This window comes from Rhinolophus ferrumequinum, chromosome 10 (genome assembly GCF_004115265.2).
Source record: "Rhinolophus ferrumequinum isolate MPI-CBG mRhiFer1 chromosome 10, mRhiFer1_v1.p, whole genome shotgun sequence".
Lineage (NCBI taxonomy): Eukaryota > Metazoa > Chordata > Mammalia > Chiroptera > Rhinolophidae > Rhinolophus > Rhinolophus ferrumequinum.
In genome coordinates this window covers 26645016-26933373 of record NC_046293.1, presented here as the reverse complement: position 1 = coordinate 26933373, position 288358 = coordinate 26645016, and the positions used below count along the sequence as shown (strand labels likewise).

General features: G+C 42.2%; 1 protein-coding gene and 1 pseudogene across 3 annotated transcripts; both read right to left on the bottom strand.

Moving 5' to 3' along the window:
* Window positions 1-59592: 59592 nt before the first annotated feature.
* On the bottom strand, window positions 59593-283342 carry ETV6 (ETS variant transcription factor 6). 3 transcript variants are annotated; one of them, XM_033117450.1, is made up of 8 exons: window positions 283045-283342; window positions 191158-191287; window positions 108756-108920; window positions 96235-96369; window positions 82211-82756; window positions 69792-69934; window positions 67768-67868; window positions 59593-63815 (listed from the first exon to the last, which is right to left on the bottom strand). In XM_033117450.1, the coding sequence occupies exons 1-8, from the start codon at window positions 283075-283077 to the stop codon at window positions 63710-63712; spliced, it is 1359 nt and encodes a 452-aa protein (XP_032973341.1). In that variant the 5' UTR covers window positions 283078-283342; the 3' UTR covers window positions 59593-63709. The 3 variants fall into 3 exon arrangements, with proteins under 3 accessions (XP_032973341.1, XP_032973342.1, XP_032973343.1); XM_033117451.1 differs by having other exon boundaries at window positions 191158-191284; window positions 283045-283219; XM_033117452.1 differs by lacking the exon at window positions 191158-191287 and having other exon boundaries at window positions 283045-283169.
* Window positions 138498-139231, bottom strand: LOC117028623 (40S ribosomal protein S6-like; annotated as a pseudogene).
* Window positions 283343-288358: the final 5016 nt, after the last annotated feature.

Sequence of the window (288358 nt, the reverse complement as noted above, 5' to 3'; positions counted from 1 at the left end):
TGAGGTCATAAGGGTGGGGCCGTAACCTCATAGGACTGTGGCTTTATTAGAAGAGGGAAAGAGAGATGTCTGCCTTCACATGTAAGGAGGCAGTGGAAAGGCAGCCATCTGCAGGTCAGGAAGAGAGCTCTTACCGGAATCTGCAGGCTGGCACCCTGATATTGAACTTCCAGCCTCCAGAACAGAAAATAGATTTCTGTTGTTTAAGCTACCCCCTCTATGGCATTTTGTTATAGATGCCGGGGGCTGGAACTGGCTAATACAGAGGCTCCGCTTCGTTCTTTTGCATATGGATATCTAGCTATCCTGGTACCATCTGGTGAAATGACTCTTCTTTCACACTGAATTGTCTTGGTTCCAGTTACTCTTAAACTCTTAAGCTCAGGGCTGAGACTAGAATTTATCAAATCACCTGTGAGCAGAGGAGAAACAGTGAAATAATGAATACCATTCTACTCAATTTCTAAGTGGATCAGGACATTGTAGAATTTTGCTCTGAAGCTTTGTCCACGCAAGCATGAACTTTGAAATCTTCCTTTCTTTGCCAGCGTTTGATAGTACCTCAGTAACCTCGCAACTGTTTCTATTGGCAAGATAATCAAGTGACGTCAGGTACACAAGACTGCAGCACCTTAATAAAGGCTGTTCCACTGTTTTGGAGCTCAGCGGCTGCTCCTGTGAGGAGCAAGGGGAGGGAAACAGGAAGGAGGGTTGAATGAGTACATGTGTATAAGTGGGAACATATTTAGTAACAATTTTAGTTATAAACCTATAGATTTTTACAGAAATCTGAATCCCAACCAAAGAAAGAAATGCTTTGTCTGTCTAGTTCTTTTTCCTCATAGCCCATGGCCAAGTTTAATTCCTGCTCCAAACCAACATTGAAAGAGGAAAAAAAAAAGGCAACAACAACAAAAACCCTTTTACTCCCTGAAGCATACAATGGATTCATTGATCTGAGAATAAGTTAGTTCAATTGCTTGCTTTACCTTGCTGCTGGGAGAAAAACAAAAACCTCCTATAAAAACATGGCTTGTGGGAAAAGGTGGGATTACACTAAAAAGCTTTTCTTTGTTTCTGTGGACATGCTACTCTACAGAGCATGAGTTGTGTAGCCAGCAGGGCACGGGCTAAAAGTCAAGCCATGCAGATTGATCATGGTGAGCTACTGATCCAGCCTGTGGTTCGGGCGTACCCAGAAGTCTTCTTAAATTACATAGAGGAAAAATGGAGACAAACACAGTCATTCCTCTGTAAGACCACACTCTTGGGTTTCTACCCTCCTGCTTTCAAGGATACCACCATCATGATCCCCCCTGGAGACGCAGAGAAGAGTAATCTTTCCTCTACCCCATTCTCTACTCTTTGATTAGATAAAGAGCTGAAAACTGGGAACAGTGAGACTGACACTTTTGTGCATGCCTCAGTTAGCAATGTGGCCATGTGTCCTCAGTTAGAGGGGTAATTCTAGGGTGAATTTTCTGTTCACATGTGCAAAACTGAGATAAAGTTTGCACAGACCTTTTTTTTTGCCCATGCTATGAAATGCCACGGGCGTGTTTCAGATATTCACATTCTACGTGCATTGGCGTCTTCAAGATGGAATTCAGGGCCAGCGACGAAGGCAGCTCGGATGGAAGGTGTCTCCCCTTCTCGGTGCAGGAAAAGCTGCACTTCCCTGGCCAAAGCTGCACTTGCTCAGCAACTTCCCCTCGGTGTCCACTTTGCATTTCTGGCAACTGACATGGCTTTGGGTCACAGGCTGCTGCAAGGATTACATTTTTGTAGGATTTAGTAGGCCTGGGTTGGGTTGTTTTCTTCTTTACTAAATCACGCATGACTAGATGTTAAATTCAACTCTTCTTGTTGCTTAGGAGATGGGCACCATCCCTGAAGTCTGGGAATATTACAATAGGTGCTAAGTAACTCCACATTATAGAAGAAAATGAAGTTGGACCACTATTCAAGACGTGCTAGTAAATGGTACGACCAGATCTGCTCGCATGGGAGTCACCCCTGTAATCTTCAAAAAGAGTTGAAATGAAGAGCCTTTGAGGCAGCTGCTTGAGTGCTGTATCCCCTCCCTCCATAGGGGCGAGGGGTGGGGGGCTTCCCTTTCACGTTAAGCCAGGTGAGAGGGGCTTCAGGGTATCTTCCATAAATTCTATGGAGTGAGAGGAGTGTAAGGACTGGTGGGGAAAGTGACAATCAGGCCTGAAGCAGGAGAGAAGTGAAACAAGGGAGAGAAAGGGAGACTGAGCTGCAGTAGGTGCACTTTCTTAACCAATGGTGAGGAAAGGCCTCCATTTCCATGGACACAGGATGTGAGCCCTGTGAGAGGTGAGCCAGCTTAGCGCTTTCTTGAAAGAACTTTGACCATAAGGCACTCCCTGGAGGGATGAAGGGACCCGTAGGAATGGATTACTGGAAGCCTACAGGTCTGGAGGAAGACGAAATTTGGCCATCCAGAGGTCTCATCTGTGTTCAGCAGGATGACTATACGACTAGTCGTATAAATGAGGACACTTTTGAGAAAGAAAGGGAATACTATTGACAAAGGAGTTGGAGGTTCCCGTAACGACCTGTAACTTCTGCCTCCCACAAAAGGGTGAGCTTTGCGTACGTGCCAGGCTCCCCGGGCACCAACACGAGGTGTGGGAGCCCCAGCCATATGAAACGGATGTTCTTTTCCTTTAATCTCCACTACCCCTGAATCTAATCTGGAAGGGCTCAAAAGCAGCAGCTGCTGAGTGTCAGAGGGTCTAGTGGGGGAGATACGGGGAAAGACAGCCATGCACCCCTTCCTGACTGCCGGCAAACAATCTCAAGTACCGCCCTGCCGGAAGAGGAAAGACTCTAATTTAGATAAGAGTTCAGAATTCTGATTAACCATGGCCTGGATACCAGTTTTTTGTGACTGAAAATGACCCAGGTGCATAGGAATGACTAGAAAAGCTACTAGACCCACCTGAAATCTCAACTAGTGCCAGAGAAAGAACCTGCTTGCAGAGTAATAGATTTGAAGGGACAGTGGGAGAAAGAACAAAGTTGCTTTTTGGCTGCAACCTATTGAATCTATTTCATTCATTAAAATATGACTAAAAGAGGACACGAGAACCTCATCTATCTTGGGCTCAAGCAACTATAGCACAAATCTAGGGTGAAGTTTTGAGAAGTTCTCCAGGATACTGAACATAACCATTCCTCATGCCCTGAAATGTAGTGGAGTGTAAAACTGATAAAACTGATCTACTGCCATTGACTTCAACACAGGAGATGAGTATCCAGGGCTGAGCCTAGCACCTGAGAAGCATTGATAAAGATGAGCTCGTGTAATGATTTACTGAGCATCTACTATGTGCCAGAGCATGCCTCATCTCACTTAATGTTTAAAACAACCCTATGAGGTTCAAGGTCCAAAGTACCCCTCTTCAGTCATGGACTTCGGATTCCAACTCAGATTTCTTTCTGCTCTACTCGTTGCCACTCAAGGAGTTGCTAAAATTTGTCTTAAAGCATGGAGAGAAGAAGATACACTTTACTAAATTTGGGGGCTGCTTTGCAGTTAAGTGTGGTGGTCAAACGTAGCAGGGACCTTGGAAACAAATGGCCTGCATTCAGCTCCTGCCTCGAAGCCTTACATACTGTGTGACCTTGAGAAAGATAGCCAACCTTTCTGTGCCCTCTAAAGGGGAGTGATAATAATGGTATCTATTTCATAGGGCTGTTGTGAAGTTTAAAATAGTCAATACATGCAAAAGCTTAAGAAGATTCTAGAACATGTTTAAAAAATTTGACTGTTATTAATATGCTTTCATGACCTCATTTCCTCGATGATTGGAACACAGAACTCTCCATGGCCCATGGAAATGTAAGCACTGCATTCCCATACTATAGGCTTATAACCTACCCCTGCAAGCTTTATTTTGCAGTGCTCTCTCCCTGGTTGGCCAGGACCCCTCACTGCCCCTCCAGGGAGTCATGCTCATCTTGTCTTAAGCTGTTGCTCCTGTTGATCTCCTGCCTGCCACTCCCACCTCCCTTCTCTGTGTGCAGCTTTTAAGTCTAGGTTCTTTCCAGGGTATTTTATCCTAGAGATTATATCTGCATCTGTGATGACCAATCTTTTGTCTTGTTGTTTCTTTTCCTTTTCATGTTATTTGCTTTTCTTAACAAAGGAAACTTGCAACTTCAGTTTAAATTTCCTTTAGCACAATTTTCCCCAAAGATTAAAGTGCTTCTCAGGGGGCTACTTAGAACAGGAATCTGGAAGCTTCCTTTTTCCTTTTGTTTGTGGGCAGAGTTTCCTGTTTGCCTGTAAGGTTGAGCTGGCATATCCCCCAATCATTCTGGGAGGAAAGGATCCTCCAGGAGGCCTCACCCCGACTTTTATTAGAGATGCCTTACAATGAACTCTAATCAGCCAAGCTGAGAAGCTGCATTTCTTCCTCTCCCTGCAGTCCTCAGTTTTGCATTTCAGCTTGTATCACTGGGCTCAGTTCCACTGCCAGGTTAGAAATCATAAGCAAAGAAATATTCTCCTCCCTGATTCTCACCTATCTTCTCAGCGTCCCCTTCTCTGCGGTAGACAAAGTCAATGGTAAGGGCGCTAAATGTGGGTGTGACTTCAAGAAAGCTAGCTTCAACGCGGTCCAAGAGTTCCTCGTTAGGAGCCAGACAACAGGGGACAATGTTTGAAGTTGTGCCAAGTGTCTGGTCAACTGGGCTTACCAGCAGATACGGTAAGATTACAAACAAACAAACAAACAAACAGCGCCTTAGAACCTGGGAATACGCAGAAGCTAGAATTTATTCTATGGTGAACAACATGTAGAGAAGATTAAGCTTGTCTGAAGGAAGGAGAAGTGACTGGGGGTGAAAGCTTAGCTAGCAGGAAGCAGTTCCAGGTGGAGCGTAACCTAGGTGGGGCGGGTGATGGAAGACAGCTTGGAAAGTAGTGCCAGAGAAGATTCTGGTAGAGCAGGAAACTGGATCCACATGGCTGCAAAGAAGTGCCTTAACCTGAAACGCAGAGGTTGGACCTGAAGTATACCAAGAAAGAGGACTTGTTGAAGAAAGGTCTATACCAGGCAGTAAAACATGGCGGGCAAAGACTAAGTGAGTCTCAACTCAGAAATTTATTATTAATAGATAGTGACCTTAGTCAAGTTCATCTTTCTGTGCCTTGGTTTCCTCATTTTTGAAATGAAGTTGATAATAGTTACCTATCTCTTAGGCTATTGTAAGAATTGAGATAATGCATCTCAAGTGCCTAGGAGAGGACTTGACACAGACAGAGTACCAATCAATAAATGTTGACTGGGGCAGTAGTTGGAGGTGTTTCTAGGGGAAGTGCCAAGAATGAGCTCTGAGTCTGGAAGAGGGTAGGGCTGTGCTGACAAAGAGAACTTGATACCAAGTTGGATTCAGTAGCTAAGCTATGATTTCCCTCTTCATGGGTAGCTAGTGTCCCAGAATTCCTTCCAGGCTGGGAATGCAGATTTCTACTGTGAGCAATTGATTGATTGATGTGATAATGAATCTGGGGTAACCCACTAGGGTGGGGGCTAAGTTTAGAGTTTAGAGGGAAGAGTCACCATTAATGCCCTTAACTCCTTGGAAGCATCTAGGTGGAGAAGTGAAAACAATCTATTTTTTCTGGATGATTCCCCCATGCTGATTTTTTTGTGTACGAATAGCAAGAATGTGGAGCTGCAGAAAGGTGCAGCGGTTAAGGGTACATGCTTTAACAGTGGTTCTCAGTCTTTAGTGTATTAGAATCACCTCAAGGGCTTGCTAGAACACAGATTTACCTGACTCGCCCACAGGTCCTGATTCAGTAGTTCCCTGATGAGATGCCAGGAAGTGCTGCCGGCCCAGGGAACACTCTTTGAGAACCATAGCTGTGGAGTCAGATGGACTTGGTTTTAAATTTCCGTCATTAATTACCTTTATAACCTTAGGCAAGTTAAAGCTTATACAACCTCTGTGAGCTTCAGTTTTTTTCATCTGTGAATAGAATAATAATACTTACTTCTTGAACTTGTTTTGAATCTCAGTTTTAAAAATCTATGAAAAGCATCTACCATTTAAAAAAGGAGCTATTAATGAGCAGATGTTAGGGACTTAGCAGAACAAAGAGACTTAAAGATCTGGGAAAACTGGAGTTAAAAAGGGCACGAAGAAGCAGGGCAGAGAGGTGAGCTGTTGTCCCTTTGGCTCCTCCCTGCTCACCTGAACCACAATGGGAGTTGGTGTACAGGCACCAAAAGTAGCTTTGGAGAACTTAGTGGGAGGGAGCGGGACTTGGGTAATTTTAGCAAACTAGGTATTTCTGGCTGGTTTTTCAGCTTAGCGGCTCAAGGCAAAAATCCCATTTCAGAAGTATTTTGAAGGCAGAGAGGAAACCTCCACGGGTATGTCTACCCCTCCCACCCAGCGTCCCCAGGACTGGACTTGGACTCCTGGAAGAACATTGTGGGGCAGGGCTCAAGCTGTCTCTTCTGCTCAGAATAGTCTTCTGCTCTGGTCCCATCTCTGTGTGGAACTTACCATCTTTTAAGGTTCTTCGTCTCTGTGACACTAATGGCTGATTTCATTTTTACCTTGTCTCTGTTTTATTTATTTATTTATTTGTTTGTTTGTTTATAGACTGTGAGCACCTCAACATCATGACCCATAACTTATCTTTATATACCTTTTGTGCTTTCTATTAAAGAACTGGATCAATAAATGTTTGGTAAATTATGGAGAAAGGAAGGAAGGAAAGAAGGAAAGAAGGAGGGAGGCAAGAAGGAAAAATTTGCATTTCAAAGCTTAAGTATCTAGAAGGCAGGGTCAACATTCTACTCTTTAACTGTATCTTCTACACTAAGCTCATCACCCTGAATACATCAGGCATTCAGTAAATACTTTATAAGTAAATACTTTCCTGCCTTCAGTTAGGATTTGCACCATCTGAATTTGGGTTTAAAGAGTACTTACCAACTTCTTACCTCTTTTAGTTTTCTTCTTTCCCTCTGTGAATGTTTTCTTCCTTTACTCTTTCACCTCTTCAAGGCTTTATTGCATTTCCTCCTCTTCTAAGAATAAATAGAATATCTTGTATACATAACTAGGGGCATAATAAATAACTTTCTACTCAAATTCTGCTTTACTCTACATTCTTATATTTTATAATTACAGCATTGAATTATTTTAAGTTTCTAATTATAGTGGAGAACTCTTCTCTCCCCTGTTCTACCTCAACCCATAAAAGAAGAAGCATGTACTAATACTGTCAGTTCCCTGGAAACTGTGATGCTTTGTGTATCTGTCAGCTCCTGCTGCTATAACAAAACACCATAGAGAGGGCGGCTTAAACAGCAGAAATTTATTTTCTCACAGTTCTGGAGGTTGGAAGTCCTTGATCAAGGTGCCAGCCTACTCGTTTCCTGCCTTGCAGATGGCTGACACCTTGTTTTGGCCTTTCCTTTGCAATGTATGGGGAGTGAGAGAGTGAACTCTGGTGTCTCTTCTTCTTATAAAGACACCAGTTCTATCATTTTAGGACGCCACCCTTATTACCTTATTTACTTCCATAAAGGGCCCTATCTCCACATACAGTCACCCTGGGGGTTGCGGCTTCAACATATGAATTTTAGGGGCATACAACTCAGTCTATAACACCTTGGTTGCTTCTCTCTACAAGAGGAGGAGGTATTAATTGGATTGCTGAGTGCCTGACACACCCATTAGGCTGATTTTTAGGGGCTGGGGCATGATGTAAAGATGGGGGTTCCTTGTACCACACCTCCTGCTCCCTTGGCCTTCTCCATTGAGGCTCAGAGGATTGGCATTTGTGCTTTTGGGCTGCACGTAGTGAGTGGGACAGTGAATAGATTTAGGCTGCCCCAGCCAGACATCTGCTCAGTCTTTTCTTGCTTTTCAACCTGTAGCTGGGCAGGTAAATGAGGCCGGGGCTGTCTGCAACTCCAAGAAGGAGGGGGAATGCCCCCCTCAACTTTGGTCCAAGCTACATTTCCCAATCAGACTTTAAGAGAAAGCCCAGTCCTTTGAGCTTTTGAGCTACCTGATAACTCTGTTTTAAAATTTCACCCCCCTCTCCCTGCCTCCACCCATCCTAGCCTTTCCCACCTCTTTTACTCTGCTCCTTTTCTCTTCTCCATGGCACTTTTCACCTTCCAATATCTCTCCAGTTCATCCATTAGAGTTTTTAATACACTTTCAAATGATTTTCTAAAAAAAGATATATTAACTGAAGTGTCTGAATGTTATTCTATCGAGGAAAATGGGGGCATATTTAACCTATGGAAAAATGCTTTGTAGGCACAGTCGGGGAAAAGCATATTAACTCTTATCAAACATCTAAAACATGATTTTGGAACAGAGGCATAACAACAGGCTCTGGAACTTTATAGCTCATGGAAGCTATGTAGGGAAATGGTAATGATGATGGTGAACATAACATTTATTGACTCCTTCAACATGCCAGGCAGAATGCCAAGTGATTTGCATGCATTTTCTCTTCTAAGTATCCTTGTGCTGTAGCTAAGACCATTCCTCCCATTTTACAGCTGAGGAAACTGAGGCCCGGTGAGGTTAAGTGACTAGCCCTAGAGTCCAGCTCAGGTTTGCCTCATTCCAGGGCCTACGTGTATATTGCTCAGTTTAAGAGAAGAACATTCTAACAATTAGAGCTGGCCAGGGATGGAATGGCAAGGATACCACATGGTCTCAGCTCTGCTCTGAGTCTGATCCACTAGAGGCTGGGTGACCATCTATTAGGACTGCTGCAGAAGGATGGTCGATTTAGACAACTTTTGAGTCTCTTTCCAACGGTAAGATCTTGTGAAAACTTGATGTGCAGTCCTGTGGGAAAGGAATTAGATTTGTTCTTTGTAGCTCTGTTTAACAGGGTAGCACTTCTCAGGCTTTTCCATCTAGAGCTCTCCAATGTTAAAGGCACGTGCAAAGATATTCTTGTGGTGTCTGGGGCAGAACTTTCAGAAGCAAAATTTTGTGTCATATCTGAAAAAGAATTTATTTGAACTTTATGTTATTCATGAAAATGTGCTTGTTTTAATGAAAGTATTTTAAGTTAGACAATCTTTTTAAAAACAAGGACATTCAAGGCGAAGCTTAAATTTCAACCCAACCCTTGCCTGCTATATTTTCTTTTCAATGTGGTCCATCAGGAAAACATGCCATATTTGTTTTATGGATTTTCAGATCCTCAACACAACACCAAATCTCCCCGGGGGAACATTTATCTTAGTATGAGAAGTAAAGCAATAGTGTTGAGACCAATATGGAGAAGTTGCAGGGAGGCTGATAAGATTTTATTCCAATGTAAGAGTGACCTTTCCAAGAGCTAAAGTTGTCCATCAGTGGAAGAGACCCTGTAAAAATCTAGTAAGTAAATAGCTACTGAAAAGTTTCCAAGCAGAGATGGGTCATGGCTCTGGGGAAGTTAACAGAGGATTCTGTTCTGAGAGTGCTGGTGCCAGAGCAAATTCACGGCCACGATGAAAGGCATAGGTGAAACTCGTGCTCTCCACCACTCAGAGAAGGCTTATAGAGAAGTCATGAGAGTAACAACAACTAACACAGTCCTTAAAGGGTGCCAGGCCCTAATCCCACAGCTTCAATGTATCATTTAGTTCTTCCAATGACTCATATTATCATCACCCCATTTTCCAGATAAAGAAATAAAGGCACAGGGAAGTTAAGTAAATGGACTCAACGTCTGTGAGGACAGAACCAGGAGTGCAGTTTCCTGGCTCTTGGCCTCACATGGAAAGGTGCTCACTCGGGTAGTAAATGGCCATCAACTGTGATGGGATGGCCATCAGCTGTGGCTAGTTGGCTGTCAGCTGTAACCAGTGAGCCATTGGCCACTAATATAACTGCCGTGGCTACGCTAGCAGGAAATGGGGGCTAGCAAGGAGATGGTGGCTGAGCCTGCAAGTGGCACAGTGAGGGTTGAGAATTGTGTGTCTCCTGTTTCCTGTGTCTCCAACCCAGCCGCCCGCGAGAGTATAGTGGTATGACTCCCCTACTTATGGCTCCGTGGGTGTTCCTTTTTGGCCTCACCATGTCCTGCGTTCTTATGTGGGGAGCGGGAACAGAGACCCCGCATGACACCCCGCATGACAACGTCTCACAGCTGCTGAGAAGCAGGGCCGGATTTTGAACCCAGACTGTTGGAGTTAGGGCTGAACTGGCTCTCCTGCTGCCCTCCCTGTCCCTCCTGCTCGTCTTCAACACGTGATACCATCTCCTTGGTTCCCACCTCTGACCTAGAAGGAATCTTGTCCCTGGGAAGGAGGACTGGTGGTGAGCAATCAGGAAACTTCCACTCTGGTCTACACTCTCCACTAACCAGGTGACCTTGGGAGCGTCACTTACCTGTTCTGTTTTTCCACATATTAATTCATTATTTCTGAGTCTGCCATGGAGGCCATCGTTTTTTTCCCCCACATGTCTTTTACTAAAACTCAGGGACATTATACCACATCATGTAGGAATTCCACTCTGCAGAACTGAACTACAGTAAAAAGAAAATAAAGCAAATGAAAAGCAAAAACCTACTGGGAAGTTCCTCTCTCTCCCTTGGATTTATTTTTCCAGCAGGTGAAATCCGGTCCCCCAGGGGCTATAGATTCTGCAGGGAGTGTGTCTTTCATTAGATCAAGGAATGTCTGCTAAGGAGTGTTCTTTATGGCTCCCAGCACCAACATTATAACAGGATTTTACAGGACTCCCCTTACTGTGTTATGTACAACCTCACGAACATACGGATGGATTGTGTCCAGATGACTGTTCGGTTTCCCATTGAAATGGCCACATGACGTACTGATGTGAGACAGTGGCTGCAGCTGGGAGTCATTTTGGGGTTCCCGCTCGCTACAGTGAGGTGATGCGGAATCCACAGGGTCGCCAAGGGAACCTCTGCTCTAACGTTCCCCCCTCCAAAACCTATGGGGACAGGAGGGGCTTCTGATATGGAGCCACACTGACCAGTGAGAGCTTTGTCTTCTCATAGCCCAGGATGGGAGAGGCAGTAATTCTTTCTGAGATGCTTTATAAATCACGAGAGGATCTCACAGGGAAATTGGGTCACTGGAGGAATCTCACCCGTCATCTCTATTTTATCTGCAGAAGAGACTCACCTCCACATGAGAGTCAAATGCACTCAGGCCTGGTGTTTTCAATCTGGAAAATTTGTCTGAGTGGCCTGTCTTACATACTTTGTTTTTTGTAGGTAGCAGGAGGAGGCAGCATTGATCTGGTGTCCCTGGAAGTTCTCCCAAGAGGCCTAGCAAAATTAGAACAGCTCCAAAGAAATATTCTGCACTCTCCTTCATTCTATAAGCCTTGAGTACCTTCTAGGAGGGGATATGGAGATTAATATCTGTAGTTATCTGTATACAGTCTATCTATCCATGATTCATCTATCTATCATCTATCTATCTATATCTAGATAGGTCTATATATAGATATATAGCTCACAATATGGCTAAGGACTGTATTCCATAAACAAAACTTGGCAATACAATGAAACAAATGCAGAATCAGAGGTGGGTTCAAAGAGCTATGAAGGACCGATTTTGTTGAGTAGGACAAGAGAAGGGCATTTCAGGAAAAGAGCACAAAGGAAGTAAGGACAGAGCAACTCCAAAGAGCTGCCTTCACCAAGGCCTGGGAAGAGCTCAGTGTGGCCAGTGCAGAGGGTGAGTTTTTGGGACTGTAACGACAGAGTGAGGGGGATAAGGAAGGGACTTGTGAACCTGGCTGAAAGAGGTGGGAATGAAAGCAGTGAAGAGGCAGGGGGCTGAAGGCAGTTGCAGGGAATTGCAGGACCAAAGGGGGTTAAATGGGAGGAAATCAATATTGTGAAATTTGTAAAGGGAATAGTAATAATATTCTCAGCTCTACCTGTTAGCTGTGCCAGGCAATGTGCTAGGTGCTGCATTCACAGTTAATACTCATAGCCACCCAAAAAGATGGGTGCTCTTAGTATCTTTTATTTTACCGATGACAAAACTGAGGCTTTTGGAGGTGAAGTAAATTTCCCAAAGTCACAGAGTGGGAGAGCTGAGATTCAAAATCTGGCTGTCTTATCCAAGAGAGAACTAACTCAAGATAAGTAATGTAAAAAAAGAGAAAACAATAATTTGTCTTGTCATTTCTCTGACTACTTAATTATACAGCACCCATTTAAAAATTTTTATTTTCCCTAGATGTCCCTGCTTTCCAAAATCTTCAGTAAAATATTTCTCTTTGACTACACCTTGTATTATTTCCCTCTGTCTGCAATCATTAATACATTTATACCGATCATTGTTAAGATCTCTTTAACATGCAGTTGTATGAAAAGCATAATGCAAAATAAAAATTAGTCTATAAAATATATTGGCAGGATAAGCAGCATCTATTTGTGGTTTTTCTCTGCACAGGCCATTTGTTTCTTAGTGCTGGGGTTTGGAGAGAATAGTCGCAGTCTCTATTTTGTTTTTTCACAACATTTCCTAAGCAAGACATTGGGAATTTTGGAACTTGTGCATATCCACCCATATTTCAGTATAAACTGAGATGAAAAGTAGTAAAAAGAATGGAAAAGTAAAAGAATGAAATGCCTGTCACCATGTGAGTCTGACTTGTGCATCTGTGAGATGTATCAGTATAATTAGGCTTCTTACCCTATGAGTCCGTCTTTCTCTATGAGTGGGGTGGGCAGAGAAGATCGTGGTCGCAATGTTCACAGGTGACTCTTCATGAGCTCTAAGTCTTCTCCCTAAAGGAGAATCTAAGCGCTCATTCATGAACCCTTAACTGCAAATGCCAATAAAGCATGTTTTCAGGAGTGGAAGAGGTGGGCTGACAAACTGCCTATTCTTGTCCCACACTGTGGCACCTCTATGCTTGGAGCAGCTAGGGACTTCCGCGGGTTTGCTGAGTGGAAGCCAAGATCCATCCAGGGTAGGGGGTCCTCCTCTCACATGACAGTGTCCACAAGGGAAGAACAAATTCAACAATGTTTACGTATCTCCCTAGAAGTTGTCAGAAAGGACCTCTAGGTTGGGACTCTTTACATGTGCAATATTCTTAAGACGATCACGTAGCGGCATTGGTGGCAGAATTGGCCTTCTTGAGGTGGGCCAGCCTGTGAGGGGGCATGGCCTCAGGTCCCAAAGTTCAGGAAAGATCAGCTGAGGAAGGCGCTCTAAAGCGGCGTGGGCACCACAAAAACCACCGCCCAGAACGGAGACTTGACGCTTCTCCTTGGCCATTCAGGAAGCAACTCAGGAGTTCTAAATAGGAAGGATTTTTAGCTGTCACACCCACGTCTCCTGCTGGTGGAGTCGAGGGAGCCTGACCAGAGTGGGTTGAGAGAGTTTGAGAGAAAACTTAGAGACAGTGAGCATAGACAACACTTTTAGGGAATTTTATTTCAATAAAAACGGGGGGTAGGGGGGTGTAGGGGTGAAGAGAGCAAAGGAGAGGGCAGTAAGTGGCTGGCAAAGTCAATGGAAGTTTTATTTTTATGATTGGAGAAATAATAGCAGTCGGGATGTATGACTCAGAGTTGCATGCATCATTATGGATCTATCTCAAAAGCATAATGTTGAGTAAAAAAAGCAAGTGTAGAATAGAATGTTCAGTATGACATAATTTTATTAGAAATGTAGAATACAAAAAAATATTTTGTCATTTATTTATGAGTATATATGTAGTAAATATTTCTTAAAGAAGAGTTCATGGGACCGATGCCATCAGTCTCAGGCCAGTGGTTACCTATGGCAATAGACGGAAGTGAATGGCACCCGGGAGCGACATTCAGCATTGCTGCAACATACAGCATTAGTACATCTACCTGCTTTATTTTTCACAGAAATCTGAACCAAAGAAGGTAAATTGTTAATAATGTTAAAATTTGGTGGATACACAAATATTTGTTTTATTAATGTCTATAGTGCTTTTTTTTATACTAATATACTTCACAATGTAAAACAAGCAAAAACAAAAATATCATCATCATCAATCATCAACAACAATAAAGGTCTTCTCTCCCACTTGGAGGGTTTCAATTACAGGTCTACCAAACTATATGGGGCATGGGTTATGATCCCCTTTTAAATTAAATTTATTGAGGTGACAATGTTTAGTAAAATTACATGGGTTTCAAGTGTATAATTCAATAACACATCATCTCTATATGAAATTATGTCCTCACCACCCAGAGTCAGTTCTCCTTCCATCACCATATATTTGACTCCCTCTTTCACCACCTCACTCCCCCCCTTACCTTCTGGTAACCACTAAACTGTTGCCTGTGTCTATGAGTTTTTATTTCTTTGTTTCTTTGTCTTGTTCCTTTGTTGCTTTCAGTTTTATATCCCACATACCGTGTTTCCCCGAAAATAAGACCTGACCAGACAATCAGCTCTAATGCAACTTTTGTAGCAAAAATTAATATAAGACCTGGTCTTATTTTACTATAATATAAGACTGGGTCTTTATAATATGATATGATATGATATGATATGATATGATATGATATGATATGATATGATACCTGGTCTTATATTAATTTTTGCTCCAAAAGACACATTAGAGCTGATTGTCCAGCTACGTCTTATTTTCAGGGAAACAGTGTGTGAGTGAAGTCATATGATTCTCGACTTTTTCTGTCTGACTTATTTTGCTTAATATAATAATCTCAAGATCCATCCATGTTGTCACAATGGCAATATTTCATCTTTTCTTATGGCAGAGTAGTATTCCATTGTTTACCACACAATGGAATATATACCACATCTTTATTCAATCATCTACTGAAGGATGTTTTGATGGTTTCTATGTCTTGGCCACCGTAAATAATGCTGCAGTGAACATAGGAGTACATATATCTTTATGGGTAAATGTTTTCAGATTCTTTGGGAGAGGAATTGCTGGGTCATATGGTAATTCTATTTTAAATTTTTTGAGAAACCTCCATACTGTTTTCCATAATGGCTGTACCAATTTACATTCCCACCAACAGTGTATGAGGGTTCCTTTTACTCCACAACCAATACTTGTTATTATCTATCTTATTGACGATAGCCATTCTAACAGGTGTGAGGTGATATCTCATCATGGTTTTGATTTGCATTTCCCTAATAGCTAGTGAAGTTGAGCATCTTTTCATATATCTGTTGGCTGTTTGTATGTCTTCTTGAGAGAAGTGTCTGTGCAGGTCCTCTGCCCATTTTTTTAAATTGGATTGTTTGTTTTTTTGTTGTTGAGTTTATATATTTTGGATATTAGCCCCTTATCAGAGGCATTGTTTGCAAATATCTTCTCCCATTCAGTTGGTTGCCTTTTTGTTTTGTTGATGGTTTCTTTTGCTGTGCAGAAGCTTCTTAGTCTGATATAGTCCCATTCATTTATTTTAGCTTTTACTCTCCTTTTCTTTGAGGTCAAATTCATAAAATCCTCTTTGAACCCAAGGTCCATAATTTTAGTACCTATGATTATATAGAAAACCCTAAGGACTCTACTAAAAAGCTATTAGAAACAATAAACGAATACAGTAAAGTTGCTGGGTTATGATTTCTTAAGTTTTGTTTTGTTTTGTTTTTTTTCCAGCCCCTTAATGCTATGGGAACAAAAAGTTCATTCAACTGAACTTTTGAAAAGATCTACTAACTGGTTAATGTTTTGCTCTCCACCATCTCCCTTCCCACCACCGGGGAGCGCTCGGGCACATGGGAGTGAACGTGAGAAGATGGGGTAATTTTCTGATGATGATTCACGTCAGTAGAATATACCTGCACCTTTTATTCAGAGCAACGTTGATACGTTTGGACAAATAATTTTGGAGAGAAGTTAAAGCTATATGGGTCAATGCCTGGGTTGAGACACCACTGGAAAATATAAAGCTTACCATTGTGGGTTTTATTTTTGTCTCTAATAAGCATCGAGGAGCAGCCCCAACTGTCGTTTTCTTTTTCTTTTTTTTCTAAATGTCTTTTTCTTGATGTTCACAGTCACTTATGTTGGCCTTTGCCTCAGATTCTCTATACATGTGCGTGTGCTGGATACTGTGATGACTGGAGGGTCGTGTGATATCTAGAGGACAGACAAGAGGCACAGGAAAAGGAGTACACCAGAGAAAGCCTTTCATAATTGACGAAGATATGAGTCTGAGTACCTGCCTTTTTAAAGCACATCAGAACACAGATAAAACACCTTTGTGTGGCTAAGTTACGAAAAGGATCTGGAAGGGAGAGACACCTGTTCCTCTTCTTTCGGCTGCTCCTGTTTTCTGAAGGTATTATACAAATATGGTATATCTAATGGAGCAATGGAAGAACATTCTAGAGAAACTGGTTTCATTTCAATATAAAGACAATTTTTTCCAAATAACTGAATGTGAATCAGGGCATGGGGCTGCCTCATGCAGCGAGCTCCAAGGAGGTTTAAGCAGATGAAGCTGGGCGCCTCCTGTTGGGGATGTCCTGGGTGGTTTCAGGTTGGCCCTTGAAAGGAAGGTTGTATGAGGAGGTCTAGCTCCAGGGGGCGGCTGCTTATCTGAACAGTATGGCCTTTCTTGCCTTTGTTCTCACAGCACTGTCTCCTCTCCCTACCGTCCCACTGGCACCAGGATGGGAGAGTGGAGAACACAAACATCACGGTCTCCCCACCTCTGAGGTACTGCAAGGACACTGTGCAGATGAGCCAACCTCAAATGTACTTGAATTTTAGGAGAAGACAGAAGAGTCAGTGAAATGTTATAAGATGTTCATCCTTGGATGCCTGTGGGCAAATTGCCTACAGCCCTCCTATAAACAACTTGAAATAGCTAAGAAGTAAAGGACAAGTCAGTGAAGACACTGTTTATACAACACTCCAAACTGACATTGTAGGGTTTGTCTCTGTGTCTGGGAGGTGCAAGAGTTTAGAGCTGGGCAAGTAAATTTGGCTGCGCCTCTGTCACATTTGTCCTGGCTTCAGGAAGGCCTGCGATACCAGCCCACTAGTCATGACTCGTCTCTTTGGGAGCTCAGCAGCTGGCTGCTAACAGTCCAGCACACGGTCCTGGCCCGAGTGCACAATGGAAGGTTGGAGTATTTAGCTTGAGGATTGCTCAGGATCAAGCCCTTTGGAAGGACACCAGCCAGACGTCCAGGTCCATTCAGATGGTGGGACAGCCGCTGCTTTGTTATTCTGAGATGAGGCAGCATTCCCAACATATGGAGCTCAGTGGTCAGTGCACAATCATTCAGACATGGAATCAGGCCAGAGTCACAGAGAGGGTGGCAGCAACTGCTGTGTGAGGGGAACTCCAGTGTAGCTAAATAGTTCATTCAGCATTTCTAGCACAAGTTTTAGAAATTCCTTCTCTTCCCACCTGGCTCTTCGTTCATTGAAACTACCCAAATTTCCAGCATGTGCTACATAGATCTATGCCCAAGAAGAGATGGAAAGCAGGAGCTGGCACGGAAAGATGTCTGGCACTCATTTTCTTGTGTGGCCCTTCACCTTCTGCAACAGCACTCCCTATCGAGGCCAGAACCTTTATGCAACAGAGGAGCAGTTTGAAATATTCAGAGGTCATTGCGTTTGACGGAACCTCACCAACGGAGGAAAACACAAACTATCCTGGGTTTGATTGCAGAAACATAAAAGGATAATAAAAGCTACCTTTCACATATTATTTTCAAGGCACTTGTAGACAATGTCTCACCAGCACCTCTCTACTCAATAATATCCCCATTTACAAAAAAAAAAACTGGCTTGATGGTTGAGGGGCTCCCAGATGGTCACAGGTCTAGGAATGGTGAGCCCAGGACTGGACCCTGGATTCTGCTTTCTAATCCCTGTTCTATTTCTACATCAGCTTGCCTGCCTTCCACCAGCGTTTGGATGCCCAAATCTGACGGGGGCTGGTTGGGCAATAGCTGCATCTATGGACATCCAAAGGCAAGAACGTAAGGGAATTCACCACCAAGAGCTAGTGGGGCCCTGCAAGGACTCCATTACTGGGTCCACACCACACACATGGCCTTCACCTCATAGTCGTTTCCAAGCATAGGGCTTCATCTCTCTCGTTTATCTGTGGATCCCCAGCACCTTGAACAAAGGTACCCAACAAATAATGAATTAATTTGTCACACTGTCATCTCTCTTAGCAGATTATAAGGGAAAGGGAACCTGTCATGGTCAAAGTTGCATCCCCATATGAACTACGAAGGGGAGTAGGATAGTGAATGTGTTGATGGCTTTCGAGAAATCAAGAAGCTTCAAATTCTGGCTCTACGCATTAGTAGCCTTGGGACCATGGGTTAATTTTTAAGCCTGTCATAGTCTTAGCTTCATTCTATGTAAAATGGGGACCACAGGAGTGTTGGGAAGATTAAAAGAGATGATATTTGCTGAATGCTCAGCCTTTATACATTTACTATTTTTTGGTTCTCATCGTGAACTTGAATCAAACGGACTTCAAGGCTATTCATTGCGTAGAGGAAGATTAAGCCAGTGCCTCTACGCTATATTATTCCTCCGTATTTGGGGAGTCAGGGCAATCTTGGGATTTGTCCCTCAGGTAGGTCAAGGTTGTACTGCACATCACATGCTCTCAAAGTTAGTCCCTCCTGCCCATGGGCACTTTCCACTGCGTCAATATTTATGGATGAATGGATGGATTCTATAGGCATTCTCTCATCAAAATAATTAGCATTTAGGGGTCCCTCTTTTAAGCAGACTGTCATGTTGACAAACAGAATGATAAAACGCTAATTTTATCTTTCAACTATCTAACAACTAAAAGGATATTTATTTACCTCGTACAATGTATTTAAGATGAAGCTTGTGAAATTCCACTGGCAATTTCGTATCTAATCCAAATACCACAGATTTTCTTTTCCATTATTTCTGAATCCTAATTCACTCATCCTATCCCAACTCTTAAGCTGTTTGGACACAGTTACCTTTAATTCTGATTTTTGAGTTATAATTGCTTGCATTTGCTATTTGTTTTTCTAATTACCAAATACTCTCATTAACACCACGTTGTTTAATCATTAGGACAACACAGTGATTAAGTAGTATTGCCCTCGTTTCATAGATGCAGAAAAGGAGTTTTGTGGAGGTTTAGTGCGTTTGCCCAAGGTCACACCCAAAAAGTAGACAAGCCATTGAACTGGAGTGTTCTGACGCCCGAGTTCAGCACTTTTCCCCTTATACTCCAGCTGTCCCCTCTCCATTGTCATCAGTCATCATCATCGGCTATGCTGTAAGGATATTTGCATAGCTGAGGTATTACCTGCTTCTCTTTATCTCTGTTGCCTCCTGGTTTTCACTTCTAGTTTTCCCCAGCTGTTTCAGCCATTTGCATGCCCAAGTCCTGCTCCAGTGGATTTATCTTATTACATTCTGAAAATGAGTATAAAGGAAAGGACCTCTGTATTTGGGTCTGCTTCATCTATAGCTTTCCCAAAGATCCCCAGCTTTTTGTCCAGCCATCGTAACCATCATAATGACGATTATTTCAGAACTTGGAAGGTATTCTTTCATTACCTGCATTCCCCTGGCACAGCTGACAGACCATCCATGTAGGTAGAGTGCTTTTCGCCTCGATTGTAATAAAAATTTTAATTATTCATCAGTACAGTAACTGTTAGACAAATGCCCAATTATTATTCATCCATAGTTAAGTAACCTCCTGCTTTTTCTCTCTTTTTTTTTTTTGGAGCTGTGACAAGCACAGTCCTTCCAGAACTGGCGGAGGGCTCAGATCAAAGAGGGCCTTGTGTCTTGCTTCAACCAGGGAAGGAGGGGAAAGCTAGTGTTCCCTGCTTGTGCCTGGGCCTACTCCCTCACCTGTCCCCCTGTACAACTTGGGCCTAAAAGCCTGGAGTCAGGAAAGCTGGGAGAGAGGAGACTGTGAGTCCTGCAGCCATCAGGCAGGCAGCTGGGACACATCCTGCACGGCCCCCCGGTTCACCTGGCAACGGCTCTCTGGGCAGAACAGCTGCATGGGGACTTTTGCCAAAAAAGAAACTGAATTGCAAATGCAAATTGCAAAATGGAGAGTGGTTCTTGATTAGATCTACTTTGTGGCTTATTCTCCTTCAAAATGCACAGCCTCATGCTTGCACGTCTCTTGCAGGCCTGGGTCACTGAGAGGGCGAAGCCAGGAAGGAGGAAGTGTCCCAGGCTGCAGCCCTTTCACTTCCTCCTTTTCCTTTCTCTGTTCAGTCTCTCTGTCCCTGGCAAGCTCTTCCTCCCTGATCACCGGGCATCAGAATTCAGCTCCCCCACCTCCTGCCAGATCCCATGCGGTAAGGGCGCTTCCTGTGCTGCTGGATGGCTTTCCAGCTTTCCCTTCTTTCTTTTTCTCCTTTTTTCTTTTTTCTACTTTTCCCTCAAAATTTAGCATAAGACAGATCATGGCCAGAAAGTCTCTTGCACTCCTTCTGCTGTCCAGGGTGCCATTCTGAACACTGGAGACATGTCCCAGCTTCCCCATCTGTGTCCCCCCCAAACATCCTGAAACCTATGGGAACTTCTGGTGGCTTCCACATTATACCACCTCTGCAGACTTTGGTAGCTCTCCCTGTACTCTGACACTTGACCCCATCCTGCCTCAATGCATCTTGGTCCAGTGTCACCTCACCTTTCATCTTGGATCTCCAAGGCACCCTCCCTACCTTCTGTCCTCTCTCTCGCTCTCTCATGCCCCTGCTGCTCTGCCCTTCCTCACTCTGGCCCTCCCCACCTAACTTATTCCACTGTGCCCTGTGAACCCTCACCTCTTGAGGGTGCAATTTCCTCAACCCATTTTCCCCCAGCCCCTGTTCTCCTTGCAACCCACCTTTCCTCTAAGGAATACCACCTGTATAACTTTCTCCGCTGTAGGTTTCCCATTCTCCCGTTTCTGGATCATGGCACTTCTCTCTCCATTAACCTATAGTGGCTTTCCACCTCGTTCAGAGTAAAAGCAGAAGTCCTTACAATGTCCCTGAGTGATCTGTCCCTTGTTATACTCCAATGACAACAAATCCTACTACTTTCCTCCTTTTCCCTTTCTACTCTCCACTTGCCCTTGTTCCTCTCCTGATCCTCCTCAGGGCCTTTGCACTTGCTGCTCTCTCAGGCTTAACACCCTTCCACCAGATATTTGATGTCTCAGTCCCTTCTTCTTTCATATCCATTCTCTACACAGTAATGCCCTGGCTTGCCTTTACTTCACCAACCTAGCTTTTTAAAATAGTACTTACTACCCTAACATATTGTATATTTATTTTTTTGCTTATTATCTTCCTCCATTAGAAAATAAGCTCCTTGAGAATAGGGATTTTGTTTTGTTCACAAGTAGTGGTGTTCTGTGGAATGAATTGCTTCTGCCCACAAATTTATATGTTGAAGTCCTAACCCCCAATATGATGGTATTTAGAGATGGGGTCTTTGGGAGGTGATTAGGGTTCAATGAGGTCATGAGGGTGAGACCCCCATGATGGGGTTAGTGCCCTTATAAGAACAGACACCAGAGAGCTCGCCCTCTCTCTCTCTATCATGTGAGGACATAGGGAGAAGGCAGCCATCTGCAAGCCGAAAAGAGGGCCCTCTCCAGAACCCGGTCATGCCAGCACCTTGAACTTGGACTTCTTGGCTTCAGAACTGTGAGAAGTAAATTTCCGTTGTTTATGCCACCCAGTCTGCAGTCTTTTGTTATGGCAGCCCCAACTGAATAAGACACGGAGGTTCCCTAACTATTTGCTTAAATGGCCACATCAATATTCCCAGGTAGCAAGGGGCCAGGAGGGAAAAACTGGGATTTCGTGGTTATTTGCTCACAGCTGCTACTTCCCACTTGGCATAAAGTCCTTCCTGTTTTGAGGTTATTGCCTCCTTCTCCTGGTGGCTGTCACCCACTCTCTCCCTGTCACTCTCTCAGGGAGAACTTTGGAATCTGGCTCCCTTCTCCCTCTTCCTCCAATTCGATACTTAACATCCATGTTGATGGTCTGTCTCTCAAACTGCTTCCTCCATTTTCAGGTGTCCTAACCTGCCTTGCACTTCACCCCGCCACGGGCACTTGTTATTCCCACAGAGAGCTCCTCTTCAAACCCGCAGACTCCTGCATTCCGTGCTGTGACCACAGGACCTGTCCCTCTGGCTCCCAGAGTCTCCTTCCCACTGCGCACACTCTTTGTCTTTATGGATATTTCTTGACCCTTGATCCCTCCATTTCTTCCCAGTTAGTAAGCTCCAGATTGTCCCAATCGCTCGTGCCCTTTCTGTATTACACAGATTCTGCCAGCTGAGGAGGAGGGTGGGAGCTGAAATCCAACCAGCACTTTGCTTGGTAAGCTGTACACTGGGCAAGCCAGTGTCCCCAGAAAGGAGCACCTTTTTCTTCTTACAAAGGACAGACCTTACCAAGCCATGTGAGTACAGGATTGCATGTGCCCAGCAGAGCATTGAAAAAAGTGTTCACTCAGTCTATTCCATAAATGGTGCTGGGAAACCTGGACAGACACATGCAAAAAATGAAGCTGGACCACCTCCTTACACCCTATACAAGAATAAATTCAAAATGGATTAAAGACTTAAATGTAAGAATTGAAACCATAAAACTCCTAGAAGAAAATATAGGAAGAAAGTTTACATATATTACCTGGAGTAATATTTTTACTGATATATTCCCTCTGGCAAGGGAAGTAAGAGAAAAAATAAACATGGGATTACGTCAAACTAAAAAGTTTTTTCACAGCTAAGGAAACCATCAATAAAACCAAAAGGGAGCCTACTGAATGGGAGAAGACATTTGTCAATGACATATCTGATAAGGAGTTAATATCCAAAATTTATAAAAAAATTCAGTCAACTGAAAACCAAAAAAACAAACAATCCGATTAAAAAAATGGGCAGAGAAACATGAAGAGACATTTTTCTAAAGAGGACATACAGATGTCAGACATATGAAAAAATACTGAACCTCACTAATCACTAGAGAAATGCAAATAAAAACCACAATGAGCTACCACCTCACTCTGGTCAGAATGGCTATCATCAATAAATCAACAAACAACAAATGCTGGAGCAGATGTGGAGAAAAGGGAACCCTGTACACTGTTGGTAGGGTTGCAGATTGGTGCAGCCACTATGGAAAACAATATGGAGGTATCTCAAAAAACTGAAAATGGAATTACCTTATGACCCAGCAATTCTACTCTTGGGTATCTATCCAGAGAATTCCAAAATGCTAATTCGGAAAAAAATCTATGCACCCCTGTTTATTGCAGCACTATACACAATAGCCAAGACATGGAAACAATGAAAATGCCCATCTGTAGACAACTGGATTAAGAAACTGTGGTACATTTATACAATGGAGTATTACGCAGCCATAAAGAAGAATGAATTCTTACCATTTGTAACGATATGGATGGACCTACAGAACATTATGCTAAGTGAAACAGAAAAAGACAAATACTATATGATCTCACTTATATGTGGAATCTAAAGAATAGAATAAATGAATGAACTAATCAGAAACAGTCTCAGAGACATAGAGGAAAACTTGAGGGTTGCTAAATGGGAGGGGGGTGGGGACAAGGGGAAAGGTGAGGGGATTAGAAAACACAATCAGTAACCACAAGATGGCCACGGGGATATGCAAGTCAATTTGGGGAATGTAATCAATAACGTAAAGATTTTGTGGGGTACCCGATGGACACTTGTCTCATTAGGGAGACCACCTCAGGGATGATGTAGATGCCTGATCACAGCGCTGTACACCTGAAGCTGAAGCTGAACAATAATGAATGTCAACTACAATTTATCATATATATATGTAGTCACAAGAAGTGGAGTACAGCATAAGGAATAGAGACAGTGGAAATGTAACAGCTGTGTGCGATGTCAGAGGGGTAGTAGATGGGGGAGTGGGGTTATCACTTTGTGAGGGATATAAATGATAAATGTCTAACTATTACAGTGTTTTGTGCACATGAAACTAATAAAATAAATAAATAAATAAATAATCACAAAATAAAGTGTTACCTTTAAACCCTCCCTCCCCCCAAAAAAGAAACAAAGAAAGAAGTGTTCCCAGAGGCAGCGAGTAGGCTGCAGCAGCCCTGACATGCCCTGTGGTGGACGGCTGCCCCCAGCTCTTGAACACTTTCTCCACAGTGCAGATACCAACCTGCCAACTGAGGGTGTGGAGGGGAAGGGAGACAAAACATGCACACATTAAGATCTCAGCCTCCATTGCTCCTTTCCTCCAACCTACTGCACCTGCGAGTCTTTGAGGCAAAACTGGGTTATATAGAGAAGGCAGATCAGGGGCGTTTTTCTCCTGGGAACATGGTGACCGGTGGAGTTTGATTCTATAGCTGGCAGCTGTGGGCTGGTCTCTGCACTAAAGCTTCATGATTATGGTGGAGGTCTAGCTCCTCTGATGGGCCAGTCCTGCAGTGTGCGTGTGTGTGTGTGTGTGTGTGTGTGTGTGTGTGTGGTCATTCCTGGATGATCAGCCAGAGTCTGTTTCTTTACACTTCTCGGTGATTTTTTGAGCTCCCTCTATCTGTTTCTGCTGAAGCTAGCTGGAGTGGATTCTGTTCTAACTACAACACTGGCCACTCTAAGCACTGTCATGCAAGGGATCCTGCCGACTACGCCAAGTGTCACGCGGGGCGTCCGGCGGGGTCTCTGCTCCCACTCCCCACATAAGAATGCAGGATATGGTGAGGCCAAAAAGGAACACCCACGGAGCCATAAGTAGGGGAGTCACACCACTATACTCTCACTGGCGGCTGGGTTGGAGACACAGGAACCAGGAGCCACACAATTCTCAACCCTCACTGCGCCGCTTACAGGCTCAGCCACCATCTTCTTGCTAGCCCCCATTTGCTGCTAGCGTAGCCACGGCAGTTATATTCATGGCCAATGGCTCACTGGTTACAGCTGACGGCCAACTAGCCACAGCTGATGGCCATTTGATCACAGTCGATGGCCATTTACTACCTGAGCCAGCACCTTTCTATGTGAGGCCGAGAGCCTGGGAACTGCTTTTTGGGGATCTGTCCCCACAAGCACCCTCCTTGCCTTTCTCCCTTCCCATCCCAGCTCAAGTTCAAGTCCTATGATCATCTGAGCTTCATGCCTCCCCCACCACCCTTCCTCTACTCCCACCCAACTGAATACCTACCCCTGCTCTCCTTTCCCCCTATACCTGGGCAGCTGGGCAGTTTGTGGGGGCAAATCATGTAGCCAACGCAGACTGTTGCCATTTGTGTCTCAGCCTCAGCTGGGTCACGTGGGTCAGTTGGGTTCTCTTGTCACGTGCATATCCCTTTCTCTTCAACAACAATTCAAAACTTTCCCCATTCCCTACCTACATGCGCTCTTCACTCTTAGCCGACGGCCCTTGAACTTCCTATTCTATTCACCCCTCACCTCCTCCACACTCCTCCGTACCCCGTCTCCCTGCCAGTCGTATGTACCCTCCCTCCATTTCCTCCAGGGTCAGACTGGGCTTCTCTTCTCCTACTTATTCATCATAGTACCTCAGACCCTATCTGCTGCCACCTTCTTTGGACCTTGCTTCATCAGTCATTGCCATCTGCTCCTGCATCTTCTGCCTTTCTTTCTAGTCTCAAAGAAGTACTCAAAAACATGAATTAATTTGCATGTTAATTAATTATTTTGTATGCAAATTGTTTCCTCATATGTCAGGGAATCAGTTCTTAAGCTGAAGTAAAGATTTATGCATAAGGGTGGCGGGGGGTGAGGAAACAGTAAGATGATCTATACGCAGAAAATCTTGTCTGTACTTTTTTTGGGGGTAAACTGATTAGCTGGCAGCCAGCAAAGATGGCCTCTCTGGGCCTCCTGTTCTTGAATAGGTCACCAAGGGAGAGCAGCGAAAACAATTTCAGTTGTTTACAGATTTTTGAGAAAAGCTTGAGAAGAGTCTGGCTGCGGAGCGCACGTTCCAGGCTGTCTCTGTATGGTCTCCTGGTGTCCCTCCATCAGTTCCTCCACCCCCATTAGGACGTCTCACTCCTGTTGGATCTTTCCCCTGAACCTCTCATCACACTCAAATAATTCCCATCTTGAAAAAAGTTATTCTTCCTTGATCCTCCCCTGCCGGTATAGTCAAGCTTCTCTGAAAACTCACCTCTCCTCTTGGTCTCTGCTTCCTCACCTTCTTTTGCTACTTTTCCTACGTGTGCCTGTCTTCTGAACTGCACCACTCTACCAAAACTCTTGTGATAAGGTAATTTATGACCTATGTACCAAACAACAGGGGACATTTTTCAGTTGTCTTCTTCCTGGGTTTTCCTGCTGCACCGGGCCCTTTGGAGCACCTAGGACACCTTCCAATTCTTGTTCTTTTCATGCGTCCATGGTCGCCTGGAGTTCATGGGCTCCTCTTCTTCACATCACAGTCTTACATGTTGGCACTCCCAGGGTTTTTCTTGGCCAGTTCTCTTCCCTCTGGACTCTACATATCATCCGCTGTCATTCTTACAGCTAATGACTATGGGCTGGTGACTCCCAAACCTGCCAAGTACTGCTAGAAAATTATACAGAAGAAAATTACAGTTGAGGGGAAGGAAGAGGATTTGCTTTATCCTAAGACAGAAATGCTAACACTTCACTGAACTCTTGCCATTTATGTCCCAGTTTTCACTGGGGAGTTCCTCTGCTGTTTAAGGGGAGGTGATCGAGCTTGCTAAGGTGAGAGCAGAGCCTCACTTCCTCGAATGGCTCCTCCTTTCCTACCGCAGAGCTGTCAAACTGAAGACTGGGCAGTGGCCGCCTTTTGTTTGATTCCATCCATCTATTGTCCCTTGAGTTCCTCTGTAAATATTGACACCAGTTAGTCCCTTTACAAGCACAGGTAATATTCTCTGTCCCTGGAGAGTTGTTATCACTCAGGTGGGTGGCTGGGCCGTGGGCATGACAGCTACATCTTATATCCACAACCTACTGGCCCAGTCAAGCCACCCATGGGTCATTTGTCTGCTATTGATGCATAAACGAGTGATAAGTGCTACCCCATGGTGCAGCACCTTCCTTGACGGGCTGTTGTTGCCACTTACAATTTTTCTACTGGAATTTGTCTGGTAGAATTCCATGGAGGCAGCTAGAAGGACCTGATGTTCTAAGAAGGGCATCCTCTCCCCATGGCACCAAGACCCCACCCAAGCGCCCCCCTCCCACACAAATTATCTCTGCTATACATGTAGGCACTCAATCATCCTTCGGTTTGATATTTTCTTGTCCCCCACCATCTTGTGCACGTGACTTTCTCCTTGAAGGCAGAGGCCATGGAGGTTACACATGACATATGTGACACGTTTCTAGTATGGAAAGACACAGAAGGGTGAGCCCAGACCATGAAACAGAAAGAGCATGAACTCGGAGTTGGATAAACCTACATGTGAGTTCTGATCAGTTGTTTAGAGATTGTGTGACCCTGGGGTAATTATTTATCTGAGACTGCACTTACTTAACTATACTATAAGAATAATAATTCACTTTGTCACATGGTGGTTGCAAAAATTAAATGAGGAAGCACAGGTAAAGCACTTGGCATTTATTAAATGCCCCCAAATGGTAGCTGTTAGCAGTATCACGAGTAGCTGCTTAATAAACATTTCTTGCTTCGGTTGCTTTCTCCTTTCTCTCTGGAGAATTCACTCAGTCTTGTGATTCATCTGTCACGTCTGTGTAGTAGATAATTCTCCTTCTCTACTCTCTACTGCGTGCATCACACACTTGGGCATTTATCATTGCCAGTGAATATTGATACGTACAGTTTTATGTTGATGATTTGTATCCTAAACTCTAGTATAAGGTTCCTGAACTACGGATCCTATTTTATAGCTTTGAATCCCTACTGACTTGCTCAGTTTCCCACTCACAGTAGGTGCTCAGTAAATAGTTGATGACACAGATGAATGCCATTTCACCTTAGAATATAATTAGGCACACGCTCGGGTGAAAGGACTCCTTTACCCTTCACGCTATATTCCACTCCCAGCCCTGTCCTTCACGTTACCTTAAACAGCCCTCAGCCAGCCCAAGCTGGGGCCTACAGTGCCAGCCGAGGCTGGAACAGATTGCTGTGCAAACACTTGGCAAAGTAATAATCTATTTGTGGATAAGGAGAAATTGGCTGTAGTCTCAGTAGAGTTATGAACTGTCACTATTAACACCCATGACTCACATCATGGTGGGCTGAGTGATTTTTCTGCAAGCTTTATAAGGCATATTATACTAAAAATGTCATTGTCCATCTGTCCAATTAGTGTCTGTTCCGTTGACATCACAGATATTTAAATGAGATTCTTTCTTCATGCCCAGACACACAGAGACTTTATATAATTCCCGGATCCCACATGTGGGTGAGGTTGAGATGTCCAATAATTGTAGGGTTTTTTTTGTTTTGTTTTGTTTTTTTCTTTTCATGGTTTCCAGGACAAGCTATGGTATGAAGGAGGAAAATAAGAAAAAAAACACCAAAAACTAATCCTGTGCTTCTACTTGCTAAGCTAACATTGACCTAAACATTGACCTAGAAATGGAAGCAGTGAGGACTAGATGGAGGAACAGGTGGGTTGCATGGCTCTTAACTCAGTGGAATTTCAGCCCCAGAAAACTATACTTCATTGATTCTGCGGCTTCATGTCCACCTTTTAAACCTCTCATAAATGTCTCGTGTGACCAGCTTCTATAGGGAAGGGAATTCTGGGGAACTTGGTTCCACCTTAGCTAAGCTGATACAGTTCCAAGCCGGCACAGATAGTAAGGTTGGTTAGCATCCTAGAAAAAGAAAATTCTAGAAGAGAGAAAGAGGTAATATTAATCATAGCTCTCAATTGTAAAGGTAACTTCCTCCGTTTGTAATTAGTAAGCAACCTGTGGGTAATAATTTGAGACGCTGTGAATATCCTGACGCACAACCAAGTTTACCCAGTGGTTTCAGTATCTATTGATAATTCCTGTGTGAATCCGTTCTTACAGATTGCCTGAATTGACCCAAATGTGGTCAGTGGGAGTCCCTTCAGGCCCGGTCCTGCGACCCTTTAACATAACTCTTGGTCTTTGTGTACTTCCTTACTTTGGGCAAAATAAGAGATTCAAGGCTCAACTTGTAGTTTTCTGGCCTCAGACCAAGGAACACTGGTCCCTTTTAGTGGAGAATGGTATTTAGACACTAATATCTGATTGCTAGTGTGCTTGATGCTACTGCTATGTTATCACACCTAGGCCCTTTCAATGGGAGCAATAGAAACTGTATTTTCAAAAATTTTGAGCTGACTGATACTTACAATTCAAATTTATTCTTACCTTTTTTAATTTTAAATTTTTATTTCTTTCCTCTCGCAGTGAAAATCTTGGTTGCTAATCACATTCATATATTTGTTTATTTGCTTTATCCTAGTATATACATAAAATATATTTGGAACATAATACCATTATTACAACTCCCAATAAACCCACTAAGTAAAATTTAAGATTTATTTGCAGTTCTTTTGTCTTTAGAATATATATTTCACTAAGAATATAGAGAATACCATCTTTAAAAATTACTTGAGTTGGCCGGCCTGGTAACTCAGGCGGTTAGAGCTCCATGCTCCTAACTCTGAAGGCTACCGGTTCGATTCCCACATGGGCCAGTGGGCTCTCAACCACAAGGTTGCCAGTTCAATTCCTCGAGTCCCGCAAGGGATGGTGGGCTCCGCCCCCTGCAACTAAGATTGAAACATAGCACCTTGAGCTGAGCTGCTGCTGAGCTCCCGGATGGCTCAGTTGGTTGGAGTGTGTCCTCTCAACCATAAGGTTGCTGGTTCGACTCCAGCGGCAACTGGACCTGGAGCTGAGCTGCGTCCTCCACAACTAAGATTGAAAGAACAACAACTTGACTTGGAAAAAAGGCCTGGAAGTAAACACTGTTCCCCAATAAACGTCCTGTTCCCCTTCCCCAATAAAATCTTTAAAAAAAAAAAAATTACTTGAGTTACTTCTTAGTGTGGTTATGCTGTTGAATTTACATAAAGTTAGGTTAGTTTTTTTAAAATTAATATACTTTATTTTTCAGAGCAGTTTTAGGTTCAAAGCAAAATTGAACAGAAAGTGCAGAGAGTTCCCATATACCCTCTGTCCTCATACAAGCATACCTTCTCCCACTGTCAACATTCGGCACCACAGTGGGACGGACATGTCACAATTAAGGAACCTATATATGGACACATCATCACTCAAAATCCATATTTCACCTTAGGGTTCATGCTTGGTGTTGGACATCTATGGGCTTGGACAAATATATAATGACATGTATCTACCATATGGAGACCCACAATTTTCATAGTATTTCCTCTTTCAGAATATCATAATATTGGAATCATATAGTAGGTAGTTTTTTCAGATTGGCTTCTTCCACTTAGTAATATGCAGTTAAGTTTCCTCTATGACTTAGCTCATTTACTCTATTGATAGCTCATTTTTTTCTAGTGCTTATAATATTCCATTGTCTGGATGTACCACAGTTTATCCATTTACCTACTGAAGGACATTGTGGTTGCTTTCAAGTTTTGGCAATTATAAATTAACTTCAAATAGTTATAGCAATAAATATCTATGTGCAGGTTTCTGTGTGGACGTGCTTTCAGTTCATTTGGGTAAATACCAAGGAGTGTGATTGCTAGATGTTATGGTAAGAAGACTATGCTTTGTTTTGTACAAAACTGCAAACTGTCTTCCAAAGTGGCCATACCATTTTGCCTTCCCACCAGCAATGAATGAGACTTCCTGTTCTTCCACATCCTTGTCAGAATTTGGTGCTGTCAGTGTTTTGAGTTTTGTCTATTTTAATAAGTATGTAGCAATATCTCATTTTTGTTTTAATTTGCAATTCCCAAATGATATATGATGTTGAACATCTTTTCATATGCTTACTTGCCATCTCACCAAAGTGAGTTTACTCATCAAAGAAGAAGTATCTGTTCAGATCTTTTACTATTTTATTTAAAAATTTAGTTTTTTAAATTATAGTTGACATACAATATTATATTAGTGTCAGGTGTACAACATAGTGATTAGACATTTATATACCTTATGAAGTGATCACTCTGATCAATCTAGTATTCATGTTGCCCATTATAAAATCAAGTTGTTTTCTTATGGTTAAATTTTAAAAGTTCTTAGTATATTTTGAGTAACAGTCTTTTATTATATGTGCCTTTTGCAAATATTTTCTCCCAGTCTGTGACTTTTCTTCACATTCAATTGAGAATATCTTTTGCAGAGCAGAATTTAAAAACTTTAATGAAGTCCAGCTTCTCAATTCTTTCTTTCCTGATCACACCTTTGGTGATGTATCTAAAAAGTCATCACCATACCCACGGTCATCCAGGTTTTCTCCTATGTTATCTTTTAAAACTTTCATCGTTTTGCATTTTGCATTTAGATCTGTGATCTATTTTGAGTTCATTTGTATGAAGGATGCAAGGTCTACGTCTAGATTAATTCTTTTGCACATAGATGTCCAGTCATTCCATCACCATCTGTTTGAAAGGCTATCATTTTTTCATTGTATTGCATTTCCTCTTTCGTAAAGATTAGTTGAGTATGTTATGTTGGTCTATTTCTGGGCTGTCTGTTCTGTTCCATTGATTCACCCAATAATTTCATTTTGGGGGGTGCTAATGTTACTGGTAATGTGTTTTTAATTTCCAATTCCACTTATTCTTTACTTTTATATAGAAAAGTGATTGATTCATTTATGTTAATCTTGTATCCTGCAACTTTGCTCTAATCACTTATTACTTCTAGAAGTTTTTTTGTTGATTCTTTGGATTTTCAACATAGATGATTATGTCATCTGTGAACAAAGACACTTTTATTTCTTCCTTTCAGATCTGTATACCTTTTATTTCCTATGTCTCATTGCATTAGTTAGATCTTTGAGTATGATGTTGAAAAGCAGTGTGAGAAGGGACATTCTTTCCTTATTCCTAAGGTTAATTTTTGATATTTGCATCCAATTTTAGGCTTCACTTAAAAAAAATCTGTTTGTGTATCACTTTTATCCTTATCCTTTCTACCTCATTCTCATCTACTTTCTCTTGCTAACTGCTTTCATTTATTTCTGATTTATATTTCCTGTTTCTTTATTTGCAAAAATAAGCAAATATGTATTTTTATTTTAATTATCTCTTTATTCTTAAACAAAAGGTGACATTTCAGAACCTGGCTTTATTTTTTTCACAATATATTCTGAAAATCATTAATACTGAGTCACAGAGGTCTTCACATTTTTTTTCATTGTTGCATAATTTTCTACTGTATGGATCCACCATAGTTTATTGAAACAGACTCCTCTGAATAAGAATTTAGGTTAATTCCAGTGTTTTGTTATTATGAATAATGCTATAGTTGAATAATGTTATAGGTACATTGTTTTATATTTGTAAAAGTATATCTTCAGGGTAAATTCCTTAAAATGTGATCATTAGGTCAAAGAATAAAGGCATGTATTGTTTTATTGGAAATTGCCAAACCCTCCTCCATATGGGTTGTACTATTTTTCACTCTTACCAGCAATATATAAGAGGGCTTGTTTTTCTACAGCCTTACCAACTGAGCGTATTCTCAAGAATTTCAATTTTTTGCCGTCTTGGTAGGTAAGAAATAATACTTGGTGTGAGTTTAGTTTGAATTTCTCTCATAGTAAACCTGAGCATATTTTCATGTGCTAAGGCAGAACTTATTTGTTGACTAGACTATTACAGTGGCCTTCTACTGGTTTCCTTGACTTCATTCTCTTTTAATTTTCTACACTCCCACTAGGGAATTCTTTCCAACAAAAACAATCAGATCATGAAACACTCTTGGTAAAAGTCATCTGTATTGTTTGTAGGAGAAATTTAAGCTTTCGCCTGGCATACAAAATTCTTAATGATCGTTTCCCTGTCTGCCTTGCTTCTAGTCTCTCTTCTGTATGTACCCCTGCTCCACTCATTCCAAATATTTCTTTTTTTTCCTGCCGTGCTCTTTCATATCTCTAAGCCTTTATGTTTTCCATTCCTTCTTCTTGAAATCCACTTCCCCTTCTTTACCAGAAAACTCTTACTCATCCATCAAAGCCCATTTCAAATAGCATCTCCTTGATAAAGTCTTTCTAACTCCCTCAGTAGAGCTACTCATCCCTCTGGGTTCCTATAGAATTTTGCAACACTGATCCCTACCATAGAAATCATCAAATTGTGCCATAATTGTTTATTTTTGAGGCTCTCACCACTACTCCTTGAGTCCAGGGATTTATTTTATGTATCTGCCCCCCATTTCAAGCGCTGCGCCAGTTATATAGTGAGTGCTAAATGAATGTTTTCTTAATGAGAAAATAAATGAGTAGGTCCTCATCCCTCCTGGTTTCTGTGGCTATAAAATTTGATGTTTACTCTTTCTCTTCTCCGAGCTTCCCTTTTTTTTTTTTTTTAGAATACTAATGTATAGATTTAGCAGCTCAATAAGTATGATCAGGCTTATAAATTTCACAGCTTACCACAATCCAATTGCCTAAGCTAATTTTCTTCAGCAAATGATGAGTCATCCAGTTCTTGAATCTTAGAGCTGGAAGGGAGGTTGAGGAATCATTTGATCCTTCCTTGTCCTCAAGGCAGGACTTGAGCTTCTATTCCATGGTAAGTAGGAGAGAAGGTTGGTGATTTCAGATTTCAGCATCAGCATAATGCACACCTCTCCTTTCCAATATGTGTCCAATAGCGCTTGAAATAAGTCACCATGATTTTAGACAGGATGGGTTATAGGAGTGACATGATTGAATTTTAAGGTAACAAAGTAGATATTTCTTTCCGGGTCAAAGTACAAACACCTTATCACTAGCACTATCCTAATTACCTGCAGATCTTTTTGATGAAGACATGGTTTAGATATAACTGAAATGTCTGGAGAACACAGCTGAGGGTATTTTCCCTACCTGTTCCTTTTCATCATCTGATTTCCTGTTCTCTTGGGTTATTACTACTTTAGTATTCATCATCACTGTTAAGTACTAAGCTGTTATGTCACCCACACTAATGTGATTCAAATGAAAATTGGCATTTGACTCCCACTTCCCAAAGCCCATCAAGATAGGGGTTCCTCCCTATTATCTAAGGGATATTTATTGAGCCATTAAAAAAGAGCATTCCCTCCATCCCCAAATCAATTTGTATTTTTCCCATTCTCTGCTCTCTCCAACGTAAGTAGATGAACTGCTACACAAGCCTCATAAAGGAGATGTCTTAGCAGTTTGGGGTGAGGCTGTTCCTGTGCCACACGTTAGAAAGCATCTGTTGTCATACATCTTTAATCTTTAACCAAGTTGGTTGCACTTACTCTGAAGAATAGCACAACCGAGAAAACGGCTCAGAGAGGTGCAAACCGAGAATCGCATTCAGTTTCGGATACAAAGTATTCAAACAGGTACTGTGCTAGATACTAGAGATAGGAAATAGTCCTTGCCTTCATGGACCTAATTTTCTACCGAGGGAGCAGAAAAATAAAGCAATGAGTAGATAAAAAATAAAACAATTACAAAGTGTGATGAAGGAAGCAAGAAAAAGGATGGATTAGAGAATACCAGGGGTGACTTACTTGTGACAGATTGGTCGGAGAAGGTGAGACTTGAAGGAGAGGAGGGGACGAGCCAGATGAAGAGCAAGACAAAAACTTTCCATGGATGTGGAGGAGGCATGTAAAGGGCTGAAGCAGCTAAGATGTTGGCTTTTCAAAAGGAGTTGAAGAAAAGGACAACAGTGAGTCTGGAGCTTAGTGAACAAGGAAGAGAATGAAACAAAGCAAGATGTGGTTGAAGAGGCAGGCAGGAGGCATATCAAGCAGGGCCCGAGGGGTTACCATTGCAGTTGTGTTCTATTCTAAGGGTAATGGGAAGATACTATAGGATTTTACGTGACCAGCTTGACCTTTTCAGAAGATCACCTTTAGTGCCCTCAGGAGAACAAATTGGAGGGTTGGAAAGGAGGCCAGTAAGGGGCTGTGTACCTCTGAGGAGAGGTGTTGGTGGCTTGTGTGAGGATGGTGGTGGCAAAAATGGAAAGAAATGGATTGATCAAGAACTATTGTGGATGTGAAGTTGATGGGTCTTAATGGTATATTAGATATTGTGGGATGAAAAAAACGGAGGAAGCAGAGAGAATTTCTAGATTTCTCCAATCTTGAGCGGCTAGGTAGATGGTGTTCTTTTTTTGAATTATTTTAACCAATTTATAAAAAAAATTAAGACTAGAAGTACTATATGATCTAGTCATTGTTCTTCTGCATATTTACTCAAAAATTTGAAAATACGAATTTGTAAAGATACACGCCCCTGTATGTTCATTGCAGAATATTTATACTTGTCAAGACACGGCATCAATCTAAGTGTCCATCGATGGATGGTTGGATAAAGAAGATGTGGTACATATATATGACGGAATATTGCTCAGCCGTAGAAAAGATGAAATATTGCCATTGCGGCCACATAGATGAATCTTGAGGGTATTATGCTAAGTGAAATAAGTCAGATGGAACAGGACCAAAACTGTATGATTTCACTCGTATATGGAATATAAAACAAAAAAGTAACAAACTGACAAAACAAACAAAAAAACCTCATAGACACAGACACTAGAATGTTGATTACCAGAGAGGGTGGGACGGAGGAGGGAGAGTTGGGTGAAGATGGTCACATATACAGTGATGGAATGGAACTATGCTTTGGGTGGTGAGCATCAACAGAGTATACAGGTATTGAATTATAATGTGATACACCTGAAAGTTGTATAATGTTATTAACCAATGTTAACTCAATAAAGCTAATTTTAAAAAATGAAAACAGTTCTAAAAAAATGTATAACTGAAAATCCAGTCCTTTTCTATCCCACAGTTTTGCTCCCTAGAGGCAACCATCTTTAACTCTTAAGCTATTTTTGTGGTATTTATCTCTAAGTTTCTAGAGAATATGGATGCATTGCTATTTTCCTTAAATGCCTGTTGATTCTTGGTTGTTTATTTACATTTAAAAGAGGGAGCTTAGTGCATGGGTTAAAGCTTCGTGTGCATGGCTGGCCTTGTTCTTGGGGACCAACAGACCTCTCCAGAAAGGGAACAGGCAGTAAACTGGCCAAGTATCAGTGTCTGAAGGTCATTTCTGTGGGATCACTCAGTTTCTCCAGGGGAGAAAATTCCAATCTCTGGCCTGGGGACTCACCTTTGACTCCTATTGTTCTGGGAGCATAGTAGACAAAGGTGGCTGGGTCTGCTTTCTACCATAGAACATACAGTTTGACTTTCTACTAATTGTTTCATTTTCAGCTCTGACTCTCACTCTCACCCTCTTCTGTAGCTGGTGTCCAGACGTGGAGTGGCAAGCCTCAATTTCTCTAAACCTCTGGTTTCCTATCTGATTTAGGGAAGTGTTCTAGTTACTTTTATCCTGCAGGTGGAGGGGTGGGGGAAAAACCAAGAAATCTGATTTTGAACATATTATGAGATACTCGTAAGTAGAGCTGTGAGCTATGTAGGTGGGCCCAAGGCTTGGGGCTCTGAGGAGAAGCCCTGTTTGGAGAGAGAAACCTCCAAATTATCCGCACTGGAGGGTCTTCAAGGCCATGGAAATAGATGCTGTCAGTCAGGAGAGTGTGGGAAGAGGTGAGATCAGAGCACAGGACCCAGGCTTGAGGAACTCCAGCAGGAGAGCAGAGAGCCTGTGGGTCAGGAATGAAGGAGCTGGGGAAGGGGAGGCTATCTTATTTCTGAGGTGAGGAGAAGGAAAAGGCCTACCTCACATTGAAACAAACTGGTAGCTGAGAACCCAAGTGTCCATCGACATGAATGGATAAACCCAATGTGATATGGGTTTGGAATATTACTCAGCCTTGAAAAGGAAATAAATAGTGACATATGCAATAACATGGATGGACTCAAAGACATTATGCTTAGTGAAATACTCCAGACACAAAAAAGCCAATTACTATATGATTCCACTTACAAGAAATAACCTAGTGTAGTCAAATTCATAGAGGCTAAAACTAGAAATGGTAGTTGCCAGGGATTGGGAATGGGAAATGGAGAGCTGGTGTTTAACGGATCCAGTTTCAGTTTTGGAAGATGAAAATGTCCTGGAGATGGATGGTGGTGACGGCTGCACAACAATGGGAATGTACTTAGTGCCGCTGAACTAGACACTTAAAAATGGTTAAAATGATAAATTTCATGTTACCTATACATTTTACCACAATAAAAAAAGAAGGAAATTAGAAAGCGTCAGGTAATGTTAAAACCACTGATGAACTAAAACAGAGGGTATGAAAAATAACTCCCAAATTGGTAGCTGAGAAAAGGCAACAGTGCCCTGTTTTTTTTAATCTAGGCTGGTCTCCCTTCCCCCTCCCCTGCCTCGCTTGCCTTTACATGGGGTTTTTGTCTAGACCTTGTGGAGGTGGGTGTGGTGTGGGGAGAAAAGGGGAGAGCAGAGAGAGCTGAAGAAATACTTTTAAAAAAGAAACATCTGAAGAGGGAAAACGTGTGGGAAGAAAAGGAAGAGTAAAGGTTGAAGAAGGGACAGAGACAGAGCGAGGAAAGTGTCTTCTAAACGTGTGACAGCCAGGCAAGAAGACAAATGCAGGCCAGCCCCTCACTGTCTTGAGCTTGCTTCACAACCGTATGACTAGGACTGAGGATGTAGGTGCCACAGAGCTATGCCACACAGCTGGATAAGGTCCAGGTAAAGTCAATTAAAGCAGTGTCTCTCTGCCTACAGAACCTGATTCTGCCAAGTGATCGTGCTCCACATGAAGAAGAGGTACTTTCACACATGCGTTTCTATGATGTGCCCATAATGCTTCTTATATGATGTGTTGTGTACAGAGTTTATTTTTAAAAATACGGCTGTATCTAGGAACTCTGTCACTATTTCAAACTCACAAGGTAAATGCACGAGTAACATGATTTTGCTGTACTCCACAAGAAAGAATCTTGAGAGAGATCCATGATTTTTCTAAAACACTTATTTTATAACACAGGTAATACCTGCTTATTTAGAGAAATTAGGAAATAAAGATAGACAAAAAGAGGTAAATTAAAATCTCCCCTAGTTCCATTCCCTAGAGATAACTACTGGTATCAAACTGATGTACTTCAAGTTCTATTTCTCTGTTCCTTGCATCTGAGCAGGTTTGTGAGTCCTCCAGCCGACAGAGGATGGTGGAAGTGATGCTATGTGATTTCGAAGGCTAGTCATCAGGCCTCACAGCACCTGCCTAGTTCGTTGGAACCCTTGCTCTTGGAGCCCTGAGTGACCACATAGGAGATCTGAGTACTCTGAGGCTGCCATGCTGTGAGGAACGCCCAGCCACATGGAGCGGTCACTTGCAGGCACACTGGTTAGCAGTGCCAACTGAGTCATGCAGGGGAGGTGTCAGGCAGGGGAGTGGAGAAGCCTTCAGATGTTTCCAGCTCCAGCCATTTGAGTCACATACTCTCAATCAGTTCTTCATAGTGGAGCGTCAGACACCAATGAGCAGAGGTAAGTCATGCTCCCGCCCCCGGGGCCTGGCCAAATTCCCGACCCACAGAATCTGTGAGTCTGATAAAATGGATGTGGTTTTATGCCATTAAGCTTTGAGGTGGTTCATGATTCAGTTATAGATAACTGGAATACCCAGCGATTCAGTTCCCTTTTTGAGAGACAAACACCATTACCAGTGTCTTGTGGATTATATCGAAGGTATTTTATAAATATGAAATCACATATTTTTCCTTTTAATATATTTTTTAATACAAATGGTTGCATACCATACACATTGTTCTGCACTTTGATTTTTTTTCATTTAACACCATATCTTAAACATTCTTCAACTATACGTATGGAGCGTTTTCATTCTCTTTTAAAGATACGTAATATTTTATTATGGAGTCAAGCACAGCTTAACGACAGGCATATATTCTGAGAAATGCATTAGGTGATTTTGTTATTGTGCGAACATCACTGAATGTACTGACACAACCCTAGCTGGTACAGCCTACTACACACCTAGGCTGGATGGTGTAGCCTGTCCCTCCTGGGCTACAAGCCTGTACAGCTTGTGACCGCACTGAATACTGTAGGCAATTGTAACACCACGGTAAGTAGTTGTGTATCTGAATATATCTAAACATAGAAAAGGGGCAGTCAAAATACAGTATAAAGATAAAAAATGGACACCTGTATAGGGCACTCACCGTGAAGTGAGCTCGCAGGACTGGAGGTTGCTGTGGGTGAGTCAGTGCGTGGTGAGTGAATGTGAAGCCTAGGGCTACTGCACCACTGTAGGCTTTATAAGCACTGTGCACCTAGGCTACACTACCTTCATAAAACAGCATGAGATTAAATCAAGCACAAGAGAAAATGATGCAATCAAGAGACACGGTACACAAGATGTCTGAGGCTGCAGCTGGTGTAACACAGCGTCCTGTTTTACAACAAACTTAAAAAAAATAAGTAGAAAAAACACACTCTACAATAACAATAAAAAGTATAGTAGAGAAAACACATAAACCTGTAACAGTCATTTATTATCCTTTTCAAGTATTACAGACTGTACATACTTGTATGTGCTATGATTTTATACGACTGGCATAGCAGTAGGTTTGTTGACTCCAGCCTCACCACAAGCATGTGCATAATGTGTGTGCTAAGACACCTCAGCTGTCACGAGGGCACAGGAATTTTTCAGCGCCATGATGATCTTATGGGACCACAGGCATATACATGGTCCGTTGTTGACGGAAACGTCATTATGTGGGCATGACGGTATGAATGTTTCATAATTTATATAACTAGCTCTTTAGATTATTTTCAGTCCTTAAACTTTATAAACAGGTAGCAATTGCAGGGAGGCATTTGTAATTTTAGTGACATGCCAAGTTTCTCTCCATGAATGTTATTTCTGTTTTCTCTTCTAATAGAAATGTCTGAGAGTATCAGTTTCCTCAAAAATCCATTGTTTTGTCAAACTTTGTTTTAAATTTCTGCCAAACAAATTGATAAGAATATGTTCTATAGTTTATTTTGTTATTTTGTTATGAGTGAAATTGAACATCTTTTCATTTGATTAAGAGCCATCTGTATTCCTTTTTATATTTTTTATTTTTTTCTGAACAGTGTTCCTATCCCTTGCCCATGTTCCTAGTGGGCTATAGTCTTTTTACTTTTTATTTGTTGAGCTCTTTATTCAGTAAAGATATTAACCCTTTGAATGTAATGTACATTAAAAATATCTTATTTAAATTTCAGCGTTTTTTTTTTCCTTTTGGTGTCCTTTTCTTTTCTTGCAAAGAAATTAAAAACTTTCACGTGGTCAAATAGCTCAATCTTGTCCTCTAAGGTTTCTGAGTTTTATGGCATCCTTAGCATGTCACTTAGGATTGCAAATATCACACAACTGCAAGAAACCAAAAGTCTAAACACAGTGGCGCAAGTCAATAGGATTTTTTGTCTCATAGTGAGAAGTCTAAGGATAGGCGGCTGCTGGCATTGGTTCAGCCATTCACCAATTTCAGGGCTGATGTCTCTTATTCTCTCTTGGCCTTTCCCTTCTGGTCCCAAGATGGTTTATATAGGACTAGCCTTTCAAAGAAAATGGGGTGCCACTATGCTTGTCCATTTTTATTGGGAAAGCAAGAAAATTTCCCAGCTGATTTCCACTTAAGTTTCATTGACCAAAACCATGTCACAGCCACCATAGCTGAAAGGGAGGCTGGGAAAGTGAAGAACAGGACTGTCATTATGACCTTCCTTTTGGGGGTGGGCCTTTGGCCGCCCTGAACAGAATTGGGGTTCTATTTAGCTGGGAAAAAGTGGGAAAGTGGAGAATGGATATAACGGACAGAAAACTCCCAGTGTTTGGCACATTAGAAAGGACGTTCCCCACTATAAGATAGTAAAAACAATTTTCCTGTGTTTTCTTCTAATACTTTTATGGCTTTAATTTTCTCATTTTAATCTTTGATATACTTAGTTCTTATATTACTATTAATTTTGGAATACAGATATAATTTTTTCCTAAAGATAACAGCTCGGTTGTCTTAACACAATTTATGACTATCCATCTTGTCCTCACTGATTTAAAATTCCATCTTTATCTTATACAAGATTTCTCTTTGAATTTGAGTCAATTTCTTGATTTCCTAGTCTATCCTATTGATATATTTATGAACAAGTACCATATTGTTTTAAGTAGCTACAATTTGGTAGAATAGACTTCTTCCCTACTTTTCTCTCCAGAATTATCCTGGCAATTCTTGCATGTTTATGCTCCAAATGAACTTTAGAATCACTTTGTCAAGTTTAAAAACATTTTCTGTTGATATTTTATGATGAAGACATACATTTTAGGTTAATTTAGGGAGAATTAACATCTTCATGATGTTAAGTCTTCTTGTCTAAGAACACATACTATTTTTCATTTGTTTAAGATTTAGGGAGGATTCCCTCTTTAGCATTTTACAATTTTCTTGTATATTTTTTGAGTTATGCCTATGTGTTTTATCTTTTGTTTCTATTATAAATGGGACCTTTTCTTCCATTATAAATTCTAAGCAGATGTTGTTCACACACATGAAGACTGCTGATTTTTAAATATTAATTTTGTATCTGGACTTAAATTTCTTATATTTGTAATAATTTTTATTGGATTTTTTGGTGGGCTTTCTAGGCAAATACAGTATCATCAAATATTACACCTTTCTTTTTTCTTCTTATCTAATTAATTTGAAAAATGCTAACAGAATAATGTTAAACAGGAAAAGAAATGGTGATAGTTGACAGCCTTGTTTTATTATGATTTAGTAGAGAATATATATATATATATAAATATACATCTTGTTTTATATATGTGTGTATATATTCATATGTAATGTTCTCAAGAAACTATCCATCTATTCCTATTATAAGAGTTTTTGACTGATACCTCTTAAAAATCTTATTTTGAAAAATAGAATTAAGATCTAAGCCTTTGAATTTTAGATTTATTGACAATTTGGGTGATATTCAAAACAGTACAGAAGAAAGGTTAGTGAGAAAACGATATCCAGACAGTAGTGCAATGATTAGGTTTCTAAGAGGGTCAAGGGAAAGTTTTCCAGTGGAGCATATTGCAGTAAAACACATTTTTATTTACTTGCAAATAGTATCCACTTCTGTATTGCCCAGATACTTAACCATCAGACTGAACTGTTGCTCATATTTGAAGATTAAATCCAACACAGCATATTTTGAAATGACCCCCTGTTCCTCCACATACTTGTATGGCTCAGGTCTTTTTGGAAAGAAATACATGTTGAAAAGGTGTTTCCATTCATATTTGCTCTTTTTTTGTTAGGATCCTTAAAATCTGTAGACTGTTTTGTAAAATGTCTTTTTTTTAATGTGAAAAATAATGAAACTCCTAATTTGGAGTTAATGAAGGAGAGAAGAATGTGGAGAAAAAAGTCAGTGTTTTTCCTTCTGGGGAAGGTCAGGCACAATAACGACTAAGGCTCCTTTTGATGGTTATAAGTTTGCAGAATAAATGTGTACGGTCATTACTTTAGTATTTGCAAAGAGGCTGAATTCATGCTAAATCCCCCAGGTTGTGCTTTGATGCTTGGAAGACTGACACGGGTTTTTATGTTATTTTTTACTTCCTGGAGTGAGCTTTCAATGACTTGAAACAAACGAGAGTAGCAAAGAATGAAGAATGTCTGAACCAGGTTGAGTGACTGTACACAGGTGACAAAGATGGGAGAGGAGGACCCAAGAGAGTTAGTGTTGATAAGGATCCCACATGCTTTACTGTCACTCAAGCTCTCCAGGGAGTTCAAAGGATGTTACAGTATGGTTTGATTACCTCTCCCAGCAATTCTGGACCATAGGTAATAAGTAGAAAGGAAGCTCTCATCTGTGGTAGTTAAATGCTGGAAGTGGAACAAAGAAAGCCCTGTTCTGCTAGCATTCCCCAGACACTGTACAATGGAAACCCCAGTCTTCTCTGGATTCCCTCTCCAGGTGAAGTGACACTGGCCAACTCTTCTTGCCCTCCTCTTGGTTGAGGCAGCTTCGGTTTCCCCCTTGTGTTAGAGAAAGTGAATCCCACACTCTTTTTAATCACAATAGACAATACTGGCTTTGTGGATTCAGCTGTCTTTCCAGTGCCTGCTCTTGATGAAGGGTGAAAAGTGGTGAGTTAGAAACAGGACCCATTGAGCTGGCTTGGCTGCAAATCAATGACCCCAGGCAAACAAGTCTTATCAACTTTCATGAGATCAATTCTAATCCCTGAGCTGTGTAATTCTTCCCGAGCTGCAGTCCTTCTCATATCTGTAGATCCACAGAAACATTGAAAAATAACCTGCAGGTGTCTGAAGGAGGAATTTCGGGAGGAATGTGTCACTGATAGATGCAGATTTTGGTGACTGCTAAGAGTGACATCTATATAGTTTTAAAGGTTCTGAGAGAACACAAGTTGCTTTTTCATGTTGTAAAAATGACGTGAGGGAAAGGGGAAAGGAAGAGGCAAAATTCCCAGAAATTAGGTTTCTGAAGAAGAGAGATACAGTTCATGTTTACCTGTTAATTACAGTTGTTATTATTATAGTTGTATTAGAACAGTCTGTCATATCGTGAGATAAGGATTTTGGGTAGCATGGTTGCCCAGATCATGCCTCTGAGTTTCTAAGCATCAGTAATTCACTCCCCAGAAGAAACATAAAAAGTTCCTCTCAGGAACTCTTGGACCATTTATCTTAAAATTGAGAGTAAAACATATTTCCTTTGGAAACCTCATTTTATTTCCACTTAAGTAGATGGCATTGAGTACGAAGGAGGACGGCTGGAAGGGAACTGAAGGGATAAAGCACAAAGAGAAGTTATAGAAATAGCAGACTCACCAAAGTATCATGCATTCTGGAGTCATCTTGTGTGGGGGTAAACAATAAAATATATAAATACCATATATTTAATAAGCCAAGGAATTATAATGGTGATAAAACTTCTATTTTAAAAAGGTTTTCATAAATTTTAAAGTTCTAGTACTCAAGACATGTGGTATTGACAAAAGAATAAACAAATAGATCAATAGAACAGAATAGAGTCCAGAAATAGACACACATAATATATTCAACTGACTTTTACAAAGGAGAAAAGGTAATATAACGAAGCAAAGATAATCTTTTCAACAAATGGTGCTGGAACAACTGGACATCTACATGCAAAAAAAAAAAAAAAAGCATTTAAATACAGACCGTAGATGCTTTACAAAAACTTACTCAAAATGGATCATAGACCTAAATGTAAATGCAAAAACAATAAAACTTTTAGAAGGTAACACAGGAGAAAATCTAACACAGGATGCCCTTGGGTTTGGATACAACACCAACGGCACAATCTATGAAAGAAAGAATTGATAAGCTAGACTCCATTAAAATGGAAAAATTCTGCTTTGTGAAAGACACTGTCAACAGAACAAAAAGACAAGCCACACACTAGGAGAAAATATTCATAAAAAACACATCTGATATAGGCTCGTTCCCACAATATATAAAGACTCTTAAAACTCAACAATAGGTAAACAAATATCTCAGTTAAAAACATGGACCAAAGACCTTAACACACACCTCACCAAAGAAGATATACAGATGGCAAATAAGCTTATGAAAAGATGCTTCACATCACATGTCACCAGGGAAATGCAAATTAAAACAATAATGAGATATTGCCACATACATATCAGAATGGCCAGAATCCAGAACACTGACAACACTAATTGCTGGTGAGGATGTGGAGCACCAGGAATTCTCATTCATTGCTGTTGGGACTGCAAAATGGTACGGCCACTTTGCATGACAGCTTGGCAGTTTCTTGACAAAACTAAACATAGTCTTACCGTATGATCCAGCAATCATGCTTCATGTATTTATCTAAATGAATTAAAAACCTATGTCCACAAAAAGGCTGCATACAGATATTTATAACAGCTTTATTCATAAGTGCCCAAACTTGGAAGCAACCAAGATGCCCTTCAGAAGGTGATGTATAGGTAAACTGTGGTCCATCCAGACAATGGCATGTTACTCAGCACTCAGAAGAAATTATCTACTAAAGCATGAAAAGACATGGATATTACTAAGTGAAAGAGGCCAATCGGAAAAGGTTACGTACTGTATGATTCCAACTATATGACATCCTGGAAAAGGCAAAACTATAGAGACAGTGAAAAGATCAGTGGTTGCCAGAGATTAGGAAAGAAGGGGTGAATAAACGGAACACAGAGATTTTTAGGGCAGTGACACTACTCCGTTTGACACTGTAATGGTAGACACATGTCATTATATAGTTCTCCAAACCCATAGAATGTACAACACCAAGAGGGAAGCCTAATGTAAACTGTGGTCTTTGAGTGATAAGGAAGTGTCAATGTAGGTTCATCAACTGTAACAAATGCACCACTCTGGTGGGGGCCATTGATAATGGGGAGGTGATGCATGTGTAGGGACAGGGGTACATGGGACATCTCTGTACCTTCCTCTCAATTTTGCTGTGAACCTAAAACTGCTCTCAAAAAATAAAGTACATTAAAACAAACAAACAAAAAGTCATTCAGGACTTAAAATATTAATATCAATGTTCTGAAAAATTTATTTACATTTTATATCACCAATATGCATGACAAATGAATTGTTCGTTAAACAGAAATTTTGAATTCTGAAAGTATTGAAAATGCAATAAGTTTGGGAATTTTGCAAAATATTTTAGTTTTGGATTTCGCTTGGGCTACAGAGAATTCAGTAGAGGATCTTACAAATATGAATTAGGAAAGAGAGTAAGAATATTCTCATTGAGGTATTTCTTTATTTGACCTATGGAATAGGTCCTTTTTAGAAGAAAGAAGCACGTTACCTGACTTTCTACTTCCTAGGTTCTTCCAGTGTTACAGATTCATATTTAGGCAAAGGTGAGAATGGGCTGTCCACTTCGGAAGCTAAGCTTTCCTGGGTGATTGCCATGAAGGAGCAAAGCCTTTGCATGACCATCAGAAGATAAATAAGTTACTGCAAGAAACTCCACAGGGGACTGTATTTAAATATAGCCCATTCTGCCCTTTTTTATTGCCTGGGGAGATCTCAGCTGAGCTCTTGGGTTGAGTCTATGGGTAGTTGGGGCTAGGAATGTTGGCTCTTTGGCAAGGGTTGACCTTGACAGAGGCTGGGCTTCACCCAAAAGGAATATTGTTCATAAGGAGTCAGAACCTGGGAGCACGTAGAAAAGCAAGATGGAGTCTGAAAAAAGATTCTAGTAGGTGACTCACAGTAAAAGCCACAGGTGGGTTTCAGAGACAGAGACTGGCCAGTACCATGCACCGATGTGGCTTCTGCAAAACCAATTATTGCCACTTGACAGGATTTCATCATGGCATTTACATCTGTTACTCTATCCCTGTTTCTAAAGGTGGGGAAAAGGATATAGTTTATGACAGGGAGAAGCGAAGATGGCTGTGGAGAAACAGGGTCTACCTAGGTAGTAGAATTGATTCTAGTCATTGCTGAACCAATCAGTCTAACCAGGAGCTGGACAACTTGATTGGATGGGTTACAACCAGGAAGAGGTCAAAATTGTCTAGAATGCATTTTCAACGCTTTGCCTTTTCCTACATACCATACAGGTGAATCTTGCCAGTGGAAAGCCCAAAGGATTCTTAGATGGATCGAGAAATGACAAAAGTGCTCTGGAAAAGCAACATGTTTACATTTGATCTATTCAATCTATTGAATATTTGTTGATTCGTTAGGAGATGGTCTTAGGCCTGATGGGATCTCTTTACTTTGTTGGGGCTGATTTTGGTTTCCCAGGTCCTCAAATAACTGGCTATTCCTTTCCTCCAACCAGACAAGTCTGCCTTAGAAACAGGATCTCAGAGGTCATCCTGTGATGATGTGGAGGAGCCTAAACCTTTAGGGAGCCTCACCCGTCTTTCCCATCTTTCGATGCTCCCCCGAGACCCCGCCCCCTTCCGCTGCTTCTGCTGTTGTTTCATGTATGGCTCAGACCCCAGCCTGCCCCTCCTTTTCTGGACTTGGTGATTTGGATGGCCAAATCTTCTTTTCTGCCCCAATGCATTCCTCCAGTGCGTCCTGCACAGGTAGCTACCTATGGCTTAATCCTTCTTCCCTGAGAGTATTTCCCAGATGCAAGGGCAATAAAGCAGAGGACATGAGTCAATCATGGCTCTGCCTTCCTGGAGCTTAAGAAATTTGGTATGGGATGAGGGACAGCAAAGAAATACACAAATAATTAAACATCAAGTCAGAATCCAAATAATCATTATTGGGAACCAGTATATTCATAGAAATAAGATAATCACTATCAGCTAATTTGGGGCTAATTGTGGTTTGGAATTTAGTTTCTGGGGGTGTTGGAAAAAAGATAGTCTTCTATCTTTTTTGGCTGATGCACTTTCATAGAGTGCCCTATATAGTGGAAAGAGCTGTAAGAAAAGATAGAGCAATAGCTTTCGGTGAGGTGATACACACTTTATCCTGTAATGGACTCTCAAGATAAATGCCTTAGCTATAGCAGAGGCTCCCAAGTCACTCCATTATTTCCCCTTCTGCTACAGAATTGAATATAGGGAGCGAGGCATGGAGAGTTCATAAAGCATCAGTGTGCTATATTTAGTTGTGAAACAGACAAACACCTCCTCTTTTGAGTGGAGAAATCTGGTTTTACTTTTGGATGCTACTCGTCTGACTCTGAATTTTGAACTCCCAAGATACCAAGTGTTAGGTGACTTGGATATGGACTTAATAATACTCACTTAATTTGACCTACAAATGGCAACGATGTCCTTTAAAAGCAATATGTTTACATTTGGTTCATTCAGTCTAAATATTTATTAAGTCATTAAAGAGAAAGTCTGGGGTTTAATGAGATCCTTTGTTGGATATGAGCAGCTAAGATTTTTAAAAGAAGGAGATTGTTTATAGGATGGAAAAAGGACTGACCAAAGGCAATTTAAACTCTATTTGGGAACAAATAAAATTAAGTTCTTGACTGATATTCTTTCTCAAAGTACGCTTCAGAATCTGGTTGACTTATTGCTCATGTATAAATCTTTGAGGTTTTGTATCATGGGCTCTATTTTCCAGCACACTTCTCTGTGCTCTTGAAGGACCAGCAATCCTAGAACACAGAGTAAAACCTTTCATTCTACAAGCAGAAAAAAATTATTGAATTCCTGCTCTTTTCCAAGTGTTACAGTAGACATCTACTATACAGTATTCCATTTTGTCATTACACAGCAACTTAAAAAAATTAGGTATTATCACTATTTTACAGAGAGGTTATACAGATAGCAAAAAGGCCAACCACAACCCCCCAGCCTTTCCCCAGAGGGAAATGCAATAGTACCATTCAAGATGGGATTGTGGATTGAGAGTAGGGAAAGGAGCAGACTAGTTTCCAAAGGCAAAATTTACCTATTTACAAATTTGCATAGGGCCATTTCTCACCTGCAATATAAAATCTGAACACTTAGTGTATCTAGGATCATAAGTGCTGCCCACTACAAATTTGTTTACATCTCAGTAAGGTGCAAATTTTCCAGTCTTATAAAAAGCAACAATGAATTGTTTTGCCAGTTTTCAGAATGTGATGCTTTGGGCTATTTCATAACACATCCTAGGGTCTATATAAGTGTTGTTATCACTATTTGCTGGATTTGGCATTTTTATATCTGCTTGATGAGGGTGATTGTCCCATAATTTCCATTTTTGTATCGTCCTTATATGGTTTTGGTATCAAGGTAATGGTAGTCTTTTGAGTTAGGAAATTATTACTTCTTTTTTTTTTTTACTTTATGGACAATTTTATACAGGATTGGATTTTATGTTCCTTGAAGGTTTGGTAGAACTGTCTCATGAGATGTAGTCCCTGACTCTGATTCTCTGGGCTCCAGCCACTCTGACTTAGTTCCTTAAAAACTCTGGAGCTCTCTCTTTGAATGCCTCTCTTCGAATGGACATACATTGCTCTGATCTCAGCAGCCCTTTGTGCAAGAAATGTCACCTCCTCTGAAGTCTTTCTCTGATCATCCTATTTCAGGCAGATTTCCCCTCTCATTTGTCATTCTCCCTCTCAGCGTAATGAGTATTTCCTTGGTAATAATTATTACATTTTATAGCTAGCTTGGTGACTTGTTGGTTTGTTGATTTTGTTTTATAGGTGATGACAGGGCTGTGTTTACAGTTTTCACCCAGTGCCTAGCCTAGTTTCACACTGTGAAAACTTAATACATATTTGTTAAACACATGATTGGTCATTCCCCATTTATTTAAATTATATATAATGCTGGAGAGTCCACACAGCTCAGTGTTCTCAAATTTCTAATTGAAGAGCTATTGTTTTTTAAAAATTTACCTTTGTGTTTCCTAGTAAGAACTTAGGAAGTTAGTTGTGCTTGAACTAAGTTGTCTTCAATTATGTCCAAGATAAACTAGAGGAAATTTGGGGAAATGCTTGTACACACAACACCCTGTTCTCACTTTGACTTTTTTGAGTCTTTAGGTTCTGTAGTTGGCAAATTAATGTGTATTCCTAGAAGCTCCCATTTTGTTTATTTACAGTAATACTTTCTGCCTTGAAGTCTACTTTGTCTAATATTAATATATTAGGTTGGTGCAAAGGTAATTGTGGTCTAAAAGGTTAAAAAGATTTACAAAACCCGCAATTACTTTTGCACCGACCTAATAGTTGCTCCAGCCTTCTTATCCTTGTTGTTTGCATGGCATATTTGTCTTTTTTTTTCTTTCTTCTTTTTTTTTAATACTTTAATTTAATTAATTTACTATTATTTTTTAAGAAAGGCGCAGCTCACAGTGGCCCATTTGGGGATCGAACCACCAACCTTGGTGTTATTAGCACCACGCTCTAACCAACTGAGCTAACCGGCCTCCCAGCATGGCATATTTTTCTATTCACTTATTTTTAACCTACCTGTGTCCTTATATTTCAAGTGTGTCTCTTATAAGCAGCATATACGCGGGTCTTACTATTTTATCAATTCTGACAACCTCTGTCTTTTATTTGGAGTGCTTAGTTATTTTACATTTAATGTAATTATTAATTTTATTGCATTTAGGTCTACATTTGTTTTTTCTGTTTTCCATTTGTCCCATCTATTCTTTTTCTCTGTTACTCCTTTCCTAGTTTCTTTTGGGTTGACTGAATATTTTTCACAGTTCCATTTTAATTTATCTATTAGCCTTTTTGCATTTTAAAGTAATTGGTTAGACATTACAATATATAGTCTTAAGTTTTCAGAGTCTTAGAGTTAATATTATACTACTTCATGTACAATGTAAGAACCTGGTAACCATATAGGTCTGTTTACTGCTTTGCCCACTGTCATTTATGCCTTAATTGCCATATGTATTACTTTTCTATATGTTATAAACCCCACACAACAATACTACAACTTTTGCTCTAACCTCGTTTCTTTTAAAGTTTTGTGATTTTAGCCACTATTTTACTTAATATCTTCAGGGACAAGAGTGAAAACCAAAGCTTAGTTTATAGTCTCAGTGGATTTCTTGCTTCTGAGACTATCCATGTGTATTTATAAATTGCTTAGAAGCCTGGAGGAAGCCACTTTATTGGAACACCCAATTGCAGACTTTCACTTAATAAACTAGGTTTATTCATCCTCTTTGTAAATTTAAATAGCAGTGAGCATCCAAGCTTCTCTCACACAAATCAGTTCCTTATATTTCTTCACACAAAATCAAATATTTATGGCATGTACTTTATTATAACACTTTGGCATCAAGCTGTCCATAAAATTGATCTTTTTTGTGTGTGGGTATTTATTTATTTATTTGCATTTACTTCTGAGACAGTGTTTTATGCCTTTTCCACTCTTAGGATCTGTTTTTCCTAGGTTAAATTGTCTTCTCATGTGTGGTACTTTTCATATTTGAACTTGTGCTTTCTGAAATATTTTCCTCTCTTCTTTTTACCTGTATGTTTATGCTGTTAGTGGGTAACTTTTGAGGACTGTTTTCATTCTTTACCTTGGATTCCTTGCCAAGGAGTTTTCCTGACTCTTCTTTGCCAAAGCCAATGAACCATACAGAAAACATGTTGGGTATGCCACTGAGTGGTTGTGTGACTTTAGGTCAGTCACTCAATTCCTCTGGGCTCCAACTTATGTGGAGTGATCTAAGATTCCTTCTACTTCTAATATTCTGTGATCTTACGACTTGAACTGTAGTTTTTAGTGACACACAAACACTGCCCAGCAGGGGGTGGGGTTGGAGCTGCTTCAGCAATATTACCACTTGTATACGCACACACACAGACACACACACACACACACACACACCCCTCCTCTCTCGTTAGCCTCTGACGCTTCTAGTTTTGATCATCCTCACTCTTAGAAGCTGCTTCAGTATATCCTGTAATTCTTGCCATATATCTGGCTGCCTGTTCTTTGCTCTGCAAATAGTGTCTATATTCTTGGATTTGGCTTTTACCCATTTCAGATACCTGGTAATCTGTACAGCTTTGCTCCTGGACTCGTACTCCACCTCTGCCTGCTGAGTTCACCAGGGCTGTCCTCCTTCATCCCTTTACCAGACCCTCTCCTTCCGGATGGCCTCACCTGAGATAGTGGATTTTCATTCTGCCATGTCCCTGGCCCTTCCCAGTGTATGACCTGGACTACATTCTTGTGAGTGACAGGATTCCTGAGAAAAGGCCATGGGAAAACTTGGAAAAGTTTATGAAGTCAGTGTAGTAAAGCAGAGAGGTGAGACTGGCTCAAGGTGAAATTATAATTTAGGGGAAATTTATTGTCAGTATTATTCCGTGTCTTTTTCAGACACATTTCCTTTCTTTGGTACCCCACATTTCCAGTGCTCTCAGACTACTCCCTGCTTGCTGCCTTAGAAGACACGAGCGGGACCTTCACCTTGTTCTCAGGACTCCAAATTCTAGATCGCGACCATATCCCACCCTTCTTTCTTGCCAGACTCACTTGTCCTATGTTCACTGCTTAAGAGCCCTGTTCTCTAGTAGCCAAATCAAGAAACATTTATGTCAAAAACATTTATGTCAATGGCTGACAGTGGTTTGAAAAGTGTCCTAACCCGGATAACATGACAGAACATGAAAAAATGAATCGGAAGATCTTGGTTTGAAACCAAGTTTTCCTGCTTTCTATCTATGTGAACTGGACCAGGTAACTTACCCACTCTTGAGGCTCAGTTTCCTTTTCACTTTTCATGTGGTTGTTATAGAATTTTTAGATGTAAGGTATGCAAGCATAAAGATTTTTACTCAGGATTTAAAATTCCAATTACTAAGTGGGAAAGCGGCTGATTCATTTGGAAAAAGATAAAACTAGAACAGTCCTTTTGCTGAAGTTGCTTCTTCTTAAATAAGAAGGAAAAAAGAACAAAATAAGAAGAGAGAATCTAGGTAAGATTTGGTGAATGAAAGATAAAATTTTTGGGTAGAGGATTTTGTATCCACCTATCCATCTATTTTCTGCAGAAAGGACCCATCCAGTTGAATACTCATATGTACTATTTATGGAACATCTACAATATGCCATGCACTTTATATACATTATTTCGACTTTTCAAAGAACCCCTTCAGAACTGTAGAGAAGGAAATGGCTACTAAAAGAAGATGAATAATTCTTTATAAGTTCACATTGCTGCAAAGGGTAAAGCCAGGTTCCAAAGCTTTGCCTGATCCCAAAGCTGTGCTCTTTTCACCAGACTGCCCTGATCTTACTTCCCTGAGGAAGCTTACTCAACCATCTCAGAAGCTACCCACCACCTGAGGCACCTAGAGCTCCTTCAAAATATGTTCAAAAAAACAAAGGGCAGGCATATTTCAAAATAATTTGAAGTTGGCCTGAAGGCCCAGGGACTAGACCTGTTAGAACTATGCTGTGGCCTGAGCGGTGTCCCCAGAGTAGGGTTCTCTGTGGAACACCTAGTATGAAACGTGCTTTGGCAAGTCTGAATCCATCCAAAGGCTGGCACCCAAAATTACAAAGTGAGGGAGACTAAAGGAGCGGCTACATCATGACACTGTATAATTATTTTACATTGGTGTAATTCCTGCTTGACTGCTGGTTAATCCACGTTACATGTCTGAAGTGGAAGACACCTTTGTAAGTAAGCATAGAACTAACTGAACTGGGTATTCTTCATGGCAAATGTCTCAGCTGAGTGGCCTAGTCCGGGAGTCCCTGAAGTGCCCACCTCTTCCTCCCCTCATGCTGAATTTGAATCTGAGTCCACACCCTTGATGGGAAAGGCTCAGCGGTCCTCAGGGTGGCTTGCCCTTGCATGTGGCCAGGTGCCATCCCATTATTGGCAATATTTGAAGAGGACCATGGTGGTAAACACTGAGAACAGAGGGAGAGAATGAAGCATCCACTAGCAAGGGAGCTTTAGTTGAGCGTCTAAAACCTTGATTATACCTACAAAGGCTAAACAAATACCAAAATTTCCCTTTCAATAGAAAATCTTTGGTTTGGGGATAAAGCCATCTCTGAAGATTTCCATGTTCTCCTGGGTTTTCCTCAGGTAGGAACCGGGATTGGGGCTGTAACCGAAAGGAAAGGAAAAAGCTCCAAACTAGATTGCCCTAAGCACATTTCAAATTCCTTGGAAAATTTGCATTCATCTATTGATTTGACTAATCAATTCCAAGCTGATGCAAATGGCACATCCAGGCTTTTACTAGGAGGAAGAGGCCGGGGGAGGGGAGGAACTCACAGACTTCTAATCTTGGGGAGGCTCCTCTTTGGAAAGGCTGGCAGGGAATAGATGTTCTGATTTCCCAGTTTGCATTGAAGGGCATTCTACCTTATTTTGGTCAGGGTCTTGACTAGGGGTCATAGATGTCTTGAGGAGATAAAGTGACAATTCAGTTGATTAGAAACAAAAAGTCTCACATCCCTCAGCAATTGTCATTGGGTGTTTTTCCCACTTGGGATTCTATAGAATCAGAATTATAGAAATTTAGTGCTGGAACGGCAGTGTGTGGGCAGGTTGAGGGGTGGCTTTGGCAGGCAGGAAAGGAAAGGAACTAACCTGCACGAGTATGTGCTAGGATTGTTACATGTTTTCTTCATTTTAACATTTCAATAGTGCTTGGAGGACAATAATTCTCCAAGATGCCAAGGCCCAGACCTTCAGTGAAATGTTTGAGACAGTGGTTAGATGGGACGAGAACCCAGTATGGCCGTACTGTTCTGTATGAAGATTCATCTCGACTAGAAAGAACAGTCTGAACCTGGTCGTGTGCTTTTTTTCTCTTTTCAAAAAGGAAGCCAGGACTCCAGCATGAGCAAGATGGTCAGGAATGTCTCATGGCTGGACCTCCTGGTTTCCCAAATGGCCACACTTCTAGGGATAAAGTTACATTCTAATTTCCAGTCCCGAAATTGAACCCCAGAAACATTGTTTTGTGCACATGTTATCTGAGCCAGGACTTCTTCAACAAGAAGGAGCAAACAAAATCAAGGTACCTCACAAACCAATTTAAATAGAACAATACATACACATTTCCGAAAACCTTTGAGCTGGAACCAAACCAGATGAAAATATTCTCAGTAAACCTAAATCAAGCCACTATTTCCTTTGGGTTGAGTCTGTTGCCACAAATAAATATCACTGAGTGCTCAGGTTCTCTGAGGCTGAGAACTTGGCCCGTGGAAGAGGCCAGGCTCAGGGCCCTGGCTCAGGTAGCTGGGGGGTTCGAGAGGGCTCAGGTGGCCCTTACCTGGCTGGGTCTCAGACCCCTCATCTGTAAAGTAATGGTGTTGCACTCTTTCTACAGTGTTCAGACTAAAACAAAATAAAACAGAAGCAGTGGAAACTTCTTTTTGTAAGGTATCTTTTTGTGGGAATCCGATGTGTAGAACTGATCAAAGCAGAGCAGCTCTGGGTGAAGCAGCAGTTGGTGGCTCAATAGATCCAGAATAACGTATAAAAATAATAAAGGGTAATATTTACAGTGCTGTGCACGTGCCTAAGTCCTTTCTCTGTAATAACTCATCTAATCCTCACAACCATCCTTCTGAGGTAGGAAGTAGTATTATTCTCATCCCAATTTTATGTCTGAGGAAACTGAGGCACAGAGAGGTTAAGTAAATGGCCTGAGGTCATATTGCTAGTGAGAGGAAGTGTGGCGTTTGGATCCAGGCATTCTGACTAGGATCACACTGGTTTAATCACTCTGCTCTGTTGCTTTCTCAGGCCAGCTAGCCAGCCAGGTATGTCAACCACCAGTCTACGTAAGGGACACGAAAAAAGAATGGAATACATCAGAAACTTGCCACCAATTATGAACTCGGGTCTCTATCAGGGATTCCTGATGTGACTGGCCAAATGAAAGCTGGACACTCAACTCCCAGGAGACAGAACCCTCCGGTGGACAAAACTGATACCCTCGCTAGGACTGCCCTATCTCTGATGGCAGTTTTGCTGCTGACGCAGCAGGTCACACCTGGACTTTGAAGGGTGTTCTCCCAGCCCTGAGGCCCACTGTCTAAAAATGTTGCTTTTGGTTTTTCTTGTTGTTGTTTTTAATATCACACAGTATATTCTTGAACTATTTCCAAGTACAAACATTTTAAGAAGCATGAATGCCTACTGTCTCTAGAATTGAACGACATCTTAAGTATAAAATTGTTGTTACATTTTCTTTCCCTCAAAGATTATAAATATTATTCTTGTCTTGTGGTATTTTAAAGAATTTTATTAAAATGTAGCTAACACACAATATTATATTAGTTTCAGGTGTACACTATAGTTATTCAACATAAAAATGTTGTTTTGCCTGTTTTAGTTTCAATAGACTAAAATTGTGAGGCCCAAATGACACAGCATGTAATGCTGTTGACCGGAAGTGAGTGATTTATTTTATTATTGTAATGCAAGTTTTCTGGTCCCACTCTTCGTGGGTGGACACAGAATAAGGTGAGGCCGAAAAGGAACACCAACGGAGCCATGGCTAGGGGGTTCATACCCCTATATTCTTGCTGGCAGCTGAGTTGGAGACACAGGAAGCAGGAGCCACACGATCTGCAATCCACTGTCTGCTTCTCTGCCAACCGCACTTGCTAGCTTCAATCCGCGCTTGCCAGCATAGCCATTGCAGCTATATTAGTGTCCAATGGCCAATTGGTCACAGCTGGTGGCCAACTAGTAACAGCTGATGGCCATCTACCACCCGAGCCAGCACCTTTCCACATGAGGTCGAGAGACTGGAAACTGCTCTCCGGGACTCCATCCCTATATTATTTAATTAAAAAACCCTTTAATATGACTCCCAAGACGCTGCCTACTTCAGAAATTCACAAAAAGGAAGGGAAGTGGGACTATGAACTACAGAACAATGAAAAGTGTTTTGCCAGCATGACAGACAGAAGAAATAATTTAAAAATACATTTTGAAGATGGTTTTATTATAGTAGACATGTAATGTATCTGTCTTTTATGTGTGAGTGACTAACATTAGTTATGGGAAAGATAACTGTCTTTCAAGATAGTTTTAGGTAAGATAAAAATGTGAAGATACGTTCAGTTCATGTAATACCTGTCTTACTTTGTACATAAAAGGGTCATCTTTTCTCCCAGTGTGTAGCTTGTCTTTTCATTTTCTTCATGGTGTATTTTGAAGAGCAGTTTTTAATGTTGTTACGTTTTTTTCTTTACTAGATTGTGTTTTTGGTGTCATTATCTATGAAATCTTTGTGTAATCCAAGGTTTGACTTCACTCCCTTATTCAAAACACTTAAGATACACTTGTGCCAGGCACCATGAAATGGGTTTGTTGTAAAAAAGTGAGTAAAACACTCTCCCGTCCGAGAGAGCTCCAGTAGCAGACAGATGCACGTGAGTAATCCATAGCAAGCTGGTAGTTCGTTCTTTCTCCAGAAGCACGTGCAGCTGGGGCACCCAGGGAGTGTGTAGCGCTATCAGAGCAGTGGGAGGAAGCAAAGTTCAACTCAGGGGGTCTGGTATGAGATCTCATGACCAAAACTCTGGTTGAGGGAAAGTCACAGAGACCCTCTGAGGACTCTAGAGGAGTGTTGTGAAGAGGGTTTAGGGAGAAAAAGCATAACCTTCTGCCTTAAAAGAGATTAGGCAGAATTTACCTGGTGATTTTTACTAGTGGAGATCTACTTCTCCAATCTAGCAGGACTGAGGTCTTCAATTAAAATAAGAAAAAAAAGAAAAAAGAAAAAAAAAGACGGAATGTGTAAATACTGACAGCACACTGCCCCAAGTTTGTTCCCTTTTAATGTCAACATCTCAGGCAGTTTGGGTGGAAGAGCGGCTCATCTATCATGTTGTCTTTTGGAACAATGAGAATGTCATCATCAGCTTTCTCTCTGTTCACAGGGATCAAGATTGGTCTTTTTAGAGGCTGAAGGAGAGGCAGTGACACCAGGAATTTTCATTCCCTCTGATAAGGATGGTGACTGCAAGGTATCTGGTTATGAGCGCTAGTATTAAGGTCCATTACACGAACGGCTCTTCCTTCCCTGTGTGAAGGGCTTTTGATCGTGTTTACTCTTGTTGCTGCACTAAAAGAAGAACAAGTAAACTTCTTGCAGAGCAGGATTGGCACCCAGGACTCTTCTAGGGAGGACTTGGCAAAGGAATACAGCTAAGAGAAAGACCAGCTTAGTTTTGCGTCAGGGTCAGAATCTCGGGGTTTGACGGGAGAGCATTGGTCTCTTGCTACTCCAACTGTGGTCTGAGGACCAGCAGCATCCGATTGCTGGGGCACTTGTTGGAAACGCTAATCTCAAGCCTCCCCCAGGGGTAGGGTAGGAGAGCAGCTTTCCTGCCCATACTTACCAAGATGTTGATACTATGGCAAAATCTGCTTTTTACCAAGATCTCTGGGTGATTCATAAGCACTTTTCAGGTTTGAGAAGCACTGGTCTAGTCCAGTGGTTCTGTAGTCCCCTGAAAATACCCTGGCTGCGTGGTCAACTGGGCTCAGCTCAGTAATTCCAGGGACAGATAAGCCAAGGTCAGTCAGCAGATGAGAATGATCTTTTTACTTTTATTTTTAGATTAGGCTGGCTAGACAGGTAAATGGGCATAAGTGAATAAATTGCTGTGCTCTAATTTGCAAGGGCAGGTCAGCTGTTAAGAGTTACCCTTTAAAACAGCTCATTTTTATAGCAAACGGACTGCTTAAAAGGTTAGGAGGAGGCAAGAAGATGTTGGTGTGTGATTCTGCATCCATTTAGCCTCATTCCACAGTATATCTAGTATTAGGAAAATGCAGCATTATTGTGTGTACTGCTAATGCAAATTACTTGTCATCAATTATTCCATGTACTTGCTGTTCAAATGGCCACGTACTCTTTTTCACACTACGATGAATAAACTGATCCTGGCAGTGATTCCCAAACTTGAGCGTGTATGGGAATCACCTGGAGAGCTTGTTAACACAGATTGCTAAACTCTTCCACCAAAGTTTTTGATTCAGTTTAAGGGGTGGGAAGATATTTTGCATTTCTACCAATTCCCAGGTGATACTAATGCCGGCTTATAGAAATAGTAGCTTCGGCTGCATTTTTAGCACCACAGGCATTACTTAGACGCTTATTACTTGATGCTGTGCTCTGACCATATAGAATATAGGGCCAAATTTCAGCAACCGATGGTCATGGGAGACAGAGTACCTAGGACAATTTAAATACAGAAATAATCTAACAACATTCTCTGAGACCATTGATTTCAAACTTCTGCTTCCCAAACTACGTTCGAGTAGATAATAATGTAACGTGCTTCATTTTCCTTTCTTCCCTTAGTTTCTACCCACCTCTGATGGCAGAGAGTTCTGGTGGACTGTAGGGTGTTGATGTTGAAATCATAAGGGCCTGCGGGTTGGCAGGTGGCTCCACTGGCCAGTGTGGCTGACATTCTAACCATGGGGCTGGGCTGAGCTGTGTGATGACCTTCCAGGTCAGCATGGTCCTGTGTGTAGTTATGGGCTGGACCCCCATTTATGCCCTCATCACCTGGAGGTTCACACCCATGGCTTCAGTAGAAGAAGCTGTTATATTGTGAAAGGACCTACGGTCCTTTAACTCTCGAATTGCCTCAGTCCACAGGGAACTGGTCTTTGGCACAGCACAGGATCCCAACATCTCTGATCGGGGTTCCTTCTGGCAAATTTCCCCACCTGTGGCAGCTACCCCGCTTTCAACTGTTTGCTCTGACCTTTCTGGTGTCGCCTGTCTAAAGTCTGCCTGCAGACTGCTGTGACAGAGGCTTCCTGCCAGTGAAAACCATGACTGCACTTTATACCATAATTGAGTGGACACAGGATTTACCTCATTGGCGCACCTTGCCTGTCTGACTCCATTTCATCTTATTAAAAACAGAGACTTGGGACTACTTCTTCTTCTTCTTTTTTTTTTATAAAAAATTTATTGAGATGATGCAATTATAGGCTTTTCTTTAAAAATTATTTGCAACTCACTGGCCCTGAGAAAAGGCATTTTTTTTGTTGTTTTTTTTTTCTTTTTGTTACATTCATTTGATTCAGTCCCTTATAAACCCCACACCTCATAAACAAGAGATCAGAAATTAAACAAAAAAAGAACAAGAAAGAAATTCTGGATTGGTTCTGGTTTGCAGGTGGTTGCAGTCACAAGAGAAATCTTCAAGAATGTTCACTTGGCATATTTGAAAGATGCAGGGTATGTAGTTGTTTAGTGTTGATGCAGACGGGGCCAAGAATATTAGGTTAGTCTTCTGTGGTTTTTAGACAGGCAGGGATTATTGCCATCTCATCCACCCCACCACCCCGCCCCCCGCATTGGTTTTCTTGTATCACTCCCTTCATTCCAGGTTTCTGCCCAGAAGAGCAGGCTGAGTGGGTGAAAACTAACTAGCACCGAATGCTTGGGCAAAGAAAACTGCCCTTTGTTCTTTGTGTATTTTCCCAAATCTTTTATCTTCAGCTTCCTGGGTGGGAATGGGTCAAACGGGGGTATGGCTGGACTGGATCTGAATCCTAACTCTGTCCCTGGCAGGCTGTCTGCTCCTAGGGCGAGTCGTATTACCTTTCTGATACTCAGGTTTCTCTTCTGCAAAAGAGAGTTAATGTTTCAAAAATGTACTCAGAGTTGGAGCCTAAGCAGGGAAAAGGTGGAAATGGTGGTTACTTAGTCATTTCGGTAAATACTGTCATAGCCACTTACGTTTCAGCTAAATCTATGTTCTCATTTGGACAAGGATCAGTGTAAAAAGACAATGGACCAGAGAGTTCCAAAGATACTGTTGAAAGGAGCAAATCCATCAATCTGTTATTCCTCTTTTCCTGTGGGGACCCCCAAAAAAGATTTGGAACTTTGGAGATGCTGCCTTAGGCCAGACCCAGTTTCCTTGGGACAAAAGCTCTTAGAGCTAACGTTACTTCCACACAATCCAGTCTCGCCAATTGCTGCTGCTGTCTTCTGATGGAGAAGAGGCAGCCTGGCTAACTCAAGGTGCAAGGAGCAGAAGATGCTACAGAATTTCAAGATGCAAGTGAGCGCGTCCATCCTGGACACAGCTGCAGGAAGTTCTCCTGCTCTGCAATGTCTTCTGCATTTTCTCTTTCCAATTTCTCGTCTCGCAAGCCAAGAATTCCCATGATGGGGGAAGACCAACTATTCCGTTCATAGATGTGCTTTTTACCTTGGTCCCTGGTGAAATTTTCATCACCCCTAGTACGTAGTGTTGAAGTGAGAAATATCATGCTGGAATAGATTCTACAGGTAGACTGTAAGCTCTCGGAGGGCAGAATTGTGCCCGCCTCATTGAATTCCTCAGTGTCTAGCAGGTGCTTTTCAAGGTTTGCTAAATTGAGTCTGCAATCTTTGGGGTCTGCAGTGTGTAACTACTATATCTCTGTGTCAGCACTGCCCAGGTATTCTCTCAAAGAACAAATGGGAAGGACTTTTTGCTGTTAAGGCAATCAACAGAAAATCATTATTGGTAATACCTGGGTGGGAAATAAAGACTACACTGGAATTAGCACCTTCTATTTCTTCTTCAAGTGGCTGAAGGTGTCATCCTAACGCTTACAGATTCTTATAGGGTATTGCTTCAAATACAGAAATCCTTGGATCAAAAGGGAATTTCCCCCCATAATTCAACCATAAAATTCTTTGAATACAAAGAGTCTGAGTCCTCCTACTTAGGTTAAGTGACCAGGATGAGGTCTCCTAATCTTAGGGAACAGCTGCATCGTGCCCTTGTCTCTGATTTCAGTCATACAAAGGACGTCAGTAAGAATCCACCCTTTCTCTCCAGCTGTTAAACTCAACGGCTTTCACAACACACCAGGTATTTGGCTTAATCTCTCCATTTGAAATACAGCATCAGTCATCATAGAGGCTGGAAAACGTATCACTGTGTGTGCTCAACACTCTTGAAAGACATCTGTGGCACGCTGAGATCCAGCTGCATTTCATCACCATTCAAGGAGAGTCAGACCAAACCCTTCATAATGGGAGCCTTTAGCCTCACACTCAAGGTCCTAGACTTCACTGGAAGCCCAATATTCTGGAAGGTAGAGCGAGGGAATGTGTGACAGTGGGAGCCGGCTGGCCGCTTCCCTGTCTACATGTGGTCTGATAAGACACAGGAACAGACCAAGACTGAAGGGACTTGGTCCGCTCCTCAATTCCACTGTCCTTAAACCATAGTCAGTCTATCTAGGCCTGTCTCCCCCTAGGCTGATGTTCTCGTCAGTGGTCCAGGAGAGAACTCGTTGTGCCTGTGTGCTGTGCCTGACTCAACTCAGAAACGGCTGGAAGAGAAAGTTGTGTGCGCGTGTGTGTGCGCGTGTGTGGGGTGGGTGTCTGGCAGCTTCACCTGGGACCTGCTGCTGACAGTCACATGCCTACCCTGGGCGAGCTGTGTGCTACTCACTCTGCCGAGGCGAGGAAACAGAGAAACGAGGAGGGGATGCTTTGTAAGGCAGGTCTAATCTTCTGGATTAAGAAAACCCCGTACGCCTAATATTGGATTCTGAACCTGTATTGGAAGAGTCAATTTAGATGGCTAGAAAAGGAAAGCAAATCCAAGCTGCTCTCTAAAAATATGTTACCATCAAAAGTACTAAGGAGTGGCGCTTCCCTCATCTTACAAGATACTATCGACTTTATTTTGAGGTGTAAAAGAGTCACGAGTAGGTCCATTCGGAAACACAGCTATGCAAAAAGGAAAGAAGGAAACAGTAACGTATCTGAGGAATTTCCTGTCTGCCAAGGTTGGGCCAATGCTGTTAGCAACGGAGACTGCACACTCCAGGGTCCTCCCCTCTCAAATGCCCTGTGTCCTATGGGGACCAGGAAACTTATTTAAAAAAAAAAAAAAAAAAAAAAAGCCCAGGAATTAAGAAAAAATTAGGGAGGACATGAAATGACCACACGCTGGCCTTTCGGACAGAGCAGAGAAGACCCCTCCTGCCTCGCTAGCCTCTTCTAACCTGCTTGGGGATAACAGATCCCCCTCCCCCCTATTTCTGGACCATCAGGCCTGTGTGGTCTTCCGTATTTGCCGTTTTGCAGCACTTGCCAGCTGACCCCCAGGTGCTGGGTCCTTCCAAACAACGTGGACAGAACTTCCAGCTTCACCTGATGCTCTGGGGAACCACGAGCCGCATGTTTCTCACAGCCGTGTGAGAGGCAGCCCGCGGCACTGGCACTTATCTTTCTGAAGGACAGCAGCGTCTCCCTCCGACAGGTGGCCAAAGGCTGGGATGTGGGTTTGATTTAGTGGTGCTGGCCCGAAAGCACCCAGGCCACCGACTGTTTAGGTGCCAACCGTTCCCCAGACTCTCCAAGAGGCTGAACTCTGCTGAAAGGTGTCTGAAGCTCAACAGCAGGTGGGGAGGAAGGGAAGAAGGGAGGCAGGGAAGGAAAGAGAGCAAGAGAGAGAAAAAGAGAGCTCTCCTTTTCACTTTATCTTTTTTAAAAGCATCGTTTTTTTTTTTTTTTTTTTCCTTTCTTTCTTCTTTTTTCAGCCAAGATCCAACAGCAACAGGAACAAACCTGATCCATGTGGTAGGATAAAGAGGAACCTGAACCCTTTTGCAAGTATTCTCTTTCCTGACCAGCTGGATTTGCTGCACTTTGTGAGATTTGCAAAAAATATATATATATATAATAGATATATATTTCCATATGAAAACAACCTTGGATGTCTTCCCCTAGATGAATGATGAAAAGTCAAACTGCATGGTCTTAAAACAAAAACAAAAACACCATGAAACTAACAATAGGTGGAAGGGTGAGGGTGAGGAATTACAGATGGAGAGATTCCGAAATAGTAGGGAACGTGTAACCCGAGTCCCAGGCTCGTGCCCTCGGCCAGAATTCCAGCCCCGCCTTTGCTGGGTGGTTTGTCTAAGGTGCTCTTGGGTCCCTCCTGGTATGCAAGAGAAGGGTCACTGCCATTCCTGGGTCTCTTCCTGTCTACTCTTAGTCCGCCTGCTCCATCACGCCTCCAGCAGTCCTGGTGGGCAGGAGTTTCCTTGGCCACCGGCCCACTGAGAGGGAGGGTTGGTGCCTTCAGCATTCATCTTCTTGGTATATTTGTTCATCCAGCTCCTGGGACTCAAGGTGCTCCAGACGGTCTGTTCGGCCACTCATGATTTCATCTGGGGTTTTCATAAACCTTTGGAAGAGGAAATGGAGGAGTAAAGAGATTATATTTTCCTAAAGTTGTTTTCACCCTGAACTCAAAACTAAAAAGAAAGGCTTCATCACCTCATACAGCTAGAGAGCTACTGAACCCAGCTATTATGGCTAAGTTAGTGCTAATTAGATAAAGGTGCCCCTTCCCCTGACTGCCTGAAAAATAGTGAAATAATTATGAAACAAGGCTAGGAGGACTGAGGTAAAGAGCCTCCCTTGGAGCTCTGCGGTAAACTCCCGCATCACCGTACGAGGGAACCCTGGCACAGCTCATTTGTCTGAGGTTCTGATTTTTAGAGAGTTAGATTTTTCAATGACCCACGAGGGCTCTAGATCCATTTCCATTCTGGACCATGAGTCCAGGGAATGGTATTCAAAACCTGAGCTTAACTCAGGATACAAGTAAATGCTGAATGGAAAATTTTGATAACGAGGCCAGTTGGTGGTGCTTTTGCAAATAAGAAAGGCAAAAAGAATCTTTTTTAATGTGATCACTGATGCAGCCAAAAATGCTAGCCATTAATCCCCTCTAGTCTACCTTCCTTTGCAGCGAGGTGCATACTGCAAGCCTTATCTTCTTGTTCATTGGGTTCGTTTAGAAGTAACTTCAGTGACATGTTTTGACCATGATTTACGTGGTTCCGGAAGGCAGCCCGGGTGCAAACGCTCTGCCCCTACTGCGGGAGAGCCCTTTCCACAGCCCCACTCTGTGTCCACACACGTCTCCCTTCCCATATACTCTGCCCTGCACCAGATGAACTGTCTTAAAACATACACTGTTCTCTCATTCCTCCATGTTCAAAAGCCTACGATGACCACATCTCAAGTCAAGGACATGCTCTTTGGCCTGCCCAATGGGGTCCTTTGTCACTTCTACCCAGGAAACTCTTGGTTCCCACTATTTACTAGCATGAATCCTCCATTCCAGGCTGGCCAGTCTTCTTTCTTATGTAATCACGGCTCACGCTATCCTCCAAACCTCTAGCTTTGCCCTTATTCGGAACCCTCTTTACTCCTTTCACTGTTGGAGCCCTACGCATTCTTTGATTTCTGCCTCGTCATCAAAGAGCTGCTTGATGGCACCAGTCTACACCGAAACCTTCCTTCCCTCAACTCCTATAAATCTTGTAAAGAGTACCACAATTTAACACTTAACTTGATTACACACTGGGTTTTACACCAAGAAGCCTTCATTTTGTGGCACATCTGGCTTCCAACACTGATTTTCTCAAAAATGACTAATCTCTCCTTACTAATGGCACCATTCTTTTATCTTGTTGAAAATTACTATGGGGAAACCTATGAACCTTCCAACTACTATTACTTTTCTTTTCTGCCCATTATTACTGAACATCTCAGGCAGTACAATCTGTAGCGCCTGCAGTCTGTCTTTTGCTTTTACCCCCTAGCGAAACTTGTCCCTCAACAACTGAAGTCACTAATAATTCCCTCCAGGCCAAGTCCTCAGATATGCTGTATCTGGCCCTTCAAACTACCCCTTTCTTCTTTTGACTACTTTTCCATATTTAGCTTGTGATACTCCATACCAGGCTTGTCAAGAAACATTTATGGAAAGGCTCCATAAGGTACAAAACAGAATTATATAAAATACAATCCTCTACCTTCTAGGGACTTATGGTCTAATTGTGGGGAGGATTTCACACACACAACTATCAAAACTGTGAATCACGAGGTGGGTTAGGGCCACAGGAACCCATGAGATGACGGAAGAAGATACCTGTATGTGTTTGAGCAGTTGAAGAAGGCCTCATAAAGGGCACTAGACTTGAGATGGATCTAGAGGGTATATGTATTAAAAAAGCCCAAGTTAAAGGGATATCTGTTTCTGGCACAGGGAATCATGTTAGTGTTGTAGGGGCAGCTGGTAGTGTACATTACGAATTTGGGAGGCAGGAAAAGTGGACCCGATGTAGAAAGAGAATGTTGGGTGTGAATCATGAAGTCTAGATACCAGTCTCCATTGACAGGGAGGCAAAAACAATACTTTTGCCTTTCTTTCATCTTCCAAATCTCAAGGAAGTGCTTCTCATTGGTAGACTCCAACCTAGACCTGTAGGTAAGACATCTGGGGAAATGTGGCTCCCAGGCCTCTAGCCCCTGTAACATAGAATAGAGTGGGAATGGTGCTAAAGACCCAATGGATACTCCAGCATAATGACTGACTTGGATATAGGAAGAGTCACAGGTAACTCTAGTGTCAAGGTTGGTTGTCTAAAACAGTGATGAGGCCACTGATGAGAAACAAGAATTCTGAGGGTTGGCGGGGTGAGGGAGGGAGATTTCTAGTATGTGAAGGTCTGTCTTGACTATTTCATGGCTGAGATACTAACGTGATATTTAAGGGGACATGTCCTATACGAAGCTCTTGGAAATTCAGATTTGGAATTTCAGGGAGATTTTAGAGACTTGATAATAGAGATTTAAGAGTCTAACCATTGAGGTGATAACTCAAGCTGTGCAATGGGATCAATTCAACCAGGAAAAAAGTGTAGAGCTGGAAGAATAGGAGCTGAGCACCAAGTTTAAGGAGAAGGATGAAGGGAAGGCATCAGCAGAGCCAGAGAAAGGAGGTTTTGTTTTCTGTCATTCCCTTGCCTCCATCTCTTGAACAGCCTTTTCTGTTTCTTTTGAATATCTCAATTGCTTTTAGCACCCCTAAATTACCATACTTTCTCAATGTAAAACCCAGGTTCTCTGCTCTTTCCAGTAAGTACTTATCCCAGTGAGGTAGCTCATCTGTTCATACACAGTGTCCTTTTCTACCTGTATATAAATAATTCCAAATCTGTATCTCTAGCCCCGTCTGTAATTCTTTTCTGTCCCACCTAAGGTCATGTTTGTTGATCCCATTTTCTTCCAACCTTCTCTTGGTCTCACCCTGTCAACTACCACCAGTGGACACCAGTGTTCTACCTCTCCTGATTGGTGCTCTAGAATCCCTTCTTCTTCCTCTTCTAATTCTTTCTCTTCTTTTACATAGTACTTAAATCACAATCTATGTGGAAGGCAAATGGTTGGAACTCATTAGCTGTGAGTTCTGGGAAAAGAAATGTCTAGTACAGCAGCTTTCAGACTTTTCTGATTATGATGCATCGTAATAAATACATTTTACATCATGACTCATCTCACACACACACACACACACACACACACACACACACCCCTGAAACAAAATTTTCATGAATCAATGGTCACTCTTAATTTCATGTGATACAGTCTGATATTTTCAACTCCATCCTAGCTTGATCAATTCTGTTCTATTTCATTAAGAAAAAAAAAGTTGTGGGGAGGCTGGTTAGCTCAGTTAGTTAGAGTGGGGTGCTCTTCACAACAAGGTTGCTGATTCAATCCCCGCCTGGGCCACTGTGAGCTGCACCCTCCACAGTGAGATTGAAACAACTACTTGACTTGGAGCTGATGGGTCCTGGAAAATCACACTTAAATAAAAGTTTAAAAAGAAAAATTTGTGACTGACTCATTAACTCTATTTCATGATTCATTCATCGGTCACGACTGCAGTTTGACAAACACTGGTTCAGACAGTTGCTTACGGAATCGGTAACCTGGAGGTCTAAGTTTAATTCCTTGCTTTGCCATTGAAACGTTACTCTGACTTGCTCCCGATAACTACACTGGCTGTTAATGCCAGATAATGCTATTTGATCACTGCATTATTTTAAAGGTGAGTCAGATTGTGTTTATTTAGTTTTGGTTTTCCTATAGGACAGACATAAAAAAAGGTTTTGTTTTTCTTAAATTCGAACAAACCAGCAGTTGGTATCCGATTTGTAGCAAGTATGGCTTTGATTATCAGATAGGCAGGTAGAGATCGTCACAGTCTCCCTCCTCCCTCTTATTTAAAGAAAACAATATCCTCCCAAAAGAAGGAAAGGAGAAAAAGGAAGTGCTACCTGAACAAAAGCCTTTGTCCTGGCTCCTTCCTGATAATGTTTAGTTTGTAGTAGTGGCGCAGGGCTCTGGACATTTTCTCATAGGTCATGTTTGTTCTGTTCTGTTTGTTCAAAGGAGGAAGAGAAAAAAAAAAGCACAAAGACACAATGAAATGAACCTCAGAAAAGGCGCTGGGGGAGCTATTAAAATGAAAGCTCTTCAGCTGCTCATGCAGCCCTGCCAGTTTGGGAAAGCTACCTGCTAATCTTCGGCCTTCTAGGCCCATTAGCTCCCACCCCTTTGCTTTTACACCGGCAGTCGCCAAGATTTCTCAAGTGAATCACCCTTTTCAGAAGTCTCGGAGCTGAGCTAATCAAGTATATCCCAAAGCAACTTCCATTATTTCCTTTCCCAAGACTGCGCTCTGCTGTACCCAAGGAATTTCGGGCAGGTTCCCACTATCAGTGGGTCATCTTTTGCCTTCTGACCCACAGAGAATTTCTTTCTTTTCTTTTTCTTTCCTTCTCTCTCTCCGTCTCTCTCTCTCTCTTTTTGGTTGCAGTAACCTTTCTCAAATTGTGTTTCTGGTTTGTCATTTTAAGGAAGAGATTTGTTTGCTTGTTTAAATTCCTATTGTGGAAGCAAGAATACAGTGGTTCTGAGCCCTGGGGCTATGATACAATGTGGGAGTTGCAGAGGGATTTTTCTCAGTGACTCACACATTGAAGTGTCTGTCAGTGGGCCTTGCCATATTTGGTCATGGCCTGCATTAGGTCCTCAAATGCTGCAGCCAGGGTGGATCTCCCTGGCTGTGTCCCCCTCTGTCCCCTCTCATTCGGGTGGTCTGGCATTGGGCCACCGCAGTGCCTTGCTGGCTTTGCCCCATATTCCACCCGTCTGTGATCAGACCTGGATCTTGGTTACTTGCTTTTTTGTTTTTTAGTAGGAATATAGGTTTATTTATTCAAATTTTTTTCGAGGGGGGGACTCTTGGCTCTATTTATTTTACTTCATCGTATTGTGGTAAGAACACTTGAGATCTAGCATCTTAACGAATTTTTAAGTGCCTGATACAATGTTAAGTACGGGTCCAATGTTGTGCGGCAAGTCTCTAGAATTTACTCATCTTGCTTATTAATGAGAACTTGATGCGCACGGACTAGCAGCGCCCCATTTCTCCCTCCCCCCACAGCCCCTGGCAATACCAGTCCACTGTTTGATTCCATGAATTTGTCTATTTTAGGTACTTCGGTAAGTAGAATTAGACACTATTTGTCTTTCTGTGACTGGCTTGTTACACTTAGCATAATGTCCTCCAGGTTCCCCTCTGTTGTCACGTATTGCAGCTTTTTCTTTTTCTTTTTTTTTTAAGGCTGAATAACATTCCATTGTATGTATAGACCACAGTTTCTTTCTGCATTCATCCATTGATGGACATTTCTGTTGTGTTACACATTTTTTACCTCTACACACTTGAACCGTTTTCCTAAATCCAAAAGACTTTATCTTTTAAATTCCATTCCTTCTTCCCATTGTGGAAAGTTATGGGGCAATCCTGCTTCTTGCTGCACTGGTTGCTCTTAAAGGGGGGGAGGATTTCAAGTCAGAATGTAAGTATTTTCCATGTAGAAATGGGCTTTTGGGAACATGGGAGTTTCTCACTGAGCAGAACAGACGCAACACTTCCCAAAGCTCCCCTGTGAGTCAGAGAGCCCCCCACAGCACTTCCCTGTTCCCTAGTTCCTAAGGACGGTGGGTGGCAGGGCCAGGTCAAGGGGATGGGAGTGACACTAACTCAGACCTCGGTCCTCTCAAACTGGGATATGCTGAGTGAACTGGCACCTGGCATGAGTCAAAAATGCAAAGGGGCATTTTTAATTCTCTCCTTCCCTTTGCAACTGTGTAATGGTTTGCCCAGTACGGAAGATGCGAAATAATTACAAGCAGACCTAGGAAGCAGAAGATTGACAATTATCCTCCCGCCCACGGATAAAGGCTTTCTCTTGGCACACGTGTACAGAGCAGATATCTGGGGCCCTTTTACCTTATGGTTTCCCCACAGTCGAGCCAGTCCATTGGGATCCACTATCCGGAATATTTTGGATTCTTTGTCTTCCCATCGGATGAAGTTTTCGTACCGGCTGTCGGAAAGCAACTGATAGACGTAATCCCAAAGCAGTCTACAGTCTACAGAGGAAAAGGGCAAGAAAACACTGTTGAAAATGTTTCTTTTTGAGGCCCTAAGAACAAGAATCAAAAAAACAGTTGAATAAGTAAGTGCTTTTGCCTACTTTGGATGGACTAACTTCCTCCTTTGGCAGAGAGGAGGCCTGGGGAATGGTGTTGGAGAAGGGTGACCTTTCCCCTGTGGAGGCCTTAGAGACCATCCAGGCCAACGGCCTCTTTCCATAGATGGGGACACAGTGACCTGGAGAGAGGAAGTGATTTGTCCATGGTCATGACCAATGACTTGAACTTGAGCAGAGCCTGTGGAGAGCCGGAGAGCTAGCTCTCACTGCAAACGTGTCGGCTCTGGAAGTGGGCGGGCAGGGGGACAGGGAAGAAAGTGAATCCCAGTGTTCCAGAGAGAGCAGTGTGGTATCACTGTGGCATTCAGATTACTCTGGTGTTGGAGTGTGATACTGAACGGATCAAGATGAGAAGACTGGGTCTGCTAAAAAATGGCAGAAAAAGAGGTGTGATGTGTAAAAGGCGGTGGGAAAAGACAAATGATGTGGCTTGGTGACTCACCATGGGAGCTGTGACTAGCATGCTTTTCAAAAAGAATACAGATCTCATTATAGCATCCTTTGGAGGTCTTTAAAATGGTGTTATTGTAATGGAATCAGGGTAGAAAGAAAGCCAGTGCCCAAAATCCCTTTCTCCACTTGTACAACTGATGTGTGATCATGTGCTTAGGCAACAAATATTTACGAAGTGAATTAGTATCGGCCAGGCACTGGGCTAGGCCTCACCTTTTAGCTGTGGGTTGGCAAATTCAGACAAGACATGTACCACACGCCTTTCCTTTAGGCCAGTGCTTCCTGGGTTTGTGCCATACGGGGATGTGGTTTACCCTCCAGCAAGGCCTTGACAGTGGGGTGGATGGGTGAGGGGAATAGACAGGTACTTTCTAGGTCTAGTTGATGTTGGACTGGACCCCAGATGAGAATAAGAGGCCCCAATTTCCAGGTGTCCACTGCTGATTCTGGAAGCTTTGATAGGCACTAACCAGAATGGCTGGTACTAAATGACTAATTACAGAATGCCGCGCATGCGCTCGGTACTTTATATTCATTGTTTTAATTCTCTAATGCCTGTGGTCCTGGGATTCAAACTCTGGGGCTCCTGTTCCACAGCGTGCTAACTTCCTTACGTTGGGTGAGACCTGGGAGGCGTGGGGTGGGGAGTGTCTGGGTTGGACTTGGAGTATCTTAGAGCCAACACGTTCACCTCCCACAGAAATAAACACACCCTTCTCTGGAGTATATTTACAAAGGGATTGAGTCAGGTCACCTTGGACAAGTTTCTTAAATCTCCCTGAGGTTCTGTTTCCTCACTTATGAGATGGGAATAACAACCCTTACTTTGTAGGATTATTGGATGAGTGATAATACCAGTGAAGAGAAAGTAATGAAAATAACAACAACAACATTTATTGGTGCTATTTGCAGTCACTCTGCTGTGTATTCTGCAAGCACAGTTGCATTTGACCCTTGTGACATTTGATGAGGCCAGTGCTGTTGTTATTCCTATTTTATGGACAAAGAAACTGGGGCTTAGAGGGTTTGGTAATATACTCAAAGGGCACAGCTTGTGAGAGACACATGTAGGATTCTAGGCTCTGCGTGACTCGAAAGCCTGTGCTATGCCACACTTCCCGATGCGATTTCTATTCTCTCAGAAGCTGGTTAATAGGTATAGATTTGTAAAATTTTAGGACTTTCTAGAGCAAGATTTAGCTCTGTTTAGTGCATCCTTTGTGAAATCCAGCCTTTTCTCTGAACAGCAGAAGGGAGCTGGCATAAAGTGTGGCATTTCCCAGGAGGCTTCATCTTTTAAGGAACTACCACCATTAAACTTAAAATGACCATAAATCTTTAGTATCCCTTACTGTATCCTTTTACCTCCAATTATCTGTGTCTAAAATTTAATGCGATGTGTGATTTACTGTGTTTTGGAAAGGACAAGTGGTGTTCTTAAAATTGGAACCCAAGTTTACCAGAAGCTGGCCAACTACTTCCATCGCCAAACCTACCTGCCACTGTGTCCTTATTGCCAGACGGTGGGCTGAGTTGGGGGCAGAAAGCAGGGGGACGAGTCCTGGCGTCATAAAGTACCTTGAGAAGTCAGTGTCATGCTACTGCTGACTGAGAATCACCTACCTCTAGTAAGAGGACAACTCTAGTTTCTAGGCAAAGCAGTGATATAGGCAAAGGGTCTTAATCACCCCCACCCCCCCCACCCCTACCTCCTTAGTCTTGCAACATTTTTACTGAAAATGGAAAATAGAGAACTGAGCTGTGGTTTAATTGTCCAGTTTTTGTCCTGCCATCAAATAGCAGATACATTTTAATTTCCCACAATCTTTTCCAACTGGAAAACATCTGACAAAACCAAGTATTATCAAATAAAATGCCGATAAACAGGAGGAACAAAGCAGGGTGTGTGTGTGGGGGGGGCAGTTGTGTATAACTCCTGTCTCCTACAGTGTTAAATCACTTTTACCACAAAGAGGCTCGATGATACCTTTGGATTCATCTGAATTGGGAATGTGATTCTCTAGAGTATTCATATTAATACAACTTAATTAAAAAAACAATCTGGTGGTCTTTTGTATTTTGATATAAAGAAATTTTGCTAATATGAGGGAGAGCAGTATTTTGGCAGTGCTCTTGGCTTAGGCCAACTGGACCTAAAACTGCAAGAGGCTGGTTCTCCTCCCATCCCCATCTTCGCAAGGATTTTCATTTTCATTGTCTCTGTCACTTTTCTTTTACTGTCCTGGTACAGTCTATTTCTCATAAGACGGTAAAATGTGAACCAGGCCATTTCTTAGGGCTTAACCAGCACTGGGTACCATGCTGGGGTTTCAGAGAGGCATCAAACTGGGACCTTGCTATAAACCACTTACTAAAAAAGATCTAAAAGGTTATGTGCTCTCTGGTTGGTAAATGAAAGGTGGGCTTACCAGAGAACAGACGTTACCTGTAAGTTTCAAGAACATTTGTATCTTGTAAACTTTTCCCTCTCATAAATGTGAAAATAACCCCAAACCAGCTGCCAATTGATCATTTTAAATGGCATTTAATCCAGCAAAGCAAACTTTAGCTGAGTAATAAAAATATGTTGACATTCGAGACATATTGAATTACTCAGTCACTAATGGAGGTAGCAACAGGAATTTTGTGGCATGAAGCAGTTGTTTCAAGCTCAGAGTATAAGTGGTTTTTATAACACTATTGATTGTTTTGTTTCTTTAGTTAAAATTATGCCAGAATTTTACTGCCTGACCACACAAGTTTTTTTTTCTTTCTTTCTTTTTTCTTTTCTTTTCTTTTTTTTTTTTTTTTACAATTGAAGCACAAGCCTTATGAGTTATTTTTCTTTTTAAGATTTCAATTAAATAAAAGGCAGTTCCTTCTTAGTGTCCTTGATTCTCTGGAAGCTGTTATCACAGACTACCTGCAATTTTTCAGCTTTGTCAAAATTCATGTCTGCACAGATACAGTGTTCTTTTTTTTTTAAATTGAGGTATAATTTACATGTAACATTATAGTATCAGTTTCAGGTGTACGACATTACATAACGATTTGGTGTTTCTATATATTGCAAAATGATCACCACAGTAAGTCTAGTTACCATCTGTTACCATACAAAGTTATAATTTTTGTATGCATGTGATGAGAAATTTTAAGATTTACTCTCTTGGTAACTTTCAAATATATGTACTACAATATTATTGACTCTAGTCACCATGCTGTGTATTACAGCCCCATGACTTAGTTATTTTATAACTGGAAGTTTGTACCCTCTTCACCCATTTTGCACACCGCCAAACACATCCCCTCTGGGAACCATCATTCTGTTCTCTGTGATACAATATTCTTTGATCATCAATGAAAATGCTTAATACTATATAATGAAATTCATCAAACTCTATAAACAAAAGTTTATCCCATTACAAAACACTTGAACATGCATGTGAAAAAACCTCCTAAACTAAAGGGCCTTCTATAGCAAGGCATGTGGGTATTTTAAACAAACGCCCATTATTTGGATTTTCTCTTCCATGAGAGGAAGTGTATGAAAGGGTTTAAGCTTGAGAGGAGTGTCATCGTAAAGTGTCATTTTCCAATTGCAGAAAGAGAATTCTCTCCTTTTCCTGCTGGGTGAGGTACCCTGGGTGTCCGCAGCTAAAGGCATTGTAAAAAAAAAAAAAAAAAACTCCCTTCCTGTGGTTAGGAAGAAGTATTTTCACTCCCACGTCTGTCTGTCTCTTACCAGAAACTCATTGTATAAGCTCATTGAGCAGAGGTTGTAAAAAAGATTGGCAATTCACACATAACCAACATGATTTCCAATGAAAAAAACCATGCTAGACAAAACTGATGTTTATAAAATCTGAGTGGGAAGTCAAACTATTGACAAAGAGAATCTTTAATGATGGTGATTAATTTAAATTTCGGGAAAGCTTCTAAGAGAGTAATTTTATGTTGTTTTTACTGCCCAAATGGAATTTTAAATGAAGGTCTGTAAACCAGAGTTCTGTGGGTATAATCTCCAACAGAAACAGGCTGCATATCCCTGTTTAATTTCTTTAAATTATGAAAAATTAATAAACTTATTTCAGATTCAGCCACAAAACAGGTATCACACAAATTGTTTTTTGCTACTCTGCATTATAATAATGTCTCTAAGCTAGGGGCAATCTTGTACCTTATGGGGTATTTGGCAATGTTTGGAGACAATTTTGGTTGTTAACTGGGGTAGAGGATGCTACTCGCATCTAGAGGGTACAGGTCTGGGATGCTGCTAAATACCTTGGAATGCACAGGACAATCCCTCACATCAAAGAATTATTTGGCCCAAACAGTAAGAGTGCCAAGCTTGAGAAACCCTACTTATAGAAACAAGGGATTTACAACATGCAGGGGGCAATCTGCAGCTGTTTTGTTTTCTCCTTTACTAATTCTAGATAAGCCATTACCTAGAAGCAAAAAGTTGATAAATCCAGTGCAGCCAACCTTGTGTTGATACTCAGAGGTGTGTTTATAATGGATAATTGCTTGTGTTTGGCTGTGGCTTAGGAAAACAGAAACCATATGCGCACAGTGGCAAGCGGGGTGGGGGAGGGAGAAGCTGAGGCAAAGAAAACAGATCTATGCTTCCTGGCTTCATCAGGGCAGTGGGAACACAGCTGCAAACAAGTCTGGATCTTTTCACCTCTGGTTGCAGAAGGTGTGGAACAGGCTGGGAAATGCTGGTATGGCAACTCAAGCCTTACAGCTGAGACGGAGCCCGTAGCTGGAACCCAGTACCGCCCAGCCCCTGCTTTTGCTCAGGTGTGGCACTGCCTGGGAATTCACATCCAGGGACTGTGGGAAGTAGGGACGCTGTATTACAGAAATGTGTACCCTCAAACAAACGGGAATTTCCAGTCTCCTCAAGCCCTTTTTATTATTTTCCATGCGGTTACGCTTTATCTTTTAAAAACGTTGTCCTGAAATGTGTTTCTCTTTCAGGCACATTGATTTCTCAGTAGTTCACAGTGAAAATACAGTGTGGTGATTCAGCCAGAGTGGGAGAGGTCAGAGCCACTCAGGACAGTCCTGTTGGAGTGAGAGCCTTCCTTCCCCAGGGCTCTCATACATGTCCTCTAAATATGGACAGCAGGCAACGCCCCAGGGAGGTGAGAGGGAGTGCAGAGGTTAATCTCTAAGGAAATAAGGAAACCAGGGCTCCTCAAAGGGGCACCCTTTGCAGGCCAGCATCAACTGAAACGATGCCCCAGACATAGGCCTTCTGGGTCAATGTCCCATGCCAGCTCCGGTGGGCAGCGGTGCTGCCTGTACCCGGTACTCTCCGCTCGCTCTCTGTAGCCCTGGAGTAGAGCAAAGAAAAATGGAGCAGAGAAGGGACAGTAATACTTAGGAAATAATCTACCTGTGCACATAGTCACATATTGTCTCATTAGTACTAAAAAGTACCCAGAAATGGGTATTAGTGTTCTCAATATTATGGATAAGGTGACTAGGCCTCAGGGACATTAAGGACCTTTGCTTGGGAGACAAAGACGAGTCTAATCCTGCTGACTCCAGAGTCCATGCTGTCACACAGGCCCACACTGCTTCCCCAGGAACACTCTAGGCCAGCTGTCAATTAGGACCTTGGGCCAGGCACCCTACAGGGTTCTGGGCTGCAAGGGTCTGCAGCGGGTGATCTGCCTGAGCTAGTGTGGGAGGATGTGGTAGCTCTTTCAGCTGATACTAAAATCCTGAGACCCTCTGGCTTATGGAGACATCCCACAACCCTTTCCTTTGCTCCAAACACATTTACGCACATACGGTGCGTGCAAACACACACTTGCCTGCACATCCCACATCGTACCGCAAAGGCCTGTCATGACTTCCATCCTAATCCCCTTCCATTTGTCTTTTATGACAACTTTTTCCCTTCCAGGCTGCTACTGAGGTGCATTTATAAAAGAAAAGTCCATGAGCCTCCTTTGAAACAATTTCACCAGGACTATACTGTGGGGGAGGAAGCCAGTGCCACTTCCCCTCATCCCTGAAGTCCCTGAGGATTAGCCTCCACCTGCTTATCCTGGAGTCTTAGGCTTATTTTTCTTCATCTGATTTAAGATTAGAGGCTTCCAGGATTGACTTTCTGTGCATATAAAACTCATCCAGTCAATACAACCAAATCAAGAAAAGTACGTTGGTCTAGTCTGGTGACAAATCAGCAATACAGGAGACTTGATGTCTCCCCTATTAGAATCCCTTTGTTTCTGTTAAAAATGTAACCTTGAGAGATAAGCAACATATATATTTTTTTAAAGTCCCTTTAAGGGGAAAGGTTGCCACGATGTATGTTATATGAGGGTGGGCAGTGGAGAGAGCACGATGGGGCTGGAGTGAGATTCTATGTCTCATGGAGATCAATCAACCAGTGAAATCCTCACAAACCATGAAGAAGTTCATGGTTACAAAGGAAATGGAGAGACTTACACAACAAGCTGTGAGATAAGCATAAGATAAGAAATAGTCTCCTTTTTAGATGAGTTATGGGCTTTGAGCAACCAGATCTGTACAGACCTCCAACGTCCCCACTGTTGTGTAGCAAATGAGGGGCTATGAACGGATTATAAACCACTGTGCTAATGAATCTTGCTTCCTCAGCAGATTTTTGGATTAAGGCCAAGGAAGGGACACGCAGACAGGAAGTCTGATCACTCAGGTTTTAATGGAATTGAAGAACTTTAGGAGAAAGCCAAAACGACTTAAAATTTTTCTTTTAAGACTTAGCTGTCTACAGTTAAAACCGAACTAGGAGCTTAGTTTGTGTGATGGCATAAAGAGGGATATTGCCTATGCCAGCAAAGACGCAAAATTTCGCACTTAGCGATGCTCTACCCTATCACCTAGAAAAATGCTGGGCACGTAGAAATACATGGTAATTTTTGAATGAATGAATGAATGAATGATTCAACTACATAATTCAAGTATGCAAAGAAATAATTTCTTTTACTTAGCTATATTTTATTTACGTTGAAGATGTTATTGTAACAATTCCAGACTGGTCTGCAAACAAGCCTGCTGTCTAGAACTTGTCTCCTTTCTAACATCACTTGTTATTGTTCCTCCCACATGGCTTAAGCATGCCTCAATCTTTAAGGTGCGAGTAATTCCTTGAGAGGGGAGAGATGGGGTTTTCTACTTCCACATCTGCATTATGCCTATGATTCTGACCAGACAAGGAGACAATGCTGTAGGGCAGGGGGCAGCAAAGATTTTCTGTAAAAGGCTAATTAGTAAATATAATGTTTAGGCTTTGCTGGCCACACCATCTCTGCTGCAACCATTCAACTCTACCTTTGCAGCACAAAAGCAGCCATAGACAATAACTAAGTGGTGTGGTTGTGTGCCAATAAAACTCGATTTACAAAAACAGGCGGTGGCTGCTTTGGCCCATGGGCCAGAATTTCCAATGCCGGACCTGGAGTCTAAAAAGAAACAAGTGTGCTGGAAAGAACACTGGGTGGAAGCTTGAGGCTGGACTCTTGACGGGTCCGATTCTCGGTTCTGTAAAAGACCCTTTCAGCTTTGAAATCATCAAGTTCTAAGAATGAATTTCAATATATCCTGAAAACATGACTCACAGAATCAGCAGAACGACACCTCATCAACCTATGGCGCTCACTGCCCATATCCTCTTTGAGTATGAAGCAAACACATTGGCAAGACACAGGCCAGTAAAACTTTTGTGGGCTGAGGAAAATGTTAGGAGGTTGACAGATGTTGCCCCACCCCCCAACAATTCCTTCCTGAGGATAATGAATAGAAAATAAGCACAGAAAGAAGCAACTTGCACATTGTTACATATACCATTGGCTATTCAATAAGAATATAAAATTCAGGGTCTTGTCTCACTCCGGCCTATGTTAAACGCTCCCCGAGAAATGCCAGCCATTCCAACTTGTTAAACTCAATAATAATCCTTCTTATCCTTTGAAAAATAAGTGACATCTTTAAAAATAAGCTACATGTTATATTTAAAGACATCTAATTTATGGTTTGTATTTAACCGGTCACCATTGACTGAATTTCCTTTATTGATTATTTTAGTTTTGCCACAAGGTAAATGCCTAAGTAAACTATCATAACTTTGTAGGTAATCTCTTAATTGTATGATGCATCCCGATTTCAGAGATATTAAAAAGTGAAAAAACAAAAAAATTGATGTAATATGACGGATTTTAATGGACCTGTATTCTTGGATTTACATTTCTAACTGAAATAGAAAAAAACAGACCGGGCCTTACACTGTTTTGGAGTTTTCTCCACTGGGAATGACTTCTTTTTCCCTCATCATCTGTCTATATTCTAAGCATTCATCTAAGCCCAGCTAAAAGCCAGCCCTTCCATGAAGCCTTCCTGATATGCCTTCTCCAACCTCCTATGGTATTTAAATGGAGTCCTTTCGAGATGCCACACACATATTGCACTTACAGCTGAGTTCAGCTCTTTCACATGAAGACTGTGTACACCGCCCGCCTGCCCCCCCCCCCCCCGAATGCAATACAGTGCCTAAAATGCGGAAGGTACCCAGAGGCATAAATCCCTGTGCACCTGATCAGGTTATATCTGAATGGATAAGACTTTGGCTTTACTTTCTGATCCACAATCCTAAGTAGTGTTTCCATTCGTGACCAAGTCAGCAGCACCTTCATTTCATCATCATTTCTTTCTGCGCTGTGCTCGTTCAAAAAACTTTAGGAACTAAGTTTTCTCATCTGCTTTATAGAGGTTTGAAGGATTATTATGGCTGCTGAGTAAGGGCAGAACTTTACATTGTACATAGAAATAACCCAATGAATTCGACCTTCAGGGAACAGAATCAATTTTACAAGGATCCGGGTAATCCAAAAACGACACCGGAAGGGATGGCGTGGAGAGACAGGGATAGCCCAAAGGAAACAAAGGAACCTAGAATAGTGATGAGTTCTCCTCAGAGAGTTACAGAATACAGACTAAGTGTTAAATCATAGACTTTTGAAGCTGCAGTTAGATTGTAGACTTTCCAACGCTCTCGTTTCACCCCAGAGAAAAACAGTGCATTTCAGTTAAATTAGCTAATCATGGGTTTGGTTGTATTAGTTAAGACATACACCTGGAGATGTTTAAACTTTTGAATATACCATTAGAGTATTTATTATGAACAATTTTAGGGGTTTTGATCATACTGGAAAGAGTTAATGCATCCCCCAAAGGATCTGGGACCTAGGGTTATTTTACATGAAAATTCTGACTTCCCAGAGTCATAAAGAAAAGCACAGATTCCCCTCTTCTGTGTGTTTTTGAGACAGAGAGAGGGCATCCATAGGAACCAAGCTTCATCACTTGGTTGGTACAATATTCCAGGGTGTGTCTTACTGATGAGACTACATCCATCAGCTAACAGTTCTGATGTTCAGGAATGAAATTTAAAAAAAGAAAATCCCCAAACAAAAAACAATAGCACAACTTTTAAGAGACTAATATTTTAAAATTTACACACCTACTAAACCAGGGGAAAATAATTCCATAAGTCCAAACAATTTAACTTTCTTGACGTACAGGCTTTTCTTAGATTTCTAAGAAGTCTGTGGTGAAGATAGCATCATGGAGGAGGTGGACACGACAGAGCTCCATGAAGGAGGCAGGTCCATGTGGGCAGCGCTACAGACAGCAGCCAGTGGGGCAGCAAGGGCTATCATCCAACCCCTATGTGACCTTGGCTTCTCTGGGGCTCAGCTTCCTCTGTGGTTTCCCTTGTCCACATGACCCTTCCATATAAAATGAATGCAGCAGTAATAAGCTACCTTAAAGAGCTGTCCTGAGAATTATAAACAAGGAGGAAGTATCTGCAAAATGTCCAGGACTGCTGTGCAGACCATGCAAGAAATAAGACAAGAAGTGGATATATAGACAAGAAGAGTCTTGCAGGAAAGCACAGGATGGGTAATTTATATTATTTACAGTAATACACTGACCCTCTTTCTCCAACTATCTGGGGGAAATTCACATGTTTTGTCTAAGCTTCGCTTCTTTATCCCCTTTTCTTTCTTTTCGCAATTTTTCTTTTTATTATTGAAAATGCATATATATGTGTGTGTGTGTGCGCACGCATGCGTGTACACACACACACACACACACACACACGTAAAGGCAGAGAAAACAGTAATTTGAACCCCTGTGCATCCATCACCCAGCCATACAGACATCAGCTCACGGCTAACCTTATTTTACCCCACCCATTCCTCATGCTCAACCTTTGAGGATCATTTTGAATCAAATCCCAGCCATAGATCATTTCATTTTTCATGGTTTTTAAAATATGTAAGTCAGATTTCTTTGCCATTTTATTTTCTTGATTCAACATTCCTGGTGTAAATTGTTTATAACAATAAAATGGAGGCAACACTGGAGGTGCACGTGGGGCCAGAGAAAAATCTGGAAACAGACGATTCAAATAAAAAAGGGGGACAATGAGTCAAAGCAGAGGTAAAGTAGCCTGTAGGACTCCATGTTGTCAGACTGTTAGGAACATTGCTCCATCCTGGGGTTTGGCGGGAACTCTGTGCTGGGGCATCAGCTCATGGAAAAGGGGACATGTCTCCTCTTTCCTGGAACAGGACTTCCCGTCTCCCGCCTCCATGCATTCCTCCCGCTGTTGAACACATAATCACCTTCAGCATCGATCTACCTCCCTGCAAAGCCTTCCTCAATTCCTCCAGTCAAAATGCACCTTTTCTCTGTTTTGCTTCCACAGTACTTAATTGTGCTAGCACAGAGTGAGTAATAAATAAGTGAATAAATCCTTGTGTATAGGTCTTATTTCATTCTGCCTTATATTTCAGTTAGCGGTTTTCACATCTGTCTCTCTCAGTAAATTTTCAATTCCTTAAGGAAATAATTGTGTTAAATCAGCTCTACGTCCCCTACTTCCTAATGTGTTTATCTGTGCATAGTTGGTACTCAACAAATGTCTCACGAAAGGAGCGAATCTCTAGGAAAAGAGCTAATCTTGCCAAATGGTTAGAGGATTAAGCTTCTGGAGGATGACTTCATGCAAATTATGGGAAGGCTAGCAAAAATACAATGTGTAGATTTCCACTGGTGTCTTGTCTCAGGGAAGCAAACTTGGGCTTGTCATTATAAAAGCAAAAGAATCTGGGAGTGGTTTTCTTTGTCCAAACAACCGACCAAGCAACACCTGCCTCCAACATCATAATCCTGTTTTTCAATCCTACCCATTCCCAAGGTGAAGGCTACATTGAGTTACTGCCCATAGGATGGAATTACAGGCCTGAATTTGAGACAAAGGTTCTTTCTTTATGCTGTGTCTGGTTATTAATTAGCGGCTGGAAATTTCAGGACAGGGCCATTAACATGCTCATAAACCTTTTATTTTAAATGTTTTCACTCAGCCGGGATTCTGATGGGACTCTCCTGATAAGCTGGACTAGGACATTTGTTTCTTAACATTTCTCAGGCTCATTAACGACTATGTCCTAGCGGCTCATTAACTAGCCCATTAGGGGTTTCCCTCAGCCAGGCGAAGCCTCCACTTGCCATCACAGAGCCTTTGAGGGCATTTAACGGGGAGGGTGTGAGGCAAGCTGTAAGGCTCTGAAGAGAGCGCGGGGCTTTGTGAGGTCTCCCGGGAGGGTGAATGGCGGTGAGGGGAGCACTCACTTACCTGCTATCCTCCCGATGGGCATGGCGTGCTCCTCAGGCGGGGAGACAGAGACCATGATGTGGTTCATGTACGCCAGGTCTTCCCGGTGGGACAGGTTGATGGGTTTCCCTTCCCTATGCAGCCCATCCTCAGAGAGCCTGGACTGTTTGAAATCCACGGAGTGCCGGGGGTTCAGGATCAAAGGGTGCATGATGGGGCTGGGCATGAGCTGGATCACGCGCGTGCTCTCCTGCCGGGGACTGGATGGCTTCTGGTGGGACTCGGAGGACGGTGGGCAGTGATTGTTCTCCATGGGAGACACTGACAGGGGGTAGGACTCTTGGTGGTTGTTCTCCTGGTGGAGCCTCGGTCCCTGGGCCCTCTCGGCCGGGGAGAGGCGACGAATCATGTTGTCCAGGGGGGACCGGAGGGGCCGCTGCTCGGGGTCAGGAGACGGCCGGTGATTTGTCGTGACGGGTGATCTGGAGCGGTGCAACAGTTCAATGGTGGGGGGGTTGTGGTGCACGTTCTCCACTGGTGGCCTCGGGGTCCTCTGGACACAATTATCTGTGGAGCAAAGGGAAAGACAATCACAGACCCCAGTGAATTGCTGGCACAAGGACCTCACTGCGTTCTAAAATAGTGGAGTGGAGCATGTGTTCATACAACGCAGCACCTTTCTTCCCAGGATGGAGAGTGTCGATTTCGCTGCTAAAATAAAAATTAAAGTGCACACATTTAAAGTTCTTTTCCTATCACTAGACAAGCCAAGAATGTCTGCAAATATTCCATTAATCACCTACAAGTGGCTTACAAACACAAGGAAGCCAAACTTTCCTTCTTTATCTCTTTGTTACTTGACTTTTTGATGTGGTTTTCGGGGTTTCTTAAGGGTCTCTCTTCTAGATGCTTTTACTGACTTACATTTTCATATCCAAATTTTCATACTGTCTACTGCCAGGAGTTATTGGTAATAATAATAATAATAATAATAATAATAATAATAATAATAATGCAATTACTATACCCAAGGTACTGGATTATATAATTTAAAATTTACAACACTCCTAAGTAGGAGATACTAACTACATTGCTCCTATTTTACAAGTGAGAAAATGGAGGCATAAAGAAGTTAAACAGCTTACTCAATGTCACACAATTAAATGCCAATTAAAGAATTAGAACCACACTCCAATCAGATTCTATTAGCTTGGTGCAAAAGTAATTGTGGTTTTTGTAATTATTTTTAACCTTTCAAACCGCAATTACTTTTGCACCAACCTAAGAACCTATGTACCCATCACAATATTTACCACTTTGCTATGTAGAAACTGGGGGGGGGGGAGGAGGTCATATCAAAAACTGCTCTAAGCGTGAACAGTGGGCCTAATACACAGAACGATAATCTTGTCCTTGAAAGAACATTTAGGATTACCTCATGTCTGAGTGCACAGACTCTACCTGAGACCGGCAGAGGTAAGCAAGAAGGAGGGAAGGACACAGCATCCCTCTACGCCATCCCACTGGAACTTGCCAGTTGGTCACATTTGAGCAAGGACAACATCAGACATGTACTTAGCTCAGCAACAGAAGTAGCTCTGTGAGCTGGGTTGAGACAGACCAGCACACCTGTGGCTTCCCTGCGAAGGACAGGAAGGAGTGAAATCTGTCCTCGGAATGGAGTTTTCTACAGGGCTTCACAGGCATCTTAGTGAGGTTTTTCTGGCTACATCTCTTCCCAGAGCTGTCTCACCAAAAGGATGGGCATGCATGCAAGTCCCTGTTCTCGTCCAAGACCTTCCCATGGTTCGAAGCAAAGCAAGTTAAAGATATCTCCTTTGTTCATTATGATATCTCTATGAAGCACATATAAACAGGATCTGGGAATCGCCCAGCGTTAGCAGAGACAGAGGTGGTGGTTTCTTAGAAAGTTTCAAACAGGATTAAGAGGAAAACAAGGACTCCACTGGCTCTCACCGGTCACATGAGACCGTGAACAAAAGAAAAACTGTTCGTGATCACTGAAAGATGATCTTCCTGAAGGAAAAGGGTTAATGTTATAACTACGGTATGACCTGCTGCCATGAATTTAAAAGTGCTTAATCATTGTAATAGCTACCAGTAGGAGACTGGTTAATAAATTATGGTCTATCTCTAAACAATGGATGACTATGCAGCTATAAAATAGAACGAGGAGCATCTCAGTATTGGGCCAAGGACTGGTCTCCAGGTTCCATGGTCAGATAAGCAAAGTAAGATGCAGTATTTATGGTATGATACCATTTTTCTAATAAAGGAGAAGGGGATTCCAGTTTAAAAGTGGCTTGTATTGGACTAACCTTTGTACATATGGAAATGATAGAATCTGGATAAAATACCATGTTTCCCTGAAAATAAGACCTAGCCAGACAATCAGCTCTAACGCATCTTTTGGAGAAAAAATTAATATAAGACCCACTATTATATTATATTATACCTGGTATTATTATATTATAGTAAAATAAGACTGGTACATATATAAAAGCTATTGGAAGGTACTGGAGAAAACCGAAGGGGATTTCACCCTTGAAAAAAGGGAACCGCACAGAGTGAGATCCAAATTTGTACAGCTTTTGCTTTGATGATGCTTCCAAGTCCATACAGTGTGGGGCAGCTAAAAAAAATGAACAGAAAGTTGCTTGAGATATCAGGAAATAGAGTATGGAGCTGCCAGAATGGCAAAAAATTGAGAGAGCAAATTCCATAAAGGAGGGAGCCTTAGCCATGGACTGGCACATAAAGTTCTCTCAAATCCTTAACATGTGCTCCTGAACAGCACATGTGCAGGGGAAACTCTAAGGAGCTCAGTGAAAAGCAACAGCTGTATGATTGAAAGATATGAACAGAAATCTCAGCTACTGGCCAGTTATAGGAGACAGAGCTCAGAGTTTAAATCCTATGAACAAAGACTCTGTAAATATCTTAGGCTATTTATTACCCCAGAAGGCCACACCTTAGGAGTAAGGAATAAGCTCCAGGACAAAGGGATTTACCTGAGGGCTAAAGGCAAAACTGAAATAGAGCTGCCCTAACCAAATGTAAGACCAAGTCTCCACAAATTCAAAGTGACTGGCTAGTCTTTAACTGCCTGCTAGAACAAAAAGCAATACCCTTCAGAGGAATATAACATAAGCCAGAGTCTCAACAGTGTGTTATCTATAATGTTCAGTATCCAACAAAGGTTTTGCAGACATGCTAAGAAACAGAAAAATGTGACCCCAAAACAAGAGGAAAGGCAATCAACAGAAGCAAACTGAGATAATCTAGATGTTAATATCGGCAAAAAAAATACCTGAACGCTTAAGCACCTGAAACGATAATGAGTAGTAACAGATGGAGACTGTCAGAAGAGAAATGGAAACAAACAAAAAAAAGAAGATTCTAAAACTGAAAAAAATACAGTATCTGAAATGAAAGACTGCATTGGATGGATTTAATGGCAGGTTGGAGATGACAGAAAAAAAGCAAATTTCAGGACAGATCAATAAAAATTAACAACAAACAGATCCTCAGTGACCCGTGGAACAAAAATTAAGTGGTCTAACAGACAAGTACTTGGAATCTAAGGAGAGAACAGAAAGAAGGGGGCAAAAAAAATTGAAGAAATAGTGGCCAAATTGTCCCCAAATTTAGCAACAATAACAACAAAACAAAACTTAAAGATCCAACAAGCTTAGCAAATCCCAAGCAAGATAAATACAATGAACGCTACACCCAGGTACATCATAGTCAAATGAAAATCTTGAAAGTAACCAGAGAAAAAATTATGAGAAAAAGTTATGCTACTTATGTCTAACTTCTTTTTAACACACACACAGAGAAAAAGAGAGAGAGAGAGAGAGAGAGAGAGAGAGAGAGAGAACAAGCACGTGCACAAGAAAGATATGGATGGAGACCTATAGATTGAAAGAGACTTAAGAGACACATCAACCATTTGCAATGTATAGACCCTCGCTTGGATTCTGATTCAAACAAACTGTAAAAACATTTATGAGATAGTTGGGAAAATGTGACTATTAATAGGATATCTGATGATATTGAGGAACTATTAGTTTTCAGGTGATGTGACAGCTCTGTGGTTATGATTTTATAAAGGTCCTCATCTTTTCACACCTGTACGGATACATTTACAAATGAAAATACGTATCTGGGATTTGCTTTACAATAATCTGGGATGGTGAAGCAGAGAGTAGGTGTGGCATAGAGGAAACAAGACTGGCCATAATTGGTCATTGAAACTGGTGATGGGTACACAATGGCTCATTATATAATAAGCTTTACTTCCGCATCAGTTTAATATTTTACACTATAAAAAGTTTTTTTTTTAAGTGCTTAATCAACCTTGCAAGAACACAGGTTGGGATGGTAAGTACTAACTTCCTCACTTGAACCCAAATGCAAATAAAAGCTTACAGGGTACTGGTTAGGCCCATGGAGTTAACTTTCACGGCTGAGATTATTAGTACGAAAGAAACGATCTACAATCTTTTGGGGATGAGGCAAGATTTCTCTTCACAGCTAATATGGATCTCACTTCTGCTGGCCACAAAAATGAGTTTATCTTTTGTCCATGGTTTACTTTTCATTTGTTACAGCATATGATTGTTGTAAGCAAGTATGTAAGACATTTGCATTTTGAAGTTTCATGTATTTTCTTCTCAATGCCATTGACAGAATGTCTCCCTTTCCTGAAAAGCTTATTAAGGTTTAAAAATACTTAAGGATGATGACCTGTATTGAAAAATCGTATTTCCTGAATCCATTTCCTGTCTTGTAACTTTTAAAATGGACACAGGCGTCGGCCAGCACTCCGGTTACCTGCAGGCTTTCTTTGATGTCCTGTGCTTCCAGGCTCAGCGCATGGGTGTGCACTCAGGGCAAGCCTTAGGAAGTCTGGCAGGACTACGAGAGGAAGAACTTTCATGCCAAGGGTAGAAGAGGAACTGATGTAATGTCCTGGAGAGATTTCACTCTCTGTTCCTGCCCAGATCGTTGGGAACAATGAAGGAGGGAGACAGTGCGCTGGATAATCAACTCAGATTTTACTTTTGACTCAGGATCCGGGCAGAAACAGGACTTGAAGGAGCTTGATTTATTTCTTTCTCTGCAGACACCACTCAAAGAGGAAGTACTTGATGAAGCTGATAACATTAATGGTAGAGAACTGGATCCACAGGTATTTAATTCCAGGCTTCTGGTGGTCTGGGCACAACTACTGTCAAGGCTGAAAGGCCTGCAATGAGACCTTCCAAGCTTTTGTTTGAGTTTGCAAAGCATGCGCCCACGGATGGAGACGGCTGTGACGTGCCTACCCTGCTGCCTGCTGCCTCTGTTATTATAAGTTGGCAGCAGGGTATGGAAACTTATGAGACCAGAGCCGGCAGGCAGAGAAGCTCCGGACACAGGAAATGCACTGAACGGACAGTGGGTGCATTAAATCCCCCAGATGTAGGAGTCTTCTGTCTAAAACAAGAAGATTTTTTTGGTCTGGCCTTGATGTCTGGGTTTGTTCTTGGTGAATTGCCCAGCTGGAAAGCTGGGAAATTATCCACATTGTCACTGGTCGGAAGGTCTTGATATAGGAGGGAAATGCTCAAGGAAGAAGGAGGGAAAGTCACGCATAACTAGTCAGTGTGGGCATGGAAAGAAGGGGGAAAAGGGGGAGAAAGACTAAGGACTGGTAGGGAACCTATTCTGGTTGAAAGTGTTTTCTGATCCCAAACCTTTCTCTTTGCAGCCCTCTTTTAGACACAAAGAATCCCTTCTAACTACCAAACAGCCCAAAATAAATTAGGACTTTAAATGTGATGATTCCAAAAAAAGGTCTGATTTCTTTTCTTGTCCTCTTTCCTTTTAACTTATTAGGAAAAGTTCTCTACTTTAAACACCATCAAAATTCGACCCAATTTAATCATGTTATAAATAATGAAAAACTAGTAAACCTAAAAAGAAAAAACAAAACTGCCTTTGGTTAAAGTCATGGATTTTGACTAGGAAATTTCCAGGGTAGAACAAAGGCTAAGACCAAGTTTGTATCCCACACACCAGGATCACATGTTCACCATCATGCTTTCCCCAAGGCCATGTTTCCTGAGGAGAGAAGAAATCTCAGGGAGATGCAAACCAACAAGCCCAGCAAGTAAATCTCACTCACGGCCTCAGTCCACAGTGTTCCACAATGTTCAGGAAGGGACCATTTCCCAGCACAATATATTGTAAAAGATTAGTGGGTGCCCTGAATGATATAAAGAGCTATGTAGAGATTAAAGGCTTTAGGTCTGGAGATAGAATTCAAAACAGATTTCACATACACACTTAGGTTCTATCATCCCCTGTTATGGGTGGAACTGTGCTTCTTCCCACTCAAAAAAAAAATTCACATGTTGAAGTCCCAATCCCAGTATCGCAGAATGGGAACTTATGTGGAAATCGGGTTGTGGTAGATGTAATTGGTTAAATAAGGTCATATTGGAGGAGGATAGAATCAGCCGAAACTTTTCACTGACCCTTTTCCTGCCCAGTTCCATGTATTCATCTCAACAAGTTGTCAGTGTTGAATTCCCTTGTAGGGCCTTCGCGTGGAGGGTATGATTCACAGATGTTTGAGGTCATACACAATAAATCCTATGTAAGCTCCTAGAATTTTATAGCATTTGGTGAAAGGGCCTGAAAGAAACAACACAGGTGACGCGCAGGACTCTGAGGCTTCATCTCCATTACTGTGGGCGGGACGGCCTCCAAACAGGCTACCTCCGCCAGTGGCTCAGTACGGAGAGCAGAAGCAGGGCTCCTGGCTGCAAGCCGTGTTTGCAGGCAGGCGGTGCAGAGGAATCTCCCTCGGGCTCAATAAAGCGGCACAAAAGAAGTGAATGAAGAAATCAAGGGATCAGATTTCAAATGAGCCTCTTAGACCTGTGGGGGTAAACCTTGTAAATCATTTACAGGGTGGTCAGGGTGGTACAACGATAAGGCGGAGGAATGCCGGAAGGGGAACGAGCAAGAGAATGCCAACTGAAGGCTTCCTTCTCCGGAAGTGAACCCACACTGCTCTCAGTGCCCTTATCTCAGAGAAATCAGATGACATTTCCCTACTGGTAAGAGGAAGGAAGTTTCTTGAAGACTTCCTGGCTACCTTGGGGGGCGTTTTTTGTCCATGTTAGGGATCTTCTGCCTCTAAACTTCTGGGCTAAGAGCAGCCTCCACAGCACTGAAGGAAGCCAGGGAAAGCAGGGAAGGCCAGTTGATCCATCGCCCAGGGCTTCCACACTTCCCATCACAATCAAATGCTGTATCAGGGGATAAGGGTCAAAGGATAAAAGGTCATGCTGCTCCTGACCCTGAAATATAGGAAGCAAAGCGGAAAGAAGAGGTCCTGAAGAGGAAACGAATTAGAGAAGAGTGGAATGAGGCCTGGCCAGGGGCAAAGCTGTTAGCTGGTTCCCTGGGGACGAGAAGCCAGGCTCTGGGCCTACTTTTCCTCTGGTGGGCCCTCACCACCTCCTGTCAGATCCAAGAATCACAGCACTGAAAGGGGCACAAAAAGGTTAATCTTATAGTTCTTAAATGTGAGAGGAGACAGCCAGAAGACAAACAGGTTCCAAAGGGGTCATGGGGGACCTACCATGTGCCAGGTATTGTGAGGCAACAAAGTACAAGCAGTGCTCCTTTTCAAAACAGGAAAATACTTTCAATGTATTTTCCCATAAAAATAATGCCACAGATAGTACCTGGTTAATCCATGAAGGGGTTCTAGGATAATGGCGTGGAAAGGCAACAGGCCTTTCCTATATCCAGGACGCACAAATGTGATGTTTGCACAAAGTGCATGCAGTTGCAGTAATGGGAACGGTTAACAAGACAGGAGGTAGGGAAAAAAACCAACCATTGCACAATAATGTGAATACACTTAACACTGCTAACACTAAATGGAGAGCTGTACACTTGTAAGTGGTTAAGATGCCAAATGTTATGTGTATTTTATCAAAATTAATTTTTTAAGTTTATTTCCTTGTTTTTAGAAATTTTCCTTTTTTTTTAAGTTTAAAGAAAAAAAGAAGGGGGAAAAACACCTAACCAAATAGTGCTAAGAAATATTGAATAATAATAATAATAATAATAATAATAATAATAATAATAATAGCTTTTACTGAATGCTTGCTATGTGACGCATGCTATTCTAAGGGCATTTCCCATATCAACTTGCTCCTGTCTTACATTAGTCCTAGTCGATAGGTACTGCTATTTTCCTTCTTTTATAAATGGAAACCGAGACACAGGAAGTTAAGTAACTTGCCTAAAGTCACAGAGCTGGTAAACTGGGGAGCTGGGATTTGAACAGGTGGTCTGGATCCAGAGTGCACGTGCGCGCGCACACACACACACACACCCCACTAAGCTCGCTGGCTCCACCGTGCATTACACGATTAATATGGATTACAAAGATGACAGACCCCAGCCAATGGCCTCCTTGACACTTCAGTCATCAATGGGATACCTCCAAGACTAAAGAATTGGGGATGTTTTTACAATAATCAGTAATAAGATGGGGCCCAAGCGGCTCAAAACTTCATCTACCTTGTTGCCTACTCAGCAGATGTCCTGTGGGGCTGGTTCTCAGCGGGGACGACAGCCAGTGTTTCTGCTGTCGGAAGCCAGTGCCTGACTCAGAACCCACATTGCTCCCAGGCGGTGGGGGTGCTGTCTGGCGTGCGAAGTCCATTCATCCCGAGGCAGTCAATGAGCAGTGCGCGTTCATTCAGTCTAAGCTAGTATGAGTTTTTAATATCATGAATTGAAGACATACACTGGTGTCTCAAAAGTTATCTCTGACTTTTTCTTTTTGTGTAGATTTGGCAGTTCAAGTACTATGAAGCAGAAAAGGTATAAGCAGGCACGCTGGGACCTGCCACAGTGTATCCCAGGTAGAGGACCTGACTTGGCATCCTAATCTCTGCAATTCTACTCATCGTCCATTCCTTTGTTCCATTTTCAGGGTGCTTGCACAAAAAAACATTAAAGTGTGATTTTGGTTGGCTCATTTGTGCTGCTGTGTGACGAACACGGCACTTGAGTCAAGCGACCTAGGGTTAAGTCTGAGCTTTGCTCCTTTGCAGCTGTATGATTTGGGCAGATTTTACTTTACTGCTCTAGCCCCAATTTCTTCATCTATAAAGTGGGAATACTATTGCTTCTTTCAGGGCAGGTTGTGAAGATTAAATGATTTAAACATGTAAGAGCTCAAAACAGGACATGGTATACAACAAGGACCCAATAAGTGTTAACTCTCATGTTGTTATTATGAAGCAGATCTATGTACCTCATCTTCTGTAATTATCTCCTTTAACTTTTGTAAGCTGTCCTTCCTCCAAAGCAGTCTTTGGGCACTTGGATTTTATGGGTCAGGGAGGGGTTAGGGGTAGTATTTCCTTCAATAAAGCAATAATATAAATAAGACTGAGTGCCATCGCAGAAGGCAGGCCACCTTCCCCACCCCCCACAAACACGTGATGTCTCTCTACTCTCTGGGCCATTACCCTAAGTTGGTTGTAAAGAAAACTGAGAACACCATTTCGACACTTGAAATTTCTCATCATCGCTTCCAACTTCCATGTCCACCTGGTGACAGAGCTGCCCAAGGGCAGAACTTTCACCTTAAAACTGTGTCCACTGCTGCAGAAACAATCACAGCACTGCACATGTAACTATTTTCAAATTAAAATGACTAAACATCCCCTCCCAGTCTCTTAGATGGGGCATAGGAGAGGGTGGGGTGGACGAGCTGAAACTGTAAGAGGGTCCCGCAAAGGAGTCATGGCAAAAGAACATTTAAGAAACAAAGGTCTTGTCCCTTCTCCCTAGAGACTCGTGTGTTTCCACGTCAACCGGATAAATGCCATTCGGAGACGAGCCCAGACTGAAAGCATATTTTATAACGCTTTATGAGCTTTTAGGAAATCACTATTTAAGTAATTCTAACACCAAAGGACCAGTGGCAATTGAATATATACTTGGGGACAAACCCTTTCTTTTAAGTATTCCATGGGCGCTAAAAGTAACTGATTTTGGAACCTACGATATCAAAAGAAGCTGGTATTATAACCGTTGTGTGATAGAACAAACTTATTTTATAATCATTTGCTGGTCTAAAATTTCTTAAACATGTTTTGCCTCCTGGTTTTGGTGAAAAAGTTGTATCATTGTTTATTTTGTCTCCTTCCTTTAGGGCGAGCTAACTAATTCATATTATGCAGATAAAATGGGTCACAACAATGAAAAAAAAAGGAATCTATTTAAAGTGAGATTTTCATTGTGAAACAAGTGAATGACACTACTCTTGGTTTTGACTACTAAGAGGGGTAATATTACCAGAAGTTCTTGATAAGGTAGACAAATGAGAACAGAAGAGATGTTCAACTGTCTCTGAGCAACTCCAGGCAGACACACTTAGGATTTTCTGGAGTTTAGTTGCCTATGACCCTGAAGGTAGAGAATGTCTCTTATTCATCTTCATATTACCCAGGAAGGCTCAGACCTTGGATGGAAGGTTAGGATTTGAGTACTGTAAGATGTGAGACCATTTACTCTAATCCCCTATCGTACAAATGGGGAAACTGAGGGCCAGAGCAATGAGAAACAGCCCTTATGACTGTCCTGGGAGAACGGAGGGAGGGTTAGAACTTGCTTTCCTGACTTCCATCTCATTCTTTAAAAATTTTTATCTAAGCTGACTATGTGTTCCAGTTTGTCAGGGATGGTTCTGGTTCATACCTATTGTCCTAGCTTAATTAGAGTCCCATTTCATTGTCATAAATGTCTCAGTATGAATGAAAAAAATCATAAAGTTACCGTAGTTATATAATACTGCACTCTTCCCATAAGTAAATAAGGGAGAGTGGAAACGCTGGTTCTCCTAGACCTTGGTGGTAGTTTGAAGACTGCTTTGCATGAGGCATGATGTGATTTCAGAATTGTGTACCTTTGGGAGATAAGGAGTGTTTACAAAATAAAGGGTTTGAATTAGTATGGTCACCCTCCTCTCCTGTCAGAGCCTGGAGGGGGGCCTCTGAGCGAAGGCCAACTTCCTAGCTTCTGGCACTGCCAGGTGGCTGCTAGTAAGGAAGGTGAGATTCCAATGTCATTTACTCATATGAGGTATTTGCAGGGAACTGCTGCTGATTAAACAAGGTACATTTGTATTGTGATATAAATTCCCATTGTGAAATTATGAATGTCTGAATTGGTTAAGTCGGTGGCAGTGATGAGGTGAAGTCACAGGAGGGTTGAATGAAGCTCTGTGTTTGCACTTCACTCTGCATGCCTCGCTGTGCCAGCCTCTTTCGGGGCTGAGTCAGGCCCCGTCTGAAATGCCTCTGTTCTCCTTCCATTCTGTCGTATTTCTCTCTGTGCCAAGTCAACAGCAACATACTATTACATGGTACTGGAGCCCCAATTATGTACACTAAATCATTGGGGATATAATATTTGAGATGTATGATTTCACTTTATAGACTTTTTCTCCCCCAGGGCCGGATCTTTCTGTATGTTAACACGTGCCCACATTAATGTGTTACCATCACAAGTACATATAACAGTATAGGTACAGTATTGATTCTAGAGACAATGCATGTTGAGCTGGATATTTTTTCTTATTGGTGGAGACAAAGGGAAAGAGGTGGGAGGTGGTTGGAGGTAGGGAAATTGTACGGTCCATTCACCTCTAGTTGGTTCCTTTGTCACCACAGGCACCCATATATCTGGAGGTCTGGGGGCAGGCAGCCTCTTCATGTCACTTCTGTGCCTTCTACGGCTCTTCTTATTTGCTACGATTTGATAAAGACCTATACACTTCCCTTCTTGTGTGTCCACCTGTTTATCTGAGGGCATGCCCCACGTCTGAACGGGTGAAGGAAAGGGCACGTACTCTCAGATTCTGTTTCCCGGCTGACAACTTTAAGGAATGGTCCCTAAAAACACAGTACTTTTCAGAGCTGGGTCTGAAGCAGAGGAAACTGGTTCACAGGGTGAAGAAGCCTTGACCTTGGTCTCATTTGCTCCATTCTTTTACCAACTGAGCTCACCACCATCATCACAACACTCGAGAGCATAACTCATTACTGCGTAGGTTGTGGCACATCTGTATTTACTTGGTTTGAGAGTAGCTCTGAGAGTAAGCCAGCTTTCTCTATTGATTAGCTCTTGCAAATGAGAACAACAACAAACACACCTACTTATGACTCAAATCAGGCCAAGGAGGAAGGATCTGTGATGAGGTGAGACCATCAGCCTCCCATCATATGTGGGAATATGGGGGGAATAGAAATTCCAAATGGTATTTTTTTTTAATAATGAGAAAAAGAGAGAAAAGGAAAAAACAAAAACAAAACCAAAACCAGAACCCATCACACCATTTTTGTATCTGAAGAGGAAGGCAAAGTAATATGATTCTTGCCTTAAAGGTAAAATGATTCTTGCCTTAAAGTCAAGCTTCAGTAAACCCACCTCCTCTTGTCTGGAGTAGCTGCTGGCTATTATGCAAGCTGGAAATATACCCACAGGAAGAGCAAAAAAACCCCAGAAGAAATTGAATTGGGGGTGAGGGGGGCAGCTGTTCAAGTTAGCAAGGCTAAAGCTAGAGGAAGAAAGGATGAGAGAAACAGGCAGGGAGCAGGCAAGAAATGCTCGTTTATTCCCCATCACGGAAGCGGAAGCGAAGGGACCTGCTGTGAAACACTTGGCACAAGAAAGAGACGCCATCGCCTGGAGTCAGGCTCTCTTTTGTGAAGTGTTAATTAAGAAAACAAATAACTTCTCATTTTCTAAACTTGCCAATAACAAAACAAAAATATTAGCCCTGCTCTTGGGGCATGATCTATCAATGTAAGGACATACTCCAAGGGACCAGGGCTTCAGGCCCCTAGCAATCTGGTCCTAAGAAAAAGCACAGGTTTAAAAGTATTACTTTGTGTCCTCACGTCTGTTATCTAAGCAAACCTGGCAGGAACAACACATGGGCTTAACACTCAGCACAGGCACGACCCATCGCTGTTCAATGGAATGGTGCACAGAGTAAGATTTTTATACCCTATTTCTGTACCCAAACACTTGCTTTGGAGCTATGTCCAGGGCTGCAATTCAATTCTGGTCTTTTGTTCTGCTTTCTACTGATGGTTTTATGATGACTGTGCCTCACAGGAGAAGAGCAGCAGCCCCTGAGACAGCAGAAATCAGCAGACACTGAGAACACTGAGAAACTCTTTTTGGTGCATGAAGAGGAACCTCCGGCCCACCACAGAGTTCACAGGGTTTGGGTATTTCCACCCCCCCAACCCCGCTTTTACTACCCTCTGCTCACAACTCTCCAGTGACTCCCCATTACTGTCCTCCACATAGACTGGTGGTTCCAATCTAACCTCCTGGGACTAGCTCTGCAAAGGCACCAAGTTGATCATTGCTGAAGCAGGGTGATGGCTCATAGAAGTGTATTTAGTTCATGCTCTCTCTTTGGGATATGTTTGGAGGGAAAAAAAAAAGATAGACTCTACAACCCAAGCCATCTGACTGCTCTCTGTCCCAAGGACTTACTCCAGCCTGTCATTCCCTGTATCTGGAATGTTCTCCATTTAATCCCTGCTTATCAAAATCCTGCTGGACCATTAAGGAACCGCCCAGAGGCACCTCTTTCATGAAGCTGACCCTGCTGCCTGTATCTGGATGTCATTCCCCTTCGACTACCTCTTCGGAGAGCCTCCTACGACAGTTATGCTTAGACACTTACGGGTATATCTATCTCATTTCTTCACCTAGACTGTGAGTCACAGAGAACTAAGAGTATATCTTGTTCATCTTAGCATTTCCCCCAGGATCTTACACTTATTAATAAGCCCTCAATGATTTGTTTGTCGAGTGAAAAACGAATCACATGAAAAAGAACAACTTATCAAATTAGCAATGAAATCTCTTGGATATGTCTCAGTCTCAGGCAAGGAAAGAGAAGTGTCCTCGGGTACCTTCTTCGTGGTTCTGATGCAGTATGACTTCCGGCTGTGTGTGGATAGAGTTTCCAGGGTGGAAGAATGGTGAAAAAAGAATCCGAGGTTTCCTCTGCTTCAGAATATGCTGAAGGAGTTCATAGAGCACGTCACCTGGAAGGACACAGAAAAGAGAAATAGTGAAACTGGAACATTTTATTCAAGATTTTTTTTTTTTAGCATCTTTTTTTTTTTTAAATTAGTTTCAGGTGTACAGAGCAACATAATAGTTAGATATTTACTTATTCAACTATGTACTGGGCTTCGACTCGATGCGTGGCACTGGACAAAGGACACAATGTCCCGTGAGCAAGATGGGTATGCCAGCTACTCTCCTAGAGCTTACACGGGACAGACAAGAGGTGCCACTTGGAACCCAGAAAGTCAGAGCCACGTGATCTTTTCTTAATTGAACTTTTTGATTATGAAAGTAATATGCAAGAAGTTTTTAAAATGCTGAAAACCAGAAAGAAAACAAAAATCAGCTATTATCCTATCACAAGAGAAAGGAGCCCTGTTCATTCTACCTCTAGTTATAGACTTTGGACCAGGCGTATCAGAGCTTCGTATCCCTCTTTTTCCTTCCACATGATTCATCTGTCCTCGTAGCTGCCTAATGACAGTGCATCACAGGGATGTACCAGACTTTATTCGAAATGTGAATTGTCCCAATTTATTGCTATTATTGTTGTTAAAAAGTATTCTTTCACACGTCTTTGCCTGCATTTCAGATTATTCAAAGAATTATGAAGTTATTAAGTATGAAAATTTTTAATGTGCTGATGACAACTCAGAGATTTTTCATAGAAATCTTTCCTGCAGAAAAACAAAAGCAACCGGAACCAAACAACACGCTTTTCTACTCATCCAGATCGCAGGCAGGAAGAGAATAAATATGACAAAAATTCACTCGTCTGGTCAGAGGTACTAACTACTGAAGATACCCTATAGAGAACTGGCACGTTGTGGGATGCTTTCCTCCTTTAAAAATACAACCCAGGCATTGCTCCAAGGTTCCAGAATCTCCAGAAAACCTTCACGTGTCAGCTCTTTGCAGAGGATTGTAGGGCTAGTTTGAGCTGGAGCACTCTGTTCTGATATATTTGGTATTTGAAGTGTCCATGGAGGAGATAATTAGCCAAAAAAAACCCCCCCAAAAACCAAAAAACCAAAAACCTGTCATGATCTTGTCCCACCCCTTTGGCTTAGATCCAAGTTTAAAATGCAGGTGGGTGCCTCAAAACCCCTTAGGGGTGGATGATTAATCTTTAAAATACCATAGGCTTTTGACTGTCTCCCCACCTCCTTCCACATATAGATATGAAGTTAACAATTGTAGCAAACAATGGGCTTTTAACTCTAATTTTAGCCATTTTTAACAGATTCTTTAATTAACCACTTAATTTAACTGCATATTTTGGGCTGTAGATATTGCTAACTTATTTTTTCTTTTACACTCAGCTTGAACCTGAGAAATGCTCCACATTAATTTCTTTCTGCGAACCTCTACTCCTTTTCCATTTGTACCAAATAAAGCTCCATCATAGTCTATTCTAAGGAATTTCTGAGGTCCCTTGTGTCTTTGCTTTACTTTGTTCTTTCCTCTACCTTTGAATTTTGGTTGATATTAATATAACTTACTGCCACTATTTACTATTATGACTAAGTTAAAGCAAAACACTTTAAAGAGCTGAAGATACCATGTCACTTGGGTATTTCCTTTTAATGAAATTGGGCAAGAAGACACAGAGGTATTCTAATCAGACTTTTAAAACTGCTCTATATAAGGTAGAACTGTGGCACACACAATTGCGTTTTGGGATGTAGGTTTGGATTCCGTGAGCTGGGAAGACTTTGGAGCTCATGGAATCCAAACCTAGCAGTCGTGGTAATGTCTCTGGATGAGACGAGGTTACGGAGCCTGAAATACAGTCCTATTTTAATGATTCATATTCTTAATCGCTTACAAAAATAAGTCCCCAATCAACATTTTGTTTTGGTTTTAGCGTAATGGCTTCCTGAACTTTTCTTAATTTACATGGCCTCACACTCGCTGGGTTTTATCCTGTAGGTTTGAGCAATGCTTTATTTCTATAATATGCAGAAGACAAAATGAAAACACTGAAAAACGTATTCCTGATGATTACTATTACTAAAAAAAAAAAAGGTCAGTAATTAGTGTATCCATTTTGGAAGGGGAGATCAGGAAATATAAATTTAGTGACTGTGAAGGTGTCTAACTTTGCTCATTTAGAGGGGCATGCAGACGCGGCAGGAAGGCACAGACTGCAGATGTGGGCTCCTCGGGCTGGAGTGACCTTCTCCGCCCAGGTGACCTTGACCAAGTCCCTGAACGTCTCTGCAAAAAACGCTAACAACATCACCCACCTCTTTGCTGCTGAGGATTAAGGGGAATGTTGTGCAGCTCCATTCGAGCAGAGTCTGTTACACCCTAACCTCTTCCTGGAGGTCCCTCCTAGGGTTGGAGAAGCTCCGAGGTGTGGTGGCTAAAGACAGGGCTGGAGAGTGGGCAGGTCACTTTCTTTGCTGTGTTTTCATTTTTCGACGTGTGGACAGAGAGTAAGGCAATACAGTGGAAGAGTCTGTGCTCTGGAGTCAGACCAGTGTCGTAGGCACGTACTTGAACACTTCTAGGCCTTAGTTCCCTCCTCTAAACAATGGCTTGTTAACAGCATCGACCTCATGGGATTATTGTGAGGAGCCGGTGAGGTACTTCATGTCATGAACTCATCACAGCATCAGGCAAACATAATAACTCAGCAAACACTAGATGTTGCTATGACCACGTCTGTCACCACCACCACCATCACCATTATTATTATTAATATCTTTAAAGTGGTTTAGGACAGACCTCTATGCTGCTATGGAGGTCTCATATATTGAACAAAGGAGGAGTGTCTGGGCATGGTCAGTGCTATGTTCCACCTCTACAAAGGGCAAAGGTTAACTGAAGTCATTCACCTTTCTTGGCCTCTCTGGCCTGGTGGACTAAGTCCACAGTGGGGCTGACATGTGCTCTGCCTTCTACTTTCCCAGTCTTCTGTGCTGGCTCTCTTCCGCCCAAAGTTGGCAAAGGGTGCCAGGCAGAGAAGGTTCATCTCTGAGTGTGTGGGGGGGAAAAAGCAGGGGAGGAGCAAATGAAATGGAACTCTGCCAGTTCCTTCCCTAAACCATAAGCCTATTGTGAGAACAAGCAAGATAACATTCATTAGCACCACCTGTGACAGCTGGCTAACGGGTGGGAGCAAAGGCCCAAGGTCCCAGGTTCCAGGCCAGGAAAATCTTAATTCTAAGATCGTGGAACACAGCCATAGCTAGATCCCTCCATTCACAGACGTGTTTCCTCAGCAACCAGAGGCTCAGTTGGGGAATGTGGGTGGCTTGGCACAAATCGTCACTACTGTGGGGGGCGGGAGGAACCCACTTACTGTGCATACCCTGTGTGTGTATGACTGGCGGTAATAGTGTGTGCCTGATAACAGCTTGGAATCTTAGACCTAGAGAGGATTCTAGAGGTTTCTTACATCAACTCAAACTTGTGTTTAGTAGAAGTCCCTTGCCTCCCCTTCCTCTGCCAAGAAGTAGCTTTGGTGCAGTACTTCCAGTGTGGGCAGCCGGCCAACAACATGAGCAAACCATTTATGGACAGCTCTAGTTGACAGAAAGTTCTTCTGCTGAGTTGGAATCTGGCCGCTCCTGCCATCTCATATGCTTTGGTCCTTCATTTTGGCTTCTGGGGCATCACAGAACATGTGTCCTGTTTATGACGCTTTTCTAAATAAATAAAGATGGCCTCCTACCCGCTTCCATCTCAACTGTCCCCTCATTCCTCCAACACCCAGCCTGTTCTCTTGGTACAATCTTAAAATCTTCAAATAGGCAGGAGGTCGTATCTAAATAATAGTATTAACAAAAAGATCTCTGGAATAAAGAGGATATTTTAAAATGTTATATTTATTTGCTTGCTGAAAATAAGAGCATGAGCCCTAGCACTGTATATCTAACGTAGCTAATGATGATTGGCGTGAATTCGAAACGCACTTTTCAGAAAGTTCTTGGCCCATGAATTCTTAATAAATCTTCTTTGTCTTCCCAAAAAAGAAATAACTAGTACTAACTGTAAAGTGGGCTTCTAGACTTTGTTGGTCCCTCCATATAGCTGCATGCATACATACGTAGTTCATGTACACACATGCACGTGCAGAGGTGGACTTGCCATGAAGCTCATGAGTTTCACGGGCCTTCATCTGTATAGTCCCCTGGGAGGAGCCCTAGAACTATTTGTGTCCCCCAAATTATAAACTTCAAGCCCCATAAAACATAGATGCACACACGTGACACATGCAGAACTTGCATGCATGCAAACATGTTTGTGCACAGACATACACACATTCACAGAAACCCATAAATTAAACACACATACAATTTTGCACTGGTGATCTGGACATGAACCGCCAGGCACCTACAATGAGAATCCTAAATTCTATTATTTTATGTGCAATTGGCTCCAAATGGATAGTAGAGAGAGTGAACAAAACTGTTGCAAGTTTCTTACCAATTTTTCTAGTGTCTGAAGAGCAAGAACATACAGATACTGTTTAGGTGGTTAAATTTACCTAAGCTTCTTTACTTTTAGAGGAAAAAGCTTGGGCTCTAGAGCAATGAAGTCCCAAGTTTGAATCCTGGTTCCTCTATTTGTGGGCTGCATGCTCTCTTAGGCAAACTATTTTTCTTCTTTGAGCTTTAGTTCAAGGCTGGGTTAAACAGTCTTTATCTCAAATGAGAATAATTCCACAGACCTGGCAGGGCTGTTATGAGGATTAAATGAGATAATATGAACAAGCACCAGCCCATGCGTGCTATAATATGTGCTCAATAGATGGCATCCCTCGTGATTATTAATTATTAACAGACGTGTCTCAAAAATCTGGAAACTATTTGCTTTGCTTCAATACTTCTGTGTTTAAAGCACACGCATAAGTTTAATAAAGTTTCATTCATACATATGGAATTGTTTTCCAGCTGACATCATTTTATACAGACATTTCTAGTTCACAGTCTCTCTCTCTCTCTCTAGTTCACAGTCTATCTTCAATCTCTTTCTATGGGTTTCTTCCCTTTAGCATTTATGTAGTTTCCAGTTTTTCCTGTCTCCACACACACACCCCCTTCCCTTTGTCCTCATCTTCCGCTCCAGGTATTCCTGTTTCTCTTCTCCAGTAGCAGCCCGACATCTCTGAGGAGCTGTCCAATTCCGTTATTGCCAATGCTCTTCCCTTCCACTCCTCAGGGCCCTTCATTCTAGTCTCCACTTCAATCTTTCTCCAAACTGCTCTTGCTCAGGCCACTCCCTGCTGTCAAACCCAAAAGACAATGGTTGGTACCTGAGTACTTGTCTGCCCTCTCAGCAGCATTCATCACCAGGAATCACTATCTTCCTCCTCTGAGAACGTTCTATGGTGTCAGAGATTCTGACTTTTCCTGGTTTTCTTCCCACCTCTCTGCTCTTCCTCCTTCTCCAACCCTTCCACAGTAAGGCTCCTTAGGCCTCACGAGTCTTTCCTCCTGGGTAATCAATCTCATCTACCCCCATGGCTTCCATCAGCTTGTCTATGCTAAATCTATTCCAGCCAGGCATTTCTTCTCATCTCCAGAACCTTCAGTTATCTCCTAGATACTTCCTCTCACGTGCCATTTGGGTACCACACATTTAATGTGTCTAAGATGAGTCTTTACAACCCACATGGTATTTCCTAGTTCATTAAATGTCCTGTTGATTGGAGTTTTCCTTAACTCCTCTCTTGCTCTCATCCAACATCTAATTAGTCACCAAGACTTACAGACTCTGCCTTTTAAATATTCCTTGAATCACCCCCTTCTCCCTGCTGGCCCCGTTCTAGTTCAACTCACCACTATTGCTCCTAGATGCTAACCAAACCGACTGCCCCACACCTGCTTTTCACCTCCGCACTTTGTATCGCCAACCTCTGCTTAAAACCCTGAATGGTTTCTACCTGTGTTTAAAGTAACATTGACAGTCCTGAACATGATCTGCAAGGCCCTGTATAATCTACTAAAGAAATAAATGACTCCATGAATGGTCAGAAAGCTGCAGTGTGTTCCTTTATATTTACATTCTTCGAGTTCGTTTAGCAAGTCCGATATTGGGGTGGCTGGGGCACTTCCAGTTTTTACAATTATAAATAGAATTGCTAAGGCCTTTTTTTAAAAGTTTTTTTTTTTTTTTTACACCCCTATTGGATTGCTTCCTTAGGATTTTTTTCTTAAAATGGTATTATCAGTGAAAGGTTATGACTCCTTTTACAATTCCTGTTATATACACTGCTTGTTCTCCAGAAGGCTGGGGCCAGTGCATAGGGGCGTCTACAATGCTACCCAGGGCCTTTCCCCTGGGGTTTCACAACGTTTGACTTCGCAAAGTTTAGGAGGTTTAACGCAGAATCTTAACATTGTTAAAATTTGCATTTTTCAGGTGATGATTTAATATGCACATATCCTCATATGAAGATTATCTGAAGTAACACATTCTTGTATTTGTAAACTGTTCTCTTTTCTCTTTCTCTCTCTTTTGTTTTTATTCAGCGATTTCAGTTTCCTTCTGACCAATTCTTTAAAAAAATAGAAGCATCCACGGTGTGGGAGGGACACTTTTCAGATTTGTCAGAACATTCTCTCTGCTGGGTCCTTTCTGCCTGTGACAGGTTCGGAATAAATTCTCACATCTCAGTCCCTTACGTTTCATTATAAACTCAACAATGGAAACATCAGTGCAGTCCCAGGCCTAGGGGACCCCACTGGCAGCCACCATAGGCCCATTGCTGTCACGGACTGCGTGGCTTTCTCACTCTGCTTGCTCTCATTTTCCCAGTATGCCATTCAATCTATTTTGGTAGGCTGAATGGATTACAAACCTTTTATTTTAATACAAAGTGCCTTCAGTGACCATAAAAATAAACTAGTCTCTTACTTAGGAACAAATATGTGAAATTTAGCTTCATGTCTATGTTTTAGATACAGAGATCCTGAGAAGAAGGGAGCAGGTAGTGGAAAAATTTGAATATTGTATTTAAGACAAAAAATAAAGCAGTTAAAAAGGACAGCTAGTAAGACAATTGCCTATCGTTGGATAAAGAATATAAGGTAAGACAAACACAAGAATAAGCTCATGAGAAAATAAAAACATTGTGAAAGAGGTCTGTGTTTTATTTAAAAAGTTGTTTTACATGTTCTAATATTACTCTGTAGAGCGGAGGGATCAGTTATCACCACCATTTCACAAATGGGGGCAAGTAAAGTGCTCAGAAATTAAATGACTTTACTGTAATTGATTTATTTGAGCATTTCTCTGACGTGTGATACTTTTTTTTTTTTTTTTTTTTTTGCTTTTCTCAAAGATACAGCAAGAGAAGAAAGATCCAAGTCTAGTTATCTCCAGTCAAGGGGTTATCACGTCTGCTCCAACTCCTACCCTTCAGGGCTACAGCTCCTCTCTGTGACCAGTACCCTCAGACTCTATGACTTGATTCTAAAACAGCCAGCTGACAGCCATTTAATCCAGCAAGCCACCTACTATTGCTTACTATAAATTAACAGACAAGTTGGTCCAAGGAACTATATGTAGATAAAGACCAGTATTTTCCATTTAACCTTGAAAGGGAATTTTACTGTATTTGAAGGTCACAAGCAAAGTATATTTCCAAAGACAAAGGTTCTTCTGGTGGGTTTGAAAGGAAATAAATCATTTGTAACATCACACTCCAGTATGCTAAAAGACTAATTTGCTTAACTAAATCCCCAATACACTTTTTGCTAAATTGAATTGAAGGAACCTAGAAAATATTTTTATTTTCCTTTCTTTCTTTCTTTCTTTCTTTTTTTTTTCCAGCGTTGACAGCAAGTCTAACATGAATTAAACTGATAACTTGTGACTTTTTTGGTTCATATAAATAATATACCTAAATCCATTCCACCTGAATGTCTTGCAATGGATCCCTCTAAATAAGAGTTAAGTCAATACTGTCTGTTCCTTCTTATAAATGTTTTCTCAGAGTTTCAAAGTGGTCAAGTAATCAAATACTCCTTTGAATTTAAATCATCCCAGACCATTTCATGCGGTAGCTATATGGCAGCTCAAGGACTAGGTAAAATTATCCTTTCCGTGTGAGGTTTTATAAAATGGAGATTCCTTTACATTTATTCTTCAGTTTTGCAAATGTTACAAATTTATCATCTTGTTATAACCTCTAATTGGGAGAGTATTCCAAAGAAAATATCCCATTTATTTTCAACTTGGAAATATTCTGTTTGGAGGTGATATAGTTATTTTAAAGCACATTCTGAATGTTCCCTGCTTTATTCTAGTGGTTGAAAATGGAGGACCGTTGTTCTGGAAGTGGACGAAATAAATGTAGTTTGTTAAATTGGCTGAAAAAGGTGGCATTCAGAGAGCTACCATATTTTGACCTAAGGGATATTAATATGTCAAGTAATTATAATTCATTGAGTCCTGTTCTCTCTACATTTGACAAGAGTTGTGTTAAAGAATGTCATGTCCATATTCAGAGAGCATAACGCTGGGTGAGGCCAGGCAGGAAACAAGGCCAGGAGGAAGCTATAAACATCCACTCTCTGTGACGGGGCAACTAGATCCTTTTGTTTCAGTCCAGCAGCCCCACGATTAGTGAGACGCTGCTGCTGAGTCTTCTTAGGCAGCAGAGAAGATTCAAGAAAAGTCAGGACAAAATTGGGTGAAGTGTAAGTTTTACAAGGTATGTAAATTGTAGGAGATCAAAGTATTTACTCATTGCCTGCAGGGTGGGAAGTTGTACTGTTTACTGGAAGCTTAACACTGTTTCAGCGGTTGAAGCTGTGTTGAACTGTTAAGAGTTGAAGGGAGTTTAGGAGCCACGGGGTGAACATCTCATATGAATGAGGAAAATAAGGGTAGATGAAGTGATGGGATGTGGGGAAGAACCTGGCCTCAGGACATCTACTATCCCAATGAGAAAGCAGAAAGCCCATGTCAGAAGCAGCCGTAGCACATGTTACACCTGAGAGATAAAAAAGACTTTCTATTTATACCTTGTCTCTATCTATGGAGAACAGGAGCAGGTATATTATATATCATGGTTTGCTTACTCTGCTGGGTAGCCACTTCAAGAGAAGGGCCTTCTCAATCCCTTCTTAGTTCTGTCTTCTAAGCCCTCTGACAACACTGCTCTGTTTTGTGTTTTCTTGTAACCCCTACTGGCAGGTGTCACCTTGACATTCTGTCCATGGCTTTCTGGGTGATGCCTTAATTGAATTATGTATAAATTTATCTTTATTCCCCGCTTAACGTAATGAGGATGGTGCTTATAACTGTTATTCCCAGCTCTGGCCTGGCTCTTGTCTCAGATTTCCAATTGCAGAACAGGACACATTTTCCTGGATGCCCTGGCATCCCTTGGCCAAGACAAACCCTAACCATTATGTGCTTAAAGTACTATCTATTATTTTGGTCTCATTGGTCTAGTTCTGGACTTCACTGTCTCGCATTAGGATTGTAGCAGCAGCATTCTAACTAACTTTCCTGCTTTTAGTGGCCCAATGAACCTACCCCATGCACCGATGGCAAACATCTGTTCCAAAGGGAGCACTCCAATCTTATCATCCCCCTGATCAAAACTTTTCAGTGGTTCCCATTACATGCAAAATAAAATCCAAGCTTCCTAACCTGGGCTTTAAGGTCCTCTCATGTTGAGTCATAATTCATAAAATATTTATTGAATACCAACTGGATGTCATGCACTGTGCTAGATAATGGAGACAAGGTACCTTAACAGGACACCACCCCTGTCCAAGCTGAACTTTCTACTCTAGGGGAGGGACACGGAATAGAAAACTATCACATATAACACAGTGTGTTGTGTGTGTGTGTGTGTGTGTGTGCACATGTCTGCAGGGACATGTGTGTACGTGTGTGTCGGGGACCATGACAGAATTAGGGAAAGCTCTCGAATAAAAGAGGAACAGCACCTATCCCAGTCTGAAGTGGAGGAAAGGAGGGTGGGGCAGAATCAGGGAAGCGGGGATGGGAGTCAGGAAAGTTTTCCTAGAGAAAGTAGCAGAATTTGAAATATGAAGAGGCAATCAGACAAGTGAGGGAGGGATGACGAATGACGATGATGTAGATCAAACGGAGGACCTAGCTTGTGTGGCCTTATCTCTGAACTCGTCCTCCACACAAACTGGCCTACATCTCCTTAACAGCTTTCCTTTCTAAGCTTTCCAAGTCCAGCTCCATGACCATACCCTTGAGCTTCCTTTGACAATCCAGCCAGAAATCACCTCTCTTCACCCCCCCTCCTTTCGCCTGTACTTCGGTACCACCGGCCTGGAGCTGCTCAGCGAACACTCATGGAATGCATTTTCACCGTGCCCACCTAACTGGTCTACAGCATCTCATTTCCAGACTAGTGCATCAGCCTTAGCTGACTTTCCTGCCTCCTGCCTCTTCTATTCATTCATCAGATGGGCTTTCTCACAGTCACCCAAATGTGCTAGGCGAATGCTGCTCCAATTACTCAGAATGCTCTCTTCTCCTTTGCCTGTTCCATTCCACCCATCCTTCATGTTGTAGACCAACTCCGTTCCTTCTTTCACGAGACCCATCCGCTCGGCTCTTTCCCTTCTCCAGCTTCTTCTGCCTTTAGGTTCAATGCAATCCTGCCTATCGAAGGGGACAGCAGGATCTTGTCCAGTCTTCCACATAGCCCACCCCGGCAAAGACTGGTCAAATTGACAAGAAACTACTGACAGGCTTTTGCATATCTTTATGTCCAGCTTTGAGCAGAGGGAATAGGGTTTCATAAGAAAAGCTGAAAGGTTATTGGAAAGAAAAAGAAAGCAGCAGCAAAAAGGAGCACCTGAGATATGATGAAGGGGGAGGTGTCTGCAAAGACTCAGGGAGGAAAGCTAGCCCAAGGTCTAAGTCAAGTCAAGTCAAGACACATTCCTTTGTTTGCCTTACATGAATGGTTTTTCTGGAACACAAAAGACTTAAGAGTTCTTTTCTTCCAGGTAGGTAACTTTGTCTCTTTGAATGTAATTATCTCAGAGCTTCCACTGGAACAGAAAAGGGGAGTATTTTTGCATTAAATTAAAAGGAACTATCTAGGTTCCTTTTACGTTAGTTTTATTTATGTGGTTGTTTTAGAGTTTTCTTATTCTGAGACAATAGAAAAAAAATCAATGATTTGAGACAAAATGTTTCAGGTATGTTTATGTCCCTTATAAAACTTTAAAACTGACCTGTTTTTCAGAGATGCAAGCTTTCAAGTTTCAACAACATCTATACTTGTAGGGGAAACTTCCCTTTTTATCATTTCCTCATAGAAACGGTCTGCTGCAGTTGGGAAAAGCAGGAGAGATCCTGTTCTCTACCCTTATCTCACCCCCTGTGATGGGGGACATTTCCTCATGACGGTTAGTTTATTAACTTCTGGCAGGCCTCCAGGAGTAAATAAGGGCTGAATGGAGTTGGGGACTATGCCAAGACCTTTTGCAGGATATTTGCCCTTGGTCAAGGGAAAAAGGGTCTCTGCTAGACAACTTACATCACAGTTGGGGGCCATAACGAGACTCGATAGAAGGAAGGCCTACTGGGACTTCCCTTTGATATATGGAGTTCCCAAATAGGTGCCATCTAAATATCCACAAAGTTTAGAAATGAAATTGGAAAGTATATTTGAAGTCTTTTCTACATCATTAATACAGTTTGCAGGTACAAACACTCCTGACTGACTTAAATCTTTTCTTGTGGGGACCCTCATTTGAAAAAAATCTACCTAGTTAGATGAGCCTGAGGAAACTTCCACTTGTATTGTTTATGATTTCTATAAGCTGCAGATGCATTACTTAAAACAACTCAGTACTTTCCTCCCAAAATCACCTGAGGCCCTTTGAGCTTATTTTTAAACTTGCCCTGGCTTCTAGAGCTCCACCTTTCCCAGTCCTTATCCTCTGTTCCCTCTTCCTTCTCTCCTTTCTACTCCAGCTACCTCAGCAGAGCACATTCCCGTGCCTCTCCTGTCTTTGTTGTTAACTGAGCAGTTCACAACCTACACTTACTCTCTGGCATCTCTTTTAAGTCTTCAGACTCAGCAAGATAGAAAGAAAGGTCCGGGATGCATTTTCTTCTTTATGTGGTGGCACAACGCTATCCCGTAAGTTCTAGTGTCTGTAGGTCCTAACTGGGTGACTTAAATGTTTCCCCTTGATCTGGAAACTCTTTCTCTTCTCCTCTCAAACTGGCATATGTCAGCAGGATCTTTCCTCTTCTGAGCCGGGCCACTGTCCTTGTGCCATGGTGACCCACACCATGGAGAACTTTTTGGGCAGGAGGAGTAGTGGCAAAGACCAACCACTGACTAACAGATGTCCTAAGCTGAGCATGTGTCACAAGTCCAGACTCTCACCTGAATGAGGAGATCGATAGCGAAAGTCCTCTTTGGTCAGCAGCAGGAGAGCTTTGCCATTCATTTCAAACGTGTTGCTGTCAATTGGCCTTAAAGAAAACTCATTTTCAGCCCACTTGAGCCACTGGGCTACATCATCCCTGCTCCAGTAAATTGGCTGCAAGCCTGTTGGAGAGAGAGCAAGGCAGAAAGAGAGAGAGAGAAAAAAAAGGGTCTTGTCAGTTAGACGGTTGGAATAAAGGGAAAGATTTCTGAATGGTTAACCCAGTTGAGTCTCCATGTCTGAAGGGCCCTTTATGTTCAACTCTGCATCCCAGGTTAAAACTCAAGCTTCGTAAGGGCCGAAGTATGGTATCAAATGAACTTTTTATTTAGAGGCAAAATGAGGGGGGGGGAATCCTCTTTTACGTCTTTAAGGGACCATAAGTCTTAGACCCCTGCCCTTGCTTGTCCCATTCCAGGGGCTGTCTGGACTCTAGATTTGCCCTAAATGTGCTGCTCTACAGTGGCCTGACACACCCAAGGGGGCGTGAAATCATGACAAATGTCAACACACTTTGGAGGGGACCTTACATTCAGAGGTGACTGTAGGCCAGCGTTCTTTTGAAGTGAGAATGTTCCAGAGCTAGGCTTGACCTTCCAGGGCTGCCAAATAATGAAGTGTTCCCTGAAACTTTTTCCAGGAAGAGCAAGTCATTCAGCCTCTGGGAAACTATCAGGCTAGTCTCTGGGAATAAGAGGGCAAGGTAAGGATAAAAGGTCTTTTGCATTTTTGTTCTACTTGGTGATGTGAGAACTTCTGGGTGGGGGTGGTCCTTGGACTCTGAGTAGGAGCAGAAGTGGGTCAAAAGGAGGGCTGCAGCTCAGGCTGAGAGGGTGGCTCAGGTTGCACCTCTGTCTGGAAGCCTGACTGGGAGTCCACATTTTTATTTTAGTTTGCTGTTATGAAAACTCTTAGATATCATTCAAGTGGTTTAGAACAGTGATTCTCAAAGTGTGATCTGGGGACCTCTCAGGGTCCACAAGACCTTTTCTGGGTATCTGTGCAGTCGAAACTCTTTTCTCAACAATATGAACAGGTTATTTGCCTTTTTTCACTCTCATTGTTTTGTGAGTATATAGTGGAATTTTCGAGAGGCTACACAACATGTGATATTGCAGCAGATATGAGAATCTACCATCTTCGATGAAGCTAGGCATTAAAGAGACTTACAAAAATGTAAAATACTGACACTCTTGTCACTATTTTTTTTTGGGGGGGAAATATATTCATAAATATATATTTATGTCAATATATGCTTGGCTTATTTTTCAGTAAATTAACAAACATTTAAAAAAAATTCTCAGTTTTATTTTCTAACATGGTAACTACAGATAGATATAACCTATCTGAGCAAAGCTCTTTGGCGTCTTCAATAATTTTTAAGATTCAAAAGGAGTCCTGAGACCAAGCTGTTTGAGAACGGATGGGTTAGAAGCAGCTTGATGCTCAACAGAGCTTCATTCTCTAAAATCGTATTGTGTGAATTAATAGTTCAAACACAATGGAATCAGTGTTTGCTAGGAGGAGCTTCAGTCTCTCTATTTAGTTACTTAAACTTGCTAAGGAGACTCCATGAGTGTGCTATAAAAGTGTCCTTTAGTTAGATCCTGGAAAGAATCACCTTTCGTCTTTAAATCAGGCCTTACAAAGAACTGTCTGATCTACTTGGATCGGCTGCTCATCCTCCCTGATGGACCTGGAACAACGGCTCAGATCCCCTGGAGAAGGTCCAGGGCCTCCAGGCATGACTTTGGCTCTGTCTTCCAGGTGGCTCCTTTGCACAGTCTAGTTTTGAAGAATGGTAGCTGGCTTCCTTGAACTCTGTGGAGGTCCTTTGGAAATTGGTCCATGTGGGTGTAGGGCACCAATAAAGAACTATGGGCATTGGAATAACCAGAGATGGGCATTGAAGAGTTTTTCCCTTGGTTTTTAAGTTTTTTTGTTTTGTTTTTTTCACATGGAAAGAGTGGCATTATAAAATAATGTGTAGTATGTCACTGTTCTATGATCTTTAGAATAAAACAGCCATTCAAAAATTTAAGGTTTTGTTTTTGATTCTTGGCTGGGCTAAGAAGCAATGCCTATTAAAAATGGTCCTTGGCGACAGGGGGCACCCCAACTCTCTGCAATGACCTTGAAAACGAGTATCTGAAATCACAGTGAGGTGGGAGTGGGCGTGAGGATGGCTCAGCAAAATCTCAACGTTTTAACTGGCAAAGAACCTTAAAGTTTACTTCCTATGATTGTCGTCTTTCAACAGGAGCGACACAGTGATTTGTTACTAGGGACGTTTCCCTTCCTCTCCTTCATACCCGGAGTCCGAGTACAGCCAATCACGAGGGGACAAATGTGAAGTTCCAGTCAAGATTGGCCCAGGTGAGCGTCTGGTGGTAAGAGGGCCACAGGGCAGAAGACGCGCCGTCGGAAACAGGAGAAAAGTATGGGGGAGCCGTGTTGGACGTTCGAGTGTCAAAGCAAATACAGAACTGAATCCCACGGGGGAGGGGAAACGAGAGTGAAATGCTGAAGTTTCTGCAGAGGGCACACCGAAACAGAGGGAGGCGGTGCGAAGGGGGTGGGGGACGCAAGTAGTAATTTGAGGTTCTTTATATTCTGCGGAAGAAAACAGTCATGAGTCATCTTTTCCCTAAATACAAGAAGAGCCACACACTCCCAACAGGCCTGCCGGTTAAGAACAACAGTTTCTCTTCTCACTTCCCATTAATCTCTCCCACAGCCCAGCCCCTGCAGCAAGCACAGCCACCACACGGAAACCCCCTCACCAGGTACCCGAGTGAATGCTCCGGGCTTGTGTGCAAAAGGGGCCTAGTGACTTACAGTCAGTCCAGGGAATACCATGGCAATCCTAGCAGTTTTACAAAAGTGACCCCGATAGAGCAAGCTACCTGCTTGAGGCCAGTCAATAAATTTATCAGTCACTGCTCTTCCATGAGCATAAAGAGAAACGGCAGACATAGTCACTAAGCGGGGAAGCTGCTTGAAAAACTTTGGTGTTCAAAGCCACGTCCCTCTGCCATGGCCTTTTTAGCTCAACAGAATAAAAAGGTTGTGGAATTGGACGCGCTTTGCAATTTTAATGGAGGAAAAAGAAGCCCCCTTTCCTCAAACCAAGGGCCCTAAGGCCTGGGTATTATAGCCTCTAACGGAATACAACCTTGGACCCAGAGGCAACTCTGGTCTAATCAGGACCATTTAATTTACTCAGCAGTCATTTATGAAGCCCTTGTTATCACCTAGCACTATTCTAAGCACTTTATACATATTAGTTCGTTTTTATTGTATGCTCATAGCAACCCTATGAGATAGGGTTTCAGATGAGGGAACCGAGGCCCAAAGCATTCAAGGGACTTACCCACGGTCATATGGCCACAGTGACAAGAGAAGCTGAGACGTGAACCCAGGCAGTCTGGTTTCAGAGTCTGTGCTCTTATTCCCCATACTCTGTTTCCTCATGCATTTCCTAGCTAGGTTCAGATTCTGATGGATTTTTGTACACTATTAGGGATTCAGACAAGAGTGAGTGAACTGAGTCCTCCCCACCCAAGACTTTGATCCTTGGATGCTTTCTCAAGCTATCAATAGACTAAAAATAGAGCAAAAAAAAAAAAATCTGTAGATCCCTGGAGAAATAGATTTTTACATGGAAAGAGGAAGGAGGTGGCGGTGGAACTCTGCCTTTAACCCATCCAGGAATAAAGTGCTACCTTCCCCGGCTACTTGCTCACTGCTCAAAGGCACTGGTCCTGAAACCTCACCTGGCTCACAGCTACTGATGTAGCAGAAGCTATATGGGCAAGATGAGGGAGACAAGTAGAACTTGTTTTACAATCATCTCTTGCAACTTCAACTCTATGCAGCTGTTAATGACCATTGGTAAAAAGTGAAAAAAGAGAGACCTTTATTTTTGCACCTATGTTATGGTACTTCCTGCATCCAGAAGCCTGTGAGAGCCATACTAAGACCAGCATGTTTAATGCCAATTAATTTCACAGCACACTTGAAGTGAATTTTGTGCAGAAGAAATGAACTGCTATGATTAAGAAAATTACTAAGAATTCTACTGCACTTTGTTCCCCAAGTGGGTCAAGTTCATGGTGCCATACCTGTCCATTGACAGGTGTGTCATTCATCCCCTGGCCCTTCAACTTCCTTCTAATATTTCTTTGATTCGATGTTCAAAGGTGCAGCTATGTTCATCAGTACATTCTCAGCCTCATTTTAGACTTTCTTAGTTATGTTGAAACTAACGATGAAAAAGCATGTTGTGAGTCGGGAGCCTGGATTTTACTCCCAGATCTGCCATGAATTAACCTTGGATTCTGGGCAGGCCACTCAGTTTCCCCGGCTCAGTATTTTCATCTGTAAAATGAGGGGCTTAGAGTATGTGAGCTCTATTTCCTTCTGGGTTTAATACAGTCAATATGCTCCCATTTAACTTGAAACCTACAACACAAAGAATACAAGCAGCCAGGACCTTTCTCCTGCAGAACTACACCAAGCTCAGGACAATGACCCTGAGATTTTGTAACTTCCTCATGATCTCCTGAATCATGGAAAACAGATTAGGTTACTTCAAAATAGAGTGTCGTGCTTCAGAGTGTTTTATTATATTCTAATTTTTAGAAAAGTTATAACCTGGCTATGGCAATAATGAACATGACGTCTTGACAAGGAATTCTCAGAAAAGCCCTGTGAAATCAGCCGTATTGTCACTTCAGTTTATCCCAGGAGGAATTAGGGGCTTCAGAGGTATTAGATGATTTTACTGGTTTGAACAATCCTCAGTTCAAGCTCTTTTGCTACGGTATACATTCATCAAAAACACCCTTTATCCTAAACTTTCTGTATAAACAGGAATTTGCTACACATTCTATGGCTTAGAGGATAGAATCATAAAAAGACAGAAGGCACCTCAGCGATGATCTAGTTCAACCTCCACCCCATCTTACTCATTAGGAAACTGACATGGGGAGAAGTGAAGGGATTGAACCACAATCCAGCTGCCCCCGGTTCCCTGACTCTTCAACATCTCATGTTGTCTCATAACTTGATTTGATGACACAAAACAATTCTACAACCCTTGACATAAGCAAGGAAAAGTTATCACTTCTTTGCTTCATCATCTTGCCTTTGGATTAAAGGCTCTTAATTGGTCCAAATATAAGTTCTGTTTTGTAGTTTTTAGACCCTCACCAACTTGCCTGCCTCCTTTAGTGATCCTGTTTGGATCCCATTCCTAAATGAGTGCCAGAAGCAGTACTAAAACCTTTCTTTCTCTGGACAATATACTTCTATCGACAGTAATAGCTAACAATTATTGAGCACTTACACTGAATCTTCACTACAACGATTATTATTCTCTTTTTATAAAGGAGAAAACTGCAGCCCACAACAGATGGAAATGGTGGTGCTAAGATGGAAATGGTGGTGCTAGGATTGAAAACCCAACTGGTCTGGTTCCAACTCTTAACACCCCACTGTGTTGCTTCTCAAGGAGCCTAATAATAACAGCAAACACTTACAAGCATTTACTGGGAGGCACTGTTCTAAATGCTTTTTGTACAGAATGCACTGAGTACCCACAGCAATCCTGTATGATAAACAATCACCATCCCCATTTACAGAGGAGAAAACTGGAGCACAGGGAAGTTAAGTGACTTGGCCAAAGTCATACAGCCGGGAAATGGAAGAGCCAACATTGGAACAACTGATTTGGCCCAACGCCCACATTACTAACCACTTATTTCTCTGTCTGAGCTTATCTGGTATTTTGGCAGGACATCAATTAAACTCACGATTTAAAAAAGTGAGAGAGAAAAGTTTTAGTGACTGAGTGAACCTCCACAGTGTTGAAGAATGTAGGCACTGAGCACCTGCATGGAAACTCTATTTCCCAGCTGTGTGACCTTGGACGAGTTACCTAACCTCTTTGTGTCTTACTTGTCTCCACTGGAAAATGGAGACAACTTTAAACCTTCACTGGAAGTCCTAGTGAATCACAGATAACAAGCTCATCAAATCTGCAGATGACATGAAGCGAATGAATATAGAATAAGATGATATAAAGCACACAGGACAGACAGTATCTGTCACAGAGCAAGCATTTAATAAATATTAGCTATTGTTTTTCTACTACTGTTATTACCATGATCATTTTTGCAATCACCCCACCTTGTACATATATAGCTGGTGTTTGGAACCCAACTGTAAGCGTGTATGTTAATCAACATTGGGTGTCACCTTGTTATTTCCCACCATTACTCCAGTCCCTCTAGATTTAGATCTATTTCTAGTATCATGTATACTTTGTAGTTTCATGTCATCTGCAGCGTTGATACGCATCTGTCACCTCAACAGGTTACTGACAAAGTGCTGACTAGGTGAGGGCTGAGATGGGAACACCCTGGTGACACACCAGCCACCTCCTTTCAGATGGATACTAATCAAGTTATGGGCTCCTTTTGGGTACAGGTGGCTCAATGACCAATCCATCTAAATACTCTGGCATTTGCACTACTTTTTCCAAGGTCAGCCAGAAAGGTACCATCCGAAGTTCAATCAACTGTTTTCCTGATGCCCAGAAATTCAGTAACTACAAAATTTACAGCAACCTTATTGAAGAGGAAGAGAAGGGGAAAAGGGGGTTGGTTCCTAAGGGATAACTTTTCCCTAAATGCCTAACATATATGTTTTAAAATCTGTCCTGAACGTCACCTGGAAGTTGTATCAGGGTAGCTGTTTTTAATCTGTACATATACTCTTTTTTTTTCCTTCACCATTGTGAGTATCAGGTAAAGAGTGGCTCATATTATTTCATTTAGTGCCTCTTCCTTTTCCTATAGCCCTTAGGGATCACTGTTAGTAGCCTATCTTTTACCCTTGTAAGTTCTCTATTTTGGGATGTCATTTGTCTGGGCCAAGGGCCTTGAATTTATTTACAACAACTTAGATTCACTTTTACAATCAATTCGCCCATCTGGGGCTTCAATTCCCTTATGTCAATGTTTGCACTACCTGTTTCAGTCTGACGATCACCCTCCTTGATGGAAGAGAGGGAAGAGAGAAGTTGAACAGTATTCTCTTTACCATTGGTGAATGTCACTGCATCCAACCCAATATACATGCTGATACCATGTTTATTCTTATACTGCCCCCCAATACCTATGGTTTTTGTTTTCTTAAACATCTTCTATAGTTCTAAGATCACTTTCACATTCTCGATCTAAAAATATTTTATTTTTTTCAGTAAGTTGCTCTGTCATCCACTATATACATCTTTTTAAAATTTGAGCTCATTAAATTGGTATGTAAAACAGTGGGAAGATAAATTGGCATGATCTTCCTGGCAAACAACTTGGTGATAGTTTAAGAGCCCTGTAAATGTTAACTTCTGAGAATCTACCTTAAAGAAATAATTTAGCATACAGAGAAATCGTTCATGCACAAAACTGTCCATTTCAGTGTTATTTTTAATAGTGGGAAATTCGGAACATCAGTAAGGGAATAGTTAAGTAAACATGGACGACATCTCTGATAGAAAATTATGCAACCAATAACAATATCTATAAAGAGATCTATTCATGTGAAAACCACCAAATAGCATGTGGACATATATATTATAATCTCAAACAATGCACAAAAAATATTAAAATGAAACATGAAAATATTAACAGCAACTGTCACTCAACAGAATTATAGGTGACATTTAGTGTTACCTTTTCATTTTTATTTTCCAATTCTCTATATTAAGCATGTGTTACTTTTATATTTTTAAAAATCTATTTAAAGATTGAGCTTATCAGAGAATGTCCCCAATACAGCCTCATCAGATTCTCTGGGTGTCTTTCTTCCTTCTTATTCCAGTAAGTGTCATGTGCAATTGATACGTCAGAATTTCATTTTCAAAAGCACCCTGACTCTTTTGATTTGTGTTTTAGCATTTCAGGTCACGGGGCCATAGGTACTTTTCCTCTAAATTTTTAAAATTTGCCTTCTAAAAAGCACATCTAATCAGGCCTTTCATTTCCCTCTCCTAATTCTAAGATGATGTTTTCATTCTCATCAAAAGTTCTCATCATTTCTACGTCGCCAACCAAATCCTCCTTATTTGTCAGACTTGAGTCCAAATTAGCACCACCCCTCACTGCTTCTTCTACCTCCTGAGAAATAAAATTGCTGTTAGGTGCATGTGTTAAGAGTTAAAATGCACATGCACATAGCAGAAGGGGATTGCTCAGTGATGCTCATACCATGTTTGGCACTCCCAGTAATTCCAGACTGCACAGCCAAAGAGCCCCAGGACTACTCACTAATCTACCTCTGGGCCAGCTCTGCAGCCTGCCACTGCCACCCATATCCCACCTGACACCATTCTCGTCAAGTAGGACACTTCCGGTCATTGCGGCTCTTCACTAGTATCAGACGCTTCTGCACCCATGTCATTCCAGCAACTACTCTGTGAGGAGCACAACTGTATCTGTAGGAGAAACCTGAAGCTCAAAGAGGTTGAGGGACTTTCCAAAGGTCACACTGGGCCTTAGGACCACAACTCCAGCTCGAGCTCTCCTGTATCAGTCTAGTGAACTTCCTGGGGATCAAAGGCAATAATAGATATAAAAGCCCTTTCCACTCTAAAACCCACTGTAAAAATGCAAAGGCTTCAGGAACAATAAACCAGAAACTTCTTATGGTAGGTCAGGTTTAGCTGTAGAGCCAGAACTCTGAGCATGCCCAGAGAGCACCTTCTGACCGCTGCAAAGGGCTTGCAGTAGGCAGGATTTACGCTGGAATAAAGAAACTCTCCGCGATAAAACAAAGTATCATCAGAGCCCTTCAAGCTGCTTTCCAGAGCACTTTCCAGGGGAATTTTCTGACTCCTTTCCCTTCCCACTGGCCAGGTCATGTCCTTCAGACTCCCACACTGGTTTGGATGTACTGGTCTTGGATGCACTCCCAAAAGCTCCAGCATTCTCATTCCTCTGGGTCTGCCTCAAACTTTGGATGTGCTATTTGATCAAAACTGCTTTCAACACACAATTTCTGTTACTAGGGAATTGGAAGTTACAAAACATTTCCTATTTTTGTCCCCAAGGTTACCTAGTATCTCAGCACTCAGTTTCCAAGTGGACGTTGGAAGGTTATACTCATGTCTTCTGGCTAAAACCCCAAGAGGAAGAATACTATATGTTCATGTTAAGATTCAACGTCCTATTTAATTCCCTCGAATAATGTTTTTCTTACAAACTTCATTTTGTGGATTTTTCTGGCTTTCACTCAGTTTTATCCACAAAGGGGTTGTTATCAGCAAACCTGTTGACAGTAAAACTGGCCTGGGGCCTGCCACTCACCCTCACAAACATGACTTATGATTCCTTCTAATTTCTGCTTTTGGGTAGCAAGCCCAACATGGTGAGAGGCATGTAATATTTTAGATAAAAACCTGGGTTTTGGACTCAGACAGCCTTGAGTTCAAATACTGGTCCTGCCATCTACAGTGGCCTTGAGTAAGTTACATCTCTGAACCTCAGTTTCCCCAGCAGTAAAATGGGGCCAAGAATAATACTTACCTCCTACAGCAAATTTCAGTATGAAATGAGATAATCCATCTAAAGACTTTGCATTGTGCCTGGTACACAAGAAACACTCAGTGAAATTTGGGGAGTTGGGTAGGACAGAGACTGGAGAGCAGATTAGTTGCACTTTGTCACATGTTTCCAGAAGACTGAAATACTTTCTGCAGCTCACTTACAAGAACATGGTTCTGTAAGCTGTGTAAGGGCTCCTCTAGGAGCTATGAGGCCAATAATACAAGGCTTGGAGGAGGGGCAGGCGCAAATGGGGAAAATGGCTCAGAAGGAAGTGTAGCGAAAGGACGGGAGCAGGTGAGACGCTGGAGGAAGGAATTTCAGACTAGGAGCCCACTCAGATCTGGGATACGAGTGAGGCAAGTGTGGCACTCACCTCAGGGGCAAAATTTAAAGTTGTGCCAAAACACTACGTAATCATAAAAAATAACAATAGGCAAACGCATTCTTTAAAAACCAAAATAAATATAACTAATGATGAACAAAATGTCAACATTTTAACTAAAGTGATAGTGAAAAGACAGGTGACAGGAGGGGGACAGATGACAGCAGTACTTCTTAAGGTTTGGAGGATCCCCTTAAGAACGCAGGGAAAGCTACTGACCCTCTTTCGAAACGCACAGGCACATGCACACCAATATTTGCCTGCAATTTCAAAGTTTATGAACTAGCTCAAGTTTATCTATAGACCCCTGGAGAATCAGCTTAGAATTTTTTAGCCTCATGTATGCAAATGGGTCTCATAATATATACTAGCGATATAATGCAACAACCAAATTAGATTTGAGAAGAGAAACACATACATCTCTCCTGATATTTGGGGGAGGAAGAGAGAGTCAGGAAGGGTGTCCTCCTTTCACTCTGAAGTGTGTGTGTGGGGGGGGGCAAGAAAATGATGAAAGCTGACTCTGGGTGTCATTTCCTTATGAAATGCACACACCTTACCTTAAGTGTGGAATGCCCCTTCTTCAGGTAGTTTAAAAATCACTGCTAACATATTGCAAGCTTTTATTCATACTAGTGAAGGTTAATCACTGCAAATTATCTTAATTTATGAGCAGGGAGGAAACTGGGCTGAGCAAGAAGAAATTCTATTGAAAGACAAATTTTTTTAAAGGAAAGAGGCAATTAAGGGCTGAATTTCCCATACTGCAGGGCAGAAAGATGCATTTCATTTTCAAATTTGCTGACATTTACACACACGAAGCAGCCCATTTTTAAGAAGAAAAAAAATGTAGGAAAATAGATATTAAGAGTTGAAATGTTCTTCAGATAGATGGAGTGAGCAAGAAGGTTTTTTTAATCCTGAGTGGAAATAGATGGTCTACAGCAAACATACAGATTTCGTTAGCCTGACATGATCTACAAAACTTAGATCATCTCCTATGGGTGTCTGAGTCCAGAAGAATGAACATCCTTTCTTTCCCCTCTTGCTCCTTTACCCCACACAGGATCCTCTCTTGTGCCCACCACAGCCTACAGAACATTCCTTTGCAAAAACGTAAGGAGAGTAGAACTCATTTTCATTCTGGAAGGGGCCTGGTCTGCCCAGTCACTGGCATGGGAGGGGCTTTCCTTTGTGTGGTTCCCCTGCGCCTGGTCCCTTCCCTCCAGGGTTCTCTTTATTCCAAGGACACTTTGAAAAGCAGGCTGCCTTTTCTCAGGATGGAGACAGTCCCCATTATCACTGAATCCTGTGAGGTGAACAGGAGGCTTGGGGTGGAGGCTTTGTGTGCACGGTGGGGAGAGGCCAAGTCAAGGAGACTTGAGATAAGTGTTTACCATGTTAACTCCGCAGACCTCAGAAAGGACATGTAGGGCCCGCAAGGCAGCTTTGGCCACGGGTTCAAGCAACCTAAATCATACAACAATGCTGTTCTGGAAAATGCCTTTTAAGGAGAATTCCAAAAGCCCCTCGCCCTTCTTTCTCCTCTTCCCGGACTCTTTGGAGAGTGATTCCCGGTGTTTTCAAAGGCCCTTTGGGTGCCTTTCTGTGGCTGCCTGGGCGATGCTGATTCAGCATTACGAGGGGGCAGACTGACTCTGGCAACACAGGCAGGATGAAATCATTTTACCAGCGGTGCAGATGCCTCATGAAACAAACAAACAAACAAAAATCAAACTTGGAGAAGCGACTTCTATTTAAAGATAATTGTGTTGCATCTGTGCATGAGCGCGTGCACGTACGTGTATGTGTGTGTGTGTGTCACAGACGGCTCTCCACTCCTCAGCCCCTTGTTCCTTCTTTACTGAGAATATTCACAGGGAAATGGCTTTCGTAGATTTACCCATTAAAAAACGTTGTCATTTTTTTCTCACCAGTTATATTCCCTGATGTCAGAGTTGTGAAGATTATTAATCTCCCGGTTTCAGGGCTTAAGATGGTCACTTGGAATCAGGAAAATTAAAAAGCAAAACAGAACCCCATACCCCCTTTCAGGACAGCAGACATGCAACTGGAGGCTGTTTTGTGCTTTACCGCTGGCCCTGGGCTGGTCTGAGATTGTCAACGCTGGGAGATGGAGAGCACCACCTCAGTGGCCAAAGGGGCACCTAGTGACTCTCCCTTGTCATACAATATCTTTCTCTTTGTCTTTGTCATCCTGTCTAAAGGTTTATAGTATTCCCTCCTTTGGATGAAGGCATGAAGACCTCTGTGGAAGGGGAAGCTAGTAAAGGGAACACGCCAAATCAATAGAATCGGTTCACACTCTAGCTTTGTTAGGCAGTCAGATGATGATTCAGAGGAATGAGTGAGAGGACCCTCAAATTTTAAGGATGGTGGGGGGTCCCGAGCAGCCTAGAGGCAGAATGGTTGGGAAAAAAAAAAAAAACTTTGCTCATTTTTGCCTGTAGCTGTTTATGGTTTATGACTCTTCACAGGAGCTTTTAGTTCTGCATTAGAAAAAGTATGAGTGCTACAATATAGATGTGATTGTTTTGAGTGCTGCAGAGAGACCATGTCTGGTTTTTAACTTTGACTTGAGAGTCTGAGAAAAAGATGAACAGAATAAGTGGCACATGGCTGGTGGCACAAGTAATGTGCATTCACAAAGTGTATAAACGCTTCCCTGAGGCTGGGCAGGGAGTGAACCAGGTGAGGGTCTCCAGGTGATCTGCAGCCTGACCTCCTACTGTCCTGCTATTTATAAAAGCATGCTATCTACTTTTTTTTTTCTTGGCAAGAATAGCTAATTTGCTGGAAATGTTAAGATTTTCCTTTAGCTACTTCATTATAAAATAAAATTCAAACCCCGTTTCTGTCCTCTATTAGCTCAGTGACTATAGAAGGTTGTATGGTATCCCCGCTTCCTTCCCTGCCACCCCTCAAACAGTATGTTCATATCATTAACCCCCGGAATCTGTGAGAAAAGGTCTTTGCAGATGAAATTAAGTTAAGGATTTTGAGATGAGATCATCCTGGATTATTTGGATGGGCCCTAAATCTAATGACAAGTGTCCTTATGAGAAAATACAGAGGAGAGACACAGATGAGAAGGTCCATGAAGGCAGAGGCAGAGACTAGAGTCATGCAGACACAAGCTTGCTTTGGTTTCCTTCTTGAAAGACTCCTATTATCCACATACTGAAATTCCTTGGCCTCTCTTCAATATTTGTCACTTCCTCTTGAATTCTTTAATCTCATTTAAAAAAAAACTAAATGTATTGGGGTAACATTGATTAATAACATTATATAAGTTTCAGGTATGCAACTTTGTAACACGACATCTATATACTCTATTGTGTCCTCACCGCCGAAAGTCTAGTCTTCTGTCACCATATATTCAATCTTCTTTACCCTCTTTGTCCTCCCCACACCCTTTTTTTTTTTTAAGTTTTAAAATGTTCTAGCTTTCACCCTCTGTTTCTCTTAAAAATTACCTTTTGTATATATTCATCTTGTATTCTTACTGGTGTACTCTTCATTGCTTTCATTTTTCATTCTTTCCTGAGTTCTCTCATCTCCTTCTTAAGTTTTCCTAATTCTGATTTATGTTTTTTCCCCATGTTTTATATGATTTTCTTAACATCTTTTAGCTCACTAGGACGTAGGTTATTATAGTCCTGAATGGTTCCAAAACCATGTTGTTTTGGCATGCTTTCTTTAAGAATGCTACTCTGCTCCTTATTTTTATTTGTCTTATAAAAACCTTGTATGGGATTGGACCTCACTGCTTTTCTATTGCTTGTTTTCTGTGAAAATCATTTTCCTGAACTTCTAGAACATGGCGTGGTTCTCACTTTGCAAACTTCTACTGTATTCATGGAGTATTCAAATATATGGTTGCTGAAATTTTCTGATTTTCTGATTCTACTCCCTTTTGGGGACCTTTTTCCTAAGTCTCTGTTGGTCCTATCCTGTTCAATTTGATTCCACTCCCGGCAGGTTCTCAGCGTAGGGTCGTCCTGGAAGGAGGACCTGGCTGCTTCGTTCCAGAATTCAGAGACTAAAGATCTCCAGACCCTTTCAACCTTGCTGGAGATCACTTGTACTCACTGCTCATGGAATTTGCAAAAAGATTTCCACTTTCAGCTGCTCCTCTCAAAAGGACACTCCATGTTTTCCACTGAATACCTTTGGGCTGTTTGGGGCTTTTCCTGTTCTGATGTCCATCAAACCCAATTGTATCTTGGGGGCTATATTGTCACTGAGTTTTATAATATCATTTCCCTGGGTTTTCAGTTTTGCTATTGAGGTGCTCTGCTCTTACCTGGGGGTTCTAAGAGATTAAAAATGATGCTGCTGCCCATGCCATCTTCCCAGACTGTCCCAGAATATTACATATTTGCAAGGACAGCATCACTATGGTGTCTCATAAAGAAAGAGTACCAATCTTTTTGCGTCTCTTGGCGACCTATTGCTCAGTTTTGCGGCAGTAAAACAGGTGTGATAATGAATCCGAGGGATCTCTGACCACACCAAAGAGTAACGAGGCACAGAGACAGCACCCAGAGGGAGGACAGGTGACAAAATGACTGCGATCTTCAATGGGCATCGGACCGCAAGGGAGGGAATACCTGGCTTCCCTTACTTAAAGGACTAAGGAACTATTCTAGTGAAGATAAAACTTCCAAATGGAAGGAGTTTCTGGTGGAGATTAAAAACAACAGCAATGATGACAACAATAAAGACACTCAACCTCTTTCTACACCTCCTATCCCAAAAAGCGAAGCATGTTAGAAGTCAGAACTGCAAAGTGTTTTCAAATCCACAAAAATGTTAGTGACTCAGTAGGCTAGAAAATTTGCGTCGGCTCGACAGCTCAGTAATGCTAGATCACGGCGATCTCCCCAGGGGAGTCTATCTCATGCTCAGTGACACAGTGAAGCTCAAAGAAATACGGAGTTTTATATTAGTCACCAATTTCCCACGTCAGCCCGAGGAGGAGCCAGGCAGCTGCTCACCTCAGAAAGAGCCCGAGAGAGCAACAAGCCATGGAACGCCAGAGGCTCTGCAAGTGCGACAGGTCTTGCTGTCAGCTCTCACTCGGCTTTCCTGCTTTTAAGAGCCTCCTTTCTCATTAGCGTTTTGTGTGTTTGGAAGGCCCAACTCATCCCTGACATGCCAGTCTCCTCAGAGGATGCTCCCACATAATGATAATTTTAAAAAATGGCTTTTTTAATGCAGCCCTTGGAAACTTTGCAAGAAATGTATCGACTTGAAATACTCAGGCTGAATTATTGAGCCTTGGCAAAGGGGAATAAATCTTTCCCATTCGCCATGCCTGTTGCCAAGTGCAGCTTCCAGGAAGCAATGACTGTCCTTTCTGGAAATGAGGCAAAACTCAAACATTCTCTCACCTTCCCTTTACTTCACCCCTCCCTCTTCTCTTCACTTACAATTCACTGACAAAAGCATTTTGCATTCATTGCTCATTTGCCTGAAGAGGCATCCGAATCAGTAAATGCCCAAATTAGTAATGCCTGGCTGAGGCAGCTTCCTAAATAATGAGGCCTGATCGTTTTGGCAGACCCGGAGGCCCGTGGAAGGCAAGCTTGCAGCACGTCATTAGGTTAAACCCTCTTCCGGTTTTATAACAAAATTTCCCATACAGACCTGGATGTGTAAAGTGGAGGGTGTATGCTCACCGATGCTAGAGATTAGATTAACAAGACCAGGAGCCAGAACTGGGGCAGGAAGGTGGGGGAGAGTGTGCGGGAAAGGGGGACCTGTGCTGGAGTGTTCTAACACTCATGTCAGGATTAACACAAAAATTTCCTGACATCTGCTGTTTTTTTCATTTTCGGTCTGGGGTGAGCGTGTCAGCTGGCAATGTTCCAGGGGAATTCCCATCACTCCCATCAAAACACGGTTTGGTCTACACAGTGCTCAGCGCTCCACTGTCCGTCTTTCCCTCCACCCACTCACCCATCCATCTAACTGATTAGGTGCCCATTATGTATTGCACCTTGTATGAGGCGCAGGGTGCGTCAAGGTGAATGACGTATAGATTTTAAAGCCCGGGAGGGAAGAAAGGAACATAAAGAGAGGTCGACAAGTCCGTGCATTAGTGCAGGACCAGGGAAGACTTTCTGAAGGATGGGGTGACAGCTTTCTTGGCAGAGGGAAAAGCAGATACAAAGGCAAAACCAGTTTGGGAGACTTGGAGTAGTTCAGAAGGACAAAAATGATATGCATATGAGCTTGGGTTTTAGTAAGGAGAAGTGAGAGAGCAGCTCCGTTCTGATGCTTAATAGGCACGTTCGACATAATTTATGCCCCAAACTGTCCTGCTATTACCAGCCCAAATCTGCCGTTCCCGATCGCTCCCTTCTCAGAGAATGCCAGCTCCAGTTGCCAAGGACCCACACCTTACAGTCATCTAATCCATCAGCAAATGCCTTGCTTCTGCCTTCAAAATGTAGCCAGAATCTGACCACTTTCGTCACCCCTGTGGCTTTAGTCCCAGCCACCAGCATCTCTCACCTGGATTATTGTTATTGCTCCCTAACTGGTCTCCCAGTTTCCACCCTTGTTCCCTTACAGTCTGTTCTCAACATACCAGCCAGAGGGATCCATTGAAAACATGTCACTCCTCTGCTCAAAATCCTCCAGTGGTCTCCCATCTCACTCAGAGTTAATGTCAAAGTCCTTAAAATGACCTTTTGGGCTCTGTTTGATCTAACCCCATCTGCACTCATCCCTTTCCATTCTTCCCCGTCCTCATTCTGCTCCAGCCATACTGATCTCTCTGCTGTTCCTAAAACATACCAGGCACATTCCTACCTCAGGGCCTTTGTACTTGCTGCTTCTTTAGCTGGAGTATTGTTCTCCTAGATACCCTTACTTCCTTCAAGTCTTCCCTAGACGTTCCATATAAAACTACAAATCTGTTCTTTGGCTCCTCCTTAACTTCTTTCCTGCTTTATTTTTCCCCTTTATATATATTTTACTATTTATCTTGATTATTATTCTTTTTCTTCACTAGAATGTACACAGATTTTTGTTTTCTTAACCTGCTGTTATTCATTCATTCATTCATTCATTCATTCGGTGTTCAGAGGAACAAAGGATATGCACATTAAAAAAAATTTCAAATGAAATTTTATAATCTGGAAATCTAAGTGAAACAACTGTTACTATAATTAAAGTTATTTTGACATCCAGTCTCTGAATAAGAGGCTTTCAAACGGTCTTTGCTATGGCTCCACAGGTAGATTCCTGACTAAATATATTTGGGCTTTACTATAATTAGTTACAAGAATCTAAGATAGCAGTGAAGGAACATGTTTTGATTATTGCTATATCCCAATGCCTCACGAAGTCTCTGGCACATTTCAGGTATTCAAAAAATCGTTTTGAATGAATGAGAAACTAAGCCCTGTGAAGGAAAGACAGTGTGACATAGTGGCTAAGAGTGTGGCCTAGAGCCAGCCTTCCTGAGTTTGAAGCTTGGCTCCCTAACTTACTAGCTGTGGGACCTTAGGCAAGGTACTTACCTTCTGTGCTTTGGTTTCCTCAACTGTAAAACTGGGATAGTAACAGGGGCTACATCAGGGACTTGTGCGCGTTCGGTATGTGGAGGCGTGTGTTATCACTTAGAACAGGGCCTGGCATAGATTAAGCACTTGATAAATGTCAGCCATTGTTATGAAGGGCCTTGTCTGCTGTACTAAAGGAGTTCAGACTTCATATTAAGGCTACTTGGAGTCACTGAAGGATTTTAAACAAGGGAGTAACACAATCAGATGTTGTTTTTGAAGGATCACTCCAGCTGCAGAGTGGCGGAATAATGAGAACAGGGCCAGACTGGTACGAGATCAGTTAGAAGGCTGATATAGAAATGGAGATGACAGATATTGTTAGCCTGAACTAAAGCAGAAGGAATAGGGAAAGGATGGGCTCAAGATTTGACAGAGGTAGAGTGGATGGAACCTGGGGATTACCTTAATGTGGAGGAAGCAGTCAGTAACAAAATCCAGGCTTCTGATCCCTGCAACTAACGGTGGTGTCCATCTATCCCAGCCCACAGAGGGCTGCGGAGGAGAAAATCCATGTTTAATGAAGTGAGGGTGGGACCAGCTAGGTGAAGAGGCCCAGTAGGCATCTGTATACATGCCTCTGATACTGAAGAGAGAGATCTAGGCTAGATACAAAAGATATTTGGGAGTCACCATCATACTGGTAATTGTTGAAGCCACTGGAGTAGATGGGATTTAAAGAAAACATTTAAGAACCAATCCATTCCCAAAAGATATATCCTTGAAGGACAGTGAGGCAGCCGTCGACAAACTAGGGAAGAGTGCTATGGTGCAAGCCAGGACAGAGTGAGTCCCAGGAAGTAGTTGGACACATCATGTGCTGTAGTCAAGATGAGGAGGAGGGAAGCATGTCCACTGGATTGAGCATCTGGTGATTCTAGTCAGAACAGAGGTGTGACAGGGGTAGAAACCAGGTCACAATGGGCTGAGTCACTAATAATGGAAGGTGAGGAAATGAGGAGTTTGTGTGGGTAACTCTGAAATACTTGGCTGTGAAGGAAAAAAGAGATGGGGTGGCAGTGAAGAGTGACGGAGAGTCTAGGCAGGTTTAAGATGGAAGGAACGAATGCAAATGAGAAAGAAGCTGAGTGTAGAGAAGAGAGAAGATAACCAGCTGGGGAGACTGGGGTAGAGGAGCCCGAGCTCAGGGAAAGGGTCCCGTATGCAGTGCAGTGAAGACCTCTCGCATTGTGACTGGAGGGAGCAGTGGGCCTGGGCAACAATGCAGATGAGCTGAGGGGACGAGCATGCTGACGGACGCCTGTGAAGGAGCAAGGGGTGGGATGATAGAAAACACGGCTCCTGACTGCAGTGAACAGCTGCAGGGAATAGAAGAGCGCTGACTAGGGACTCTAAGGCTTGAAGAGCCGTGTCCAGCTGAGGGATGTATAGTGAACAAAGCAAAAATCGACCAACTCTCTTCTGGAAATGCAGACTGTAGGCTCAGAGATACCAAGCTCCACACTGTCACTGGTCTAAAAACCACAAAAACCTATGCAGTGAGAATATATAATGTTCCCAGAGAAATCTTCCTTAAGAGCCATTCCCACTGCTCCTTTGATTAATAACTGTCAAGGTTCCACACCAAAAGCATACATAATAAAATCAGTCTTTTAAGGAGGCATTCAACACCCTGACCTGTCTCCCCTTGGATCCCCAAGACTTTCTACATGATACTCCCTATCCCTGCCAGGTCTGGGCACTCCCCAGAGTGCCTTTGCTCACCGGCTTGCTACTTCTGATTGTACTACACTTTCCCTCCGTCTTTGCCTGCAGAAACTCATCCCTCCTTTAAGGCCTGGAACTAAAGTCATACTTTCCACGAAGCCTTCTTTTCTCCTATCTTTTTGCTTCCAGAGGACTCTGAAACTGTATATAGAATTTCCAGAAGCTGTGTGATTTACCCATGCTTAAGCCTTTTCCCCTTATTACTAGGTAATAAGCCCCAAATGCAAGTCCAGTTGTGTTTGATTTGGTGCCCCACCATGGAACCCACCCTGGTAGTGTTCATGAACTTGACTTGGCATGGTGGCAGGCCAACGTGTACTGTTTGCAGCCACGAAGTGAGCAAGAAGTCTTTTTGACAAGTAATAATGATTTGTGTATTAAAATTGAATATACATTATAAGTGGTACCTTTCTGGCTCAAAAAGCATATGAATTATTGGTTGAGTAGGCACTGGGGTCATCAGTTGAAATTAGTCCTTGGAGTTGTATTAGGCTGGCGTACAGAACATTTCGACCCCTAATCACTTGATTTATGTATTGGCTCTTCCTTCCTAAGTTTCCCTTGCTTGGCATCTTAGAGACAGTTTCCTTTCTGATATACTTCATCATTAATTCCTATTTCTTCAATTTCCATAATACAGTAGAGCAGATGTAGGAGCATCACACACACTGGGTCTCTTTTGTTTGCTTCTAAGAGAATAATTACTGAAAGAATATTAACTTCTGGTATTTGAAGGAAAAACATAAATTGAGATTTTACTATATATCTGGAACTTTGACGATACTATCTGTTTGGTCCTCACAAAAGCAATGGCAAGTGGAGATTACTGTTCCCATTTTCCAGATGAGAAAATGCAGACATGGGCAGAGGGGTTAAATAACTGATGAACCAACACGCACAGCCCAGTCTGTCTGACTCCAAAGTTCAGGTCCCTCAGGCCCCCAGTGTCACAGCACATCACCAGATGGTTGTAAAGGCTGAAGAGTACAGCCCCTCCACCCACCCTAAGGACGGGAATAGCACATGCTCTCGCTGGCTTAGGACTTCGAACATCTGAATTCTAAGTGGGCTGTGAGTCCAATGGAAGGATGGAAAGTAGTTGGCGTCTGGTCAAACTTTCCATTTACTACATTGAAATATCAAAGGAAAAGCAGGAGACAGTTTAATTTGAGTGACTTAGTGCTATCAAATTGTCAACAGTAGTGTAGACCCTACAGCCAACTACTCCCCACCCTTTCTTAGTCAGCTCCCAGCTCCGGGTGCCCCACCATCCTTCGGCTTAGACAGAGAAAGATGGCTGACTGCAGGCACGTGGAGGGAGGTGCAGGGGGCAGGACAACTTCTGATTCTCTGCTCATTAGTCTTTGTAGATCTTCAGATCTTTCTTGTATCCAATAAAAACAAAAAGGTCAGGTAGCTGAGCACCGGGTTTGAGGCAGTAATCTTTTTAAAACATAAAGCTGACTGCGTTACTGCTTTGCTTAAACATTTTCAGAAGCTTCCTAGGGCCACCTAAGTTCCTGCCTAACTTGTCATGCCGCCCTCTGGCTGACCCAGCTCCAGGCATACGGACATGCTTGCAATTCCTAGAGGCACTGTGTTCTCTGGTCTTTGCACAGGCTACCTACCCCCTCTGCCTGGGATGGGCTATTTGTTTTCTGCCAGGTAAAACATGCACACTTCAAAATATACTAAGATTCCTCAAGGGTCACCTAATTGTGAAGTCCTTTTATAACCCACCACCCAGAAAAGACTGGACACATCATCCTCAGAGGTGATAAATAGCGCGCGCGCACACACACACACAAAGCAGAAACCATAATGGAACTTTTACATCATTTTTGAGTTTCAAACTTTATGATCGCAGGTTCCAGGCACTTCTACTCTAATCAGCTTACTGTTCTCTGCCCCCCACCAAATGAACTTATTTGCTGTGTCACATGGATGTCCTTCTCCTCTGAGCCAAATCATGAGAAATGGAGATGTGACCTTATATCTGGCAACACAGGGCTTTCAAACACTTTATTTGGCTTTCAGAATAGCCAGGTGGGTCCGCAGTGTAGACCTTTCTATTCTTATTTCCAGCTAAGCAACCAGAAGGGAAGGAGGTTAATTGGCTTGCTCAAAGTTGCTTAACTACTTAGAGGCAGGGCCAGGACTAGAATTGAGATCTTCTGGCTCTCAGTCTAGGGTTCATCAAACTGAACTCTAAAAGTAAAGGTGGCCTTGTGGGTCAGCATCCTGTCAGGTCCTCTTCACACCCATCTACCTGCTTACAATAGGGCCATGGGGGACCAGTCACCTAAAGGGTGACCTATTCCATCAGGGAATCATGGATAAGGAATTAGAAACCTTGTGCTTTAGTCACCTGCCCTGTTTGGAGAGGACTTACCTAAGGCACTCCTGGTCTTTGAGCCTGTTTTTTCATCTGTGATGTGGGAATAACAATTTCTATCAAGCCCATACCACAGGGCTGTCGTGAGATCAAATGAAGCCATGGATAGAGAGGATCTTCAACATTACTATATGGCACCATTGATTGATAAGTAGGTATCCTATTCATGGTAAGCTTTGACTTCTCCAGCTAAGTGTGTGATAGAGCACAGAGGAGCAGAGTACATCCTTTTCTGTCTTCTGTTTCCTTCTCTTGTTGGGCTCCAGCTCTTGTCTTTCTGAGCTTAACTTGCAGAAGCAGCACTGAGGTCCCTGCCCCTGGACCATGCTACCCTGAAGGCAGCATGCGTCAGGCTTCCCAGGGAAGAGTGTGATGCAAAGCAAAGGTAGTGGGGTAGGGGCATTCTGCTGGCATCTCTTCCCCTGGGTGGGATTTGTCCCAACCCCTTTCCTAGATGCTTGTAGAATTCTAATGTCTCGGTCAAAGTCTCCTCATTGTGTATTGCATTTAGTTTTCTATGTAAGGTTTCCTTGAAGGAAAATGATACAAAGCACATCTCACAAAGCCTGAGAGAGAGTTGCATAGCTCAAGAAGGAGAACCATCGATCTGAGCCATATGATGTGAATGCTAAACTACTGTCTGCCTCTGAATGATGGTGTCAAACCCAGAAACATACGTAGAGATGGGCTAAGATCTGAAAGAGGAACAGTGGGGAGTGTTTTGGGGTGATCTGTCCCACACTTTGGTGATTGTATTTAGGATATTTTCTATCTGCTACACCAGCCCCCAAAAAGAAATTTTGTTTCCGTCAGGTTTGAGATTTAATCATCTGTAGTTTAGACCCAAATATTGAAATTATTTTTTTACAAGGTTTGGTTTACAATTCTAAGAAAAAATATTTTAAATTGGTGCTACCCTGGAAAATTGTAGTGGATATACACTTGGACTTCTCTAAAAAGGATTTGAATATAATAAAATAGACACAACATTAAAAAACTCTATTGAATCCAATTTAATCTTTCTTTGATTCCTGAGTGGGTAATTCAGGATCTTTCAGAAATCCAAGGTCATCATTATAAACATCAGCTGTCATTGTACTGGTGAAATATATAATGTGCCAGTTAATAATAGCTTTACAGATTCACAGAAAATCAGATAATAGGGGTTTTACTGTAACTGGAATCACGATGGTTAAAAGAATCAATGCATTTTCCAAGAGCCTAAATCATTTCTAGGAAGTAATTCATGCTCTGTGAGAATAGGGCAGAATTTACAAGGAAGTGCGTTGTATTCCTCAGAAGAAAAATGCTCTATAATTGTAAGTTGTTCTTCATTACCAAGTTTTTATTTTGCAGGTGGAGTCCTTCGCATTATTGTTGTGAATGCTGTTACCCGAGGTCCGATCCACTAACTATACAGACTCTCCCTAAATGAAGTGGAAGATTTCTCCAGTGTTTCCTAAATCCCAGGAACAAAATGCAACTGTGGATGAGCATATCACAAGAAATCTTTTCAAGGTCATATTCAGAAGGACCCTTTCATAGAGGAATTTGGGCTGGAATTACAGTTCTTAGCTCTGATGTGAGAGAGAGGGGAGAGAGGGGGAGAGAGAGAGAGAGAGAGAGAGGGAGAGAGAGAGAGAGAGAGAGAGAGAGAGAGAGAGAGAGAGAGAGAGATAGGAGAGAAAGGAAGGGAAGGGAAGGGAAAGGAAGCGAGGAAGGAAGGAAGGAAGGAAGGAAGGAAGGAAGGAAGGAAGGAAGGAAGGAAGGAAGGAAGGAAGGAGGAAAGAAAGAAAAGGAAAGGAAAGGAAAGAAAGGAGGTAATGAAGGAGAGACGGAAGAAGAGGAATAGAGAGGGAGAGAATCAGAATCACACCACATACCACTTAGCCACCAAGGACTGAGTTTCTACGCTGTTTCATTAGAACATGAAACCTATTCTGTTGACTACGAGTCCGCTGTGAGCCCAAAAGAAGTTAGTTCACTTCCTTAGCATCTGGGGTCCCATAATTCTGAGTCATGGCCACATTAACTCTGCTACTGAAAAAGCAAGAGCTTGGCAGCATAGCCAAACCCATGGTTCCCAGTGCCTGGTACTATTCGGCAGGAAAGCAGGTTTCTGTCAAATGCAAGATGGCAGGACGGTGTGCCCTCTGGGTGCGCTGCCGAGGGGAGAGGACATTCTTTTCAGTGCTAGTTACTTTCTCTTTAGAATTCAATTCTCCCCAGTTGGGAAGGATGAAAAATTCTGACTTCCTGTATCTCTTCTAAAACAATGAAACCCACACGCCAGAAGGCAGGTTAGCTGCAGTTGTGAGCTCTGGCTGGAGGCTGGGGGCCTGGCTGAGGTGCTGCTCAGCAAAGGGATGCTGGTCACACTGGTGAACTCAGAGCCCCATCCCCACATGCTACCCGCCGGGCTTCCTGGAGCCTCCTGCATGTAGGGGAACCCGGCAGCTTGCTTGGGTGGCAGGAAATCACTAAGCTATGAGGATAAAGACCCGCCAGGGTCCCTGTGCAGCTTTAGGGCAGATTTCTATTTCCCCTTGTGGTGGGGAAGCAGATTCCAAACTGCATTCAAACACAATACAGTCCTCAGCAAGGAAGAAATGAAACCCTTTAAATCTTCCGTCCCTCACGTTGAACCCTCCCTTGCTGCTTTCAGGCTCACAGAAGCCTTTTGTTAGAGTCCTAGAATGTGTACTTAATAGAGAAAGCGTAGTTTTGTGGTTGCTGCAAAAGAATACTGTGTGGGGGGCGGAAACAGACCTGCCTCCCACTAGATCCTCTCCCAAAGTCTATTTGATGGTGGCCTGTTTCAGGAAAACTGGGAAATTCACCCAAAGGCTGTGTACCCCCAATGCTCTCCCAAAAGTGTCAAAGTGAGAGGTAGGAAATAGTCCTTGACAAACATTAAATATATATGAGAGAGTGAGTGTTGGTGATAGGAAGGGAGTTAAAGGGACTTTGCTGCCTTGGTTGCCATGACTAATGTGGGGAGATACCTGAGAATTATTCCCGTCATTCCCTAAGGGGACCTGTGCAGAAAATCAGCAGTCTGCTTCCTGCGATCTAGTGTAACAGCATACAGCCAAAATACTCCAAGGAATTAGAGGTGCAAGGGCCCTCAGAGTTGACCTTCACCAGCCTTCTGGTAAGAACGCAAGATTTGTGCAAGATTCACGTGAAGAGTGTGAACACTGTCCATTTCCCCCAAAAGGGGAAATATCCATAATAAGAAATAAGAAAATAAAAAGTATTCTGATCAAGTGGAGAAAGCTTCCTTATAAACAAATGCCTCATTACAAGTAAAATATTTCATAGTGTTATATAAATGTGAGATAAAGGCAAGACTTAAAATTAGTTAGCATCAGGACGTTTTTACTGCCACAATGCATATGATTTCAAAGTGTTGCTTTTAGACAGGGCTAGTCTTAAGCAAAATTCTGAAGTAGGCAAATTCCATTTCAGCTTTCCAGTTCTTTGTCTTTTTCCCTTAGAGGATGGCATCACAGAATAAAAAGAGAGCTCAGGCTTTGGTTTAGGCAGCTCTGGTTTAAATCCCAGTGCTCTCCCTGACTAGCATATGACCTGGGCAGGACACTTCGTCTCCTATTCACTCATCTGTAAAAAGTAGATCTCAACTCAACAGGGATTGTTGTGAAAATTGCATGTGTGAAAGTGCTGGATCCTCAGCAGGCACTCAGAAATGTTACCTTTCTTTTTCTTTATTCCTCCCTATCCACACTTACCCTGAAACCTGTGCCCTAGTGATCTACACATCCTTGTTTCCCCCGCTCCCTTCACCCCATTAAAACCCGCTTCCAGGAAGGGATCTAAAAATGATTAATGCTTAAGTGAAATGTCCAGAGCTTAATGAGCCATCTCCCTGGTCTATGGGTTTTTTTGTTTTAAGAAAAAAACAAAACAAAACAAAAACCCATTCTTGAGGAGTAAAGTGCTAAGGGTAGAAATCCAGAAACCAAAGGAAGGGCCAGGAAGTATTCTGAAGGCAGCAAGTCTTTTCTGGAAACTCTAAAACCAGACAGATAAGCAGGTAACTCCAGTGGCAGGGTCACCATTGGATGTTCCAAAAGACACTGCTTCTTGGAAGTATCACCAGCCTTTGCTCAACTGCCTTTCCTTTTCCTATCGATTGACAAGCTTTGTATTGATGGAAACAGAGCATTTCTCACTTTTAGTTAGATTCTAAATGAGTCCCATATTCTAGATACCACTGGAACACAAGGTAAAGGCAGACAGCGTGGTTGAGATTAAGGTCCTGTAATAAACAATATCCGGGCAATGATCAGAGTCGGAGAAGAAAAAACACAGGGGACCAATTATTTGCTGTACCACCACTACGGAAGTGGTATGAGGCTTTGTTTTACTAAATGTCATGAATCTAAGAATTTATGAAACTGTCTGACAATTGGTCTTGTTTAAAAATGACAAGACTGCCTAGGAGACAGTAAGGTCCACTCCACCGAAGTGTCCAAGCAGAAAGTGGAGGGTCACCACTCAGTGGTGCCACAGGTGGAATGCCAGTACCAGCCAGGGGAGACTAGAAGACCTGAAACGTCCTTCTAACCCCAAGAGTTCTGAAATAAATCTTTAAAAGCAGCAAAGGAAAAAGAATAATTTCAAATCTCCCGGAAGGTGCCTGTTGTTATTAAAGATGAACCCAACCCAGCTTTCCAGATTAACAATAATCAGAAGCAGAGAGGAAAATCTGATGTGTGGATCTTGCTAATGGTGATAATCGTACAAGTTTTATGTTCGATCTTGCCGACTAGAACCTCAAGACACAACAGGTAGTTTTGTTGTAGGGTGGCTTCTCTCACACTAATTCATACTTACGCTTTTCCCCAGACTCTATGACATTTAGAAACCCTGGATCGCGGCACGCAGACCCTCATAAAGGCACAGACACTCACCAGAGCACCCTCCAGACTGAAGTCATGCCCAGCTCTTTCTAGGTCTTTGAAAAGGCATTTAAACTGTTAGGCTTCTGTGTTCTTTCTGAAGTAAAGAAGTGTTTTTCTTCAATGAATTTACATTCATGAATTTTCTACATGAGACATGGGGCTATTTTATCACTTTTAACCCCTCTGTGGATTCTGGCTCTGGAACACCATAGTCCAGAAAGAATCAGGAGAAAAGGGGGTTGGGGTTCACTACCCATGCTCAGGGTCAGCCCCCAGAAGGTTTTCAGTGAAATGCTCTATTTCCTCCCAGTTTCCAAGCAATCGCTGAGGTTAGGATTTATGGAGCGTGAGTAGGGGATATGGCCTAATTATACAAGTAGACTAAGGGACATCTGCAGATATTGATCCCTCCCAGCCCACAGGAGGATTCAGAAAGGAACTAAACTAGGGAGAAAGAGCTGGTTCTACTTAATCAACCCTGTTTCCGTGGCTTCGCTGCGTTATTAAAACAACAAAAATACCTTTATATAGTTTAACATAATTATAAAAACATACCCTAAGTCAAACCATACTAATGATTTAGAAATGATCCATTATTTTGGATTGTCCATATCACTCTCCTTTTCATGAGAATAGAAAATTTTTGATATATGCTTCTTCTATAGCTGTGGTTGAACACAGCGGAAACTTAATTCCTATTTTACTTGTTTATTTTTATTCCTCCCCACTTGCAACTGTCTTTCTCCCTTTTCCTTCACATCACTTCAATTTCTTTCCTATGTTCATTGTGTATTTTTCCTTCTCACTCTGCGGTACTTTTCTCCCTCCTTTCCTTCCTCCTGTTGACCACTGCACATTCCATCATCCCTTTACCTATAGCTTCTCTTTCACTCACTCACTACCATTTTAAAATAGGTCATCCAGCTATCAATGAATTCCCTGAAGTCACACTTCTCTACTATCCTTCCTCTTCCAAGTACTCCTTTATTTTTCCTAGGTACCCTACTCTCCTCTGTTGTTTTCTCTTAGTACTTTACTGCCTGCTCTAATCCTCTTCAGTGTAGCTTTCTAGTATAACTTGTCAGGTATTTTTTTATTCTTATTGTATCCTATGGGGGCCATGGGTGGTGGATGGGTGGAGGTGGTGTGGCTGGAATTGTAGAGAAAAATATAAAAGTCATGGTAAAGCTGGCGCTAATCTATGACACAATAGTTTGTGGGGACCAATTCCATTCACCTTGCATCTGTCATATACCGGAGATTTTGCATGGAACTAGGTATGCCATCCTTGTTATCAAATGTTTGAGAACAATTAACTTTGCCGACAAGAAAGTGACTTATATTGAAAATTCTAGGATGCTTTCTAGGTATTCTTTTTCAAGTGAAGTTTGTTTCTCTTTCCTGATCCTTTCCCTGATTTATGAGTGGGCATATCGCTGATGACCACTGGGGAAGGGAGCTGCAGGGTATCAAAGAGAAAAATGTATGCTGCTATCACTTTAGAAGAATGTGCCAAAGTACAAAAAAAAGTAGGTCAAATAACTCGTTCCTCAAGTTCAAAAAGGAATTCCTATTTTTGCAAAAGTTCTTGGGGCAAGTGAACAGGTGACTTGATACCACCTACAATTATTATTTTTTTTTCCAAAAAAGAAATTAAATCTGTCAGTCCAATCAAACATCCTTTGCTCTAGGAACAAAGACACCTCTAGACAGGTGCATCTATTGCATTGGGAAGGTAGTTTACATAGATAGGTTTAGGTAAAGCCTCCCCTCTTTAAACATGATGTGTTCCTGCCTGCCGGGGAGTAAAACCTAAAGCAGGGTATTTGGTTAGTCTTTACATATTATTTTATTATGAGACTATCCTTTTCCTCTATCCACCTTTCAACAGGCTCAGCAATGAAAAAAACTTTCAATTCTGAGGTTTCACGGTACAGCTGTCAACCTAACAGCCTTGAGCCTCACCTGCTCATGCCTAATGAACCCGGCAAACATAGAGATCCCTTCCCAGAGCCACTGGTTCCTAACTGGCAGCCTGACCATGCACGCGTTCATTGAAACCCCATGTGAATCTGCCCGTACTTTTCTTTACTCTACCAATTTTCTCTACACATTTCTGCAAGTGCTTAATAAAAAGTGATGTTTGAAATATGCTATCAAAACCCACCTACTCTCTAGTGTGCATTTTATTTTCTTTGAAATTCTCTAAGATCAAAATGAAATGGATGCCTGTTTCTACTACAATTTACAGCTGCAAGTAATTTCTACGGAGCTGTAAAAAGCAATACAATTACATCAGTTCCATCAATTGCCTGTGAACCACAGTGCCTCTTTATAGATAACTTTATAGCCTACATTTACCCGGCAACCTGAAACTGGTGGGCCTCAGAATCTGCCCACATCTTTAAGAGCCAGAATAAATTCTAGAAACCCAAGAACATTCGCCAATGTGACAATTCCATTTATTGACTTGATTGGTGGTAGAACCCTATCAAGTGATGCTTAAAAGTCGCTGCTTTCCTTTAAGAAATGTTCGGCCTGTTCAGAAATGTCAGGTCCTGAGTTAAGGCTGATTTCTACGCTCAAAGGGTGGGCTCACAGTGTTGAGCTCATCAGCTGCTTCGGTGCTGGCTGGCAACAGGCAGAAAAAGACCAAGTATGTGTGTCACAAATCTCAGAGGCCTGAAACCAGTCAATTTATCCCTGCCCTGAAGGTGCAACTCTGGCCAATTCTTTAAAATAATAAAATATATTACAACTCAAAAATATATATATTATAGCGTAAAAGTTCCATGAAGACAAAAGCCTCCTCTTTAATATTTTACTGTCTATTATCAAGAGTGTTTCGCACATTGCCAGGCACATCAGCAGAACATCTTTTTTACAAAATGACCTAAGATGACGGCTTCATTATCAACTTACATTGCCCAGGACACAGATGTATAGAGCTATCCATCTTTTTTGTGTGCCTGGTCCTCTTTAGTTCCCAACCACCAAGTCGTAAACTTTTTTTTTTTTTTTTAATGTCTGAGCTTATTTATTTGTTACTCTTAGAAAATCTCATTTTTGATGCAACTCAGACTTAGAGGTAGAAGTTCTCAGAGAGGGCAGCCTACGTCTCTTTGCAATCTCTTCCTGGCGTTTTTCTTTGGCGTCCTTCATTTTCTTGGCCAAAAGTTGAGCATATTCTGCGGCCTCTTCCTTATTTTTCTTAGTACGCTGTTTCTTCAGGGCAATACACCAACGTTTGTGTTGCAGGATGCACGAAGTAACAAGACGCTGAATCTTGGATGCTTTGGTCCTAGGTTTCCTACCTTCTTTGTTTAGGGTTTTTTCTCACAACAGATTAGCGGATGTCACCTTTAGAGAGAATGAATAGTTTGTGGATTCTTCTAGTGGTCTTGGGCCCCAAGCCATGGGGCGGGGGGAATAGCTTTCTCCCCTTTGTTTTTTACAATGACCAAGTTGAGAACACTAAGATTGGCATCCACAATGCAACTCCGAACAGACTTGTGCTTTCTTTCTCCAGTCGTCTTTGGTCTATGACAGGAACACCCTTTACTCAGGAGCAGGTGGACACGGCCATGGGTCAAGACACACACACACCTGCTTCATGGGGAAACCCTGTCTGTCATTCCCACCACTGATTCGAACCACATAACCCTTCCATTCTTCACCCAGAGCGTCAGCAGCAACTTCTGTGGCCATACGCTTCTCATGAAAGGTTTGCATTCATCGTCCACTTCAGCGAGTTTCTGGCAGCCAGTGGCTGGGAAAGAGATATTCCGCTTCATCCTGAAAGAGCTGCCCACCTCTGAGGTATAAGGAAACACAGCTCATAAACTTCGTAATCTTCATGCAGTGTTCGTAAGAAGTGCCGCTAGAATACCATCGAATTCTTACCCTTTAACCTTTATACCATCGTGAAAGTCAACCTTAGTCTGAGGTGTGAAACTTCCCTTTCATTAGACTTGTGGGTCCCGTAACAATGCCCCTCCATTGTTTCCTTCTATCTTTCACTAACTTGACTTCCAGGATTATTCCTCAACTTGACATTTTGATTACAACTGTTCTGAGGGGCTACAGTGACTTGTCATTCTCTCAAAAGATCAAATTCAGCAAACAAGTGTGACGATTTTAAGTTGATATAGTGTATCCATGACGCCATTTAATGCTCACAACTCTGTAGAGATTCCCTCGCCTGGCTTACAAAAGAAGAACCAAGGTTACACAGGTCACACAGTCACGGCTGCTTGTTTTTAGGATAAAGACTAAAATCGTTAACGTGACTTCGCCTCTTTCTACCTCACCATCTTCACCCCTTGAAGTTCTGCAACAAATTCACCAAATATCATGTGGAGGGCATTTCCTTTTCTTAAAGACCAAATCCTCCTCTAGTCTCGGCGTGTTTACACATCTTGTTCCCCTTTCCAGAAATAATCCTACCACCTCTTTTCCCGATTAACTCCTACTAAGCTTTTAAGTCTCCTCTTAAACGTATGCCATAGACTAGGCCAAGTTCCCGCACTTTATGCTTTCAAAGCATCGTGTAGCGCTGTGTCCATGCACTTAGCCTCAAGTGTAACTAAATAGATGAGTCATATCTGTGTCTATCCCTGCTTCTGTCTAAGAGCCTGCTAAACCACAGCAGAGGAATAAAAACGGTATAAATGCAGAAAGAGACAGTATGAGAGAAGAAACAATGGCAGTTGAGAGAGGTACACAAAATTTTAGAGGATGGAAAGCAGACGGACAATTGGTATCCAACTTAACAGTGTGGAACAGCTGACCCCTGCCTGTCTGCAGGGGGAGACACCAACAAGAAACAAACTGGTTTTCCTAACAGAACCTTAAAAAAACCTCAGAACTAGAGCTCCCAAGTATCTCTGAAGGAAGGAGGGGAGCAGAAGAGGCTACCAATAAAAGGATCTGTGGCATGTCTGTATTCCATCTTCCCCCAGCCCAGTGGTACTCCTTCTGCTAGATGCCAGGACATCTGCTTACTTGAATGAGGTTGAGTGAGACAGTACCAGGTCCAGGAGACAGCAAGGACAAGGAGAACACAGGGGAATTCAGTGGAACTCTGCGTAATGAATGATAAAAGCTCACACGCCTTCCCATCTTGTCTCCTTCCAAGCAGGAGACCACAGGATTTCTTTTGGGGCACATGCTCTTGCCCAAAAGACTTTTAGAGTCTACCCACTGGGCATCAAGCCTCACCTCAGCACACAGACAATTACCAATTGCCTTTTTAAATAGACACTTCCGGGTCACCACCCAATTTTTGAAAATTACAAATTAGGCGGTCAAAAGTGCTGTGAAGGGAAACAGTGCAGGGGTAAAAGAAATGGGGAATGACAGAGGGGGCCATTTTGGATAGAGCTGTCAGGGAAGCTTCTCTGGGGAGGTGACAGTTGCGCAAAGACTGGGATAAGGTGAGGGACCGGGTCATGGGAAAATCTAGAGGAACAACTTGATAGGCTGAAGGGCAGCAAATGCAAAGGCCCTCGGGTGGGAGCACAGTTGCAGTGTCCTAAGAATAGCAAGACCTATAGAGCAACGGCAGAACAAAAGGCAATAGAGAATGAGGTTGCAGAGGGTTACCATGTTTACAATGCACGGCAGCTCATACTGACAGCTCAGAATGGTTCTAAATGTAACTGGAAACCAAGGCAGGTTTTGCAGCAGTGAAATGACACAACTTCACTTACATTTTACAACAGATTACTCTGACTGCTGTGTGGGAAATGAACTATCTGGCTGGTGCTGATTAATTTCTTGGTAAGTATCATTCTAACACACTAAGTAGATTTCTTAAAAAGAAGGATACCTAGCAGAGTCCTATAGTACTTGAATACAATTTTAATGAAGCCCATATAATAATAATAAGAAGAATACCTTGGTTTTCAGTCTGTATATTATAACATCACTGTGATCTATTTAAGAATGCATTGAAAATGGCAATTATTCTTATATACATAAATGTTGCTACTTAATTAGTCCACAATGACAATATCTATTTATAACATAATCTAGTTTAATCCTGTTCTATAATATAAAATCAAACATCAAACCGAAAAGAAAGTAATACGGTAAAACATTTAAACAGGTGCTGTTCTTCTGAATGCCCCAAACTAAATCACTATTTTGCATTTCCATATTTAAAACTTACCCCAACACAGTTTTACAAAGATGTTTTTCCTAGCCTTTGCAAGTACATCACATACAGCATTACTCATTGATAATTCACCATCATGAACATCAATACTCACTTCATGAAGCCAGTTTATCCTTACAGTTAAGTTAAAAAAGCTCACAACTTTCACACACTTTTGAAACAAACTAAGTCCAAAAACGTGTTCCCTTTTGACTCTGAGGATTCATTCATTCAATAAACATGTATTGAGCCCATGTGCCAAAAGATTATAAAATAACGTGTATGCAAAAATGAATAAGGGTCTCTGTCTTCTAGGAGTCTAACAGGCAGACTTCTTATCAGCCAACAAATTTCTTCCTGGATAATTGTAATTTCTTTCAGGCTTCCCTCATTTGCAATGTGAACCAAGAATATAACCACAAAGCCCCACCTAAAAATATGTTCATTTTAATGATTTATTCTGATGCTGGAATGATCATTTCCTATAAAGAAAGCAAGAAAGAACACCAGTGTGTGACAGAAGTTCAGGGAGGTGGGAAGTAGAAGCTTCCATTAAATCTAGTGCATTTTGGGAAAACAAGGCTACATTAACCCTTCATTCAGGAAAACGATATCTATTAAGAAAGTTATAGAGAAATAGACTTGAGTTGGGGCAAGTCAAGTAATTCAGATGTATCATTTAAGTAACTGTCTAGTCAAATGGAAATAGAAAAAGAGGTTAATTATTTTTATTATGCAACAAGGTCAGGGCAAGTAGTAATGGACCTACAGGTCACCAGGGAAATTAGGAGACCAAAGTTTTAAACTATGAGCTGGCCTGTGAGAGCTTCTAAGGGAACCCATAGAATTCCCAACATTGGAGATATTCAAAGTTAAGTTCAACTCCAAGGGATGATTTAGGAATAATTAACTTTGCCCAAATGCTAGCAAACAATAAAATAATCCACCAGAGGTCCAGAGTATCGTAGGTCGGATGAATGTAAAGCCTACTGCAGAATTTTATGCTATGGCTCAAGATCGGTCATCCTCTGGTATATGACCCAGATGATTTACACTTGGTGTTAAGTGAACCATTCACATACATAGTTAACTGGGCCTACAATGACAAGAATTAATTAAAATTCCCAGTGCATAAGGAACAGCTGAAAATAAATGTTTCTAGTACCCCAAAACCTATAATATTGAAGAATAACAGGAATGTGTTTTAAAATGATAATGGAAAGAATCAGATCCGGAACCTTGAGACAGTTTCCAGAGCCCTCAATGCTTCCAGAATGTTCCTGCAGGGACTAGTCTCGTCAAAAATCTAAGCAGTCCATTTAACCATGAAGGTGTTGACCTTCTAGGAGAACTTGCTGATCACAGCTGTAGCTTTTAGCTTCTGGAAAATGCCACCCAAGTGAGACTCCTGAGGCTTCTGTACACTTGCACTTTCTTGCCCTCCCAGACTTTGAGAAAGTGGGGAAGAACCATCCCATCCTCCTTGGACGGTGAGGTTTGGAGGTTTTATGTGGTTCATGTTATCAGGCCCAGCAGTGTCCTAACCAACAGGAAGTTTCCCCAGAGTTTCCATCACAGGAAATTTCCTGTGAGGAAGCCCTTACTGCATAAACAAAGAGCTCCTCAGCTCCCCACAGAAACTGCAGAGGTGGCTGACGCAGTGTGGGCAGAAATGGTGGGTGTGAATACGGGGGGAAGGTGGCAGGGGGTTGATGAGGGATGAATCACATGGGAAGAAATGGAGGGAAACAAAGAAGTTATTTCACTTCCCTTGTCCTTGGATTTGTCAGGAAATTGCTTACTAACTGGCACTGGTTGGCTTTCACCTCCTGGCCAGCAGCTGCATCGCAGGCCAAACTGATCTTGGAGGGAGAAGACCTAATGTGAATGCGGGTTCTGCTGGTTGACCTTCACCCTCAACCTGTACGAGTCTATTACCCTACAGGTATAGAGGCACCGATGATTAAATGAGATAGATTAATAAATACATTGATGCTAGTAAACTGTAAAATATCATATAAATATGATAATACTTGTTTAACCATAACAATATTTTCACGATAGCAAATGCCTGAATGACGGTACGTTATCTACAGAATAGTGAGGTCTGTCCCTGGCAGGACCATTCTATTTCCCAGTCTTTTTCAGGCAATCTGAATTAAATAGAGCACCAGCTACAGAAATGAAGCATTCTGATTACCTGAACTCTTTGGTTACATCAAGATTCATTAAACAAACCTTTATTTTTCCAACTGTAAGAAGCATTTTTAAAATGTAGGAAATTGCTAATTCCTCTAAGCAATAACCAGAGAGCTGTCTTTTGAACTAAATCAGATAACTTAAAAAAAAAAAAAATTTTTTTTTTCTTTTTTTTGCCTTTTTCTTCTAAAGGCCAAGGGCAGAGTTTTAAAAAGAAAGGTCAGTGAAGAGGTCTATTTTGCTCTCTTCCAGTTAATTTATGTTTCTCTGTTTGCATATTTGCCATTCTGATGTGGGTGGGGAGTCTCCTCAGAATAATATAAAACAAGATCACCTGGGATGAGTGAGAATTTTTCAATGAATGCAGTTCCCTTTTTCTGTTTTCACCGTATTTTTGCCTTCATTTTTAAAATCATGAAGTAAATGCACTACTTCAGAGCGTCGATTAAACACTCAGGCAATGTTTGCTGCAAAATACTCTCACTTTTTAATTCTTTCTGGTGAACACGTGGTTGCATGCCCTTGAAAAACATTTTTCAAGTTGAACCCCATTTTTCAAGATAATTCTGGGGTCTCGTTCTAGCAGGGGTCAATACCACTGTGTTTTGTTTACAGACCTGTTGCAAAACTAGGCCTGTATTTCAAACTTCTAAAGTAGGAAAGAGGGAAACCAAAAAAAGAGAGAAGAAAAAGGCAACACAATTTCTGAAGAAATGGGGGCCATACAAATGGAAACTCAAAAATGTGACAGTGGAGTATGTAGGCCAAATGACAAGGGAGGATAACATATACCTACAGTCAGCAGAGCAGATAGACACATATTTTTAATAATAATAAAGAACATTCAGCCTGGCTAATATGATATTGTACAACAAAGTATCACAAGGGTCTTATGTTTAAGTCCTATGGTGATGGCCTCCTTGCAACTCTCCCCCTAAAATCAAGCTGGGATTCAACTGCACAAGCCTTTATGAAGCACATACCATGTCACAGACATGGCCCCTGTCCTCAAAGAGGCACTTTCTAGAAGGCGATGTAGACACACAAACAAGTACAATGTAATACGACGTCATGGTTAGCGCTCAGCCCTGTATATGACTACGAGCTGTGCATGTGACGGCAGAGTGAGAGGGATGGACAGGGAGGTGGGTAATATGTAGCGGGCAGGATGTGACCCAGAAACGGTGTGTGGGCTGCTTTTTTGGTCCTCAGAAGGTCACTGCCCTCCTCCACCCCTCCTGGAGTGAAACATAACCTGCCACCACGGTGCAACTTTGATTCTGAAACTCAAACATAAGCCCTGTTCTTCAGAGATGGACTCCATAAAGTGGTGAGTGGAGGCTGTAAAGAAATAACAGGCACTTGGATGAAAAGTAGAAGCTCTAGAAAAAAAATTACTTAAGTACAAATCACAGAAGCTGAGGGTGGCAGGCTACTCAGAGTGTCTCCTCTGGCACTCGCTAGAACCACAGAGAATTTCCAATTTGTGACGACAATAGACTCTAGGGAAAATACTCCTGAAACTCTCAGCATCTACTTTGGGTGAGGCTTTTTTCTATACATGATCTGATCTAATCCTCACGCCAATCCTGAAAAGGGGAAATATGTTTCTTCCCCAGGTTAGACAAAGAAGCTGAAATGCAGAGAGAGAAAGTGACTTGCCCTTCACACAGCCAGGGGTTACGCAGTCCCATCCCTGTCATCAGCCTCAGCTTTGAAGCTCCAACTCCTGCCATCTTATCTCCCTACCACAGGGCCACAGAAACTTCCCTGTGAGTAGGATCCAGCTCTGCCATGCGGTCCACCCAGAGGAGCTGAGAAGATTGGCTGTGAGGCATTAATCAGGACTTCACACCCGAATGGCAGTGCAGAACAAGAATGCGGGGTTCTCCTATTCCTTTTGACTGTGTTTATAAACCGGGTTTATTAATCCGGTCTTTCATTATAATTCAGTAATGTGTCTTGAATGTTTTGAGTCAAATGGAGGTAAGCCAAAAAGCTAATATTGCTCTTCTTTTCTCTTCTACACCTAACTCAAGATAGAAAAAAAGATCACCAACTCCACGGCCTGGGCAACCAGTAGCCACGAGTGGTTCTGAGCCTAATTAGGAGATTCCAACCAGTTGGTGGGGCTCAAGAGGAGGTGAACACTTGGCCCAGGCTTACCAGCAACTGGACACACATGGATAACGTGACAGGGCTTGTTTTTAGGAAGCCTACAGAAGCATCTGGGATGCTATGAAAGATGGGTGGCAATAAAGGAGACTGGGTACCAGTGACCTTGCGATACACTAGACATCTAGTTCACTTGGAAAATCTTGAACCTGTATTAGCCCATTCTCTCCTCAGGCTACATGGATAAAAATGTCTGTGGGGAGCTGTCTCCTCTTCTTCCTCTCCCTTCCCCCCTTGCTTTTAGTTAATTGCAGCTGTGGTCAAGGGCCTGCAGCCAAAAGTCCCACAATGCACTCCTCCACAGGAAGTTCCCAAGATCTCTTCCTGAACAGGAAATTTCCTGTGGTCCAACAGACATTCCTCTCAGCGTTTATCACTCACATACATTTGTTTTGGCAGATACTGGGTCTTGGGTAAGAACAACAAGAAACGGTTGGAGAGAAAGCTACTTTTGGGGGGGAAAAATGCAGTTATTGTCGGGAGAAGAAAGTGTGACTAAATTAACTCCTACCTCAAAGGAAAACAAACACTAGCAAAAGGGACTCAAGAGATCTGAAATGTGTGAGAATGTAAATACCACTTAGACAGCTATGCAACAGTTGAATTTTTTTTTTTTTTTTGTAACTCAAAATGAAGGTAGGCAGGCTTTTGGGGGGCCAACTTCAAAGCATTTGGTTTGGTTCTTATAAATATCATGGCTTCAAAGTGATTTAGATTTGAAACTTTTCTGCAATTTCCTTACATATGTGCCCTAACATAACTTATTTCCTTATTACAGAATCATTTCAATCCCCCCACTTTTAGGTGCCAGGATACCCTTTCTGTGTGGCTCACAAGCCAGTATTTCACATTCGTGTGGCTTCTCTGTAGTTGAGTCTACACTTTTGGAGCTGTGATAGTGGGATGGCACAAATGCATGCGTTTGGGCATTACCAGCACCATTTTCTCTCCCAACTAGCCTTACTGATTCCTGTCTTATAATCCACCCTTCGCATAGTTCCCAAAGTATTCTATCTAAACACAAAACAGGGGTGCATCACTTCTTTGTCTAAAATCCTACAATGGCCACGCACTGGGTGGGGGGTAAATTTTAATTCTTCCGTTTAGCACAGCCTATCTTCAGGCCTATCTTTCTACTTTTATTTTCTACCACTCCCCTTCACTCCAGCCCCCAGCTTCTGGTAGTTTCTAGAACCAATCATGCATCTACACTTCTGTTTGCCTTCCTTGGACTCTTCTTTACTTTTACTTTCCTTCATGACCCAACTTAAACCCTTTCTCCTATCCTAAGGCAATCACGTCTTCTCTGTGGGCCAATGACATGAAATGCACACCCCCATCAGCCTACGTTCCAATTTGTGGTTTAGTTCTTGGTCTTCCCCAAGAGATAACAAGTTCGTTGACGGCAGGAACTACCTTATTTGTCCTTGGAATCACATACTAAGGGCTGCCTGACACAGAGTAGACCGTTCATAGGTATTTGTTGGAAAAATAATCTCTTGAAATCTTATCCTTGTGTGGAAATAAAAACTACAGGAATGTTCTTTTGTTTCTACGATAAATAAACAAACAAATAAAGAGACCACACAAAACTTACATCAGAAGCATTCTAGCAATCTTCTAACTTAGTTTACAAGACTCACAAAACTGAAATTCTTTTTCTCTGCAAATCATGCAAACTTGGAATGTCCATTCTCTCCTATATGACAGGTTTGTGCACAACATTAGTCCTGTGTTGTTGTTTTTTTTTAACTGGGGTCTTAACTATAGTGAGATGCTTGGCTGTCTGCCCCTATAGCCCTATAACCTTTCCTGGGCTTACTTAACCCCTCTCCGTAAGTTCAGCGCCACCCAGATTCCCAGCACCCAACCCTGCCCTTTATCAAGAAGAACCTTGGGACCAGTCATTCAGGGAATCAGTATTGAATCATCCCAACCGCTGGTTTACTGGGCCTTGCTCTGTCACCCAGAAAAATGGGTTCCCTTATCTTGGTTTCCCACCCAGCAATCTCATCGCGTCCTTCTCCGTAACTTAAGTGCCATGACGGAATCCCAGTTTCTATGGCTGGGCTTCTGCAATCTGCTCCTTGAGTTCATGTTTCCAAGGTCAATGTTAGGCCCGAGCTCCCAACTGTCAGCAGCCTGCCTCCTTACCACACTCACCAACGACTGGCAGCCCCGGCCTTCCTCCCACTGTCTGATACTGACACTTCCCTAATTGCCGTGCCACTGTGGGCACTGCTGAGGTTCTGGAACAGCGAATTTCTTGAAGACAATATCCTTTCATGTCTATGTTCCCAGTGCCTGGCCTAGGCACGTTGTAGTGTTTGAAAGAATGCATGGCCTCTCAAAAACTGAGCTTTATGTATGGCATGGTTTGGATTTGTCAGGAACAGCATAGCAGAGGATCAACAAACAATTTCTAGGTTCTTACAGGAGAGAAAGGCTCCTTCACTGAAGAAAGGACATCTGCGTGCCTCTCAAGAAGAAGAAGGAGATCGAGTCCTACTGCAAGAAAGGATCCCTCAGTGCTACTCAATTTCTTAAAACCAAAAACAGAGAAAAAGAAAGCTTGGAGTGAGAAAGCCTGTCAGTGCTCAGCCTCGGTGTCCTTGATGGGTTCTAGGCCTGGACAAACACACAGTGAAATCTCTGGTTTCAATGCTAAGTGACCTATAAGGGCCACCTTTAAGACAGGCAGTACCTTTAAACCCCAGAAACACTCTGGGAGGGCTGGATGGCTGTTTCCACTGTTTCACTCTGCCATTTATTAGCTCTATGAACCTGGACAAGTAATCTCGCTCACCGAGTCTCAGTCTCCTCATCTGTAGGCTGGATAACACCACCCAGCTTGTGGGTTGTTGTGAAGGTTAAAGGAAATGATAAATGTCACAGGGCTCCACGTAATGGGGTGAAGATGAATATGGCCAGGACAGGTAGATGGGATTCTTGGCCAAGGAGCAGAAGATGATTTAGGGCAATGCACTTTTCTCCTTTCCTCTGTGGGATGTGTATAAAGCCTAAAACTCCATCTGTCTGTCCTCTTGTCTCTGGCATGTCATAACCAGTCTTTTCCATTTGACTTTCACTTGCAATGTACTTTTCTTCTTTACAGGGCCATAGCTGAACTGGAGGCTGAGGTGCTTGCGTTTTCCCTGTGTAAAAGTGGGTTCTTCACTCAGAGGCAAACAGGAAAATCTGAAGAATGTGGCGGAGGTCATTGGAGCATTACCAGTTGAGGGAATGAACTTGCGATGGCCACTCAGCTCAAATTCACCGTTATTTTTCTAGCTTTTTGAAGTTGAGCTAACAAATAAGGGTGGGAGCCTCTTTGCACCTTAGCTCACATTTACTGAGTCCTTACTATGTGCCAGGCACTGTACTACGTGAATGGACTTTAGAAAATCAACCCTTAAAGTTCTGTAGCATCTGCAAGGGCTCCCGATTATATCTCCGGTTGTTCACCTTGGCTCTGTGAAGTCTCTGTGTGGTGGGGCTGTGTTCCTCGGACAGGGCCCCTGCTCTACGAGTCACTACCAAGGCCAGAGCTGCTGGTGCTCTTGTGCTAACAGGGCTCTAGTTCGAGGGACAGGGAATTGGGGACAGGATTTCTGTGAGGAAGGCCCTATGCCTAGCGCTCTGGCCACCAGTGGGCTGACACAGCCCCTACTCTTCAACTTCAAGGCCTTCCCCAGTGTATCCATGTTTAAATTTACATTTTAAATCTATTCTAACGGCTTCTGCTTTATTCTTGCAAATATTGTACTCGGAGGTTCACTTTGAAGGAAGCAATCGTAGAAATTTTTTTTAGAGAAAGCATAGAGGCAGTTTATAGCCAATGAAACTATTAAATACACATACACGTAGTGATTCCTCTCAAGCTACTGGTGAACACAGAACCGTCAACGATGGAATGTTAGGCAAATAACATAGGATTTATGCCCTTTTCTGGAGGCGTGCCATGGATATTAAAGAAAGGTTGTTTTGGTCAGTTCAATAGTCACAAAACACATTAAGTTGTATAAGAGGATTTATTAAGTTTTGTGGGGAGTTAACAATGAAAGTGGAGGACATCGTTCTTTTCTTTGAAGTATTTGCCGCCAAAGGGGAAAGCAATAACAAATAAATGTATGTATCAAATACCACTGAGGTCTGCATGGAAAGATCACTAGACAATTTGTTTCTGGGAAGCACCAAGTAAAATAATGGTGTTCTCCTGCCAAAATCTAGACTCCTAATGATACTGATGCCCACAAATCTTAGACGACTGCTTTATCTTGCATAGCCATAAAAAATGGGCTCCGGGATAGCCTAAAACTAAAACAACCTCCAGAGATTAAACACATAGGTGCAATGAAACCCACAGGCACGAGAATCAAGTGCCTTGAGTAAAGCTGACCTCCGCTCACTGACTCTCTCTCTCCTTCAATTCCACAGTAGCACCTGGAGGCTATTTTTAATCCCCAGGCTTTAGACAGCAGAGTCTGGTTAGAATAAGCTATCTGAGCCCTGCGCAGCAGCGAGGCACCACTGCTTGGCGCTCATAGTAGAAAACCTGCTTGTGCCCAAGCAGCTGGGCTTACAAAGGACGTGCTCCCAGATCCTCACACCAGAATGGTCAAAGTAACCCTGGACTTAAGGGTCACATAGGGCTGGTTGTAAAGAGAGCATCTTCCCTGTCTTTGAGCTTAGGCAGCGTCCAGTTCCAAGAGCTATTTTAAGTGCACTCTTAGAGCTGCTTCTATCCTCACACCCACAGTGAGGTCTAGGATGGAGAGAGAAAAACAGAGAGAGAGAGAGAGCGAGAGCGAGAGCGAGAGCGAGAGCGAGAGCGAGAGAGAGAGAGAGAGAGAGAGAGAGAGAGAGAGAGAGAAAGAGAGAGGGAGAGAGGGAGAGAGGGAGGGAGGGAGGGAGGGAGGGAGGGAGGGAGGCTGACTGACTGACTGGGCTTTACTGCTCCTTCTCTGGCTTCCGTGGGTTCCCATTGTGCTTCTAAGAAAGCAGGATTCAGCGGGCGTCAGGGCTGTGGGCTATATTTATACCATCCAGCTGCCCAGTTGCTGAGTTCTTTACAATTACAAACAGCAGGAGAACAAGATGCTTTCCAGAGGGACTATTTATTCTAGATTTCTCTGGGGTGATCTCAGCATTCATATTTTTTTGATGAAGAAAAAAAGAAAAAGAGAGAAGAAAAAAAAAAAGTAAACATAGTTGGTGGGCTCAGTTCTCTCGTGCCAAGGCAAAAGAATGTATTTCTTCTAGTCACAAAAGGAGGACACTGCCTTCCTCCCTGGGCTTTATTTGCCGTGCAGCCAGGTTTATGCCTGGGAAACAGACATGAGTCATACAGCACTACACAAGGTAACCTACTCATCCCTGGCTTTCTTTCCCGCCTCCTGGGAGGCAAAACACAGTAAAAGAAAAGAAGGGAGACATTCCACTGGCTTCAGAATCTGACTTGGATTGAATCCTGGCTGCCACGGTCCATCTCTGAGACCTTGAGTAATGCAGTTGAGTTCTCTGAGCCTCACTGGTCCTAATAGGGCCCTAGGAGAGTTACTGTTGGTTTTGAATGAGACAGCATGTGGAATGAAGAATAGGCACATATTGGCTTCCTTTGGCTTATGTCTAAAACACCTTCCACAGCCTTACCAGCCTAGTCCAGAACACACCATCCTCTGGGCCGAGCACCTGTGGTGAGCATCCCAAAGCACTACAGCAAAGTGGTTAAGCGACAGGGGAGCTCCACCACTTATTGGCAAGTTAGCCTCCTGTGCCTCAGTTTCCTCATCTTCACAGAACCTTCTTAAAAAGCCACGGTGAGGATTACATGTTAGTTGATGTAAAGTGCTTAGGATGATGCCTGCCCATAGTTAGTACACAACAAGTGTTAGTTATTCGTATTTTACTAACCAAAAGCTCTGGTATTATTCTCCACTGTTCAAAGACTATAGAGATAATTATTAGCTGTTGCTGTTTTTTTTATAAAGGAGTATTCCTTAGAATCAAGCTTTACGATTTTTATAATGTAAAAAACATTAGTGGATGTGAATTTGGTCATTCTGCAATTTTACATTTTGTATCTGCTACCCCTCCTCCCAGCCCCCAACTGTGATTCCTATTAATTATTCTATAATTATGTAATTCTATTATTCTATAAATTATTCTTCCAATGCTGACTGTTTTAGTCAAATAAAGGGTTACTGTTAATTCTCAAATAAAATAACCATTTAGAGCTTTCTGAGTCACTTACATGGAAATACAAAGTAATGCTTTTTTATTTCCTCCCTTTTCCCTATCTCAGCTGCAAATAAGGGTTATTTGATTTTACAGTAGAGGAATGAATGCAAATTGAACCCCATTAGCAGATGAGACCTAAATCTGACCAAGGATTAATTTAAATGTAATCCATTTATATTCCCCGTGTGGGTCCCATTCAGGAGTGTGGATTTTGTCTAAAGTAAATGTTTAGCTGCCTCTGGCCAAGGCGCCACAAATGCCTGCCACTGGGGGTGCAGGAATAAACACACATCCATCCACACGAACCTCTTCTGCGAATTCTCTCCAGGTAAAATATGACTGAAAAGGGGGCAAAAGAGCATAAAGAAAGGGCAGCATGCTGCCTACATGTCCTGTATAGAAGGAAGACTAAGCATAATGCCTTGGGTTCCAGGTTGTGTGGGTCTGTGTGTATTTACTGTATAAACATATATTTTACTTGTTGTATAAAGTTATTTATTTGTTGTGTACATATACTTTGCATTTAGCCTCAGCTCTCAGAGCTGGCTCCTTTGCTTCATCTTGCTGTCTTCTTAAACCACGATCCACGTGACACATTCTATCAGTGATGTGATGACACCCAGCAGAGTGATTCTCAAAATATCTCACTTATCTCTTCCCCAGAAAAATGGGGCTCTATTTTGTTATGTGCTTGGAACCCACCCCTGAAGATTGTGATTAAGTAGCTTCTGAGGTAGCAATTGGAATCTTGTTTAAAAGATGGTCAGGTGAATCTGTTGTGCACCTGGGTTTGAGAACCACTGGATATTATAACTCTTGGAAAATTTAGAAGTACTATAAAAACAACAAAATGTAACAATAATGGTAGCAATTAACACTTACATTGTGGTATATGCCAGACATGGTTCTAAAAGCTTTACATTATTAACTAGTTTTTATTAATACATACATTGATTTCTTTATTGAATTAAAGTATGTTGGTATAAAAATGAAACGAAAATCTAACTGGGTTTTAGCCAGATTCTTCTATCGATTTCTTGTAACAAAGGAGATGTAACAATTTGTTTCCCTCAATAGGACACAGGAATACAAAGATACAACTACCTGTCCCTTAAGTAGCACCTTACAGGGATTCTACACAGGCAACACTTGTGATACAAGTTGTACTTGTCTAAGGGTAAAAAAATTATCAATAGTAATAATTTCAATTGACAAGGAATTTTCTTCCTGGGAAGCTCAAGTGTGATGTATATATAAGAACACATATATTTTAGACAATCTCCCTATGGCGGAGATTGTCAAAATTCCTTCAAGATTGAGGAAGTAAATTTTAGCTCTGATCTCTTTCCCCAAACTCCTCTACAATAACAGCAAAGAGATTTTGAAGAGGGCACAAGAACAAAGATACTAGAAGAGGAGATACAAAAAAAGAAGAATGAAGAGAAAAAGGGTGAAGGGAGGAGAAAGGGGGAGAAAAAGAGAAATAAGGCCTGGGAATTGGTGGCACTAGTTACATCAGAAAATCTGGACAAGCGACTCACTGTTCCTCCTCTACCAAGGCAGAAGATTAGAAATCATGCTCTAGAGACAGTCAAGTACAGTGACACCAGAAAGAGTTGATCCCAAAATGACTAGGTGGAATAGTTGAAAAGTTATACAGGGAGGACTAGAAGAATGTGTATATGTTGACCATTGAGATTTTCCCTGACCCCTTTTCCCACTGCACTCCCAGGAGGTTGGCAGCTAGACTTATACCCTCCAGAATGGAAGAAGAGGCATCCATCTCTGAGGAATGTGAGTAGTCAAAGAAAAAAGACCTGGAGATGTTCATGCCAATGGCATCCTAAGGAAAGGCCCAGGCCAGTAACCCTCAGGTTCAAGCCCACCCATACATGTATAACTTCCAATCAGTGCTTTGTGCTCTTTCAACTCTTAAATATGAGCAGACAATGTAGATCACCAGACATCTGAGTATAAAAGGCAGACAGCAATAGAAAGATAAAACCAAAAAAACAAACAGAAAAAGGCAGCATGGAGAAAATAAAGACAATGCAAGAAAAGTAAAAAAATAAAGAACTATAATTCTTATTATCCTTTGATAATTAGGGGAAGATATTGTATCTATGAGACAAGAACAAGATACTATAACAAGGAACATGTCCAGAGTAACAACAAAAAACCCCACTTGAATATTAAAAGTATGATGTCAAGAATAAAGAGTCAATAGAAGTACTGGAAAATAAAGTTGAGGAATCTCCCAAAGAGGAGCTCAATATATATAGGTGGGGACAGCCGGTTGGCTCAGTTGGTTAGAGCGCAGTGCTCATAACACCCAGGTCACTGGTTCGATTCCCACATGGGCCAGTGAGCTGCACCCTCTACAACTAGATTGAAGACAATTTGACAACTAGATTGAAAAACGACTTGACTTGGAGCTGAGTTGTGCCCTCCACAACTAGATTGGAAAAAAACAACAATGACTTAACTTGGAGATTATGGGTCCTAGAAAAATACACTGTTCCCCAATATTCCCCAATTAAAAAAAAAAATAAAAAGATATACACAGGTAGAAAATAAAAAAGACAAGAAAACCATAAAACCAACATCCTACTAATAATGGGAGTTCCAGAGAAATAGTTGAGAAAACAGAAGGAAATTTCCCAGAACTCAAGGAAATGAACGTGCAGACTGAAATGGCATGAATGGATTAAAACAAACCCACACCAAGGCACATGACAATGAGATTTTGAACTTGATGGATAAAAATGTTTCCAGAGGATAAACAAGCAAACAAAAAAAGTTACATAGAAAGGATTAAGAATCAGAATGGCATGGTCTCCTCAACAGTAACAGTGAAAGACAATACAATGGAAAATGCCTTCAAAATTCTTGAGGAAAATTATTTCCTGTCTAGAAGTATCAACTCAAGTCAAATTATCAAGTATGAAAAGAGAATAAAGATATTTTCAGACATGCAAGATCTCAAAAAAATTTACTCCCCGTCGAGTGTCCCATCCAACCCCAGGAAGCTATTGGAAACTGTCTTCCATTAAACCAGGGTATAAACTAAAACAGGAAAAGCATGGAATTCAGGAAATGGAATCAAATTCAAAGAGGAGATAAAGTAAAGATAGGTCCAGATGGTAAATGGGCACCAAGCTAAAGCCAAACCTGGAGCAACTGGAAGGCTCTGAGAGGCTTTGCATCAGGACTTGTAATACGTAACTGCTTCTGAACTGAAGAAAGAAAGGTGAGGCAGAGTTTGAATAAGCATAAGTATACAAAAACTTTAAAAGAGTAAGCAGAAGGTGAAAACACCATAGTTATTAACTCCAGGGAGAACTAAAGGTTATAAGAAAGGAAAAGTAATCTTAATAAAGTACAGAAGTCAGAGGCAAATAGTATGTATATAGTAACCATAATATCTAAACACTAAATATTGATCTACCCAACATTACTATTTCTGGGGAGCTTCTATGGTAGGAATGGGGTTGGGAGCAAAAGGGATGAATGATTTATTCTCAGTCATCTTCCACAGTTCTAGAACCTAAAATAAAGACGGCGCAACAAGAGCATGTGATTTAAGAACTAGAGGTAAAAGACAAGAGAACCAGATAAAGATTTGAAAGTGGTTGGCCTCTGGAGAACAGGAAGTCAAGAGTGGGGTCAGCAGAGTGGGGGGCACAGAATACTTTTGTAACAAAACCTTGTAGAATTGTTAGCTGCTTTAAACTCTGTACATAACAATATTGATAACCATAAAAACCAAACAAAGTTATCAGAGGAGAAATGATGGCTCAGAGGAGAAGGGACCAGGAGCAAGTACATTTAGATGCTAAATCTCCTTTCTGATCAATGACACAGTTCCTCAAGTGCTCAGACAAAAACGATACTTCATAGACTGCTTTTTACAATTGTTTTTTTTTTAAGGCAGAATAGTTGGGTTTGGTTACACACTGTGGAGAGGAAAAAAAGACTCCACTTGCGGGCAAAATATTATTATGATTATTCACCACATTAAAGTCTTATTAGCTCAGTATTTTTAAAATAATTATTTTCAAACTTTTTAGAACACTACTATATAGTATTAACATAGCCCCATGCTAAACACATATCGATGGGGTTTCTAATCCTGAGGAAATTATATCAAGTGAACTGCCAGTCTGGGGACCAAGAAACAATTGATTCTAGGTCAGCCTTAATCTCTTAATGGGTATGTGTCAAAGGGATTCTTGTTGTATTGAAGGGAAAAGCATGATGAATGAGGGCTGGGCTCCTTGTAAATGTTTTCTTACTGTGGTTTTCTTCAGCAATTAATGTTCCACGCCAGGGTGCTGGGGTGAAAGAAATCTGCTCAGAATGAATGCTGGGGTTTCTCACTGGGTCCTACAAAGGAAGGTTTTTTCCCCCCTTTTCCTTTTCTTCCTTCTTTTCTCTTTAATTTGGTTAGATTTATTACTGAAGGGATATAACTGGGGGCTCAAGCTTGGAAAAGTGCTAATAATCTATACAAGAGCCTCATCTTTTACTCAAAGCAGCAATTTTACAGACTTCAGGTAAAACAAATAGATGTGATCCCTTAGGCCGTTTGTGATAATGGAAAACCTACTGGCCTAAGCCAGGCTCAGCTACCAACTTGCTGTGTGATCATGAACAAGCGGCCTAACCTCTCTGATCTAACTTTGTGAGTCTACAAAATGAAGAATGCCTCCCAGCCTTTTCACCATCCAGAAATCTCTCACTGTAAACCAGCGCTTTCAGGGAAATCTAATGTGAGCCACGTAATGTAATTTAAAATGTTTTGGTCCTCATGGTAAAAAGTTAAAAAAAAAAAAAAGTTGACATTACTTTCAATAAAATATTTTATTTAACCCAATATATCTAAAATATTATCATTTCAACATGTAATCAATATAAAAATTTATGAGATAGCTCACATTTTTTACAGCAGGTTTTCAATATCTGGCATGCATCTTACACTTGTAGCACAGTTTGGTAAGGATTAGTGGTGTTTCAAGTACTATACTTGATAACAATGGATGGCCAGAGGCTAATTGTATGGGACAATACAGCTATAGACACTGATTTTGAAAGATTTTTCTTACCCAAGGGCAGTTACTAGTAATAACTGATGTAGTCTCCCATTTATCACTCCAGCCAATAGCAGAGCAACCTCATGCTTCTATAGCGCGATTAACCTTACAGTATTGTCCTCCAATATTGAATTACCATGGGGCACTGGGAAGACTAAAATTGGCTTGTGGACCCACCCCCATTACTCTTTTCAGACTCTTAGAGGCTTGGGGGCCATCGCTGGACTGGATAATACCATAGGGTCTCTTTCAGCGCTATCATTTGGTAATTTCAGCATTCGATCACTACAGTATCAATTTTGCAGGTACTTATCAGTGATGTAGATATTCAGGGTTTTGAATAGGGAGTTGGTCATCTGCCCAGGGAGAGGACTAGAGGGGACTGGCATCTGCTCTCTTGACATGAGCCATTTCCCTCTAAGGGCAGAGTGCCCCCAACAGCTCCCATTAACCCTGAATGCTGCAAAAAGAGACAACAGGCACGGCGTGTGCAAAAAATTACTGAACTTGCATGGTGTAAGAGTCTTGAGAAATCATCTGGTTCAGTACTCTCCATGCATCTCTCCTCTCCAAGACGACATAACTGTTTAGGAACAGAACTACTGCCCTGCCTCATGATGCAGTGCTTTTTTCACCTACATCTCAGATTCCACACATTAAAAACAAAACAAACAACCCTGACGTCTCTCTTCTAGAAATGAACTGAGGCTTTCTCAAAAGGCATCATATTTGTACATTCAAGAATATCAGATATCTATTACTGACCCACAGTGAGGGTGTAAGGACTACGTCTACAAACACTTTGCTTTTATTTTGGAATTCTATTTTCAGTGCATTTATCAGAAGTTCTGAACAGCAGTCTACATATATAAGGTGTTATCAAACAATATGGTGACTGTTTAAATAAAAAACATTTATTGCAGTAAAAGATACATTGCCATTAATCCCCCTCAAAACACCCTTCCCCCTCGCTTCAAACACACTCATACCATCGTTCTTGCCATTTTCTGAAGCAGTTCTGGAAGTCCTCTTTCGTGAGTGTCTTTAGTTGAGATTTCATGGCTGCCTCGATGCCTTGAATCATTTTGACTTTGGGGAAGAGCCAGAAGTCACACGGTGCCAGATCCAGTGAATAAGACGGGTGAGGACACACCGTAATGTTTTTATTTGACAGAAATTGCTGTGTACCATAAATGATGTGTGACACGAAGCATTGTCATGATGGAGGATGATTTACGGCACACTTTAAAACACACCTTCTCTCAACCATAGCTCACACTCAACAGACTGCACCGAGCAAGTTGAAACTTGTCACACACCATTACTAAGGCTCCACGCGCCGCTTTCCTTATTGAAGATGCCTGCATTTCCGTTGGATGGCACACGGCAGCAGCATTCACCATAGTTTTTAATCACAACGGAAAGGCTCTGTGTCACACATCGCTTGTGGTATATGGCAGTTTCTGTCAAATAAAAACATTACGGTATGTCTTCATCTGCTTTATTCACCGGATATGGCACTGTGGGACTTCTGGCTCTTTCCCAAACTCAAAATGACCATGCATGGTAAACGTTTTGAATTTGATTCAGGACATCGAGGCAGCCACGACAGTGCAACTAAAGACACTCACAAAGAGGACTTCCAGAACTGCTTCAGAAAGTGGCAAGAACAATGGGTTAAGTGTGTTTGAAGCGAGGGGGAGTATTTTCAGGGGGATTTCTGGCAATGTGTTTTTTACTGTGACAAATTCTTTTTTATTTAAACATTTACCATATATTTTGATCATACCTCATATGTCTTTAATTAGGGAAAAGTGGGAAAACAAATTAGTTGTACTTAATTGATACAGATTTCGTAGGAGAGAAAATAGAGTGAAACATGGGATTCAGGCATGAAAACTATAATAACAAAGGAGACTTAGTATGAAAGGACCCCAAACAAGAGTATTAAACCATACTCTCCAAAGGAAGTGATCGTCAGTGATGGTTGATGTATAAGGCCTGGGATAATCCCAAGAATACTGGAAATGCAGGTATATTTAAAACCAAGAACCCTAGCCCATCCTCTGGATCCTAGAAGAGCTCTGTCTTGTGCCTCCACATCCCTCCTTTCCCCCTGGATATGTGGTCACTCTGGTAGTCAATGGCTGAATTATGCAATCAAACTTGCTAAATCCAGTGCCAAAATTAGATGCCAAGCACAGAAGTCATGTTGCTGGCAGTATCCTTCCTCTGGTTCTCAAGTTCCCAGCTAACTCCAATGTCCAGAGTTACTCAAGAGTTTAAGCTAGAGGATTCTAAAGAGCATGAGCAACGTGACTAAAAAAAGATGCAAAGACTGACACAAACCAAATGCAAGGCTGCTTGCTACATAAGCAGCCAAGAAATCAAATCCATGGCTTAGTGACATACTTCTACTCTACAGAGGAAGAGATATGAAGCATGACGTGTCACATCTTTCCATAAATGGAGATATGGTAAGGAAAAAATAATATTAGCACTGCCATTGTTCTTACTAATTACAATGGTGGAGGTGGTATTGGTGATAATGGAGACGGGAGAACTTCCTTGTTCTAGGTAGCAGGCAGACAGCAATGAACAAAACAGACAAATCCCTGCTCATAAGGAGCTAATGCTCTAGTCAGGAAAAACAGATAACAAACAGATGAAATGTACAGTCTGTCAAATAGTGGTAAGTGTCATGGAAAGAAAAAAGGTCACGGAAAGGGTATGCTGGTGAGTGGGTGAGGGCCACCATCACGCACACATCTGAAGGAGGGGAGGGTGTGGGCCATGGGAATAAGCTGGGAGAAGAACATCTCAGCAAGACAGAAGAGAAAATGCAAAGGCCCTGAGGTAGGAACATGCGTGGTCTATCCTTTCATCACGGTTTGCCAGACTCATTGTTAACAGGCTCCTAACAGGCCTCCCTGCTTTCACACTCCCTCTCCCCCCCCCTTTCCTCTTATCCTACAGCAGCTAGAATGATCCTTTAAAAATCAGCCAGACTATGCCAGACCTCTGCTTAAAATTCTCATGGGCAAGTTAAAACCAAACTCTTTACAATGGCCTACAGGGTCTTCCCAGATCCTCCTACTCCCACCCTTCCCTTCCAAACCTAACCGTCCCTCACCTGCCATACGTCACTTCAGACACACTTGCTCCTTACTGGTCCTTTACATGCATCCAACATGTACCCTTCTGAGGGCCTTCATTGCTCTCTGTGCTTGGAATACGTTTAATCCGGTGAGCCACGTGGCTCACTTCCTCACTTCTCTGTTTTGTTGACTGCTGTCTCTCCACGGTATGGAACATAGCAGGTAGTCAGTACTTACTGAAAGAATGAGTCTCACCATCTTCTCTGTCCTCTACCACACCACGGTGTTGAACAGCACAAGGGAGAACCACACAGATAAACAGACGTGTAAACACACTGACTCACGGTCTCCCACTGGGAGGCCAGGCCAAGCCCCCAACTTGCCAAGCCATCTTTCTCTGGCTCAGCTGCTCTCCCATTTCCTTCATTGCCACCTCCTCTATCTATGGCTTCTCAAAAAAAAAACAAGGATTTTTTTTTTTTTGTGGGGAATTTCCATTAAGCCTCCCCTCATACAATTATCCTATATGTACACATGCCTTTCATCTAGTTTCAGTAGAATGAATCCATCCTCCTACTGATAACTAAAGAATCCCTCCATTTGCATTTTGCATCTCGTTTTTCCCACTTCTACAAGACCCAGTTTCATAAATCACCCTTATTCCGCCTATATTTTCAACTCTCAAGTACGACCAGCAATTCTTCATGGACAAACATCTTCCATTGAACAAACAAACAAAACAAACACCTCCCTTTCTGCACTGTTGCCGTCCACCTCCCCTCATCTCTCTATTCCAATCCACAGTCAATTAAAGAGACACTGATAATCACTTTCCTCCACATTTCAACCCACAGCAATCAGGTTTCCACTTGCCTCTCTCCACCTCAAAAACGGTTTTGCTTCAGTCACTGATGACTTGTAAAAGCCAAGGATATCCCCAGTCCTCATCTTACCTTTGGTTATGCAGGATCATCCTTTCCTTCCTGAAATCCTCGTTCCTTGGCCTCTCCGTGATTTCCCTCCCAACCTCTCTGGGTTCTTTATCGGCTCTTGCTTTTCATCTTGCCACCCTAGATAATGGGCTCCACAGAGACTCACCTTTCCTGCTTCTGTCCCTTCCTCATCTCATCCGTCAAACATTACTCATTGAATCTACTTAATATCACTTGAGTATTTCGCATTCACTCGATCCTCAATGACATTGCCTTAGTTTGGACTTGTATTTCTTCTCACCTGGATCATGGCAATACCTTTTTACCTCATTCCATCCTCTGTGTTGATACCTACGGAAGCTTTTAAACATAAATCTGATCATTTTTGTCCCCTATTTAAATTCCCTGAATGGTACCCTTACCACTTTCAGGGTAAAATCTAAATTCCTTAGCATGGTATACCTTAGGCCACTCAAAAACTAGCTCCTACTTCCTTCTTTAGCCAGTCAATAGATTTGTAGTTATTATTTACATATACGTACACCTCAAATTTTTTTTTTATCTTTTGAGAATTTTCCAAAAAGATATTTAGGGAGAAATAGCACATAAGTAAGAAAAGTCCCCTTCTGAACTTGTTACTCTGAATATCGAAATAATGGATTGATTCCAAGCATTTCTCAGTGATCCCCAAATCCCTCTATCTTTCCATTACATTAGTAAGCATTCCACAGTCCATTTAAAAATGAAAAATTAAATATACAAGCCCATTATCATAAGTGTTCAATGGAAGAAACACAAATATACACATCCACATACTGTCATGAATAAAAAGGAAAAAAACATTCTCTCACTAGTAGATTTGAGATATGTTTTAGCTGTCTTGCCAGGTTAAAAACTCTCAGACAAAACTACAATTCTTTTTCTCTCTTGAAAGCACTGAGAGTATATAAATTGATAAACTGTCTGTTATTACCAATGACCCAAGAAGACCTCTCCCATAAGCCTAACTATAAGGAGTTCAGTCCACCATGAACAGATTAGGAAAGTGAAAAGACGGTGCTTGGTAAAGATTTTTCAGGAGAGCCAAGGAGTACATCTTCCTTTCAGCAAGTGATTTGACAGTCTATCTTAACATTTTCACCTGGGTTAAGTCAAAATGTAGTACCACTGTACATATTTGCAAAAATGAGGATGCATCATTTATGAGGATGCATATATGGCATATAAAAAGAGATTTATATGCCATAAAACACTTGTACTTGTTAATTATAAAGATCAGCCTGTGCTTACCTGGAAGGCTGTCTGTAGTGGTATGACACAGGGCTCTTTCACTGATCCTGTCCCATTCAATCCTTTTTACCTTCCAAATAATTAACATAAAGGCAGATAGGGAATACTCATCTAAACTGGATGACATAAAGTAGAAAAAAAGAGATTCTAGAGAGGTCAAAATTACCTCAGCCAATTTAAATGAAATTTAATAGGATTAAATACAAAGGCATATATTTAAGTTAAAATAATAATAATAATAATAATAATAATAATAATAATAATAATAATAATAAAAAAAGACCCACTAAGGGCAGCTGGTTAGCTCAGTTGGTTGGAGCATGATGCTTGTAGCACCAGGGTTACCGGTTCGATCCCCGCATGGGCCAGTGTGAGCTGTGCCCTCCACAACTAGATTGGGACAACTGCTTGACTTGGAGCTGATGGGTCCTGAAAAAACACACTTAAAATAAAAGTTGAAAAAAAAAAGAATGCATGCCAGTTATTTAGGGGGGGGAAAAAAGACCCACTAAAGCATAAGGGAGGAGAACTATGACTTTGGCTATAGTCCAAGTAAAAATGATCAACCTAACATAGATACTAAAATGCCAACATAATCTTATGTCACACTGATATGATAATTGTCTATGTATCATTCAACAATTAGTTTGCACCTACTGGAAGAAAAATGCTGATACAGGAAGTAATAGTCCCATTCTCCTAAGCCCAGTTAGTGCGCAGACCACATTTTCACACAAACATTAATAAAATTGGGAGAACAGTGACAGAAGGAGCTCAAGAGGAAGACCAGAATGGTAAATTACACAGCAGGATACATCTCCAATGAGAAGAGGTTTAACACAGAAAAGAGAAGACTGAAGGGACAAGATAACCATCTTCAAATATATGATTAATAATAATGAGTGCAGTTAGCATTTATTAAGGAGCCTATGGGCCAAGCACAGTGTAAGGAACTCTCTATTATATTTTAATCCCTGCAAAGTAGGTATGTCTTTTTTTTTTTAACCAATAAGGAAACAGCATTTCAAAACAGGATTATATAACAAACAGACTCATAACTACAGAGAACAAACTGATGGATGCCAGATGGGAGGGTGTGGGGGGCTGGGTGAAAAAGGTGAAGGGATTAAGAAATACAAATTGTTCATGGGGCTGTAAAATAAAGCATAGGGAATATAGTCAATAATATTGTAATAACTATGTAAGGTGCCAGGTAGGTACTAGACCAATCAGGGGGATCACTTTGTAAATTATATAAATGTCTAACCACTATGCTGTACACCCGAAACTAATATAAAATAATACTGCATGTCAACTGTAATTGAAAGAAAATAAAAGTGGAAAAAAAAAAGATTATATAATTTGCTTAAAATTTACATAGCTGGTAAATGGCAAAGGTGGGAATCTGTTTCCAAGGCTTTGTCCGTCTCTGGAATTAATGTAGAAGGAACATGTCCCATTTGGTCCCACATGACAAAACGAGAACCAAGGAGCAAAGTGACTATGAGGTGAATTTCAGTAATGGCTTATCCCACCTGGAATGGGATATAAAAGGGGCAGTGACGTACTCCTCACTGAACATATTCAAGTGGAAGTTGAATGTCTTGCTGTATCTGGGATGCTGTAGAGACATTCATGACTTGGGCGACAAGTTGAAAAAATATCATCTCTGAGGTCCCTTACAGCTCTTAGACTCATTGATATGTGTCAGAAATTACTAAAAGCATTTTTTGAAAAGTGAATAAACACTTCCCAATAGTTACACACTGTACATGTTAAAAAGCCAGGCCCAACTTTTTCTTGGAAGTAGGGCTTTGCCATTGTTTCATGGTACAGACAAGCTCCTTAGCATGCTAACAGAATTTGGAAACAAAAACTCATTGAGATTTGCACACTCTTCTAAAGCCTCATACGTGAAAGTGGAGCAGAAATGACAAAGATGACAATCCAATGCCATTGTGTGTGCTGACGTGGGGAATGCAAATGTGAAGCTCCTTAGCTTAGTTGTGAATAAAGCTTTTACAGGACATAAACGCAAGATGAGATACACTACCATACAATAATTTGCAATCTTATGCTAGACATCTATATTTTTTTGTCTACTCAGCATCCACACACCCCTTGTGTTTGGGGGAATCCCAAGATTGGTAGTGCTTTCTTACCTGTTCCCAGGAACATAACCTGGGCCAACAGATGTACCTGCCCCAGTTTTTTTTATCTTAAGGGAGTGGCCAATTCCCCAGGTGTGGTGAGATATTATTCACGGAAGTGGTGTCAGCCTCGTAAATTCACGTGTCTACTAGCAGCCATGCTGCAGTGACATCCTAAGCGGACTGTCCCTTGGCTGAGCTCTTGGCTGCCAGGCCTGCCTTGGTTTCTACTACTTGTTTTGTTTTTAATTGAGCCAATGAGCTACTCCATATCTTTTCAAACCTTTTTCTGATTAAGTCAAAGATAACTTTTTTGTTGATGTTATTTCCAAGTAAGAAACAGCACACTTCTACCCGTGTTATATCACAGAATGACTTTGGCTGAATATTTCCTCTTGTCCCAATGTAGTGAAAAAATACACACACACACACACACACACACACACACACACAAAATGCATATATATGCTACTAAACCTAAAAACCACTTCTAATATAAACCCAAGATGTTTGTTCTTCTAGAAATCTGGCATCTCAGTGACAGAGAAAAATCCCAACTTAAAAAAAATTCAGCTATATCTATTAAACTAAAGGAGATAATCATACCTCCATTAATCAACTATGTGACAAATTAAATTATGACTCATAGACTGGTTCAATCACTCAGCATTTATTTATTGAAAGCTTTCTCTGTACCAGATGAACTGATAACAGTGGGAACTGCTAGACCAACCAATCTTTGAGTAAAAATCTGGCTATCTGGAAAAACCTTAGAAATGAACCATTCTAAAGATCCAACTTTTAAGGGTATCATACTAAAGTTATTACCATGATTACTTTAATAACTCTGGAGAAAATTTTCTACCTGGTATTATATATTTTCTTTCTGGCAGAAAAGAAGAAAATAGCACGCAGCCAAATGTTTGCATCACTTTAACAATGTCATTTCCATCCTGGAAATGCTTCTGTCTTGATTCCCCAGGTAGGAGAGTAAGTGGGCCTTAACAGTATAGGAAGCTATTTTTAGTACCTGACTTCTTTTTTGAGAAATTCTTTCCTTTCTTGATGTGAATTTTAACTACAGTTTTAGATCAGAAATGAGTACATCACAGGAAAAGTCAAAAAGAATCTCAAGTTTTGAAGACGGGAACCGAGCAGATTTGGTACTGAGTTCTGGGGAAGGGCTGTGTGCTTTCTGCCAAATACATTTGCTGCACTGATCTTCCAAGAACCATGAAAAGTACAAGTTGTAAAACGTCAAATCATTTCTCAAATGATGAAAGGCTGAGTCTTAAAGAGCGACTTATTCAGGAAAGCATGCACACATAAACACGGAGACGCATGTGTGCATACACACAGAGGAAGGTCAGGAGGCCCCATTGGCCTGTTTGCTTGAAGCCCAAATCTATGAAAATATAGAGCAAAGTAATGAATCCAGTTCTGAACTACTCGGGGCCCAGATATAGAGGGACAAAGCCCACACTAGTATCTACTTCCAACATAAATCTGGTTTTCATTGTTGGGAAGATAGATAACCACCAGCTCATGTTTGACAGTTTGACAATGTTTAAGAAGCTACAATAAGGTGGACAGGCCTGGGGCTGCAGTGATTGAACAATCAGTTTTATAAAAGAACAATTGTGTCTGAACCTCTAAGGCCTTTTACCTGAAATCACCCACGTATAAGGCTCCAACATCAAAGAAAGAACTTGGCTTTTACACCGTGCCATTCAAGCCGAGTGTACACAATTGGGCTAGTTTAATAGTGTTTGAAAAAACAGTTGATTTTTAGAAAGGAAAAATAAGAGCTTTTTGGCTCATCCGAGGAGGTATCTTTCTCTTCTTCCAACCAGGTGTCAAACAGTTTCAGGCAGAGTTCAGAATGATTTGTATCCATGAGGAAAAGGAAGCAGATGGACACCTAGGGGTCCCATAGTGCCTCAGTCTGGTTCTGGTCCAGTTCAGCACATGTACGCCGAGTCTCGGGCACTGTGCTGGGCCCTAAGAATCCAAGATGGTGAAGACAAAATGCTGCCTCCCTGGGGCTCATGATGAGAACTCACCAGAGCTCATTTTCTGGAAAAAGATATTTCTTCCGGGGGACCCTTCCCTCAAGTGACTTACAACAGACAAGGTCATATTAAAAACAGGTGTGTGCCAGGCCTGGGTTTGTGGCCGAGCACTGCAGGCTACCCATGATGACAGTGCATCATTTACTGCGCTTCCACCATGTGCTAAACACTAGGTACTTGGTAAACAATTAACTCACAACAACGGTGTACAACAGGTCTTTGTGATCCCCTTCTCCCCCTTTTAGGGATGAGGAAAATGAGACTCTGTGACATGCAGGTCTGGAGGGCACCCAAGCCCATGCATTTTCTACTGCCGGGCATGGCTTGCCCTGAGAACAGGAGATTCTGTTCACTTTGATGAGATTCACCCACGCATCCATACTTCAGAACCATCTACAGTGAGCTGAACCCTGTGCTGTGTTCTGAGAAACACAGTGGTGACCGATACGGCCCAGCCCTTAGGGAGCCTGTGGTCCAGTGGTGAAGACAGACAGGGAATGCGTGTTGTAAGAAGGGAAGTTGAGAGCATGCTGGAAGCACCCTGGGGGTGCTGGCGAGACCTCAGTAAGGTCCGGGGTGACTTACACTGACACCTAAAAGGATGAATTGGATTTCTACTGAATTTATCTTGCTAAGTTAGGGGTATGTGGTGGAGCAGAGGGAAGGGCGCAGTATAGAGATGACTGTTGCAGCCAGAAGGAAGATGACAGAGCATGTGACCCACACAGGAATTTAGGAAAGGCCCGGATTCCCAGAGCCAAGAGGTGTGTGTACAAAATGAAGCTGCAGAGGTGAGCCTGCAAGACCTGGCAGGCTGCTGCATTTATCCTACATTCAGTGGGAAGGCCTTGAAGCGTTTTCAGGGGATAGGGAGGGACAATGGAAAACACATGCCCAGCTTTGCATTTTAACACAATAAATCTAGGCGTAAAGTGGCCAGCTGGGGATAGACGGACCACGATTTCATAGGCCCCTATGGACAAAAATAATCCTAGATAATGCCAGAAAAAATTACAGGAACAAAAGGAAAGAACTCTACTCACAATCCTTTCATCTAGGGATTAACCACAATAACTATTTTCTTGCATTTCCTCTGGTCTGTTTTTATGGATTAAAAAAAAAAGGGATTATTTTGAGGAGAGAGATTTGTATCCTGCCTCATAGATTAAATGCTCACATCAGGTGAGCATTTAAAAAACATGATTTTTAATTGCTGAATAATATTCCAGCAGAATGACCTGCCCTAATGTATTTAACGGATGCCTGTTGGCGCCCACTGCTCTGCACAACTACGGATTACGAGTCTTTGTCAGCATCTGAGAGCGTATCCTAGTGATGGATTTTTAGAAAAGAAATTACTGAACCAATGAGTAAAACTGTTTTAAAGTTCTTTACCCATATTGTCAAAATGTTTCTAGAAAGGTTATGCTCACTGAATTATATTTTTGTTCTCAGGTCGCTACTGGTGGTGTTTTACGTCACTTACACATGAATGCCTCTTGTGTGAGCTGCTGAAAGTTTGGAGTGACCAGCTGTGTCAGGTACAAATAAATGTGCCCATCTCCCCACGACTCCATGTGAGTTCAGAATTAACTTTTTTGGGGAAAAAAAGATGCCAGTTAAAATACTAAAAATTTTATTATTACTAGTATATACTGTTTATTCTTTGGCAAGTTATTTAATTTTAATGCTCAATCCAAGGTAGACAGTGTCGTCTGCATGCATCTGATAGGTGGGTGTTTCCCCTCTAGATTGTAAATTCCGTGAATCAACAAGGAAAATGTTCACCACGGTTTCCAAAGTGCCTAGCATCTACCTGGCACACGAAAGATGCTCCGTTAATATGTGCTGAAGAAGTTAAGTGAACACAAACTTACATAAGGACATTTTAATAAGTAATAAAGAGAGCAGTGTACATATTTTATCCATTGGATAACCCCAGCCCTCATAACAGGGCCTGCCACAACATTAGTTTGGTAAATGTTTGTCGTGAATGGCTACATTTTCTTCTTCAGTTAACTTTCCAGATTAGAACCTGAGTGAAGGAGACTGCAGCACACCACCAACCTCCCTGCCTCTCCCATCCACTCAGCAGCCACCATCCATGCTTCATACTCCTTATAGTTCTGGGGACATCAGTTTTACCCTTCCAGATTCCAACATTTTCCTTCACTTTCAACATTAACAGCCAAACTCTCCAACCATAGTTTTGATTAGAGAAAACCAATTGTTCTCTGGCACAAAGTGTCATGCAAGGTGGAGACCATAGATAGGAAGAGAATTAGAGATACAGCATACAAGGATGGCATCTAGCCATGCCCAGATCTGCAGAGATCATGTTTTTATACACGGAGTTCCTGATCAGAGACACTCAGTAGGGACCCACACGGAGGAAGAAGGGGGTCTAATTCCCTAGCCTGCCCCCTGGGGGCGACTGTCCCCTGCTGCACAATTCAGGATTCCTGGGGGCTGTCTAAAGCAGCACCCTCCCTCATCCAGAGGCTACTTAACAAGTCCCTAGTTGTTGATTTTCTCCCAAGTTCTTTCAAGGGGCAGGACGGTGGTTATTAAATGCTCCTCAGTGTACTCTGGTTGGAATCTGAGCATGTATTTTGCCAGATAAATTATGCGAAAAAAGGTGGTTAGTTGAAACAGGTCTACCTGACGTATAATTCAGAGACTACAAGTTATGTGGGCTTTTGTGAGCTAAATGAACATGTGAACACCATTTTATTACATTTCTTTATGCATCCTGGGGGGGGGGGGGCACACTCCAGGTATCAACAAAGTTTTGGGTCACACATTCTAAGATGCAGATCAACTCTGCAATGTCATATCTTTCCAGGGCCAGGACAAGCAGGTGTGCAGGACACGGGCGACACTGAAGGTGGAGTCTGCAGTCTGTCCAAATCCAGCCCTTCACTTTCTGAGTTCTGTTTGCAAGAGCCCCCGTGTTCTAATTTAAACTCTCTTGGGGAGTTAATACTCAGGATCTTTGTGTAGTTCCCTAGGTGGGTAGGCCACACTTTAATGAAATCCTGGCAGTTCGTACTGGGAAGAGTATCTCTCAACCCCGGGCATGAAACAGCCCAGAACCTTCCTAATTCATCCTCCTTTCTCATTTACTCTCCCTCTTTCATTAAAAGCAAAAACAAAGTAAACAAGCAAAACACCTCTCTTTCCCTCCCCTTTCTGAGATCGGCCAACTTCTTCCCCCATCGGCCTTGACGTTGGGACCTGCTCCCCATAGGGGTCCTCAGCCCTCTGGGCTTGGGGTCCACTCTCATCCGTATCACAGTATCTGTCTATCCCTGCTCTCTTCACACTCTCTCCCATTTCTCTGGCAGCACCAAGAGGAGGAGGAGGGCATACACTAGCATGGCAGCTGACCACATTCCCCTTCCCCAACTTTCAGTTAAAAATATATGCTGTACCCCCAGAAACACTGCTCCTCCTCCAGAAGCCGTAGGGGAGGGGGCTGCAGAGAAACCTTACAATGATGCGATTTCCTTCCAGACCTGGGATTGAGAGTCTGAGGTTTTTTTGTCTGTTGGTTGGTTGGTTTTTTTTGTTGTTTGTGTTTTGAAGGGAACAACAGAATGTTCTCCTTATAAATACATGCTCTGTTTTCCTCGACTGCCCTCCTGTTTCTCCTAGAACCTTAGCTTACCTGGACTGATGCATGTAAAAAGTCTCTTTTAAGAAGGCTCATAACTATCAGTTACCTCTTTATTACAAGCAGAATCAAAAATGTAAACTAGCAGATAACAATAAAATAATGAATGGATATTTATCTACATTTGAACATAAACACTGCCCATGTTCTGGAACTGGAATTGCACAGTAATAAAACCATGCTCTGAAATTCTAAATCTCCATCTTGTCCATTCTGATATCACTTCAAGACTTTCCCACTTTTAATTGAAAAAGTCTCAAGCACAGCTAAGTCTCAGGCAAAAGTATCTTTATTAACACACACACACACACACCGGGGGTGCCAAAAAAATGTACACATCTTAAGAGATGTTATCTATGTATTACTTTTCGAAGCTGAATTAAAATACGGTAGCGATGTGCAGTATGATGTTTGCTCAAAAGATGGCGTTAATCAAATGCATGCGAGCGTCATTCATTGTATTACACTTTTAATACAGTTTTTCTCCTTTTTAAAAAGGTGTATACTTTTGGCACCCTCTGTATATGGCTCTTTTAGCTCTTGCTGAACTAAACAAAAATTATTTTTATTTCAACAAAGTAAACTTAAGACAAAGAAGTGACAACGGGAATAAGATCAAGATTTTTCATACTTAAATCCTGACCATAGACCTTCCTAAAATGAATCTTAGAAGCAGTGTTATGATGTGGGCAATCTAAAGTTCCTCTAGCATTACGATTCCAAAATAAACATTATAGAATTTTGTTGGTTAAAGACAGATCAGAGAGAATCACAAGTTCAAACTGAACACTACCGTTATTAGTTGTTCTTTTAATTCTTGCAAAGTGCGGTAAAGAATTATTCTGACTCTGATTCTGCTCTGAGCTGCTGTTTTGCTATAGTCAACATCAAATTCATAGTTGCCTTTTACAGGAAATATCAATCAGTTACCTCCTTTCCTTGACTCAGTGGGTTTAATTCCCCATAGCCCTAGAAATAAATTCCTTAGAAATTTCCCTTTGGTGAAAAACTGTTCCCCTTTAAATGTATACAACAGAAACCACCACCCAAATCACCCATTCCCAAACACCCTGAGGTCTTGGCCACAAAGCATCTCACTTCAGAGTGTACCCAAGCCCAGCCCGGGGCACAGACCTGACCAAGGAAAACTGTCTTCACTACTCTGATACCTTTGATCACTGGGTTATAAAATTCCCCAGGGAAGAGGCCCAAGAAACTACCAATTACATAATTGTTCTTCTGAATTCACAAATGTTCTCTTGTGGTTTAAGATAAACAAGTGATTGTTGATTCTTTCTTTAAACTTAATAAGCTTTTGTAAGTAAGGCTAAAGAAAAACGAACTCTTCTGTTGGCTGACCAGCCTCCAGATTTTGGTTGTCACGTTCAGATTAATCTTTAATAGAGATGAATCACACCTTCTCCTTTTCAGGTGTTTAAAACTTTTCATACATATGATCACAACATCATTATACCTTCGATGGCGGTGAGCATGGTACACTGTATTATATTTAATCAGCTACCTTTTTTACTGCCAATGTATCATATACGTACGAGGGGCTTTCAGTATAATTGGATGATTGACTGTTATAACCGGTGGGAGCTTGACAATCTGGAAAGTAAGGACCTGCAAGGCAATGTCGTCAGAGCTGGGTCTGGCTTCCTGACTCCAAGCCACAGTCTCATTCCACTGCAATGTAGTTCTTCACTGGGAAAGCCTGTTTAAACCTTGTATGAGTTTAGCTGACATTCAAGAGAATACCATTCATTCTCTGAAGAGTCTTGGTTTACTCAGAGGAACCCAAGTGGTTAAAGAGGCCATGCCATTGGTTATATGCACTAAAACATCGTGACCAGAACTCTACAAGGAAGGGGAGCATGCATTCACAGTCCTCAGTTTCTTCCCCTCTGTGGGCTATGAGAATCCACTTTCTCATGGGAACCTACAGCGCTGAGTGCAGAGCTGTCACTGGTGCCATGTCGATCACTCTGGTAATATACAAACCTGCCACCATCCATACAGTATCTCATTCTGACTCTCTACCTCTGACTCCCGCCAGTTTAAAGTTCGTCTCTGCTAGGATTTAGCTCTATAGTGTTTGGAGATTGACTTTTGAATGCCATTAAAAATACAAATCCTCGGAGACAAAGAGGGAGGTAAGGAAAGCATGTCTCAAGATTTTAAAGCAACGAAGTTCACATATAGCAACTGCTCCCCAGGTTAGAATTATGAACTCGGTTATTACATTACTTGACAAAGAACCACAAGTAAAACTGAAATATACACAGCATTGCAATTACTACCTAACACGTACGGACCACCTGCAATGCCCTGTTTCTACAGCATCTAGCTCACTACTGTGAGTTGTGCAATGTTAAAGCATTACTCGGTGTCAATCCCTAATAGTCTGCGACATTCCCAGAAACCGGAGTTCCTGTATGTGGCAGGTCAATGGCAGTGCTGTCGCCATCAGTCTCTAATGGGGGAATTAAAAAGACTTGATGTTGGCCATCTGTTAAAGCGTGTCCGAATCAGTCTGGGTCTTAGGCAAGACCACTGGATCATCCAGGAGGGTGGACATAGCCATTGCTTATTCCTGTTACCAGACGTCTAAAGGCTTTTTTTCTCTAGAGTCCAAAAAAAAAAAAAAAAAAAAAAGCTACATTTGTGCATGAGAACATGATACCTTTCTAGGAGGTCTATTTTAATTTTCCCTAAATCCTAAGGTTGTTATAGGACAGGAGGAGGGAAGAGGGACTATGACCTATCCTTGGGTTGACAGTGGCTGCATAGGACCCTCTCGGTTAGGGATTCCCAGCAATTATAGGAAGGAGGCTGCGTCTGTCATGTTTGCGTTCAGAAGCCTCAGGCTTCAGGATGGGCCCAGACCACATCAAGGTGTCTGGTTTCCTTTAAGATTGCCAGAGGCAACTCCAGCATCCAACAAGTATGGGGTGAACAAAGGAGGTGGAGCTTCCTTTCTCTGCACACCCAGAGTTAAACCTGGGCCACTGCCTCCATCACCTGGGGTCTTGGTGGTCCAGTGAAACTGTCAGGCCTGTGGAAGACACCGTCAACTCCCAACATCCACGGTCTGGCGCTCTGTTTAGCAACCTCAAGGCCCAGTGGGGTTTTTTCACCTGTGTCTGAAGAGCAGGGGATACTGAAAAGGACATAACTCACACTTAATAATTAGCAACTTTCCTTTTTCAAAAGAAAGAAAAGGTAACAGAAAGGATATTGAATTTCATCCACCTGTCAGTTGTCTTGCTCCTTTTACCACCTCTTCAGCTCCTGCGACTCCTCCATTAATATTCTCCTCCTAACGTATTCTCTCCTAGTAGTGCTGCCTGAGAATGCCAGCTAAGAAAAGCACCCAAGGAATCACAGGACTGAGCTGTAGGGGAATGCACACCAGCTCTTATTCCAAACCCTCCCCTCTACCTCCCGTCTCACTTCCAACCAAAGTAAATAATAAATCAATCAATTTCTTCCATATCCCCTCACTTCCTCACCAGAGGAGCAAAAGAGCACATTAAAGTTTACTTTGGTCATAGCATTCCAAAAGTACTTTTTTTTTTTTTTTTTGGTACCATAAGGCCAAAGAGAGAATACAAAGTAATGAAGAAAAGGAATTTTTTAAAAAGAACCCCCTGGCTGCTAGAGGCCAATGAAAGATTAAAATGAGAGATTCCATTTCTCTACAGGAGAAACGACACCCATTTCTCCCCTTACTATGAACTCAAAATGACATCTACACAGTGTTTTGCTACATATGCCAAAGAATAACTTAGCACCGTGAGTCTTTTATAATTAGGTACCACCAAAATGGTATTTTTTTCTCAGATTTTTCTCCTGGATGTTATCTGTGTTTTACATATAAGTGAATTTTAAAAATATCTTGGCCTTTATTGAAAAATAGTTTTGAAAGACTATGTTCTTTGGGGAAGAAAAATAAGATTAATGATGGGAATGAGAATAAATTAATTCTGGAGTGATTTACACTATAGTCACTTAAGTGGGGGAAAACAACTTTGGACTTAATAGGAAACACACGATAAGCTTACTTTGTACAAAAAAAAGTTAATAAAATCAAACCTAGAACCAAGAAAAAAAATATACTATCTATGGAGATATAACATATCCTTGTCAGTTTTAGATATTTATCTCCCTTAATGATCACTCTACTGGGCACAGTATGTGCTCAGTAAACACTAATTTTATGAAATAAGATTATCTGAGTTTTTGCTTTCTTAGATTGAGTTCCTACCTACCTTATCTTTGTATTCCGAGCACTGAATAAAGTGGTTCTTCAATCAATGCTTGTTGAATAGAATGAGATTTGAATTTAGTGGTTCTTCAATAAATCCTTGTTGAATAGAATAAGATTTGAATTTTCTTCAGAACAAGCCCAGGCAGCCACAAATGATATTTCCAAAGAATTGCACATGGAAAAGAATGGGACCTGGTGCTGGTCACTTTCCTTACCTACCTGAAACATGGCTGGCAGCTTTCTGTCCGAATCTGCAAGGTGTAACCAGAACTGGCCACTGGGTTCTAGGCCAAGTTGGCCCTAGGATGAAACAGAACAGGCCTTCTTCCAGAGGTCAGGGGCAGGGTTCTGTTTGCTCAGTTTATTGCCCCGGTAGGTTATTTTCCACAATGAGAGGCTGCAGGCTTTTCGGCCATTATAAGAGTATGTTGACTATGAGGTTAGTTTTGTTTCTCTTCAGGGACCTGGGGTAGATTGGACTTCACGTCTAAGTACTGAGGTCAATTTAATAACAATACACAGATGGGATGCACTGAAAGAACACAGATTCCAGAGCAGAAAGACCTGGGTACAAATTCTGGCTGTAACACCAACCAGTTCTGTGGCCTTAGGCAAATTACTGAACATTTCAAAGCCCTCCTTTCTGTACCTGTAAAGCAAAGATAGTATCACCTACCTCCCAGACCTGTAACACATAGCACATACCCAGTAAACGGCAGCTGTTTTCACTTAGTGCTTGGGATGTCACCATTTTGCAATTGTGATTTTATAGACACGGTATCTAATTTTTCTAGTACCTTGGTTTTCTCAAATCCAAAATGGGTGCTGAGAAGACTGTTTTTGAGGCAAAATTAGTAATAGTCCTATACTCGTACAAACTGAAAAATAGAGGAAGAATGTGGCTGTCCTAAAATAACATATCAGCACATAATAATACGTAACTGGCAACATTGTGGCCTCTATCCTGGACACCTATTTGAACAAGAATCTCCATGACGGGCATGGCTTAAATGAACAGCCATTTGGAAACATCCTGAGGGTTCCCTGGAGCAGCTGGGAGAAGGTAAACCAAAGCCCCGAGACAAACTGTCCTGAGGAAACTGCCATGTTTAACCATGACCCTGGTTATTTTCAAGTCAGCATTCACTCCGAAACACCCAAAACCAAATTGCTATAGCTGACATATCTGGCAAGCAGCAATTTTTCCTGTTTACATCTGATATAAAAAAAATAATCGAGCTTTTTGACGCAAGTTTCTTCATCAGACAGGCTGTTATACAGTGAATACTTTTCCTTTACTCTATAGAATAAATCTTATAAACAATTGCAGAAGGCAGGGACCACTAAAAACTGATTATACAATATCAGAGTTGGACAGAACTTATTGAAGTCATAGAGTTTCATTTCTCCCAATTTTACAGATGAGCAGATGAGACTCATAAAGGTTAAACAGTTCGCCCCAAGTCACAGAGCTATTGAGTGTCAGTTGGGATTGAATCCTGGCCTCCTGACTCTAAGTCCAAGATTTTTTCTGCTATATCATGTGGGTGCTTTAAATATCATAGTTTATTTTCCTTCACAGAGCCCAAGCCTACTGCTCACATAGAAAACCCCTAATAAATATTTGCTAAATTGATCTACAAATCTACTATTCTGCTGTTGTAACCTAGCATTGTATTTCAATCCCAAAAGATCCCAACGGTGGTTAAATAACAAGTGCTATTTGGTAAAGACTTTAGTGGAGTTTACAAAGTGTTTTTGAAATCATAAGCTAATAATTTCTTCACAACAATGTGAAAAGGGTATTGCTGTACCCATTTTAGAGATAAGGAAGCTGAGGTCAAGAAGTTAAAGGACTTGTCCAAGGTTATGCTGCTAGTTGTATACTGCTAGAGCTAGCACTTGAACTTAAATATCTGATTCTAAAACCTGTGTTGTTTCTACTTCACTAGCCTAAGCTTAATTAATGCTGACCCCAAAGGATTGCAACATCATTCTTTCTCCTAGTCTGTTCCATTAAAAAAAAGAAACTTAATTCTTAAGACATCTTCATGTCAACTTTTTAAAAAGGCAGGCTGACTGACGGTAGAAAATGGTATCTTCAGGTATAAGAATGTCCTCTGTCCAACACATCCTCATTTCCTTCAACAAAGCGAAGCCTTCAGACCCAGATCCCAACATCAGACTAGCCCTTACGTTTATTGCCTACAAGATTTTAAAGGCCAGTCCAAGGAAACGGCTGCATTTTTTTTTTTATATATATACCCTGTTGCTGAAGATATCTTCAATCATTGCTTTGTGTCAAAGGGGGAAGGAAAGAGGTCATTTCTGTGAGTCTTGGCAGCATGGGGCTGTAACATAACCCATGAGGCCCCTGTGTAGGTCAGGGATGGGTAAAGCCACAAAGAAAGGCAGCAAGAGGGATGCCCCAAATCTCCTTGCCGGTTGCTCCAGAGAGCTATTAAAGACAGAGATGGTGGCAGCTAATGGCGGGGGTGGGAGGAAGGGAGACGGAGGCTGTGAAGGAAGGTGCGGGGGGACGGATATAATCCAGCATACAGAAACCTGTCAGGATGGGATTTATTTTTGTTCTGTGAGGGAGTATAATAGGGCTTTGCCTGCACTCTCAATAGCTGTTTTGAAGTGAACCCGGCTGGTATGTCTTTAATTTGTCATTTCATTATGAAACTGTTTCCCTTCCAAGAAGCCTTCAAGTCAGGAAGCTCTGTCTGCCCACACAGGAAATTCCTTTGCTTCAACTTCCCCAAAAAGGAAATTTCCCTCAGAATTGAGCCCAGCATATGCCTTTGAGTTGAGCTGCTTCAAGAAACTTTGGCAGCTGAGTCTTAAAAACACCCCTGGTTTTCTGTGGCTGCTGGGATGTCAGCCTAAGAAGTTGAGCTCTCACCCAGGGGGTGGGGACCCTTCTGAAATGGACCCTGGCCCACCTCTTCCTCCCTCTTCATCCTTCTCCTGTTCCCTCGTCCCCCTCACATGCTGTGTAACACCAAGAGCTTTACCTCTCCAAGAGGGAATCGGTACCTGCAACTTTCATCAGTAAACAGGTACATGTGTAGACTTACATACATCGCACACACTAACAAACAGGCACCCCATAGCCATAGGATGGCACTTAACGCGAACCACCAATTCTTGTTCCCCCTTAGTCCTCCTCTACACACTTGAGACTTCCAGTAGAAAGATGGCAGTATTTCAAATGAAGAGGGTGCACGAAGATAAAATAACCAATTAGAGTTCCTAAAGCATGTATATTACCAAATTAGCTTTTATCAAGGATGGTGGATTTTTTCTTTTTTTTTCAAATACACTTCCCCACCGAGGATTTCAAGTAAAACATGGAGGGGGGAAATATCTCCATCCACAGGCTTATGAAAATTAATCTCTCAGACATACTGTGAATCACTAAGTGGGTGAGAGCCCAAAGCAGCTGTGCTGAAGTGAATAATAATGTATAGGATTTTATGATGCTTCTTAGCAGAGAGGCATTAGCAGGAAACTGCCAGGCTCACAGTTAAGTCCTTAATTTTCCATCTCAAATCACTTCATTAAAAGAAGAATAAAAAAAAAACAGTTGTGAAAAGAAAACAACACAGAGACCAAAAGCACAAAAAGAGGGAGTGGCACTGAGCTTCAAACTATAGAGCAAGAGAGGGACCAAGAGGGACACTGACAGAAGAGGAACTAAGACCTGCCCTGGATTTTCACCCTGCAATTAGATTGCACTAGAATCGCAGGATGATAGGATCTGATCTTATTACACTATTCAAGTGCCAGGACTCTGTAAAGGACATTACTGACCAGGAAACAGCGATATTTAAGGGACTAGAGAGAATCATATAGCTCACTGAAATCTGAATATGTTAACTCTGAGGTTTTGGGCTGTGGTAGATTTTTTTTTCCTTGTGGAGTAGATTTATAATTTCATTTTAATGAGTTATTCTATTTTTCTAAAATGTATGAGGTTTTAACCACAGCTGGATCTCAGAGGGGGACCCAACATTATTTTTCATATTCTTAAAGAGACTGGTCTGGAGAATGGGTCTTTGGCTTATATTGGGAGGAAAGGCGGAGAATCTGATGGACCCGTTCTGACACCTCCCAGCTCTGTGGCTTTAGCCAAGTCCCTTAACCTCTTTAAACCTCATTGAACATCAGTAAAATGATAAGAAAACTTAGTACATAGGGCTGTTGTGAGGATTAAATGATATAATACATGTGAAAAGTACCTACTGTAAGTACTCAATAAATGGAAGTTATTACTCTGCATGGAGAGCTACCAGGGATCTTTCTCCCCAATTCCACACACCCACTCATCATATAAGCCACGCACTTTTGGCTAGCCCCTTTAAGTTACCCACAAGTCAAGATTTTCCTGACCACTTCACCTTGAGACTTGGATGAACAGGTCCTTTGTACATCTGCATGGGCTAGGCATTACGATCAAACATTTATCACCCCGAGAATGGTTTGAAAGGCTTCAGAATTCTGATTTACATTCCAAAATTCACTGCTCCTCTCAAGGAAATACAGACTTGCACATTCTCAAGTTGACAGTGTGCTAGAGGGGGCCCCACTTTGGCCAATACTGCTGCTAGCGATGTCTGGAGACCAAAAGCTGGGCACAGGAAGTATGAGATTACTCATCTTGGTCTCAGAGGTCCAGGTTCACAATGTTTTGTCTAAATCAAAGGGCCTGGATTTTCCATCTAATTTTATGTCTGTCTCCTCCGTGGAGAAGGCCAGTCGCAAGCAAAGTACAAAGTTTATTGACAACTCTGCTACCTCCTTTGACTTTCCATGCTGGCCATGATTCTTCTATTTCAAAAGGGTCAAGAGATTTGATAAACTGAGTTTCATTAAGGTATCAGGGACTTAAGGTATTATCGTTATCCAAGGTGTACTTGCTGCTATGATAATGCTTTACTCTTAAAAATAGACCTAGGTAGAAATAGTGCCGGGTCCAAAAGGAACGTATCTTAACCGTGGAATTTCAGGTACCACAGTAGTTCGTCATGGGAGATATTTAAGTTCAGGGCTGTCTGAAATCACTGCAACTGAGTGATGACGTATCCTGCTGTAGCATAACACTGGCCCTGTTCACAGACAACTATATAAGCCCTCTGTCCGGATCCAGAGCAGTGCCCTTCCGGACAATAAAAGTTTAGAAGCCAGCCACTTTCTGAATCTCAATTCTCCTTCAGCAAACAAAGAAGTACCAGATATGAGATTGTTACACAGCTGGATATGCCAATGCCAGTGCTACAATACCCAGTTGTGTGTCTTCAAGTTCTTTCCCTGGATCACTTTGGGTGGTGAAAATCATCACAGAGGCTCCATGAAGCAATCTGGAATAACAGCTATGAGCCCATCCAAACCACACACACACACACACACACACACACACACACACACTTAGACACATCTGAAGTAAAATTTTTCTTTGCCTAAGAATCAAAAGGAAAAAAAAAAATCTCCCTTTTATAAGGGCCAAACAAATTTTCTATCAGTTTAGATTTCTGTAGGTCTCTGAAGTTCCTCTCAGTATGATCAGAGAATTAAAGTGTAGTTTAAAAGGACGTTTCTAACCCATGACTCTCAAATGAGGAGTATCTCTCTTAGGGAATTTCTACTTTTGTGTTCCTAAAAGACCTTTAAATAAAACCCGAAATATGTGGCTGACTATTGGAATTGTGGCCAAATTTTAAGGTCAGCAAGAGCCGCACAGAAAATGATGGCGTTGGAAATAGAGAACGAAAACTACCTGTGCAGGGCGGGAATTTTGGGAGGTGGCTTCTCCATCACATTGCATGAGAAGTGAAAAGGGTAAGTGTGGGAGTTCAGTTCTGTGAGAACAACGGTGTGGAGGGAATCAGAATAAAAAAGAAAGGAAAGAGTTTCTCCCCCACTCTGTTCACTTCTAGTACGAATATATGCCCAAAACAGACAAACCTCCAACCCATGAGAATAACAGGTTTGTGAATTTGCTCTGCCTTTGGGCTGCCTCCTGAAGTAAGGCATACAAGGAGGAAGAGCAAAGAGTACTTTTATTTACTCAAGAGGGTTGGCACTAAATCATTTGCTCATATTTACTTCTCTACAAAGAGGTCCTGATGTTGGTGATGCAAGAGATATTTGAAGGAAGCAACAGTGATTCGGCTTTAGTCACGAATCACTGTTGCTTTGGGCAATTCTTTTCTCCCTAACCCCACACCCCCTTTTCATAGCCTGTGGCAAAGAGTAGATGATTGGAGCAACTAGTTCAGGGCCTCTATTTAGAAATAGTTTCTTGGGTGTGAGTTTTCATGCCCAGGGGATGGTATAAGTGTCACAGATTCTCTCTGCTGGCGGGGCGGGTGGAAATGTACTTTAAAGCTCAGCCATCAAAGCCTTCACTTTAGAAGCTGAAAGCCTTCGTTCCCTTGCCAACTGTGCTATTTTTCCCCATAATTAATTAATGCAGTATTAATTGTGCATGTGCTATGGGGCTGGCTGAAGGAGGATAGTGTGGCCTATCCATGCAGATCAGCTGGCTCTGTAAAGCCCTCAATCCGATGGACAGCATCTAGAGAGGGAGCAAAATGCACAGTCATTTTTACAGGTTACAGGAAAGGCCAACATGCCTCAAGTTGCGGAGGGCATTTCCACAAATCACACAGTTGGGGTCAAGTAGGTAGTTACCAGAAGCCACACCTGTACATAATGCTCTGGGCAAAGGGCCAACTCACAGACAATTCTCAGGCCGAAAGGAGTGCTATGAGAACAGGGAAGCAGGCCTGACATTTGACTGGAAGGTCCGGGGAACCAGCATAAGGTTCAAGTGGCCATGACAGCCCTCAGAAGACCTGAGTCTTAGGAGCTGGCTCCGTACTTGATCTCCATGACGGGCAGCATAGGAAAGCGTCCAACAGTGTCAGGTGTGGGATTTCCATATTTCCTTGCGTCCTCACAAAACAATCACAGCGAAAGTGGAGGACAATTTCCGGTGTCGCTTAAATACCACCATCTATCGGCACGAAAATGTGATGTTGTGTTGAGTGCTCGAAATCAAGTGAATGATCGTGATTCTTAGCATTTATAGATAATGCTCCACTGCTAATACCCCTTGGATGTCTCTTCTGGAATTAGAAAAGAATAAACGGTTGAGGTGAGAAGAACCTGATGAATCATATATCCAGGCTACCTTTACAGATGAGCAAACTACAGCAGCCTGCAAAGAAAGGATGAATAGTTCGGGGTGACTCCATTCGTCACCACACTGGGCCAGTGCTCAGAGGACGGTCACCAAGACAAGTGCACCCCCTGCTCTGTTGCCCTGGGGTAGAGTTTCCCAGCACATATGCCAGGTAAGTTAAACTGAGGCACAAAATATCAGACAACCTTTCTGAAGCAGGTCAGATTAAAAAAAAGTATTAGGAAGTAAAATTCTTTCATTTGTGAACCTAGTAATACAATCTCCATTTGAGCACAATACCTTCCTTACTGTGTAATAATAATCTGGAGGTAGATCATCTCTTTTAAAAAGATGAAACATCACAGACTCCAGGAACCTCTTTTTGCTTCATTTGATTTTGTTTCTAACACTTTAGAATTTATAGGGATACGTGAAAACACACTGTAGGTAACAGTCTGCATAGAGAACTGAATTTGAACATTTATCTTCCTTTATAAGTTCAAAAGACAATTTAGTTTATGTCTCTGATTTTACCCCTTTGGCCTTTCTTGTCTGTGGTTTATATAAATTTTGTTTAAATTGAAAAAAAAAAAAAAAAAACCTCTTAGCTTGGCTTTTCTCCTTCTAACCAACAGCTAGAAGGAAATAACTTTCATCAGTTCCTAATATTTTTAAGAAGCCACATGGTGAAGTGAAAAAAGGCCTGGGTTTTGGAATTAGAGCTGGATTCAAATTGTGGCTCTGCCACTTTCTCTCTGTGCGTTTTTACCACAGAGAGAAAATCCCTGACATTTTGCTCAAGGGATTTACCACTCTGAGCAAAATGTAAAACAGATATAATATCCACCTTGTAGTGTCAGCAATTATTCAGAATAATATGTCTAAAGTTCCTGGCACTAGAAGGTGCTCAGTAAATAGGAGTGACAATGATTACTTATTTCACACAGTATTGTAACAGTGATTCTCTAGAGTGGCCTCTTATACACAGGGGGCCTCAGAATGGCTCCTACGGAGGAGCACAGCTCCTAAACTGGCAGGTGGGGTATGAAGACAAACAAACTCATTTGCAAAGGTAAGCCACTTCTGGAAAACACATGGGTAACTGGATCCTAACACTGTTACTTCTAAAGTGGAACCACATAAACTGTGGGATCCCACCTTAAGGTAGTGCCCTTCCACATCCTGCAACATTCACCTAGGCACCTTTTGGCTTGTTTTTTTTTTAATGATAGTGGCATCTCTCCTGACAAACCTCCACCCTCCTCAGTGAACTACTTTAGTTAACGTTCCACCCGTGGAGTGGAGAATTCAGCCCCAGCTAAATGGGTGAAGCACTGCACGGGTTACTCTTCCTTCCAGGGATCCAATCTGTACCCACCACACATCCACAGCTCTTCATCCAGCATCCATATCCGCAATCTGCATTTCTATCACTGAAATCTTATAGCTCCATTGGAGGCTATTTCTATCTATGATCTAGAGGAAACAGAAATAGAGACTAATTTCAAAAGAATGGGGTTAAGTCCACCTACCCAAGATGGAAGCAGTAAATATCACGGGAGGGTGACTAATTATTCTTGGGAATTTACAGTTAGCATGTGGCCAGAAACAGGAACAGTTTAAATCTTTCAAATCCTGCTCTATCTTGCTTCAGAAGAGACCAGAGAAAAGAACCCCCAACACACACTGGATGGTTCAGGCAACTGACCCAGAACCCTCCTATGGCAACAGTGAAATCAGTAACACCCAAAGGTCCTTGGTAACATTTACCTCTGGAAAAGCACCAAGATGAAGCAGTCAAAGCCATTCCTGTCAGAGCCTCCAAGAATCTGAGCTACTGATGAGGTTTAATTCAAATATGAAGACAGTATCTGTTATTCGGGAAGGGAAACGTTATCATATTGGTGTAGACTCAGCCCAATCAATGCTTTGAGATCATGTAGAGGAGGTGGCGAATATCCTAGAAAGCATAGTTCGAGCGGCGTCATACTGAATCTTTATCACACCTGCCAGCAGAATTCTGGAGGTATACATGAGACCAATCCTGGAACATATGGACAGGCACCTCCTGGTCTGCAGAACCCTGATATGCCAAGAGAAAGACCACAGAGGCACTGATGGTTGGGAAAATCCAAGGGGAGATAGTTGAGAAGAGACAGAAAAAAATCAGAATGTCATTTCTTATCTTTTGTTGAGTTCAAGTCTCTACTCATAGAACATTTATTTTTAAATGGCTCTCTCTCTCTTAGTCTGTCATAAACTTTCAATATTGGGTCTAGAATAGAGCTGGGCAACTCTGGGCTCACATAAATAACGCACAGTACCAGGTAGGGACAACCAAGTGCCAATAGCGTCCAAATGTCTACTTCAGAATGCTAAGGACACTGAGAGCTCTGCTCTCCCCATCCCCACAGGATCAGAGCCACCCTGTCAGAGCTTATGCTGGAGGAACTGCCTTAAATGTGCACGGACTGCATGGCATGAAATGTGAAGTGAAAGAAAAGGTCAATAGACCTCTGGTTATATATATATATATATTTTTAAAAAGGCATCTAAAAATAGCTGCATTTATTGAAGCTGCTTCCTTATCAGGAAGCATGGAGCTAGGAATTAACGTCTGCCTGCATCGGAAATTCTTTCAGACAGCAAACCCAAAAAGGAAATTTCCCTTCCAAAGCATCCTGGCTGGTCTGTTGTGGGCTGTTTTTTCTCTTCAAGCTGTTTGAAGCAGCTAGCCTGGGCCGCCGTGGTACAGCTGCAGGGGCTGCTGGAAAAGTAGAAAGCCTTCAAGCATTTGAATGTCAAATATACAGGCACTCAAAGGAAGGCTTCAGGGGAACACAATACAAAATACTGGTGGCTGACCATCGTCGTGAGAAGTCATTATTGCTCTGTCAAGATCCTGAGAATTAAATCTTCTTCCCCATGTCCTTGCCTCAACTCTGCTGGTGATGTCACAATACGTCACAGGCAGCTGTGTGAGGAGAGGCCATTTTTGGAACACTGATAATGGCAAACGACAGGGGAGGGCTTGCTAGGTCTTAGAAGAAGGGTGAGGAAAGCTGAGGAAGGAGGCTTACAGCTCAGGCAAGGCCAGCAAAGAAAACAGTTACAGAGAGAGGTACCGATATGGTGTGGGTACGGATTAGGCTCTGGGATAGAGTGCCCCAGAGCAGAACTGGGTTCCTAGAAATCACAGGGAGTGGTTAGAAAACGAAGCTGATTTTCATAGTCACTTAGGGAAATCAGTCAATACTGGGTAGACAGAACTCTAGGCCTTTACTTTCATTAAACAGAAAATGATATATACGCTTCTCTTGGCCCTTGAAAATGGGAAAGCCACATCCTAAAAGAGGCTCTTTACCAGCTTGGGAAACTGAAATTGAGCTCTAGTGAGTTACCTGAACACTGTCTGCCAGGCATATATATAAATTAGCTCTGATACGTGTAAGGAAACCCTCATCAGTAGGTATATTAGAAATGTGAGTCTTAGCAAGCTTAAATTAACAGAGAGAGGAGCCCCTGGAATCAAGCCCACTCAGGTCTGTCTGATCCGAAGTCCCGCCTATTACCATGCCTTTTCACTTGGAAAAAATGAAAGGAAAATGGGAACTGTTCCCAGGAGGTGAAATACCAGGGAATGGGGGTACTTGGTTGAGCTCCACTTCCAGTGGTGGCCATCTGAGGCCTTCACAGCCAGCTCTTTCCTTTTGGTTGCAGAGATAAATTGAACTTCAACTTTTGTTCACAAGAGAGTAAAGAGCAGTAGAAATGGGTGAGCAAAACCAGAATGAATTGCCCATCGTAACAGGATCGCATTCCTGATGAAAGCCAGCCTGTTGGTGGTTCAGCGCAAATTACTGGTCAAGTGCATCACTAGAGCCGTAACTACTCCCATCCCTGTGCCCATGGTCTCCCAGACTCCAATAGTGAGCAATGCCTCCACTTTCAAGTCCGTGAGACTCTGCCATTAAGTTTTCTTCTAAGAAAACTAAATGGTGACTTCTGAAATAGAAATTACATTAGCTTTTTCATGTGCTGTGTGAATCTGGAAAATTCAGTGGGCTTATCTGAGCCACTGTCATCTCATCAATAAAATAGAATTAGTAATACCTACTTCAAGGACCGTTGCATGTTTAAATGAGATGGTATATATGAATGCATTTTGTTACTTATGACAATATAGAGTACTAACTGCAATTATACTGAAAAATTTCCATTTTTGCCTCTTCTTTGGGAACAAAAATAACTTGAAAGTTGTAAAATTGTTGGTTGCTCCAGCTAATTAGAAACAAGAGCCACTGCATCTCTTTTCACTGTCCTGGTTCTAATATAGCTTTGCTTGTCACATGATTGTCTTAAACTCAGTCTGCTGAGAATGCAAAATCGCCAAGTGGGTGAGCGGCGAGGTACCGTTTCCAGAGGAAGGCATTAAATTAATTATTAAACACACACAAGTAGAAGTAGTAATGTAAGAATTTTGAAAGATTCACAAGAAGAGGAAGTAGAGCCAAGGGACTATTTCTGGTGTTCTGACTCTAGAAAACTCCAAGCAGCTATTATGGCTATTTATTAACCCACAATATCATAAACTGTAACCCTATTAAATATGATGAATGAGTCCTAGGTTCCGAATTTTAAATACCAGTTCACAGGGATTTTAGAAAACCAAACTGGCTCTGCAGAATGCAAAGTCTTTGGGCAAATGGCGATTATGTAATTAGATGCAATTATATCAACTAAATGTGAAATGATGATGGAAGGAATGTAGAATAAAGACATTTCTTTATTTAAATGCTGCCCCATCAATCTGAAACATGCTTATTGTTATTACATGGGTAGCCCTGAATCACTGTTTGAGGCCAAGTGTTTCACAGGGCTGGCACAACTTCACGAGGCACCTTTTGCTGTGCCCTCAGCACTCACACCTCCAGGAATTTAGAAAAAGGGGGCCCCTGGGCAGACAAATGAGAAAAAGTTTCTTCCTCACACCATGAGCTCTCTAGTGAGAATCAGAAAAAGGCATGCCTTGCTCCAAGCAACAGCCCTTCACTGCTTAGAGAATCAAGCAGGTCTTGTCAAGGAACTCTTGGGGGTCTTTGGTCCTTTTAAGTGTTGTCAAGCTACGATGGAAGACTCCTGCTCCCTTTAAAGAATGGAATTTTTTGTTTTTATCTATCTGCTATAATTGTCATACTTTAGCTCTTCTACCCTCAAGCTGAAAAAAAATATTCAGCTCTCTTTATGGAAGAAGGGGGAAAAAAAAAGCCTTTTCTATCTTCTCAGTAAACATACTGTGTTTGCTCTCCCGATGAAACAGGAAGTTCCAGGAACCTGCTGTCGGGTTGTGAAAGGGCACTGGCCTGCACATGGGCAGTGAGGAAGCCAGACCAAGATGGCACAGGTCTGGCCCTGCCCCTCCTGACTCTCCTCCTTTCTTAGGCTCAGACTGCCCCTGCCTGTCCCTTTCAAGGCCTCTACAATCACCACTTAACACCCTGTTCCATTTATCACTTTGTTTTTATCACAGGCAAATAAAAGGAAAAGGCATTACTTTCCACTTCTCAATGGCTTGCTAATTTGTCACACTGTGTCTTCGGTTTGGGTATAGCCCTACATTTGCAGAAAAAGATGATGAGAAACCCTTGGTAAGAGAATCTTAAACACTATGATCCCTGTCCTCCCTCCAACTTGGAAAGGATATATTTTAATTTAAGAATGAAAGGAGAAAAAGAAAGAACTAAGAGAGAGGGTTTATCTGAAGATCAATGAGGATAAACAGTGAAGAGAAGCCACTTTGAGGCACACCAGTCTGGTGAGTATCTCTTTAAAATAAGCAGCTAAAAATGCTTTCAACCTAGCAATACCATAAATGTCCTGCTGCTGTCTTGGCTTCCAGATTCTTCCCCGTACTTTCCATGAGCATTCCACCGGGAATTGTCTGGAATCCCAGATTAAAACAGCAATAACCCAATTCCCTTGTTAGAATATTTATTTTCTTTTAGGTTTGGAAACTCAGCTGGGATGCATCTTCAAGTATACTCAACCATCCTAGGGGCTACATGAAATGTTTCTCAAACAGCCTGATGGGCAGCCGAGTCCTGGAACAGGACAGGAAGGAGGGCATTTCAGCCTCATGTGGAAAGCCCCAGCTGCGGACAAACAGCAAGAGCCTGGGAACCTCCACTTTCAGAGGATTCAGTTCAAATGTTAGCACTACTGGTGTCACACCAGGGCTCATACAGATTACCAAGAAGTCAGGTGCCAGAGAATAAGCACTCTGGCAAAATTATCACCCTGACCTGAATCCATAATCTAACAACTGATTATATTCTAAGGTCAGCAATAATGTGACATAGTCCTGCATCTGATAATTATGTGGGAATCCATCGATCCATCCATCCATCCATCTTCCATCATCCAGCCACCTAGTGGAGCAAACCCTTCAACAACTGATTGGCCATAGTCAATCACTTCGACCACTGAATCACTTAGAACAGATTGTTACATTCTATGTTGTAACAGAGCATAGAATCAGTTAAACAGATTCCAGCCATAAAGCAATGCTATGGCCACATCGGTGAATAATGGCTAAGTGTCAACCCTGAATTCATCCATCCATCCAAAAAATATTTACTGAAAACATAGTGGCATAATAGATAAGAGCCTAAGCTTTAGAATCAGACAGAATTGAGTTTGAATCCTGACTTTATCTCTTACTGTGTGACTTTGGCAAGATACTTAAGTTCTCTAAGCCCTACATTCCTTATGTGACATGGATGTAAAAAGAATATCGATCTTACAAGTACTGCTGTGAGAATTAAATAAGACAATTTACATAAAGGACTTTACACAGTACCTGGTACAGGGTAATCCCACAATAAACATAGGCTGTTATGATTGTGTGCGAGGCACATAGTAGGGCCTGGCAAAACAGTGGTAAGCAGCACAGCTGTGGCTCAACGAGGAAACCGTCTACTCCCTCCCCAAAAATTTAAGTGCTGGTATGGAAGAAACAGTTCCAAATAGAGAGATTAATCCCTTAGGTGACAATCATAATATTTTTAAGTTAAGAGGGCTATTAAATATTCTCTTATCCAATCACAATATTGTATGGTAGGAAAACTGAGGATTACAGTGACTGACTCACAGTCAAACAGTTGGTTTAACAGCAGAACTAGTTAAGAATTAAGATTTCCCGATTGCAAGTTAGGTGCGTATGTTAGTTTTACTATGATAACTTCCTATGGAGAGCGGTTCTATGGTAAAAGAGCCGACATATGCGAAGGCATACAGAGTCGAAGCAGGGATTAGGGCCTCCTTGGAAGGATGTGTCAAAGCATAGGAATAAAAAGCTATGAAAGAAACAGCAGCCCATTTGGGACAAGTGTTCCCAATTTTTTTCTCTCTGTACGAGGCGAGGGTGTTTGGTCTGCTTGTTCATTTCTGTATCCCTTGCATCCAGAAGCGTGCTTGGCACAGCATAGCTAATCAATAAGTATTTGTTCAATGAATAAATGAATGAAATTAGGTAGTAGGAGTGTTCATGGCATGTGTGTGTTCCATCCTGAGGTGAGAATACCAGTCATAGGACAGTTTCTGGGGGAAAGATGCTATTGCCTGGCTGTGGTTTCTTTTGCAATCCTGTCTGTTCCAATGGTACCACACAACTCTCCACTTTACTAAGGACCACAGTGCCTGCAGCCATGACCTTGGCACCTTTACAGTCCCAATCTCGTCTTTAATAAAAGTTCACTGTGGAGAAGACGGTATAGTGGAGCTCTGCCCTTTATCTCCTGGCCCAAGTGAAGCGGGAATGTACTGATCGTAACATGTAGCAACTTTGTAAATCTTGACCGACACAGCAAGCTGCAGGAGAATTCTCATGGCCCCCAACTCCTTGCCAAAAGCCCAGCCACCATCCTTACTGTGGGGGAGGAGGGATAAGCCAGCAATATGCCCCTAGTACCTCCCAGCATCAGTCATCTGATTCCCTGAATTATCACAGAAAGAGAAAAGAGAGACCTGTGTCCTCTGTCTCCTATTGTTCTCCACTTTCAGCAAGCAACCTTCTGGCTTTTGAGGAGGGATGAACAAGAGGAGGAGAATAACCTGGGGAGTCATACCATGCCAGAAAGAGATGGCAAGCACAACCGTGCCACAATTTAAGTTATTAGGAATTAACTAGGGAAGGGCCAAGGTGACCCCCAGTGTCCTCCATCACCTGGACTTGTGCCCTCAGGGTAATACTCAAGCCAGAGAACTGGCATTTTCTTGGACACTGTGATCAGGGTGGGAATCAGGTGATTCATTCTCCCCAGCTGCCGCCATCACACTGTATCATCTGGGCTGGGTGGCAGCACAGGAAAGAAAGACAAAAAAGGAAATGACAGGTGTCGGCTGCTTTGGAGCTTGGCCCCAGCAGCACAAGTGTCTTGGCCCTGATGCCCTGCCAAGTTGCAGCTGAAGATTCAGACAGAAGAGGTGGTAGAGGCAAGGGGTAGAGATGATCTGAGAGAGGAAGGTGAAAACACTACAAACTGACTGAAGTTGTGAAGGCATGACGGCATAAGAGAAGCAAGAGAGAGGGGAGTAGAAGAACGGCAGGAGGAAAAGGCCATTTCTAGGCACAGAAAATGAAGGAGAGAAAAGCATCCAGCATGGAAAAGGCGGGTGGAGGCAGGCTCTGTAAAGACAGGAAGAGCACAGAGCATGAAAAGCAAAGCAGGGAGTGAGTCTGACTCAGAAGCTGAGCAAAATTTAAGGCCTAAGAAAACATTAAAGGGGAGTTAGTGTGAATTTAGGAGGGCCAGCTGTCCCAACAAATTCACCTCGCCTCTTAGGAGATTAAGTTGGCTCTGCCGTAGAGTGCCCATTTCCAGATTTTGGGGTAACATGTCATAGCGCGGAAGTGAATCCACTGAGACACCAGGGGCAGAAATCTCAAGGTTTTCAAAACCATGCTGGGGAGGGGGTGAAAGGCTGCAGAGCAGCTTGTTCGCGAAGTCACGGGAAAACCATCTCAGAGCTGAAGTCACGGGAAAACCATCTCAGAGCTTGCCCTTCTCCCCCCTGGCCCTGCGCGGTCAATCCTTCTGACCCTGCAGTCCCTCTGGCTGTCTGTCCGTCTGTCGGCCTGTCCTTCCCCGACCCTGGCGCGCGCAGACACTCACGCAGGTGCGCGGGCAGGCGGATCGAGTCTTCCTCCATCCTGAGCGCTCGGGGCACTGGAACATGAAGTGGAGTCGAGGAAGCGTAACTGGGCACTGGGCTCTCGGGAGGTGTATATGAAATGCGCTCCTGCTGTTAAAAACAAGGACAGGAAGAGGGGAGGGGGGAAAAGACAGTGAACACTTGGAATTGAGGTGTGAAATCAGGGAAAGGGGTGGGGGGCACAAGGGACAAGGGGGGGGTGCATCTGAGCACGGGCAGAGCCAGGCTTCACAGCAACCCCACCTGCCCCCTCTCTAGACACTATAGGGTTGTCTTTCAGCTCGCCAGCATTTGGGATTTATAACGAAATTCTGGAAATGTTTAAAACAGGGTTTTTCCTTTGGACTCGGGGTCAATAGAGGTCCATTATTTTTCTCTCTTTATACTAGTGATTAGTTCAAGTACAAAGGGGAGGCAAGAGGAGGAAATGAAGCGGTATGTCCAAGAGAATGGCTTTAAAGACTACTCTCAAAAAGGACTTTTCCAAGTCACATAATTAATGTCACCAATACATTAAAACCACGTTTCCTCTTCTCTGCCAATAATCTCCTCAGCTTCTAATCCAAGTATGATCCTGTACTCACATCCAATGAGAGGTGAGCTCACAGTGACGGATTATAAATTCTAGATTTAGTTAACAAATCTACAAGCAATATTTTTCTGTTATCTATCTATCTCATTATACAATAACCACCAAAAATATCTAATGTTTTAAGTTTTTTCTTCGTAGTAAGGATTTATCTGTAACAGTAAGAGTATCTCCTTGTTCCTTCGTTCTCCATCTCAGAATCAATATTTCCTTTCCTTCTGAAGTAGTTCAGAGCTCAAAGAATCATCTGCATTTAAGAAAAGTACTGTTTGGGCCTGCCCGATGGCTCAGGCAGTTAGAGCTCCATGCTCCTAACTCCGAAGGCTGCCGGTTCGATTCCCACATGGGCCAGTGGGCTCTCAACCACAAGGTTGCTGGTTCAACTACTCCAGTCCCTCAAGGGATGGTGGGCTCCGCCCCCTACAAGTAAGATTGAACACGGCACCTTGAGCTGAGCTGCCTCCCGGATGGCTCAGCTGGTTGGAGTGCGGGCTCTCAAACACAAGGTTGCCAGTTCGATTCGAGTCCCGCAAGGGATGGTGGGCCGCGGCCCCTGCAACTAGCAATGGCAACTGGACCTACAGCTGAGCTGCACCCTCCACAACTAAGACTGAAAGGACAACAACTTGAAGCTGAACGAAGCTGAATGGCACTCTCCACAGCTAAGATTGAAAGGACAACAACTTGACTTGGAAAATAAGTCCTGGAAATACACACTGTTCCCCAATAAAGTCCTGTTCCCCTTCCCCAATAAAATCTTAAAAAAAAAAAAAAAGAACTTCTACAAATAAATAAAATACTATTAAAAAAAAGAAAGAAAAGTACTGTTTAACTGAAGTACTTATTCAAATGACAAGAAAAGGGGAGGGGAGCTTCAGCAGACCACTGTTTAAATTCAAACAGGCGTTATTTGTTAGATCAATCAAAACTGGATGGAATGGGAAGGATTATTATTTGTTTGAAGTTAAAACATGGCAAATAATGACAAGAAACCAACTATCGTGTTCAGCCAGAAGAGCAGTGCAATTCACATGATACATCCTATATACCCACTAGTTTGATTTGCAGTCTATACATACTAAACATAACTTCCGTTAGTTTCTGTGGTTTAATTGGGCAAAGTAAAGTGGGACACACAAGGTCCAAAAATAGATTGGGGGGAAAAAGATCAGTAAGATGCCACTATGAAAATAGAAATCAGGAACAAAAGAAAAATCACAGATTAAAATAAAGCAAAGGGGTGTTTATGTTTTGGAAAGATAGTTCTCTAACATTTTACATTTCATCAAAGTGCAAAGGGAAGCAGGGGCATCCCCCAGCCCTATAACCAAACTAAAGCTTTTTTTCTGCTCATAGTCTGGAAAGTTTGGTGGTTGTGGTAGGAAGTTTCGATTTTAAATGAATATATGCACATTTTTGCTAATTTCCGAATGGAATCGCTATACCTTCCCTGAGGCATCCTTTACCAGAAACTAGGGCATTTGGAGTATTTCTGTTTAAACAGACACCTTAAAGTTTCCTGGTGAATTTTTAAATTAAAGGCAGTAACATACATCCTAAATTTCATTTCTGTATTCATCAAGATATCCTGAAAAAGGTCACCCAGAGGCGAAACCTTCCCCTTCACTTTTCTTGAACTTTACCAAACATCACACATATTTTGAACAACTCTAACATAAGGATGAGTTATATTTTTGGTGTTTGGTTTGGGGTTTTGGGGGTGAAAGAGGCAAAGACATAAACACACATATGGGAAACATACCAAATCTGCTTAGGGGGTTTTTGAGGTGAAATAGGCTTTTAAAAATAGTCTGTTTTCCTAGGGTAACAAATTCTCCATACACTTCAACCCTTGAATAACCCCCCAGTCCCAATACATATCTAGATAGTTTATCTACCGTTAACTTTATTCCCAAAAATAGTTTTTCTGTTTTGTTATAGTTTTTTTTTTTTTTTTTTGCAGAAGTGAAACTGTTGAAGAAGAAAACATTGTACAGCCAAAGAGTTTTCAAATGGCATAAGTGCGAGACAAAAAGATGGCATTTCATAATGTGATGGTGACTTTCTCTTTAAAGCAAGGAGAAACTCTCAAGAACCTGTAACTACTCCGTATGAGTGACAGGATACCTCGCGCCGGCTCCCTCACTCCTCACCACTCCATTGAAGACAAGCTGGGAGAAACCCAGCCTTCAAAGCTGATTTTACTTTACTTGGGAGGAAATTTACCTCTGGCCTAGTTATAAAAGAGTCAAGCTAGGTACCATCTTTAAAACGTGTATATTCTGACTTGCTAACTACCGTTGCGTTGTACCTTCATTTCACGGTACTTTCTCTGGAGGCAGCCCCCAGTGTGTTTGCATTTCTGCACGGTCCGTCCATCCTTACTGATACATTGAAATGCCACACTTCAGTGCTTGCCCTGGGATTTTATGCCACCTCCCTACCCATGTCCAAACAATTCTAGATGGAGACCACTGTGCTGTTTGATGATGAAACCAATAAAAAGCAGGCCAGACACTGAATGACTGTGGACCCTGAACGACGCTCATTATTAATGACGGTTTCTACTCAGCAAGATTGTGACACCATAAGCTTGGGACCAGAAGCTCTTTTGAAATGGTTCAATATCAGTAACAGCAGTGTGGGCACCTTTATCTTGACCAAGATGGGGAAAAGCAGAATGCACTTCTAGGGCCTCGAGTGATTCTAGGGCCTCTAGCAGCCATTACACACCTACCATGATTCTGGGCTCAGGGGCCAGCAGAGCACTCAAGGGATCCCAGAAAGGATGCAGCCCAACGCGTGGGCTCCCTTCTGAGGAGAACAACACACACACCTAGGAATCCCACACCACAGACTTATTTCCTTTGGTTTTTCTTTTTGTTAATCTCTAGGGTGACTCACGTGGTCCACATTTTTTAATCTATTACTATAACCATGCACTTAACATCTACAGTGGCACATTTAGCAGACTATCAGCAATTAGAAAAATGAAACAAATCCCGCTATCTCAGATGGAGACATCTAGACAGAGAAGCTAAAGGAGACTAACACCCAATTTCCCAAATAAGGGGAACCTCTTTATTCTCATGACTGCTTCCCTGGTCTGACCCCAACAATGAGAAGGGGAGCACCTGCTTAGAGCTTATTCATCTCTAAATAGTCAGTTGGATGAAAACCAAACGTGTTTCATTTTAACATTACAGAGAGGATAACAATTTTCCCAAGAGGATTATAACCACTGCTCTAATTAAATTACAATGCTACAGACAGTGATATTAATGCATTCAAGTGTTGTAGGGGGATAAACTGCCAGCGGAGGTCAATGAAGTGACAAAAAATGCCGTGATGTGCTTACATTATTGTTTAGATGCTGAAAATACCAAACAGGCTGCTCTCAAATTTGTAGACATAACCCATCAAACCAACTGGCAGATCAAAAGGCAGGCACTGCCATTTCTAAGGCCAATTGTAATACCTATGAGTAGGGTTGGGGCAGAGGGCGAGGAAGAGCAGCACCAAGCTCTGAAAAGAGAAAATATGGCTAAAAATAAACTGTAGGCAAGAGATGAAAATGTAAATTTTACTAACCATTATAGGAAGCTTTAAAAAAAAAAAATTTAAATGGAAAATGGAGTAGGGTGGTTGCAAGCACAACTCCTGAAACCAGACTGTGTTCTACTCTCTCTCCTCAATTCTTCCCCCAACTATGAAGGGCCAATGAAGGGTACCCATCTAATTCTGCTCATTTTTAACAAGATTGCTTAGGAACCGGTGACTATCATGTAAAACAAGCTTAACATTTTGTGCTGAGTAGAAAAGTGGCATTTCCCCCATCCCCACCTCATGGCTGCACATTACAAAAGAGTCAAAAAGTGAATATTCTCACTACCAAAAAAGCCTTTCTTATTCAAAGCTATTCAATACAGAGCTTCTGTAAATCATGGGGATCCATCTAGTTTATTTATGCATTTCTTTTTACACCATTAATTCTTTGAAAAGGCTGAAAAGTTGAGAAACTATTGCTAATGAAATATTAACTTCCTGAAAATATAGATAAAGCATTTCTGGAATAGAGAAAGACAGAAATGAAGTTTGGTTGTACTTGCAAAAGGAGCGTTCATAGGTAATTCCAAAGATTCCTCACTGGAGAGCTGAGACATCCTTGGTTTAGCATCTTTGTACGGAAATAGTCCTCATCTCCATTATAAATGCCAGGATTACCCCAATGATGGTTTCTGAAGCCTGTGTATAGCCCCGAGGAGGAAGAGTATCATGGAAAGCGTGGTGACCGTGGCCATTTTCTGGGGGACTGTAGTAAAAATGCCACAGGTACCCTTTGCATCCTGCAGCACTTTGGGGTCCCATCACTGCACTGAAAATCAGCAAACCACACAAGATGGAAAACAGCAGGCACCAGAGATACAGCAGTCATGCGGGTAATAGTCACTATTTTGAGGGAAAGACTCTTTTCTACCCTGCAGGTTTTTAGGAAAGCTGATGCTTGTACTATAGTTGTTTTCTGTAGATTGAACAGAAGAAATTTCTCCTATGGGAAGCAATTTATTGAGATTTGCTAAACTGAGGTCTGAATACACAATTATTTAAGTACACTCTTCTGTCTGCAAAATGATTTAAGGTGCTGACTTTGGCTATCTGTAAACAAGCTTTCGTTAACAAGCAGAAGCGGCACATCACCAAAAAAATGAACCAGACTGAAATTTCAGCTGCACAATTTTCTAGGTGCTTGGTACCATGGATACAAATACAATTTTTTTTTTATACAAATAGACTCTTCAATGTCAATTTCTTTACTTGAACAACTACGTTGAATATTTTGTTTACCCCCAAAATTTTGTGAGATCAACTTAAAGAACTTGAGAAAAGATGCAAACGTTGGTCTTTTTTTTTTTTTTTTTAATAATATACAATGTTCACACAGTCACAGACCATGGCACTGTTGGCATCTCCCCAGAAAGAAACAGTATACCTTAGGATCAGGGATATATCTTAGGATCTGAGGTGTTCAAATATGAATTTTGAAGACCCACCGAATCACGGCAGGGAAGTTGCGATGCTATGTCTCCATCCCTTAGAGGTTCCAGAAGACATCTAAACCAGCAGCCTGAGGCAAGTCTCCTCTTAGTGTCTAGCTCCTCTCCTGAGAGAAACGTCTCTCTGGGTGTTGAGTCATTAGGTTTTTACAACCCAATTGGTCTTTGGCTTTTGGCTTTTACCATGCTTGAAATAATTTCAGGGAAAGAAAATGGGTGTACCCTGTGAAAATCAGGGTGAGTGGGAACTATACTCCTGGTCTCTGGAGCTTCCTCCCTTGGTCACCCAGATACCCATTTAGCCCTGGGGTGGGGGGGCGGGGCAACAAACCACACTCACACTGATATGGGGATCTTCCTAGGAGCTCAGCTTTATCAGTCTAAGAAGTGCTCTTGCTTTAGACATTGAAGAAGATGGGTTTGGAACCTAAAATATGCAGATTCCTCCATATTTAGAACTGAAATAGTCCCTTTCCTCACCTTCCTGGCCTATTACCTTCTAAAATCAGAAGGCAGTGTATTGTGTCTGTCAAACAAATACAATTAAGTCAAAGCATCTTATGTCTCCCTTTACCCAGAACTATGTTATCTATACACAATGAGGTGAATAAAAAGAAGCATTAGAAATAGACCCAGCAATCAAGCGTTGCTGTTAAAAGGTCATTCTGGTTTTTTCTTCCCTATGATTGTCATGAAATATTTTAGGATTCATCATGCATCCACTAGGAGCCATGGCCTGTACTCAGCATTACGAATGCTGCCACCATAAGTCCTAGCATTTCCAAGATGGCCCTAATACTAAAAATTCTGTGTCATTTTACCATAAATACATATGGGTATTTATGTATGGTACTTATAACCCTCAGAACATATGTCCCAATCTTAGTTGGAAAATATAGTCACTGTAGGAAGGGCAGCTAGCATTAAGAGAGCCCTTAGAATGAGCTTCCTATGAAGCCTTTATTTCAGACTCACAATAACCCTGTAAGGAAAGCGTCATTATCTCCATTCCACATGAGGAAACTGATCTGAAGACTGCAGGGGTTGAGCAATCTGTTCAAGTCATCAGCTTGGGAAATGGGATAGTTGGTAAAAAGGAGAAATAAGAAATTACATTTAAATAGCACTGGCCAGTCCACAGTGGCTTCACAACGTATGGGGAATCCCAAGAGATAAGTTCAAGCTGGCGAGAATTGTTACAGCTTTAGAATATTTCAATGCTTTGGACCCTCATTTCTCACAGAGTTGTAGTGGAGTTCCTGAGGGTCAGTCCACAGAGCCACCGAAGCCAGCCTGCCAACTTTCTTAAGCCTGTTTCTTATCCTATGGGGAGCATGGAAGGAGGGAGTCAACACATTTAGCTTAAGGAAGGGGGGGTCCAAATACGATGTACGAGAGAAGTTCTCCTGGCATGCTCTCTGCAGCCATCAATATTCATCCAGGGATGTGCATTACCTGTGGACAAGATCAGCAGGGACAACAGCGCATTTACAGATGGCTTCTGCATACAATGACATCACCTTGTGCAGAAATCTTAGGTAACTTTTGAGTAAAAATACATTACTTTTGCCTCTAACATTTTCTTAAACGACAACAAAATACATTTCCCTCACTCGACTTCTTTGCATTTATCCAAGAGTAGCAAATCTAAACGTACAGGTGAGATAGGAGCAGTGAGGAGGAAAGGCCCCTGTCAACATTTATTCGGAACCTGCAGTGTGCAGATTTCTATACCAAGAAGGAGCTGAGTCTGCTTCCAGAAAGCACAGTGGCCACAATCCAACAAGGTTTCTCCAACGGCCTGCAGATGCAGATTCCCCTTCTCTCAAATAAGGAATGGAAGAAGGCACTAAGGACATATGTGGCCTGTGGTGGGGGAAAGATTTAAAGGATCCTCCTAGATGTCTTCAAACACAGGAAGGATGAAGGCAGGAAAGGGTTAAGGCTGACCTGTAGCATCTCAAATGGCAGGGCCAGCAGTACATACCTGTGCACTAGAAATATGTGTGTCACTTACTGTTCCCCCAAAAGCTGATTTAAGCTGAGACTAGAAGGTAACTTTCAAAGGGGTTCCTGCACTGGGAAGGAGCTCAGGTGGAATTTGAAGTGACTCATAACTCTAAGATGCTGCTTCTAAATGATCTTGCATCTACTGACACGTCAAAGGTTATTAATTACAGTGTGGGCAAAACAGAGCCAAACAAAACATGAATACATACCACAATCTGCTTCTCTATTGATTAGTCCCCCGAGTCCCCTCACAGGATCCTAGGGTTCTACCGAATATAATTAGAAAAAGCACTCGTGCCTAGAACTAAAAGCAACCCCTTTATAGACAAGCCCCCAAAGCCAAAAACTCAAACAGATTTCTTTATTGTCCTAATTTTAAAACATTTTAATTAAGATCCTTTCCAACCTTGAGATGATATGGATTTTTTCCCTGAATTTCTTAAATATTTCTGACATGAATAGTAAGCAGAATCTCAAGCTGTGATTCTTTTTCATGCCAGGTTGTGGTTTCCAGGGATGTGTTTTGCTCAAAGGGTGCTCAGCTCATTTGGCTGGAACCCAGTGCTGATGCAGAGGTCACAGGCTTTGGACCTGGGTCAGATAATTAAATGCGGGCCACTCCATGCCTCAGATTACACCCCTGATGCCTGCCATGATGTAGACGACTGCTTTAGCTCAAAGTGGAGACTAGGTGAGCTCAGCACCACACATCACCATTCCTGGAAACCCCAGGAGAGTGCGTGTCCTATTGAGAGTGGGTCATCTCAGTATAAGAAAGGTGGTGTGACTTTATTTATACAGAACAGGCAGCCATTACTTCTTGGAAAAAATAAAGTATTGCTGCTGGATTTACCCAGAAATGCCTCTAAGCTTTTGATCAACCTTTTGAAAGAGGGTCAACTAAATCCTTTCTTCCTAATTCTAATAGCAGAAAAAACAGGTACTTAAATTAACAGCAGTTTAGATCCTGGGCTCAACAACGTGGCCAAGTTCGGCTCTTTATTAGCTGCTTTCTCCTCTATCAGTGTTATTCCCTTTAATGGTTTGGCTATTACAATTAACCAATCTGCAGTGTCCCTGCCTGGGGCTAATGAGTAATGAACTGCGAGATCTGCTATTTCGTTGTATCAAGGGCGCCATTAGAGAGGCTTCTCAATTTCTCCCCCCAGTGGAGAGATACCTTCCAGGCATGTTCTACCTGCCATGTGACTGCCCTCCTACAGCATGTACAGTGCCCCTGGGGTGGAAGCTCCCCTGGAATCCTGAGACCTTAAAACCTGGGCAGAGGAAACAATGAGGATCAGGCTTCTGCAGAGCCCAGAGGCAGAAGGAGCCCAAAGGGTTACTTCAAACCTGTGCATTAGCCATTATTCCTCCCTCCTGTCTCACCTGCCTTTCGTGCCTCATAAACCCTTCACCCCCTTCCCAAGCAGCTTTCTTCTTTCCGTTCCAACGTCACTCTGGGTTTTGCTCATCGTCATCTCTCGAATGGCTGTATCTGAACGTCTTATAAAAGGAAGAGAGATAAACAGAAGCTATGGCTCAAACCCACAACCCCAGCTGGTTGCTGGGGGTGGTTGGAGGGGAGGCAATTTGGACAGACCTCCTTTAAAACTAAAAAGATTTTTTTTTTGGGGGGGGGGCCTGTGATCTATCTTTACAAGATGTCTATAGCTTAAATGGACCACGTGCCGAATAAAAAGGTTTGAAAGACTTGATACCAGAGCAAGCTTTACATTCTAATTCTACATGAGAGTGATGTGTAGAAACGCAGAATGAAGTCTCTAAAATGGGAGACCCAAGGAAGCTGTTTGCACGAAGTCCTACAAGGTCCTGACTGGATCCAGCCCATTTCCAATGAACCAGGAGACACCCCCAAGCCCCCACATGCTTCAATCGGTAAGGAAGAAGGCTGGGTTTCAACCACTGCTATGGTCAAACTGAACAAATTCCCTTGCTCTACATATCAGATAATTCCTGGGTTGCCTCAGGCAGAAAAATAGAAAAAGCCTTGTAAACTATACCTGGAGTAACAATCGCAAATTAGATCTGGAAAAGATTTATATGTCTAGAAAATGTTTACTTCCAAAATAATTTTCAATAAAACCATGTAAGGACACTATGCTTAAAGAGCAACATAAAAGAAATAAGTCAGTATCTCCTCAGTGTTGCTGTCTGAGAAATTGGCATAACCATACCCAACCTTTACTGTCACATAATATTATTTTAAAGATAAAGGAGATGAAGATTATAAAATATTATAAGTTTCTTGAAACACAGGCTCTCTGTAAATGCAAAGCATTATTATTATGAGGAATTTGAGAAGTCCCAAATAAAGTATTACTTTTATGTATGCTTTAATAATTAAACTTGTCTTTATGTTGTAAAATGGGAAATTCACTTAATTGAAACGACTGAAGACTGACAATGACTTCACTATGTGACTGAGTAATCAGGGCCGAATTTATCTTTTTTCCTCCAACCTCTATAAGAAGTAACATATAAATAACACTGAATACTGATTGAGAGTGTCATACATCTGCATTTCCTCTTCTGGATAAATTTTTCCAGAAGTAATAACCACCTTGGCAAGTAATTTCTACCTCTACTTGTCAAAACTCATAGAAATTCCCTGATTCTTAGACACAAGACTCCTTATAGGCGCTCAGAAAAGGCATCTTCCCCTGCCGTGTGGTCACAGTTCGAAAGATCTGGGACTTTTGTTTTTGACACCTGATTACTACTGACAAGGTGAGTGTTACTATAAAATAAAAAAAAAATGCCATCGGTGTCAATATCATTCTAAAAATATAATGACAGGGATGAGAATGAAATATAAATGTGTGTGTACCATGCTAACGGTGATTAACAGAATATTAAGCAGCTTGAAATAATAAGGAAATTCATGTGTTGTACACGTGTAGCCCTGTGGTTAAGACTAATCAATAGTTTATTTTACGTAAGATCCTGTGCTTTCAGTGCTCAATAGCAAATGAAAATTATGCTTGAATGTCCACATACTTCAGGAACTCAGGATCAGCTCACAATTTAGGAAACACACATTTTAAAGCAGGTATTCTGAATCTTGGCTGCACACCAGAATCATCTGGAGAAGCTTTAAGAAAAAAAATTCCCAGTATCCACATAAATCAGCCAGGCATCAGTATTTTTAAAGCTCCCCATGTGAGTCCAATATGCACAGGTATAAAGCTGAGAATCACTGTCTTAAATCAAGACATAAATAAATAGAGTAAGGCAAGATGCATCTTAAATGATTTTCACAATCGGTTTTTAGAAACCTTATGAACCAATGTGTTAATTGTCCTTCCCTACTGAGTAAATTGCTATCGTTCTGCCTTTAACTGTAAAATGGAGATTATCAGTGTAATACAGGAAGTTCCTGAATGATGACTACCTGACCTATATATTAATAACTGCCCAGACAGGTGTGTCTACAGTGGTTCCTCCTCTCTCCCAACTGCCTTTGGAATTCCCTCATCCTCTAACCCCAGGAGGGCTGAGCAGCTTCACTTTCTGGAGCTTCATGTCAGGGAGCCCATGTTTTCAGCTCCGGCTGCACTTGAAGTGTGTATCAGGAGCGAGAGAAGGTTAACCAAGGAAAAACAAGAAGGAATAAAAACCATCCCATTTCTGGCCTGCCCTCACTTCCCTCTCTCCTACCCAGAAGGCTCTGTCTTCATGTGCGCAAGCCCCAGACCCCCTTCTGCTCACAAATGAATCCATATCAAGTAGCCTGGAAACTGAAGAGCCTCTTTTCCCTAAGTGTGTGATGCCCGTGACGGCTATCAGGGCTGCATTGGTGCCATTCTAACGTGGAGAGGTGGACGTGGTTCCCTCCCCCAAAGTAACCTTGCTACTCGCATTTAGGTCTTTAGTTTTGCACAATGAATTATCAACTGACTATAACTTGAAGAAATGCCTTGTACTCCAAGTAGCTGACTATTACAATAAAATCTTAGAACCCTAGAAGGAAAGCGCCTACTAAGGCTTTTAACCAAGACAGTTTATAGTCCTTCAATGCCTGCTGCTGTGTCCTTCTAACACCCCTAGAGTCACGTCACCAGAAGTAGCACAAAACCCACTTGATAGATGTAAGAATTGAGGTTGAAGGGTTAACAACATTCTCAGATGAATCACCTACTTTCTCTGGATGGAGCTAGCAGCCCTGAACCCAAAGTTCTCATCTTTCTCCAGTTACCCTCGGACTATCATGCTTTTTAAAATCTTGGTTATCAGGATAAAGTCTGTGTATAAAGTGACTCTGAATGGCAGGAGTAGCTTACTTACTTAAGAACCTAGCTGACTGATTTATTCATTCCTTGATAAAAACATTCTCAAAAAAATAAATAAAAATAAAAAACCTACTGGCACTTGAAGAACTCAAGTTCTTCCTATAAAACAAAAATTTTCAACAGTTTCTAACCATTTTGATGGTATTAGTAGTTTCTCTTTTCTTCCTTTAAGCAAAATGCAGTTCTAAAACAGTGACAGAATTGTGACACGAACCTGACGTTATCATCTGAAATTCACTCAGATGTTGAAACTACTAGAGTAAATAGTAATTCTCTTTGCATCTTTAGAAAGCAACTGGCAAACCAAGCTGTGAAAGCACGCAGCAGTATCACCAGGCAAGCCTTACCAATGGTGTCAACAACAATTCCAACATGGAGACTACAAAACTAAATCAGTCTGATTTTCCAAAGTTGGCCTTGAATGTGTTACCTTTAGATTACAGGACAAATACTGAGAAGATGAAAACCTCTGCATGACCTTCAGTATCCTAAGACCTAAAATAAATAATGATCCCACTCATTTCAAACCACTGTCAAGAAACACTCTAGTTCAATAAAGGTGTTTAGACAACTTCTTACAGTTGATTGTAGGTTTTTAACTCTATCATCCTGATTCACCACTTTAAGTAGTTCCCTCCCCGTTCATGGACTCAGACGCAGGCACCCAGGCAGGGCTTCCCCTCCTGCCTCTCCTCAAGCCTCAGACCAAGTCTCCCAAGTCCATGCTCACCTGATCTCCTCAGCACACCCTGCCCTTGAGTTTGGATCTAAGGCAACAGTTCCTTGTTTCCGGGCAATGGTTTGCTGGAGCTTGAACTTTGATTTTCCTATGTCCACATCCGTGTTTGGGGGCCTACCTCACCTTCACCTGTCTTCAGATCCCAACACCAAACTGGAGCCCCAGGCCCTCCCACTCACCCAGGAGAGGAGGTTGTCATTAGCAGAAAATCCTCCATGAGCAGGGACCTTGTCTGTCTTGTTCACTACCATATCCTCTGCATGTTGAACGGTGCCTGTTGGCTCACAGTAGGCACTTGTTAAGTATTTCCTGAATGAATGAATGAATGAATGAATGAATGAATGAATGAGCCACATGAGATGATCTCAGAGCATTTCTCAATTTCTCAGAGCATTTCTAAACTCATCTTTGTCTTGTGTTTTCCTTAGGGCCATCTAGCGACTTAGTGACAAAGGTTTAAGTCAAACTGTCTACATAAACATCTTGCTACAAGCTGTCAATACTACCCCACCTCCTACTTCTCCTCTCCAGGGACACATTCACTGTCCGATTATCCAGTTACGTGACTTGTTTTCAGGCCTTATTCAAGGTGGTGACAAGTTCCTGGAATACTTTACTTCTTAGGACCTTATCCCAGAAACTCTGCTGCCTTTTAAGATAGATACTCTATTGCTTGTCCTTATTCCAATTTTGAGGAATGATGATTCCTCAGAAGTACTTTAGAAACATCTCTTTTAGGACTTTCAGTGCCAGTTATAGATAATGGTTTATTGCTCTTTCGTGTATCTGACCTCAACCTTACTCATCAGACGACGCCAAATGATTCCAGCTGTTTCTAAAATTTAAATCCCATGGAAGGACCAAAGTTGCTCATTACTCTAATATCTGTGTACTGTTTCTTCCCCAGGTAGACACACAAAAGTGGTGACACAGACGATGTTTGTGTTGTTCACTGCACTCCCCCAGATCAGTCCCTAATACACTGCCGATATACAACTAATAAGTGGTGAGTGAATGAAAGAATAATATGAAGACCTTTCCAAAAGATTTTTCTTTGATTCAACAAATACCTGCCTGGCACTGCTAGGCGATGAGACTATGGACATGCATAAGAAAAAATATCTTCTTTAAGGAGCTTAAAGTCTAGAGGGAAATACAAAATAAGGGGAAAGGAAAACAAAGTATTATTTATTGTCAACTCTTATGTAACAGGCAAATATATTACTTCATTTAAATTTCCTAGCAATCAAATGAGCGTGATATTTTAATCCCTATTTTAAAGACTAAGCAACTGGGATTCAGCAATGTTACACAACATGCTTAATGTTAGTAAGTGACATGCCAGTCTTTGAACCCAGAGCCTAGGGACAGCAAAACCTACGTCCTTCCTTCCATGACACCAAGCAAGGCGTGTACAATTCAAGTAAGTGTTTTGTCTTATAAGTGACGGCTTTTAAACTCTGAAGGAAAAAAGACTTACATGGATATTTGGGTGCAGGCAAATATCCTTTTTTAGCCTTATCCCATTCTACTCTAGAAATCACGTTAGGTGAAACATCAACTCTCATCTCACTAAGAAGTACTCCAAAGACCAGCTGCTTTGCCCTTATTCCTACACGCATCAAGAAGTAAGGCTTACTTAATCGGAGATCCATGACCCCCGTTCTGTGCTGATGTTGGGATGAAGGTACTTTTAGTAGAAGTTGTCATGTGAAGTTGGTAAACCTACAAATGCCTAAAGAGGGGGTGAATGGATTAAGCAGCAGATAAACACTGGTACACATGGAGCTGGAAGGAAGGAGGAGCCTTGTTAGCAGGAACTAGTGTCACTAAAAGTGGCCACCTTTGGGCCGTAAATTGCCAAGACATTTTGCCCATTCTTACCAAGGAGAAGATGAAGAATGGAGCCTTTCAAGTTTCATTTCAGTGACATTTTAAAGGGTCAAAAGTTTCACATTATGACAAAAAACAACAACAAACAAACAAACAAAAAAACAACAGCAGAATCGAGGCACCACGTTTCCCTTTCCTTTAGACTTCTTCAGTCAGTTCTCAATATATTTTTGAGCAGTGCAGAGTGGTGGTTAAGAGCTATACTGGAGGCCTGAGCCTCGTTTTGAATCTTGGCTCATGCACTTAAACTGCATGACTTTGTACAAGTTACTTAAACTCCCCAAGACGCAGCTTCTTCCTCTACAGAATGGGGTAATAACAGCACTGGCTCTACCTGAAAAGGTTGTGAGGATTGAAAAGAGATAATGTAACTAGAACTTAGCATCGGGCTGGGCACATGAAAAGTTTAGTAACTACCAATGACATATGCTGGTGTGGTGACAAATCTTAAGAACATACAGATATACACACATATAGACATGGTCATTTCTGAGACGGCTTGGTGGCTCCATCTGTGGTAGGCTCAAGATATCACATAATTACATAGAGAACTACATAATAAAAAACACAATGCTCATGTAAAACTATTATCTATTTTAAGCCACTTTCAAGAGGCTTTGCAAATCATCTGTTTTTAAGCAGGGGGAAAAAACAGTGGGCAAAGTGGAAAAATGGAAATTAAAAGACTCGATTCCTATAAAGATGCTGCAACAGAGGTAGCCACTGCCACATTTGCATGTTCTGGCATGAATGGATAATCCATCTACCCGGATTGGGTAGATACTTCAATAGAGATATTTCAAGGTAATTTCTGTAACATAATATCCATGTTCTGCCCAAAGGGAAAACATGCATTTGGTTCCTTTGATTAACATGTTAGTGACTCCATGACACGCCAAGTGGTCTGCTGGGCAGAGGTTTTCCCGCTGTCTGCTACAACAATCAGTACAGTGGGCCATCTGTCAGCGTCAGCTTCACCTGGACTTACCGATCCACTGTGCAAGACCACTGAGCATGCAGAGGGGGTTGGTGTGGAAAGTGCCTGCCTTGCTCCAATAATGAACACATTTCATTCCTTGCATCGCGGTAACTGGTTCTTTGCTAATGACACCTCTTTTCCGGTTGGTTCCATAAACATTCGGGGGCAGTGTGGCCTAGTATGAGTTGTCAGGAGGAGAGCCCGGTATAATTATTCAATCTGCACCCACTCATTGTGCATTTACTCTCTTTTACTTGTAACCTTTTCTGTAACCTCTGAAATTAAACAGAGGGGAAAGAAGGAAAACAAGGTGATGTGTCAGGGAGCATGGTGCAGGCAGAAGGGCTAACGGAAAACGAATAGGTAAATAAAATACATGCAGCACCTTCAATGTGCCAGACACTGAAGATGTGAAACCTTTCTGTTTTATAAATGAAATAAACGAACTCTCAGCAAGCTTAAAGAACTTATTTTCCAACGTCATACAATAAGTGGTGCTAGAATTTGAATCAAGGTATGTCACATTCCAAAGCCATGATCCTTCTACATGTTCTCCCCAAAATGAGGAGTAAGGATCTTTGGCAGAATGAAAGTGGTACCATGGAAGCATGGAAGATAGTAAAAAAATATATTAGAAAGTGTTTGGAAGTTCTAGTGTTCTACACGATGATTGCAAACCTGGAGTTGGGCAATTTAAATATAAGAGAGCATATTCTGACATACAGGATAATGTATTTAGGCCCAGTTGTCAGCGTACCCCTAAGCACAAGAGTTGTTCTAAGTCCTCTACAGGGAGGAAAAGGAAGGGATGTCTGTTTGTATGTCAAGTGCACCAGGAGAACCATGGCAGCCGCCCACTCCCTCCCTGACACTGACAAAGCAGCACATTCAAACAGCACCGTGTAAGATGGTAGAAAAAGATAATGTGGCTATCATGGGTGGAAATACCCTAAACATGTTGAAAGATTGATATTTAAAGGAAAATGTCCTCCTGTGAATACAGCTTATTAAAAGAGATGGAGTCCATTTTCTTTTCGAACTCTCCTGCTTCCTACTTCCTGCTTCTTTCCTTATAGTAAGTTTAAACAGAAAGGGGCCCTAGAAATCGAGAACAGCATCCTAATTTCTCAGATGAAAAATCTGAGAGCAACAGAAGTATTTCAAATCACACTTCTTGTTTCAGAAATCAGGTAGGTATCAGTTCTTGTTTTCGTTTTTCACCATATACTGTAGTAAAGAGAGCCAGGATAGATTTAAAAGGAAAATTTAAGAAAAAGAAAAAAAAAACCCAAGAAACCAGAAATTTTACTTTGTAGATACAAAGATATCCCTATGTATCTTGAATTCGCCTACCTCCAGGACTGTGTGCTTTGAATCTTCTACCAAGTGACATTAAAGATTTGTACTGTATCATTCACAAATTACTGCCTAGGTCATTTCTAAGGCACCTGGGCAGGTTGGAGGTAAGGATTGTGGGGTGAAGGGATTTCTCTTTATACAGGGCTCCCTGCACTATTCGCCTTCTTGGCAATAACCAACCGCCCTGGCTTGCCTGGGACTGAGGGGGTTCCTGGGATGTGGGATTTCAGTGCTAAAACCAGCAAAGTCCCAGGGAAACCAGGACAAGTTGGTCTCCCTATTGCCTTCAGTAGGGCCACATATTCAATTGAGCTAAAAGATCCAAACAGATAAACGGCATTTAGCTGGAAGTTTTAGCCGATCTGACACCAGCTAAATGGTAGTTAACATTTCAAGTTTTTTAGAAAAGAAGCAGGATGAAGATTAATGAGTATAAAGGGCTTTGAGCCCTTGGGGAGGAAGGTATTCTCAAAGTAGGAAGTGTTAGGTCCATAAAAGAAACAATATGAAAACGCAGTGGGGCTTTTTCATACCTAACAAGTATGACTAAACCTCTAAACACTTCCTGTTCTGTCCCATGTTTTTCTGAAATTCGCTTTTCCCTATCGGCCAAGAAGGTAGAAAAAAAAAGTGTTCTCTCTTCTTAAGAAGAACAGTGGGGAATTTCAAAACCTCCAAAGACTTTTAAAGTTTAGCAAGCTCTTGTTTTCATATAGAAATATTATGGGGAAACAAACAGCTCTCATTTTTCTCCATAAGCATCCTAAATTCTGGCTACATGTAATTTGGGTAAGTATAAAACCATTTGATTAGGAAAGGTAAGTATGTGCACTTAGGTAACACCCATTCATTCAGCCACCTAGTTATATTTAGAATCAAAAATTTTTATTGTTAAACACTGTGCTAGGTGCTGACAAGACAACATCAAATAAGGAGAATATGTTTTTCTTTCACATATCACAGTATCCTAAAGATCCAAAACTGCCTTTTTAGATTTATTCACGGGTCTTCTTATTGCACGGGAGAAACAGAGCCATCCCGCACAAAACACTTCACAATTAAATAATTTCACCCAGGCAGAACTTCCCATTCAAAAAGAGCAGTGCCACAAAAAGCTGTCTCACTTTCACCACGTCTGAGTCACCAAATACACAGGAGGCACTCGGCTTAAAACGGGGTAGAAAGGCTGTGAGCCAACAAAGTGGTTATTACACTGGGGCACATGTCAATCGGTTGCCTTACTCACAAGAACAGCTTAAAACTGCCCTGTATACATATTTAGGAAAAGCATTCTCCTACCTTCTCTGATCTCCTGGAAGCATGACTTGAATAATATAAGATTCTAGGGAAGGGCAAATGGCAGCCCACTGAGGGGCCAGAGGGCCCTGGGAAAGGCTTTCTTTCCTTCCACCTCCACTCCAATGGGCTGACTGTTGTAGCCTCCAAAACAAAAGAGGAAAGTTAAAATTAAGCTCACAAATCCACCTACATTCTGCAGTGGAGAGAGCTGCTGACACCATTCTAGGTAGCTGGAGGATGAAGTCTAGAGAACAGGGATGACAGGGTGACAGGAGAACAGAGCAGGAACAATGGTCAGATGTCCACCCAGCAACATGGCCAGTTCATCACAAACAATGCCACCTCACCAAAGACTCTACAGTCCTTGAACTCAGCTTGCCCCCTGGGCTGCGACGGACTTCCCGTCCTTGATTAGACTCCTGCCCGCGTGCGGGGCTTCGGGGAGCTCGCTGGGCCTCAGTGACTTGCACTTTTGTGCACATTACAATTGGCTTCTTTGAGCCTGGCAATCCCAGACCAGGGGCCTTATTGGACTTCCTCTGTTTATACAAGACTTGTCAAGCAGGTTATGCAGTTTTTCTGCCACTTTTCTTCCAGACACTTCTAAAATACCAAGATATCAGGAAGCAAACGAAGAATAGGGTTTTCTCACCACAATCCCAAAGACATACAAAGGCTTTCATAGGCCATAGGCTTCGCTGAAAGCCTGCCGCTGTTCTCTTAAGTGGTGGAGTGTGTTTTTAAAGATTGTAAGGGAAGAGTTGTCAGAAGTAAGGTCAAAGTCAAATGCACTGTGTTTCTATCATTACGGCTGGCCCCTCTCCAGAGAGAGTAAAATACACCCCTTGAAGCTGGCGGCAAGTCCTGCGGTTGTATCAATAATAATTTTCACTTGCCTAGAAATATCTCCCAGGAGCACAAAGATCTTCATAAACTTCCCTCTCTATTTTGTAGATCTAGAAAAAGTAGTAGAAAGAAATTAAATGTCTTTGTGAATCAGCAAAAAACCTAGGGATAGAACCCAGGACAGCTAGTCTTCCTGCTTTAACCCAGATATCCGGCACACCACAAAGAACATGGTTTTGTTTTGTTTTGTGTTTTTTCACTACAGAGAAGATGACCTTCAACTTTAGACATACAAGGTAAAAAAAAAAAAAAAAAAAAAAAAATCTTAAAATACACCAGTTATTTTTTGGAGAGAAGAATCAATAAAACAGTAGCCCAGGGCACAGTTCTTTTCAGAGGTCAAGATGATATCTAACCAAGGTCAAGAGTGTTGAGAACCAAGAGTTCAAATGCCAGTATCTCCTTCGTGGTATGAGTCAGTCATACTGAGATTGCCTCAGGGTTAAGGAGGGAATCATCAAACTGCCAACAGTAACACCAAATAGGACTGGGAAACTGGCTCCTCCTGTCGTATCTCCTTTTCCTTTCCTAGTACAGTAGGTGACACCCAGGGAGCAACCCTCTCATATTCTGGAAGAGTCCACTGATTAGGCATGAATACATACCCACCACTCTGTTCCAAGATGGCTGCCTAGCAGCTCTGAGGACCTTCAGAAATATTCTTCAGTTAACAGTACAAGGCCTTTGACAAGGTCTCGATCCTAATTCCCCGCCCCCACAAGACTGTACTAAGATCAAATAAAATCTTGAAAACATGGGCAAAGTTCAACCCACAGCTGCCCCTCCTAGGCCACAAACTGGCACACCTGGCCATTTGGCAACTGTTCCTTCCTTTAGCAGATCTTACCTGCCTGCGCAGGAAGCGGTGATAAGGCTAAAAATAAAGCTAGTTCACGTTGACTGCTATGGTTTCTCACACTTGAGCAGAAATCAGTTTAGAAACAGAACCTTAAACTGGTCAATGGAATGTCACAAAACCATCAAAAATAACAAAGAGCATGTATGGCACAGTGTTTTGTAAACTATAAAGCCCTACATACAATGTTACATGTGATTATTTTGATATAAAATAATGCTCAACGTAGAATATTAAATTGTAAATAAACACCGATAACAATTGTGGACCTACTGTGTGAGCATGTGGCTAAAGACCTGAAGAAGTCAGGTACAGGTAGTTGGTAACTATGTAAAAAGGCTCGATTCAAAAAAATCATTTGAAGAGCTTTAAACATTTAAGAAATGTTAAATAAGTTTAAATGGTATCTCTTATTTATAAATGTCTACGATCTAACTTGAGAGTAAAACTAGCATCATAAATCTCAGCTTGGAAGGGGGTCTCCAGGTAGCCTGCAAGCCGGCCCAGCCCCATCTCCTCTATCACCCACTGCAGAGTAAATGAACCTAGTATCTTTTTAAGGTGTAGGCTATTCTCTTGTGCTTGCTAGTGTATAATCCATCCCTAATTTACTCCTTTGTGCTGAACAAATTCCAGCTGGAAAGAGGAATGAACAGGCCACAGAAGACGTTCCATAGCTCCGTTCACGTAATTACCGATCAGCCCATCTTCTAACTGGAAACAGAGCCACCTTCCCCTGCCAGGGTCAGGAGCGGCACTTGGCCGTAGCACTCTATACACACCTGAAGACCACCAAGCCCGTAAGTGTCTTCCCTACACACTTTCTTCACTTTTTATAACGATGGAAGTCAGATTCATTCCTCCACACTTTTATTCAAGCCTTTGAACTGGAAAATCAGCTCCAAGTACTGGAGGCTGTATTTTCTTAGCTTTCCTGATTTCTTGTTTTCTGAGTCTTTCTTTAGGATTACTGTTCTTCTCAAATGACCTCATGAGTGAGACACGGCTGGGGGAGACGAGGAACAAAGCAATACAAAATGAGCAAAGGAAATATGGACACCACAAATGGAAAAGGAAGCTCCCAGGTACACTGCCACTACAAGGGAGAGGGCCCTAGAAGGTAGTTTTTCCATGGGGCCCATGTCACAAAAGCTAGTTCTGTGAGGTGTGCCATTGGCTCGTGTGTGAGTACAAACAGCTTCCGCAGCCCATGGGATGCAGCACGTCTGTGACAGAGGAAGTCCCTTCCATACGGCTCTCTCTGTTGGGACAGTCATACCCACTCCACATTCAACAGCCTGTCATCTGGGGTGGTGTTTAGATATGTATTCAAGGGCAGACTATCTCTTCAGAACTGCAAGGCAGGGCCTCTGTATACTGGTGTTCTCTGCCCTCTGACCATCCACAGTTTACCTACCCTCCACAACATTATGTCTCTTCCGTGACCACAAGTTCAAATTTTGACACTGACATTTACTAGTTGTGTAATTTTGCACAAGTGACCTGGGCCCTGAATCTCAGTTTCTTCATCTCGAAACAGGAGACAAAGACACCTATCTTGAAAGGCTATGCAGATTAAACAAAGTCGTGTGTGTGTGTGTGTGTGTGTGTGTGTGTGTATCCCCCTAAGGCTCCTACTGTTGTATCAAACACAGGAGGAGTGTTTCTTTCTCTCTCTAGTCTAAGCACTCATATGCTTAATCCTGAACTGATTCAGACTTTTAAATTATTTCATGTTTATATATTATCTAGATTGTAAGCAATCTTGTCATTTTCATCTTTTCTGTCCACTCTCTGAGCTGTGCACACAGTGGTTACCCAATATGACAACTGTGGTCTAGGATATTGAACAAGTGCATCATTTCCCCCACATCCAATAATATCTGGCAATGGTTCCCGAGGAAACTACTGTGAGTTCTGGATGAAGCTAATCTCCCCTCTGTCCCTTCTCCCCACGCCCCTTCTTCCAAACATACACCTCTGCCATGTGCAATGCCCTGAAGGACACCCATAAGCCACGTTATTCATTCATCTGATCGCTTCCTGAGTGCGCAAACATGTCCTGAGTACATACTATGTGCCAACAATAGGCACCGGGAATCTACACTGGGACACAGAAATGGTAAGACACAACTCTCGTTTACCCTTGAGGCAACTGGAGGCAGTCAAAAGGTAAGGCAAAAAAAAAAAAAAAAAAAAAAAACCACTCAAAATAATATAATGTACCAGATACTAAGAGAAGAGTGTATATGTCAGTCCTATGGGACAAAGAGGAAGAAATCTTAATTCAGCCTGAGAACACTATTATGACATTTTAAATATATATTAACTTGGAAAGAAGACCTTTAATGCCCTGACTTTGTTGAAATAGTAGGTAAAAGGGAAACCCCATCCTGGTCGATTACAAAATAGGTCAACACTTATTAATTCAAATGTCATTCCACAGGCACTCTCAGGATTGCCAAGTACTTGTCAGAACCTTTTCTTGCGTATGAAGCCATGTACATTGCAATGCAACAGAAATTTTTTGCAACTCAAACTTGGAATTCTGACCAGCCCATTCACACCCATACAGCATGACATATAAGTATTCAGCACTAGATTAGGTGCTGAGTGGGGCGGGGGGTGGGGGGGGCAGGAAGATGGGGGTAATATAAGTCTTAAAAGCTTCCTGCTGATTCCTGGCAGAGAATGAATGGATCCTGGAGAAAAGATGTGCCCTGAAACAAGGTAAACCTGATAAGGAAAATGGGCCGAGAAGCGGGGTGGTAGGCAGGTCATGACAGAAGAAACACACGGCCATAAACCTCCAATCTTCCCAAACGGGAAGTGGGAGAAGCCAAGAGCAGGAGGATAGGACCCATCTGTGTGGACACTGGAGTACTTCTACCCAAAACCTTGGTGTCATGTGATAAGGAGGGCTCCCCCTACATAGCTTCATGCTAATGCAGAGCAGCCAGTCAGAAAGGGCGCGGGAAGCCTGCCAAGGGTCTATGTGTACACCACACATAGCCAGACGAGCCCCATATCTAGGTACACATCTACTACAAATACCTTCATGAACAGTCTAAACAATTTTCAAAGTTAACGCTTTATTCCTAAGACTTACCATTATCGTTTAGTTCCCCTTTTCCCCTAACTTTTTTCTTGTCACCAACTCAACCCTCTACTGATACACAGAGCAGAAATAAAGGCTTCCTGAAGGCCAGGTCTTATCTATCTTTGTGTTCTACTCCCCACCCCCACTAGTATCTAGCAGAGTACCTGGCATATAGTAGACCCTCAATCAATGTTCACTGTAATACCCAGTCTGGGGCAAGCAGAGAAACAATGAGGAAACGGGCCCTTGAAACACCACAGAGTTTATGGAGTCTCCCAAGTATAAATTCTCCTGTTCTGACTGGCACAGGTCCACTCCAGATGATTGGTCCCAAGTACTAAAGATGCATGAACATGACTTGCATGGAAGGAAACTTCCTTCCAAACCCTCAGAACATATTCCCTCTCTAGGAGCTGCCTGCTAAGAAGGCTGTCCATGGAAACCTTAAACCTTGACGTAAGCCCTGGCCACACCAACTCTGCAAAACTAGCCCCTATCAGGACCTGTTGGAGGGAAACTGGAGCTGCAAGAGTAACCGGAGACTCGGGCAGCTGACCTGCTTGCGATCTGGAGGCAGTCAGTTTGGTTGTGAGTTGAAACCAACTGTAACTGGGCAATACTCGACAACCAACTTCCCTGTAAGACCAAGAGTCAAACGAGCTAACCTGCAGCATCCATTATGTTGCAGGTGGGAAGGGCAGAAGCTACTGCAGACCACTGCCATCCAATTCTGCTGGGTCAGGGGGCACAGGGTGGCTGCAGAGGGCCTGCTCTCACTCCAGGAACCCTCAGGAATGTGGGTTCCACCCTCCCCAACCAGGGGTCCCACTTACTTCCTGGAAGCTCAAAAGGAGCCCTAGCCTTGTCCCAGGGGGTACCTGTTTAACATTTTTTTGACAGGTAGTCCAAGTAGCAAACAATGAAACAAAAGCTTAGTAGACGGTTGGCAATACCACCTTTGCCTTGGCATGTGTATGCCTGCCGCAGAGGTGAAACTCAGTCAAGGAGAAGCCTGGACTGGACGAGCAAGCAGAAGGGAACGCTAATGGATGAATCCAGTTTGATCTGTAAGGATGACAAGATTTGTGTAATCTACATTTACTAAATTCCTACTACATGCCTGGTACCACACTGGGGTGCCAGGATGAAGAAGACGGGGACAGTCCTCAAAGAGCTCATACTGTTGAAGGTCACACTTTATGATAACAAGTGTGTGTTTTCTTTTTCATTTAGAATTCTGTCAATTTTGTCACAATATTGTTTATGAAGAGCAACACAAAATGGGAGGTAGGTAGGAGGGGAAGGGATAATAGAAGAAAGAGGGAAGAAGGAAGGCAAGAAGCAAGAAAGGAGGGATAGAGGGTTGTGGGTATTAAATGTGATGATCCTTATAAAGCATGTAGTCGGGTTTTCTGACATACAGTAAGTGCTCAGTAAATATTAGCCATTACACTCATTGTTATAAAGAGTCTATAACTGTGTCAAGCTAGTCTACACTGAACATTGCCAATATAGCAGGCAATATTCTATGGGCTTATCGTGTATTAATTCATTTAACGCTCACAATCCTACGAGACATTAGTATTCTCATTTTACAAATGAGAAAACTTGGGCACTAAGAAATTACGTAGGCTATACCTACTCAATCACACAACTATCATGTGCGAGATCTGGGATTCAAACCCAGGTAGTCTGATTTCAGAGCTCATCTTATCTGTTACACCTGTGATTCTCAAGATGTGATTCCCTGGGGATTTTTTAGATTTGCAAATTCGTGGTCCCAAACCAGGCCTACTAAACCAGAAACTCTAGGGGAAGGGCCGAACTGTTTTCAGAAGCTTTCTAGGTGAGTCTGGTGAACGTGAGAGTTTGAGCACCAAAGCATTAATTATGATACACTGACTGCAGTGCTTCTGCATATAGTAGTGACTACATCTAAGACAGATAATACCTCACCCCCACTGAGACTGGCCTCACCTGGTGACGGGCAAAGGTTGAAATACTTGGGTCATCTATTCCTCTCTCCGTTTAGTGAGTGGCCTAGGATTGGGGCGTGTGAGAACAACCTCAATTCTCTTGCTTTTCAGAGAAGGTGATTTGGCTTTTCCAACTTGATACCCTGATGTACGGAGGCTAGAAGGGGCTGAGGATCCTTGGATATTCTTAGAATGGTTTAACTCCTTCGCAGCATCTCAAGTTAATAGGGTGCAGTGTCCCAAAATATCGACCACTACTATTAAAAATGAAACTTGAAAAGGAAAGCTTTGCTTCTGACGTGTTAATTTAGCTTCTAACAATGCACTGAAGGCGGACTTGTCTGTTCTTTCTCCTGGAGTTAATTCGATGATTCAAACCGATTGTCCAGTTTGTGGATTATCTAAGCCTTCTGCTTCTCCCTGGGGCAGCTCCCCTTCACTGTTCATTAGCACCTCTACTGAGGATAAGCAGGGGAGAAGAAAAGGTGAGGAAACTCAAACCAGTCAATTTTTTTCCTTGTTAGCAGTTCTGGTAGACTTGGTGGGAGAAGAATTGTTATTGGCTAAAATGAGACACTGGGATTATCTATGGTTTTCAATTTTCCAGGCTCTCCCTTCCCCTAATTATCACATACAGTGACACCAACCTATCTTTATAGTGTTGGCCCAGTTTACAAAGGAACAGAAGCATAACGCTCAAATTCTAGAATTTCTACAGAGGTAACCTATGATATTTTCTTATATCAAAACTCTTAAAAATGTCAAAGGTCATGGACAATTCTGACCGCAGGTGTAAAGGCTCGGAAAAGTGATCACATGTTTATGGATCCCATTTTAATTTCAACAGTTGACTTTCCCCACCCTTCCAACTTTCTGTGACCTGAATACGTATATCTTTATTCTCATAAGAAATATAAGAAACCTAACATTAATTAGACACCTACTATATTCTAGGATGCCAGACTCTCTGCTGGATATCTTATAAACATTATCTTGCTTATTTCTGAAACATCTGGGCAAGAAACTTTTATCCTGATTTTACAGGGAAACTGAGATTTAGAGAACTTAAGTCCTAGAATTAGTACCAGAGCTAAGATTTGAACACAGAGCTGTCTTTCCACCACCCCCACCCCAAAACCTATGCTCTTTCCACTCCACAACTCCGCCTCATGGGTAAGATTTCTTCCTTCCACCCAGAACTCTGCCTGTGACAGGGATGCCAGGCTCCTTTGGGGGATGACTGTGCTAATTGCGTTCCAACTTCTAAAGATTCAAGCTGTACTAATAGCATCCTCAGAAACCTCTCATACTATGTTCAGATATCTACTGTTTCCCCTGCTATCAGCAGTGACACAAACAACCACCAGCTTCCAGCCAGCCCTATGCCAAATCTGTACAAACTGCCAGTAGTCTTGTTCATAGTTTCTGGTTAGTAGGAGACCAGAGCTTTCCAGTCTGGCAGAAGCCTGAGGCCACGGTGGTAGAGGAGGTCGTACGAGATGCCTTCACTTCCTGATGACTCAGGGCCAGCAAGTATACCAGGAAGCCTGTGCAGCAGAAGGCCATACCCTCAATGTCACCACATGACCACTTCCTACTTCAGTGAGGGAAGTAGCCAAATGCTCTAGTATAAAGGCAGAAGGAAGAAAGGGGGAAGTGACTCTGCGACAGTCTTAATCCCCATATTCCCTTCTCCTGTTTCTGCTCTTGTCCCTTTCCCTAGCCTCATCCTTGTTGGACTTTAGTGCCTGAACTTGCCTGTCTCCTCCCCAAGCCCCACTGGCCAGGCTGCTTGCTCCCTGCGACTCTGCCCTAGCACCCCAAGAAGCCACAGAACCTCAAGTGTCTCACTGTGAGAAACACCAAGGCCTTTCGGTGTTGGCCAGAGATAGGGTTTCCAGGTGGGAATTCCAGCCCGTTCTCAGGAATTTTTTTCACTTTTCCATTCCCGAATCCCAAGAAAAGTTGGCCGGGAAATCGGCTCCTTGAACCCAGGTGGTTGAACCCCGTATCAGCCGTCACTTTGTGGAAACGATTCATTGTGGAGAACAGGAAACAGTTTATATCTCAGGGTTCGGGAATGGGAAAGCGAAAAAAATTCTTAAGAACGGTCGGCCATTCCCACCTGGAAACCCTAGCCAGAGATAAATTCATCTTTATTCAGTGTCCCGTAAGATTACAAATGGGCTTGCTTCATTATTGATCAGCCATCCATGGTGAGTGAAAGATGGGCCAGCGTGACTTCATCTCAGTGCAGGAAACTCTACAAAAGCTTGTCCTTCAGGAAAGAAAATCTCTTCACTCTCCTATGCATAGCCCTTACTGTCTCCATCACGTCATGGACCTAGAAGATCGGTACCTTTCACGTGTCTAACATTTCTTGGTATTTTTAATACACGTTACATTGCCCAGAGAGACTATAATAATAATTCGTGCCGAGGACCATATTTTTTCACCAAAGAACATCGATATGACGCTAGACAAGCAGGCAGTGTCTCCTAACTTGAGATGCAGGCCTCCTGCCTGGAGCAAATGGATCCCAGACTCCAGAAACATGTCTCCCCACGGCCGAGGCTTCAGCTTCCTCTCCCCATAGTCTCACTCACAGCACAGCAGCTTGGCCAGTCCTTGGGTAGCTTCAACATCCTTAGTTTAACCTGGTCTGCTTCCAGTTCTGGAGATGCCAGAGAAAGCACACTGACTGCCTAACCAGACGGGATGAAAACACTCACCAAATACATTTTGCACGGCCTCAACAACTTCAGAGAGGAGAGAGAAGCCCAGACCCTGGGTAGTTCCTGTCAACTGACTCTTTCTGAATCACAGGTCAGGGATCTGCCAAACGCCCTCTCAGGGACTGGGCTGGAGAGTCAGTTAGCCCTCAAAACTGACTTCTGCTTATCCCCAAATACAATCCTGAGCATCAGGCTGGCTGCGTGTGTGACCTGTGCAGTCACACAGGGGCCTGTGCTTGTTTGAGCTTGACCTCACGCGCTTGTTTCAATGCTCTGCTGTGGCTATCCTGAAATGCTTCACAATTTCTGAACAAGGGGCCTTGCGTTTTCGTTTTGCCCTAGGCCTCACAAATGACATAGGAAGTCCTGCCAAGCACGTTCATTCCAGTCAGAGTCACTTCAAAGCATCTAGTAAGTGTGGGAAGCTGTGCCCATAGAAGCAGGGTGCCATCAAGCAGCGTGTGAGGCTTTGGGCTGGCAGGGATAAGGGGTGGAAGCTGAGGCATGAAGGGTGACCACTCTACAGAGGAGGGAGCTGAACCAGGTGCCCAGCGTGGGGCGACATCAGTGCGATGGTGGCATCAGAAAGAGCTTCTCAAATACACATGCCAAGTATTGCTCGCTTTGGAACACTATGTTTTAGAAAATCCCCAACTTTATCTCCAATCTTTGATTATGGACCTCATTGTCTCTCTCTGATTTATACACAGTCTGACTTTTCCCCAATGATTTACATAAGTTTCTTTTAAAAGTTGGCATTCTATTTGTTTGTTCTTTTCTTTTCAGCTTGAGAGAAATTTGCATGAGATGAGGGTTGTTGAGATTGAAAGAACTTCACTTCCAGGCTATTTATTCTCTGCTAAAAGTCCAGACTCCATCAGCTACAGCTGGGTTGCTGCAGTAAGTCACACGGGGTCAGACCCCAACAATAGGTGGGAATATCAGGGCCACTCACAGTCTAGGGTCTGTCTGAATGGAAATTTCCCAAATGCTCAGCACCAATAGCAAAGTACAGAACTGTCCCCAAAGTATATTCGCTAAGAAGAGGCTCTGGGAAAGCTTTCCCAAAAGGAGCCAGAAGACAAAGACTTTTGGTTTTTTGGATGTTTCAAGGGCTGTCTTGTGATCACCTGCAGGCATAAGAGGTTGAGGCCTTTATTAACATTCTCAGATGTGACAGATAGTGATGGATGGACACTCCTTACTTTTCAGCGTGCAAGCATGCACACACACCATAGCATTACAGTATTATACGACAGGGGAAAGCAGCTGTGTTCCCTTCAAGAGGACAGCTATTCTCCTTAGGGTGAGTACACAGTCCACAGCACCCCTGCTTGGTACTCCTGTCTATCTTAAGCCCCGTGCACGGTCTCTCCTCCAGAACCATGAAGTTATAGCAGGAAGCAGGTATGTTTTATGGGCTATGTGTCACTTAGCACTGCCTGTACATCCAAAGCGGTGACGACATAGGGAATTGAAGCCACTGCCATCAAAGTTGAAAATGTGGCACTCTTGGCTCCAGGTCTGTCCTCTTTTGGGAAGGCAGAGAAGACAAGCTGATTGCCTACTTCTTGGCAAGAGGAAGAAAACAGCTGAGGAGGCACGGCTGTACTTGGAGAACATTAACGTACACACTGCAGGAAGAGCAATGACAGGCCAAAGAAAGGTTTCCCCCGAGGTTCAGGGGAAGCCATCGACCTGTGTGCACTGAGACCACAAGTACCCCGGCACCGCCTTCTGAAACATCTGCCCGAATGAGAGCTTGCTGCTTCCCACACTGGCCCTTTCACTCTTGAAATCAAATATCCACCTAATTATTTTACATCTAACAGATAAGGAATCTGCATCTACTCATGAGCTTGGGATAAGTGGCTGAGCAGGTTACGGACTGGTGTACAACTGCTTTAGGCCACTATGGTGTTCTGAGAACTGGGTGCCATGAACATGCAGTGGAATCACACCAATCAGTGAAGAAATAAACCTAACACACCAGCTCAGCTCACTCACTGTGTAAAATAAATAAATAAATAAATAAATAATAAAATAAAAATAAAAATTAAAGACTTTTAGAGCTGCAAGGGGGAAACAGTGATCCCCTTGATTGGTTCCCTTATGTCACAGGTGAGAAGTGGAGATGTCGAAAGTAGTTGACCTGCTGGTCTGAATAGTGAGTCTTCCTGAACCTCCTTAAATCATTTCTAGAATAGAGGACAAAAGAGAGAAACCAGTTCTACTCTGCCCACGTCTACAATTTCAACCCAAAGTAGACCAACTTCCACCAAATACTAATATAAATGCCAGTCTAGAAACTGAAGCCGTCTGGATGGATCCCGTTCATTCAGGTCAACTCACCTGGATGACATAAGTCAGTCCCCATTCACCCATTCACAGCCCTGGTCTCCACCTAAGTAGGCCCAAAGGGTCTTAAAGACAAGGGTAATTAGCAAGATGTTGCTTTCTTCAGCTTTCTAGTATTGGACCACAGGACTCAGTGCATTCGCTTTCACCAAGGTGTCGGTTCAACACAGGTCAAAGGCTACTGCTCTTCCCTGGGTTTCCATTTATGTGAAGAAACAACTGCTGAACATTTATTGATTATTGTAACAAACCTAATAAAGAAATCTGATAGAATTCTCGGATTTAAATTAGTTTTCCTCTATTCCTTCTTACAATTTAGATTTTTTTTTAAAAGGAACTCAAAGGCTTAACTTCCAAAAAAGGTCTCATTTTGTAACTGTGACCACAGTTACACAGAGAAATAAGCTTTCATAAATCCCCAATGTACAATTATCATGGAAAACAAAACTTGGTTCAAAATTAAGGAAAACAAATATGATTTTTCTTTATAAGGTCGACTCATCATCAGTAGTGGGAGAGAGTGCTGATTCAGGAGGCAGCTGGGCACAATAGTCAAGAACACAGCTTAGAAGGGACAGAGCTGGGTACAAGTCCCAGACACAACACTTACTAGCTGTGCGACCTTGGATGAGTTACTTAACCTCTGAGTCTTGGAAAGGATGAAGGGGGTCAAAAAGTACAAGCTTCCAGGTATAAGATAAATAAATCTCGGGGATCTAATGTATGACATGGTGACCATAACAAACAATACTGTTGCCTGAAAGTTGCTAAGACAGTAAATCTTAAAAGTTCTCATCACAAGAAAAAGAAAACAGTTTATAACTATGTGTGGTGATACAAAGTTAACTAAACTTACCGTGGTAACCATTTTGCAATATGTACATATATCAAATCATTATGTTGCACACCTAAAACTAATAGAAAATTATGTCAATTATATCTCAATGAAAAATAAATAAAATGAAAATAACATCACCCACTTCATAGGATTTTTGTGAGGACTGAAGGAGGCAATGTGTACACTGCCTGCCACTCAATGTACATCCAATATTGGTGAGCAGGAGCTCCAGGCCTGGCTCTGATGATCATTTTATATCTTGGTCTCATTCTCTTCACCTTCAAAATAAATAATCACTAGGCTCTATCCTGACAGGAACCTCTGAGGAGAGTGCTCAACTCTCCACTAATCCAGTGTATCTGATAGCCAACGAAAGAGAAACAGCTTCTATAACAGGGCAGCATTTCAAAGTATATGCTCAAAATATCACCGTGTTTCCCTGAAAATAAGACCAGGTCTTATATTAATTTTTGCACCAAGATATACGCATTAGGGCTTATGTTCAGGGGATGTCATCCTGAAAAATCATGCTAGGCCTTATTTTCTGGTTAGGTCTTATTTTCGGGGAAACACGGTATCAAATTTTGTCACCCCAAGAATTCCTACTTGTTTATGTTAAATAACAAAGACAATCTTCCATGTGTGAAAAACTTCTCAAAACTCTCCCCACATTTTACAGCCTACTGGCACTGCCCAAAATCAGGGCCTTGTCATCTAACGAGGATATTATCTGTAATCATCTCCAAATTGATTCTCATATGTCCATCAACCCCTTTCTTCCATCATCTTCCACAGCCATCATTCATCTTCGCAAAACAAAACTGACTATGCTCCTCCAACCCCCTCACGGCCTTCTAACTGCCTTTGCTGCAGCCCAAACACATGCGCTGTGTTCCAGACACTCGCATTCCCAACTCAAATGTCTGGCCCTCTCCACCAGGAGGTCTACTCTGATCCCCCAGTTTGAAACAATCACTTACTCTTGACTTTCCATAGCACTCTGTCCACATCTCTCTTACAGCATTTGCCTCAAGTTCTAGACTGTCTCTACTGCTGGACTGTAAGTTGTGTCTTTTCCATCTTTGGTTCTTAGCCTCTTGAGCCATGTTAAGGCATGCATGTGGTAGGCAGCCCATAAAGTCTTACTGAATTATTACTTAATTGGTTAATGGGTTTCAGCAGGCCTCTAGTTAAACATATGCACGAAGAGAAGAAGCAGGGCTGGGTACTTAGGCAATTTATTATCACAGTGTCTGATTAGTTAGCTACCACCTTAGAAAGCACAGCAAGCTGGAGGCCAGCCCACGAGACGATGGACACCAGCCTGGTTAAGTTTTTATTGGTAGCAGAGAGCCGGGAGAGCAGCCATGCTTATCCCTGAGCCCAGGAATCTTGGGCAGGGCAAAGCTATTTTATTTTGTCTTCCTTTCCCTCTCTTTCTCCATTCTCTCTCCCTTATCGCCTTTTTCTCTCTCTTATCTCCACATTTAATTCATCATTCAGCTAATAAATATTTAATGAGTGCTTACTTTGTGCTAGGCACTGTTCTAGCACTAGAATATAGCAAAATGAAGCCACTAGTTTACATTCTAGCACAATGCATCTCAAACTTCAGTGTCATCTGAATCATCTTGGATCTTGCCAAAGCAGTAGAATTGGACTCAGGGGGTTTAGGGGGGAACCAAGCACCTGTATTTCTAATAAGTTCCCAGGTGATGCTGACACTATCAGTCCACATTCTCTGTAGTAAGGTTCTAGACTAGAGCACTGGTTCCCAAACTTGGCTACACATAGGAACCATGTCATGCACAGCGGCATGCGGGGTCTCAGCTCCCGCTCCCCACATAAGAATGCAGGACATGGTGACACCAGAAAGGAACACCCACGGAGCCGTAGGTAGGGGAGTCATACCACTATATTCTCGCTGGCAGGTGAGTTGGAGACATAGGAAGCAGGAGCCACACTACCCGCAACCTGCTGTCCACTTCTCTGCAATCCGCAACCCACACTCCGCCGTGCTAACTGCAATCCGCTGTTTCTAGCTCAGCCACCATCTTCTTGGTAGCCCCCATTTTCTGCTAGCGTAGCCTCGGCAGTCATATTAGTGGCCAATGGCTCACTGGTTACAGCTGACAGCCAACTAGCCACAGCTGATGGCCATCCAATCGCAGTTGATGGCCATTTACTACCTGAGTGAGCACCTTTCCACCTGAGGCCGAGAGCCTGGAAACTGCACTCCTAGCTCTGTCCCCACACTCTACCCCTATAGGGTCTCGCTTCACAATCTACGCGACAAGCGTCTTCTGCGAGGTGCCCTGTGCGAGGAGCCTGGAGGTAAATGCAATATCCTGGACACAGCCAGGTTCTCTGGACACAACCAGGGTTTCTCAGGGCACCACCAGTACTTCTGGGCACAGCGAGACTTCCTGGGCTTCTTAGGGTACCACCAGTCTCCCCAGGCACAGCCAGGGCCTCTCAGGGCACTGCCACTCTCTCTGGGCACAGGCAGACTTCCTGGGCTCAGCTAGGGTTCTCAGGGCACTGCCACTCTCTTTGGGCCTCTCAGGGTACCATGCTGGAACAACAGAGGCTCACAGTCAAGGTGCTTACATATTCTCGATGGCGGCCAGTCAAGACACAGGAAGCAAACATCCACCGGTTCCACTACATGGTGGTACGTTCCCAAGCAATCAGTCAAGCGGTCCATTAAATCAGGGATGGACAGCAAGTCCCCATAGTCCACAGTCATTCGCGAGGGCTGTGAGCCTCACAATCTGTGCCCCCTTCGCAGGACAAGGGCTCCAAGTCCTCCCCAACCTGGGGGTGAGGGCCTCAGCAAGCACTTCCCAGCCCACAGGGCCACAACGACCTTCGCTTTCTCCGGCCTATACTGGTTGGAGAACCATCCACGTCTTCCCACCCCTCCACGGGGGTCCAGCTCTCTGGCAGCTGCTCCTCCTGGTCTTCCTGAGACTGAATGTTCATACGCACAAACTGCTCCACCGCCCTTCAGAGAGCTTTGGCCGGCACCGTACCCTGCTGACTGTGCCATGTGTCATGCAGGGTGTCATGTGGGGGCTCAGCTCCCGCTCCCCACATAAGAATGCAGGGCATGGTGACGCCAAAAAGGAACACCCACGGAGCCGAAGGTAGGGGAGTCATACCACTATATTCTTGCTGACAGCTGGGTTAGAGACATAGGAAGCAGGAGCCACACTACCCGCAACCTGCCATCCACTTCTCTGCAATCCGCAACCCACACTCCGCCGTGCTAACTGCAATCCGCGGTTGCCGGCCCAGCCACCTCTTCTTGCTAGCCCCCATTTTCTGCTAGCGTAGCCTCGGCAGTCATATCAGTGGCCAATGGCTCACTGGTTACAGCTGACAGCCAACTAGCCACAGCTGATGGCCATCTAATTGCAGGTGATGGCCATTTACTACCTGAGTGAGCACCTTTCCACCTGAGGCTGAGAGCCTGGAAACTGCACTCCAGGGTCTGTCCCCACAAACCACCAGGAAAGTTTTATAAAATACTGATGCCTGGGTCTCTTCCCCTGAGTTTCTGATTTAATGTTCTGGAGTGCAGCATGATATTAAGATTTTAAAACGCTCCCATGGTGATTACAATGAACATCCAAGGTTGAGAGCCACTGTTCTAGTGGGAGATGTAGATAGAAAACAAATATTTAGTTCAGAAAAGTACTATGAAAAAAAGTAAAGCAAGGTAAGTGCAACAGAAAGAGAGAGAGTATATTATTTTATATTAGGTTATTAGGGAAGGCCCTTCTGAGGAGGTGACAGTGAGCAGATACCGGAAAGATGTGCAGGTCTAAGCCATGCTGTTATCTGCGGGAAGAGTTCCATGTAGAGGAAACAGCATGTGCCAAGGCCCTGAGGTAGGAGTGTGCTTGACATGTTTGAGAAATAGCAAAGGAGACTAACATATGAGAACATTCACTAGGAGATTCTACTGAAACAATGGTTCACAATCATAAGGAATTATTTAATCTGATCTTAATGGGAAGTCAAGACACACAAGGTCTGAAGGAGTTCAAAATGAGTGATGTTTTAAATCTAAAAAGCACTATGAGATGGGCAAACATTTGGAAGCAAGGGAAATGCATGTGGCTATATTAGGTCATTTAATCATCATAAGAATTGTATCGGATAAATATCATTATCCACATTTTTAGAAATAAGTGACCAGAGGCTCAGAGAGGTATATTCAGTTGCCCATGATCATAAAAGGGAGAGATTAACTCGTCTGAATGACTTCAAGATCTTTTCTCTTTACACTACAAATTAATCACACACTGGGATGTTCTCTCTTACGTGTGTCCCCCCCATCTCAGGTAGAATGGGTGGGAGAAGGAGTGCACGTGTCAGACGTAGGAAGGAAAAGGGCACAAGTGAGGGAAGAGAAGAAAATCTCAGGAGGTAAAGGAGGCAGAAAGAGAAAAGATGAGAGAAGCACTGAAGGACAGCTGCCTCCGTCAGACATGCCTTCCGCTCCTGACTATTCGCAGCGGATGAACCTAAAGCCCTGAGAGGGGGTGTAAGGGTTCATTTTATGTGTCAATGTGGCAGGGCCACGAAACCCAGATATTTGGTCAAATAATTAGTCTAGATGCTGCTGTGAAGGTAAGTTTTCAGATGAGGTTAACATGTACATCTGTGGATTTTGAGTAAAGCAGATTCTCTATAATGTGTGTGGGTCTCATCCAATTAAACACTGGAAGGCCTTCAAAGATGAGACTGAGGTCCCCCAAGGAAGCAGGATGTCTGCCTCCAGACTGACTTTGGACTTGAGCTGCAACATCAACTCTTCCTTGGTCTCTGGACAGCTAAAGACTTTGGACTTGCGTGTCTCTACAACTGCGTGAGCCAATTCTTTAAAATAACTCTCTCTCCATACTTAACTTCCACACACACACATACACACACACACCCGCCCTATTAGTTTTGTTTCTCTGAAGAACCCTGGCTGCTTCAGATGGGCACAACCAGTCATATCATCCCCATCTAGGATGAGGTAATGCCTCTGAGAGGTCACACTTCTAGGAAGGGATGGGACTGAGGCTGGCCTCCAGGTCCGGTATTCCACCCGAGGCCTTTATTAAAACTGGCATTTCATCTTAGTCCATCTCAGACCAGGTTAAAATGCTGAAAAAGCTGACCATACATGGAATGTTTTTAATCCCTTAAAATGGACTGAGTGGAGGGTAAAAGGAATGAGGGCAAGGGCAAATAAAAGGAATGTACTTCACTTTGTCTACGGTTGATGAGATCACCAGCCTTCCAAATTCTCGGATTGCTAAAAATGAGACAGAAGGATCTATGTTGACCAGGGTTCAAACCCCCACCTGAGGATTCAACAAAATGCTTTGTTTTTATGAGGCTGTCTTGATGGGCTGGAAAATAATGATGGGAAATTAACACAATCACAGATGCCATGCTAAAACTTCGGTACTAAAAAACACTGAAAAAAGTCTGGAGTGTGCTGGAGCCTTGACAAAACAGGAGACAGAAAGCGGAAAAAATAGAGAAAAGTGATTCAGTGATGCAATTCCACCCACGGGGGAAGGTTGGGAAATACCATACATTTCTTCCTCAAAAAATGTTGGTCAAAATACTTACTGGTTCAAAAATAATGATGCTGAAGAAAGCAAGGAAATGACATATAAATCAAGACTTCAGATGTGTATTCCTCTATATTTTATTAATTTTTGTGTAATTAAGAAAATGCCCCTAAAAGGACCCAGAAACTATTGTTACCTTGTAGGACTGACATTTTGAAAATGCTTTAGGGAGAAATGTTTGAAAAGCAGAGGGAGCAGCATGGATCTCTCACAGAAAACAATGGCATACACAAACATTCTCTTTCCTTCAAAACAGGAATTTGGGGTCAGAAACAATCTCTTTACATATCAGTGTCTACCTGAGAGTATAAAAGAGAGAGAACCAGGATATACGAAGAAAAAAGAAAGAAGGTATTATAAAAAGTAAGTTTCTACACTTAAATGGAATAACTTCTGCTCCCTCCACAACCAGGGTAGAGAAAACTAACCTCGCAGACAGAGATACTCCTAGGACTGGGCGTGTGACCGCCCTCCCAATGTACTGCCATTACTAAAGAAAAAAAGGGGGGAATGAGTCTCTATGAAAAGAGGGAACTGACTCCGTGAGAATCAGTTTTGGAAACTGAGTTACGGTAGGGTACAATTTTACTTTTTAATAGGCAGGAAAGAGAGTTAAAAACACTGAAGAAACAAGACTAATAGGCAGAGTTAGTATCAAAAAACCTGGAGAAACATGGTTGAGAAAAGAGAAAGGAGAGGCAAGACCAATCCAGGCTCAGTTCTCTGGGGACACCCAGATATCCAAACGGCCAAAGAACCTTCATGCTATTTGCCCAAATCTAGGGGTTAATGGTGGTTATTCTGAAGAGTGCTCTGATTATTTAACAACATTTGCCATGGTCTTGGGAGGGAGAGAAAATGCCAAATACTTGCCGTGCCTTGCTGAGGACTCTGACACTCCAATCTAAGGTGACCTCAGCTGAGTCAAGGGTGGCGTCACCTCATTTCAGTGGGCTACACTGTAGCTTGCAGGACTCATCTAAACACAAAGTAGGGGGTGGCTTTCTTGGTGTGATCTGAGCCGAGGCTAACGAGACCCGAGCTGCTACTAACCGTCAGGTCCTCAAGGCCCCTTGGGGCTCGAGAACTGTGGCCACCAGAAGGCTTCTTTCAAAGACCAGAGCTTTCCAGAAAGGGCTATACATTCCTACCAATGACCTCAGCCTGTATCAACTGCTCAAATGCCTTAAGACATCAACTAGCAGAACACAGGGCCCCAAGGCAATGGGTGTATTTTAGTAATAGCCATATTTTACATTTGCAGAGCACATTCCAGTTTATAATGTATTTTAAAAGTATAAGGAGTGGGGGAATCTAAGGTCAGATCAGACTGCCTGGATCCAAACCCCATTTTTATGACTTTCTTGCCTTTTTCTCACTGCAGAGTGAGCATGATGACAGCAGCTACCACGTGCTGTGAGGATAACATGGGATGAACCAGCAAAGCACCTCGATCAGTGCCCGGCACATTGCGACACAAAACAGTCGACAGTTTGATGACTCCCTCCAACCCTGGGCTGCTGAGGAGACACGGGCTCAAAGAAGCTTAATGTCTTTCCTGGTAATGAGCATAAACCAGAGTTCTACATAGAAGGTACGGAATCACACAAATACAATTGTGCACATGTGTTGCGAAGGGACGGGTGTATAGGGAGCGGATGGTAGGTAGATATCTGAGTGATCAGAGAAAGCCATAGGACTTTGGAAGGGAACAGAGTACAGAAAAGGAGAAGAGTACTCTAAACGGAGAAAGTGGGCTTTGCTTCTACAGAAAAATCAAGCTTTCTCTTCCATGGTCTAGGCCAGAATCAGGCAAATGCTTTCCCAGCATGTGATAACTATGAGTACACTGTTGATCTGCTGACATAAGAATACTCTGTAAATCAATTCTGTAAAGCTAGCCACGTGGCATGCAGAGAAGTGTGATATGCTGTATTAGTCAGGGTTGTCCAGAGAAACAGAACCAATAGGATGTGCGTGTGTGTGAGTGTGTGTGTGTGTGTGTGTGTGTGAGAGAGAGAGAGAGAGAGAGAGAGATTGATTTTATGGAATTAGCTCATACATTATGAAGGCTGGCAAGTCCAAAATCTGCAGGGTGGGTCACCAGGCTGGCGACCCAGGCAAGAGTTGATGCTACAGTTCAAGTCCAAAGGCCATTTGCTGCAACATTCCCTCTTGCTCTGGTAAAGTCAGTCTTTTGTTCTGTTCAGTCCTCCAACTGATTGGATGACGCCCACTCACATTATGGAGGGCAACCTGCTTTTCTCAGTCTATAGATTGAAATGTCAATCTCATCCATAAACACCTTCATAGAAACTTCCAGAATAATATGTTAGTACTTATCTGGGCACAGTGGCCCAGCAAAGTTGACACACAAAATTAGCTATCACACATGCCCTTGGTGTTTTGCCTTCAGAGATCCCATATCACAGAGAATTATGAGATCTGCAAAGAAAACATGAGTTCTACAAAGACCTTCAAAAAGAAAAAAAAGAAGACAAGGGAATAAAACCAACAAAATGCAAGATCGTGGCTAACTCAGGTGGGAAAACGGGGGGTCGAAGGGGAGAGAAGCACACTGGCAGGGCAGTAGTACTGGTAACATTCCAGTTCTTAAGTTGGGTGGTGAATTCATAGGTGTTCGTTTTATCATGATGCTGTTTAACTCGCACATCTCCCTGCATTATATCAAATAGCACATATAACAAAAAGGGGGTTAAATCAACCTTTCAGGCCATGGAGCAAGACCACCACTTCAGTACATCCTCCCCTGACAACTCCTGAACAGAAATCTCCTTCTCATACTGTTTACTCTACCCGTGGGCTGATATTGTTGGACAACTTTTCATGTGCTAAGGCCTTCCCTTCTCAAATGGATTTTAAGTCCCTCATGTTCCGGGACAGTTTCTTACAACATCTTTCTATTCCCCCACAGAGTCTGGCTGAAGGTCTGAGTAACTCAATAAAAACTCATTGATGGTTGAAAAACAAGGTGGGTGGGGGCAAGGATAACAAAAATAAACCAGCGGAAAAGCAGAGGTGCTTGAACGGCACTGGGTTTCAGTTTTATGGAAGGCATTAACAGCTCCAAAAGTTGGCTTGAGAGATCAGAAGCCAGGCAGGGTCACACGTATGATTTTTACGGGCCTGGCATGAAACAATGCCCATCCCACACGGTGGTGACTATAAATGGCACCCGTGTTAATAAGGATAACACAGCCAGGCTTGTAGAAGGGGATGTACGCAAGACAGGTGAGGGCCTGGATCATCTGTGATGTCCAGACAGCAAACAGCCAGAGGGCAGCACGGCCCAGGGAGGTCGCACCTCAGCCCCAGGTGTCCATAAGGAAACACAACATGGCACTACGGCACTTGTAACCAATTCACGAGCTTCTTACCCAGTCCAGTCAATAGCTAGGAAGATAACAGGACTCTCCCCAAAAGCCAACAGTGAGGAGTGCTCATATATCTTCAAATCCCTAGGCCATACACTGTTAATTTTTCTCATCAAGACTCCTCCACCCTAAACATGAGATGCTCCCATTTGTCCCAGGATCCCCAGCTCTGACTTATTCCAATTTTGGTTAAAGAAGACCAAGACTGTATGTGGTGGTAAGAGCTCTCTCCTACTGGGGAGAAAGTATAGCTTTTGATATATGCTCACCACATACAGAAGGCTAACAGAATGCTGGATGGGGATAATTTCTACTCAACGAAGTCTGGGGCATCAGGCTGGGAGAATGACAAATACAACTGCTGAGAGAAGAATGGATAGACTTCCAACAGGTTATAAATGGATCCTGCTAAAAGGTCACTTCGTATGTTATAATATAGAAAGTGAGAAGGCTGACATATAGAGGGTGAGAAGGTAAATTATACGCCCCACCAGGTAATTCAAATTACTGTAGCCATGTTTCTAGTCCAGCCTCATCAATTAACAGGTGAATATGGCCCTCTGAAGTGACACGAGCAGCTCAGTGCCATGTCAGGTCACTGTCAGAATTAGAAGCAGATCTCTCCACTCCAAGGCCAATGTTCTTTTTACCACGATGACTGTAGGGTAGATAATTTTGGCCACCTGCCATATATATGAGTTGGAGTTTGTGGAAACTGGCACCGAATCAAAGAAAGGTCCAGATTAGAATACATAAATCTATATAAAAGAGGTTGACGGGCAGTCCTGAGGGGAAAATAATTCTCTCCTTACACTAAGAGAAGGAAACCCATCAGGGGCTAAACCAAACTGAGAACATTTCACGGACCCACCGCTAGGATTTACACATTGGTTCCAATAATTCCAAAATTTCTCACATTTAGAAGAAAATGTTCCTTCATGGTGACAGAATTCTCAACACAAGCCTGCTGTCTGGAACGAGAGGGAACAAGTGAGAGCATACAGTGTGCATCATGGGAAATGCAGCACAACTAGAATAAAAAAGGCTGTTGTCCAGCGCACATGGAGGAATCCTGCATTTTAGATAGGCCATGATTCTCACAGCCGTGCTGCAGCCCTGAGCTAAGCAGACGGCCTCTAAGAACGTAAGGCTGCCAGCCACATCAATCCTGGTCCTGGAAAAGGAGCCCACACCTCAGGATTGCTTTATTACTTTTAAGACTACCCATTTGAGAAGCAGGGAATGAGAAATTTCTTTTTTCTCACTAACATTTTTTTCATCGCTAGCTTCTTTTACACACTACTGCTCTTCTTCTAGAATCTGAAATTGAGCACTTTTGTTTACTTTCTTATGAGTTCCCGAGGTTTGATTGTTGATGTCTGTGTAAGTCAGTGATTAGCATTCTGACTTCAATTCTTTCTTCAGAGCCAGCCAAGGAGCCCAAGAAGTTGGCCACAGCCACTCCCTGAGAACAATAGGCCCTTTCTACAAAATACAGGTTTGTCTTCCTTTTCAAATACACAGGAGTCGGTCCTCTGGCGGAGAGGTCTACCTTTCTGTACAAAATGTTCACTGTGAAGCAGAGGGCTCCCCAAACAAGAAAAACCAACTTGCAGGTCAGATGTCCAACGGAGTCAAGATTTTACCCCCAATTCCAATTACAGAACTCAAAAAGTAAATTATATGCCCCATCAGAAAGCAAATAGATACAGCCATGGAAGCAATCGTCCTGGAACTACCCGGCTCTTCCCACTCCAGGCCTGGAAGAGCAGATGTGCTGCAAGAAGCAAGCCTCACCAGGACGCTCCTGCCGTCTCCACCTGCCAATTTCAGAATTCCGTTAGTGCTCAGTTCACTTAAGACTTACTCTCTTATCTGTCCTACTCACAAAAGACAGTCCAGGTAACCCTACTGTTTCTCAAGCACTTAAGGTCATTAGAAAATTCAGTGCCCATCTAGATGAGGCCTGGGTGGCTGAGGAGGAAGGAGGCCTCTTCACACGGAGGCTTGGAGAACATGGATTCACTATTATAGTGAGGAAAAGGAATGTTAGCCTCCAAAAAGCTGAAGTTCACAACAGGCCCTCTCCTTTTTCTTATCCATCAGGACTGTTTCACGAGAGACAATCTTGCCCTTGAGCTTGCTCTCACAGCAGAACGACATGGAGTCCAGTCCCTGCTCTGCCCTTTACTAAACTGGGTGACTTAACCTCTGTGCATCAGTTTCTCCACATGCCTACAAGGACCATAAGAACGCTACCCTGCTTTTCTCACATAGTTACTATCAGGATGGACGAAGATAACCAAAGCAAATATTTTGAAAGCTGCTTTACAAAAAGACACTGTTATTTTCGGTCCTGTCACCTACATGGACCGAGGACATCGAGAGCTCAGACACAAGGCACATCAGTAGGAGGAACATTTGCTTTTTATCATCCCTGTCTCAACAAGGTCTTGGCAGGGAACCTGCGAGCCTCTGAAGTCCAAGGCCCTCTAGAAGATTTGTAATACCATGGAAGCTCAGAGGGTGGTGAGAAAGGTGGGACTCCCACCACTACAGTAAGTCCCTCAAAACAATTCTGGAAAAGTCCATAGGATCAAGGCTCTCACTCTCATTTCTGTATGCTTCTGGGATTTTGAAAGCACTTAAACACAGGCAGCTGGAAGGGCATGCAGAGGAGGTGAGAGTTTGGGTGGGCTGACAGGGGTTAGAGTTGTCTTCATTTTCTTCTAATCTTACCCCTGGAATGTTCTTCTAGTTATGACGGAACCCTGTGGTTCAAAAACATTTCCCTGAAAAGCTCCATCAGCATGGGGCAGTTTGGAAGGTGGAATTATTTAGGGTTAGTAAGGACTATTTGTTTTGGAAGAAGTGATTATTTTTTTCCTTTTTTGTTTTATTTTTTTATTTTTTTGCCCTTTTGTTCCTATATTAATGTTTTAAGTTAAGCATCCTAAGGTCTGGGACTTTGTGTCCTTAAGTCAGGCTACAACAGACCAGACTAGACTAAATCAAGATATTTTTTGACTCCTCAGGCCGAAAAGAGTTGAACAGTCCACAGCACTGAGGCGGTTTGCCACAAAATTGCTCCATTATCCCAATGCAGATAATCTAATCTAAAGCTGCTCAAAACACATCTGAAGGCCAGGGCAGAGAATATAAATAAAGGAGTTGGATGCCACACACACTCTACCAGTAAAAACCCCCAAATGATTTACACACCAGAAAAACTTGGTTTTAGAGCGCTTTTGGCTGTTTTTTAAAAAAAATTAATAAACTTTACCCAGTGGCAAGTCATGGTGAATAGTTTCCCAGAGCTAGAGTGTCTGTGCACTAGCCTATGTTGTCTCCTGTTTCTCTATAAGACACTATACGACTCCCATTTTTAGCACATTCTTACCTAAGGTACCGGGGAAACAACAGGGAAAACAGGTCTTGTGAACGCACTCGCCTTCGCCCTTTGCCACTCTCTTCTTTCTCTAACCCCCAGGCCAGCATCCCTTCCAGTTGATCCCTATCCACTGTGTGGTCTTCGGGCACTCTTCTCCCCTTGATCTACTCTCATTCCTTCATTCATCTATCCATCCATGCATTCATTCAACAATATTTCTTGAGTACCTACTATGTGTCAACACTGTGGTTGATGCTAGAAATACAGTAAAAACTAAACAGAGACATCCCCGTTCTCATGATGCCTACTTTGTAAAGGCAAGACAGACAAAATAATGAGTAAACTAACAAAATTTCTGCAACTTATAATACTTCTAAGAAAGAAGCAAACAAGAGTCTGAGATAAAAACTACAGAAGGAGGGCCTGAAAACAGTTTGGAATCACCAAGATAGCTTTTCTTTATCTCCCAAACCTCAGAAATACACATTTTTTTTAGGTGTTGACTCTAATACTCACCGGGCAGTAAGTAACCTATCTCTTCCTAAAATTTTCCTCCATTCTTTAAATGGAAAGGAATTACACAATTGAGATCTTTCAGCCCAGATTCCCTCAGTTCGGCCCTGTCGACCTCCAAGGAAGGAAACTCCTCATTTCCCAGTGGGTAGTTACAAGGCACTCTGTGAGGTTCTGAGGATCATTCAAAATACCTCCCACAACCTAACATGCATTTCCTTTCACTTAGGGCTCCTGAGAAATTTTTAAAAAATTGATCAGTCACTGTATAATGAAAACCTGGCCACTCCATTAAAACCCCATAAGGGTAGAGTATGTGTTTTAAACTTCTTGGTACATTCTCATTGGCTGGCCCATAAATATTCTTTAAAAAAATTTTTTTTTTTAATTGAAGATAACTGAGTCAGCCTGTTTTAATCCCCAAATTTCTCTGACCTTTTCTTTTAAAACTCATGTTCTACATCTTAAATTATTTTTATCACACTTCTCTTGATCTTCTATATTTATACACACTCTTTTAAAGTGTGACTAAAACAGGAAAAAATACGCTAATAAGGAACTGACTAATGCAAAGGTTAGTAAAAGAGTTATTTTCCTTGAAACTCATTATTTTTAGTATATTTCAGCACTTTTTCCTCAATCAGCTCTTAGTGAACTAATGACGACTGGGTATTTTTTTCAATATTTGTACCAACTAGTATTTTCCCTTTCTGTATGTAAATGTTTGGGGCCCTCCTTACACATCACTTTTTAAGAGTACTGACTAAAGTCAATTTTTCTAATTTTCCAGAGTAATTTCTGACATTTTACGACTTAGAATGTAAACTGCACATGGGCAGGGAGAATGTGTTTCCTGTTGAACTTACTATCAAAGCACTTTGCGAAGATCCAGGTTCTTTATGGACCATTGGATACACTCTGATGGCCACGCCAATGATTTCTGAGGCCAACCCATCTTTGTTCTTCAAAGTTTAAGTTTATTCCACTAGCATGAAAGTTTTGTTTGAGTTCTTGTGTTACCAAGAGATCACAGGGAAGAGGGGTGTGGTGCACTTCTAGTATAGCTCAATCGATCTAGTCCAGCTACAGGTATAGTCCATCGGTTCTACATTACATACTATCTTAGCAGTCGTGCCTTTTTCTACATATTAGATACCGCATCGCTTAGCACATGAAATACTATGAAAAACTACCCCGGAATGTGCGTTATTGAGTGGAAAGCAGGAATCTGTCCCGTTGTCTTTCAGAAATCAATTCCTTCTTGCCACCATGGTTACAATAAGGAAAGGTGTGATAGAAATTTTACAAAAACAGAACTCGAAGCTGGAGTTGAGATCATGAGAATTTCAGAACATAAAAAGACAGGCTAGGCAGGTGTGGTCCAGTGAACTGTGGGGTCGACATACCTGATGACGCTGACTATGAGCAAACTCTTGTCTGGGGCTGCCTTGGTTCCGGCCCTCATCATCTGTTGCTTAAAATGTCGCAACCACATTGCCTCCCCACTCCCTTCCTTACACACTGGTCTCCAGTGTCCATCACTTCTACTGTGAGCCACCCTGTCAACTCACATATCTAATCGGGTCATTTTAACTACATGAGGCCTACAAGTGACCTCTTCCTTCAAAGTCCTCAGCATGGTGTCCAAGCACCGTCACCTTCCCACCATCCTCACCACCCCCCCCAACTCTCCGTGCTGTCCACATCCACAGCACAGCTCCTGGCGATTCTTCCAACAAACCATGTGTTTTCTTTCACTCGCCAGAGTTCAGGCCATTCATGGAATGCCTTCCCTTCTTTTCCCAGCTTGAACACCTATTCCCTCTTCAAGGCCCATTGGAAATATGACCTCCTCTTTGAACCCTTCCTAAATTTCCCTCACAGTCCTCAGCAGATTGAGTGGATCCATTTCGGCCCCTCCTTTAGCACTTAGCACACGGTACTATGTAGTTAGCTGAGTACTCGTACACATACAACTGTCTCCTCCAAAAGACTGTGCAATCTCTGGTCCTGGCAGAGCCCCTGATACACAGTAGGTGCTCACTTGTTGCACTGACATTAAATTCCTCAGTTTTGCTATGCAGGTCCCCCAAAGAATACCACTCAGGAAGACAGGGCATACTCTTGGATGTTTCATTCTAGGAAAAGACCAAGGACAGGTCTGGAAGAAAAATCTACCTTTGGCTACAAAAACTAAAAACACTGCAACTCTTGAGCCCTAAAAGACAGTGGCTGATTTAAAAAGGAATGAAATTCTCATACAGACTACGATGTGATGTACCTTGAAACATTAGGCTAAGGGAAATAAGCCAGTCACAAAAGGACAAATACTGTATAACTCCACTTATGTGAGGTACTTAGAATAGTCACATTCATAGAGACCAAAAGGAACAGTGATTACTAAGGACTGGAGGGAAGGGGGACGGGGGCATTAGTGTGTACTGGGTACAGAGTTTCAGTTAGGGAAGAGGGAAAGTTCTGGAGATGAATCGTGGAGACGGTTGTACAGCAATGTGACTGTGCCTAGTGACACTGAATTGTACACCTAAAAATGGGTAAAATGGTAAATTTCATGTTATGTGTAGTTTATATTTTAACTATATTTTTAAGTAGAAAAGACAATGGCTGACAGCCCCTCCAAAATTTACATATGTGTGTGTGTGTGTGTGTGTGTGTGTGTGTGTGTGTGTGTGTGTGTATATATGTCGTAGTGACACAGTAGATTTGAATTTGTTCATCAACTCTCAGATTCCTGGAACGAGGGATCCCCTCAAAACCTTACAATGGAAGTTTCAGAACTAAGGGTTGGAATCCCTGCCTTCCACAGTAGGAACGAGTATATTAAATGTGTTCAAATACCTTTCATACAATTCAACCAATACAGCAGTCGTTCCCCCCCACACACACACACCTTAAAGCAGGGGATATGTTCCAAGACCCCTAGTGTATGCCGGAAACCACAGGTAGTGCTGAACTCTGTGTATATGCTGTGTTTTTTCCTATATGTACACACCTATGATAAAGTTTAATTTATAAGTTAGGCACGGTCAGGTATGAACAATAATTAATAATGTAGAACAATTATAACAAGACACTGTAATAAAAGCTAGGTGAATGTGGTCTCTATCTCTCTCAAAATGTCTGGAATTTTCCACTTAATATTTTTGGACCACAATTGACCACAGGCAACTGAAACCATGAAAAGTGAAACCACAGATGAGCGAGGGGGGCTACTGTACATATTGAGCACCTCCAATGTTTCAGCCTCCTGCTAGTCACTGAAAGGAGATCCAAGTTGATTCAAAATAGACTACGGCATCCTAGGGAGAATGAGACACATACCCAAATAACTATAGCACTGCACTGATTTGGACTGAAGTTTATAAAAAGAAATACAAATGACGTATGGGAGAAAGAACAATAGTAAGTTCCAGAAAGATTTCCAACATGCGTTGAAGAAAGGCAAATTTATAAGCATTTAATGAAGGAAACTGGATGGTGACCTTAGCCCACGTTCACCTTTGCATCCCCACTAGCAATGAAGAGAGGGGACTCGGTACGCCCAAAGGTCCTTCCAGCTGGAGGACACTGCCATTCTCCAAGTTGTGTTACATGAAGGATGCCCACACCACTTTCAGGTGTTTGGCTGGATCTGACCCAGTGTGGCATTTTTCTATCCTTTTGACCTCTATCTGCAGCTGCTCCGTTCTGCTACTCATGAAAAAGCTCAATAATCAACTAACCTTCTCTGTATAGATTTTAATGTATCTTGCAGGATAATTTTCTAGGTTTCCAGAAATACAGAAGAAATACACACATGCATGCACTAGATTATTTTCTTGTAAAATTTCAGTTTCTAATACTCAAATCAAATCTTGCACATCTCTCAACAAGATCTAACTACATAAATGGTTTTATAGGGTAGAAAAGTAGGCCCTATTCTGCCTTTTCCAGATTATTGGCATTTTATGGAATAATGAAATGCATACTGCATAATTAAAACATTTTAAACGAATTAAAATGAACAAAGTATATTTTACTAACTTTGAGGAGTTTGTAATTTTGATTTTTTTAGATGTACATGCAGCAAAAATGTTATTAATACATGCAAATCCCACTAAATTCTAGTTTCCTTCAATTTGTCCCATATGTCTTCAGAAAAATGACAAAGCCTGGCTAGAGTAGAAAACAAAAAACATTGTCCCTCCATTTTATTAATGTACTTGTAGAGGAGCAACTTATTAACAACTACCCCTTTGCAATACTGCAATGATTTAAGTACCTGACAAAAAAGAGGAAGAATTTTGAGCATTATGTTCTAATGGCAAAATCTTCAGAGTAGGATGGTAGTGACTTCTAGAATCTGCCTGCCTACATTAAAACCTGGGCACTTTCTGTCTGCAAACCTTGGGCAGGTTATATAATCTTTCTAATTCTCAATTTCCGGGCCTGTTAAATAGTTCAGTAATAGTACAGTAACACCTAACCCAAAGCATGGTATGGAGAATTGAACAAGCATTCAGTGACATAAAGCTCTTCAAACAGTATCAGATATTTAGCAAATATTTAGTAAATGTAAGTTTTTAAAGCAACTACTAGCTGCTTTGCAACTTTAGACATGTCATTTAGTTTTTTTGAAGCTTCATGGTTCTCCCTACTACTATCTTACCTTACGAGGAAAAACTGAGGTCACATTTATAAAGAAATTTGAGCTACAGGAAAACAATAAACTTCCTAGTTTTGAAGGAGCAAGTTGTGATGTGTAGGGTGTCTAGGTTGGGAGGCTCACCTGCTAAGGAGCCTCTAGCCAACAGCTAACAAGAAACTGAAACCCTCTGTCCTACAACCACAAGGTACTAATCTGCCAACAAAAGTGGATTCTTCCCCAGTCAAGCCTCAGATGAGACCACAGCCCTGGCTGACATATTAATTGCAGCTTTGTAAAATCCTAAATTGATGACTCAGATTACCTGTATCCAGATTCCTGACCCATAGAAAACCGTGAGATAGTAAATGTGTGCTGTTATAAACCACTGTTTGTGGTAATTATTATGCAGCAATTTAAAACTAATATTAATATGGAGAATGCAGGCAGATACACATACAGAATATACACACGTAAACACAAATACACATACATGCACGTACACACAAGGCTCCTACGACTTAATAGCATTGTGGTAGTGATTTAGTTTTATTGGAACACTACAGCAGGAAGGACAGTAAACCAAGGAGAAATACTTAAGAGCGAATGGTAACAATCTTCTCCATGGTAATGGGGTATGGGAAAAAAATTATAGCTTTCTGTAGCATTTCATCAAACAAGTAACAACCAAAAAGTTCGCTTTCAATTTATTTTCAAATTAGGTAAGTCAGCCTTTCGGGAAACCAAATTGGGCAAGAGATTTTGTCAAGGCCCAAATCCACTTGCCAAAATGCATTACCTTATGGGCATGATGGGAAATCTCTCGGGACTGAGTTATGGGAAAGGGTCACAAATCAGATGCCCAGACTGGACAGCCAACATGCAACTTAATTCACATTAAATCAACTGACCCAAACCAAGAGATCAGAAAAGCCTTTCGTTAAGATGTGGGTTCTGAGTTCATTTTCTATTTAAATACTATAATTTTCCAGTTCCTCTCACAGACAGACACTACATGTCATTAATTTAGCCTCCTGCCCAATGCTCCCACAGTAACATTCCCTTCCATTTTATCATATATCTCGACTTAAACCTTTGCCTTTAAATTCTTATTCAGTCGGGGGCCTTCTTAAACATTTTCCACAGAATCAGGAAGTTTAAAAAGTAAGATGGTTCCTAGGCATTCATCCAGTCCCATTCTCTAATTTTACTGGAAGAAAACTGTGAGGCCCGCAGAATTCAAATGACTGGCTGAAGTTTAAAAGCTGGATCTTTTTACAACCTTTAAACTCTTGCCTGAGGACAGAGAGGAGGAGTCTGTTTCTCTCTTAACCTTCCCTTTCATCTTTTCTTGCATCTGTCTGTTCAGACGCCTGCAGATTCTGCCACACACCCCCTCCACCAGAGAAGCATTTCTGTGAAGTACCAACTATGAATGGAAGAGATCTCAAGTAACTACTATTTCTCATACAGGCTGGGGTGACACCCATCACCCACCAAGTTCCTGCCATGGCTCTCGATCACCAGGAGGTTTTAGCCAAGTCATGGCAACGACAGAAAGAAATTACTGGCCCCACTGCTTACACGAAGAGCTAAGGTGCAACGTAATTATACTATTCACCAACTGCAGCTTGGGGGTAAAGGTAGGAAGGAAACCTATTCGTTTAAATTTAACAAACATTTACAGAGGTATTGCCTACAACTTCTCTGTGATTTATTTGTCTACTTAACAAACACCGAAATATCAATCATGTGTGAGCCGCACGTTGCCACCAGGAATAAAAAGGTGACGTAAGAACAATCTGTGCCCTGAGGGAGTTTACAGTCTAGCGAGGAAGTCAAATATTAAATAATTATTATCATACCAGGGAACCTTTATTGAGCATTTACTAGGTGCCTGGTTCTACCTGCTTTATACGCATGGATGAATTCTCTAGTTCTCACTGGAACTCAATGAGCTAGGCTTCATTTTTAACCCTTATTTTACTCACAGGAAAACTAAGGCTCAGAAAGGCTGAGTTATTTGCCCAAAGTTCATGTATTCATTGTTTCAACAAATTATTTGCCTCCGGTATTCTAGGCACTGCTCTGGATGCTGGAGATACAACAATGAACAAAAAAAAAGACCAAAAAAAAACCCCCCAAAAAATCCCTGTTCGTGTGGAGTTTACATAATAGTGAAAGGAAAAAAATATTAAGCAAAAACAACTAGAATCAGATTCTCTCTTGTCAGAGAGTGACAAGTGCTATACAGGAAAACAAAGCAGTGAAGGGACCATAAAAGGGTTGTTTGGAGGGGGTTGGGTAGCTGCTTTTTTGAAAAGCATGACCCATGGAGGCCTCACAGAGAAGGTGTCACTCCAGGAGAGACCTGAGGCGCTCACGAGCACCAGAGTGGTAGCTACAGAGCCTGTGTTCAAGCCATTACACTTAACGGCCTCTGCACCATAATGCAGTGTAAAAAGAGCTAGATGAGTGGAGCTCTGACTTTCCTTCTAGCAATTCTTTAAAAGAGCTTTGTTTTCTTTTCTGATTGTAAGAGTAATGGGCTCTTATTTTTTTAACAAAATTGGGTTTTATAGAAACTTCTTACGAAGGTTTGAGGTTCATCAGCAAAAAATGTCAATTCTCTAAGTCTGACACTGCAAAGTAGAAGAGAGAAAGGGCATCATGCAAAGAAAACAACCCTGGACCAAAATTCCAGAAACGTGGGTCCTGGTCCTAGCTCTGCCTCTATCCAAAAAGAGTTTCTGTAGGCCTGTCACCTCACCTCCTCAGGCCACAGAGGTCCTCACCCCCACAATGAAGGAGTCAGACTACAGGAACTGCACAGCCTTTTCCAGTGTTCCATGAGTAGATGACTAAGAAGGAAGATGTCACTAGTAACGTGTAAAAGGCCAATTGAACACACGCGAAGGGCACTGACCCCATAAGACCCCAGTGCGCAGGTCAGAGGGCAAAGGGAGGGGCTGAGCTTCCTTCCAATCCTGCAAGACTTCCCCCAGGTCTCCAGCACTGGAGGAAGAGTGATGAAGAGGAGGTGCCATTAGGACCAACACCCGCTGCCTGGCTACTAGGTAAAGAAAGCATGAAGGTGAGAGCTGGAAACCCCTCAAAATCTGACTCCATTTATCTTCTGGGATCTGCCAGGTGAAATGTAGTTAAGTTGAGAAAAGACAGCCTTGGTGGGTATTGAGTCACCCCGACTAAACTAGTATTTCTCCCTCTAGCTTGCACCATTAGTATGCTCTCCATTTCAGCCCTAGGAAGTGCAGACCTGGACAGGATTATAGTACAACTTACTTTAACTGGGGAACCCAGGATGCAGTGAGAGCAGAGAGAACCTTGGGCAAACTAGTGTCCGGTCAAAGAATCCCAATTGCTTAAAAGCAATGGTCTTTGTAGCTGTTGCTCCCTTTACCTCATTATTCCTCTCTCCAACTTTCTGCATACTGTTCTACCTCTGTCTGCCCATAACCTCCACTTCATTTTTTAACTCTCACAATGCTGATTACATAAGGTGGAGAAATCTCTATTTCAATTCATTAGAATCTGTTCATTGTACAGTAATTTTCTTAAGAGTTCTTTGGATTTGGGCTAGATTTGATATCATCATGAAAAGGAAGGACCAAGTACCTTCAGTTTACAATAGATCAGTCTGACATATATGAAAATGCCAGAAAATTAAATGTTTCAAATGGTCTTGTCTCATATTCTTTGACAGATTTCAGGGAAATTCAGTATACAGAAGTTACAGATGAAGTACACTAAGGGACACACCATCTTTACGTGACAGTTGCCCCAATTTATTTATTGTTTTTTTAATCACATGGCAAACTAACGGAAGAAAATCACAGTAATAAACGGACACATAACGAAAGTCAAGCCAAATTCCTTCCTAGCTCCTTGAGGAGGGGGAAAACAACATTTCCATGGAGAAGGAAGGGCACATCTTACTCCACGCCCCAGCAGGGATACCTTCTAAGGACACATCTTATTCCATGCACGAGCAGAGAAAGAAGGGACAAACACACACAAAAGTACGTGTGGATAAATGATTTTGACTTTGCAGAGCTAAATATATGAAAGCAGAGAGAAGACTATCACAAACACAGAGACAATAACCAGGTGGAAAAAGAGTTTTTATTGGGAAAGTTGCATAGCGGAGAGGATTTTTAAAGCACTGTTTTGAAAGTGAGAGAGCCATGTTTAGGCAGAGAGGTGCCCACTCTGTGTATGATAATCCTTCTATGTAACCTCTGCACTGAACGATATTAAAAGTGTATTAAATACTACAGAAGACAGCCATTCGGTTTCAAGGTGGCCAAGCTGACTGACACAGCTTAAAGGACAAACAGAATCGTTTTATAAAAGCAACGTCATATGGGTCCAAAATTCAATCAACTCCATAAAACGTTTACTGTGAAAATGTCTACATGCATTACACCTCACATAACCTCACAATAACCTAGTGTAGGAGCTAAGTATCAGTGGCCCATTTTTCATCTAAGGAAACTGAGTCTCAGAGGTTAAATGATATGCTACAAGTCACAGAGCTACAACGTGGCAGAAATATAGTTCAAACACAGGCAGGTCTATCAAACTTTAAAGGTTGTGTTTTTAACCACTGTGCAAGGTCGATACAAGAATACCAAGAAATTAGATCTCTAATAAGGCAAACCTCAAATAAAGACTTCCAAAACGTCAACCAAAATATACTACCATATTATGCTGTGGCATAATAAAATGTGTTTCTCTACCACTATCCATTCCAATAAAAATTGTATTTGGTATAACGCCATCCAATCTTCCCAAGTATGTGTGTGTGTGTGTGCAGTGGCTGTATAATCTCTCTAGTTAGAGTGAGAATTGGCCACAGAGGATTGGTTGTTTTCTCTGAGAAGAGAGACGCCTGCTGTCCACCAGCCCCCTCTGGAATTCCTCTCCCAAATCATCACTCCCTGTGCCAGGCATAGAGTCTCTGAGAACAGAAGGGCAGGGATGGGTGCCGGTGAGGCCATCATCCCTGAAGCTCCCCCAGGGCTTCATCGCTAGGAAGCAAATCTGTGAAAGCAGCTGAGGGCAGACATGTGGTCGAGAAAGAGCACTGAGGCCAAAAGGCACCAGAAGGAGGAGGCGTTTTCCAGTATGAACTTTTGTTGTCCCTAAATGGAGTTCACTTGGTCTTGCCCCTGGACAGAAAAACACAACTCCTTGACCACAGACTATTCCTGAATCCTAACTTGGATGAACTCTACTGTCTTAGCAAACAGGCTGACAAGGACCAGAGGTAATTGGGATCTTCCCTGTACTCTGGGTACATGGTCAGGTCTGCCTTCTTAGCCAAATGGATATGCCATGAAGAGAAAGGGTCAGGGATGTCACTAAGTACCCCAGACCCAGATGACTAGTAGTGGGATAGAGGCTGGAAGTACGTGAAAATGACTGTAGTTCAGCTACAATCCTTAAAACTGAAGAGACTTACGAAAACATAAGCACATTTGATTTCTCTTCTGTGTCCACTTAACTGCACACTATGCATGTTCGAGTAAAAAAATCAACCACTTGCCAGGACCTGGGTGTGCCATGCTCTCCCAGCCCTCTAACTTCCCTGAAATAATCCACCCCATCCACCCCCTAATTTCTCTTGTGAACTCTTACTCATTCTCTAAATTTCAGATCCTACACATTCTCTCCCTTTCACCCCAGAAGTCTTCTCTCCCAGGGAAAGATAAGCATCCTTGCTCTATAACCGAAGTGTTACAGCACATATCATAATGCTTTACAATTCTGCGTTTTCACACATCCTCTCCGCATTAGCTAGGAAGTTCTTTAAGGGCAAGAACTATGCTTTATTAAGATGGTGCCTGCCTGGTTCATGGTAGGTGCTAGATAATACAATGCAAAGAACTGACCAGATTAGAAACATGGAAGCACAAAAAAACCCTGGTCTCATAGGGAACATGGTCTTACCTTTAAAGAGCTTCCAGTAAAATGAAGTCAACAGGCACTGACTACACGGAAGGCATGAATAAAGAAAGTGCTTTCAGCATTGTTCCAGCACTGGATAGGATCGGGAAGATGGTGGAAACGAAAAGTGAAAATAAATGGTGTCTCATCTCATGCAAAGTGTACATGCTACTTCTTCACACCGAGATAAAAAGCACTGAGGATTTATCTTCACCGTGCTTCCCACAAATGTTCCTCCAGCTCAGAGTACTGCTGCTGGTTTCCAAAGAATGAAGTCATGTACACAAAGTAATCTCTCGCACATGGACAACTGACTATATGTACAAGAATCTTTATAGCAAACATGTTTGCAGTAGCCAAAAAACCTAGCACCAACCTGAATGCCCATCAAAGGGAGAGGGAATGAATCAACTGAGTATAATCACACAATGGAACATTATATAGCAAACGAGGCCCATCAGATGCAGGTTATGATCAAGGTCCTAGCTTGTTTTGGGGAATGGGTTTATGGTTGCCTTTAAATAAGTGAAAATACGAAGAAAATGTGTCATGAAGTAAGGATTGTGATTAATCCAATGCTTGGCATATAAAGTCCAATATCAAAACCCAAAAAAATGAAGGCATAAGAATTACAATATGGTGCCTGAATCCATGCAAAATGACCAGGTGTCCTACATGGGGTTGAGGAGGGCACAGAGAAGACAGCTCATGCCATATTCTGCCACTATTTGATTTCCACCAGCCAGCCTATGTCTAGATTTCTAACTGAAAGGAGGCAAGATATGTGCATCCACATGTCCCAGTGTCAGTCCATGGCACTCTCCTTTTCCTCTCTGCATTTGCTGGAGAACTCGAGCTCTGAAGAACACCAGATACACTTCGGTAACCCCAGCACCAGAAAGCACTCATGGACCAGCACTAATCTCATCTTCATATATTGTGTCCCTTTTTCAAAGTGCATCGTAAATTCATGCTTGTGACACTGAGTACGCAGAGCTTCTGGCAAGAACATCCCTGTTTCTGTGCATGAAAATCAATCAGTTCTATCTTCTTCTAGAAATTATACAAAGCAGACAATGCTCTCTCTGGATGGTCTGGACTGTATGCCCAGAAAAGTGTGTAGCAGATGTCTGAGAAATAGACAAAGAGGAGGGAGGGAAGAATCTCCCCGTGGGAGACAAATGATTCTGGAGAGAACGCGCCCCAGGGGGAAACGTGGTAAGCAAGGACACTGAACGGCATCCAATGTCCACAAAAGACATGTCAAAGGGCTCCCCCTTCTCCAAACACCCTCAAACCAAGCCCCTAGCCTGAAATTTCAGGTGATGGCAGTTTGTTTTTTCTTTTATAAAAAGCTAGATAGTGTAAGGCAAAGTCTCTCTGTTCACCTAGGCCTTCCCATTCATATAACTGTGGACATTTTTACGCCAGGATGACTACGACAATCAAGTTTTTTCTCCTGAAGAAGACCTAGCCATGGTTTAAAATAAAAGAAATCAACAACAACAAAAAAGTCAACGTACTGTGTTGTCTTTAATAATTCAAAGCATCATTAATGAGCAGAGTTAAGGTTTGAGCCCTACCCCTCCCAACCACGTGCAGTCTGGTCTCTAAATTTCAAGCAGGGCCTTTCTTCTACTTATTTTGGATTTTGGAGGGGTCTTGTAAAGCACAAAACTGTGTTATGGTACTGTCACCCCCTCCCCCTCCGGAGGCAGTCACTCTACTTCCATACTTTATTCTTCTTCCAGAACCCCAGCGAACACCCCACATTTTCCTGCCTGACTGAGTCCTGGGCCTCCTTCCCAGTCAATAATCTTGGTGAGATCTTGCCAAAACATTTCTTAATCACATATTTTCTTTGTCTAAAAAGAGTTATAGATGTAGTGAGTAACCTTTGTTCCTAGTCCTCCCCACATTTTTAGGAGTCCCGTGTCATTTAATGTTAAGCTTGGTTTGCCTCTTTGAGCTACCAGCACGTACACTTTATTCTGGAGCCTGTATTCAAACCTTAGATTAATCAGCATGGAGCAGCAATCTGTGGTCACTCCCCTAACCATGCTCTCTAAACATATGCAGTCTTGACCAGGTGATCAAAGGAGTCTTCTAATTAGCCCCTGGGGACGCAGAGCCAAGCCTCCAGGGGCAGCTGGGCTGCAGTTCTTCTGGAAGGATCTCTACACACCACCACTCTACTTCTGAGTTTCCAAGGTTGCTCTGAAATGCGGTTTTGCATTCTTTAGCCCCAAATCCAGAGGAGATTAACGGGATCCCTGAGGGGGAATGACACCCCCTGGCTTTACCTTCTGCTGTCTGACAAAGCAGCCTCCACAAGCATGTAGGCCTGTATGAGTTGCTGGAAAGACTAGTGGGACAGTGAGCTCATACTGCCTGATGACTGAGATTTTGTAGTTATTGATCCCTCAAGGCTACAGAAGAAAGGGCTAATGGAAAATCAAACAAACCACTAGACAGCAACAAGACAGAAGCAGAAATGATGAGAAAGCCCAAACTCGAACCAGAGGTTGCTCTGCAACACCTTCCATGTTCTTCTGTGAGGTCCGTCCCCCCAGGTTGTTGGGAGCATGTTATTTTCTTGCTAAATTCATTCACTATTCCTCCAACTGCCTTCCTGATCAAGTCCAAATGCCTTTTCAATATGCCCCTGAGACGTCACTCTGGCCCTGTCCATACCGGCTGCCTCGATGAGGTGGTATGCTTCCTTTGCTCAAAAGGTATCCCCTTCACTTCGGGTTTTCCTGGACCACCCTGTGTGGATGAGACTGTGGCTCTGGAGTCAGGCCGCCCAGAATCTAATGGCAGCTCCACCATTTCTTTGGCCTGTAACCCTGGGCCAGTTAGCAAACCCTGCCTCAGTTTCCTGATCTGCAAAAGAGGAATAATAATAGAAATGCCTATCTCACATGGCTGACATGAAGATTCAGTGAGTGAACACCTGTTGAATACTAGAACAGGACCCAGGACATGGGAAGTACTCAGTAAGCGGCTTTGTCGTTGTTGGGCTGCTGTCATTGTTACCATTATTCTCGTGTGCGATGAGCTCTCTCCCTCTTGTAAACCTCTTTCCTACACATTTGCATTTGGCATTGATTACATACTGCTTTTAGATTCTATTTATCTTCTTACACGTATGTCTTGTCTCAAGTCTCAATTAGGCTACAAGTTCCCTAAAGGTAAAGACTGTATAGTTCACGTGCTTTTCTTTTCCTACAAGATTTGAAAGTGTCTTAAATGCAGGGACAGAATAAATACTTGCGATTAACAACAGTACAATAATACTCATTAAGCTCTACATTGGCCAGAACTGTGTTAAGTTCTTCACATGCATTAACTCACTGAATTTATTGGTTTCTCACACTCAGTGACTTGGACTAAATGAGTGGTGAGCTCCCAGGGGTGTGTCTACCTATTTTCTTATTTAAAAAAAAAAAGTTATTGCCAAAAAAACTTAAATTTTACGAAAGCAGATACTACAGAGCATTGAGAGTCACAGTAGACTAAGTTGTTAAGAGGCAATCTCTGTACCACTCCAAAAATATCGCAGACCCTTTTTGACAGTCAAGGTGTACAGAATGGTCTCCGAAGGACATAAAAGCTCATTTAAAAGAGAGAACAGTGAATTCCTGACAGGTGTCAACAATAATTTCCTGGTTTGCAGTTGACAGCTCCAGGCCCCGAAGAGTGGTTGAGTAAATAAAAGACAAACTGAATCTCCCATAAACTCCCTATCCCACCTACTGGCATCCCACCTACTAAGAAGAAAAACAGAACAGTCAGTCCCTGACGAACACAGGGGCATTGATGTTTAGCAGATGAAGAAGACAAATAAGGAAGACTAATAATTTCATAAACTGCAGAACTATCCATAGACTTTAATGTAGCTGATGGTTAAGCCTAAAATACCAGAACCTTTTTCAGAAGTGATGGTGACAGAACTTTCTAGATTAAATCAAAGATAACATTTTAAGCTGTTTTACTCATTGGGAACACAATGGAATTTTACTTTGGGTTAAAGTGAATAAGGAACCTTGAAGATTTCCTTTAAAAAAGAAATACGTGAATCAACAAATATCTCCACTGTGTACTAAATGAAACGTCTACCAATGTTTAGTCTGACTGTGGCTGGCTGTGTTTAAAGAAAAGCTGACAAACTCTTTGTATGTATATGCAAAGACTATCTCTCTCAAATTCTTCTGTTAACGGCTAAGAAGAAAAAGGCTGGAATCATCCACCTTTGTTCAATGTTATGAACATAATACCCCATTTTATCTATATTACAAAAAAGATTAGGACAAGAATATATTCTAATTTGTTATTACATTTAAATCAAATTTGATAGAGGCTATCTTCTCTATGCATCCTTTCCCTCCCTCCTATCACCCACATATATATTCATATATACATAAAAATATACATGCGTGTGTGTATATGTGTGTCTATTGTTGATTTCTATATATTCGTTTCCCACTTCCTGGTTTTTACTCAGCGAAGAAGGAGAAGTATTAAAAAGTCATACAAAAAATAAAAGAAGTTGGCACTTTTATTTTACCCAGAAAAAAACCAGGAAGTGCCCAAAATCTCAAGAGGGAACCTGCCCTGCAGAAATTAGAGCTCTATTATTACAAAGATATGGTTCTATGCCCTTAGGAGTTTGCATATTTCAAAGGGTCTTTAAGTAGCCTGAATTTTCAGTGTCATTTTCTGGACTGTCCTGGGACAATTAAACATAACTGATAAACAAATCAGCCAAAAATTATCACAAAGTTCAGTATCAGTGTATTTTTAATGGTTGTCTCTATTCACCCTGCCAAAAAGTTAGACACTAAAAACACTATAACTAAAAGCAGCATTAACAGTGAAAAAAGTCTGCTTGGTTAGATGATACACTCCCCAGGCCCATCAAACTTAGCGAGCTGACAAATCCCTCCAACTGCCCGGGGAAAGCTGTTCCTCGCTCCTTCTCTTCCTCCTGTCTCAGCTCCCATGACATCCACTCAGGACTTCCCTGACCAGCCTCCCTGGAACAGCCCCACCCTCACATGGGTCATTCTCTTTCCTATTATATTACCCATTGTGTTTGCTTCAGAGCACTCATGGCTAGCAGAAAAGATCTTCTTTTTATTTTACTTATTTTTTTTGTAGGCCTCCTCACACTAGAATACTGGCTCACTGGTATCCAAACCTTAGAGGCCTGTATCCTCAGTGCCAAAAACATCAGGTATATTTGAACTCCAGATATTAACTAGCTAATACGAAGAAACTACTGTCAGCTTCGTTAGCTGTGAGAATGACATTTTATTTATTTAAAAAGTCTAATTAAAGACATGTACTTGAATATATATAGATGATGAAATTACATAAGGGATGTATGCTTCTAATCATAGGGTGGGAAAGGAGTGAGAAAGGTGGATATACACAGAATAAGATTGGTCACGTATTGATAATTGTAGAAGCTGAGTGATGAGTATATATAGTTTATTATAGTGTTCTCTTGACTTTTGAATATGTGTGGAAATTTCCCTAATAAAATCTTAAAACCTAAATGGAGAGATGAAACAGGTGATACTCCATAAAATTAACTGAATATTTATTTGATCTTAGGGGAGAGAAAGCCTTTCTAAGTAAAATATCAAAGGAAAAAAACAAAGAATTTTTTTTAAAGCTAAATAAAACTAGATGTTCATTCAGTTTATGAAATTAGAGATGATTCAAAACACTCCACAGATAAGAAGCCATCCATGATATTCCGATTCATCTTCCACTAAGAAAAAAATCCTGCTTTATCATTTATATTATTTTGTACTTTCTGAAAGAACTTTTAGATGTATATATGATACTTACTTTCATCTTGTGAAATACTGAAAGAAAAATAAGTAGAATTAATTGTCATGGTTTCCCTAAAACTTCCTAAATGTAGGGCTAACTCCCTTAAATCACATTTGACTCATTTGTCAATGACTGTGGCAAATGACCATTCTTACCTCTATCCATGTGGCCATATGCATTTGTGGGATTAATTATCAATTAATTTTATAACATAGTATTTAGGAGGGTCAGGCTTTCGTCTTTCTGCACATGCTCATACAGTAATTAAAGAAATACATCTTCTAAAAAAGGAGCTAAGCAGGGAAATTTGGGAGGTAACTTTATGAAGTACATATTATTATATGAAATCCCACAAGAAAACCAGTAACATAAAAATAAAAGTAACAACAATTCTTTAGGGAATTTTTCATTGGGCAATTTGTTTCTGAGTTTACATTCTGATGACATTTCTAGGAAAACAAACTTTAAATTCAGGCTCACAGTTTGCCCTCACTTGAGACACAAGAGTTACAGAAAGTAATAGTCAGACTTAGAAAGGAGTATTAAGGAAAAGCTGATGCTCCACTCCTCTTTCCATTCCTAGTATTCTTAACCTATACATAAATTAGAAAGAAATACAGTCTAGTGGTGTACAAATCATGGCTAAAAATGTATCAATGAATGAACGAATAAATGAATTTCTCAAGAAAGAACAACTGAATTCATTTATTAGGGTTCTTTTTACATTTTCAAATTACCTGAGTTGCATTATAATCTAAATATCTTACGTGTAATGGAGATATCAGTATGAAAAGTATGGCTAAGTCTATGTGTTATCTGTGAAGTATGAAATTAAAATGGTCTTGTAGAAATTCAAACAAATTTTACGAGTTTATATCTAGTAGGAATTACTGAATCTAATTAGGCAGAATCTTTAAATTAAAACAATTAGCCTTGACAATCAAACTATGCCATGTAAATGTACTCACTGAACTGTGTGGCCTGAACCCTTTAGCCAGTGGTGAAAAGGAGCATCATACTTATAGTCTGGAACTTTTCATTCCTAATTTCACTCTTACATCCTGATTTTCTGCATCATCCCATGCAAGTCATTGGACTTTGTGGTTTATGACATGTGAAAACAACCAGGAACCCATCAGAAAGAGGCATAAAATTTGGCTTAAAAGTATTACTAGCTAATTTTAACTACCGTGTTTCCCCGAAAATAAGACCTAGCCGGACAATCAGCTCCACTGCATCTTTTGGAGCAAAAATTAATATAAAACCCGGTCTTATTTTACTATAAGACCGGGTATAATGTAATATAATACAATATAATACAATATAATATAATATAATATAATATAATATAATATAATATAATATGACTGGGTCTAATATAATAAAATATAATACCTGGTCTTATATTAATTTTTGCTCCAAAAGATGCATTAAAGCTGATTGTCTGGCTAGGTCTTATTTTTGGGGGAATACGGTATGTAAACGACTGTCTCAGGCCACAGGACCCAAACCTTTAGCACACTTTAACAGAAAGAAAAGGTGGGCTGTGTCTGCCACTCATTATATGAGCCAACCAAATTTATCCTGAAAAACAAAGAAACCCAACGGACTTGATGATGCTTCAGCCACTATGGAACCCAGATACAAGTGGCTTACAGCTACCTTGGCGTGAAAAAGGTCATCTTTCTCCTCTATGTGGCAAGTACGCCAGTCACATTAGAAAGAAATTTAGTCTAGACTCAATACGATGCAGAGCAGAGAGGCCGGCCCAGCAGGCTTCCAGAGAAAAGATCAGCTTCGTTCCTGTGCTGCCAGAAAAGTGTGGGCCAGACTTTGAAGTTTGAGGGCCTTAAAGTCTCCTAACTCCCTATGTATGATATGAAAGATGATGAACATTTTCCTGTCCACACGAGATCCAAGAGGAAAAAAGATTTTAAAAAGCAGAAAGCAGGGAACATCACAGAGGAGTAAAACGCCTTTTAAAACAAGCTTGAAATAAAAGGTCTGAGATGCACTGGAAGGAACAAGCCATTCTCAGCATTCTTCTTCTACTCGAGGGAGGCAGGCTAGAAAGATGGGGAGATGGGCGGCTGTTTCCCGGCCAGGTCCTGCCACGTGGTACTACTGTCTAAGAGACCACAGGAGTGTTCAAATGATAGCCAGGAGGAGAAGTAGATCATCAGCACCATTGGGGAAATGCTCTAATTAGTTTCCAAGCAGATCACTTTGCTGCCGGAAGGCGAAATAAGGACAGTCCATCATTTTAACAAACACTTTGCTATCTGTTCTTCCCCTCACATGAGTCTTCAATGGAGGGTGTTAAGCCCTGGCTGCAAGAAAATCATTGTGCTCAGGTTGAGTCAAATTCTCCAAGAGACGCCTGCCCTGATGCAGCTCCTGTCCTAGCTGGACGTGTAACATGGGCCTTTTGGGATGAGGTCAGCTGTAACAAGCACACCACTAAGGGGCAAAGATGTTCTCAACCAAAAAACAAAACAAAAGAAGCAAAATACTCCGCCATCAGAAGTAGCATAGAATTTTTCTTTTTTTTTAACTATATGAACCGTGATGATGATATTAAATAATATACATGGGTCAGTTTTGCAACTTGGTTTCTAGCTTATTATCAATAGACCTGAAATAAATTGCCACCAACAACTATAAGGTTTCTATTTCTAGCAGCTACCATCTGAAGGGACCAGCATAGTTCCCTGTGCTTCTCATGGGAACACAGGATTTTTTGACTCATCACGCATGGATAACTGACTAAAATACTCCCAGAAAGTATGAAATATGAAAGATTGAAATCTCACCTGCATTCTTTCAGCCTTCAGAAGTCAACATGCCTTACTTAACTGCCAGACAACTATCAAGCTGGATGTCTCAACTTTTACAAAGGCGGAAACTACCAATCAGGAATGATAAGTATCCTATCCAAGGGAACAGCTAGTCCTAATTCCCAGCCAAGTGCTCGTCCCACTACATCATGATGCCAAACTAAAATGAAATCAATGAAGAGATTTGTGAACTTGAGAAGAGATGCATGATAAGATGTGTGAAACCCAGATGATGTCATGACGATAGAGAACAACAGGAGTGTGGTCCCTCTCCTAGACCCCTCACGAAACCTGAACAAGCATGTTTGAAAGTAAGAAACTGTCCATTTCTCTAGCTCTGATACCAGAAGAGAGACATGATCTATGAAAGACACAAATCGTCAAATGTTACCAATGAGGGAAATTCTTCCTAAATGTGCCACTTCCCTCTGAGAAGAGAGAACGAGAGAGTGACACGAATAAATACAGTCAGATCCCATGATGTCCCCATTTTAAAGCACGTATTTATTTATTGGAGAAACATCAAGACGATTTCACATGCGCTAAGTGAACTTTGTGGCAGTCCCGCAAGGGAGGAGGCAATCAGTCTGTCACCCCAATCTACAGAAAGTAGAGAAGAGATGAAAGGAGACTCGGTGGGAAGAATTACCAGGCTTTACTCAAGAAGGAAAGTTCTCTTTCAAAAATGCAACCATTCATTCATTCGTTCATTCATTCATCAAGCACTAAGAACTTAGTCTATCTACAAACACTATACAGAACTGCTGAGTGGCTCTTTCTTTTTAAACAACCATCTGAAGGAACCATTCAAAGGAAGCTTGGAATTCAATGCTGAGAGCCAAAGAGGTGGATAAAGAGGAAAAATAATCCTTCAAGGCATAATCTCCTCCCAAAGGCATTTACCCCTTATTTCTCACACATTCAGACTATGTTGAAGATTTCACACACACACACACACACACACACAGACACACGCAATGGACATAACATTTTTTCAACTCAAATGTTTTAGTAACTCATGCTAATTTTTCTAATTTACATGGACAACAACAACAAAAATGTATGGTCAGGGCAGGAAAAAAAGGCGATTCCAAGAAGAGAAGAAACACATTTCTTTCTGTGATGGGAGAAGAAACCAGGGGGAAGAAGGTGCCGCCATATGAGTTGTGGAGAACATGCCATAAAATGATCATAATGAGCCGCTCCCTGCCAACCACCTAGATCTGATCATTTTTGTTAGCTAATGAAACCAGGTACTAACCTCCAGATTAAACACACTGGTAGACTTCCTCCCCAACCTCAAGAAGTTTCTTTACCTTGAAGTCTGATCAAATAGACTTAAGTAGTTGATCAGCATCCATAGTAAAAAGCGGCACACATTTAAACCTTAAAATAGGAGTTGGGTATACCAAAATCTCCTTCAACGTCCAGAGCCTTAAAGCATTCTCTATTGGTCTATTTGCTTGCCCAAAGATCTTATAGTAATAATATGATATGTGTTGATATGTACAGTGCTCGGTCACTCATAAACCTCGTTCTTTAATTTATTCAGCAACCACTATGTATCAAGTGTCACGTGTTAAACATCGTGCTGGGCCCTGGGATTACAGAAGACAGGTACACTGTGGCTCTTCATCCAGAAGAGCCTGGCACAGGTGCAGGCACCAGAGCAAATGACGCTTAGGGTGAGGCGCGAAGGGCCCCAGCAGACTGCACGAAGGACTGTGGAGCTCTGGTGGGGAGCGCTTCTCTCGGCCAGAGGGGGTCAAAAAGGGCTGGGTGACTACGCCGAGAGGTATCAAGGATCAACAGGTGCTTATGAGGTGAAATTCGACAAACATTTGTACAGCAGATGCTCTTGGCAGCCCTATAAAGTAGGAGTGACTCTCTTCACAGCAACCCTATGGAGGTGCTACTACCCTGATTTTACAGTGAAGAAACGGAGTTTAAAGCGGTAAATGGTTGGTTCCCTAAAGTGACAGAGTAAGTGGCACTGTCCTGACCCCATTCCCTAGCAAGCCTCTTGAATCAGAGGTCTTATCTTCTTTACTACAGTAATTCTGAGTCTCTGCCACATCATGGACGCTCACGCGGTATTTGTTCAATTAATCCAAGTCATCGGACTCCATAGCCCATGTTATGTTAGCTGCATCCCAGTAAACTAACCAAGAAAGATTCAGATAAATATAAATCTGGCTGTCTATCTGCTTAAGAAAAAAGAAACATCTTCATGTAGGGCTATCATTTTAGGTCAAAGGCAGAGTGTGTGAGAGTGAGTGAGTGAGCAAGGGAGCGAGTGACCGAGTATTTCCAAAGAGGCTAGATGCTATGTTCTCTTAGTCAGAGCCAAGAAAGAACTTGGATTCTTGGTAGCACTTCAGTTCAGCTTTGCAATTACTGGCAGAGAGAGAGTAGGAGGAAAGAGACAGGGAAGGTTCCTCACGGAGCCAGACCCATCTATCTTCCTCTCTTTTTTTCACAGGCTGCAACTAGAATTGATCTTTGATCGCTTTTCCTGTCTTACAGGAACATTCAGGCAAGCCACAGAGTCTTTGTAGGATGGAGCAAATGATAAGGGGGACCTTCCTTTCGTTGATTTGGTTTGGATTTAACAATAAGCAGAAACTCAATTTAAAAACCAAACCACTGCAGCTCATGTATAACTCAAGATTCTGAAGTCACAATTAAAACAATCCATGTTGTTCTCTGCATAAGCAAACTGCTAGCAACCTGACTGCATCTGACAGTACTGCAGATACACACCACCCTCAGCTAATAGTCCTGCAGAGTCTTGTGGACTGATAAAAAGGATCGGAGGGGCATCAGACACCAAGCCAAACATAGAATTAATCAAAGACCACATTCTGTTTTCTACACGTTCCTTCATTCAACAAATATTTATGGAGCACCAACTGTACACCCAACACTGTGGTCATAGGCGCAAAACCAAGAAGGGCCCTGACTTAAGGGGCTTATTGTCAAGTGATGGATATAAATAGGCAACTACAAGATCATGTGACAGAAGTTTCAAAACGGGTGTTATGAGGGTACAGAAGAGGGATATCTCAACCAGACTCAGGGAGTCCAGGAAAAGGCTCCTGAGGAGTGAGACTTGAGAATGAATAGTCAGTTGGAAGAAGAAAGATGGAAGGAGTGTTTCAGGAAGAGGGAATGGCATGTCGCAAAGACCGGGAGAGGATCGGATGGTACCTTCTAGAATCCTGAGGCATCGATGTGAGTAGCCTGAGGGTAGGAGGCCAGGGACAGGGCCAGAGAGGTAAGCAAGGCCAGATCACACAGGGCTTCACAGCCTTTTCAGGACTAGCTGGGCTTTCACCTGAGGGCAATAGGGAATTCTCGGAGCAGTTTGGGAAAAGCCTGACAACTGCGGGGAGGGAGAGGCAGACGGAGTAGTGCCAAGACAGCTCCTGCATGTCCACGCTGAAAGACTAAGAAAAAAGTACAGAGCTCGTATGCTCCATCACGCTGCCTCCCTGGGCAGCTCCTAGTCTCTACTGATGGTGTGTAGTCATCCAAAGCCATTACCCAGCCTGGTCCCATTCCAAACTAACAGGGAAAGTGACATGAGCATGGCCATAGACTATGGCAAGAAACACAGGGCCAGGAACAAGACAGGAACCTTCAACTTGCCTTCAGTGACTTTTTTTTACAGTATTGTTTCATGTAACCATTTCTAGGGACATATAGCTCCTACTTAACTACTGTTTTCTGGGGGGGAAAAGCCCCATGTCTTCAGCTTTAAGTTAACAACTCCTTTGAACGTACAACATGTGCTAACTTTAACTAACTTTAGAGGACTATATCGTCAAGTCTGAGAGCGTGCATTTCTCAAAGGTCTGAAACGTATAGATGCCCTGATCAGTGAGTTAAAATACTTTTCAAATATACATTACGATGACTAAAGGACTACCACCGGCTTTTTGTTTGTTTGTTTGCTTGCTTGATTTCTGCCCTTTACAGCAGAAGTACAAATGGTGATCTCTACAAGGTCCTCCCCGAAGATTTTCTGAGCAATTCTGAGATCCATGTAAAAACACCTGGGAGCTGCAGGTGCTTTGGGGCAAAAAACATCCCAGTGGTAATAAACTTTTATGGGTTAGAAAACTAGGCTCACCACTGTGACTGCTGTTAGGTCTATAACTATTAATAAATATGGACGTGGAAAGAGGCAAGGCCTGTCATGGGAGCTGAAAGAGGGTCCAGCTGTACGTACGCAGCCCATATGCATTCAATGCCTTCAATAAATACTGACTGGGGGCTACAGCTTCCTTCCAACATCAGAAGCACTGTGGCCCTCATCAGATTACCACCAGGTTCCTACCACTCTTAGTGAGGCAGGGCCTGGTTTCTGGCTCCTGGGAGCAGTGGGAGAGCCGAGCTATCTCCCTCCCCACCCGCTCGCCGCCATCATCATTCCAGGAGATGGACATTCATGATCTTCTGGAAAAGAGGAGCAGGAAGCAGCTGGCTTCCAAATGCAGGGTTGCAAAACCAGGTCATCATGGGGAAAACACCAAAAACAAACCGAAAAAAAAAATCCCCTAGGCCCTGAGCCACAGAACACACACTTTAGCAGGGCCACAGAAGGTGCCAAACTAAAGGGTGTTTCCATTTTCTCTGGCAATTTTCTGCACAGCATCATTATGACATTAAAAAGACACTGTCTCCCCTTTGGATTATAAACCCCTGAGGGCAGGCACCCTGTGACCACTTTTGGAACTCTCCATCTTGGAGCTATGATATCACTAAATGAAAACCACACATAAAAGAAAATATTACTATTTTTTCACTTTAAAAGCCTGAACTTCCTTTCCTGGGTCACCGGGCGGCCATCGGCTCTCTGGCCCAGAATTCTTGCTTTCCCTCTTCCTCCACACACCCATTTGAAATTCCTCTGGCATTTTACATGGTTGTGTCCCTTGGCCTATGGAACTAATAAGCAAGGACTTCCCAAAATATCAGGGAAAAAAGGAAGGAAGCTAATGATCTGGCCAAGCGAGCACACGCTCTTTGCAGATGGCTGGATTCTATGCACTGTCCTTGCTGGGGTGGTCTGCGGGCCCCATGGTAAACGCTGACTGCATATGCATAACCGTGAACTTGTACCTTTCAGAGGAAGGCGGTATGGAGGCCATGCTTTCTGGGTAAAGGAAAATTATCTGGGATAGATTTGCATTGGCAGAGGAATAAACACTACACCTGCTTCGACCAAATTCCACGGCACAGCCATTCCATTCCTGAGTTTTATTACTGAACTTCACTCACAATAGTCGTGAATCACTGTTCGGAGACCACGGGACATTGGCAGATTGGGCCGGGGAAAAGGGAAAAAGATCATTCTAACAACAGTCACTGGCACTATCTGGCCAGGATCAAACACGGGACCGTTAAGCAAGAAAGCAATTGAAAATGGAATATGGCAATAAAATGAGACAAGCTCTCTTGTGTAAGAGATAAACTGATGTATTTGGGATAACTACAACTATAAAATTTGAAGGCCCTGGGTGGAAAAAAATACCGACTTATGAAGGAACATATTCATTCATCCAACATACTTTTCCTCTAATCACTGCCCCTCAGACACCTCATATTTAAACTTCGTATATCTGAAAAAGTTCAGGGTTAGACCTGATTTTACTGCCATTTCCCATGTTGAACTCTTCCAAGTCTTCCCTTAGGCACTTAGGCAACAAAAAGTTTAATATCCTAACAGTGGTTTCCCTCTGATCCTAAGATAGCCTTTCCTTTATTCTGGTTGGCCCTAGGAGCTTCTCTCCTACGTCAACCCACTCTCAATAGCCATGTAGATTTTTTTTTCCTCACAGACATCCCCAGATTGTTTCTCGGCATTGTGAACTCATCTCACATCCTGCCCAGCACATCCCCTCCTCATTCACCACACCCACCTGCTCAGAGAGCTGCCCCCTTCCGCAGTCTGGATCAACACCCTCTGATGCACACACCCTCAGAACACCACAACTTGGCACCATCAGAGTCACAAATGGCCTGCTGAGGGAGCAGCCACACAAATACCCAGCTCCAGCAGCTGAAACACTCCCTTCCCCTTCTGTCACTGAATGTTCAAGTTCAAGGTTAGTGAGAAGTGCCAGATTTTAAAGTCTGGAAAGTCCTTCCTCCGTCAGTAAAAAGGTTGAGGGAATGGAGAGGGCTTTTTCACCACACAGCCTTCCCACAGCAGTAAGAAGGCAGTAACTTTCATTTCTAGCTAACTCGGGGTTTCCCACAAAGCAACTGCATGGATTCTTCCAGTGTTCTGAGTGATTCTGCTCACCACCTTCCTTCCCTTACCATGAGGACATTTTACTTCCAATCTGAAGCTCTATATTGCTGAGTGGTCCCTTTCCTTAAGACACAACTCCGTAATAGCAAACATTTCATACCGCTGACCCCACTGTTAACATGTGGTGAGGGTCAGTGAGATTTCAATAAGGTGGCCAGCTGCTATGGGTAGCATGGTTTATGGGCTATATTGCTGATTCCCTCTTCACTGTCCTTTAGCTCTGTATTTTGGTGAATGTAGCACTGTATATAATAGGCAAGCTCTGTTTCACCCCATTAACTGAGGACAATTGTATTAGCCATATGAGCCTGAGTTCCCATGTTACTTAATTGCTACACTGCTGTGTTAACGAAGTTAGGAGGGGGTTTGGCAAGAGCGTGGATCACCTTCACGTATAGATATTTGTGGTTTTATTTTTCCTTTTGCCAGCTTGCTTCTCGATTTCAATTGCCTACCATCTGCCTTTGAACAATCTAAGTGCGAACAGATAGATTTTATTTGGAGGATGAAATGCTTTGAGCTCCTCCTAGAAAAGCATTTTCATAGAGTGGTGTTCAAGGCATTCACTGTTTAATAGGATCGCAGAGGCGATTCTGTTTGGTTTGGGAGTTGGTTCCTTTCCATAGTCAAAGTGCATTGTAAAATAAAAACATCATTGGGGCGGCTGGAAGGCTCAGTTGGTTAGAGCGTGAGCTCTGAACAACAGGGTTGCCGGTTCAATTCCCCCATGGGCCAGTGAGCTGCGCCCGCCACAACAAGACTGAAGACAACGAGCTGCCACTGAGCTTCCGGAGGGGCGTCCAGATGGCTCAGGTGGTTAGAGCGTGAGTTCTTAACAAGGTTGCAGGTTCAATTCCGCATGGGATGGTGGGCTGCGCCCCCTGCAGCTAACGATTGAAAACAGCGACTGGACTTGGAGCTGAGCTTCGCTCTCCACAACTACATTGAAGGACAACGACTTGGAGCTGATGGGCCCTGCAGAAACACACTGGTTCCCAATATTCTCCAATAAAAATTTAAAAAACAAAAAATACCTCATGACCCCAGAAGGAAACAGGGTGGTCAGTGGGCCAGAATCTTTCACTTTAAAATGAGCGCTAAAACACCCAATGGAGGGGTAGGTGGTAAGACAGGGAAGCCAATAGTGTATTATGTATATGGTCTATTTCCTACTCTACCATCTTTAATTCACTTTGAGATTAAAAAAGAAAAGAATCCAAACATGAAGCATTCAAAACCTTCTGAGTTTATGGTTTTCTTTACATGATCAAGACACCCAATTGAAAAGTAGATATATTCACTCAGTTCACCTGGTTGATTAAAAAAAATTTCCCACTAATTAGAATGGTTTGACTTGAATGGATCTATTATTTTGAAAATACAGCCTAAAGTAAATAAAAACAACTACCAAATCAAAAATCAGTAAGCCAGCTGGGAATTAGAAGACCTGGGTCCTAGTTTGGGCCTTAATCTAAAATTCCTCAACGCTGTAGCCCTAAATGTCTAAATTCTGGTATTCTAATGACTACCTTCTGAATTACAAGTGCTCAGCAGTCACAACTGACTGGACAGACGTTATGGATGCTGCTCATTCTGATCCTTTATCATTGTGACCAGAGACCCAGAGCCCTGTACAGCAAATCTAGGTTTGATAGAAGAGGCAAAGAACTAAAGCTATCAATGCGGGCCCCTCCTAAACAACTCTCAGACTATAGCAGCAGTCTCGAGAAAATCCCAGTTTTTCTACCCCAACCACTAAACCCCACTGGACTCCTGAGTCTGAGTTAGTGCGTCATTGTTTTGGAATTGCTGTGGAGGCCAACAGTGAGTTCTAAAAAAAAATCAACAGCTCTCTCCTCCCCTCTTCTGCAGAACCACTGGGAGGCAAGTACCGGGAGAGGTTCTCCATCCCGAGAAGGGGAAATCTACACCAACCTTTAAGGTTTTGGTTGTTCCCATCACTTCTTAGGGGCAAAATAGATAAGGAAAAGTAAGAACAACCCACAATCCCTGTTCCTTCCACCTATCCCACTCCAAAAAGCCTACACAGTTTTTAATAAAATGCCAGTGGTTCTTTGTTTTATTATAAATGATTAAAATCCTGAAAAGGACGTGTTTAGAATCCTACAAGGCAAGTTTCAACTATAATACTTTCAGGAGTGTCATGCTTTAGGTGGAATAAAATTTTAAAGCTATTCAAGGCTACTTTCTCATTTACAACGAGGGAAGTAGTATGTATGGCTGGCCTGGTCTTACAACTGATCTCATAAGCCATCTCTCTAAATCTTCTCTCCATTATTTTTAGAAGAGTGAGAACCTCTCTGCTTTTATTCCTAAATGTTGTTGCTCTTTGGTGGGGTATGACTCAAACAGAATTCCCTCAACTCCTTCCATCCCTTCCCAGAACAGGGTATGTTGCAAACAGGATGAAACTACCCTTATACAGAAAAATCCTACAAACCGGTCATAATAAAGGGTCAAAGAGTATCACTATCTCAGTAAATGTTTGAATAAGAAAGACTTTTTTTAAAAATGCAGTTTATGGGCAGAGGACATGAAGAGACATTTTTCTAAAAAGGACATACAGATGGCAAACAGACATATGAAGAAATGCTCAACCTCACTAACCATCAGAGAAATGCAAATAAAAAACACAATGAGATACCACTTCACCCCAGTTAAAATGGCTATCATCAATAAATCAACAAACAACAAGTGCTGGCGCGGATGTGGAGAAAAGGGAACGCTTGTGCACTGTTGGTGGGATTGCAGATTGGTGCAGCCACTTTGGAAAACAGTATGGAGGTATCTCAAAAATCTGAAAATGGAACTACCCTATGATCCAGCAATTCCACTCCTAGGTATCTATCCGGAGAAATCCAAAACTCTAATTCAAAAATCTTTATGCACTCCTATGTTAATTGCAGCATTATACACAATAGCTAAGACATGGAAACAACCGAAATGCCCATCGGTAGATGACTGGATTAAGAAACTGTGGTACATTTATACAATGGAGTATTACACAGCCATAAAGAAGAAATAAATCTTACCATTTGCAACAACATGGATGGACCTAGAGAACATTATGTTAAGTGAAATAAGTCAGACAGAGAAAGACAAATACCATATGATCTCACTTATATGTGGAATCTAAAGAAAAGAATAAGTGAATGAACTAATCAGAAACAGTTTTGGAGACAAAGAGGAAAAACAGAGGGTTGCTAGATGGGGGGTTGGGGATAAGGGGGAAGGTGAGGGGATTAGAAAACAGTCGGTAACCACAAGATGGCGATGGGGTTCTGAAAATAAATTTGGGGAATGTAATTAATAATGTTGTAAAGATTTTGTAGGGTATCCGATGGACACTTGTCCCATTTGGGAGACCACCTCAGGGATGATGTAGATGCCTGATCACAGCACTGTACACCTGAAGCTGAACAATAATGAACGCCAACTATAATTATATATATATATATATATATACACACATATATATATACACGTATATATATACACGTGTATATATACACGTGTATATATATATACACACACATACACACGTATATATATGTATGTATACACTTACAAGAAGCGGAGTACAGCATTAGGAATAGAGACAGTGGAAATGTAATGGCTCTGTGCGATGTCAGAGGGATTGTGGATGGGGGTGGGGGGTTCACACAGTGTGAGGGATATAAAAGATAAACGTCTAAGTATTACTTTGTCCTGTGCACGTGAAACTAATTAAAAAATGCAGTTTAACTACTTAAATACAGCACAGCGCACATGATCAACTCTACTATAAAATCAGAAAATGATAATTCCCAATATTCTAATATGGCACAGTAATGTATCATAAACATTAAAACTCTTAATACATTATTAGTTGTTGAAATTAAAGCAATAATTATAATAACTTCTAAGGCCACTATTTGAAAAAGTCACACATTTAAACTGGGTTTTTTACCCAAACTGAATGAGACCTACATAAATTACAAAGAGTAACTATGAACCTTTTATTCTATCAGAATCACATGAAAAATTTCTCAATTATTATAAATTGGAATTAATCGCTGTATCAAAAGCTGCCAAAAATTTATTCTCCTGTTTCCAACAGGCATACTTGATATAAGTACCAAATACTATTATGTCCACTTGGCAAATTTACGTAATAAACACTGGTATAATCTCTAATTAATAGGAAGATCATCATACCCCCAAGAACAAGAAAAATGTAAAGGTTGAAAATAAACTACAAAATTAACAAAACAAGGTGAACCATTAAGTACTAACACAGAAATTTGGGGAAGGTACATGATTGGGGTTCTTTCCAATCAAAAAGCAGAGGGAAGGACAAGAGACAGTGTGAAGATGAGCACATGGCACCCAGGGTATGAGAGCCCACAGTCCAGGGATCGGAGCAAGAGTGTTTTTGGAGAACTCACTTCAACCCATCCTGTTTAAAGGTTCACAAGCCAGGCATTGTGTGCTGGAGGGCAATGGTTTCTATTTGGGCACTATGAATGAGTGCATGATGAAATGGAGGAGAAACAAACGTATTTTATTTCAATAAAGAAAGAGAAGGTTCCCCAAGTAAGTTTACAGAGGTGAACGAAAAAGAAAGACTGGGGGAAGATGAGGAGGGAGCCAGGGAGAGGTGCGGAAGTGAATGGTAAGGCTAAGTGGGCTAATAATAGACAGAAGGAAGTTCTGCACCACAGGAGATAGAGATGCAAAGGAAGAGAAGCCGGCGGGTGAGCCTGGGAGGCGCTGGTAATAATCCTATTGCACAAGAGGTGGCACAGATAGGACCTTGAAGGGAAAAAAAAAAAAAGAAAGAAAAGAAAAGATCCATCTGGCCCCCACCCCAACTTCTTTTAGGTCAGACCTCAAAGTCACAACACAAGCTTGAGATTGGCAACTGCGGGCCTTCTGTTCAAGAATTCTACTATTAGCTGTAAACAGCATTTTGATGTTCTGGAAAAGCATATGGGTTTCATGTAGTGTGGGAACTAAAGTAAAGCCCAGGAAAGGGGAAGTTGAGTTTACAGAAAACTCTTTAAAAGATGTGTGTGCATGTGTGTGTGGGTGTATATCTAGTTAGACCCAATTTCACATCTCCCACAAAGTGAGAGTTGCAGAGTTGAAGGGGTCTGAAGACATGGCCCTGAGTTCAGCACAGCACAGCTGGAGGAGAGCCCCATGCAGGAGCATATGGGGCAGCTGCCTCCCATCTTGGAGTGCAGGACTTGCCAAAGGGATTATTAGGCTGTTGGCCCAGGAGGTCCAACATCCTGCTCTGAAGATTGCCTAAGGAGGCAGGGGGTGTGTGCTTGTGTGTTTGTTTAACAGAGGTAGCACACCTGGCTGGGCAGTTGTGCAATCTGATACCACTGGGGGAAAATTTCTTCCCAATCTCAGCCTGTGATCAGATTCTGCCCTGAAGCATAAGGCTTAAGTGTCCTTGTAACTTTTATCCGGAAGAAAGACACACTGAAGAGTCCTTCTCAACGTCAGCCAGGGGTCGTAAAAATGGAGAAAGTTCAGGGATCATAAAAATGGAGAATGTTCAGAAAAGACCCATGGTGTGGTGTCTTTGATGGCTGAGTGTCACCTTCCACTCAAAGACTGGTTGGAAGTAAGGCCATTCCTCAATAGCCCTGATCTCGTGCAATTTTATTCTCAATAAAAATTGTTAAAATGTAACAGCACGTCCTTTTATAAGGCTTGCCCCATAAGTAAAGAACAATGAGAAGTCCTTTGTCAGATCACACATCACAATTTAGGGTTTGGAAAATATGGTAACTTCTGCTGGGGGGGCGGGGGTCCCTCCCAAACAATTGCATGGACACTTGTTATTCTATTCCTGTTTACATTTCAACAGCGTATTAAGAAATTTTCTCCTAGACAGGTCAGTTTTTAAGCAACTTCAAAGAAAAACAATAACTGATAGCCCTAATAGAGTCACAGAGGTTCAAATTTTTGTTCTTAAGCACATGGCTAGATCTAGGATCATAATTCCTCATAGAACTAAATGAGGTACAGTCCCAAGATTAGATTGTGATATACTAATTGTCAGGAACCCTAGGTCCCACCAGTGATAAGCTGCAGGTTCCCGTGTTCCCTGAACGGTCAGCTTACCATTGGCTCTGGTAAGGCAAAAAGGAAAGAGAGGAAGTGGACTGGGAAGGAAATGGCCTCTATATCAACAGTCTTGGCGTGGAGATAATGGGCAAGGATAGTACCAGTGGGTGGAAACCTGACAGCAGCACGTTGTCCAAGAATGAGGTATAAGAGCCGAGCGTTCACAACAGGGTACGCCCTTAGCGGCCACTCCCACCTTAGCAGCTTCATAAATCTGGATTTTCACAGATTTGTGTTAAAAGCATAGGGAACACACGGACCTATGCTTTGCTGTTCTCCAAAGCAGCTTAGATTAACATTCCTGTAACAACTCTCCACTTGCCACACAACCCTTCTTGGAGACTGTCTGAGAGGGGCAAGGGCTAGCTTGGACCCCTGAGAGGACAGAAAGGCCTGGATTTGTAAAGCAGCATGAAGATGACCCACCTGCAGCCAAGATGCGATCAAGGCCAGGAGGGCTGGCAGGCCGCAGGGGTCTGGAAAAAACAGCCCATGGCAGGCAGTCAAGAAAACCTAGCAGATGACAGTTTGGGGGGACTGTAACAGAACCCTTCATGGGGTTGCGTTAGGTTCAGAAGTTAAAACTTTCACATATCCTATTGCCTCGAATCCCTGTTCTGTGTCAAAAGCAACAAAAGTAAGGAGAAAATAAGCCATTTGGACTTGTGTGGAAGGTTCAGGTATATCTGCTTCTACCTAAAAAGACCTGATTTCTCCTGATTGGTCCATTTTACACTTATCAGATTGTTCATAACTCCAATATACTCTCCCAACAGTCTTCTTTTTAGGCGAATAGCATTGAGTTGTCCACTGTAAACAAAAATGTTGCAGCTGTCATACCATCCATAAGACATGACTTTGAGTTGTGTTTCTAGTCCTGTCATTCTCAGTCATTCTCACCGGTTTAGTCCTCCAGGGCAAGACACTGGGAGTGAAATAAGAGGTCCAAAGAGATCATCATCTCAGATAAGGGTAGACCAGAACACGGGATTTGAAGGAGAGGGTTGAAAAGAGTTGACCCACGTGAAAGGCAATCACAGACTTAGAAAGGCCATCGCAGACGTCACAGAGGCCTCAGAAAGCTGCACTGCTCTTGCAGGTTATCGCTAACAATCAGCTAGCAGAGGAATGAGGTGGGGAAACAACTGGTAGCCCCACACAGTGGTGACAGGACAGTGGTTCCCAGAGTTTCACAGCCAGCAATGTTATGACTGTACATGGCTGCAACAAACAGCTATCAGCTCTCTCTCCCTCACCCAGGAGGCATCGTGAGCCAAGTCAAGAAAACAGGGTGGATAAGTGATGAAGTTCATTCATTTGGGGCTGTCCATGCTGCTTCCTGTACATCGGATTTAAAGGTTCTCAAGCCTTTTCTCCAGCTGTCTAGGTACCTCCCTGGAAGGTGGGCAATCAACAGGGAAGAACGAATGGGTGCTATATGTGCACATGTCTATTCAGTGCTTAAGTCTCACGGGAGAGCCTCATGTGTCGGGAGTGGCAGTGCGGTTAGCCCTACCATGCGCTCCTGACACTGCAACAAAAATAGTTTCTACCTTTCTTCCTTCCTCTGCCTTTAAGGAGTATTTGCTCAGGATTTCAACTGTGCAAGGTCTTTACCTTACACTTCTCTTCTGTATCACAGAGCCTAGCACCCACTGAGCCCCGAATAGAAGCTTAAAAAATACTTGCTGATTTAAAAGATTCTATTCAACTAACACACATTGAAACTTCTCTGTGCCAGGCACTGTACTGGACACTGGAAATATAAAAACGAATCCATCGGACTCCTGCTCTCAGTGGGCTTTCACTCTAGTGAGAGGATGATTAACAATTAATCTATAACAGGATCATTGCCAACAACGGAAGCATGTTCAATGAGTGGTAGGAGGCTGTGTCTATCAGTAACAATGCTTACGAAACGGGCTGAAGGTGACCAGTTGTCTACCAGGCAGAAAGAGGACCAGGGGAAGATTCCCAGCATAAAAGTTCTTTACATGGTTTGTGAGAAGAGCAGGTCATTGTTTGGAACATAACATGGAATGGGAGGTTGGAGATGTTTCTAGAAAGGCAGACTGTCCAGGGCCTTGTACGCCATGATAAAGAGCTGGGTGTCATCCCGAACTTCAGTGTCACAAAGAAACTGGTGTGACTAATTTTTATTTGCAAAAAACATTCTGGGGTGGACTGGAAGGTGCATGCGTGCATGGAGGAAGATCAGATGGGCGACAACTGAAGAGTCTGGGGCCAGAAGGAAGACAGTGCTGGTCAGAATGGAGAAGAAAGAACAGTGTGAGAGATATGGGGTGCGGAGTACTGCCCCGGGTGCCTTGCAGGCCCAGGAAGACAGCACATCTGCCCTCAAGAAGCTTAAGATCCAGTAGCCTACAGAAGCAACTGGATAAGTCTGTTAGTGCACCATGGGCCAGAGAAAGATCATTACTCATTCTCCTTAGTCCTGGATGGCTTTGGTGGCAGCACTGGCTTTAAGTTGGCCTTTGAAGAATGAGAGAGAGGTGACTTGGCAGAACTATTCATTTACTCTCCTTCTTTTGGCTATTCTCCACTGTGATTTGTATCCCACACAATTTTATTTAGCTCTATCTTCATGGTATAAGACTCTTAGATGGATTCTTTTAACAGAAACCTCCACCAAAAGAAAAAACAAAAAAAGTTGCTATCTTCTCTCACATGAATCCTGCTCATCAACACCTCTTGGCAGTGTCTGACCTATGTGAGGCAAAACAAATAAATAAAGGCAATAATAATAAGGCTTTGCCAGGCTGGCCAACTGATCCAGTCAGAGGATTATAAGAGACACCTGTTTTTTAACACAGCAGCTGCGAACACTGAAGCACGGCATCCTAGTTACAAGAAAGAGTTCCATGAAAATCCAATAGCAGCAGAAACTGGTACGGACCGATTTTCAGCTATGTCACCTGAATATGAAAAGAATTCAACTAAGATTAGACACCCAATAGGAACTCTGCTTTGCTGAACATGGAAACCTGAATGCAGGTTTCCTTATTGGGAGGCGGTTACCTATTCATCAAGTAATGCTAAATCCTTCAAGTATCTATTACATACTCAGGGTACTATCATAAACATACTGAAGCTTTTTGAAGTTTGGTTGCTTCATGCCCTGTGGCTGACCAAACACTTCTTCATTTAAGCCAGCTTAAAAAAACAAACCAGAATATACCCCAATGTAGAATGTGGATGCTACCACAGGAACAAATAAACATTTAAAACTATTTTGTCAGTTCATTCGCCACTGAAGATACATACACACGATCTACCAATATATAAACGTCACACAGGCGAACTATTTTGTAGCTGCAATATGGCCACATTACCTTCCCAGACCAGACCAAGGAGATGCTCTTAGAAACAGCTTGTTAACAGCCTTCACATTGCTATTTAACAATCCGTTTATAGCCCATCAGAAAGCCAACACCCCAAGGAGGTATATTTTACATCTCTATGTAAGGTTTCTTTGACACAAAACTGGGTTTTGTATCTTTCACTCTGTAAGCTAGAAATCAGTTTATACTACAATTTCTGTGACTTAGGCTCCTGTGAGCATACCATATATGGGCACATATGCAAACAGAGTCACGAAAACAAACCTTTGGAATAAAAGCAGAATGATGCCCAAGAAAGCACAAGCTTTATCATACAGTCCTTCCTAGACCTAAAAATAGCAGATAAAGGCATGGTGTCAGCTACGCTCTCACTGTTCTCCCTAGAACATGCTAATTCTAACCTCCAGGGTTGATTCTTAAGCCTGAGCCTTCAATAACTTTACCCAGGAACCTTTCCCAGACCTAAAGAAGCTATTTTCTAGGCTTTGGAGTGTGGAGCAATCTTTCAATGCCCTCCACTTATGAGGCTATTAACGCACACAAATGTAAACAAAGAGGGAACCTGAAATTGTGAATTTTCCCCCAAAGCCTAACACTTGTGCCTTGGAGACACTAGGACCAGCAGAGAGACTGCCTTTCTGGCCAATGGTATGCTAGACACCCCTGAAGCACTCAGCATGGTCACCTGCCCAGAATGCAGCTGGCTGGACTAACACTTGCCTCACCCTGCCTGGGGAGGTGTGCAGCCAGAACTTCCCCACAGTAACATAATCTTGTCTACACAGACCCCACTGGGAGTCCCACAAGGATCAAAAGAAGAGAACCTTAAGAATTCTAGACCCCAAGAAGAACCAGACACCAGTTTGGGGGCCAGAGCTGGGAAGGGAATTCTTTCCAACAACCCCTTGGGCACTTAGCCTGGCAGTCCACCAACATGAGCATCAAGGCAGAGTAACTGGATTTGTCCTAGGTTCTGCAGGTCATCCAAAAACGTACCCAAATAAGTTGAAACAGGATGTGCTGTGAACTCACTTTCACCTATAACCTAGATATAAATGAACCAAGAGGCAAGAGGACTATACTCTCATCCACCCACATCTCCTCCATGGTAAACCTTTAAATACCACAGCTGAAATGGAAATGCACACAGAACCATCTTGCCCTTACATCGGACTGTTCAACGCAATGGCTAACCACAAAACCACACACAGGCCTTTTCCCTACCTTCGAGAAGCTCCATTTGGCCATTTTACCAAAATTTTCAAGATAGACAAATTCTCAGTTCGGCTCATGTGAACGGTGCCTGTGCCCCTGGGTCTACCTCTTCCCTCTCTGCTGGAATAACAAACCCTTCCCTCTCTGCTGGAATAACAAACTGGTGTCTGCAAGGCTCTCTGCCTTTGTTTCTTCTTGCACTTTGAAGGTTCTTTACTCTCTGAGGCCTTATCCCACATATCTCCAAGCACAGTACACAGCCCTTGCACCCAGAAATAACATATAAATATTCTGCTATTGATATCAGTGCCTCTTTGTTTATTTTTGAGGGTACGTGGCTTAGAAAATCCAAGGTGCCAGGAAAGGTGGGCGCATAGAAGATGGACACACTAATAGGTGCCCTACTTGAGATGCAACCAAACACCCAGGTTCCTTTGCCCATCTTCCTGCCTGTCTGGGTACAAGTTAGATACCTTTACAGCATGCTGAAAACGATTAGAGGATCATCACTCCGGCATTCCTGTGCTCGCCAAGATTCCCCCTGGATTCCACTGTGTTCAAAAGCTGTGTCTGACCTACAGCTGACTTCCGCCTGCGGAGCAGTGCGTCCCGCCACCTAACTCATGGCCCCGCCAAATGCACAGAGCCTCAGATACAAAAAAACACAATGCAAAATTCAGAAAGTGAGCCTCTGTTGCTCTGGTTCTCCAAGGGTAAAGACTCTTACCTTTCTAACTGGTATGGTCTCTCTTTTCACCCTGAAGTATTCGAATCAGCAGACTAAGGGAAGCACTAAATGGCACAAAGTCAAGAAGGGAGCTGGCAGCTTTCCAGGGGATTTGAGATGTAGTCAGCCAGATCGGGTCATTCAGGTCTCCAAGTCGAGGAGAAAAGGAGACTTACCCAACCTGGGGAATCCACATGACTCAGACTTCATGCCCAAAATGACAGCTCTCCCACCTGGCTCACATCACTTGGAATACAGATCAGATCAAAAGGTGCAAAGTGAGAGTGACTCCTGACCTGCTGCCCCCACCCATCACTGGACATTATTGTCAAGACTCGTGAGTCAGGAGAGCCCTGGGTATCAACAGTGGAAAGCAGCAGAGTCAAGTGAACTCATGACATGGATTTTTAAAATCTTTCAGATCTTAAGTCAAAAGGAGGACACAGCAGCTACAAAATACACCCGGGGTCCAATCCTTAAAATTTTCCATTCCCCAAAACCAGGTGTGCCAATTCTGTGGCAGGAAGTTGGGCAGGAACACACAAAGAGGCCCAAAGAAAATAGAATTCAGTTCTGTTCTTTTGGGTGCCCGGCCTGCAATCACAAATCTATACACAAAAATGTGGAGCTGGGCCATACGGCTGAGGTAGGACACTGTGGTTTGCTCTGGCAGGAGTCTGATTGGATGGTCAAGGATAGTCTGGGAAAGACAAATGGTCTAGAAGCAACAATGAATAATGAAGGAACTACCGTGTTTCCCCGAAAAGAAGACCTAGATGGACAATCAGCTCTAATGTGTCTTTTGGAGCAAAAATTAATATAAGACCCGGTCTTATTTTACTATAAGACCCGGTCTTATTTTATTATAATATAAGACCCGGTCTTATGTAATATTATACCGGGTCTTATATTAATTTTTGCTCCAAAAGACGCATTAGAGCTGATTGTCCGGCTAGGTCTTCTTTCTGGGGAAACAGGGTAGTGTGGAGAGAAGTTTCCTTCCCTTCTCTGAGCTCCTGAAGGCAGTCCAGAAAAGCGCTTAGCAAACTCCCACTCCCCTTTTTATACAGTATCACATTTCCTCTGGCCCACTCCAGGGCGGATCTCTTTATCTGAATAGTCCTCATTAGGCTGGAACAATACTAATTCTACAATGTCTCTTGACCTGGGTTCTTTGTTAGAGACCCAGCACTATTCCTGACCACACCCGCAGCAAGGCAGCCGTGGGAGCCGCCCACTCTCTTTCTCGTCACTCAGCAGTGCCACAAGTGCCGCACTAGACTCACACTTCCACTAGGGAACAAGTGTTAGGGAAATAGGCAATTTCAGAGACAAACAGGCTGTTCTTTGGGGTTGAATTTTTTTTTTTGTAGTTTCAGGTGTACAAAACAATGTAATAATTAGACATTGCACCCCTCACAAAGTGATATCCCTCCTCCCCCAAGGAATTGGATTTTTTTAATTACAAGGCTGATATCTATCTGTAGCTCACTTCTTCCAGGAGATACTTTAGAGTCAGCATCTCATCGTTGGTTTCTGCTTCCTCACGTATAGGGGATGTGAGTGACGCTGGATGACTGACCTCATTCTACAGATAAGTCTTCAGAACGATAAAGTTACATGGCCCGTCATGACACTCGAGAGAGGGTACAAGGCAGCTGAGGAGAAAATCACAAACTGGCACTTGTGTTTTCCAGGAGGACGGCAGAGAAATGATGTCTCTCCAAACCTAATACGTTCTTTCTTCATGTCCACACCTGCTTCACAGGGTCAGGAGAAGATGCAGCTAACATTCTCTCCAGTATTCCTCAAAAAGGGTCATTTTCCAGTCTATAGTTCACCTTCTCATTTAACATGTATATACAAAGGAAAACTCAGGCATGCGGTTTAAGTCCACAGCAAAGAGAACATAGCTGCTGAAAACAGATACTTTAGTTCCTTAACATCTACTAAAAATGAAGGTTCCCTCATGCCCCAAAGTAACAAATTTGGCTTTTTCCAACTCTTCTGTATAAACTCCCACTAATAGCCATCTATTCCCCGCTCTTGAAACTGGAAATTCATCATCCCACAGCAAACAGTGTCTGTTCTGTGGTCAGACAGACATGGAACTGCCTGTTCAACAAAAAGCAGACTAAAGAATTGATGCTGTCTTTCAAGACTCACCCCAGTAGCAGATAATAAGCAACTGTACGAACAAGCGGATCCCTGAATAGGTTCAAATACTTGAGTGCTGAGTAATAATGCTAGTTAGAGTCACTGTACAGTACTTCCAGGCTTAGGTCTTTTTCCTTTTCTTTCATCTTTGGAAGCTTATTCAGAACCATACTAGCTATTCCCTCAAAACTTTACTGTAAGATGCAAAAGGCATTTGTTATTATCCTGTAATTGCAGTTGGCTCATCTCTCCTGTTATTGAGGCTAATATTCAATTAAAGTTAGAATAAGAGCTTTTCTGAGCACTGACTGAATGACCCCAGCCCTATGAGAAACTGAATGGGACAGTGACAAGCACACTTGCTGGGAGTCAGCCAACTTGGGAGGCCTAGATTTTAGTTCAGGCAGGGCCACGAACGAGCCATGAACTTGAGCAAGACCATTCACACATCTCTGGTCTCCGTATTCTCAACTGTGTAATGTAAGCAAAGGACTTAGAAAATCTCTAGTCCCTTCTAGATTCATATGATGTCGAGGATTTATAAAGAGGGAGAAACACTTTTTAAAAAAAGAAAGAAAAAAAAACAGTGTAAGGCACTGCAGTAGGCAATTTGCATATCCCAAACCCTTAGAGATAGGTATTTTTATTACCACTTCAGATGAGTGAACAGGTTCCAGGAGAAGATGAACAAGTTCAAGTTCACACTCAGTTCAGCTTCCTCAGTGTCTGTGTTCTTTCCCTAGAAGCACTCCACAGTATGGCAATGAGTGGACCTCTCTTCTCAGCAATTTACAATCCTCTTAAGAGAAATCATTTTTACAGATAAGAACCAAAGAACAACATCAGACACAATAAAATACAAATCAAAATCTGAAGGAGACATGATCGGAACTGCATTGTGGCCACACGTACATCACTGAGCACATTCGCCCACAGCGCTCATACCACCAGGGCCATGCGTCCTTTTCAGGTCACTCAGGAAATGAGATCGTTTTCTGTATGTCTGACTCCCACACACAAAGGGAAAATACCCCCGAGAAGGACACAAGGTCTGGTGAGCATGCAGATTTATTGGATAGCTCTTTCCTGCCTTCAATGGGGAGTCAAGTATTTTTCGTAAGTCATTCGTCCAGATAAATGAAATGCAGCCTTTTGAAATTTAACAGTATTTTCACGCCATTTTTGTTGGATAGCGTTTCAAAATGCATTACATTATTTCCTCACTTCCTAAATCTCATAATTTACAGTTTGTCTTTAACTTGGAAGTCATAATTATAATCATTAATATCATCAGTCCTTGTACAGTGCCATACAAAGGGGTTTAACTCTCTACGTTATGTGTCCTCGCAATAAAGCTATGCTTTCTGAGTTGTCTGTGTCTTACCTGTTTTCCTAGGCCACACTGTTAGAGAGACACGGCCATAGGATAGAACAACCTGCTTCTGACTGGCTCAGCCACAATGAGCAATGTGATCTCAGGCATGCTATTTCAGTGCCACGGGGCTCAGTTTCCTCATCTGTTTCATGAAAAATTTGGGTTCTGCTTTCTTAATCCACTCTTATTACCTCCACAACACATCTCTCTCTGCTTCCTTCTCTGTACCTGCTCTAAAGATATGCTTCATTAAAACTGTTTGAATCCAGAAATTTATCAAATGAAAGCCAAAATCCTCTCTTCATTCAAGTAAATTAGAACAAGGCCAGCATGGTCAGGCTCTCAGAAGAGAGGGGGGAAAAAAATTATTCCTTTGGTAATGAAGAACCATCAGGGAACACCTGAAAAGACTTCAAGTAGATTCCTAGAAATCAGTTTTAAAGATGTACATGAGGATAGTTTGGGGGGAAAAAAAATTGTGTTCATGGATTGTTTTAAAAGTTTTAAAGGAAAAAAAATAATTTGCGGAAAAAGAAGCGACTGGCCAGGAAGTGATACAGAGAAGGTGTCTAGTCCCAAGTTTGGGCAGGACGAGAGGACACAGCCTCAGCCTGTCACCCACTTAATGAAAGAGTAATTAATTGGGCACTGGAGGAAAGAGAGAGGCAGAGAGGGAAATGAAAGGTTTCTGAGAAAAACCTGAAAGGCCCTAAATGAAACCCAACAAAATATGACTAGAGAATATCAGGGATTGGTATAAAAATCGAAGATCTGGACATTTCATTCCAACATGGGTGGTGTGGTGTTCCCACCTAGCTATTCCCACAATGAAAGAATGGCTAGAAAAACCCACCTTGAAAGGAGACCAGAGAGAGAAGGCAAGTCGGGACCTCAGGAAACATCCCCACCTGCTCTATTCCTGTCTTTCGTCTTGGCTTACTCGGAGCTCCACCATAGACCCATCACTCTTAGTTTCCTCGTTTTCTTCATAAAGAGGGCTGTACTTGAGAATAGTGTCATGGGAAATGCTTTGGAACTACAGTCCCATGATGTAGGTTCTAGCCCTACCTTTGCCATGTACACAGCCTGTGGGATCCGAGGCCAATACATCACTTAACCACTCTGGGCTTCAGGTGCTCATTTGTAAAATGGGGGAAAATACTGCATCCCTGAGAGAGTTGTGAAGACTACAGGAGCTAACGTAATAAAACACTTAGGACAAGGATCAGCAGGCCGTCGTATTCAATAATGATGGTGGTGATGATGATGATGAAGGAGGAGGTGAAGGGAGAGGAAGAAATGTAGGAGCACTGACCACCACAACAGCACACTAACACTTTCCTTACACCAGAATTTATAAAGCCCCCCAAATGCATGTGTTCCACAGTTTTCCATGAGCGTGGTCCATAGGATGGAGTAAGCAGTTATGCTCATCTGATGCCTGCCTTAGTCAGAACCCCGTTCCCAGTCCATACTCTGAAAACTCCAGATCATTTCGACAAAGACCAGGCTGAACTGTATGTTTTCACCATCAAGAAAGGGTTATCAAGCAAATGAACAGAGCAAATAATATATCTGTGGTAATGTATCGACACGGAAGGAACAGTTTCAAGCACACAGTAGCACTTGTTTCTAACCAACAGAAGATGTGGAACACAAGACATTTTTGCCTCTTCATTGAGGCTCACCCTGAGATGCCCCCGTAAGCAACACTTTCTTAGCCTGGTTCCTATATGTTCAAAAATCAATAGAACTGTGCTTGTGTGGTAGTAGGCAATAATTCTAACTTCCCACGAATTTAGTCTGGTCTTTCTCTCCCCAGTGAACAGTCTTTAAGCTGGGCCCCTTTTGGCGTGGGAACCCTGAATACTCTCACACTCATTCTATTCAACCAATATACATAGAGATTGGTTTCTTACACACATCTAACAACAAATACAGCAGTGAAGGACTCTGCAGAAAACAAACTCCACTGCTTTTTCTAAAGTAGCATTCACAGAGAAAAATATGTCATTTGTATACGCCATACCCTAGGGGACTACATTTGACACCCATTCACTCAGCTGGGAGATCCACACCAAAGGGCAACTTTTGAAAATCAGTAATAAAATGCAACTGCTCTTCAAGTTAGTCCCAACAACCCTCTGCTCCCTTGCCCCGACTTTCCTCGGTGTGAGTAAATACAGCTCAACTCAGTCTTAACAAAATTTGGTTTAGTTCTACCTTCCTCTGGCGCCCACATTTGGGATGTATTTTGCCCTTGACTTGCCTATGCTAAGGAAATGTTACTTCTCTAGGGCCGACTGCTATGTTTTTAGCTGATTCTGTTTGAAACAAGGATCTTACTACACGTTAATAAGGTGTAAGCTTGTCTGCTCTGGATAAAACAGCCTATGGCCTACTAAAGGATTCCTCAGAAGAAGGCCCTTTTAAAGAGGTCCAGTGCCCTCAGCTCAAAGCACAAGTATTGGTCCTTCACACACTGTAAGAAAAGTACTGTTGTATCCCTCCCATCTTTGAGGATATGTCCAAAGAACTTAAAGCGGGACCTTGAAGAGATATTTGCATACCCATGTTCATTGCAGTTCTATTCACAACAGCCACGAGATGGAAGGAATCTAAATGTCCATCAACAGACGAACGGATAAAGAAAATGTGGCATGGCATGTACATAAAATGGAATATTTTGCAGACTTAAAAAAAAAAAAAAGAAGGAAACCATATCGCATGCTATATAACATGGATGAACCTCAACGGTTATGTCAGGCGAAATAAAAATAATGTATGACTCCACACATATGAAATACCTAAAGTCATCAAAGTCAGGGTAACAGAAAAGAAAAAGGTGGTTACTAAGGGCTGGGAGGAGGGGAGAGGGGAAAGTAGTGATGAGTGAGTAGAGAGTTTCAGTGTTGCAAGATGAAACAGTTCCAGGGATCTGTTGCACAAGAATGTGAATATACGTAACACTACTGAGCTGTACACTTAAAAATGGTTAAGATGGTAAATTTAATGTTCTGTGTTTAGTATTGTAATAAAAAAAATTAGTGCTGCAAATAGTGGTGCAAATATAAGTCCATCAAGCCTTTCTTCCTTCATCCCCTACTCCTACTACTTCCTCTTCTCACATCTAACAATATACCCTCTTGGCCCAAAGTCCCCCCACACACACACCGTCTTCCTTGGCACATACCTCCATGCCCTCACACCAGCTGGCTTGTGATTAAAATGGACCAAGCTAGGAAGTGCCAGAGAGAGCGTGGCCTATTGTATCGAATTTCCTTGGCCTTTTATAGGGCTGCACCGTAAACCCAGCAAATGCAGGGCAGTGGCCTGAGAATCAGGAGGTCTTTGTTGCTTTAAACCTGACTTACTCACCCATCAGCTGAAGCAAACCATTTAGCTCTCTGGACCTCCTCTCTATAAACACAGGTTGGCCCAGCTGATCTCTAAGGTCTTTCAGCTCGGAAAGTCTAAAAGTTCCCTGATTTGATTGACAAAGAAACTGGGGAAAATTTAGAAGCCTGCTAATCTGAATCTCCTAAAGTGATTCCTCAAGCCTCTTTTCTGTATCTTTGACTCAATTCCTTTTTTTTTTCAGTCTCGTTAGACATAAAAGCAGTTTTTGAAAATTTTATCAAAATAATAAAACATCATTATTATACCAAAATTCCACTGATGATAATTTTTGGACAGACATCCAGGGAGTGCTACAGGCCCCCCTGAGCCAGCAGTGTGGCCCTAGCAAGTACTTTGTAGAAACAAGTGGATGAAGGTGTTAAGTCACCCTGAGGTACGCAGGGACAGACAGAGGAAGGAGCACTGACCTCGTCCCATGTCTCACTTCAAATCAGCAAACATCCCTGAGAAACATTTCTGTGCTGGGTGCCAAGCTAGGTACTAAGACACAAAGTTAACCACTGTTAAATCCAAGGAACTCAGAGTCCATTAGGGGAAACCCAGAGTCTCCCAGTTAGTAGCAAAATAGAAAGAGATTTTCTTCTGCTAAGAAAGCCAACCAGTACGGAGGGCAAGGAAAGGGGGACCAGGAAGTACATGACTAGATTCTGTTTTCTGGATAGCCCTCCCTGACTAAAGCGCTGTGCCAAGCCTTACGGAGGACTGTATCTGCTGGGCCATAACCACTTTCCGCTGCAACTTGGCTGAACTTAAAGCCGAACAGGTGACTTGAAGGTGAAGGCTGATGATGGAAAAGACAGCCTCTTCCTTCCTCCTGTGACCAGCACACTCAGCCACTCAATCCTCTGGGAGAAAAATCACTGGTCTTTTTATATAGTTCGTTGTCCCTGTCCTTAGATTTAAGCCCCAAACGGTCAGGAACGGAAGCATTTAAACTCTCATGAGGACAGTGCCACTATGCATGGGGGCAACCCAGTGCAGAGAAACAGTGAGGCTCAGTGAATAGTTTGAGTGATCCTGATCTAGTCAACCCGTCTTCTACTATAAAATGCACATCTGATAATAACTTAATACAGGTGATGGGAGGGGACATGCTTATAAAGTGCAAAAGAAATATAAAGGCCATTAGCAGGCCTTATTGGCAACGACCACCACATAAGCAATCCATACAAAGGTGTCACTGATTGCCTGACTCAGAAACTTTCACCTTGGAAATGCCACCTAAATCATACACTACTCTCCTCTGTTAGGACAGACACTGCTCAGAAGTAAACAAAGTCCTTCCCTCCGTGGCCGCCTCTGGTCAGGCTCCTCTGCTCCATCACCCCAGCGGCTGAGGAACTTCCTGCCTGCTGACCAGCTGCTTGTAAGGAATGACAGCAAGTGAGGAAGGTTCAGGAGTAGAGAGGAAGAGTGAGGGAAATCTCTCCACACACAGAGAGCTTCCTGTGTCACATGTCTTCAGTACATCAAATTCATCCTTGAAAGCTTCTGGCATCCATTCTCCGCTCGACAGAAAAGTTTATTGTTTGCTGGACTCTAGAAGCAATCCCAGTACTTGCTTGTGGGTTACCAGCAAACATTTTTTATTATGCAGTCACTGTACCACATCCCAAGGACTAAATGAAACACTGCACACATCACCAGAACATTTTCAGATGACCTGGAATAATCCCAGTCCTTGATCTCCAGCGCTTATTATTGGAACATTGTGAATTAAACAAACTCCACGGAAAAATACACTTCACATATGTGTACCTAAACAGATACACAGTCTAAACAATCTGTATACTGGCTCTATAAAGAACAATCGGATAATTTTATTACTAGTGAAGAACACTGAATTTATTTTAATTACACAGAAATACGTGGTCATGAAAAGAGGCACCTAAAAAGAACTGAGAGAGTAAGAAATAAGGGGGAAAATGGTATGTAAACTACAGCTGTAATTTTTATACCACATTTACAAGAGTTTTGTCTGGGTTTGGGATCGGTTCTGCGTGTGTGTATGGAAAGGGGCCGCTGCACTCTTTTCCCACTAGGTAGAATACAATGAAATGAGCCACTTGGTAACACTTCTGCCGGCAACACACAAACATAAGCCTATCAGAATAGTGGGGATATGAAGTCTCTTTAGAAGAAGAATCAAAAGAAGTCACAGAAAGGGTTGCTTTTTTGTTGTTTTCACCCTAAAATTAGTGCCCCATAGTTGATCCAGGTTTTCCTGATGTCAGATTTATTGCCAAGCAAAAACAATTTACTGATTTAATACCCTATTATTTAGTTACCTCTGTTTGTGTTATTAAATGTCAAATAAATTAGATTATCCATACCGTAGGATTTTCCTGAACTTGTTGAGGAGTCTAATTTATACAGCAAAAGAAACTGGTTTTGAAGCCTCAAAGTACCCTAAATTCTTTACTCTGACATCCCCTTCACCAAAGAAGTATCGCTACCCCCAGATATGTACAAACACAGAAACCCGACAGAGCCATTGGGCATTTTTGTGAGGCAAAAACAAAGAAACCCAACCCACCTTTTCAGTTTACATTAGCCCACATGAAAATCTTTCCCGATACGAACACTAAAATCTGAGTATAAGTATGAAAACCTAATAAGCAAATATAATAAAATACTGTGTTTCCCCTAAACAGATCCTAATGGAAAAGCAGTGTTAAAACAGGAAAGGTTTCTCTGATTCCCCACAGATGAAGAAACAGGTTATTTGTTCATTGTTTCTGCAGTATCCACTCAATGAACACATACTAAATGGGCCAAACCAAAAACAAACAAACTTCAGCAGCTTCAGACTTTCACAGAAGCAGAAGGGTTTTCTACCTAACAGAACAGTGAAATGACTAAAGTGCACAAGAAATGCAGCGATGGGAAAAATAATTGGGGAAGATGGACAAATCATTCTGTCTCCTCATGGTGGCAAACTTTACAACAACTTTTAAGAAGCAACAAACCACAGCACCACCAGCCTATCTGTCTGTCTGTCTGTCTGTCTGTCTGTCTATATGCACACACAAAACTAGTCGGAAGCCAAGTACAGTGTTTGCAAATATCCACCATCCTGCATTTACAATACTGCAAAACATGGCCAGAAAGCCGGCAGATTTCTACTCTTAGATATCCTCTCTACACTGTCAAACAGGGAAGGTCATTTTGCTTGGTCACTTAGATAATTCCCTCTCTCCCTGCATCACAGGAGTTTTCTACTTTGGTATTGCTCAACTTTCATATGCAAAGGAGTAAAATAACCATTCAGCAACTTTATTCACCTTGGTTTAAAAAAAAGAAAAAAGCATTCATTGTGCAATGCCCAGGAAAAGCTGACACCAGGACTGTCTCTCCGACAAGCGCTTGCAATTATCATTGGGGGGGCGGAATCCTGTCTGATCAGACCCAGAGAGTGCTTTAAAAAAGAAATGATTCCATCCGCAATGGGGGCTGGAGAACTTTTTTTCTAAGGAGACCACCCCTGGGGAACAAAAGTTACATTGCAGTCACATGCTGGTAGTAGGAGTAGGGCGCAGGTTTTTTTTTTTTTTAAAGCGCACTAATTACCGGGGTGTTTTACAATTCTAGAGACCACTCCGGCTCCTCCTGCCCAATTGTGACCGGCATTTCATTGTCAAAAAGAAAGGGGGTGGGGTGGGAGCGAAGGAGCCGATAGGGGGTTCGACGAGGGGAGTAGCAAGGTTACACTAAAGGGTACAGCAGCCGCCGCGAGCTCCATCTCCTTTCCTGGCACCCCAAATAATTTACTGCGAACAGAGCAACTGCAACAGCCCCCTCTGAAGAGCCCGGCACGACTGCCCTGGCTGGTGCAGCTCAAGGATTTCGACCACGGAGAGGGAGGGGGAGGAGATCTTTACCTTAATGCTACACTGAGCAGGAGTCTCAGACATGTCTCACAGCGAGAGAGATCAGGAAGTTCTCAGTTTTTTTCCACTTTCCTTTCCTCTCCCCAACCCAGAAATGCTCCACGGCCAGCCGGACGCGGTCATTTAAGAAGTTTCTTCCAGCATCTCTCCCGGCAGCCGCCCCGGGGGTCTGCGAGCGCGCGGGGCGGGCGGGGCGGCCGGCGGAGTTGCGTGCGCAGGGCGGCGGGGGCGTGGGAGCCGGGCCGGAGCGCGGCGGCGGGGTCTGCAGGTCGCGGCGCGGCGCGGCGACCCGGGGTGCAGCCCGGCCGGCCTCCCGCTCTCTCCTCCCACCCGCGGCCGGCGCCCCCGCCCCCCGCCCTCCCGCCGCTCTCCCTCGCTCGCTCTCTCGAATGTTTTCCTTCCTGGAAGAGAGAAACTGAAAGGCAGAACTGAGAAAGCTCTCTGCTCATTGATCTTGAGAGTTTCAGTGCAGAAACTGACGTGAATTCCCAGCACTGAGCTCTGCCTCTTAAAGGAGCCACCAGGAAATAAAAGCTCGGGTTACAGCCCGGCATCGGGGAAATAAAAGCCGGTCGGGGGGAGGGGCGGCGACGGGGGTGCGGGCGGAGGACACCCGGGGGAGCGAGGCCGGGCTGCTCGGGAGGCCGGCGGCGCAACCCACCCACCGCGGCGCGGCCCCCGCGCGGGCGCCCGCCCTCGCCGCCCCTCCGCCAGCCCGGGAGTCGGGCTTCCTAGGCTGAGCCAAACAAATGCCTTGCTCAAGGAAGACACGGTTAAAAAAACGTTACACTGGGGCCCAGGAAACCACAAAACAGGTTTATTACACGCCTCCCACCTTCCCCAGCTCCGTCTCTCAGATACATTGATAAGCACAAGGGTTTTTTTCCCCCCCTAAGCGCAGACGCAACGAAAATAATTATATATGAAGGGACATTCCGGTAAGGACGCGGAATCCAAAGGAGGAAATAAAACAATAGCCTTTGTTCTGCTTCTCGACCGCTGCCTCTTTAAGAGAATCCACCAGGAAATGGGAGATCGGATTACAGCCTGCACACCGGGAAATGTGGGGAGAGCGAGCGCCCGAGCGCGACGCCAGAGACAAAGCCCCGGCGGCCCCGCTGCAGACGCTGGAGGACGGCCGGGTGGGGGGATTCCCCGCGAAGGTGGGCGCCCCGAAAAGAGGAGGCGCCGCGCGCGCTGGGTTGGGGCTGCGGCCGCCGCGGGCGCTTCCCTAACCGAGCACGCGTTCTGGGGAAGGGAAGGCTGCCGGTCGGTTATCAAAGGCAGTTGAGTTCCTTTTCCTGACCCCTCTTCCTCTCGTTTCGAAATCCGCTGTCCATTTAAAGAAATAGCGGTCGCAACCAACCGAAAAAGGTGACTCGCCTGCAAAGTTGACAGGACGTGTTCCTGACGATAATAGCCCTCCCCAGGACCACTGCTCTGAAACTGTCATCGGTGGACTGGAGGTCCCTGGGATCCTGCCAGGGTAGCAATAAATGGTTGGAAAAACAGGGAGGGGAAGGGAAGGCGGTGGGGCTGAGGGTTCTAGCCTAGGGTACAGGTAGTGTGATTATTATTTTTTATTATGTATAGTCTCTTTAAATGTTCTGAAGTGTGCACCTCAGAAGACTGAAAACATTATAATTATGTTTAAATTTTAAACCCTGCTGTTACACACAAAGGGGTTTAATGTGTGGATGTGTGTTATGTTACAAATATATAAATATATGTGTATAAATAGAGTGTGTGTATATATACAGATAGACCAGGACAGATATCCGAGATCTTCCCATCCTACAGATTTTTCCTACCCGCTGTCCTTCAGTTCTCCAAAAGTTCAGACTTTTTCACACGCTCATCAGAACACTCTGAACTAGAATGTACTATGAAAGGGGTTGGGGTGCAGAAGAGTCCTGTTGCTGGGAAGGTGGGACTAATGGCTGTTTGTAAGCCTCCAGGGACCTCAGCAGTTTTTATCACCTGGAAGTCCCATCCTCCCCAAGAGAGCTCATGTCCACACCTACTTCTCTTGTACCACTTACTGCCCCCGCCCCTGCCCCAATTATCTATCTGCCTTTGATCCCTCCACTGATGTTGCACACATTGATTCTGATGTCCCAGTGCTGGGTTAAATGCTGTAAACCTCAGTATTACATGCTTATCTATATGATAGTTGGCAACTCGTTCTCAGCTTCTGTAAAATGGGGGTGAGGAATAATACACATCTCATAAGATTCTTGTGAGCATTAAATGAGCAAATATATAATGTCTACAGAATGCTCAATTACTTGAGTGCTTGCTACATATTAAATGTGTTCAATTAATGTTGTTATTGACAAAAATGTAAGGTGTAATACTAATAACTAATACAGATCTAACAATGAGAGGAATGTAACTTTTTTGGGGGGATAACATTTCACGTAGTTAAACCCCAATTCAAAGTAAGTGTTCTCTATTATCAAAACTGATTGCAAATGTTTACCTGTTAACACTGATCTGTATTGAGATTTTACATATTTCATTTTTGAAAATACTTTTTCAACCAGGTAGGTATTTCCAAATATATCAGTCCATGAGCTTATGATTTTTCTTGAGCATATCCATTGCTTAGAAGGCATTTATACAATTCTATTAGAATTCTCTAAGTTCTCTTGATATTTCCCTTTTAGCATGCCGTTACATTGCACATAATCGCTTACCACTTGAAGGTTAGATGGAAGCACCTCAATTGCACAGTTAAGTGGATTTTAAATAAGGAATTTTCCTTTTCACTTACATCAAAATCCAACAACCACTGTTGGAACAGTAGTTTGAGTTCAGAAAAAATAAATGCTGCAAATTTGTGTTGGGATGGAGATCTTGTTTCTTGTTTTAACTTTTGACAACATGGGAAGTGTATAAAGCAGCTTGATATTATTTGCGATTTAAACAATGTTAGTTGTGTCAAAATGATTTAACTGCAATATAAACTTCACATATAGTTCTATTTTGCCTTGTAGTTTTAGGTTGAATTCATGAAAAATGTCATCAATTCTGTAGCAAAAGCTAATCTCCGAAGCCATTCAGTGTTTAATAATAGTGGTTGAGAGCTTTTCATTCATTCATTCCCATTTGTCAGATATGTCTCTTCCTTGTTTCCTGACTTCTTTTGGGTACATTGGGTATCTTTTTCATGTTTTGTTTAAATTCCTATATTGTCTTTATAGCTTTTCTTCTTTATGTTAAATATTGTGGTTGCTCTTGAAATTACAATTTCCATCTTTAATGATCACAGTCTATCTTCAAATAATATTATTTCTTTTATGACAGTATAAGAAATTTACAACATAAATTCATTTGTCCTCTCTCATGCTTTAGGATACTATCTTATATTTTATTTCTACATATTTTCTAAAACCCAACATACATTTTAGGGGGTTTTTTTATTTTTAAAAAATTGTGAATACATGTATATAATGAAGATACTAAAAATATATGTTAATTTGCCCAGATATTTGTCCTCTCTGGTACATTTTTATTTCTTCTTGCAGATCATATATCATTTCTCTTTGGCCTCAAGAACTTTTTTACATTTCTTGTAGTGCAGTTTGTTGGAGATGAAGTCTCTTAGCTTTTGTCTGTATAAGGATGTCTTTATTTCACATTCATTTTTGAAGGATAATTTTCACTGTATATAAAACTTTAGGTTGACAGATTTTTGTTTTCCTTCTGGCACTTTAAATATGTGATTCTATCTCTGTCTACATTATTTTTTATTAAAAGTCACTTACAGTTCATATTTTATCTCCCTATGTGTAGTATATTTTTTTTCCTCTGGATGTTTTTAAGATCTGTTCTCTAAAACTGGTTTTTAGAAATTTGACTATGATGTGCCTAAATGTGCTTTTCTTTGTGTTTATTCTGCTTGATGTTGGCTGTAGTTCTTGGACCTGTAAGTTGATATCTTTCATAAGTTTTGGAAAATTCTCATCAATTATCTCTGAATATTGTTTCTGCCCATTCTCTCTCTCCTCTCCTTTTATGACTCCAATAATACAGTTGTTAGACCACATGACATTGTTCTATAGGTCTCAAATACTGCTTTTTTTGAACAATTTTTTCTCTGTTTTTCAATTTAGATGGTTTTTATTTATCTTTTTTCAAGTTTCTTTCCTCTATTGTTCAACTTGCTGTTAAGCCTATCAAACTAATATTTTACTTCTAATACTATATATTTTTTAGAATTTCCATTTTTGATACTCTCCATCAGTTTTCTGAAGTTGCCCATATCTTCATACATCGTTTCCGCCTTTTCCTTTAAGTCCTTTAGCATTTTTGTCTTATGGTGATAATTCTAATATCTGGGTTATTTCTTGATTACCTTCTATTGATGGCTATCTTACTTGACCATGGGTTACATTTGCTTACTTTTATGTGTGTGTCTTGATTTTATTTTTAAATGTGTGCTGGACATTTTTTGTAAAAATACAGTAAGCAATGAATTAAATGATATTTTCCTCCAAAAAGGGCCGTACACCTTCTCCGATAAGGCCACTAAAATTGAGGCTGAGTAAATATAATTTGTAGTTGAGCTGAATTTGGTCTACTTGTATTTTGTAATTTTTTAGTTTGATTCAATTTACCACTGGCTTCAAATATTTTGAATGCAGGATCAGGACTTTTCCTACAAACAAGTATCATCTTAGAGCTGTTAGTCTCAGCTTTTCTGCCCTTCTTGATGTCTTCCTTAGCTTCTAGCCTTGGGATAAGATCTCACTTCTCTCCCGACCCAACCTCAATCTTTTCTATCTGAAAGTGTGGAGTTTTCTCCCAGCTCTTCTACCCATCTACAAGTCCTTCAGGAAAGCCCAGTGTACCTCTGAAAGTTCCTCGTAGCTCTTATTCATTGCCCTTATTTTCATGGTCTTACCCCAGTACTTAGTGAACATGAGTAAGAAAGAATCGTGAGGTAGTACAGATTTGCTCTGTGCCTGTAACGCTTCTGGATCCTTACCTGGCTTATCATCCTACACACTGCTATTAAGTTTTGTTAAAAGCTAGGCTGATTTCTCCTTACCATCGTCTATGGTGGATTCCTCCTCTCTACACCTTAGTCAGGGGTGAGAACCATTGTGGATCTTTTCTCTCATATGAAGGATTATCATTTTCTGAAATTTAGTTCACTTAGGTTTCCTCCGTGTTCTCATGTCCCTGCTGATTTTTTCTAAAACTATAATTACGCAGATGGTCTGGTTTGTTTGAGGTGTTAGGGAGTGGATTATGGTCTCTTGTGACTTTCCACATGCAAACTGAAAGAGGAATGTGA

Excerpts from the sequence above, each read along its gene's own strand:
- ETV6 (XM_033117450.1), bottom strand. The coding sequence starts at position 283,077 with ATGTCTGAGACTCCTGCTCAGTGTAGCATTAAG. Across the intron at positions 82,757-96,234 it reads GCATCAGAACCACGAAGAAG|ATAATTGTGTCCAGAGGACC; the intron begins GTACCCGAGGAC and ends TTTGCTCCACAG. Across the intron at positions 63,816-67,767 it reads GGACAAAGGCTTTTGTTCAG|GTTTATGAAAACCCCAGATG; the intron begins GTAGCACTTCCT and ends CCTCTTCCAAAG.